This window comes from Chiloscyllium plagiosum, unplaced genomic scaffold, assembly GCF_037043375.1.
Source record: "Chiloscyllium plagiosum isolate Xiang-an unplaced genomic scaffold, Cpla_swu_hap1 HiC_scaffold_34, whole genome shotgun sequence".
Lineage (NCBI taxonomy): Eukaryota > Metazoa > Chordata > Chondrichthyes > Orectolobiformes > Hemiscylliidae > Chiloscyllium > Chiloscyllium plagiosum.
In genome coordinates this window covers 34,817,697-35,106,054 of record NW_028270172.1, presented here as the reverse complement: position 1 = coordinate 35,106,054, position 288,358 = coordinate 34,817,697, and the positions used below count along the sequence as shown (strand labels likewise).

Here is a 288,358-nt window from a genome sequence, read left to right as displayed (position 1 = left end):
TCTTGAGTTGTTGCCTGTCACAGAAACATCTGTGCCACTGTCTAGAGTGTCCTCTATTACAAACGATTGCTTGGAACCAGATGTATCACTCATTACATTAGAGCCAGTCGCAGTACCAAAAACCTGGTGATCAGTGCTACATTCCCGAAAATCCATCACTACCTACATTCTCCAAAACAGACCCTTTCAGGAATTTCCTTTTCCAACATTTGATTACTTTTCAGTAAAATTAAACTTCAGGAAAGATTACATTGTCCATCTGAATAACTGAAACCTTTAGAAGATAGGCATTATGAAGCTAATCTCTATTTAAGAATGCCAACAGGGTGGATCAATGGTCAATCCCCAAGTTCTGGTTCCTGTTGGAATTTCAGCACCAGGATACTCAGGCATTACTTGGTTTGGAAATAAAAATAAAAATCATTAAAATAATACAGGAGAATTATTGCACCAATGTATGTCTCTTTGTAAAAATGAACTTTTCAGTCGAACTTCAGCTTGCAGATAAAAAGCCAAAATTTAAATGATTGTTGCAGAAGCAAACAAAACTCCAATGTCTTCAGTTAATCTGTATACGACAGGGTATATTGGAAAGGCCAAAATAAAAGAACACGTGTAATTAAGAGTAAACTAATTAGAGTATATAACAATTCAGGTTACATAAAAATTTGACATCTAATATTATCCACCAGCCCTGGCCTGATTCTAACTTTGAAATCTGTAATTTTGGACAGATATAGCAATCTAGAGTAATTCTTCAGTATGGTGTTCCCTGCACAGTGCTGATTTTCAGAGGAAGTTCTAAACTGGATCCTATCTGCCTCATTTAAATTAAAGGATCCAATAAATTCAATACTGTGCTCGATTACGTGACAAAATTCACTAAAATAAAAAGTACTGCAATTAATTATCTCTAAAATGCTATGGCACAGCCTATGAATGTGAAAGATGGTTAAAAACTGCAAGTGCTTTCTTTGTCAGATAAGAACATAAGAACCAGGAAAAGGCTATCTGGCCCTTTGAGGCCGCTCTGCTATTCAATAAGACCATGGCTGATCTTTTCGCAGCCTCAGCTCCACTTATCCATCCTCTCACCATAACTCTTAATTCCTTTATTGTTCAAAAAACTTTCTTAACTTTAAAACATTCAAGAGGAAGCTTCAACTACTTCACTGGTCAGGGAGTTCCACAGATTCACAACTCTTTGGGTGAAGAAGTTCCACCTTAATTCAGTCCTAAGTTGCTCCCCCTTTGAGGCGATGCCCTCTTGTTCAAGTTTCACTCGCCAGTGGAAACATCTTCCCTTCTTCTATAAGATCCATTCTTCATTCTTCTAAATTGCGATGAATATAATCCCAGTCTACTCAGTCTCTCCTCATAAGCCAATCCTCAACTCCGGAATCAATCTAGTGAATCTCTTCTGCGCCCCTCCAGTGCCAGCACATCCTTTCTCAAGTAAGGAGACTAAAATTGCATGCAGTACTCCAGGTGTGACCTCATCAGCGCCCTAAATAGCTGCACCATAACCTCCCTGCTTTTCAATTCAATCCCTCTGGCAAAGTTCCATTTGCTGCCTTAATTATCTGTTGCACCTACAAACCATCCTTCTGCAATTCATGCACAAGGATACCCACGTCTCTCTTCACAGCAGCAATGCTGCAATTTTTAACCATTCAAATAATAGTCCTTTTTACTGTTGCTCCTACCAAAATGATGACTTCACGTTGATCAACATTGTACTCCAGCTGCCAGACCTATGCTCATTCACTTAAACTATCTATATCCCATTGCAAACTTCCAGAGTCCACTGCACACTTTGGTCTACACTTAGTGTCATTTGCAAATTTTGAGACAAAACACAAGGTCCTCACTCCAAATCATCTGTACAAATTTTAAACAATGGTAGGCATAATACCATCCCTGAGGCACACTATGAGTCACTTGAACCATAAAAACACTCATTTCTCCCCACTTTTTGTTTCCTGTTAGTTAACCAATCCTCTGTCCATGCTAATATATTGTCTGTAATGCCATGCGCCTTTATCTTATGCAGCAGCCTTTTGTGTGGCATCTTGTCAAATGTCTTTTGGAAATCTACATTTACTGGGTCCACCATGCTCGTAATGTCTTCATAGAGTTCCAGTAAAGTAATAAAACATGACCTGCCTTTCATGACCCTTGCTGCGTCTGCCCAATGCTGCGATTTCCATCTAGATGTCTTGATATATTTTTTATGATGATATATTCAAGCATTTTCCCCACTATAGAAGTTAAGCTAACTGGCCTATAATTCTCCATCTTTTGTCTACTTCCCTTTTTAAACTGTGGCAAGACATTTGCGGTTTTCCAATCTGCTGGAACTGCCCCAGAGTCCACTGAATTTTGATAAGTTACCATGAGCACATTTGCTATTTCTCATACCATCTTTACTGGATCCCTGGGATGCATTTCATCACACTGGTCTACCTTTAACTCCATTAGCTTACCCAACACTCCTCTTTCATGACATCGATCCTTTAGATTACATTAGATGATTAGATTCCCTACAGTGTGGAAACAGGCCCATCAGCCCAACAAGTCTACACTGACCCTCCAAAGAGTAATACACCCAGACCCATTTCCCTCAATCTAATGCACCTAACACTGTGGGCAATTTAGAATGGCCAATTCACCTGACCTGTACACCTTTGGACTGGGGGAGGAAACCGGAGCACCCAGAGGAAACCAGAGCATGCAGACATGGGGAGAATGTGCAAACTCCACAGACAGTTGCCTAAGGCTGGAATCGAACCTGGGTCTCTGGCGCTGTGAGGCAGCAGTGCTAATCACTGACCTCAAATTCACCTGGACCGTCTCAGACTCCTCCCTCCCCTTCCTGGACCTTTCCATTTCTATCTCGGGCGACCGAATCAACACGGACATTTACTATAAACCGACCGACTCCCACAGCTACCTAGACTACACCTCCTCCCACCCTGCCTCCTGTAAAAACCCCATCCCATATTCCCAATTCCTTCGTCTCCGCCGCATCTGCTCCCAGGAAGACCAGTTACAATACCGTACAACCCAGATGGCCTCCTTCTTCAAAGACCGCAATTTCCCCCCAGACGTGATCGACGATGCCCTCCACCGCATCTCCTCCACTTCCCGCTCCTCCGCCCTTGAGCCCCACCCCTCCAACCGCCACCAGGACAGAACCCCACTGGTCCTCACCTACCACCCCACCAACCTCCATATACAGCGTATCATCGCCGTCATTTCCGCCACCTCCAAACGGACCCCACCGCCAGGGATATATTTCCTTTCCCTCCCCTATCAGCGTTCCGAAAAGACCACTCCCTCCGTGACTCCCTCGTCAGGTCCACACCCCCAGTAACCCAACCTCCACTCCTGGCACCTTCCCCTGCAATCGCAAGAAATGCAAAACTTGCGCCCACACCTCCCCCCTTACTTCCCTCCAAGGCCCCAAGGGATCCTTCCATATCCACCACAAATTCACCTGCACCTCCACACACATCATTTATTGCATCCGCTGCACCCGATGTGGCCTCCTCTATATTGGGAAGACAGGCCGCCTACTTGCGGAATGTTTCAGAGAACACTTCTGGAACACCCAGACCAACCAACCCAACCACCCCGTGGCTCCCACTCCACCAAGTAAATGCAGGTCCTTGGACTCCTCCATCGCCAGACCATAGCATCACAACGGTTGGAGGAAGAATGCCTCATCTTCCGCCTAGGAACCCTCCAACCACAAGGGATGAACTCAGATTTCTCCAGTTTCCTCATTTCCCCTTCCCCCACCTTGTCTCAGTCAAACCCCTCGAACTCAGCACCGCCTTCCTAACCTGCAATCTTCTTCCTGACCTCTCCGCCCCACCCCCACTCCGGCCTATCACCCTCACCTTGACCTCCTTTCACCTATCGCATTTCCAATGCCCCTTCCCCAAGTCCCTCCTCCCTACCTTTTATCTTAGCCCACTGGACACACTTTCCTCATTCCTGAAGAAGGGCTCATGCCCGAAACGTCGATTCTCCTGCTCCTTGGATGCTACCTGACCTGCTGAGCTTTTCCAGCAACACATTTTCAGCGCTAATCACTGAGCCACCATGCCACCATTTCTAAGTCCTCATCTACCTTTGTCTCTTTGTCAATTACTGGCATGTTATTCATGACCTCCACTGTGAAGACTTACACAAAATACCTGCTCAGTACCTCAGCTATTTCCTCATTTCCCATTATTAAATACTCCTTCTCATCCTCTAAAGGACCAATGTTTACCATAGCCACTCTTTTTCATTTTATATATTTGTAGAAATTGTTGCAACGTCTTTAAGTTCTGAGCTAGTTTACCCTCATAATCTATCCTACTTTAACTTATACCTTTTTGGTGGCTTTCTGTTGACCTTTAAAGTTTTCCTAATCTTCTGGTTTCCCCCTGGTCTTTGCCACTTTGGATGCCTTATCTTTCAATTTGCTAGTCTCCCTTTTTCCCTAAAACATCCATGGCAGATTACTCCTTCTCCTGCAGTCTATTCTTTTCACTGGTATGTACTTTTGCTGAGCACTTTGAAAAGTTGCTTTGAAAGTCCTCCATTGTTCCTCAACTATCCCACCAAAAAGTCTGTTTCCAGTCTCCTTTAGCCAACTCTTTTCTCATCCTACTGTAGTGTCCTTTGTTTAAGCACAGGGCCCTGTATTGGATTTTATCTTCTCACTTTCCATCTGTCTTCCAAATTCAACCAAGTACTGTGATCGCTCCTTCCAAGAGGATCCTATCAATTATTTCCCTCTCATTACACAGGACCAGATCTAGGATATAGTGCTCCCTTGTCAACTCCATTACATACTGTTCAAGAAAACTATCACTGATATATTCAACAACTCTTCCTCATGACTGCCTTGACTGACTTGGTTTGGTCAATTGACATGTGGATTAAAATTCCCCATGATAATTGCTGTACCATTTTTACAAACATTAATTATTTCTTTGTTTATTGCCTGCCACAACATGATACTATTCATGGTTACACAAACATGACATAGGAGAACACTTGCAGCTACCTACTGTTACTATTAAGGTCAACATGACATTTTAATAGCAAGTGATATACACTACCACAGTTCATCGATAAATACATTCAGTAGAATCTTATTGATCCAGTGGCTACCCTCCATTAGCTTGAAAAGTTCAGCAGCACACATGAACAACTGGCACAAAGTCCCTATCAACGTTATGGGTGACTGCTAATAAAACAGCTGTTATTGTGTTGTTATGTCATCCTCAAGATCCCCAAAAAAGGCTGGGGCCTTGCTGCATTAAGCAGATATGTCACATACAAAATTTTAAAATACTGCAAATGATGGACAGGAAGCATTTCTGAAAATCACTGAGGCCACATGGATTATCCTTCCTGCAGGTTCCCCACAAACAATCCCTTATGGGCTCCACTACAAACCCACCAACTCCCACAGTTAACTGGACAATGCATCCCCACACTATTTCCTGTAACGACTCCATTCCATTTGCCCAGGTTTTCATTCTCCATTGTATCTGTTCCAATGATGCCACCTTCTGCAGGGAGGCATCCAAAATGTCTGCATTCTTCTTCAATTGAGGATTCCCCATTATTGTGGTTGACAGTGCCCTCAACCGTGTAAAACCATTACCTGCACTTCTACTCTCACACCTTCTCGTTCCTCCCATAATACCGATAGGGAGCCTCTGGTGCTCACTTTCCATCCCACCAGCATCCACAACCAAAGGATCAAAGACTGCTATTTTCACTCCCTCCAGTGGGATGCCATCACCAGATACATATTCCCCTCCCCTCCCTTGACAATATTCCGCAGGGACCATTTCCTCTGGTACACCTGGTCCACTCTAGTCCTCTTGTTCCCAACACCTCAGATCCTGCATGGAGAGGAGTATTTGCAAACACTTTTAACCTCTCCTTACTACAATGAGAGGTTCCCAGCTGCTTCAAAAAGACCACTATCATCCCGGTGCCAAAGAAAAATCAGGCAATATGCCTTAAAGACTACTGCCCAGTGGCTCTGACATCCATAATGATGAACTCCAGCCTCCCAGATTGCCTTGATCTGCTATAATTCACTTACTGTCACAATAGGTCCATGGCAGATGCCATCTTCCTGGCATTATATTCATCCTTGGAACAATGGATAACAAGAACACCTATGCCAGACTATTGATTGATTTTAGCTCCACCTTCAACACTACAATTCCAATAAAAACCATCTCCAAAGTCCGAAATCTAGGCCTCTGCTCCACCATAATCTTCAACACCGGTGCTCCACCAGGCTGCATTCTCGGCCCTTTCTATACTCATTATACACTCACTATTGTGTGGCCAAATTCAGCTCTAACTTAATTTATAAATTGCTGATGACACTACAGAAGTGGGTTGGATCTCAAACAATGACGAGACAGAATTCAAGAAACAAACAGATAGCTTAGAGGCATGGTGTGAAGACAACAATCTCTCCCACAATGTCAGCAAAACGAAGAAGCTGATTATCGACTTCAGGAATTACAGTGGAGGACACATCCCTGCCTGTATCAATGGTGCTCAGATGCAGGTCATCGAGGCCTTCAAGTTCCTCAGAGTAAATATCACCAATGATTCATCCTAGCCCATCCAAGTCGGTGTGACAGTTAAAAAAGTACACCAATGCCTCTATTTCCTCAGAGGCTAAGGAAATTCGGCATGTCCACAATGACTCCTACAAGTCTTTATAGGTGCATCATAGAAAGCATCCTAACTAGATGACTGGTATGGGAACCACTCTGCCCAAAACTACAAGAAATTACAGAGTTGTGAACGCAACCCAGTCCATCACAAAAACCAGCCTTCCTTCCATTGATTCTGTCTACATTCCTGCTGCCTCAGGAAAACAGCCAACATAACCAAAGACCTCTCCCACCCCAGTTATACACTCTTCCACTTTCTACCATTGGGCAGGAGATATAAAGGTTTGAAAATGCGTAGCAGTCTTAAGAATATCTTCTTTCCTGCTGTTATCACACTTGAATGTATTAGAGTTGATCCTTCTCTGCACCTTCTCTATATTCTGCATTCTGTTCTATTACCCTGATGGACTTATGTAAGATATGTCTGGTTAACATGCAAAACAATATTTTTCACTGTATCTTGGTATATGTGTCAACAATAAATTAAATCAAATCAAATGCCTCCAATACCTTCCTATGCAGTCATAGAAAGTGCAACACTTACCCGTTTACTTCCTCTTTCCTCACTATCCAATGCTACAGGCATATATTCCAGATAAAGCAGTGATTTACCTGCTCTTCACTTAGTTTAATTTGCTGGACATGGCATTCACAACGTGGTCGCCATTGGGAAGACAAAACGCAGACTGGGTGACTGATTCGCGGAACACCTCCGTTCTGTCTGTAGAAATGACCCCAAGCTTCAAGTTGCCTGCCATTTCAACACATCACCATTTTCCTGGTGAACATTTCAGTCTTCAGTCTGCTGCAATGCTCCAAGAAGGCTCAATGCAAGTTGGAAGAGCAGAATCCCACTTTCCACTTGGGGACCCTGCAGCCTTCAGGAGTCAATATTGAGTTCAATAATTTTAAAAGTCTGAACACCTTGAAGTCATACAGCACGGAAACAGACCCTTCAGACCAACCAGTCCATGCTGAATATAATCCCAACTAAACTAGTCCCACCTGCCTGTGTCTAGCCTATATTCCTCCAAATCTTTCTGATTAATGTATCTTTTAAGCGTTGCCTTTTGAACCCGCATCCACCACTTTGTCAGGAAGTTCATTCAACACCCAAACCACACACTAAAAAATTTGCCTTTTTTCTCCTCTCACCTAAAATATGTGCTCCATAGTATTGAAATTCACCATCCTAGAGAAAAGACAACTGCCAATAACTCTGTCTATATCTCTCATTGTTTTATAAACTTCTATCAGATCACCTCTCAACCTTCCATGTTCCAGTGAAAAAAGTCCCAGCCCCTATCCAGCCTTTCTTTATAACTCAAACCTTCCATAGCCAGCAACATCACTGGTAAATCTCTTTGGAGTCTGGTCCAGCTTGATAATATCCTTCCTATAGCTGGGCGACCAAAACTGGATGGAGTATTCCTGAAGAGGCCTCACTCAATATCCTGTACAACCTCAACATGATTTCCCAACTCCTTTACACAAAACGACTGAGCAATGAAGGCAAGCGTGTCAAACACTTTTTTAACCATCCTGTCTATATGTGACGCAAACTTCAAAGAATTTATCCTAATTAAACTCCATGTGTCACTCCTCACCCATTGGCCCAAATGACCAAGATCCCTTCGTGCCTTTGCCCACTCCACACCCCTAGACCCTTCATATCGTGGGCTGCTTTCATCATAGCCAACCCATTTTTACCTACTAATGGTCCCTATTATCAGTTTTTTATTCACCCTGGCTCACCATCATCCACCTCTTTGTCTGCCCAACTAATGCTTTCTCTCTCTGGGTTCCAACTCCATCAGGTACTCCTCAGTCTCCATGCCTGTCTTCAGTACACATCCACCTCCTTTTCCTACCTACTATCAATTCTCAAAAAAGGTCACTGGACCTGAAATATTATCTCTGCTTTCTTTCCACAGATGCTGCCAGACCTGTGACTCTCCAGCAATTTCTGTTTTTATTGCAGAATCACTCGTGAAATGTTGCTTTGCACCAGTTTGTATGTCACTGACAGTCTCCCACATGGCAGGATAAAATGGTAATTCGTAAGGAGATTTAACTTGACTGCCTGCTCCATACAAATGAACAGCCTGTTCCTGATATCAGTAAACTTTTGTAAAGTTCAACTGACAAAGGAGTAACACTCCAAAAGCTTGTGATCTCAAATAAGCCCATTGCACCATAACCTGGTGTAATGTGACTTCTAACTTTGTCCACCCTAATTCAACACTGGAAACTCACATCATAGCTATTAGGTGTTCCATTGTTCCAAAGGGAAAATCCACATTGTTTGATATGGTGGATACCATTCACCCCAACTGTTGCATCTTCCATATATTTCTGATCAGGATTCACCATAACCAAAGGGTGTATTTTTCTGTTTGCAGTGAAGGGCTATGCCAGATTACCTAACTCATACATTGGGCCAGCTGTTGCAAAAGTGTTGGATGCTATCATTCTAATAACAAAAACACAAGCTTCATCTATCCGAAATAATTCTGTTATTCACTTACGGGCATTTTCACGATTCATTAGGAAAATAAAAAAGAGAAAGTGAGCACACAGTTGCTTGATACCATGCAGTAGAAATGCGACCATCTTGAATCAGAGCACAATCCAAGGTACTGAAGCCAGTAACAAGATCATTGTAATTTGATCTTTCAGCCTCATTCATAGGCCATTGTTTTGCTATAAGTATACATGACCTCAGAGGCAGCTTGCTGGTCCTGGTTTGCTCCCAGATCATGAAGTCTACTGAAGGCTGGGAAGTGGAGATTGGGGATAATGCAAGCATTGAAAATGTTGCTGGGTTACAGCAGTCCTTTGGTTGCATCTTGAGCCAACAGGTTTATACCTGCTTCAGATGTCTTCTCAACCTTGAATAGAGTCTGAGTTCAAGGTCTACCGCAGACAGTAACCAACTGACATTGTATGACAGTCTCAAAAGGAGGAATGTTGCATTATCAGAAGTAAGGTCATACAGTTGGACCATTAAGATGAGTCCCTGTCCCCCATTACATTCTCCTTGCCAATTTTCTTCCTGAAACTCTCAGCAGAGCAGAGGATTTGGTTGTTTGCACATTTGTAAATGCTGCTGTTTGCCTACATATCCACAGAAGGTATATAATGTAATCTGGAATATCTTGGAAACTTTATAAGGTAGTGTAAATTTTGTTTTCTTCTTTAACAACTGCTGGGACAGCACGAAGTTGTGTTGTAGGCACCATGGGCTTTTCCAGGTTTCAGACTTCCTATATTTCTTTCTGATTTGTAACATAGAAATAAGGCTGATGTGTGAACTTAAATACGAACACAACATTTACCTGAATTACAGACACAGGTCAAGGCTGCAGTCAGCAAAAAGGCAAAGGCAAGAATTTGGAAGAACACTAAAGCAGCAGTGAGATTCACAGGTTGCTTGTAACCTAGAAATACAAACAAATAGATGGAAGGCTCACTTCACAAAATATCAAAAAGTTACACAGTTTGAGAATCTAAAAACACAAACATGTGATGTAACAAATGCAATTGTTACCTTTGTACTTTGAATAAGTTAGAGGTGGACATAAGGAAAGGTGTTGAGCTTAATTTAATAACAAGGCTCCATTGCTGAAACTGGAAATAGAAGTCGCTGCCATTTGGGTGGGGCATTCGGGAAGAACTGACCAGTCAATTGCCAGGTGGCAACAAAAGTCCAGTCAGGTCTTGGAGGTCACACTATTTTTAAGAGCTGACAGCAAATCAATCATCTCAGTAAAATTGCTCTTACTGAAGGACTGAGAAAGAAGGCTTGTAAAGGAAGATCCTGGGTGGCTCCACTTTGGTGATGCATTCCTGCAGGTTCGCTTTCAGGATGGGGAGGAGAAAGTGAGGACTGCAGATGCTGGAGATCAGAGTCAAGAATGTAGTGCTGGAAAAGAACAGCAGGTCAGGCAGCATCCAAGAAGCAGGAGAATCAACATTTTGGACATCTTTCCTAATGAAGGGCTTATGCCCGAAATGTCAATTCTGCCTTCCAGGATGGTGAGAAATCCTCTTCCCTATTTAAGAGACCAGCCCACGTGGCCAAACAAGCCTGATGGAGATCTCAACCGAAGTCAAAAGCTATAGGATTGTCTGTCAAACTTGGCGACAGCATCACATGTGAGTTAGCAATCATGCAGCCCACCAATGAGTGGATATATTAAAGGGTGCTTTAAGGGGTACGCCAACCACGAGCTGAGGTATTTCTGATGAAGTTCTAAAGGAGAGCTGTTCAACCTGAAATATTAACTCTGCTTTCTCTCCACAGATGCTGCCATACCTGAGTTTTCCCCAGCAATTTCAATTCTTGTTTGTTGAAGTATTTTTTGTTTAGCCCTTCTTGAGATTTTGGAGGACTACATTTTGGTCAAGTCTCATTTACCATTGTCACCACATTGGTCAGATGATTAAATGATGCAGTCACATAACAACTTTACATCTGCATTTGTGTTTTTTTTCAGAGTTTCTTTCTTCAGATAGCTAAGATAATACAAATATCAAATATTGTAAATCTTTTAACCTGGAATCTTTCTACAATGTTTTTGTTAATTTATTATAAATAAATATCCTATATTCTGTTTTGAAATTAAAACTTCAAGTGCTTGGTATAAGATAACTATGGTGAGTTTCACATCTGTAGCTCCTTTTAAAAATCAATTACAAGCTATTAGGACTGTCCAGCATCATTTGATTGTTTTGGAGAAAGTGAGGCCTGCAGATGCTGGAGACCAGAGTTGAAAAATGTGGTGCTGGAAAAACACAGCAGGCCAGGCAGCATCCGAGGAGCAGGAGAATCGCCGTTTTGGGCATAAGCCCTTCTTCAGGAAGAAGGGCTTATGCCTGAAACGTCGATTCTCCTGCTCCTCAGATGCTGCCTGGCCTCATTTGATTGTTTTGCCAATTTTCCTTCAAATCTTCTGCCTAAAGTGAGTGCTGACAGACCTATCAGGATATTGACTTTCAAAGGTGCAACTGTACAAGGAAAATATACACACTAATTTTGCAACACCAAGCTAATGATCAGATAATGTATAGGTTACTTCACAAATACTTGATATTTCAGCAATTTTCTTTCCAAGCTATTTTATGTCCTCATGTGATTGTTCATGCTTTTAAGAGACTCAAGTTGGAAATCCTAAGCTCACAAGCACTCTAAGTTCATGAAATACACAAACACTTTATAGGGGTAGTAAACAGTGTCAGGACCTAGAGATGACTTGGAGGTGCCAGTGTTGGACTGGGGTGGACAAAGTTAAAAAAAATCACACAACACCAGGTTATAGTCCAACAGGTTCATTTGGAAGCACTAGCTTCCAGAGCGCTGCCCCTTCATCAGTTGTTTGTCCTGATGAAAAAGTGGCACTCTGAAAACTAGTGCTTCCAAATAAACCTGTTGGACTATGATCTGAGGTCTGAGAAAGATAGCTACCAAATTATTCCCCACTCTTAATTATTTGGAAAAATTAAACAAGATCTTCAAAGATGGGAGGCACTTCCAGTCTCGTGGTTGGGTCGGATAGCGCTTATTAAGATGAATATTCTCCCTCGTTTGCTATACCCTATATGGATGCTCCCCCTGATTTTCAATAAGCAAACACTCAGGAGACTGAATAGCTGGTTAAGCTCCTTTATTTGGCATTGTAAACAGCCCCTCATTAAATTAGCTAAACTGAAATTGCCTCTCGGTTTGGGGGGGGAAGTGTACCTTCCAGACATTAAAAATGACCAACTAAGCTCACTTTTGTCCTACGTGAGTGATGGGGTTTGTGGAGATCATCTTTCAATATGGCTAGATATCAAAGCCTCACACCCTTACCAGTTTGCTGTTTTTGGACAAAATGAGGACAGTTAGGGAATATTGCCAAAACCCAATAGTCATCAATACAGTTAAAGCATGGCGGGCAATTTGGCAGAGGGAACGCAATATTGGCAAAACATCTTTGTTTGCACCTTTAGTGGGTATGCTGGGTTTTCAACTGGGTATGATAGATTCGGAATTTAAACGTTGGGCAGCTAGGGGTGTGTCTTGCATGGACGATTTATTTGAGGGAGACGTAATGATGTCCTTTGGTCAGTTTGTACGGAAGTATGAGTTATCTAATGGAGACCTTTTTTGTTTTTTTCAAGTTAGGGATTTTATTAAAAAAAAGAGGCCACACTTTTGACTGATCCCTGCACATCCGACATAGAGAGGGGTGCTAAGTGCTAAGAATATACTTTCTGTCAGTCTGATCGACTATGCAAGATGTGGGAAAAAGAACTGGGTGTTGAATTCTCCTCAGCGGCATGGGAGGATATTTGGGAGAATGCAAGGAAGATCTCAATTTGCAATAGGACCCATGCTTTACAGTTGAAGATTCTCCACAGGGTCCACTTGGCTCCGGACCGTTTGACAAAGTTTAAACCAGGGGTACCTTCAGCATTGTCCAAGTGCAAGGTCTGCACGGGCACTCTTACCCATTGTTTTTGGTCTTGCGATAGGCTTCAACATATTGAAGTGCTGTGGCGGGCGCAATGGCCAAGATTTTGGGTGTAAGGGTGGAGAAGGACCCTATCTTTCTCCTTTTAGATTAGATTAGATTAGATTACTTTACAGTGTGGAAACAGGCCCTTCGGGCCAACAAGTCCACACCGACCCGCCGAAGCGCAACCCACCCATATCCCTACATTTACCCCTTACCTAACACTACGGACAATTTAGCATGGCCAATTCACCTAACCCGCACATCTTTGGACTGTGGGAGGAAACCGGAGCACCCGGAGGAAACCCACGCAGACACGGGGAGAATGTGCAAACTCCACACAGTCAGTCGCCTGAGGCGGGAATTGAACCCGGGTCTCTGGCGCTGTGAGGCAGCAGTGCTAACCACTGTGCCACCGTGCCGCCCACTTTTGGGCCTGTCCACTATATTTTCTGCAGACGCGCATAACAAAAACCTTTTCAATATTCTCACGTTCTGTGCAAGAAAGAATATCCTGCTAGGTTGGATATCGGAAACCCTCCCAGGCATGTCAGGATGGCAGAAGATTGTTATAGAGCATATTCCCCTGGATTTTCTCACAAATATGGTACACCACAAAACTGAATATTTTTAAAAGATATGGCAGCCCTTTTTGGAATATCTTGACAGATTTATCTGCCATACTAAAAAGGGTTTTTATATAGCTGTAACGATTGTGTTTTATATAAGTTCAATATCCAGGGAGGAGGAATTGTGAACATATTTGCATTTTGTTTGGCTTGGCTGAGTTATTGCTATTTATTACTTTGTTGTTGGTTATTTATTTATTTAGTTAAATAGCCAGTTTGGGGTTTTTTATTCTATATTTTTCGATATGTGTTTATACATTTGTACATGAGGGTGGGTTGGGGATTTTGTACTGTTTTGAATTGTATTGTTTTGTACTTGTATTATTAAAAAATCTATTTTTCAAATAAAATATATATTTTTAAAAATTATTCCCCACTCCTACACCATGGTTCTGCAAAGATCATAGCCATTAAGGTAAAGCTTACAATGGATTTCTGTGAAATATGAAAATACAAGATAAAGCACGAAAAACACAAAAACTTGGATGAAAATTCACTGCCAACATTGCAACTAACACAGAACATTGATTAGCCAGACAGCCAAACTTTCTTGACATCGCCTGTTGCTTCTACAATTGCCTCAGTTAGATGCAGCAAGTGTTACAGACATCGATTTCTGAATGCAGCTGTACCCTGATCCATAGAGGATTAAAATCAGTATTCTCTGTGGGTCAATGTAGTGGAACGGCCAGCAGCAGGTGGCAATGGTAAGGGAGAGCACTGACGAGCAAGCTTCAGAAATTGAGCTGAGACCTCCAACTCTACCCTGATCATGCCTGGACAAATTTCCTGAAATCCATAGATCGCTATAGGATGAATGTCTTTGGAGTTATCTCCCTCCCATTCATGGCTGTGCTAGCTTGCAAATTCTAGCTTTTTTTATTGCTATTCAGACATGCTCCTGTCTGTGCTACTTGTTGATTTGTAAAGAAGCCTAGAATCTGATCTCAGAAGTGACTCCCTCTGCCCTTTTCTCTATGATACCATGGAATATATTATAAATTATGTAGAAATGCTAATTTTTATTTTTGATTCCTACTCCTTTTCATGTTAGGTTCCTGTCATCTTGGAAGTGACTGGCCAGTGACTGGCCAGTTTACAACATGTAAAGGGGAGATTTCATGTGAATTCACCTTGACCCATGAGACTGAGACATTTGGAAGCTTCACCAGTGTTTATTCATACATATGCACAATAAACAGGTTCTTCTTGTGGGAGAAACTGATCTTACCCAAGCTGAGAATAGAATAGAATTCCTAAAGTGTGGAAACAGGCTTTTTGGCCTAACAAGTCTACACCGACTCTACGAAGAGTAACCCGTCCAGACTCATTCCTCTACCCTAGATTTACCCCTGACTTACACATCCCTTAACACGATGGGCAATTTAGCATGGCCAATTCACCTAACCTGCACATCTTTGGATTGTGGGAGGAAACTGGAGCACCCAGAGGAAACCCATGCAGATATGTGGATAATGTGCAAATTACACACAGACATTCGCCTGAGGTTGGAATTGAACCCAGGTCCCTGATGCTGTAAGGCAGCAGTGCTAACCACTGAGCCACAGTTCCGCCCTGTTGCAGAACATTATTTTTTCTATTTCATTGGAACCATGTAACACCAATCATTAATAATACATGAGTCCATTCATTCAATCATGGTCAAATTCCATCTATGTTTGAACAGTAACTTATTGCCATGGCCTGTGCACAGGATGGAGAGAAGGTAAACATACAGCCAACTGTTATGTCCCTAATGTTTTGATGGGACACTTAATCTCTTGTTGGAGCTTTACATCTGTTTATTTCTCCAGTTCAATAGCGTAACGTTTTAGGGCAGCACACTGAGCCTCTTCTCACAGGCAAGGATCTATTTGCTCTGTGTCTAGTATCGTTCACAGGACAACTTTATCATTTCATCATTGTGAGATTCTTTGTAACTGAGACGTGACTATTTGTTTCAAACCTTTCTCCTTTGTCTGCGCATTGTTTGTTCTGCGAACATGTCTAACCACACACATCCTTAATACAGATTAATTCAACCATATTTCGTAACCTACATGACTTAATCCAAGTACTAATCTAAGTCTCCAAAGGTTTATTTTATTTTTTTCCCTTTCACAACCCATGACCTTCAATATTTTTCTGGTACTTCAGGAGACTCTTTTATTCATTGCAAACTTAAATTACAACCCACTATAAATACTTTACATCCTCTCAATAAAGCAATCAAATCTAAACAATCAAATCACTATGCTCCCAGTCAGGCAGATATTGGAACAAGTTACCATTTGCTCTATGTTTACTATTACAGTTCCAAAATACTATAAATTTGTAACCAAATTGCACAACTTCTGGTCTGTATCATATTCAAGTAGAACAGGGTATAATGAGAATGGCAGTCCTGTAAGGGGGCAGTTAAGACCCTTAAGCAGACTGTCTTCTGTCATTAAAACTACTGCCATTCTAACGACAGTGGGGGATCTCAGACACCAGACTGGAACATTGTCCCTGCAGCCTCATTATGGATTTTGGACGTCCCTCCAAATATGTGTTGGCAATGGAAGGACCCATGTTGATAAGATCTCCTCCCTGTCCTCAATAGTCACTCATCCTTGTTAGGTTTGTCTGAAAGGTCCTACTGAGCCTCGCTGAATCAGCAGCCTCAAAAGCCACTTTCACCACCACCAATTCAAAGAGACCATGACACCAGCTAGAGCCTGTATTCCCAATTGGGCTGCTGTGACTTAACAGTTCCTAATCCTCAGAATGCAACTCCTGCAGGTGGGATCTTTACCCTTAGAGAAATCAATTAAATCTCATGATTTAGGAGATGCCGGTGTTGGACTGGGGTGTACAAAGTTAAAAATCACACAACACCAGGTTATACTCCAATAGGTTGAATTGGAAGCACTAGCGTTTGGAGTGCTGCTCCTTCATCAGGTAGTTGTCACCTGATGTCAACTTGGTGTGTGATTTTTAACAATTAAATCTCATCTCGCTTGGCTGTTGTGCCTGATGCAGCACTGCACTAATGAAAACGATGATCCTTTCACTCAACGCCTTCATCTTTCTCCAAAGAAGACTGTGCCATTCTCCAAGCTCCTCAGCATCCATCACATTCTCCACCCCCCGCCACCGCCCCTATGACAGTGTTTCTTTGTTCAGAAACACTCCCCAAGACCTTACCATTAAGCATATAAGTCTTGCCCAGATTTGCCTTTCCAAAATGCAACACCTCACAATAATCTAAATTAAACTTCACCTGCCACTCCTCAGCCCACTGGCCCATCTGAGCAAGATCCCAATGTACCCGGAGGTAACCGTCTTTTCTGTCCATTACACCTCCAATTTTGGTGTCATCTGCAAATATACTAACCATACCTCCTATGTTCACATCCAAATCATCTTGAAAAATGTCCATATTTCAAGGGTGGGAGTGCTGGATGTTTTAAAATGTATGAAGGTGGATAAACTCCTGGGACCAGTTCAGATGTACTCTTAAACTCTGAGAAACTAGGGAAGTGACTGCTGGGACCCTTGTTGAGATACTTGCAATCATCAATAGTCACAGGTGCGGTGCTGGAAGACTGGAGGTTGACTAATGTGATGCCATTATTTAAGAAAGATTGTCAGGAAAAGCCAGGGAACTATAGACCAGTGAGTCTGACATTGGTAGTGGGCAAGCTGTTGGAGGATTATTCAAATTAATCTCCATCTGCCACTCCTTGGCCCATCTGATTAAAGCCTTATTATACTCTTAGGTAACCTTCTTCACTGTCTATTATAATATGCAAATTTACTAATCAAATCATTTATATAAAATGATGAAAACAGTGGATCTCGCACTGATCCTTGTGGCAGAGTAGTGGTCACAGGCCATCAGTCCAGAAAGCAACCCTCTACCACCCATCCTTTGCCTCCTATCTTCAAGCCAATGTTATATCCAATTGGCTACCTTCCCCTAGATCCCATGTGATCCAACCTTACTAACCAGTCTACCATGTGGAACTTGGAACACTTTGCTAAATCCATATGAACTAACATAGACTGGCAGGAGGCTGAAAGAACACAGTGAGCCAGGCGGCATCAGGAGGTGGAGAAGTTGGCAATTCAGGTGTAACTCTTCTTCAGGACTGGGGATGGGTGTGGGGGGGGGGGGAGAGCTGCAGATAAAGGTGGTGGCGGGGGCAGGGTGGTGAAGTGGGAATAGGTGAAGACAGGTAGAGGATACAACCTGGTTGGTCAATGGGAGGAATGAATCCGATTGGTGGCAGGGAGGAGTGGAAGGGAGGGGGAGGGACTGGGAAGGGAGGTTATTTGAAATTTGAGCACTCAATGTTGAGTCCTCCAAGCTGTAGGCTGCATAAGCAAAAGAGGAGGTGTTGTTCCTCCAATTTGCAGTTTGGTTCATTGTGGCAATAGAGGTGGTCAAGGATCATATTGAAAAGGGAGTGGGAACGGGAATTAAAATGGGTGATGACTGGGGAGGTCTGGTCAGCCCCTGCAGGCCAGCCGCGATGCTCGGCGAACCATTCCCTAAGATTATGTTTGGTCTTCCTGATATAGAGAAGACCACATCAGGAGCACCTGATGCAGTAAACTGGGGTGGAAGAGAGGCAGGTGAACCTCTGTCACACCTGGAAGGACTGTTTGGGGCCTTGGATGGGGGTGAGAGGTAGTGTGCCAGTAGGTTTTGCATCTTTTCCAGTTGCAGGGGAAGGTACATGGGGGCTTGGTGGGAAGAGTGGCGCAAACCAAACACTGTCAAAGGGAACATAGGATGCGGAGACTAGTTGGGTGATAGGAGGGGCCAAGTGGGACTGTCTTTATTGCTTTGGGAGTGGGGGTTTAGAGCAGTGGAGGTTTAGAGCAGTGGAACAGGGAATGGAGATGGTGCGGTGGAGGGCTGTCTGGATGACAGGGGGAGGAAAAGGACATTGTTTGAAATAGGTGGACACGTGGAATGCTTGTGTGTGGAATGTGCCCTCATCTGAGCAGACAAGTTGGGAGAATGGGATGGAGTTCTTGCAGGATGGGTGGGTGGAGATGTAGTCCAGGCAGTTATGGGAGTCTCTGGGTTGTAGTAAACCTGTCTGGAGATTGACGCCAGAGATGAAAATGAGGAGGGAGGTGTCCGAGATGGACCAAGTGAATTTGATGGTGCAATGGAAATTGTGGACCAAGTCGATGACCACCTCCAGTTCAGTCTGGGTGTAGGATGCTGTACCGATGTAGTCAGCGATGTAACGGCGAAAGAGTTGGGACACAGTGCCTATGCAGGTACTGAAGACTGACTGTTCGAGATAGCAAACAAAGAGGCAGTTGTAGCTGGGGCCTATCCAGGCGCCATGGCCAGCCCTTTGATTTGGAGAAATTGTGAGGAGTTAAAGGAAACATTGTTCAGGGTGAGGACCAGTTCGGCTAGGCAGAAGAGGGTATTGGTGGAGGGGGACTGAATGGGTCTGTTAGACAGGAAGAAGCAGAGAGCCTGGAGGACATCCTTGTGGAGTATGGACGTTTGTAAGGACTGCATGTCCACAGTAAAGATAAAACGTTGGGGCCAGGGAACTGGAAGTTGCTGAAGAGAATGGAGGGTGTGGTTGGTGTCGCAGAAGGTGCAAAGTGTCTGAACTGAGGAAGAGAGGATGGAGTCGAGGTCGGACGAAATGTGTTTGGAGGTACAGGAGCATGCTAAGACGATGGGTCGGCTGGGTTTGTGGATCTTGGGGAGCAAGTAGAACCGGGCAGTGCGGAGCTGGGGGACTATGAGTTTGGAGGCAGTGGAAGGGAAATCACCTGAGGCACTGAGGGCACGGATAGTGCCAGTGATTTTGGCCTGATGGGTTGCGATGGGATTGTAGGCAAGGGAGAGGTAGGATTTGGTGTCAGAGAGTTGGCGTTTAGCTTCTGTGACATAGAGGTTTTTTTTTAGATTAGATTAGATTACAGTGTGGAAACAGGCCCTTCAGCCCAACAAGTCCACACCGACCCGCCGAAGCGAAACCCACCCATACCCCTACATTTACCCCTTACCTAACACTACGGGCAATTTAGTATGGCCAATTCACCTGACCCTGCACATCTTTGGATGGTGGGAGGAAACCGGAGCACCCGGAGGAAACCCACGCAGACACGGGGAGAACGTGCAAACTCCACACAGTCAGTCGCCTGAGGCGGGAATTGAACCCGGGTCTCTGGCGCTGTGAGGCAGCAGTGCTAACCACTGTGCCACCGTGCCGCCCTCTACCACCGTGCCGCCCTCAAACCACCGTGCCGCCCTCAAACCACCGTGCCGCCCTCAGGTCTATTCTCCAGATTACTATCGCCCTGTCAGTGGGTTTGATGGTGAACTGGGGGTTATTGTGGAGCAAGTGGAGTGGAGCATGTTCAGAGGGGGTGAGGTTGGAGGGAAGAAATCAAGACTGCTGCCGAAGTTACAATGACATGATGAGCTGGGGAGTGGGTGTACAATGCCGGTCGGTGGTGACCAAATGGTGGAAGAAGGTTGGAAGCAGTAGAAATGGTCCTCAGAGGAAGACTGGGAGTTTTTGTCAAAGAAGAAGGCATGAAGGCAGAGGCAGAAGAACAGCTCCACGTCGTGGTGGACCTAGAATTTGTTGAGGTGGGGTTGAAGGGATATGAACGTAAGCCCTTCCCTGAGGACAGACCATTTGGCCTCAGAGTTCAAGCTCAGGAGGGCGGTTAGTGAACATGTGGCAAGGCTTGGGTTGGGGTTTTGAGGGGGCCCTGAGGGGGCTGAAGAAGGAGAGGGGTGAAGGATGATGGCATGTGGTGGATGAGGGTTGGTTGTGCTGTGGTAGGGGGGAGTGGGTGTGGGAGAGAGAGGAGATGGGGACGTCGGCTGGGATGTGGGATAGGGGTGTGGGAAGGGGTGCGGGGGGGATGAGTACTGAAAAAGAAAACAAAACCAAGAGCAGATCTTACAGCTACGATCTTCTCCCATCCCCCAGAGTCAGGGGTTCTGTAACAGAGTTATCAGTCACAGACGACAACTCTTACGCTCAGCAGCCACTCTCATATCTGACCACTGGAATGGAGCAGAAACAATAAAGCTGACAAATATACAGGCATCATTGCAGACTCATGGTACCTCATGTAGACTTCTCAGATGAGGGTCACAGGTAATGTGGACACTAATAAAAAGAAGTCCCCTTTGGTCAATGAAGCCAGTTGCATTATGATATGGCGTACTCAATTATTATAGTCTTTAGCACCTCAGACCTGAGAGAATTGACAAAGCCTGTGGCCCAGGTTATAGTACTGATCACCTCACAGGGAAACAAGATGAAGTGGTGTGATCTTGCACAAACTACGTGGACAACAGCCTTGTTAACGTGTGGGCTGAGGATTCAGAGAACCCACATAGATCACTCGTGGATCCTAGGAAGCAACAAACTGACTAAAAATGAAACATTGTCACTTTGATGAACTTGGGATAGGATGGCAACTCACCTCTGCACATCACAAAATCACGTTCCAGCTGGAGACAGTTCTAATGATGCCAAAATGGAGTGCATCAGAAACAAAAAAGTGTTCCTCAGTAATGCGATTTGCCAGCAGTTGCAGCATACACAAATGAGACTTTGCTATCTTCCTTGATACAATGGGTCTCAGAGGACACTGACAAGGCGGGGTTGGAATGCTTCTAAGTGGACCTTTTGAAACACCAAAACCGTTTCAGATGAATGGTACACAAACCATGACACAAATTCTATTTATAACTGGAGTAGAGTTACTGACACCTTGTCCCTCCACCATCAGATCACCCCAAATAAATGCAGCATTTCTGACAAAAGCATGTTCTGACTCACTTACAGTTCAATGAGAGGAAAACAGCTCCAAATTCTTGTGTTCTTGGTGTAATTAGGGTCCTGTTGTCTTGCCCAATTCTCAACTGTAAGGGTGTGGATCCAAAGATCCTGATTACGCAAAGTGCCGGAGAGTGGCCAACTCTTTTAGACTGAGATCAGACGATGATGTTGACTACTGTGACTGCAACCTTTTACTGATCATAGGCCCCCTTGGCAGGAGTAAGGACGTAATTCTCTTCAACTTTCAGACATGGCCACTTGATTGAAACACATGCAGTGCATTTGCCACATAAGCTGCTGGCATATGCTGTAGGTATGACACCGATGCACCATGGTACCATACAGCAACATGTGCACCTCTTCGCTGTTCAGACCAGGCAACAATAACAAGGCACCTGGCTTTCTGTCTGCATTAAAAGGCAAGGCAGAGATGCAGACAGTATCCAATTATTGCAAAATGAGTGACCTAAGAAAGTAACCAAAGAACACAGAAATCATGTTCCAATGCACAAGATCAGTGACTGCAAAGTGAACTACCAGCACTACTGCAATGTCCAGTGTCAGGGAGCTCCTAACTGCAGCACTAAAGTACTGAACTGAATTACAAGTTAGTCTGAAAGGCCATCATGAAGATGTGGTGAGGCTGTTATTTTGCCAATGATGACTTCTGTGTAGTGTCCATGAAACCCGCTCTAAAGGTTGGGAAATACTGGCCAAAATGGGAGCTTGTAGATGACACCAGCAAGGTGCAGCTGCCAGCTAACAACTTTGCTTTTAAATCAGGAATTGACACCATCTAGTTTCACACCGGCAACTTGAAGAATAACAACTTGCATAAGGCAGGATCAGGTCATAATGAGATGTTAACACATATAAATAAAATCATTGTACCTTACCAGCAAGATTCCCACCTAATTTATTCACACCACTCAAATCATAATTTTCCCTTAACGTCAGGAATCTCATTTTTGTTAGTTGCTCCACAATATTACAAACCTCCTCACCACTGTCCATATCCTTGACACAGGAAAAATTCCAAGCGGAAGTGGGTACTGCAGATGCTGGAGATTAAAGTCAAGATTAGAGCGGTGCTGGAAAAGCACAGCAGGTCAGGCAGCATCCGAAGAGCAGGAAAATCGACGTTTCGGGCAAAAGCCCATCAGGAAGAGCTGAAGGGATTTTGCCTGAAACGTCAATGTTTATGCTCTTCAGATGCTGCCTGACCTGCTGTGCTTTTTCAGCATCACCCTAATCTTGACAGGAAAATTTCTGCCCGATGAGTCAGCATATTATTGAAGCTTCAGTCCTGCAGATTTAGTTGCAAAAATCAGAGTGCAAAAGAAGCCAAAGCTACACTAAAATCTACACTAGCCCCACAGCCTTGAATGTTATGACATCTTAAGTGATTATCCAAGTATTTTTTAAAGGATTGAGCTTACCTGCATTGACTATCCTCCCAGGCAATGTATTCCAGACCCCCACCACTCTCTGGTTGTAAAACGTTTTCCCCAAATCTCTTCCAAATCTCCTGCCTTTCATATTAAAATTATGCCCCTTATCATTGACGCTTCAACTGTGGGGAATAGCTGCTTTTTATTTACTCTGTGTATGCCTAATATAATGTTGTACAACTCTATTAGGTTTCCTCCTCAACTTTCTCAAGTCTATAGAAAACAATCCAAGCTTAATCATTCTCCATTCATAGATAAAGCATTCCACCTCAGGGAATACCTGATGAATGTTCTCTACACCTCTTCCAGTGCAATTACGTCGTTCCTAGTGTGGAGACCGGAACACCCTTGTCCAGTTACTTATCAGGGTTAAATTTTATCCACGAGGATTTTGTCCTTCCTGAAGAAGGGCTTATGCCCGAAACGTCGATTCTCCTGTTCCCTGGATGCTGCCTGACCTGCTGCGCTTTTCCAGCAACACATTTTCAGTACTAAATTTTATCCACCACCACTGATCTGCCTATGTGACCAACATCTATATCTTCCTGCAACCCAAGACCCTATTCCACACCATCATTCAGCCATTCTTTGTGTCACCTGCAAACATATCATATCGCCCTTATTTGCATCTACATTGCTCATATAAAAAGGGACCTGGCATTGATCCCTGTGAAATGCCAATGGACAGTGGCCTCACACAGGCAGCCTTCTATCCCCATCCTGTATCCTGCCACTAAACCAATTTTGGGTCCAACTTATAACGTTACCTGTGCTGTTTTCTTCACTATCAGCCTCCTATGTGAGAACTTGTCACAGGGTTTGCTGAAATCCATATAAATCACATCAATTATGCTACCCTCTGCTACATACTTAGTCACCTCTTTCAAAAATGTTGATGATCCTATGTCTCTATAAATGGAGGTTAATTCTAGACTTCAGAATGCCTTCAACATAATTTCCCTGCCACTGATGTGAGACTGACTGGCTTGTAATTCCCTGATTTCTCTTTCCAAGAAGGTTGATAAAGTGTGGAATGACATTATTGCCCTCCAATGCTCTGGCACCTCCACCATACCCAGAAAAGAATTACAAATTCCCCTGTGATTTCCCCCCTTTTCTCCTACAGCAGTCTTGGATACAACTCATCTATACCGAGATATCTGTTCACTTTTAAGCCCACCTAAACCTCCTCATATTATATTAACGTCAATCTAGGACTGATGTTTCTAGGCTCAATTGCTTATTGTGACTGCCAGCTGTGGGTTGAATTCTTAGTGCATACAAATACAGGCATTTTTCCTACTTGAGGTAGACACTCTGAGATAACACCAATCTTTTTAAGAGACTGCTACAAACTAGGGACTGGGAAGCTCTATTTACCCTGCTAACTCAATTCTTGCTACACTCTCTATGCACTGTTGGTTTTGAAAATTTTTTCTGCATTAAAATGTGGATTATTTTCAAATAGAATCTTACCATCGATTGTCCTATGGAGTAAAATTAATTGTTAGCAATCTTTTCAGAAGAACTTTCAGAAGTAATTGTACTAAAGTACAATTTTATTTAACGACAGTCAAAAGATAAATGGTGACGAATGAAGAACCAGACAGACAAAGTGAGCCTGAAAAAGTCTAAAATAATGTGATAAAAAGTAGAGTAAAAATGAGCAGCCCTTACCATGTACTTCCATGTTGGAATGCAACAAAGTATTGGAGTGGAACATGTTTGTGCATTTTAAGAGTATGTCAAATTCCAGCATCAGATAAAACCACTTTCAAGAACTCAATAGAAGTGTTCTCTTTGTTGTAATTCACTCGTTGTAGATAAAATGCAGTTACTTCAACGTGGTTTAATCAAACATTGTGGTGCACAACAACACAGCTCTCAGCGCAATCAATAAACCACAATCCATTGAAATTAGGTCTGAAACAGATCCACCTCTGCATCCATATGACAGATGAAAACCTTGTAGCAATATAATGCTTATACACACAGCTGTATGTGAAAACCTGCAAATAAACTACAGAAAAACTTGAATGTCTTCAGTGAATTATAATCAAATATTACATTACAATGATTTATTTAATGCATCTATTATGGTAGAGTACTCGAAGATATGGACAGAAAGAACATCTAATTTACCCTCCAAAATAACCATAATGAAATTAATCTGAGCAGATGAATGCAAAACTAGGGGTAAGGACCAGTTACACAGTGGAAATCATTCTATATTTTATCAAGAAAAACATGATAGGATAGTGATGATGATGTTTGGTATGCTTTCCTTTTTTGGTCAGAGTATTGAGTACAGGAGTTGGGAGGTCATGTTGCGGCTGTACAGGACATTGCAATTTTGGTCTTCTTCCTATCGGAAAGATGTTGTGAAACTTGAAAGAGTTCAGAAAAGATTTACAAGGATGTTGCCAGGGTTGGAGGATCTGAGCTACAGGGAGAGGCTGAACAGGCTGGGACTGTTTTCCCTGGAGAGTCGGAGGCTGAGGGGTGACCTTATAGAGGTTTACAAAATTGAGGGGCATGGATAGGATAAATAGACAAAGTCTTTTCCCTGGGGTCGGGGAGTCCAGAACTAGACGGCATAGGTTTAGGGTGAGAGGGGAAAGATATAAAAGAGACCTACGAGGCAACGTTTTCACACAGAGGGTGGTACGTGTATGGAATGAGCTGCCAGAGGATGTGGTGGAGGCTGGTACAATTGCAACATTTAAGAGGCTTTGGATGGGTATATGAATAGGAAGGGATTGGAGGGATATGGGCCGGGTGCTGGCAGGTGGGACTAGATTGGATTGGGATATCTGGTCAGCATGGACGGGTTGGACCGAAGGGTCTGTTTCCATGCTGTACATCTCTATGTCTCTATGTGCACCAAATCATGTCATGCATGTACCAGAGTTCCGGCAGCCACATCATGTACATACTTGAAAGTGGACAACCACAACGCACGCTTCTCCTTACACCTTGTAAGTATCTGCTGCAACAAAAACAGAAGTTGCAGGAAGAGCCCAGCAGGTCAGGCAACATCTGTGAAAGAAATCAGAGTTAATGTTTTGGATCCTGTGACCCTTCCTCAGAACCCTGAGGATGCAGATCTAAGGAAGGGTCACCAGACCAGATACTCTGATTTCTCTGCAGAGATGTTGCCAGACCTGCTGAGCTTTTCCAGCAACGTCTGTTTTTGTTTCTGATTTCCAGCATCTGCTGTTCTTACAGTTTTTATTAAGCATCGTTGCACCTCCCTTCAAGTTCAGGCAGTTATCTAATTTCAATAATTAAGAACGGGGGGTTACACAAGATAACCGCTGGAACATACACAATCACATTATGTACCCACCACAAATGAGTGGTCATATAGTATACCCATTTGAAAATGAACAATCACATCTATTCAATAATGACCAATGGATAATTACATAATAAACCTACCTGAGAATGGGAAGTGACAAAAATATCCAGTTAGGAATGTTTGATCACAAATCTTACTGACCCAAAAATGGTAGTTACCTGGCACAAAGGAAAATGGTTGTGGTTGTTGGAGATCTGTCCTTTGATTAGATCATAAATGATCTCAGCTCTAAACATCCATGCAGGCGTTCCTGAGTGTGTTTTTTTGGCTCAAGCATCTCCAGCTGCTTCATCAATTTTTCTTTCACCAATATTGTCAGATGTGGGAGTGTTTGGTGATGATTGTACAATTTTTAACACCATTTATGAATCCTCAGATACTGAAGCAGTCCAAAGTCTAAATGTAACAAGATCTATACAATATGCAGCTTTGGACTGAAAAGTAGAAAGTATCATTTGCACCAAACAGCAGGTAACGACCATTTATGTCAAGGGGCAATGGTTAGAAATTCTAACTATTATCTCTTGACATACAATGGCATTATCATCACTGAATCATCTATCAACACCTAGGAGTTACCATGGATCAACACTTTGCAAATGCATGACCACAACCATCCAGAAAGACAAGAGCAACAGATATGTGGAAATGTCACCACCTGAACTGACATGGATGTACAGCAACTGAACTGAAGCCACTCACTATCCTGTTTAGGAAAAATATCACTAATCCTTCACTGTCACTTATTAACGAACAAAGAATGAAGGGTAGGCATAAAAGGGTCAATTCTGGATTCGCAACATATAATGAGTAACATGCCAAAAGGATTAGCATTGATGCCTCAAAGATTTACAGTCTACATGAATATTGAGTCATCTAACATGGAACAGGGTCCTTCGGCCCAACTCATCCATGCTGACCAGATTTCCTAAACTGAACCAGTCCCATTTGCCTGCATTTGGCCCATATCTGTCTAAGTCCTTCCTACTCGTGTACCTGTCCAATAGTCTTTTAAATGTTGTAGTTACACCTGCGTTTACTATTTCCTCTGGCAGCTCATTCCATTTAAACACCATACTGCATGAAAATGTTACCCCTGACATCCCTTTTAAGTCTTTCCCCTCTCATCATAAACCTATACTCTCTAGTTTTAGACTCTCAGAAAAATGATGTTGCATGACAGGAACATATACACATTTGCAGAATTTGCTTATGTCACAAAGATAGATGGGATTGCATGTTATGAAGAGGTTATGAGGTGTCTGCAAAAGGAGAACAACAGGTTACATAAATGGGCAAAACAAAATTGCTTGCGAATGCTTTGCAAAGACAATGGTTGAAGGGCAGGAAGCCCAAAAATGTCATCCCCAGAGGGACATGGAATCACCTTTTCTGACATGTTGAAGCAGCAGTGTGCCTCACATGGTAAGTGGTTACCAAGGTCTGAACCGTTTTGGAGGAGAAACTTAATCTCATGGAATAGGTGGATACATAATGCACAAAGCAACAAAACTGACATTCATTCTGGGTTGAATCTCTTTTTTGGCTAAGTCCACATTGTATCACTTTTCTTGAAGTCTCTCCTGCAAGGCTTACGAAACTCATCTTTAGACGTAAAAATCGAAAGAACTGCAGATGTTAAAAATCAGCAACAAAAACAGAAATTTCTGGAAACAATCAGCAGGTCTGGAAGCATATGTGGACGCAAATCAGAGTCAAAAAGTGTGGTGCTGGAAAAGCACAGGTCAGGCCACTTCAGTGGAAAAAAATCGTCAGTTCAGGCATGGGGTCCTTTACCAGATTTTTTGGGGGATGGGGAGATGGACAGATAGGACAGTTCAAGTGGGCAGTGCCGAGTTGGAAGATAGTTTCTGGGATGAGGTAGGGGGAGGAGAAATGAGGAAATTGGTGAAATCGATGTTGATGCCGTGCGATTGGAAGTTCCGGTCTAGTGACCCTTCCTCACAACTGCATTTATTGTGGGGGAGGGTCACTGGACCTGAAACAATAAACGACTTTTCCCCACAGATGCTGCCAGACCTGTGATTTTCCAGCAATTTCTACTTTTGAAGTACCTGACCACCCCCATTCGAATATGGCATCTTTACCATCAGATTCCAATCCCACCATACCAAGTGCTGTTCCCATAAACTCACCATTCAGTGGATATCCAAAGCACCAGCAACTCTAGAATCTGTGACATATCTGAAAGACCTTCTGCACCTGGACATGCAATCTTGCGTAGCCCTCATTAGCAATGTCATGCGATAGCAGTCCCAAAGCCAGGCTGCCCAGGTCACATATTGAGGGAGGGGGGTGTGAGCAATAGGAAGGGCAGGGTTGAGAGAGCATGGGAGTTGCAAGAAAGAGCAAGTGCAAAAGAGTGGGGGCAGGAGAGTGGGGTTATAAGACAACGAAAGCAACAAGACAGAGGGAATGAGAGAGATGGGAAGGCGAAAGAGAGATATAGAATGAAAGACAAGGGAAAAAAAAAAGAGTATGAAATGTGTTGGGAGCAAGAGAATGTTTTAGGGGCCAGCAACAAGAAAACGTTGCCCTCAAAAAATATGATGATATTTTGCAACTCTTACTCAAAAGGCAGTGGAAACAAAGACTTTGATTATAAGGCAGTGGTAGATGGATCCCGGATAAGCAAGGGATTGAAAGATAGTTGGGGGATCGATCGGGCTGTCAAGTAATCAGATCAGCCATGATCTTATAAATTGGAGCATAGTCAATGGGCCAAATGGCCTACTTCTGCTTCTAATTCACACAATCCTTCACCTCATCACCTCTCACAGGTTACCTATACACCTTTCCCCCATAGATTCTTCTACCCATTGTTTACTCCCACACCAGTTCTACTTTCCTCTCACATGCTACTTCTCCCTTTCACAATCTCTCATGCACTCCTCCCTTTCTCAATCTCCCAAATTTGACAATTTGGTGAGAGATCCTAAAAAATTACAATAAGGAAAATGTCTTACTTCCTTAAAATGTCCAAGACATCAATTTTTTTTTCTGAGTATATTTGAAAATAACTTCAAGAGTTTGCATCAATAATAAAGGAAATGATTGTTGATTTCTTGGAAAAGAAGAAATGCTCGTCCAGTTGACTTGATGACCCTTAGTTTGGAAGCAGTGCTCACAAGTAGGAAGTTAAAACTCAAAGCCATGCAGCTGACAGACAAAATACAATGAATTGAACACTTTGTGCCCAGTGAGTTCCAGTGGCTTACTGGACCTGTACATTAACTCTGCATTCTCTCCACAATTGCTGCCAGGCCTGTTAAGTATTTCCAGCAATTTCTGTTTTTGCCTTTTTAAAACTGTTCAGGCAAGATCTGCATCCAAAACTTTGTTTTCTCTGCATACACTACTGACCCTGTATTTCCAGTATCTTATGCCTTTTTGTTTTAGTAAAATTTCCATTAAATGTTGTCTCTAGCTGGTTTGTTTTTAATCTGAAGTATATATCCCAAATTGTCGCAGGTAGATAGGATAGTGAAGGCGGCGTTTGGTATGCTTTCCATTATTGGTCAGAGTATTGAGTATAGGAGTTGAGAGGTCATGTTGCAGCTGTACAGGACATTGGTTAGGTCACTTTTGGAAAACTGCATGCAATTCTGGTCTTCTTCCTATAGGAAGAATGTCGTGAAACTTGAAAGGGTTTAGAAAAGACTTACAATGATGTTGCCAGGGTTGGAGGACTTGAGCTATAGGGAGAGGTTGAATAGGCTGGGGCTATTTTTCCTGGACCACCGGAGGCTGAGGGGCGACCTTATATAGGTTTATAAAATCATGAGGGGCATGGATAGGATAAATAAACAAAGTCTTTTTCCTGGGGTGGGGGAGTCCAGAACTAGAGGGCATAGGTTTAAGCTGAGAGGGGAAATACATAAAAGAGACCCAAGGGGCAACTTGTTCATGCAGAGGGTGATACGTGCATGGAATGAGCTGCCAGAGGAAGAGTGGAGGCTAGTACAATTGCAACATTTAAAAGACATCTGGATGGGTATATGAATTGGAAATGTTTGGAGGGATATGGGCCAGCTGCTGGCAAATGGGACTAGATTCGGTTGGGATATCTGGTCGGCATGGACAAGTTGGACCAAAGGGTCTGTTTCTGTGCTGGACATCTCTATGACTCTATAAAAGGCAGAGATCTGGCAATTGTGTCAAGGGATCACTGAAATTCATTGGGGATGCCAATGTTATTGTGAAGGTAGTAGTGGTGAGAGATCATGTAGGTCTGTTTAGATGTGTCAAAGCAAGTGGGTAGCAGCAGTACTGTGAGGAGGACCTTAGTGGAATACTATATGTCAAACAAAGAAGAACATGCTGCTTGGCGGGAATGTTTGGAACTTTGGATTGTTGGAACGGGGGATTTAAAATGGCAGGTGCTGTCTAACATTGACTTGCACAATGGACAGGGAAGGTATATTAAGTATTGTTGCAATGTGGACCAAATAGCAGAGAAGAAATGGTCCCTTCAGAATGTCATACTCAAGAAGTCTGGCAAAGCTTACAGATGCATCGTGACTGGTCACTTAGAGATAACCATCAGAAGGCATTTGGTAAGATTTCACATCAAAGGTTATTTCAGAAAGCAAAAGTTGATGTTTTAGGGAATAACACATTGGAATGGATAGACGATTGGTTAGTACACAGGGAAACCATACTCACAAGTGGATCATTTTCTGTATGGCAAAATGTAACTAGTTGTGTGCCACAAAGATCCCAGTTCTTTACAATTTATAAAATCATTTGGATGAAGGAACCGAAAGTGTAGTTTAATTTGCTGATGACACCAAGATAGGAAGGAGAGTAAGTTGTGAAGAGGAACATAAAGAGTCTAAAAATTGATATGGGTTGGTTAAGTGAATGGGAAATATAAGAAAATGTGTTATTATTCGTTTTAACAAGGAAAATACAGAGTACTTACTAGGGAGAGATTGTAGAGGTGTGAGGTGCAAAGGGATCTGGATAACCTAATGCTTAAATTGCAAAAAGTTAGTACAGCAATTAGGAAAGCTGATTAAATGTTATCGTTTATTTTGAGGGGAACTGAACACAAAAGCACAAAAGGCAGAGTTTTTGCTTCAATTATTGCAAGCCATTGGTAAGATCACATCTGGAGTACCATGCACAGTATTGTTCTCCTTATTTAACAGCTGTGTAAATCGAACATTAGAACAAATAAAATTGCCAACACAGGTTGTTTTAGAAGGAAAAATTGAACAGGCTGTATTCTCTGGTGTTTAGAGGAGCAGGAGCAGACTCAATTAAAATATAGAAGATCCTAAGGGGTCTTGACAGAGTGGGTGTAGAAAGGGTGGTTCCTCTTGAATTAAAGATGACTGTTTAAATGAAAGTCATTGTCTTAAGACAGATGAAAATGTTTTCTCAGTCAGTTGACTGTCTTTGGAACTCTCTTCCTCAAAAGACTGTAGAAACAGATACTTCTAATGATTTTTTTTAAAGCAGATCACCAACGGGCTGAAAGGTTCTATGAGGGGTTCACTGGAATGTGGGCCTTACATGTTTAACCTACCTGTCCTAAACCCAACAGGGAAGAAAAAAGTCCTTCCATTATCACTGCAGGGGTCTGCAGTCTCACTTCCTGGAGTTAGTTACTATTCTCTAAGGACTTGACCTTTCCAAAGGTAACCAACCATCTGACTAATGGAGTGCTGCAACAATCTAAATGAGTGGTTGATTGAGATTCAAGCCTGTGTCCATTTATAGGTAACTTTCTCAGTAGATGTAATGTTTAGTATTGCTAAGTCACCCCTTTTTGGTTATCCAATGCCTGGAAGACCCAAGTCTGCAGGAGTCAAGGATGGTCTTAATGATTAAACAGCAAAACTGTTACATAAGTTGCAGGTGGAATAGTGGTGATTTCACTGGACTCGTAGTCTCCTCTACATCGGAGAGACCTAGCACAAACTTGGAGACCAGTTCAGGGAACATTTGTGATCCACACGCTCCAATCAATTCCATCTCCCAGTTGTCAGCCATTTCAACTCCCCCTCCCACTCCTCCAAATGACCTGTTCATCCTGGGCCTCCTCCACAGTCAAACTAAGGCCATGTGTAAACTGGAGGAAGAACACCTCATCTTCCACCTTAGGAGCTTACAACCTCATGGCCTCAACATAGAATTCACCAGCTTCCTCATCTCATCCCAGGTCCAGCCCTCCTTCTCCAACCCACCCCCTCGACCTGACCTAACCTGTCAATCTTCCCTCCTGCCTATCTGCTCCATCCTTCCCACTGACCAATCTCATTCACCTCCTACCTGCATCCACCTATCACCATCCCACCTACCTTTTCCCAGCTCCCTTCCCCCTCCCCAAACCTGATGAAGGGTCCTGCCCAAAATGTCAAATCCTCTACTCTTCTGGTGCTGCTTGACCTGCTGTGCTTTTTCCAGCTCCACGTTTTATCGACTGACTTTCCAACATCCGTAGTCCTCACTATCTCCTAATAATCGACCTTCCCAGACTATTAATCAGTGATATGAGGTTGAAGCTCACTGTGGCAGATAATGAAATTTCATATCAGTAATGTGAGGAATAAAAAGCTAACTAATGGAGATCATGTAATCATATTGATTTTTGTAAAACATCATCTGGCACTAGTATCTTTTCGAGAAGGAAATCTACCATCTTATCTGATCTGACCGACATGCAACTCCAGATCCACAGCAATGTGGTCTACTTTTGTGGGATAATGGTACTATCCACATCTCTGGGCTATGAAGACTAGATTTAAGACCCATCTGCACTAGAAATGTCTCAACATTTTAAACCAGGCTGATTCAAAATATTTAACTGATATTTATCTCAGTGGTCATCTTCAAGAACAGATGTTCCATTTCAAGCTATAAACTCAGGAAAGTGTCACCAAATGTCCAGAGAGTTACTCCTTGTTAAGGAAACACTGTCCACAGCCAACAGTGGAACAACATGGCTCAGGAGACATAGCATCTAAGATTAAAGGTTTGCTACAAGCAAGTTCCGAAATTGGAGATGCTGTACAGTAGAAAATCTGTGCATGCTTCACAATCAGGAATTCTCACTATTCAGTAGGAAGGCACGCTTTTACCCAAAACTTTTTTCAAAAGACAGAATGAGTTAAACCATATATAGTTGATTAAGGAAGAACCAGTCAAATGAGAGCTGAGGTTTCATAAGGATCACTAACTTATGGCAGAACACAAACAAGTACAGGATTTTCTGAAATTAGTTGCTCTGTTATAAGAAAATTGTTTCATACTATCAATGAGATTAAAATCTGGTGAGTTTGTGGAGTTGGCACTATTTTTAAAATGCTATCAACACTGAGAAGTGCTCAGAATGCAGAGCAGCAAAGTTTGCAAGAATAAACAAGCAGTGAGATAGCAAATGAACAGCATGCCCTATTGGAGCTAAATGACAAACCTGGAATATTTGTCTCAGAGTGAAACACAGCTTGTTGAACAAATAGCTGTGACAGATTCAAGTCTAATGCTCAATCTTGAAGTGACTTTGAACAAGTTGCTCTCATATTATTTGACTTCTATACCTTTCCAGAAATAATAGCAAATAAATGCATTTTGATGTTCTAAAAACAATTCACATTACAAAAGAGGAAGTCTGGAGGTCTTAGAGGATATGAAGTTTCCACACTGTAAGTAATCGAATCTAAAATCTCTGGGATCTGATCTAATGTATTCCAGAATGTTGTGGGAAGGGAGGAAATTGTGAGACCCCTTGCAGAAAAGTTTGGATCATCTATAGCTACAGCTGAGGTGCCTGATGACTGGAGGGTGGCTAATGTTGTACTTTTGTTTTAGCAAGGTTGTGAAGAGAAACTGTGGACCTATAGACCAATGAGTCTGATTTCTATTGTGGGTAAATTGTTGGAGATGATTATAAAAGATAGGATTTATGGACATTTTGGGAGGTAACAATTGATTCAGGATAGTCAGTATGGTTCCGTGTAAGGAAAATGGTGTGTCTCAAACTTAATTGAATTTTTTTGAGGAAGTTACCAAAAAAGATTGATGAGGGCAGAACAGCAGACATTGTTTATATGGACTTTAATAAATGTCATTTATATAAATGATTTGGATGAGAATATAGAAGGCATGACTAGTAAGTTTGCGGATGATATCAAAATTAGTGGCATAGCAGATAGTGAATGTGATTACAAAGGGACCTTTCTAAGATTACAAAGGGACATTGATCAAATGAGTCAATGACTTAGAAAATGGCAGATGGAGTTCAATCTGGATAAATGTGAAGTATTTACAACCAACAGGGAATATATGGCTTTTAGAATTAATGGAAGGGTCTTGGATATTGTTGTAGAACAGAACCTATGAGTTCAAGTACCTAATTCTTTGACATTTGTGTCACAACAAGACAGGGTGGTTATAAGGGTGTTTAACACACGTGGCTTCATTGCTCAGTCCTTTGAGTATAGGAATTTGAGGTTGTACAGAATATTGTGTGGGGTCTCTTCTGCAGTACTATCTGTAGTTAAGGTTGCCCAGTTATAGGAAGGATATTATTAAGCTCAAGACAGTTCAGTAGAGATTTGCCAGGACGTTACCAGGTTTGGAAGGTTTGAGCTATAAAGAAAGGCTGGATAAGCTAGGACTTTGTTTTCACTGGGCGTACAAGGTTGAGAGGCAACCTTATAAAAGTTTTTAAAATCATGAGAGGTATAGATAGGATTAATAGTAGTTGTCTTTTCACTCAGATGGGGGATTTCAAGACATGGGGGCAAATGTTTTTTTACACAGAGGGTAATTCACGGGCGGAATGAACTTCCTGAGTAAATGATGGACGTGGGCACAATTTAAAATTCTTTTGGATAAGTACATGAATGGGAAACGTTTGGAGGGATATGGGCCAGGAGCAGGCAGGTGGGTTTAGTTTCATTTGGGATTATGTTCGGCAAGGACTGATCGAATCAAAGGTTCTGTTTCCATGCTGCATGACTGAGTCCATAATTATGACATAGATCATTCCAAGCCAGAACTAACCCTCAAACACCAGACAAAGGAGGTCAACATGATACATGATGCAATCAGAGAGGGTTAATGAGAGCACCCAAACCAACCAACATTCAAAGTAAAATATTTGTGCTTCAACACAAATCTACAGGCAGAATGAAAATAAAAATCTGCTGACACAAATTGAAGATGCAGTGCAGAAAACTCTGTGAAAGCCACCAATGAGAAAGGATGACCAGTGTCCATTGCTTGATGATACTTCAATGAAGAAACTGCCTTTTTTGAAGTTTTAGAATACTGCAAAGATGAACTGTGTTGCACAGGAAAAACCGACTGCACAAAGAAAATACAAAAGATTAAACATCTTCTGAATAATGCAAAGAAGAAATTACGGATTCAGAACATTTACCTTGAAGGAAATCCAAAAATGTATGACCCTCCAATTTAAAGAGAACTGGAAACATCAGATTGCCAGAAAGAGAATCAATATCAATGGTCTTCCTACCAGCAAACTACCCATCTTCAAAATCCAAACAGAACACTTTTCGGGAGAATAGTGAAACCTCCAGATTAACTGAATTTGTAGCGAGCTTGGGAGGGATAGAGTAGAGATAATTGTAATTATATAGATAAATGCATAATATTAAAAATGACGCAAGAAAGATTGTGTACATAAATCTGGGAAGGTTATTATTGAGGGTTGCCGTTAACACTACCCACTATGATAATATTGTATGGACTTGCGGACAGAACAGTTTGGGTTCAAAAGACGCTTCTAGAAAGACTAGGAAGTGGTTTTCCCCACCACACAAACTTAAGCACACCCATTGTTTCCTGTATTGAAAAAGGATTGTGGCAACAAGCCTCATTGTGACCAACAGCTCATACACTGTAGTAAACTGACATGGCCAAAGAGCACAGCCCTCTGAATTTCAGTCTTTATGGGCACAGGATATATATTAGGCAAACTGAAGTTCTCGTAGTGTAGACTCCAAGAATCTTATTTCAAAACTCTAAAACATGGCATTGAGTTTCAGTGCATAGGACCCTTTAACCATTGGTGAAATGAAACAGGATTGCCCATGGGGTAGGAGTGGCTGGGAGTACATGACAGCCAAGTTCCTGCATGTGATTGCTTCCCAGAGGCTCTTTCTGTAAAATGGATTGACATGATTTGATGACAGAATCAATGCCATCCACAGCATTTTGAACTAATTAAAGACTATCACTAAACTTTTATTTCTATTTTAACTCACAACAGTATATAGAGCTCGAATTGTAGGAACATTCATCTTGATCTAAGTCTCGTAAGCCTTTGGTTTTTAGTCCACGATGTCACTATAAATAACATACATAAAACATTAATTAATATACACAAGTAACCTAAACTTTTCTCTAAACTTCTTGGCATCAGATCTACGAGAACTACTGTTAGCTTAATAAAGAATGTTTGTTGAAACAGTACAACATTTAGGGTGTAGGTTTGGTATCCAGACGTTTCATTAACTGGCTAGGTAACATCATCAGTGGTGATCTCCAAATGAAGTGAAACTGTTGTCTCCTGCTTTCTATTTATATCTTTCTCCTGGATGGGGTTCCTGGGGTTTGTGGTGTCACCACAAACCCCAGGAACACCATCCAGGAGAAAGATATAAATAGAAAGCAGGAGACAACAGCTTCGCTTCACTTGGAGGTCGCCACTGATGATGTTACCTCGCCAGGCAATGAAACGTCTGGATATCAAACCTACAGCTCAGCGAGCAAACCTACACCCTAAACCTCAACCTGAGCTACAAACCTTGCACAGTACATCATTAGCAACTAGACTGACTAGATTGTTGAATTTTAGAGATAATTCTATGATTGATGTGATGGGAGAGAATTAGTGCCTTAAACAAGCATGAACTATTGGACATTTTTTTTTCACTTTTACATCAATATTCTAAAATGTTTACAAGATGCGTTGAACACAGATCAACAGCTAATTTCAATTTGTGCAGTTTGAAATATGTGCCCTGATGTAAGGACAGCGAAATGGTTTACAGTATAAGGTAGCTATGATATGGGGTTGCCGGTCTTGGACTAGGGTGGACAAAGTTCACTTCACATGACGAAGGAGCAGCACTCTGAAAGCTTTTGATTTCAAATAAACCTGTTGGACTGTAACCTGGTGTAGTGTGACTCCTGACTTTCTACAATATAAGGTAACATTGGTACAAATGCAAAGATGCAAAAATCGAAATGTGCAGTTATGTTGGAGAGACTTGATGGAGGAGACAAATGGGAGAGGCGCTAAAAGGAAAGTAAGTCTGACTTAGCATTTCCCGAATTTATGAACAGACACGACTGGATTATCCTGACTTCTGAAAATGGAAAAATGGGCACAACTGAATCAAGGCAGTTGGATAATTGCTAACCTATACATATAAAGTCTCTGAATTCTCCACATTTATGTCTCAAACAGAAAAAAAGTAAAATTTTAATTTTAAACTTGTAATTATTGTGAGAAAAGATTTAATACAAGGATGATTTGGAACCGGCAGTTAGGGGCTCGACAACAGAGGTAATTGGTTGGATCAAACAAAAGAAGTTCACTAATGGGTGCAGTCTCATTGGATAGACATTTAATGGACAGATAATTAATGATAAGTTTAGTTTTGGAAAATTATTGTTACTATTTAGTAAGGATTTAATTGATGAAAGATTAATGAGCAATGGTTTAAAAGATGGAGGGTTAATGTCAATGATTCAATGAATATTTAATGATTGGTATCTATTAGTTGAGGTTTAATGATACATGCTGACCGCTAAATAACAAATCAGGAAGAACTAATGGAAAACATAATTGATAGAGACTGAAGGAAGATCAATGAGGTTTTATTCAATCATGGGATTAATTTCCCACCAGTAATTATTTTCAAGAAGGTGACAAACCTGTTTCCATGCTGTACAGCTCTATGATTTTATGATACACTGCAAAAATTCAACGATCCTTACACAGCACCTTCCAAGCCCATGACCATGACCATTTATAAGGACAAACACAGCAACCCAGTTTTAAATGCAATTGTTGTTCCTTCACTATCACTAGGTTAAAATACTAGAATTCCCTCCCAAACTACATTGAGAGACCATATACAGCACACGGTCTTCAAGGCAGAAACTCATCACTACATTCTCAACAGCAACTAGTGATGGGCAATAAAATGCTGGCCCAGCCACCGTGCCCACATCTTACTAGTCACTAAAAAAAATTTCATCACGCTCCTTCTGGGCTGGTGATGCTTCTCCTGTTAAAGCATTGCATTCCCTAAAGAGGTCCCGAAGACAGTTTCACTCCTTTGCATTTCTGCTTTTCATCCTAATGACCCACAGCCCCCTATACTCACTCTATCCAAGAACAACAGCCTAGTCGCAGAAAATCTATACAATGGTTCCTCTCATCATGGACAGTCTTCAAAGTTTAATAAATGATCATGTTTTAACAAAGAAGTATTAGTATGGAATAGTGTGGGGGAAAGTGATGTGATTAAAGGCCAATAATCTATATCCCAGAGTACTTAAGGAAATGGCCCAAGAAATGATAGATACACCGATGGTCAACTTTCAAGATTTTATAGACTCTGGAACAGTTCCTATGGATTGGAGGATAGCTAATCTCACCCCTCTATTAAAAGAAAAATAGAGAAATGCAGGATTTAAAAATTGGTTAGCCTGACATTGGTAGAAAAGCTGGAGACCATTATAAAAGATATAATAGTAAAGCATGTTGAAATCATGGATAAGATCTGAAAAAAAACAGTATTGTTTACGAAAGGGAATTCATGTTTAGCAAATGCACTGGAATTTTTGAAGGACGTAACTAGTGGATTTGAGTTATTTGACTTTCAGAAGGCTTTCAATAATATCCCACGTAAGGATGAGTATGTAAAATTGAAGCGCATGGAGTTGGAGGTAATATACTGACATAAATGAGGAATTGGTTGGCAGATGGGTAACAAAAAGTAGGAATAAATTGAAATTTTGAGGTGCAGCCAGTAACCAGTGGGGTACCAAAGTGATCAGTATTAGGACCACAGCTATTCACAATATATAGTAATGATTTTGAAGAAGGAACTAAATGTAGTATCCCTAAGTTGCAGTTGGCACAAAGATGGATGGGAGAGTGAACTAAGAGAAGTGTGCATAGATGCTACAGTGTGATTTGTATAGGTTGACTGAATGGACAAATGCATGGCAGATGAAGTATAATATGGATAAATGTGAGGGTATCCACTATGTTAGCATAAACTAGAATGCAGATTATTATCTGATTGGGAAAGGGGTAATGATACCTGAATATTCTGGTACACCACTGAAGGCAAGCATACAGATACAGAAAATGGTGAAGGTGGCAAATGGTGCTTTGGCCTTCATAGTGAGAATATTTGTGTAAGGAGCAGGAATGTCTTCCTGCAAATGTACAGGGCCTTAGTGTGACGACATCTGAAGCATCATGTGCACTTTTGGTCTCCTTATCCAAGTCAGGATCTTCTGGTTATGGAGATAGTGCAACAAGTCTGACACATAGGAAGGTAAGACTGACTTGTGAACAGACATTGTATTGGTTGGCACTATATTTAGAAAAATGAGAAGGATTTAACATGATCCTTTAAAATTTGAACAGGACAAAACAGGGTAAATACAGAAAGGATGTTTCCAATAACCAGGGAGTCCAGAATCAGATGCCATGGTTTAATGAAATGGGAGGCACCATTTAGGACTGACATGAGGAAAGATTTCTTCACCCAGAGAGTGGTGAGTCTGTGGAATTCTCTGCCCCAGAAAACATTTGAGACAGAACACTGAATGTTTTCAAAATGGAGTTAGATACAGTTTTTAAGGCGAACAGGATAAAAAAAAAAAGAGTATGGGGAGGAAGCAGGGACAGGCTACAACTGAGATGCATGATCAGTCATGATCATGTTGAATGACAGAGCAGGCTTGAACAGCCTGCTCTGTGTCTATTTTCTATGTTTATAAATAACTATGAAGGTTTAACTGGAAATTGATTTGATTCAGGAATTTGAACTATTAGAATTAATTGTTGGAAAGTGACAGAAAAAGTTTAACTTTGGTGGTTTGACAGATGGAAGCTTTCTTCATGGCAAAATTACAGGATAAGGACTAAATGGATAAATATTTAATGGATGAAAAATATACATGAATGAATTTTCTTACTGAAAGCAGTGGTTTTTACATTCGGAAAAAAGGAACAGATACAAATTGAATAGAATTGTAACAGTAAGAATAAAATAATGAATATATGCATTAAAATTCCTCATTCTATTATTGATAATATCAAACAAATCAGCACTTACTGGACTTGAAAAAGATGACAAACGGTATCCCTACAGCAAATACATAAATTACCACTATAACCATGATAGTTCCTAAAAGATGATGGACAGGAACCTGGCAATCTGTAACTATAGATAGAAAATTAATATTGTTTATCAAATTATTGAAGATCTGGCATTAATCTGAAAAAGTTAGTATCTAAGCTCAGTACGTAATGCAGAAGGAAAATGCAGTGTTATACTTTATTTCAAAGGGAATTAAGCATAAAAATAGAGAAGTCTTGTTAAAACTATAAAAAGAACTTAGTCAGACCACACAGAATACTGTGAATTATTTTAGTCTTCTTCTCCAAGGAAAGATGTACTGATATTAGACACAGTACAGAGAAGGTTCACGAGGGTGATGATGGGCATCGAGAGATTTTGTTATGAGGAGAGGTTGAGTAGGTTGGGTCTGTACTAATTGTAATTTGGAAGAATGAGAGGCAACCTTATAGAAGCAAATAAAATTCTTAGGGGATTTGACAGGACAGATGCAGGAAGGTTGTTTCCCATGAGGGAGAGTCGAGGACCAGAAGACAGTCTCAGGGTAAGGAGACTTCTGACAGAGATGAGGGGAATAAGTCTGTAGAATTCTTTACAGCAGAGGGCTGTAAAGGTTTGGCTGTTAAGTATATTCAAGGCTGAGATACACAAATTTTTAAATAAGTAAGGGAATCAAGGGTTATGGGCAAAAGACAGGAAAGTGGATTTAAGGATTATCAGATCAGCTATGATCAGCAGAACAGATTTGATGGGCTGAAGAGCTTATCTTTGCTTCTACACTTTATGGGAGAAAGTGAGGACTGCAGATGCTGGAGATCAGAGCTGAAAATGTGTTGCTGGACCTGCTGCGCTTTTCCAACAACGCATTTTCAGTTCTACACCTTATGGTCTCACTTCATAATTTAGTTTGCCTGTTACATTGTGGTCTCAAATTTAAATAGTCATTCATCTGTAAAATGAAACACATTGGGAAAAATAACAAAAACACGCCCTGTCGACAGGCTATTGTGTGCTTTTTAGTCAGTACAATCATAATTGGTCTATAATATACATGAAGCTGGCTAATTGATGCTAATAGAAATTATCATTCACAACACATACTACACAAATAGGATATCCTTTGCATAATGGGGAGTAAAACACCAGGAACTAATACCTGTGTTTTGACTGAGGTTCTTTCTGAAACACCAGAACATGCAGCAATTCTGAAGTGAAGGAATCATGGGCCATATTAAGGCCAATTATTCTTATTCTCTGACTCTGTAGTAATGGAAGCTGTCTGCCATCACTCCACCCAATAAAACAGTGGAGACAAATCACATGCACATAATATGGTAGGTGCCAGCAGTGTCTTGCTACTTTCCCAAACTGGTTCTTCACATGGAGCCTGTGAAAACTATCCGAATGTAAAGGTGTGAAGGGGACAGTTGGGAAAATATATGCGTGAAACAAGGACAATGGGGATGAATTTCCTGTCAATACAGATAAAGATGGTCTGAATATTTTGCATGAAAGCTGAGGGAGGTTCCAAATAAACAATGAAGGAGACTGAGTGAGCAATGAATTAGATGGGAAAATATCTGAAGGTAGTGAAATAAGGTGCTGGGTGCAATTAGGACTTGCATTAAGCTGAGCAGAAGGAAGCAGGAGATGCTACATATCATTTGCGTGCTGTGCATTTTTCAATGCCACATAGGACTAATCAGCACAAAAGAAATCCTAATAATTTTGCTCTTCATATCATCAATACTCACTGTTTTTCAGTCCATTGTGAATTGGTATGGCTGAAATAATAATAGAAACACTTCCATACACCAGAAAAAAAATGTAATGACCTGTGAATTTAAAGTGAGGACAGCATAAATACATTGGCTGAATATAACAAATTGAGGGTTGTCTTAGCCGAGGACAGTTTCTTCTCCTATTGTAATTTGATACCACGTGAAGCCAAATTCCTCTGCTTACTTTCTCTGTCCAGGCATAGCAGTTCGTATTTATAAGATACATTTGGTACTATGAAGTGGTATGGGGCACAAACTGGAGCACACATGTAGGCTATTGGAATGCAGATGGCCTCTTTTGTTGACTTTCCAATTTATGATGTTAACAATCACTTATCATTTCCCAGGATCACTGTGAATCACAATTTTCTCAGGAACACTTTGTTAAAAGTAGAAATTCCATAAAAACAGCTAACATAGAACATAGCACAGTACAGACCCTTCAGCCTTCAAATGTTGTGCAGGCCTTTCATCCTAATCTAAAATCAGATTAGCCAACGTACCTTTCATTGTACTTTCTTCCATGTGCCTATCCAAAAGTCAATTAGAGTCACAGAGATGTGCCGCATGGAAACAGACCCTTCGGTCCACCCGTCCATGCCGACCAGATATCCCAACCCAATCTAGTTCCACCTGCCAGCACCCGGCCCATATCCCTCCAAACCCTTCCTATTCATATACCCATCCAAATGCCTGTTAAATGTTGCAATTGTACCAGCCTCCACTGCTTCCTCTGGCAGCTTATTCCATACTTGTACTACCCTCTGCATGAAAACATTGCCCCATAGGTCTCTTTTATACCTTTCCCCTCTCACCCTAAACCTATGACCTCTAGTTCTGGACTCCTCAACCCCAGGGAAAAGACTTTGCCTCTTTATCCTATCCATGCCCCTCATAATTTTGTAAACCTCTATAAGGTCACCCTTCAGCCTCCGACGCTCCAGGGAAAACAGCCCCAGCCTATTCAGCCTCTCCCGACAGCTCGAATCCTCCAACCCTGGCAACACCCTTGTAAATCTTTTCTGAACCCTTTCAAGTTTCACAACATCTTTCCGATAGGAAGGAGACCAGAAATGCACGCAATATTCCAACAGTGGCCTAACAAATGTCCTGTACAGCCGCAACATGACCTCCCAACTCCTGTACTCCATACTCTGACCAATAAAGGACAGCATACCAAACGCCTTCTTCACTATCCTATCTAACTGTGGCTCCACTTTCAAGGAGCTATGAACCTGCACTCCAAGGTCTGTTTGTTCAGCAACGCACCCTTGAACATTACCATTAAGTGTATAAGTCCTGCTAAAATTTGCTTTCCCAAAATATAGCACCTCGCATTTATCTGAATTAAAATCCATCTGCCACTTCTCAGCCCATTGGCCCATCTGGTCAAAATCCTGTTGTAACCCTCTTCGCTGTCCACTACACCTCCAATTTTGGTGTCATCTGCAAACTTCCTAACTATACCTCTTATGCTCGTATCCAAATTATGTAAATGACAAAAAGTAGAGGACCCAGCACTGATCCTTGTGGCACTCCACTGGTCACAGGCCTCCAGTCTGTAAAACAACCCTCCACCATCACCCCCTCTGTCTTCTACCTTTAAGCCAGTTCTGAATCCAAATGGCTAGTTCTCCTTGTATTCCATGAGATCTAACCTTGCTAATCAGTCTCCCATGGAGAACATTGTCGAACGCCTTACTGAAGTCCATATAGATCACATCTACCGCTCAGCCCCTCATCAATCCTTTGTTACTTCTTCAAAAAACTCAATCAAGTTTGTGAGACATGATTTCCCACACACAAAGCCATGTTGACTATCCCTAATCAGTCCTTGCCTTTCCAAATACATGTACACCCAGTCCCTCAGGATTTCCTCCAACAAACATGTCCACCACCGACGTCAGGCTCACTGGTCTATAGTTCGTTGGCTTGTCCGTACCACCTTTCTTAAATGGGTGGTGGACCTTGGAATTTTCTACTATAGAAGACTGTGGAGATCAAGCTACTGAACATGCCTAAGAAAAATATAAATTTCTAGAAGCCAAAGGTGTTAGGGGATATGGAAAGAGAGTGGGAGTATGGCATTGAGATAGAGGATCATGTTGAATGGGGGAATGCGCTCAGTGGGATGAATGGCCTACTCCTGCCTCTATTTTCTATGTTCCTTATTCCTTAAGAAACATTTTCTATTTCCTATGTTACCTTCTTCTAGCACATACCTAATACCTTGACAATAAAGTGACTCTCGCCTTCAAGTCTTGACCACCACCGATGGCAGGCTCAATGGTCTATAGTTCCCTGGCTTGTGCTTACTACCCTTCTTAAACAGTGGCACCACGTTAGCCAGCCTCCAGTCTTCCGGCACCTCAGCTGTGACTATCGATGATACAAATATCTCAGCAAGGGGCCCAGCAATCACTTCTCTAGCTTCCCACAGAGTTCTAGGGTACACCTGATCAGGTCCTGGGGATTATCCACCTTTACCCCTTTCAAGACATCCATCACTTTCTCCTCTGTAACATGGACATTCTGCAAGATGTCAGCATCTATTTCCCTACAGTCTATATCTTCCATATCTATTTCCACAGTAAATACTGATGCAAAATACTTAATTAGTATCTCCCCCATTTTCTGCGGCTCCACACAAAGGTCGCCTTGCTGATCTTTGAGGGGCCCTATTCTTTCCCTAGTTATCCTTTTGTCCTTAATGTATTTATAAAAACTCTTTGGATTCTCCTTAATTCTATTTGCCAAAGCTCTCCTGATTTCCCTCTTAAGTATACTCCTACTTCCTTTCTACTCTTAAGGATTCACTCGATCTATCCTGTCTATACCTCACATATAGAGTCACAGAGATGTGCAGCATAGAAACAGACCCTTCGGTCCAACCCGTCCATGCTGACCAGATATCCCAATCCAATCTAGTTCCACCTGCCAGCACCCGGCCCATATCCCTCCAATCCCTTCCTTTTCATATACCCATCCAAATGCCTCTTAAATGTTGCAATTGTACCAGCCTCCACCACATCCTCTGGCAGCTCATTCCATACACATACCACCCTCTGCGTGAAAACTTTGCCCCTTAGGTCTCTTTTATATCTTTCCCCTCTCACCCTAAACCTATGCCCTCTAGTTCTGGACTCCCCGACCCCAGGGAAAAGACTTTGCCTATTTTCCCTATCCATGCCCCTCAATGTTATAAACCTCTGTAAGGTCACCCCTCTGGTTCCTTCTTTTTCTTAACCAAACCCTCAATTTCTTTAGTTAAATGTCCCTAATATATCTTACTCTATTATCTCTGCTGGCAGTGCATTACACACGCCCACCACAACCTGAGGAAAGAACCTACCTCTGACGGGACTGCACAGTGGCTCAGCAGTTAGCACTGCTGCCTCACACCGCCAGGGACCCAGGTTCAATTCCCGCTTAGGGAAACTATCTGTGTAGAGTTTGCACATTCTCCCCATATCCACATGGGTTTCCTCCAGGTGCTCCGGTTTCCTCTCATCGTCCAAAGATCTGCAGGTTAGGTGAATTGGCCATGCTAAATTGCCCATAGTGTTAGGTGAATTAGTCAGGGGTGAATGTAGGGGAATGGGTTGTTCTTTGGAGGGTCGGTGTGGACTTGTTGGGCTGAAGGGCCTGTTTCCACACTAAGGAATCTAATCTCCCCTAAATCTTCCGCCAATTACCTTAAAATTATGCCCCTTCCTGATAGACATTTCCATCATGGGAAAAAGTCTGTCTATCCACTCTATCTATGCCTCTCAACATATTGTATACCTCTATCAAGTTACTTCTCATCCTTCTTTGCTTCAATGAGAAAAGCCCTCGCTCCTTCAATCTTTCTTCATAAAATATACCCTCCAGTCTAGGCAGCATCCTGGTAAACCTCCTCTGCACCTTCTCTAAAGCTTCCACTTTGCTCCTATACTGAGACAGCCGGAACTGAACACAATATTCCCAGTGTGGTCTAACCAGGACTCTGAAGCCTGGATGTAGGTTTGCTCACTGAGCAGCAAGGCTCAGACGTTTCGTTACCATTCTAAGTAACATCATCAGTGAGCTGCCGGATGAAGCACTAGTGGCACGGCCCACTTTCTATTTATGTGCTTAGGTTTCCTTGGGTTGGTGATGTCATTTCCTGTGGTGATATAATTTCCTGTTCTTTGAAGCCTTTCATTGTTCCATTAATGTCTTGCCTGGCAATATTTATTCTATTCCACTTGGACAATATCCAATTTTAATTCAGTGAAGTTAGTCATCTTACACTTAAGGTGTGCTTTATACAACTATTCTAAAGCTGGTGACATTAAGATCAATGGATCATGAAAGCTGCCCCATTGAGGCATGCTCCAATTATCACATTTTATTATCCAGAATTAGATCTGACACTGGTTCCTTCTTTGTAAAGGTAGCAAGGCACTGGAAAGTTCCCTTAAACACATTTCACTCTCCTCTATGCCTTTATGATGTTACTCTCCTAGTCTATAATAAGATAATTGAAATCTCTTTTCATTATCACTCTTGGGTTCTTGCAGCTTTCGATAATCTGACTGTAGGACGTCTCTACTGGAGAAGGCCCAAAACATGGGCTACTCTTGAGAAATAAGACAGGGCAGGTGACTGAGGTATCAGTGGGGAAGCACTTCGGGGCCCGCGACCATACTTCTATTAGCTTCAAAATAGTGGTGAAAATGGATAAACAGGATCTAAAAGTTGAAGTTCTAAATTGGAGGAAGGCCAATTTTGATGGTATTAGGCAAGATCTTTCAAAAGCTGACTGGGGGTAGATGTTCGCAGATAAAGGGACAACTGGAAAATGAGGTCTTCAAAAATGAGATAACAAGAGTCCAGAGGTAGTATATCCCTGTAAGGGTGACTAGAGAAGTTGAGGTTTTGGTTAAGAAAAAGAAGGACGCATATGACGGGTATAGAGAGGAGAGATCGAGTGAATCCTCAGAAGGATATAAAGCCAGTATGAGTATACTTAAGGGGGAAATCAGGAAGGCAAAAATGGGACATGAGATAGCTTTGGCAAAAAGGGTTAAGAAGATTCCAAATGGTTTTTATAAATATATTAAGGACAAAGAGTAACTAAGGAGAGATAGAGCCCCTCAAAGATTAGAGTAGTATTGGAAAAGCACAGCAGGTCAGGCAGCATCCGACAAGCAGCAAAATCAACGTTTCGTGCAGGAGACCTTCATCAGGCATGAGGCTGTGAGCCTCCTGGGTAGAGAGATAAATGGGAGGGGGGGGAAATGGGGCTGGGGGGGAAGGTAGCTAAGAGTGCAATAGGTGGATGGAGATGGGGATAAAGGTGATAGGTCAGCGAGGAGGGTGGAGCAGATAGGACAGGTCAGTAAAAGTTCACTAATATAGGTTCTCAGCCTGGCCAAGGTCTTGCACAAACTTAGGGGTTGGAGTTCAGAGTAAATTTTGGTAAAGACTGGTTTCACAATCATTGATACAGCCATGCCAATATCATCCACCATCAGAACTGGGTAAGCATTTAATCAGACACTTATTTTGATCGATTCTGATTTGGATGTTGCTACGCAATTTAACTGTTCAAAACCCAGCTGTAGGTGGACTTTCCAGGATGTGTACTCTCCTGGGTACTGGCCTTTGAGTTCTCTTACTGTATTCAGGTCTCGAGGGACTCTTCTGCTGTTTCAAGTCTGCATGCTGACAGCAATTACAGTGGCTTGCTGGTCCAGATTCTGAAGAAAATTTTAACTGTTTGCCCAAGGCTTGGCTTTGTTTTGAGGTTTTGCTCTGGGCTGACCTAGAGTGTCTCTGTTCAGGCTATGTCCTGAGGGAGGCTACGCAATTGCCTTTACTCAAGTGGTGTTCACGAAACTCAGTTGAACTGACAAGGATGTCCACATCCACCGGAATACCCTGCAACTCGAACTCCATTTGCTGCATTTTCCAATTACAAAAAGCCAGTTGTATTGCCTGTTTCAACAGTTTCCTCATTTCCCCTTCCCCCACCTCACCCTAGTTCCAAACTTCCAGCTCAGCATTCTCCCCATGACTTGTCCGTACTTGTCCTACCTGCCTATCTCCTTTTCCACCTATCCACTCCACCCTCTCTCCCTGACCTATCACCTTCATCTCTCCCCCACTCACCCATTGTACTCTATGCTACTTTCTCCCCACCCCCACCAGCTTATCTCTCCACGCTTCAGGCTCACTGCCTTTATTCCTGATGAAGGGCTTTTGCCCGAAACGTTGATTTCGAAGCTCCTTGGATGCTGCCTGAACTGCTGTGCTCTTCCAGCACCACCTTCTGAGGACCCCTTTGCCCACCTCCAACACACTGCATCCACCTGGACACCCCGCACTGGCCTATTACCTGCCCTCGACCTCTTCATTTCCAACTGCCGCCTGGACATTAACTTCCTCAACCTGTCTACCCCCCTCCCCGACTCCAACCTCTCACCCTCACAACGCGCAGCCCTCCAATCCCTCTGCTCCAATCCCAACCTCACCATCAAGCCAGCGGATAAAGGGGGCGCAGTGGTAGTCTGGTGCACTGACCTCTACACCGCTGAAGCCAAACGCCAACTCGAGGACACCTCTTCCTACTGCCCCCTCGACCATGACCCACCCCCCATCACCAAACCATCATCTCCCAGACCTCATCACCTCAGGAGATCTCCCACCCACAGCTTCCAACCTCATAGTCCGGGAACCCCGCACTGCCCGGTACAACCTCCTTCCCAAGAACCACAAGCCTGACCACCCTGGCCGACCCATTGTCTCAGCATGCACCTGCCCCACTCAACTCATCGCTACCTACCTCGACACTGTCCTATCCCCCCACTCCAGGAACTCCCCACATACGTTCGAGACACCACCCATGCCCTCCACCTCCTCAAGACTTCCGTTTCCCCGGCCCCCAACGCCTCATCTACACCATGGATATCCAATCCCTCTACACCTCCATCCGCCATGACCAGGGCCTCCAAGCCCTCCATTTTTTCCTCTCCAGACGTCCCCAACAGTACCCTTCCACCGACACTCTCATTCGTTTGGCCGAACTGGTCCTCACCCTTAACAATTTCTCCTTTGAATCCTCCCACTTCCTCCAGACCAAAGGGGCCCCAGCTATGCCTGTCTCTTTGTTGGCTACGTAGAGCACTTGATCTTCCGTAATTACACCGGCACCACTCCCCAGCTCTTCCTCCGCTACAGTGATGATTGCATTGGCGCCACCTCGTGCTCCCGCGAGGAGGTTGAGCAATTCATCAACTTCACCAACACATTCCACCCTGTCCTTAAATTTACCTGGACCATCTCTGACACCTCCCTCCCCTTCCTGGACCGCTCCATCTCCATTAATGACGACCGACTTGACACTGACATTTTTTACAAACCCACCGACTCCCACAGCTACCTGGATTACACCTCTTCCCACCCTACCTCTTGCAAAAATGCCATCCCGTATTCCCAATTCCTCCGCCGTATCTGCTCCCAGGAGGACCAGTTCCACCACAGAACACACCAGATGGCCTCCTTCTTTAGAGACCGCAATTTCCCTTCCCACGTGGTTAAAGATGCCTTCCAATGCATCTCATCCACATCCCGCACCTCCGCCCTCAGACCCCACCCCTCCAACCGTAACAAGGACAGAACGTCCCTGGTGCTCACCTTCCACCCTACCAACCTTCGCATAAACCAAATCATCCGCCGACATTTCCACCACCTCCAAACAGACCCCACCACCAGGAATATATTTCCCTCCCCACCCCTTTCCGCCTTCCGCAAAGACTGTTCCCTCCATGACTACCTGGTCAGGTCCACGCCCCCCTACAGCCCATCCTCCCATCCTGGCACTTTTCCCTGCCACCGCAGGAACTGTAAACCCTGCGCCCACACCTCTTCCCTCACCTCTATCCAATGCCCTAAAGGAGCCTTCCACATCCATCAAAGTTTTAGTTGCACATCCACGAATATCATTTATTGTATCCATTGCTCCCGATGCGGTCTCCTCTACATTGGGGAGACTGGGCGCCTCCTAGCAGCACATCTCCGGGACACCCGCACCAATCAACCACACCACCCCGTGGCCCAATATTTCAACTCCCCCTCCCACTCTGCCGAGGACATGGAGGTCCTGGGCCTCCTTCACCGCCGCTCCCTCACCACCAGACGCCTGGAGGAAGAACGCCTCATCTTCCCCCTCAGAACACTTCAACCCCAGGGCATCAATGTGAACTTCAACAGTTTCCTCATTTCCCCTTCCTCCACCTCACCCTAGTTCCAAACTTCCAACTCAGCACTGTCCCCATGACTTGTCTGGACTTGTTCTACCTGCCTATCTCCTTTTCCACCTATCCACTCCACCCTCTCCTCCCTGACCTATCACCTTCATCCCCTCCCCCGCTCACCCATTGTACTCTATGCTACTTTCTCCCCACACCCACCCTCCTCTAGCTTATCTCTCCACGCTTCAGGCTCACTGCCTTTATTCCTGATGAAGGGCTTTTGCCAGAAACGTCGATTTTGACGCTCCTTGGATGCGGCCTGAACTGCTGTGCTCTTCCAGCACCACTAATCCAGAATCTGGTTTCCAGCATCTGCAGTCATTGTTTTTACCTGTTTGAGGTTCAGTTGAGCTTCAGCTTGGAGGTATTTTTGCATGGTTACATTATTAATCCCATTTGTCAAATGGTCTCTCATATTTCACTTTGGGTAAACCAAAGTCACATGCCTCTGCCAATTGTCTTAACCTCGTGAAAAGTCCCAGTAGGGATTCACCCCGTTCTTGAACTGGAGAGTAAAACTGATAGCATCTCAGAATTAGAGGTGGTTTGGGGGCACAACATTCCTTAAATCCACCAACTCGAGTATCTGGTACTTCCGTGAAAATTAGGCTCCTAATAACTAACCAAAACTGCGGGTCCACAAGATGTCAGAAAAAATACCCTTTAAGTTTGTCGCAATGTCATTTGCCCAGAAATGACCCATTCTTTAAACATACTGGTCAGAGTATTCAATGGCAGGATCAAATATGTTAAACTTCCCAAATTGCTGCATGATGCCAGAAATGCTTACCCAACTCAAAGACAACTGTTGTGAGTGAATCTTTTCATAGGCATGTTTTTCTCTCGCCGCCAAAGGCCAGTATCCCATAATCAAGTCACCCTTTATTGACATGTGCATAGTAGTCAGTTCTGATAGTAATGTGATATTTCAATTCTCATGCGATCTTGCTCTATAAGAAAATTGTGCAATATCCATGCCATTCAAACTAATGGGACTAGAATCACATTATAGCCAATACAGAAAAGGAAAGTTCATGTTCTGCAAATAACGGGCTACATTTTTCAATCTAATTAAAGCTAATTTATGTTGAAGAAACACGTGTTATAGCCAAACCAACTATACATGACTGACCCAGCTAGCTCAGAACCAGTTCCTAGAGTGAACAGAATCCCTGATACTCTTGTTTATATCTGTCAGCCAGGGCGCCCTATTTGGGGCTGTTAACCTGGACAAGTCAGGGAACTCATTCTGAGGTCCACCTGACTGACCTTGTTCCAATCACTGCAGATATTGGTGTATTATAGGTAGCTTCACAACAGGTGATGTCATCCAGTCCTACATTCGTCAGCTGAACAGCAGCAAAACTTCAGAGGACTGGCATTTTTAAACCTTTATGCATAAATTTCACTCTACTACAGGCATACATTTCTTCAGAATGCAAATATAGTCAACCTCTGCTCAATCCCAAACTCCCTGCAGAAAATGTTGACATAATTCTACGTACAGTGTTTGTTTGCACTGATTTACAACCATCTGCATTCCAAAGTGTTCATTCAGTCATTGCTTGACATCTTATAGTGAGCTACTGAAATCGATGACCTTGAAATTACATCTCTCAGTTTTCAAACCACATTAACTGCAAACATTTACTTGTATTTACAACTTTCAGCAGTGCGCAAGAAGTACATTTATCGTTTATTTGAAAGATAAACTGCAAGGTTGAAGTTTGAATTGCTATGCTTCAAGAAAAAAAGAAGATTTTTTTTAACAACTCTAAGGAAAAGTGGAACTGTGTACTTTCTCTCTGGTGACTGGAAGAGAAATAAAAGAAAAAAATGAAAACTTCTAACTCAGTCCAAGACCTAGGTCTAATTAACTGGCTACATTGAAGATCACCATAGTTGATGACAACATGAAAGTACCACCAAAAACTAAAAAGAACTGTGAGATAGTCACCTATTTCCCTCACTCCCCATAGGTTACATTTTTGATTCACAGACTTTGTTCCTTTTTGACTATATTTTCTACCCAGATATTCCTGAAAATCTATTTGTCTTATCTGTCTTGTCCATTCTTATTTGTCAATAAGCATGCCCATATTTGGATTGAAAGGGGGGTAATAGCTTATGTTTAAATGTTAGTGTTTAATAATCCATTTTGCCAAATGTTAGAGAATGAGCTTGTTATGCCTGTTAACTTTTTCATTGAAAGCTGATGTAAGTTTTTTTTAATCTTAGATAGTCGTCATAGGTGAGTATTATAAAAGTGTGGAAATAGGCCCTTCAGCCCAACAAGTTCACACTGACCCCCTGAAGAATAACCCACCCAGACCCATTCCCCAACTCTACTCCTCTATGTTTACCTCTGACTAATACACCTAACTTACACAACTATGGACAATTTAGCATCGCCGATTCACCTAACCTATGTATTTTTGGATTGTAGGAGGAAACTGGAGCACCTGGAGGAAACCCACATCGACACAGGGAAAATGTGCAAACTCCACACAGACAGTCGCCCAAGGCTGGAATCGAACTCAGGTCCCTGGTGCTGTGAGGCAGCATTGCTAACCACTGAGCCACTGTGCCTAGTGATTAAATGTCCATATTTCTTATCTGTGACAGGTCATGGAATAGCAGGGCATGTAATCATCAGAAAGCACCTAACAAGAAATGAAGCTTGAAACAAAAGCACAAAGGAATTCCTCAGCTTGGAAGCTATGAAGGAAAAAAACTCCTTAGTTCAAGAAAACAAATCTTAGAACTCTTTCTAAGACCTGCATGAAGTGTCTGATTATTTTAAACAAATAATTACAGGGATTGTTATTGTTTATTAATATTGGATAAATTAGTTAGAGATACTATAATTAATTTTTACAATCTATTATATTCCTCCCCCTACTCTCCCTTAATGTCTCCACCCAGTGCCTATTTCCTCCCTTAACCATTCATTCTCCCCAAAACAATTCTCCATTATTTCTCACCTCCCTCTCTGCTCTCTATCTCCCCACTTACTCTCTGCACACAGTTTATTGTTCTTTTTCAACCAGCCTCTCTCTCGCCTTCAAATCCCAATCCCCTCTCACTCCTCCTTAATCCTCTCAACATACCTCTCTCCTCAACTGCCCAACCTTTCTCTCTTTCCTTATATGCCAGCAACTCTCATCTTGAGCCCTACTCAGGTGAGGGGATGAACAAACCAAAGGTTGCTTTGAAAAAGTTGATTCTAGTTTACTCAGCATGGGAGCCACAGAGGTTTATGATAAAGGAAGGAGGCAGTGAGGTAAGTGGGTTTGGGAAACCACATGACTAGCAGGATGGAAAACAGCTTCAGGCCAGAACGTTTCCAGCAATGTTCAAGGGCAGCCTTGAATATCGGATGTCAAGTCCCAGCATGGAAAAGGGATTTGTTGGAGATTTTAAGGGTGAGATGACCTGCAACATTGTGATTCTGAATCATATATTGTGGGGTAGATGGATCCTTTATCTTCACTTTACCTTTTATATAGGATTTTCAGTTTTCATAGGCGGGATGTTGGGGATAAAGTGCCCTGGGCTGTGGGGTCTTCTGCCAAAACCCTGTCGAATTCCTTGTTGTGAATGACAAGCTACAGGTGGTGGGAGTGATGCAGGTCTTCTCTGCCATCCTGGGTTATTTTCTCCCTGAACTCCAGGATCTCAATGTCCAACTAGATAAGGGATGTTTGACACAGCAACAATAAAGGTACAGCAATAGAGTTTCAAATCTGCGTGGATTGTAGTTGGAGAGGAACATACAAGTGGTGGTATTCGCAGTTATCTATTACCTTTGGCTTTCAAGGTGGTAGAGATCTCAGAATTGAAAGGTGTTTATTGAAGGAGCCTTGCAAGTTGTGAGCTTCTGTATTTTATTACATACTTATAACCTTAATTCCCTACGTTCATGGGATTACATTTTTGGCTTTTTGTTTTTCACCTCCCCTCTCCTCTAATTAAGCATCCCTTGTGTGTACCCCACAACTGGTCTCCATGGAAGAGATGGCATCAGAAGGGAGGGTACCAAGTCAGTTGAATAGGTGGGATGAAGAGAGCTCTTGGGAAACATTTGAAAATAGTAGCAAGGTTTGATCTATCATAACCTGTAAGACAATACATTTGAGGCCAGCAAATACAAATTTACTCAGCTGTAATCACTTTCAAACATTTGACTCATGGATCATTATTGTCTGCAATGAGGACTCAGACCAAATTATTTGATTATAAATGACTGGCTCATATATCTGGAGTACCACCGAATGGAAAGGTTGCTTTTTCCAATATTTCAGGAACAGAATATGAGTTAGGGAGAGAGGGAAAATATTGGAAAAATAGTCACAAATAAAGTATTACTGCTCAAACTTACCCTTCTTCATCAAAAATGATCTTCTTATAAATTTTTCAGGTTTCAGAAAATGGAAGAGCAAATAAATGCTTGTTGCACAAACAAATGCAAATCCAATTCCTTCAACAATTCTGTATCCAATAGGGTACACTGGAAATTGGCAAAATAAGGAACAGGTAAAATTAAGAATGGATAATGGAAACCTTCAGATTAATGTGAGCCTTTAATTTCTTCACAGTCACAGGTTTGTGCATTCCCCATTTCCAGAACCTGAACATACAATCCAGGGTTATGCTTCAGGGGTTACTCTATACATTGACTTTCAGAAGTATAAAACTGATGACAATCTGCATCTTTTGCTGGAAATAAAGGATCCAATAAATTGGGTGATGTTTTTGACTACGCAACAACAGTAACTATACTAAAAAAGTAACCAATTGGCTCTAAAGCACTTTGACACATCCTGCTGACATGTCAGATGTTCTGTAAACTAAAGCACTGCAGAGTGTTGCTGAAGTGCAGGTTCATATTTGCTTGAAAGTGGAGTCACGGGTAGACAGGATAGTGAAGAGGGTGTATCGTATGCTTTTCTTTACTGGTGAGAGCACTGAGCATAGGAGTTGGGAGGTCATGTTGCTACTATACATTGGTAGGCCACTTTTGGTATATTGTGCGCAATTTAGTTTCCTCCCTATAGGATGTTGTGAAACTTGAAAAGGTCCAGAAAAGATTTACAAGGTTTTTGCCAAGGTTGGAGGATTTCTGCAATACAGAGAGGCTGCATAGGTTGGGGCTGTTTTCTCTGGAGTGTCGGAGGCTGAGGGGTGACTTTCTACAGGTATATAAAATCTTGAGGGGCTTGGACAGGGTAAATAATTAAGGTATTCTCCCTCAGTTGGGGGAGTCCAGAAGTAGAGGACATAGGTTTAGGGTGAGAGGGGAAAGATTTAAAAAGGGACCAAAGAGGCAACTTTTTCACGAAAAGGGTGGTGCATATATGGAATAAGCTGCCAGAGGAAGTGAAGGAGGGTGGTATAATTACAACATTTAAAAGGCATCTGGATGGATACATGAATAGAAAAGTTTAGAAGGCGATGGGCCAAGTGCTGGCAAATGGAACTAGATTAATTTAGGATATCTGGTCAGCATGGAGGAGTGGACCGAAGGATCTGTATCCATGCTGTACATCTCCATGACTTGATGACTTACTATAAATGAATGGTACTGATAAAAAAATTACATTCCGAGAAAATCAAACTACAGCAAAAGTGCAAAAGACCATCGTTAATAAGGTCTATATAACATTTCTAATACCAATCACGTATAATTCCACAATTAGTGGATAATATATTGTGTGTTGTGACATAATAAAGTAGGTGTCTTACTAGATCTCTGACCTATATTGACCTAGAGTGTGTTAGGAAGATTAGTGTTGATGAAAATCATTATAATTAACTAGATTTTTGCTCCAAAGGGGAGATTTACATTTTTTGTGTAATGGACATCATTCACGGTGACTTGCCTCTTCAGCATCTTGCTGCTTGGGCTTCACCATGACCAATGGGTGTGCTTTCCTGCTGTTAGATTATGCCAGATACCATTAGATTTGCTAAACTGGGCAAATCTGAAGAGAGGTCATACTGGACTTGAAACATTAAGTTTATTTCCTTCTTGACAGATGCTGCCAGACTTATTGAGTTTCTTTAGCATTTTCTGTGTTTGTTTCTCCCATTAAAGATTCTTCTTTCAACTGAGATTAAAACAGACGACAACATCATTCACACATTTTTCTGTTTGCCGCAACTTCTGCATATATTCAGAGGCTACATCACATGTTTTTGATGTCTTGATGACCTTGTAAGATACTATAAAGCTACAAATTGTTAAACTTTTCTTTACAATTGTCGGGACAGCAAAGACTTAGGTTGCAGTCTCACCCAGCCTTCAAACTTTTGTTTGTATCAGAAACGTGGGCTGCTGTGTAAACATAAGAGCAAAAAACCTACCTGGATCTACGATACAGAAGAGGGCTGCAATCGACAGAATGATAAAGGTGAGCATTTGGAACAACATAAAAACAGCAGTAAGTTGTGTGTGACGCTTGTGAACTAGAAATACAAGTGGATGGGATACATTTCAGATTATTGAAAAATCAAAGAGTTTAAGAATATTGTTAAGTGCACAAAATTGTCATATCATAGAATCCAGAGAAGGTGCATTTATTACCTCTGTATTTCCGCAAGGCAAAAAAGACTAAGAAATTTTCTGCAATGAAAGTTGTTGTTGTGCTAACCACAGCCATAACAGATGCCATGAGAGAGTCTTCATGGAGTAAAACGAACTCTGAAATAGGAAACCAAAAATTAGTCAGTTTCAATATAAATCATGGAAATTATAGGTTACAAACAAATCTGCAGAAACTACCTGAGATTCCTCAAACCAGTTTTTCACTTGAAATATTCTTCCTACTCTTTTGTTTTTTTTTAGGATTTGATCTGGTTACAATTGAATTTTCAACATTGTGTTGTTCTGGGTACGTGTGGATATTCTGCATTCTTTAAGCATAGATGGAAGGAACTAATCTCCTGTGAAGGTACAAGTATAATGGAGGGACTATTTTGTGTGGTTGAAGGAAAACAAAATGGCCTAGGTATTCTGATCAGTAAAGAGTCATTTCAGAGTCAAAAAGGATGGTGCTGGAAAAGCACAGCAGGTTAGGCAGAATTCTTGGAGCAGGAGACTCGACGTTTTGGGGTAAGCACTCCTGTTAAGGGCTTATGCCCAAAACATCAACTCTCCTGCACCTTGGATGCTGCCTGACCTGCTGCGCTTTTCCAATGCCACCATTTTTGACTCTGATTCTCCAGCATGTGCAATCTTCACTTTCTCAGAGTCATTTCAGCAGTGTGGCAAAATTTAGAGGCTGTAATGGAAACCTTTTGTTGTATAGTTACAGCTGTGATGTTCTACAGACTATTTTTACAGATCAGATGTTAAAAAAGATGAAGAAGGATTATAAGCAATGTTGGCCTACTAAAGACTGAAAGCGGAATAATGTGAGAGCCCTGAAGGTGGGTTATATCGAAACATTGGCTTCTCCACCTCCTGATGCTGCCTGGCTTGCTATGTTCTTCCAGCCTTCTGCCTGTCTATTTTTAATGAAGAAATGGCAGACATGTTAAATTACTTTGCCTCAGTATTTACAGAAGAAAATGTTCCAAGGAAATTAATATTGGATTGGGAACAACGGTTGAATAAGTAAAAGAAGGGAATGAGGAAATTAATGAAATTAAAGAGTGACCAATCCCTGGGACCTGACAGTTTCCATTCAAAGCTGTTAAAGGAAGTAGGGGTTCACATTGTAGACATTCTAACTATAATCGTTCAGCGTTCACCAGATACAGGAGTCATTCCTCTGGCTTAGAAAATTGCACACATTACTCCACTTTTTAAGAAAGGCAAAAGAGGAGAACCAAGTTACTCTAATATCTGTGGTGAGAAAATCAAGGATGAGATAACTGAACACCTCAAATTTTCAGTTGATCATAGAGAGAACACATGGATTCATGACAGGTAAATGATGCCTGACAAACCTCACTGAATATTTTTTGAAGGTGTGCCTCAGGGATTGAACAGGAGAATGTCTATGGATATTGTTTATATGGACTTCCAGAAAGCATTTGATAGATTTCCACGTAAGAGACAGTTAACGAAGTCCATGGAGTTGAGTGAAAATTATGGACATAGCTGAAAAATTAGTTGAGTAGCAGGTGATAAGGCAGAATAAAAGGGTAAGTACTCAAATAGGCAAAGCATGACCAGTGGTGTCCCACAGGTTGTGTGTTGGGCTTCAATTATTCACATATTTATGAAATGATTTAGATAATGGCATAGAAAGTCATATATCCAAATCTGTGTCATCAAAGTCAGACAGCATTGTAGGCAGTATAGATGATAGCATAAAATAACAAAGGGATATTGACAGACTAAATGAATTGTAAAAGCTGTGGAAATGGAGTTCAATGCAAGCAAATGTTATGGACCAGACCAAGAGCCCTCAAAGCATGTCAAAGAGATAGCCTAGACCCTGACCTATTCTTATTTTAAAGGCAAGTGCCAGACATTGACTTGTAGATGCAATTTGATTGGTCAAAATATAAGGCTCGAAGCACAACATTTTATTCATAGACTATAACCTAATGTGACTTGCAAAATAAGAGATTAATGGCTGCTACAACACTTCTCATGTTAAGTCGATTATATCTCCAGGCATAATGGCCTCTGCTCTTTTTTTCAGTTATGCTGGCTCAATTTTGAAACAAACATGAATCTACAAAAGTGGACTTAACCCTTCAGACACATACACTTACTCCCTGTATTTGGTACCAGCGGATGAGTGTAATCAAGAGGGTAACCCCAGATCCCATTTCTTTTACCCACTGACTGATCTGATTTGATTGTGGGGTTCTTTGTACTCGACAAAAAGGAGGGGCATTTGCATTTTTTTGTTATCCATCGGACTTTTGTGACCTTGTACCCCATGGACAATGAGGATTTGGTGTAAGCACTACTGATTTGCATTGGTCTTAAAATCCAACCTTCAGCAATCTTCCGTCTATGCTGCATATGTGCAGCTGCAGATCAACGCAGAAGGTACCCATTACACAGTCCACTCAACTTGTCCATTCAAAGAATCCTCATATGCATGTGACTGCACAAACAAAACAAGGGCACCACAGACTGAAATGAATTGGCCATGCACGTCAAAATAAAACTGAGGAACTATTGCATGTAGTTCATTAAAATGAATTAGGATCACAAAAAAAACATACCATCAACGATGATCAAATGTGACTTCTCTTTCTGGCTGATCCCGTTCCTTATCACACAAGTATACAGCTCGCAATTAATTTGTTGTTGAATGTTAACAATCAGTGTTCTGTTGCCATCTGACAGTTTATATATTTCATTACTTTGAATTCGATTACCTTCTTTAAACCACCAAATTGCGGTTGCGCCCCCATTTTCCACATGACAATTAAGATAAACAGTACTCAGATCATCGTCAATATGCTGAATTATTATTGGCTGATTCAAAACTTCTGTTTCAAAGAGAAAAATCACTTGAAGGCAATGAACACTATGCGTGTTTATCTTGTAACAACATGAAAAATATCAGGAGCAAAATTCAATTAATAACCAGGAATGGAAATCACAGGACATATTTGCAAAGATAAATTATGAGAGATAAACAAAGGCTAGATTTCTATCTTGGATTGAATGCTAGATCAATGTATTACCAAAAAAAAACCACAAAGTTTGAGAATCCTTAAAAATGGATATAGGAAAAGTGATGACAATCAACCTGTACTCATTGCTTCTGATGTAGGCAACATACAAACATCATGCAAGTGCATGGTTGCATGCTTAAGCAAGGAAACAAAATTGAGGGGCTCATGAAAATTAAAGTCAGTCTGGATATCATAAAGACTTCTAAACGATGTGGTGGATTTTTCCTGGAGCAAATGCTAAAAATCTATCTACAAACTTGATAAAATTGCGAAAGTGCACAATATGGCAGGGATCAGACTTCCAAGATTTTGTGATGCTGTACTAGAGATACTGATATAGGATGTGGAAATTTGAAAAGATGTAATCTATTCCATAGGGATCTAACAGGCAGTGTCAGTCATAGGTTCATGTTTATATTCCCTAGATGCAATGGTCATCATCACGATTAGGATGGGCAAGACCCAGGCTTTGGGAAGTATAAGGCTGAAACTGTTAAAGATGACAGTATATGTACACACACCCAAAATTCCTCTTCACATCCTACTTGCCCTTCATCCCACAATCTCTTCTGCTGTAAAATGGTATTCTGTCACAATGTCTGAAATTTGAAACCACTCACTATTTTGAAAAAGAAACAATTAATCAATCAATCAGTAGGCTATTGAAACAAAAACAGAAATTGCCAGAAAAGCTCAGCAGGTCTGGCAGCACCCTTCCTCAGAACTCAGCAGGCTATTGAGCTTGTTAAAGAAGCAATTAACTGCAATTTTACATCACCCACCACTTCTCAGTAGTCACATGAGAAAAACATGAGGGGCAATTCACACCAGAAAAAGATGGCACAAGAGTTGATACAAAGGCCTTCAAATGAGACTGTGGATACTTGAAGCAGTAGAGTCTGCTGCTAAATGGGGTTAGACATGTTATTCTTAGACTTTATTCAGTTTTTATAGACTGACGTTACAAAGTAGAAGAGAGTGAGAGAAAAGGAAGCCTGGTGGCTGGATTACCTTAGTGGATGAGAAACTGGAACCCACTCTTCTCATTAAAAATGAGCACTGTGGATGAAGGTCTTCAATGAAGAGGAAATGAGGAGAAAACAAAATGCTAGCTTGTCCAGGAACAAGCGAGTTAAGTGAGGGCCCTGCTGCTGCACCGTGCTCAAAACAAGACAGACAATGGCAATAGCCAGTCCATTGTAGGAGAAAACATTATTCTACACAGTCTATTGGCTTTAGCTTTTAGAGCTTTACACATGGTGTCTCTTGAGGGAGACAGTGACCTCCTTTTGTGAATTGCTGGCTGAGGAGAGCAGTTCAACTTGCAATGATAGCAAATCTATGCCTGCCATTCTCGATGTCTGGCCACTAACTTCTTTGCATCAGGGTCATTCCAGACATAAGCCTCAAGAGGTGAACCTTGAGCTTTGGCTCATTACTGCATTAAAAAGTAGTCATGGTTGGGCAAGCTAATTCTTCATCTCATTTACTTCTGAGGATGTTAATATCAGTCAAGCTGAACAATCCAGGTGTTTCATATGTATTGCTAGATTTCCTCAACAAAGTTTGATATGCTACACTCACATGGGTCTCAAGACTCCATCTAACTAACTTGTCAATCAGAAAATATTTTCTTCCATCACTGTTCAACTTATGCATGACTGACACCAAAGGACCACACAGGTGTGCGCCAACTATCTTGGGTAGTCATAACTCTTACATCTTTAGGCACTACCAGATGTTCTATCAATCAAGACCATTTGTGGGCAGCACGGTGGCACAGTGGTTAGCACTGCTGCCTCACAGCGCCAGAGACCCAGGTTCAGTTCCCGCCTCAGGCGACTGACTGTGTGGAGTTTGCACGTTCTCCCCGTGTCTGCGTGGGTTTCCTCCGGGTGCTCCGGTTTCCTCCCACAGTCCAAAAATGTGCAGGTCAGGTGAATTGGCCATGCTAAATTGCCCGTAGTGTTAGGTAAGGGGCAAATGTATGGGTGGGTTGCGCTTCGGCGGGTCGGTGTGGACTTGTTGGCCCGAAGGGCCTGTTTCCACACTGTAAAGTAATCTAATCTAAATTGGAGGGCTGGTTTCTTGGAGCGAAGGAATATCTACTGAATGTATTGCTTCATGATTCTGGGTGAGAAATCTGTCACCAGAGGCTAAGATGCATTACAATGTGAACCACACATCGACCAAGTCCATTATTGAGCTGACCACTGTTTGGCTCATTCAAATAAGATAGTGATGCTTGGATGATGGAGGCAGCTGTCTCCAGTATTATCCAGCTCATACATCACCATTCATAGGGGCTGTTGTGAGGCAGAGGTAGAGTCCTTGGACCGGGAGGGCCAGGTTAAAGTCCCACCTGCTCCAGAGGTGTGTAATAATATCTCTAAACAGGTGAATTTAGAAAATTCATTAAATTAATTTTTTTATCATTAATCATCATAGTCTACTACACCTTCTGTAATCTGGTGAGCCAGAGACAGGGTAAGCTATTACAGAGGATGATATAATGGAAGAAACTAAATCATCTGATCATAAGTCTGAGCAGAAGTATGGGAACAAGGGGGAGAGAAAAGTGAAACATGTTATACACCAGGCTTTGGAAGGCAGAGAGCTATGGAAGCCTCTCAATGTAACTTTTACTGAGGTACTTGGAATTCAAACAAAAATATTTTTGCCACACACACTTCATTTTATAGGATGTAGGACATAATCTAAGATGGGTCCACATGAGAAAACCTCATTCGATAGATGTCAAATATTCTAAATCCAAACCACAAGATAAGATACCACAAGTTAAACAAATGAAACTGTCTGTATTAAACATCAGTGTGTGGACTTTTCTTATCATTCACAGGATGAGGGTGTCACTGGCTCGGCCAACATTTATTGCCCATCCCTAATTTGCCCTGAGGGTAAATAAAAGTCAACCACACTGCCTTCAGTCTAGATTCACATGTAGGCCAGACCATGTATGGGTGGCAATTTCCTTCCCGAAAGACATCAGTTGGGTTTTTCCTGACAAGCAATGGATTCATGGCCATCATGAAACTCTTAATTCCAGACTTACATTGAATTCAAATTTCATCATCTGCCATAACGGGATTCAAAACTAGGTCTCTGGGGATCAATGTGGACTTCAACAGTTTCCTCATTTCCCCTTCCCCCACCTCACCCTAGTTCCAAACTTCCAGCTCAGCACTGTCCCCATGACTTGTCTGGACTTGTCCTACCTGCCTATCTCCTTTTCCACCTATCCACTCCAACCTCTCCTCCCTGACCTATCACCTTCATCCCCTCCCCCACTCACCTATTGTACTCTATGCTACTTTCTCCCCACCTCCACCCTCCTCTAGCTTATCTCTCCACACTTCAGGCTCACTGCCTTTATTCCTGATGAAGGGCTTTTGCCCGAAACGTCGATTTCGAAGCTCCTTGGATGATGCCTGAACTGCTGTGCTCTTCCAGCACCACTAATCCAGAATCCCACAAGGCACTTGCTGTTCTGGCTTTATCATTGAATGTACCATATTGCATTCCCAAATGGATACAGAAACCTTCTAACCAGCACTGATCAGCTCGCCTTGCCACTGAGCAGACACTAACTGATAAGCCAACACTTGGTTCACTGTGCAGAAATGGCTGAAGTGGGAATAAGCAGATTGCACATTTCCCATTCTGCCCCCTTGGCCCTGTCAGAATCTAAAATCCAGCCATGAGACAATGACTGAAAGTTTTCATTGCACCACAAACAGAAATGACCCAAGATCTGAACTGAAAGCTCAGCCTGTTGCCACTCAAGCTCAGCCATCACAGTTGCAGATATTTGTGTTTAAAATGATTTGATGGGTTTAAAAGCGATCTAGTGCTGTGTCCTCCAACACAATACCAGAATTGCTGAATTGTCAGCTTGGTGACTATCAATAAGGCCACAAAATATGTATCTCCAAGGTAGTTAATTATAGTACAAGTGGTTATTTCTGGGCACCAGTGTCACTTCTGTGATGTCTATTTTAAGATCTAACTGAACAATATCCTAAACAGTTAGTTGATTTCCTGATTATAACATCATTAGCTTCCAAGAAACACCATGTGATCCAAGGTTGCCAAGGGGAGGACAAACAAAGCAGCAAAAAGTAAATTGAAAGCTAATTGTAGTGGTGGGTTCCAGCTTGTTATTAATTAGATTAGATTACTTACAGTGTGGAAACAGGCCCTTCGGCCCAACAAGTCCACACCGCCCCGCCGAAGCGCAACCCACCCATACCCCTACCCCTACATTTACCCCTAACCTAACACTACGGGCAATTTAGCATGGCCAATTCACCTGACCTGCACATCTTTTGGATTGTGGGAGGAAACCGGAGCACCCGGAGGAAACCCACGCAGACACGGGGAGAACGTGCAAACTCCACACAGTCAGTCGCCTGAGGCGGGAATTGAACCCGGGTCTCTGGCGCTGTGAGGCAGCAGTGCTAACCACTGTGCCACCGTGCCGCCCATTAAAACTTGGTTCCCTGACTGGGAATCGAACCCGGGCCGCAGCGGTGAGAGCGCCGAATCCTAACCACTAGACCACCAGGGAGTGATAATTCAGAACACAAGGAGTGTGTGTGTGATTGGAAGCAAGCAAGCCTCTCCAGAAATTGATTGGTTTTCTGTTATCAGCTTAGGATAGATTCTTCCATTGAGGCAGTTCCCTGAAAATAAAGCAAAGACTTATTTCTGGGAGTAAGACAGCTGGAAAGTTCAGTGCACTGAAGACAGGATGAACAAGGTACTACAGACTGGATAAGAACATAAGAACTAGGAGCAATAGTCGGCCATCTGGCCCTTCAAGCCTGCTCCACCGTTCCATAAGATAAAGGCTGATCTTTTTTGTGGTCTCAATTCCTCTCACTGTAGCCCTTAATTCCTTCATTGCTCAAAAAAAAAATCTATCTTACCATTAACAACATTTACTGAAGTAGCGTCAATTACTTCACTGGGTAAGGAATTCCATAGATTCTCAACTCTCTGGGTGAAGAAGTTCCTTCTCAAATCAGTCCAAAATCTGCTCCCCCTAATTTTGAAGCTATGCCCTCTTGTCCTAGTTTCACCTGACAGTGGAAACATCCTCTCTATTTCCATCTTATCTATTCCCTTCATAATTTTATATGTTTATTTTGATTAGATTGGAATTATCTACAGTGTGGAAACAGGCCATTTGGCCCAACAAGTCTACACCAACCCTCCAAAGAGTAACCCACCCAGACCCATCTCCCGCTGACTAATGCACCTAACACTATGGGAAAATTAGCATGGGCAATTCGCCTAACCTGCACATCTTTGGATTGTGGGAGGAAACTGGAGCACCCAAAGGAAACCAACGCAGACACGGGGAGAATGTGCAATCTCTACACAGTCACCCGAAGCGGAAATCAAACCCAGGTCCCTGGCGCTGTGAGGCAGCAGTGTTAACCACTGAGCCACCGTGCATAATCAACCTAGTGAACCTCCTCTGCATCCTCTCTTGTCAGTACATCCTTTTTCCAATAAGGAGACCAAAACTGCATGCAGTACTGCAGGTGTGGCTTCACTCGCACCCTGTACAGCTGCAACATAACCTCCCTGCTTTTAAACTCAATCCCTTTAGCAATGAAGGACAGAATTCCATTTATCTTTCTAATTACCTGTAGTACCTGCAGACCAACATTCTGTGATTCATGCACAAGGATACCCAGGTCCCTCTGCAGAGTACCATGCTGCAACATTTGACCATTCAAGTAATTGTGCTTTTTACTGTAACTCCTACCAAAATGGATGACTTCACAATTATTCACATTGTATTCCATTTGCCAGACCTTTGCCCACTCACTTAAACTATGTTCCTCTGCAAAGTTTCACAGTCCTCTGCACATTTTGCTCTGCCAGTCATCTTAGCATCATCTGCAAACTTTGACACACGCTACGTGGTCCCCAACTTCAAATCATCTATGTAAATGGGACAAACTGCGGTCCCAACACAGATCCCTGAGCTGCAGCACTAGATACTGATTGTCAACGAGCATAGCACTCATTTATCCCCGCTCTTAGCTTCCTGTTAGTCAACCAATCCTCTGTCCTGGTTAATGCTTTACCTGTAACACCATGTATCTTCATCTTATGCAGCAGCCTTTTGTATGGCACCTTGTCGAAGGCCTTCTGGAAATCTAGATACACCATATCTACTGGGTCCCTGTACCGTGCTTGTAATGTCTTCATAGTGTTCCAAAAGATTAGTTAAGCATGACCTGCCCTTTATGAACCCATGCTACGTCTGCCCAAGGGGACAAATTCTAATCTAGATGTCATACTATTTCTTCCTTCCTAATACATTCAAGCATCTTCCCCACCATAGAAGTTAAGCCAACTGGTCTATAATTCCCCACCTTTTGTCTACCGCCCTTTTTAAACAGTGCTAAGATCCACTGTTACTGTTTCAGTACTGCCAGAGCCCAATAAACTCTCCAGTCTTGACTTCATCGCTGGGATTCAAGTCTTTGCTCCATGTTTGGATCGAGGGGTGAGATACTGAATCAACTAATGGGCATAATACTGGACATTAATCAGTATGGTATTCGTGACCATATGTTGCAAAATGGCACTATCAACAACACCTTCCATCACTATACTGATAATTGACAATGGAGTGATGTGGTGACAATTGGTCCAGATTCAAGTTCTACCTGCCCCAAAGGTGTATAATAACTTCTGAACAGGTTGATTCCACAGGAATTAGGGGAAGGCTCTCAACTGGTTGGACCAATACAGAGTAGAAAAGAAGATTGCTGTTGGAGGTAAGTCATATCGGTCCCAGGACACTACTGCAGATTTCCTCAAGGCAGTATCCAAAGGTCAATCACTTTCAGCTGTTTCATCAATGAGTGTCCTTCAATCATAAAGCCAGAAGAGAGGATGTTCACTAAAGGTTGTTTCAATGTTCAACATCATTCACAACTGCTCAAATATTGAGTAGTCCACGTCGAAATGCAACAAGACATGGACAGTATCCAGGCTGTGTGTCAGTTAAGTGGAAGGTAACATTTGTGTCATATAGACGTAAACCAATTGAACTGTGCTGCAGATACTATACTGCCATCCTAGGATTACCTTTAAATGATAACTGTGACCAATTTCTAGTTCACAGCCTTTCTGTTCTGCTCCTGGATGTCTCTCCTTACAATGGATTTCTCACTGCTGTTGGTTGGTATTCCAAGAATGCGGTCTAATTGGTTGCAAGTGCATTATCATCTGCCCATCAAAAGCAGGAATATTTTGATTTAATTGGACTAGATTGTACAAAAGGAGATTGTGTTTCAATGATTTGTGCCCCTGTACAGCATTTGTTATTGACTCCACATAGGCCATTCACAGCAACATGGCTGATAGACAAATATAGATAGGACACAGTTGGTGTGTGTTCCTTTAAGAACATACACCAACTGTACTTTAAGGGAATGTCATCCCTTCCTGTTTATAAATGTCCTGGCTAGAAGGCACTTTAAATGACACATAAGCACAAGCACTTATACCATGCACCCTTGCAAAATCAGAAATACTGTCGAAGCCTCTGGCTCTCTCTGCCTGATCGGCATAGTCATCAGTATATGAAATAAATCCATGTGGACACCTGAACAGAGCATCAGTCACAATCCTGATGCAGTGATGGGTCGCTGACTGCGAAATTCCATCAAATCCCAAGATAAGACCTGTGGGGACTCTGGGTCAAAAAACTTGAAGGGATTCTATGTTTTTATTCTCTGTTACCATGTGTCCATCTACACAATTGGATGCAATGTTAACAGCCAGCACATCACAGATTATCATGATGGTCACTCTTGACAGCCAGTCTTTGGAGATACCAGTGTTTTGTCATCTGCATTTCTGCCTTGTCTAGTTAAACATTTTCTGCAGGAAGATACAGCCTTTCCCTCTATTTGTTTCCCTGCTGCTGTCTCCTCTCCACATGCTCTTCTTCTGCATCAGGTTGCTCACTTTGTTGGACTTTAGGGCTCATCTAAGGCAGATGCTTTCCTCCTTTCCCTTCTGACTGAACAAGGAGCCTGTCACTAGCTGAAATAAGCCCACTTTCAAACAGTGATGCTCAGCACAAATCCTGTACTGCAAAATGTAGATTGTTGCACCACCTAACTTGCCACATTCTGCGGGAAGGTCAGACATTTTTTTGGGTAGACCTACACCATGTGGATTACAACAGCTCATCAGCACTTTCTCAGGAGCAATTAGGAATGGGCAATGAATGCCAGCCTAGCCAGTGATGTAATCATCTTGGGAATGTGTAAAGGAAAGTTAACATTTATTGTGAAATCTATAAAAGCATAGGGGAACAAAGGAGTAAGGGACTGACTGAAACAAGGGGTACTTGCAAACGAACAGAAAATGTAAAAGCAAACTGACCTAACAGCAGGCTTACACAAGGCCAGTTAAACTGCCATGGCAGCAGTCAAGAAATGAGAAAAACAACTCCATATGTGGAAAGCAACTCGAATGTTCCAGGCCTCTGGTCATGCAGGTGCTGATAAGGGGAAGCGAATTATTGTATAAAGGGAGTGTGTGAAAGCTATCAAACGCCCCTTACATGAGGCGTCTTGCCAATGTTTTGGGTCCCTTTGCAAAGGTCTGAAATAAATCTTTTCTTTGCTCTTGCAAACATTTGAGTCAAGTCGATCTAATTTCCACGACAGAATGAATACAAAATGTTGAAATTAAAGGAAGTCCAAATTATGAGCACTAGCACAGTTTCCCAGTCCTGCTCAAGTCAGGCACAGTCCCATTTGCAACCTTTATATCCACCTTTGCAACATTTACAGTTAAGAAATATCAACTCCTTCTGTCCATGTTTTCTGCGTATCTACTGTATTATGGCATAGGCAGCATAAAATTGGGTCAATAGCCTTAAGAATCTTAACTGCTTATTTTTGTTTTAAATGGCTGGCAGGCTGCTAATTTCAGCACCTGCCGATTTCCATATTTTGTCATACCAGCATACTGACATAAAACTCATCACCCAACATAATGGCATAGGTACTAGAAAGTGATACCCAAGTAATGATTCACCTGGTATTAGATTAGATTAGATTAGATTAGATTAGATTACAGTGTGGAAACAGGCCCTTCGGCCCAACAAGTCCACACCGACCCGCCGAAGCGAAACCCACCCATACCCCTACCCCTACATTTACCCCTTACCTAACACTACGGGCAATTTAGTATGGCCAATTCACCTGACCCTGCACATCTTTGGACTGTGGGAGGAAACCGGAGCACCCGGAGGAAACCCACGCAGACACGGGGAGAACGTGCAAACTCCACACAGTCAGTCGCCTGAGGCGGGAATTTGAACCCGGGTCTCTGGCGCTGTGAGGCAGCAGTGCTAACCACTGTGCCACCGTGCCGCCCACTGGGACAGTGGCAAGTAAAAAGCAAATTAATCGGGGAAAAAAGTAATGAGATTATAAATTACAAGCATGAAGACATGGAAAGTTCTGTTTCCCGAATATGGCTTAACAGAAATCAATTGTCCTTACCTTGAACTTCCACAACATGGGTCTGATATTGAAAGAAGCGACTTTTATTTGTAAATTCTAGAATTATCTCATAAGCACCACTGTCTGAAGCTTCTAATTTCAACAACTCAAGAGATGAATTCTGTTTATGGTAAATCACTCGGTTTAAATAAAAATAATTTATATCAATCGCCCTTCTTAAAGTATCATGAATCACAATGTAAACATTAAGTGTGCGGTCAGTAAACCGCCACTCGATATACATTAGATCTGAGATTGATCCTTCTCTGTATCCCATCAATAAGAGAGAGGAAAATCTGGTAGCAAGATGGTAATCTGTTGAACGTACGGTTTGTGGAGTCTGCAAATGAACTACAAAACATAGTGGTTATTCTTTGGTGAATTATTGTTAAATATTCAGTCACACAATCGCATTGAACAAAGTAATTAAGGCAGAATATTCTAGGTTGAGGCAGAGGAGACAGTAACATGAATCATGCAAATGATCATAAAAACACTCATCCAGGCAGGTGGGTAGAACTTAGGGTAGGAACCAGTTATACTGGCTTCCATTATTCATTGCATCACAAATATTTTTCAGAAAATTGCATCTAAGTATGCAAGGTCACATACTACATTCACATGAATACAGCCAGTCACATAACATATCCATTTGAGTATCAGCATTCATATAAATTACTCAACCAGGCAGCCATATAATGTACCCATGCAACAACAGGCCATTACACAATGTACTACCCACAGGCATGACTGGTCATGTTATATACCCAACTAAGAAACATAAATTCTAACAGAATTTGGGCAGTCACATAACTCGGGTGAGGGATAGGTTATCAGAGGTCACACTCATTTCTTTCCCCAATCCTCCACTCTGGTATTATCTGATGACCACATAGTAAATGGGAGCAGGAGTAAGGCTCGCAGCTCTTCAAGTGTTCATGACCACTCAGTATGATCATAAATGGTGATCTATCCCAATTCTACTTTCTTGAACATTTACCAAAACCTTCAGAATCCAAACATCTCTCGATCTATCCTTAATATATTTAAGAAGAATGTGCAAACAGTTGTCAACTCACTCTCTAGTTTCATGTTCACATTCTGATAGAGCCTGTTTCCACACTAGGGATTCTTCGGCCCAACAAGTGCACATCAACCCTCTGAAGAGTAACCTATTCAGACCCATTCCCCCTACCCTATGTTTAAATGACTAATGCACCTAACCTACTCATCCCAGACCTCTTTGGGGCTCTTCAGCCAATTCATTTAACCTGCATGTCTTTGGACTGTAGAGGGAAACTACAGCATCCCGAGGAAACCCACCCAGACATTGGGAGAATTTGCAAAACCGAAACAGACAGTTGTCCGAGGGTCGAATCAAACTCAGGTCCCTAGCGCTGTGAGGAAGCAGTGCTAAACACTGAGCCACTGTGCCAACTGGTAGCTCAGTTCTCCTCTCTTGCATTGCTCTTTTAATCTGCTTCTGCCCTTTTCTCATACTCCCTCTTCTCTCTATACTTGTTCTTTTCTCTCAAGCTCCCTCTCTCTCATTACCTCACTTTTCTCTCAATGTCTTCAGTCTCTCTCATACAAGAGTAAAACATTAGGGAAAAAGAAATATATAGGTGTGTGGTTGAAATAAATATTCTCTTTATAAATGCAGGAATTTTAAAGATCTAATTAAATGATTTGCAGATGCATATTCACCTTGAAGAATATGAAACATTGGAGACATAGCTGCAAGATGTTTGGGAATGAAACGCAATGGGGAGAATTGTAAAGGGGAAAAGCTTATGTAATAAAGTACTTCAATAATGACAGAATTTAATGAGGTGAGTAGGCAATGTAGACATTTTTGATACAAAGAAATAGAAATGGATTTATGATTGTAGCTAGACATATGAATGTGACCCCCAGTAGCAGCTGTGAAAGTGCAAATTTGTAAATGCTGAAATGAGATAAACCTATGAGAAAGTGATGGAGTGGTTTATTGTGTGATATAAATTTTCAAATAGGCCAGGTAAGCAGACAAGCACTTGTCAGATAATTTGGAAATCCAGCATTGACTTCTGGGGTATTCAACAAGAAGCAGGCCATGTTAGATTTAGTAATGAGCTATTAGTTAGGTTTAGTTGATCCCCTAATAGGTGAACACTTATCGAATATCAATTTCAATAAAATGTAGAGTTTGAAATGGAGGAATGAAAGTCTACCACTAAGACTCTAGATTTAGGTAGGGTTGACTTCACTGTATTTACACACAGACTGTCCATAGCAAGCGCAAATATTCTGTTAATTTGAAATGCACTAGAAAATCTTTGGCAGGTGTTCAAAAATAATGTGATACAGAACAAATTTATACTTATAGAATTCCAACAGTGCAGCTAGAGGCCATTTACTCCAATGATTCTGCACAGCCCTCTGAACAGCATCCTATCCAGACCCACATCACAAACCTGTAAGCCCACATTTACCATTGCTACTCCACATGTTCTGAATACACTGGGGCAATTTAACATGGCTAATTCACCTAACCTACAGAGCTTTGGACTTAGAGGGGAAACCTGAGCACCCACAAAACCCACACAGACATAGGGAGAACGTGCAAATTCCATCCAGATAGTCACCCAACGCTGGAATCGAACCCAGGTCCCTGGCACTGTGAGGCAGCAGTGCTAGCCACTGAGCCACCATGCAAGAACTCAAGTAGGCAAAATAAAACTGTCATGAAAAACTAAAGAGTCAAGAGAAAACTTAAAACTTGAAGAATACACATTGAGACACTACAAAACAGTGCAACCTTTATGAATGGGAGATACCAAGAACAGCTAAAGTAATAAAAACAGATAGTAAAGTGCTATATAAAAAAACAAATGGAAAGCATGCAAGGGATATTAAATCCTGGAGCCTCAATGAAAACGTGTAATGGCAATAACAGTTAAACAAAATAAGGAAATGGCAAATATATTGAACAATTACTTTGCATCACTACTTTCATTTGAGGAAGAACATACGAATATAAAACTAATTAAAATCAGGAATAGACTATTTGGCTCCTTGAGTTTGCTTCACCATTAAGTAGAATTGTAACTCATTTGGTTGTGGTTTTAACTTCATATCTCCCCTCCCATTGGAAACTTTAAATCCTCTTATTCATCAAACGACTTTGTATTCAAAAAGTCTGCCTCCGCATAGCTCTGGAGAGTCATGACCCTTAAAACATTTAATCTCATCTCCATTTAAATGGAAACTTCTTCACCTTTTAAAACTCTGCATCCTACTTCCATTCTCTGCCACAAGAGCAAATATTCCTTCAGAAACTACTTTGTCAAGTCCCCAAAAACATTTCAATAAGATCACCTTTTAGACTTTATTCTCCAATGGATAAACAACCAGCCTGTCCAACTTTACTTCATACAATATTTCCCTCATTCAGGAATCAGTCAAGTGAACCTTCTCGGAACCTCTTTCAAGGCATTCAAATATGCTTTTATTAAGGAGACCAAAATTATGCACAATTCTCCAGATATAGTTCCACCAATACCCTATACAACTGTGGCAGAACATCCTTGTGGTATCCCATTTCCCACTGCAGACCATTGGCATAGTTAATCTACAATGTCAGTTCGGCGAGAGTTCCAGGAGTTTGACCCAGAAGGACAGCGATATAGGATGGTGTGCTTTGGAGAATATCATGCAGGTAGTGATGTTAACTTGTATGTGATGCCCTTGTCTTCTGGATAGTAATGGTCATGGGTTTGGAAAATGCCTTGGTAAATTTCTGCAATGCATCTTATAGATGGTGGACACTGCTGCTATTGAGTATTGGTAGTGTAGGGAGTGAATGTTAGTGGATGTGGTGCCAGTCAAGTGGGGTCGTTTATCTTGGATGGTTTCAAACTTCAAATATTGTTGGAGGTGCACTTATCCAGAAAAGTGGAGAATATTCCATCACATTATTGACCTCTACCTTGGAGGTGGTGGACAGACTGTGCAGTGTCAGAAGGCAAGTCTTCCATCTGTTCTTGTAGCCACAGTAATTATGTGGCCAGTCCACTTTACCTTTAACATATATTAGGATAAGTAGCTGAATGGGAAAATGCTCGTATCTAGTGGCAAGGAAGTCATGGTAACGCATTTGGAAAAACTTAGGGTAGTCAGGCAGAATCAAAATGGCTTGATCAAAGTGAAATCACGTGTGATAAACTTATTGGATTTGAGGGATCAACAAACAAGGTAGATAATGGGGAACTGATGGATGTACAGTACCTTTGGTTCCATAAAGCTTTTGATAAAATACCACATCAAAAGATTTCAGAGCAAAATAAGATTAACATTGGTCAAGGACAGGTTAATTAAAAAGAAATGAAGAGTAGGCACGAAACAGTCCATGTTATATTAGCAAGTTACAATAAGTGAAATTCCACAAAGATTAGTGTTGGGGCCTCAACAATTTACATTGATAACATGGGTGGAAAGCAAGTCGTCATTAAATTTGCAGATGACACAAACTTAGGTGGGAATGCAAGTTGTGAAGTGCATAAGGAGTCTGCAAAGAACTAATAGGTAATGTTAGCAGGCATAAAAGTTAGCAGTTGGAGTATAATTGGGAAAATATGAATGTGTTCACTCTGGGAGGAAGAACAGGAAAGCAGCATTTTCTCTAAATGGAGAAAGATGGCAGAAGTCAGTGGGATCTGGAAATCCTGGTCTGTGAATCTCTAATTAGCCTTAAGGTACAGGAAGTGATGACCTCTAACAACCACAACCGTGACTCCAAAAGTGGAAGAGTCTCTATTGACTCAAGCTTTGCTTGATGCCACGCCCGGGCAAATGTAGCCTTGGTGTCAACAGCAGTCAATTTCACCTTACCTGTGGAATTCAACTCTTCGGTCAATGTTTGAACAAATGGCATAATGAAATCAAGAGCTGAATAGCTCTGGGAGAACCAAGTTGAGGATCAGTGAGCAGATTACTGTTCAGCAAGTGGTGCTTGATCATAGCTTTGATGACCGCTTCTACCACTTTATTGATGATCAAAAGTAGACTGATGGGACAGTAAATAGCTGGTTAGATTTGTTCTGCTTGTGGGTATACAGTAAATATCCAGGGAATTTTCTACACTGCCAGGTGAATGCCAGCATCATAGCTATAATGGATAGCTTTCTTCGGGACACTGCAGGTTCTGGGGTTTTTTTAAATTCATTTTTTAGTGGGATGTGGGCATCAATGTCTGGCCAGCATTTATTGCCCATCCCTATTTGCCCTTGAAAAGATGGTGGTGAGCTGCCTTCTTGAACTGCTGCAGTCCTGCTGCTGTGGGTTGACCCACAATGTCACTGCGGAGCGAATTCCAGGATTCTGACCCAGCGACAATGAAGGAATGGTGATATAATTCCAAGTCAGGTTGGTGAGTGGCTTGGAGAGGAAGTTGCAGGTGGTGGTGCTCGTATATCTGCTGCCCATGTCCTTCTTGATGAAGTGGTCATGGGTTTGTAAGGTGCTGTCTGAGGATCCTTGGTGAATTTCTACAGTGCATCGTATAGATAGTATACACTGCTGCTACTGACCATTGATGGTGGAGGGAATGAATGCTTGTAGATGCAGTGCCAATCAAGCTGGCTTTGTTCTGGACGGTGTCAAGCTTCTTGAGTGTTGTTGGAGCTGCACTCACCCAGGCAAGTGGTGATCCATCACACTCCTGACTTGTGCCTTTTACATGGTGCTCAGGTTTTCGGGAGTCAGGGGAATTACTCGCCACAGTATTCCTAGCCTCTGAATTTGTAACCACTGCATCTATGTGGTGAGTCCAGTTAAGTATCTGATCAATGATAACTCCAGGATGTTGATAGTGGAAGATTGTGATGGTAACACCATTGAATGTCAAGGGGCAATGGCTAGATTGTCTCTTGTTGGTGATAGTCGTAGCCAGGCATTTGTGTGGCACAGATGTTACTTGCCACTTGTCAGCCCAAGCCTGGATATTGTCCAGACCTTGTTGCATTTGAACACAGAATGATTCAATGTCTGAGGAGTCATGAAAGGTGCTAAACATTGTGCAATCATGGAAGCACATCTCCGCTAACCTGAAAATGGGGTGAAGGTCACTGATGAAGCAACTGAAGATGGTTGGGGTAGGACACTATCCTAAGGAACTCCTACAGAGATGTCCTGGAATGGAGATGACTGACCTCCAACAACCACAATCACCTTCCTTGGTGTCAGGTATAATTCTAACCACCAGAGACAGTTTGTCCTTGATACCCATTGAATTCAGTGTTGTTAGGGCTCCTTAATGCCACACTTGGTCAAATGCAGCCTTGATGGCAAGGGCCATCACTCTCATCTCACTTCTGGAATTCAGCTATTTTATTCATGTTTGAACTAAGTCTGGAATGAGGTCAGGAGGTGAGTGGTCCTGGTGGAACCCACACTGGGCATCACAGGTATTGCATGATAGCACTTTTGACGACACCTTCCATCACTTTACTGTTGATCGAGAGTAGACCGATAGAGTGGTAATTGGCTGGGTTGGATTTGTCCTGCTTTTTATGTATAGGACATACTTGGGCAATTTTCCACATTGTTGCATAGATGCTAGCATTGTAACTGTACTGGAACAACTTGGTTAGGAAAGCAGCAAATGCTGGAGTGCAAATCTTCAATACTATTACCAGAACATTGTCAGGACCTGTAGCTTTTGCAGTATCCAGTGGCTTCAATCATTTCTTGATATCACATGGAGTGAATCAAATTGGCTGTAATGATGGGGACCACTGGAGGAGGTGGATCATCCATTCGGCACTTCTGGCTGAACATTGCTGTGAAAGCTTCAGCTTTATCTTTTGCACTGATATGCTGGCTCTTCTTTCATTCAGGCTGGAGATATTTGTGGAGCCTAGTGCTCAAATTATTTGTTTAACACCATTCACAACTGGCTGTGGAAAGACTGCAGAGCTGAGATCTGATCACTTAGCTCTGTCAATCACTTGCTGCTTATCCTGTTTGGCATGCAAGTCATCTTGTTTAATGGCTTCATCAGGCTGACACCTCATCTTTATGTATGCCTGGTACTGCTCCTGGCATGCCCTCCTGCACTCTCCATTGAACCAAGGCTGATCCCCTGGTTTGATAGTAATAGTTGAGTGGGGAATATGGCAGGTCATGAGATTACAGATTGTGGTGGAATACATTTCTGCTGCTGTTGATGGCCCACAGCGCCTCACAGTTACCCATTCTTGAGTTGTTAGATCTGTCCGAAGTCTGTCCTATTTAGCACAATGATAGTGCAACACAACACAATGGAGGTCATTCTCAAGTGAAGATGGAACTTTGTCACCACAGGAACTGCTGCAGTGATCACTCTTACCAACACTGTCATGGACAGATGCATCTGCAGCTGGCAGATTGATGAGGATGAAGTCAAATATGTTTTCCCTCTTCCTTCACCACTTGCCACCGACCCAGACTAGCAGTTATATCCTTTAGTACTCAACCAGCTCCAACAGTAGTACTGCTGCCAAGTCACTGTTGATGGTAGACATTAAAACCCTCACCAAGCACATTTTGTGCCCTTGCCAACTATAGTGCTTCCTTGAAGTGTTGTTCTTCATGGAGCAGCACTGATTCATCAGCTGAGGGAGAACAGCACGTCGTAATCAGCAGAAGGTTTCCTTGCCCATGTTTAATCTGAAGCCATAACACTTCATGAGATCCAAAGTCAATGTTAAGGACTCCCAGAGCAACTCCTTCCCAACTGTATATCACTGTGCCATCTCTGCTAGGTCTGTCCTGCCAATGAGACAGGGTATATTCAGGGATGGTGATGGTGGTGTCTGGGACATAATCATACTCACTGAACCGTATGTTACAATGTAAAGCTGTTGCTTGACCAAAATGTGATTCAGCTCTCCAAATTTTGGCACTAGCCCCCAGATGTTAGTGAGGAGGACTTTGCATGGTTGACAGGGGTTCATTCTGCCATTGTCTTTTCAGGTGCCTAAGTCGATACCAGGCAATCCATCTGGTTTCATTTCTTTGTAGCAATTGGTGCAACTGAATGGCTTGCTAGGCTATTTCAGAGGGCCACTGAGAGTCAACCACATTGCTGAGAGTCTGGAGTGACATGCAGGCAACACCAGGTGAGGATAGTCGATTTCCTTCCCTGAAGGACATTAGTGAACGAGATGGGTTTTTCGAACAACCTACCAAGGTTTCATGATCATCTTAGATTCTTAATTCCAGACATTTTAAAAATTGAATTCAAATTCCACCATCTGTCAGGGCAGAATTCGACAAGTGCACAGAACATTATCTGCATCTCTGGATTCATCATCTAGAAATAATACCAGTGGGCCATTGCTTTCCCATGGAGCACAATTCTTTGGCATTATTGCCAGAATATTCACAAAACCTATAATTTTGGAATAGCCAGTGCCTCCTGCCATTACTTAACATAACTTTGAGTGAACTGAATTGGCTGAAGACTGCTACCTGTGATGCTCGGGATCTCAGGTGATATCGGAGATCATCCACTCTGCACTTGTAGATGAAGATTATTACAATCCCTTCAGATTTAGCTTTTGCACTGATCTGGTCAGTTCTCCCATTACTGAGAACACGGATATTTGTAGGATAATTCCTCCTCTAGTCATTTATTTAATTCTCCACCACCATTCAAAACTAAATATGGCAGAACTGCAGAGAACAGATCTGATCCGTTGGCTGCAGAATTGTAATGTTCTGTTTGTTACCACTTGTGCTGTTTGACACTCAGGTAGTCTAGTTTCATCACTTCAACAGTTTTACAACTCATTCTTAAAGATACTTGGCACTGCCCTCCTGCATTGTTCCTTAAACAAGCATTGATTCTGCAGTTTGAGTGCAGGCACTAGTTGATGCAAAAAGCTTCTCGGAAGCTTCAAGGAATATTCACTTATAACCAAGATTCTGTACTCTCAACTTTCAATAAGTTTATAATAGGAGGATAAGCAGAGAGCTATCAGATCTCCCTTCTATAGCTTTGGCAACCACAATGCTTTTCACAAAACAATTCAAACTTTGGTTTCCTTTCTTTTTTGAAAATAAAAATTCTCTTGGATGGTTGCAGCACGACTTCCCTATTCATATCTCAACCCCTTGAAGTAAGGGCCAAAATTCCAATAGTTTTCCTGTTCATCTGCTGTACCTCTGTGCTAGTTTTCTATGTTTTGTGCACAAACAACTCCAATCCCTTTTTGTGTTACAGCTTTCTGCAGTTTTCCTCATTTAAATTACATATTCTTCTTTTGATCACCCTTCCAAAATGGATGATTTCACATTTTCTCACATTACACTCCATTTGACAGCTTTTTGCCCACTTACTTAATCAATGAATATCTGGTCAGCCCGCTAACATTTAAACATCTGGCTTTAGTTTCAGCATGATGCATTTCCAGGGAAGGCCTCAAACAAATATCAGGTTGTTTGTTCTCTATCTTAAAAAATACAAACAGTTGCTGGTAGTCCAGAGATCATCATCAACACTCATTTCATATCTCTCAACAAAAAAAATTATAAAAATAAAGGTAATAAAAGACCTCAACATGATTGTTTCAAGTCCACATACAAATGCTTACATTATTATTTTGTCTAGCTTATAGTAAAATGATCCCTGCATTCTGATGTAGTATGTCTAGTCATACTTACATTTTCACATTTCTTGTATACCAGCCTTATTTACTGCAAATGCTTGTCTCTTCTGCCTTACACTTCAATTTCTAAATTTCTTTCATTTCTATCTTTGTTTCCCTCACTCAGGTGCCTGTTACATTGCCACTCCAGTTTAAACTCTCCACCACTGTACCAGCAAACACTCCTGTGGGGATCTTGGTTCCAGTTCAGGTTGGCTACAACACTTTATGGCTCATAAGGAATAGAAACATGACTAGGTTGTTCAGTTCCTCACGTTTGGCCTGCCACGCAACAGGATCAGAGCTGATCCGAAATCACTCATGTCCACTTTTCTATGTTTTTCCTATGACCCTTAATTTTACTTCTGACCAATAATCTATCTCAGCCTTAAATATATTTGAGGACTGTGCCCTCACAGCTCTCTGTGCCAAGGGGTTCCAAGGACTTATAACCTTTCAAAGAAATTTCTCATTTCAGTCTTTCATTGGCACCCCTTTAGTTTGAAATATGGTCTCTAGTCTTAAGACTCTCCCATGAGGGGAAACATCGTCTCAGTATTTAGCCTGTCAAGCCCTTTAAGAACCTTACTTGTTTCGATGAGATCTCCTCATTCTCTTAAACACCAGTGAGTAGATTCCAAACCTGTTTAGCCTTTGTTCATAAAATAATCCCTCCATTCCAGGGCTCATCCTAGTGAACCATTCGCTGGTGCCTCCAATGAAATAAGGGGACCAAAACACTCTCCATATTCTAGATGTGGTCTCAGCAGCACCTTGCAGGGTTGCAGTAAGACCTCCCTATCTTATATTACAATCCCTTGAAACAAAGGCCAAAATTCCATTGGCTTTCCTATTTATCTGCAGCACCTCTGAGCTAGCTTTCTACATTTTGTGCATAAGTAACCCCAAGTCCTTTGTGTTGCGGCTTTCTGCAGTTTTCCCCATTTAAATAACACTCTTCTTTTGATCTCCCTTCCAAAATGAATGACTTCACATTTCCCGCATTACATGGCATTTGATAACTTTTTGCCCACTTACTTAACCAATGACTATCTCTTTAAACTGTTTGTATCCATCTCAAAACTCCCTCTTTCCAACTTTTGTTGTCTCTTTTATAAATTGGACTACAGTACATTTGCGTCCTTCCTCCAAGGCAATAATAACATTGTAAACAGTTGTGGTCCCAGCATGGATCCCTCAAGAATTGCAATGGTTACAGGTTGCCAACTTGAATCAAAAACTTGATTTCCACTTGCTGCTTTATCTTTAAATCTTTATCCACACCAAAGTCTTGAGGTACCTTGCTGAATGCCTTCTGGAAGTCTAACTACAACACATCTACTGGCTCCTCTCTATCCACTCTGGGTGAGACCTCCTCAAAAAAATTCTGATAAATTAGAAAGACATAAAAAGGTGCCAACTTCCACCGAATCGACCCAACGCCTCAAGAATCTAAATCCCTCTGCCCTACATCATTCTTCCTAGTATGTATTATTTGGTCTATTCTCTCAATACCAATCTTGCCAGCAGGTGGCAATGGGAGCAGTCCTGAGATTATTACCTTTAAGGTCCTGTTTCTTAATTTTTTCCTTGCTTGCTACATTCTGTTTGCAGGATCTCAACCTTCTTTTCTTCCAATGTCATCAATACCAAAATTGACCATGACCTCTGGCCGTTCTTCCTACCCCTTAGGAAACCACTCAGTGACATCTTTAGTCCTATCACCTGGAAGGCAACACAATCCTGGTGTCACATCTGCAGCTACAGAAATGACTATCTCTTCACAATCTCCTACCACTATTGTTCTCACTCTTTTTACTCCAACCCCCAATGCAGCTGAGTCACTACTGTGTTGCAATGGACTTGAGTCATGTTGCATTTCCTTGAGAAACAATCTCCCTCAGCAGTATTCACAAAGAGATACCCCTTACAGATACCCCTGTGTTGCTAGCTGTTCCTCCAAATCCAAAAGATGAATTTGGAAACACTTCCAGCGTAAAAAGTCACTCTGGATACTGGAATAAAAGATAGAAGCAGGAAAAAAACCTGGTGCCCAGCAACACTTGAGAAACATGGAGGTACAGCGAAAAACAAGTTAATTTAGAAAGGCAGTGTGCAAATTTATTTCAGAAAGAAGCTACTAATACACAAAGAAAAGGCTGATTAAAATTGGGGTGCCACATAGCAGTCTCCAAAACAGCAAGATTTTGAGAAGATTGTAGCACAGTTTGAGGTTCTGGATGTAGGTTTGCTCACTGAGCTGGAAGGCTTATTTTCAGACATCTCAACCATAATAGGTAACATCTTCAGTGAGCCTCCAGATGAAGTACTGGTGCTGTAGCCCGCTTTCCATTTAAATGCGTGGGTTTCCTTGGGTTGGTGACATCATTTCCCATGCTGATGTCATATGCTGTAGTTTTTCCTCAATGTGGTAAATGGGATCCAAGTCAACGTGTTTGTTGATAGAGTTCTGGTTGGAATGCTATGCTTCGAGGAATTCTCGTGCATGTCTCTGTTTGGCTTCTCCTAAAATGGATGTGTTGTCCCAGCCAAAGTGGTGTTCTTCCTCATCTGGATGTAAGGATACGAGTGAGAGTGGGTTATGTCTTTTTGTGGCTAGTTAATGTTCATGTATCCTAGTGGCTAGGTTTCTGCCTGTTTGTCGAATGTAGTGTTTGTTACAGTCTTGCAAGCTATTTTGTTTGTTTCTGTACAGGGTCTTTCAACTTCATTAGCTGCTGTTTTAGCGTATTGGTGGGTTTGTGGACTACCATGATGCCAAGGGGGCCGAGTAGTCATGCAGTCATTTCCGAGGTGTCTTTGACATAGGGGAGATTGGCTAGGGTTTCTGGACGTGTTTTGTCTGCTTGTTTGGATTTGTTGCTATGAAATCGGCAGATTGTGTTCATTGGCTACCCATGCTCTTTGAATACACTGTATAGGTGATTTTCCTCTGCTCTGCCTAGTTACTCTGTGCTGCAGTGTGTGGTGGCTCATTAAAATAATGTTCTAATGCAGCTTAGTTTGTGGATATTGGGATGATTGCTTCTGAAGTTCAATATTTGGTCTGTATGTGTTGTTTTCCTGTAGATGCTGGTTTGAAGTTCCCCAATGGGAGCAGAGGAAAATCAACACTTCAACTGGGACAACACAGCCATCCGAGGACAAGCCAGAGACACACATGAGAATTCCTAGAAGTATGGCATTCCAACCGGAATTCTATCAACAAACACAGTGACTTGGATCCCATTTACCACCACTGAGAAAAAGAACTGGAAATCACATCACCATAGGAACTGATGGCACCAAAGGAAATGACTTCACCAACTGAAGGAAACCCAAACATATAAATAGAAAGCGGGCTACACCACCAGTGCTTCATCCAGAGGCTCACTGAAGATGTTACCTAGTATGGTGATGAAATGTCTGAAAATGAACTTTCCAGCAAACCTACATCCAGAATGCCGCTTATGTAAGGTAGAGGTAGCCAGGATCTAGCACAGCTTTGAAGGATTACAGACTTACGAGAAAGGAGCTCAAAATGGACTGAGGAGAGCAAGGAGAGGGCATGAAGAAGGCTTGGCAGGAAGGTTTAGGGAGAACTCAAAGGCATTTTACTCAGAAGTGAGGAATACGGGAATAATCAGGGAGAAGGTAGGGTCAGTCAGGGAGAGCGTAACGAACTTGTGTGTGGAGTCTGAGCAGATAGGGGAAGCCCTAAATGAGTTTTTTGCTTCAGTTTTCACCAAGGAAAGGGGCCTTCTTGTGAATGAGAACTTTGAGGAGTCAGGAAACAGGCTTGAAAAGATAGAGATTGAGAAAGTTGATGTGCTGGAAACGTTAGCAAACATTAAATTGATAAGTCCCCAGGATCAGACCAGATTTATCCTAAGTTGCTCCGGGAAGCGAGAAAGGAAGTTGCTAAGCCGCTGGTGAAGATCTTTGCTTCGCCACTCTCCATGGGAATCGTACCGGAGGATTGGAGGGAGGCGAATGTTGTTCTTCTTTTCAAGAGGGAGAATAGGGAAATACCTGGAAATTACAGACCAGTCAGTCTTACGTCTGTGGTCAGCAATGTTTCGGAAATCATTGAGGGATAGGATTTATGACTATTTGGAAAAGCATAATGTGATTAAAAGCAGTCAGCATAGCTTTGTGAGGGGCAAGTCACGTCTCACAAAGCTTGAGTCCTTTGAGGTGCCGAGACAGGCCGACAAAGGTCGGGCAATGAATGTGGTGTATATGGACTTCAGCAAGGCATTTGATAAGGTTCCCATGGTAGGCTTATTCATAAAGCCAGGAGGTATGGGATACTGGGAGATTTGGCTCTCTGGATTCAGGATTTGTTAGCTGACAGAAGACAGAGTGGTTGTTGATGAAAAATATTCTGCCTGGAGGTCAGTGGTGAGTGGTGTCCCACAGGGCTCTATTCTTGGGCCTTTGCTCTTTGCAGTTTTTATAAATGACTTGGATGAGGAGGTTGAGGGGTGGATTTGTAAATTTGCCAATAACATAAAGGTTGAAGGTGACGTTGATAGTATCGAGGGCTGTTGCAGGCTGCAGGACGACATTGACAGATTAGATTAGATTACTTAGTGTGGAAACAGGCCCTTTGGCCCAACAAGTCCACACCGACCCGCCGAAGCGCAACCCACCCATACCCCTACACTTATCCCTTACCTAACACTACAGGCAATTTAGCATGGCCAATTCACCTGACCTGCACATCTTTGGACTGTGGGAGGAAACCGGAGCACCTGGAGGAAACCCACGCAGACACGGGGAGAATGTGCAAACTCCACACAGTCAGTCGCCTGAGGCGGGAATTGAACCCAGGTCTCTGGTGCTGTGAGGCATCAGTGCTAACCACTGTGCCACCCAGGAGGGAGAGCTGGGCTGAGAAATGGCAGATGGAGTCCAACCTGGATAAATGCAAAGTGATGCATTTTGGAAGGCCGAATTTAACTGCTGAATATAGGATTAAAGACAGGATTCTTGGCAATGTGATGGATCGATGAGATTTTGGTGTTCAAGTGCATAGATCCCTCAAAGTTGCCACCCAAGTGCGTATGGTGTTTGGCTTTCATTAAAAGGGGGATTGAGTTTGAGAGCCAAGAGGTTTTGCTGCAGCTCTACAAAACCCTGGTGAGACCACACTTGAAATATCATGTCCAGTTCTGGTTGCCCTATTATTGGAAATATATGAAGGCTTTAGAGAGGGTGCAAAGGAGGTTTACCAGGATGCCGCCTCAACTGGAGGACTTGTCTTATGGGGAGAGGTTGACTAAGCTCGAACGTTTCTCTCTGGAGAGGAGGAGGAGGAGGAAGACAAGTGACCTGATCCAGGTGTACAAGGTAATGAGAGGCATGAATAGAATTGATAACCAGAGAATTTTCCCCAGGGCAGAATTGACTACCACAAGGGTTCATAGTTTTAAGGTGTTAGGAGACATCAGAGGTAGGTTCTTTACTCAGAGTTGTGAATACATGGAATGTGTTGCCAGTGGAAGCAGAGTCATTAGGGACATCTAAACTACTGCTGGACATGCACATAGACAGCAGTGAATTGAGAGGTGCGTAGGTTAGGTGATTTTTAAATTAGGATTAATCCTTGGCACAACATTGTACGCCAAAGGGCCTGTTGTGTGCTGTACTTTACTATGTTCTGCATGACACTTCACTTACCTCTCCAAAAACATTCTTTTGACAGGCCCCCTTTCTTTCGCGCAATTTTTCTCTACAGTCCCCTCTCTCCATTTTTACCTTAGTCCTTCTTTAACACACGTTCCAACTCACCCTCACTGAACCAAACCACACTGATGAACATTTCCAACCACATTATACTCCGTCCAACCGTCGCTTTCTAACACCCGCCACGTGCCAGGACTGAACGCTCTTTGTGGGCGGGTCCTCAGTGCGTGGCGGAAGACGCACGAGACACTAATCACCGGGTCAGAGGAACACGTTTCCATGGAATCAGGCTCCAGTGGGGCGAAGCCTCGTGAGAGGGCTGTCAGTTAAATGGGCGGGAACCGCGTGAGGGGCACACCCACCGGCAATTGTGGGTGGAGCTTTGAGGGCTGGCGCTTCTCCATGATCAAGGCTCTTGTGTTGGGAATCCCGGTTGTGGACGAGCTGGTTGACAAAACCTTTCAATTGATTTGTTCCTGCTCAATGATCACTTCGTGTTGTACCCATGGCGATGAGAGGGAGAAAGCGGAGCTCGAATTTAAAATTCGGCCCGGCGGTTGACACTGTGGAAGGTGGTTTTTAACTTAGCCACAGCCGGTGAGCAACAGGTGTCATCTCGAACTCAATTTCAAAATGCTGTGGACACTGACTGGGTTGATAAGGATTCCTGAGACTGAGTTGTAGAAACAGCTACAGAAAAAAAAAAGAATCAATGCTGTATCTAATTTCAGGGTGGGCAAGTTGCAGATGTGGCAGTGAGACAGCATTTCAATGATAGTGACCATAATTGAGTAAGCATTAAGACTTAAACACTGGGTGAGTTACAGTTAAAAAACAAAGGCATATATGCATTTTAGGGATAAAGGAATAACCAGGGAGAATAGGAACTGATTTGGCAATCTGTGTGGAAGGCACAGCTGAAATTTTAAATCAGTACCTTATTTGGAATAGAGAAGGATGATGTAAGTGCAGAAATTGAGGGGGAGGGGTGTGATTCTGTTATATTATTGAATAAATTCTCACAGCGAAAGGAGATATTAGTGCTTTTAACAAGTTTGAAAGTAGTTAAATCCTCAGAACCAGCCAGATTTATCCAAGGCTGATGTGGAAGGCAAGGGTGAAAACTGCAGGTAGTTTAACATCAATTTTCAAATTCTCTCTGATCACATGAGAGGTGACAAAGGTCTGATGGACAGCTAATACGATAACATTATTCAAGAAAGATGGTAGGGATAAATCAGGAATTTGCAAGGCAGTGAGTCTAACATCTGTGTAAGGGAAACTATTGGAAAATAAATTAACCTCTATTTGGAGAGACTATGATTAATCGACTCTGATGTCGGTCTGGCTTTGGAAAACAGTGATCATGTCTATCTTAATTGATTGACTTTTTCAAGGATGTGATGAAATTTACAAAGATGTTGCTAGGACTGGAGGATTTGAGTTTTAGGGAGAGGCTGAATAGACTGAGGTTTTTTCCCCCTGGAGCATTGGAGGCTGAGGAGTGACCTTATAAAGGGTTATAAAATCATAAGGGCATTGACAGGGTGAATAGCCAAGATATTTTTACTATGGTGTGGGAGTCCAAAATTAGAGAGCAGTTTATGTATGGAATGAGCTAGGGGAAGTGATTGAGGCAGGTACAATTACAACATGTAGTATGCATCTCGATGGACACATGAATAGGAAGGGTTTAGAGGGATATGGGCCAAATGCTGGTAAATGGGATTATGTCAGATTGGGATGTCTGGTTGGCGCAGACAAGTTTGACTGAAGGGTTTCTTTCCAATCTGCATAACTCTATGTAGATAAGATCAAAAAGGAGAAAGCGAAGACTGCAGATGCTGTAGGTCAAAGAGCAAGAGTGTGGTTATGGAAAAGCACAGCCAGTTGGGCAGCATCCACGGAGCATGAAAGTTGACGTTTCAGGCATAAACCCTTCTTCCTTATTCCTGATGAAGAGCTTATGCCCAAAATGTTGATTCTTCTGCTCCTCAAATGCTGCCTGACTGGCTGTCCTTTTCCAGCACCACCCACTTCGACGCTACCTAAATAAGAGTTACAAAGAACAAAGAGAACAAAGAAAATTTACAGTCGAGATACAGGCCCTTCAGCTCTCCAAGCCTGAGCCAATCCAAATCTACTGTCGAAACCTGTCGCCAACTTCTTAAGCATCTGTATCCCACTGCTCCCCACCTACTCATTCATCTGTCCAGAAGCATCTTAAATTAATCTACCGTGCCTGCCTCTACCATTTCTTCTGACAACGTGTTCCAGATGCCCACCACCCTCTGTGTAAAGTGCTTGCCACGTGTATCCCCCTTGCAGTTGATGTAACCTTTGTGGACTTCAGTAAGATTATTATAAGGTCTCACATATCAGACTGGTTAAGATGATAAGCGCCTTTGGAATCTAGGGCAATTGTCAAATTGTATCTAAAATTAGCTTAGTGGCAGGAAATGATGGTTTTTGTGACTGGAAATGTGTCCAGTGGATACTATGGGGTTCAGTTCTTTCAGGATCCTTTGCTTTTTTTTTGCTTGCATTAATGACCTAGACATGAATGTAGAAGATATAATCAATAGATTCACAGGTGGCATGAAAATTAGTGACTTGGTGAAAAGCGAGGAGGACAATATGGATAGTCTGGTCAGATGGACTGAACAGTGGCAAATGGAATTTAATCCTGAAATGTTGACACATTTTTGGAGAACTACATGTTTAATAATATGACCATTGGATGTACAGAGGATCAAAAGGTCTTTGAATATGCATGTCCATACCTCCTTAAAGGTAGGAGGACATATCAATAAAGGTGGTTAAAAAGGCATTTATCAGTCAAGATATTGAATATAAGAGCAAGGAGGTTATGATGAAGCTGTAATACAACATTGCTAAGGCCACAGTACTGAGAAAGTCTGTAGACTTAAAACTTGTCTTTTAAACATTTAGACTAAAATGTAATGCTGAATTATAGAACACATTTACTGCACTAGAAAATAGACAGACAGGAAGGCTCAGAAAAAAGGGGGGAAACTCAAGGAATGCAGAAGATAGGGACATCTGAGCTCACCAAGTGATAACAGGCTGCTGCAAGGTAATTAAGAACATTTGCCTTAGCATCGGTGAATCTATGTGAACAGGACACCAAGCCAACACTCCCAGCCGTTCCCTTGTGAAATTTAATGACAGTTTGTTTCTGACCCTGAAACGAAACTTGGTACTATCAAAAGCTTTGTAATTAATGGTCAGATGTTGTCAATTATAATGGATTCTTATTACCCCATGTAAGCGGGGCAGACACAGAGAAAAAAATCTTTGCTGGTACAAGACCCTGACTTGAGAGTTCAAAAGAACACGAGAAAGAGACCATTTTAGTGCCGAGGCTGTTGGAGCCAGTAGAAAATTATTTCTTAGTGCTTACCTGCTATGGATTGAATTTAATTGCATTTTGGGACTTCATGATGATATTGAGTAGCCTTTACTGGTTATTAAATACAAACTCTGTAAAAGGTAATATTGGTGAAGCCTTAACTCACTCGCTGTTCTTGCAGACCACTCTACAGACCTTACAATTGCCCCACTGTCAATTCTAACTAATCGGATCTTATGTCTTACTTGACTTTGAATCACAACCCTGAAAAGAAAGCCACTCTTCCCTACATCAAAGACATCTCAGAAATGACTGCCAGACTACTCGGACCACTTGGCATCATGGTAACCCACAAACCCACCAACACACAAAAACAACAGTGATTGAACTTGAAAGACCCTATACAGACAGCAAGCAAAACTAATGTAATTTACAAAATACTGTTCAAGGACTGTAACAAACACTACATTGGACAAACAGGCAGAAAACTAGCCACCACGACACATAAACATCAACTGGCCACAAAATGACATGACCCTCTCTCACTAGTATCCTTACACACAGATAAGGAAGGACACCACTTCGACTGGGACAACGCATGCCAAACACAGACATGCACAAGAATTCCTAGAAACATGGCATTCCAAGCGGAACTCTATCAACAAACACATCAAGTTAGACCCCATCTACCAACCCCTGAGAGAACGAACAGGAAATAACATCATCACAGAAACCCAAACGTTTAAATAGGAAGCAGGAATTATCAGCAGTGTTTCACCTGGAGGCTGACTGAAGATGTTACCTAGTAGGCTGACTAAACGTCTGGAAATGAACCTTCCAGCTCAGCGAGCAAACCTACATCCAGAACCTCAACCTGAGCTACAAATCTTCTCAAAACTTGATAGGAGTTTATCTCGCTAGCAGGTGCCTAACTCGGATGGGTATGTTTTTCCCACCTGATGACTGGCTGAGGGCCTGCAGGAGTGATTAGTCAAGCTTCCACAGATCTGTCAATTAACTTTTCTTTCTTATGAATTATTGTCTCTCACTGTTATCTGTCTAATTAAGAACATGCGATGTTTTTTTTAAACTTTTTTGTATAAAGGAAACCGCTTTGTATCAGTACATCGGAGTAGCCTGCTGGGGCACTTGAAGAGCTGGTACCCTACTCTCCTAGGTTATTAAAACCTAGTTAGTTTAGCTTATAGGTATCAGTGTTGTATTGTAACAGTGATGCTATTGGTAAATAAAGGGGATGACTAAAATTAAACTAATCTATCTGTAAAAGGGATTTTTATTCCAGACTTCCAAAGAGTATGATCTCCGGGACGAACCAAGAAAGAGGCTTACAGGTCTGAGTTCATAAGGGATTCCCTGGGCTGTCTCAAATCTCCATTTTTAACAGTACTGTGTGCAGTTATGGTTGCTGCAAGTTGGATGGATGTGATTACACTATGGAGGGTGCAGAAGAGATTCATCAGGATGTTGCCTGGACTGGAGTTATGTAGCTATGGGAGGAGAGATAAGATAGGCTGGGGTTATTTTCCTTACAACAGAGAAAGCTGAGGAGCGATCTGATTGAGCTGAATGGATGTTAATTGGAGAAAAACTCCAGGAAGCTGTAACACAAAGGAATTTGGAAATGCTGGTGCATGAAACACAGAAAGCAAGCAAACAGGTACAGCAGACAGTCAGAAAGGCAAAGGAATGACGGTCCTTACTTCAAGAGTGTTGCAGTAAGAGTTCCCTACTCTTATAGTCCAACATGCAAGTTGCTGGGGTGATCACACCTGACTAGTTCTGGTCACCTTATTTAGGGAAAACTATTTCTTTGGAGACAGTTCAGAGAAGGTTCACATTGCTGATTATAAAGGGATTGCCTTATGAGCAATGGCTAAACCGTTTGGGACTCTACTTATTGGAGTTTAGAAAACTGAGAGGTGATCTGACTGAAGCATGTAGGATTTTTTAAGGGACCTGAAAGGAAGTGCTGGGTGGATGTTTCCCCTCTTGGGAGAGTCTTGGACCAGAGGACATAGATTCAGAATTAAAGGCACCCATTTACAACTGCAAAGAGGAGGAATTTCATCTGAGGGTAGACAGCCTTTGGAAGTTCTTACCACTAAGAGATGTGGGATCAGAGATCTTTGGATATTAAGGGCTGGCATAGATTCTTGATCAATAGAGGTATCGTGGGTTATGGGAAAAGATCAGGAAAGTGGACATGAATGTCAGATTAGTCACGATACTATTGAATGGGTGCAGCAGACTTGAAGGCTGAATAGGTGAGAGTGAGGACCGCAGATGCTGGAGATTAAAGTCAAGATTAGAGTGGTGCTGGAAAAGCATAGCAGGTCAGGCAGCATCTGAGAAGCAGGAAAACTGACTTTTTGGGCAGGAGCCTTTGAAGGGCTCCTGCCCAAAACATTGTTTTTCCTGCTCGTCGGATGCTACCTGACCTGTTGTGCTTTCCCAGCACCACTCTAAGCTTGAAGGCTGAATAGCCTACTCCTGTTCTTATTTCCTTTGGTTTTATAAATGTATTAAGTTCTGAGGTAGATGGGGAGAAATCTTTCTCTTTTACTCGAGGGGTCAAAAACTGTTTAAAAGTAAGGAGCAACAGGTTGATTCGATTTGAGGAAAATCTTTTTTAACCAGATGGTTGTAAGTTTCTGAAAATCACTATCTGAAAGGGTAGCAGAAACTGGAATGCTTAAGACAGTTACGAGCTATTTAGATGAGCACTTGAAATGCCAAGGCATGGAAGCTTACAGGCCAAGTGTCGGAAAATGGGATTAGAAAATGTAGATGTTTGATGATTGGTGCAGACAAGATTGGCCAAAGGGCCTCTTTCCGTATTCTACAAACATTACAACTCTGTTTGAGAGACATCAATTTGTGTCTCAAACCAGTGACTTCAAATACAGGCAATTACACAGGCAGAAAAATACTGTTGGATGAAGCGGACTGAAAAAAATATTATCAGGGAAACCAAATGACTGGGACTTTATTTTAGGAACCAGCAGAAGACTAAAAAGCTGAGTAAAACGGAGAAAGTTAATTCTAAAAGTAAAACTGGCAAGCACTACATAAAAACAAACAGTAAGATGTTCTACAGGTATAAAAAGAGAGTGAGCAAAAGTAGTGAACGACTTTTGGAAGTTAGATTAGATTAGATTTGATTAGATTACATTAGATTAGATTACATTACAGTGTAGAAACAGGCCCTTCGGCCCAACAAGTCCACACCGACCCGCCGAAGCGAAACCCACCCATACCCCTACATTTACCCCTTACCTAACACTACGGGCAATTTAGCATGGCCAATTCACCTGACCCTGCACATCTTTTGGACTGTGGGAGGAAACCGGAGCACCGGAGGAAACCCACGCAGATACGGGGAGAATGTGCAAACTCCACACAGTCAGTCGCCTGAGGCGGGAATTGAACCCGGGTCTCTGGCGCTGCGAGGCAGCAGTGCTAACCACTGGGCCACCGTGCCGCCCACACGGTGACAGAGAAATTGATAACTGGGAACAGGGAAATGGCAGATAATTTAAACCAATATTTTGTATTAATATTTGCGGTGAAAGATACTATAAGCGTCCCAAAGATATCAAAAAAAGTAAAGTACTCAGGGGAGGAAAGGTAACCGTATCACGGGGAACAGTGTATTTCACAAACTAATGATCAAGTTACCAGGATCTACTGACCTGCATCTAAGGGGTTTTATAAAGGAGGTGTCTATAGAAATGGTTGAGGCATTGGTCAATCTATTCAAGATCTCACTGCATTTCTGAAAGGATGCCAGTGGATTGGAAACCTGCCAGTGTGACACCCTTGTTGAAGGAGAGAGGGAGAAAGAAAGCAGGAAACTATCATCCAGTTAGCTAACAACTGTCTTTGGGAACATGCCAGAGGGTGTTTTTTTTTTAAAAAAACAGTACATTTAGAAAAGATTAACACAGAGTCGACATGGTTATGTGAAGAGGAAATCATGTTTGCCAAATTTGCTGGCTGTTTGAGAATATCACAAATAGAATTGATAAAGAAGAATTGGAAGATGCAGTATTTTGGGCTTCCAAAAGACATTTGATAAGGTGTCTTCTGGATATAGGAGGTAATAGTCAAGAGTGTGGCGCTGGAAAAGCGCAACATATCAGGCAACATCTGAGGATCAGGAAAATCGACACTTCGGGCATAAGCCCTTCATCAGGAATGAGACTTGTAGGCCAGGGGTGTGTGTGGCTGAGAGATAAATTAGAAGGTGGTGGGACTAGGGGGAAGGTAACTGAGAATGCAATAGGTAGGTGTAGGTGGGTGGGAAGATGGTAGGTCGGAGATGAGGGTGGATGGGATAGATGGGAAAGACAATGGACAGGTCAAGAGAGTGGTGCCTAGATGGAGGCTTGGGACTGTGATAAGGTGGGGGAGGGGAAATGAGGAAACTGGTGAAATCCACATTAATCCCGTGTGGTTGTAGGGTCGAAAGGCAAAAGATGAGGTGTTCTTCCTCCTTGCGTTGGGTCGTTAGGATTTGGTGATGGAGGAAGCCAAGGACCTGCATGTCATGAGTGGAATGGTAGGGAGAGTTCAAATGTTCAGCTACAAGGCAGTGGGGTTGGTTGGTGTGGGTGTCCCGAGATGTTCTTTAAAACAATTTGCAAGTTGGCTTCCTTTTTCCCAGAAGTACAGGAGACCATACCAGGTGCAACGGATACAGTAGATTACATTAGTGAGGGTACAGGTAAATGTCTGTGGGGTATGGAAGAATTCTTTCAGGGCCTTAGACAGTGGTGAGGGGGGGAGGTATGAGTGCAGGTTTTGCACTTCCTGTGGTGGCAGGGAAAGGTGCTGGAAGTGGGGTGAGGGCTGATGGGGGCATGGATCTGACAAGAGAGTCGCGGAGGAAATGGTCTCTCTGGAACGCTGATATGGGTGGGGAGGGAAATATATCCCTCGTGGTGGGGTTTGTAAGTGGCGGACATAGCAGAGGATGATGCGATATATACGGAGGTTGGTGGGGTGGAATGTGAGGACCAGGATGGAGGGTGGGTGGTGGGGATTCTGTCCTTGTTGTGTTGCGAAGGGTGGGGTTCAAGGGTGGAGGTACGGGAAGTGGAGGAGATGTGCTGGAGAGCATTGTTGACCACCTGGGAGGTGAAATTGCGGTCCTTGAAGAAGGAGGCCATGTGGAATTTTCTGTGGTGGAATCGGTCATCCTGGGAACAGGTGCAGGAGATGCAGAGGAATTGGGATTAAGGTATGGTGTTTTTACAGGAGGCAGGGTGGGAGGAGGTGCAGCCCAGGTAGCTGTGGGAGTCCGTGGGTTTGTAGTAGATGTCTGTGATTAGTTGGTCGCTGGAGATACCTAGATCTCCGCTAATGTCATCTACTGTATCTGTTGCACCCGATATGATCTCTTTTACATCTGGGAGAAGGGATGCCAACTTGCAGATCAATTCAGAGAACATCTGTGGGACACCAGCAAAAACCAACCCCACCGCCTTGTGTCTGAACACCTCAACTCCCTCTCCCACTCCACCCATGGCATGCAGGTCCTGGGCCTCCTCCATCTCCAAATCCTAACCACTCAACGCCAGGAGGAAGAATGCCTCGCCTTCCACCTTGGGACCCTGCAACCACAAGGGATTGTTGTGGATTTTACCAATTTCCTCATTTCCCCTCCCCCACCTTATCCCCATCCCAAGCCTCCAAATCGGCACCACCCTCTTGACTTGTCCATCATCTTTCCCATCTATCTGCTCCACCCTCCATTCTAACATATCACCTTCCCACCCACCTTCAGCTACCTATTGGCATTGTTAGCTACCTCCTCTCAGCCCCCCTGGCTGATAAGCCTCATTCCTAATGAAGAGATTGTGCCTGAAACATCGATTTCTCCTGCTCTTCGGCTGTTGCCTGACCTGCAGCACCACACTCTTAACTGTGATTTCCAACACCTGCAGACATCACTTTCTCATAGTAGGTTATGGCACATGGTAGGAGCCTACAGTCTTGGAGGTAATGTATTAGAATAGATTGAAAATTGGGTAAGAGACAGAAGGCAGAGTCAGAATTATTGGGTCTTTAGTCAGGTTACAAAATCCTAACCAATGAAGTGCCACAGGATCAGTCTTAGGGCCTATGTTATTTACTACATATATTAATGTCTTGGCCAAGGGGCAGAGTAAAATGTCTCCAACTGTGCTAATGGTACAAAAATAGGCCTAGGACATGTGGTGTGACCACAGAGTCAGAGATGTGCAGCATGGAAACAGAGCCTTCGGCCCAACCTGTCCATGTCGACCAGACATCCCAACCCAATCTAGTCCCATCTGCCAGCACCCGGCCCATATCCCTCCAAATACGCCCATCCAAGTGCCTCTTAAATGTTGCAGTTGTACCAGACTCCACCACTTCCTCTGGCAGTTCATACCACACACGTACCACCCTCTGTGTGAAAAAGTTGCCACGTAGGTCTCTTTTATATCTTTCCCCTCTCACCCTAAACCTATGCCCTCTAGTTCTGGACTCCCGGCCACAGGGAAAAGACTTTGCCTATTTATCCTATCCATGCCCTTCAGAATTCGGTAAACCTCTATAAGGTCACCCCTCAGCCTCCGCGCTCCAGGGAAAACAGCCCCAGCCTTGTTCAGCCTCTCCCAATAGTTCAAATCCTCCAACCCTGGCAACATCCTTGTAAATCTTTTCTGAACCCTTTCAAGTTTCACAACATCTTTCTGATAGGAAGGAGACCAGAATTGCACGCAATATTCCAACAGTGGCCTAACCAACATCCTGTACAGCTACAACATGACCTCCCAACTCCTATACTCAATGCTCTGACCAATAAAGGAAAGCATACTAAATGCATTCTTCACTATCCTATCTACCTGCGACTCTACTTTCAAGGAGCTATGAACCTGCACTCCAAGGTCTCTTTGTTCAGCAACACTCCCAAGGACCTTACCATTAAGTGTATAAGTTCTGCTAAGATTTGCTTTCCCAAAATGAAGCACCTCACATTTATTTAAATTATACACTATCTGCCACTTCTCAGCCCATTGGCCCATCTGGTCAAGATCCTGTTGTAATCAGGTAATCCTCTTTGTTGTCCACTACACCTCCAATTTTGGTGTTCTCTGCAAACTTACTAACTGTACCTCCTATGCTTTCATCCAAAACATTTATGTAAATGACAAAAAGTAGAGGACCCAGCACTGATCCTTGTGGCACTCCTTGTTCACAGGCCTCCAATCTGAAAAACAGCCCTCCACCACCGCCCTCTGTCTTCTACCTTTGAGCCAGGTCTGTATCCAAATGGCTAGTTCTCCCTGTATTCCATGAGATCTAACCTTGCTAATTAGCCTCCCATGAACCTTGTTGAATGCCTTACTGAAGTCCATATAGATCACATCTACCGCCCTGGCCTCATCAATCCTCTTGGTTACATCCTCAAAAAACTCAATCGAGTTTGTGAGACATGAATTCCCATGCACAAAGCCATGTTGACTATCCCTACTCAGTCCTTGCCTTTCCAAATACATGTACATCCTGTTCCTCAGGATTCCCTCCAACAACCTGCCCACCACCGACGTCAGGCTCACTGGTCTATAGTTCCCTGGCTTGTCCTTACCAGCCTTCTTAAACAGTGGCACCACGTTAGCCAACCTCCAGTCTTCCAGCACCTCACCTGTGACTATCGATGATACAAATATCTCAGCAAGAGGAAATAACCTTTCTGCATCTCTCCTGTTAAGTCTACTAAGAATCTTATATATTTCAGTATGATTAATCCTCATTTTTCTATATTCCAACGTGTACAGTCCCAATTTACTCCACTGTGCTATAATCCCTCCATATCTCTTATTGGCCTAACGATTCATTTCTGGGTTGCTTCCAATGTTAGTATATCTTTCCTTCGCTAAGGGACCTAAAACTGTTCACAGAATTCCAGTTGTGGTGTGACTTGTATCTTGTATTACTTTAGAAACACCATTGTACTTTTGTACTCATTTTCTTTGTAATAATTGCCAATATGCCGACTGCCTTCCCTCTAACCCATTGAACTTGGATGCTAGCTTTTTTGTGATGCATGAGGACTCCCAACTTTCTTTGTCCTGCAATTTTCTGCAGTATTTCTTCAATTAAATAATATTCAACTCTTCAATTCTTGTCAAAGTGCATAACCTCACTTTCCCATATTTTATTCCATCTATCAAGTTTTTTGGCCACTTGTTTATCCTATCTATATTCCTCTGCAGACTATCATCCACACTATCTGCTTTCCCAGCTATTTCCATGTCACCTGCAAAGTTGGCTGTAGTACATTCACTTTCCTCATCCAAGGTCATTAAAATATATGAAAAATAATTGTGGCCCAAGCACTGATCCCCATGGCACACTACTAGTTTCAGATTGCTATCCTGCAAGTGACCCCGAACCTCACACCCCCCACCACCCCATTTCAGTCTTTTAGTTAGTCAATTCTCTGTCCATGCTCACAAACAGCGTCCATCACCACAGGTTCTTATTAAGTAGCATAGTGTCTGGTATCTTATGCCTTCTGAAAACCCAAAAAAGATTAGGCCCACTGATTTCCCTGTGTCCTCAAAGAATTCAAGTAAATTTGTCAGGCATGAGTTCCCCTTCAGGAAGCCATGCTGGCTCTGCTAATCATATTATGCATTTCTAGATCCTATGCTATTACATTCTTTATAAGAGACTCCAACATTTTCCCAATAAGAGACACTAAGCTGTAGCTACCTGTTTTTACCTGAATCTCCCTCCCTTTTATAATTCAGTATGTTACATTTGCAGTTTTCCAATCCTTTAGAACTTTTCCAGAATCTAAGGATCCTCTGTAGCTACTTCCTCTAATATCCTAGGATGCATGTTATCAGGTCTAGAGAACCTAATGGCCATTCGCCATAAGTTTCTCTAGCACTTTCCCTTCAGTGATATTTCCTGTATTTATTTCCTCTCTTCTTTGTTCCACATAAATATTTACTAATTTTGAAATGCTGTCAGTTTAGTCTAATGTAAAGACGCCAAAATATTTATTCAACTCCTCTGCTATTTCCTGATTCACCATTTTTTTTTCTATAGCCTCATTCTTCTGAGGGGCTTGTGTCTAGTTTTGCTTCTCTATTCCTTTTTATAAATGGGGCTCTCTGACTTCTAAACATCTGAGTTAGGAATGCCTGTACTTACAAATGTAATCCACACAAAAATGTAACTTTAAATATTGATGTATGAGTATTTCCAAATATTTGGGAATGGCTATCTTACATTGTCTTGCATTGTATGCCTACTTGCATATAAATCAATTTCTGAATGGTCTCAAGGATAGAATCTGTTTGCAATCCAGGGACTGCCTGTATTTGAAGAAGCTTTATTGTCCGTCGAGATACTACTTTCAAGTTTACTCTCAATTTATTTTCTCACTTTAAAAACTTTTTTTGGTTGTCTTTTGTGATTTTTTTTTTAACTTGCCCAATTCTCTGGCTTACAACTTTGGCACATTCTATGTTTTTTGTTTACATTTGATTTTATCCCTAATTTCCCTAGTTAATCAATATTGGCTTCTCCCCTTCCGAGAATCATTCTTTCTCACTGCAATATGTCTTTGCTGTGGGCCTTAAAACTATTTTCTTAAACATCTGCTATTATCTTTGCTGCTGAATTTCTTTCCCAGTCCACTCCAGCCAGCTGTGTACTCATTCCTTTGTAATTACCCTTTTTAAGCTTAGTACACCACACCAAGTTCCGACCTCTCAAGCTGAATGCTAATTTCTACCGTGTTATGGTGATGCTTTCTGGGGGGATTTTTTACATTGAGATAATTTATTAAACCTGCCTTATTACACATCACCTGGTCCCTGTTGGATTCAGCACATATTGTTCTAGATAACTGTCCAGAATACACTCAATGAATTCTTCCTCATATCATTTACTATTAACTTCAGACATTACCATCCCAGTTTAGATTTGGCTGCCTTCTGTCTGGCCGTCCGTTATCTTGGAAGTTGTTCAAAACTCAGCCACCAAATCCCATTCAGCCATCATTGCTGTACTCAATGATTAACATTTAGTTCTCAGTCACGCAATACCCAAATATTAAAAATAGTCTTGTTTTAAAGTCCCTCATGGCCTCATGCCTCCTTACCTCAGAAATATGCTCCACTCTCCTTAATTCCTGTACATCCATTCTGGCCTTTTGATTATCCTGGATTTTAATTGCTTCACTATTGGCAGCCGTTACTTCAGCTCCCGAGGCTTATAATTCTGTATTTACTTTCTTGTACCTCTCTTTCCTTCTTTACACTCCTCAAAGCTTATCTTTTTATTGACAAAGTTTTTTAAATTAAATATTCTAATTTCTTCTTGTATACCTCAATATCAAACTATATTTAATAATTCATTTTCTTGGCTTGGTACATTTGATGGTTATACAGGGACTACAGAAATAAGTTGTTGCTGTGTAACCCCTCTCTCATTATGAAGCTTCTTTCTCCATGTTCCTGTTCTGACAATACAATGACTTTAAGAGGTGTATTTTGTCCCTTTTTTTAAATGAAGAAAAGTTGAAACCAATATCGAGTGGTCTGCTGAAAGACAACAAAGTAAACCGTTTGTGAAGCCTTGGGTTTTTTTTTAAAATCTGGAACATTAGAAGCAGCCTGAACAGGTGGGTTCAAATTCCCACAGAACCAGGATTCTTAGTTTTAGCTTTCTGCCATTGCTAGATCTTGAAGCTGAATGTGGTAGCTTTTATTTCTCTCACTTACAGATAAAAGCTGCAAGAATTACATGTGAGACAAACTATTTTACTGAATTTGCCTTTGACAAAGGTGTGATTATTGAATATTACTATATTGGAATAGTTAATTAGTAGTAAATATATTATTTTGTTAAGCATTTCAATGCAGTTGAGCAAATTCTTTTATTTTGCCTTTTTTTTATCAGTAGTATGAAAATAAAGTGTTCCTGTATCTGCGTGAGTTTCTTCCAGGTGCTCCAGTTTCCCCTCTCAGTCCAAATATATGCAGGTTAGGTGGATTGGCCATGCTAAATTTCCTCATAGTGTCCAGGATTGTGTAGGCTATGTAGATTAGCTATGGGAAATGCAGGGTTACAGGGATAGGGTTGGGGGGTGAGTCTGGGTGAGATGCTCTTTGGAGGGTGTGCAGATTCAATGGGCTGAAGGCCTGCTTCCACACTGTAGGGATTCTGATTCCAGTCAATTAATTTGACCAGTGGATTGCACCTGGAACCCAAACCCTTACACTTGCCTTTTAAATTAAGAAAAAGTTAGGGTCCAGGCTATCTTTTTAATATATTTTGAGGGGCTTTGGTCTGATCCATAACACTGAAATGTTTCTTCTAACAATTTTGGCAACTGTATTCCTTTCCTATCTATGTTACTGTAACTCTTCTAACTTTGTTAAAGTAATGCTCTCTCTATTACTCTACGATTTCTACATTGCCGTAGGAACCGTAACCCTATCGTCACAGCTGAGGTATTCTCAGGAACTCTGTATATACCTCTTGCATACCATTCTGTAACAAACACATTCTGATAATTAATCCAGGCACATTCAGGACTAGAGTTCATTTTGATAAACTCATTTTGAGTTTTTGCACCTGGACTTGAGCTTTACACAATGGGAATATGTATTAGCAGTAATTGTGCAAAAGGCACAATCTAAATTAAATTTATTACAATGTTTTGTGTGTGATACATTCCCCTCCCAACCCCATGCCTTGCCAATATATATGTTTGCCCGTCAGTTTTCCATTTATAAACCAAAAAACTGCAGCTTTGCAAGAATCCTTTTCTGCTGTTCTTGAGCACAACCTGCGGTCTGATTAAATGCAATTAGGATACTGAAGCAGTTTTAATAGCAGCTACACCCATTGCAGAAGACAACTGCATGACATGACAGGATTGATCAATGGCAATCAATGAAGCAGTGTTTAAAAGAGCTAAATTAGATCCCAGGATTATCAAGGAAATTTCCAGACTGAATTGGTTTTCATATCTCTTTACCTAACTACCGACAGAAAGACATGACCATCTCTAATACATTGTCTGTACACTGTTCACCCCTAAATAAGAAGGTGCAATGTTCAAACCGGACAAGCATCAAGGAATGGAGGCAGAATCACTAGGTGCGCTGTCAGTCGAGGACACGAGATCCAGACATTCTCCAGAGAGAGAAGACGAGAGAACATGGCAATTCCAAGGAATCAGAAAGACCAAATTTAAAGCAAAATACTGTGATTGCTGGAGATCAGAAATAAAAACAATGTTGAATAAACTCAGCAGGTCGAGCAGCATTTATGGAAACAGAAAAGCAGTAATCGTTTTGAGTTCAATTAGACTTTTTTTCAAAACCGATTTCTCATCACTACATTTTTATCATGGTCAGGAGCACCAGACAGCTTCTAGAAGAAAGACACAAAAACTGCAGATGACACTGGAAAGAGCAAAGATACTGCCAGCATTCTAAGAAAGTGAAGACAGGAGCTTGAGACAGTTTTTTGGTTTCGGAGACAGGAGATCCACAGTCCTTAGGGAAGAAGGTAGATGCACCAGACTTTTTAGTCTGGAATGCAATACTGCCATAATCTAATCTGTTGACTTTGTTGCTCTTTCAAACTATATCCACAAGCCATACTCTACATTCCTTCTGCACCTTCCTTGTATTTTGCCCCACTCTCTTTATCATTAACTTTATTCCCCATTACAGAACATTTAATGGCCAAATTATACCATAATCTGCCAAAATGGACCAAACATGATATTGAAAATTACCACATGTAACAAGTCATGCATATATTGTGAAATAACACAACAAGAACTGTAAAGTCACTCACATAATAAAGGCTGTAATCATATTTAAAGACTATAATGTACCTGCAAAACAATGGTTGTAATATGCCACCAATGATATATTGAAAAGTAACAGATTGCAGTGTACACTACCTACCATCACACAACCATTGAAACATTTGTCAAAGGCAATTTGAAAGTAAATGATAACTTTAAATGTAAATCAGGTTGAAATAGATTCAAATGAAAGAATGCCCCACTGATTTGGTCAACTGGAATCTGAACAGTCAGTGAGTGGTACATACAAGTAGTTAACTGGAGAATCCAAACAGTTTGGTTTTAATTAGAGCTGGGAGTTCAGTATTTCAGACTATTTGCTACATTAGACAATGTGTTGGAATTTAGTTTGAGCACCTAGCAGTGTAAATCTTTTCATAACCAATTTCATGTTAGATGTCTGGCAGATCAACAGTGAATTGAAGACTGTTTGACATATTTACATATGGAGGAAACTCTCGTTCTACAAAGGTTCTTCAGCTGGATTTTGCGTTGTTGCCCTATTGGATGGTGAGTTCTATGCTTCTTGGAGTTTTCTGCAACTACTTAAGTCTCCACTGGAGTGTTCAAGACAGCAAAACTGATTGGACACCTAAAGCTGCTCTATTTATACTGAATTGGCTCCGCTGTCTGTGGTGTCTGGCATGTTTGTACTCATCAGGATCCCAACTTTGCCAAATGAACCCACACTCTATGGCATAAGCTAATAACCACAGGAATGGCATGTCTGTCTCTGCATTTGGAATTGGAGTATACTTTTTTTGTAAATCACAGTAACATGTAGGGCAAGCTGAAGATGTCCAATGGGCCTGACTTTCTGTACCACCTTTACTTGAAATACATGACTGAAAGCTGGTTTCTGTGACTTGTACTTAATTACAACAAAAAAGATTGCAACAATGTTTTAACCTTACATTCTATATGAGAGAAATCACAACCTTGGAATGATCCTTGGTACTGCAGAAAAGTATTGCAGATGATTAAAGAAATAGTAGCACATTTGGCAATTCGTCATCTAATCAAGCAGTCAGCATGGCTTCATGAAAGGGAAATCATGGATGCCTAATTTAGTGGGTTTTTTCAAGATCAGTAGATGTGTTGTGCTCAGACTTCCAGAAATGTTTTGACAAGGTATCTTACAAAGATTAAGTTATAAGAGGATCTTGGAGATAGTAGTATATTGGCACAGGGAGAACACTGGATAATGGGAGTGATTTGAGCCACGAGGAGAGGCTGAATAGGCTGCGACTATTTTCCTTGGAGTGTTGGAGACTGAGGAGGGACCTTGGAAAGGTTTATAACACCGTGAGGGGAAGGATAGGATATCTGGTTAGAATGGACAAGTTGGACTAAAGGGTCTATTTCCATGCTATACAAATCTATGACTCTGTGGCAGGCAACGGTGAGTAGGGATAAGATGTTCTTTTCAGGTCTCTAACTAGTTGGGCTCCACAAGTTTCAGTACTGGTACCACAACAATGTACGTCTGTTTGCAATAGATCATTTTGACTTGGAAAAAGAAAGCAGATGTACCATTGCCAATAGACAGCACAAAAATAGGTAGAAAGGCAGGTTGCAAAAGGGATACAACATTTGCAGACATATCTTGATAGTGGACATAAATCAAATGGAGTATAATGTGAAAAGTTCTGAAGTTGTTCATGTTGAAAGGGAAAACAGAATATTCATTAAATGGGGGGAAAAGCTGCAGAAAGCTACAACACAAAGGGACTTGAGGATATCTGTGCATGAAATAAAAAAACAGCAAACAGGTGCAACAGGTAATCTGGAAGGTAAATGGAATGTTGATTCTTACTTCAAGAAGGTTGGAGTATAAGGGTAGGGAAGTCCTACTGCAACTGTATAAGGTGCTGGTGTGACCATATCTGGAGTACTGTGAGCATAGAGTGATAGAGGTGTACAACATGTGGGCGGCACGGTGGCACAGTGGTTAGCACTGTTGCCTCACAGCGCCAGAGACCCGGTTTCAATTCCCGCCTCAGGCAATTAACTGTGCACATCGTCCCCGTGGCTGTGTGGGTTTCCTCCGGGTGATCCGGTTTCCTTCCACAGTCCAAAAATGTGCAGGTTAGGTGAATTGGCCATGCTAAATTGCCCGTAATGTTAGGTGAAGGAGTAAATGTAGGGGAATGGGTCTGGGTGGGTTGCACTTCGGCAGGTCGGTGTGGACTTGTTGGGCCGAAGGGCCTGTTTCCACACTGAAAGTAATCTAATTCCAACATGGAAATAGACCCTTTCATGTGCCTTTTCAATGTTGACATTGTACCAGACTCCACCACTTTTTCTGGCAGCTCATTCCATACACGCACCATCCTCTGCGTGGGAAACGTTGCCCTGTCGGTCCCTTTTATATCTTTGCCCTCTCACCCTAAACATAAACCCTCTAGTTCTGGACTCCCCCACCCCAGTGAAAATACTTTGCCAATTTATCCTATCCATGCCCGTCATGATTTTATAAACCTTGATGAGGTCATCCCTCAGCTTTTGACGTTCTAGGGAAAACAGCTTATTCAGCCTCTCCCTAAAGCTCAAATCCTCCAACCCTGGCAACATCCCTAAATCTTTTCTGAACCCTTTCACAACATGCTTCCAATAGGATGGACACCAGAATTGCACACAATATTCCAAAAGTGGCCTAACCAACGTCCTGTACAGCTCCAATGTGACTTCCCAACTCCTATATTCAATGCTCTGACCAATAAAGGAAAATGTACTAAACGCCTTCTTCACTATCCTATCTACCTGCGATTCTACTTTGAAGGGACTATGAACCTGCGCTCCAAGGTCTCTTTGTTTAGCAACACTCCTCAGGACCTTATCATTAAGTGTATAAGTCCTGCTAAGATTTGCTTTTCCAAAATGCAGCACCTTACATTTATCTAAATTAAACTCCATCTGCCAATCCTTAGCCCATTGGCCACCTGATCAAGGTCCCATTGTAATCTGAGGTAACCTCCTTTGCTGTCCACTACACCTCCAATTTTGGAATCATCTGCAAACTTACTAACGATACCTCCTATGTTCATCTCCAAATCATTTATAGTAAGGACAAAAAGTAGTGGACCCAGCACCGATCCTTGTGGCACTCCACTGGTCACAGGCCTCCACTCTGAAAAACAACTCTCCCACCACCACCCTCTGTCTTCTATCTTAGAGCCAATTTTGTATCCAAATGGTTAGTTCTCCCTGTATTCTATTAGATCTCACCTTGTTAACCAGGCTCCCTTGGGCATCTTACTGAAGTCCATATAGATTAAGTCCACTGCTCTGCTCTCATCAATCCTCTTTGTTACTTCTTAAAAAAACTCAATCAAGTTAATTAAACATGATTTCCACTCACAAAGCCATGTTGTCGATCCCTAATCAATCCTTGCTTTTCCAAAAACGTGTAAATCCTGTCTCTCAGGATTCCCTCCAACAATGTGCCCACCACTGACATCAGGCTCACCGGTCTATCGTTCCCTGGCTTGTCCTTACCACATTTCATAAATAGTGGCACCACATTAGCCAACCTCCAGTCTTCTAGTACCTCACCTGTGACCATCAATGATATAAATATCTCAGCAAAGGGCCCTGCAATAACTTCTCTAGCTTCCTACAGAGTTCTGATCAGGTCCTGAAGATTTATCCACCTTTATGCATTTCAAGACATCCAACACTTCCTCTGTAATATGGACATTTTTCAAGATGTCACTGTCTATTTCCCCACATTCTATGTCTTCCATGTCCTTTTCCACAGTAAATACTGATGCAAAATACTTATTTAGTATCTCCCCCATCTCCTGTGGCTCCACACAAAGGCTGCCTTGCTGATCTTTGAACGGGGAGAAAGTGAGGTCTGCAGACGCTGGAGATCAAAGCTGAAACTTTATTGCTGGAACAGCACAGCAGGTCAGGCAGCATCTAGGGAACAGAAGATTCGACGTTTCGGGCACATGCCCTTCTTCAGGAATGAGCAGAGAGTGTTCAGCAGGAGAAGATAAAAGGTAGGGAGGAGGGACTTGGAGGAGGGGCGTTGGAAATGTGATAGGTGGAAAGAGGTCAAGGTGAAGGTGATAGGTCGGAGTAGGGTGGAGGCGGAGAGGTCAAGAAGAAGACTGCAGGTCAGGAAGGCGGTGCCGGGCTGGAGGGATTCGGCTGAGACAAGGTGGGGGGAGGGGGGATGAAGAAACTGGTGAAGTCCAAGTTCATCCCCTGTGGTTGGAGGGTTCCCAGTCGGAAGATAAGACGCTCCTCCTCCGACCGTCGCGTTGTTGTGGTTTGGCGGTGGATGAGTCCAATGACCTGCATATCCTCGGTGGAGTGGGAGGGGGAGTTGAAATGCTGTGCTACAGGGTGATTGGGTTGGTTCGTCCGGGTGGCCCAGAGGTGCTCTATGAATCGCTCCGCAAGTAGGCGGCCTGTCTCCCCAATATAGAGGAGGCCACACCGGCTGCAGCGGATGCAGTAGATAATGTGGGTGGAGGTGCAGGTGAATCTGTGGCGGATATGGAAGTTTCCTTTGGGGCCTTGGAGAGAAGTGAGGGGGGAGGTGTGGGCGCAAGTGTTGCACCTCCTGCGGTTGCAAGGGAAGGTGCCGGGAGTGGAGGTTGGGTTGGTGGGGGGTATGGATCTGACAAGGGAGTCGCGGAGGGAGTGGTCTCTACGGAAAGCTGATAGAGGAGGGGAGGGAAATATATCCTTGGTGGTGGGGTCCGTTTGGAGGTGGCGGAAGTGACGGCGGATGATGCGCTGTACATGGAGATTGGTGGGGTGGTAGGTGAGGACCAGTGGGGTTCTGTCCTGGTGGCGGTTGGAGGGGCGGGGCTCAAGGGCGGAGGAGCGGGAAGTGGAGGAGATGCGGTGGAGGGCATCGTCGATCACGTCGGGGGGGAAAATTGATCTTTGAACGGCACTATTCGCGCCTGAGTTACCCTTTTGTCCTTAATGTATTTGTAAAATCCCTTTCAATTCTCCTAAACCCTATTTGCCAAAGCTATCTCTTATCCTCTTTTTGCCCTCCTGATTTCCCTATTAAGTATACTCCTACTGTCATGTTGATTCCTTTATTTAAAATATTTTATTTGGAGGCAATTCAAAGAAGGCTCACTATGATGAGGCCTGGAATGGAAGAATTGTCATATGAACAAGGGCTAAACAGATTGGGACTTTGTGGAGTTTTGAAGAATGAGAGGTGATCTCATTGAAACATGTAGGATTCTTAAGGGGCTCAACAAGGTAAATATTGAGAGGATAGAATTCGAGTCATAGAGATTTTCAGCACTGAAACAGACCCTTCAGTCCAACTTATCCATGCTGACCAGATATCCTAAATTAATCTAGTTCCATTTGCCAGCAATTGACCCATATCCTTCTAAATTCTTCCTATTCATATACCCATCCAGATCTTCCACCACCACCTCTGGCAGCTCAATCCATACATGCACCACCCTTTGCGTGAAAGATTTGCCCCTTCGGTTCTTTTTTAAATCTCTCCCCTCTCACCCTAAACCTATGCCCTTTAGTTCTGGACTCCCCCACCCCAGGGAAAATACCTTGTCTATTTACCCTATCCATGCCCCTCATGATTTTATAAACCTCTAAGGTCACCGCTTCATGGGGGATTCAAGGATCAGACTGCATAATTTCAGAACAAAGGGACATCATTTTAAGACTTGAGATGAGGAAGAACTTCTTCTCTGAGGGTTGTAAGTTTTTGGAACTCCTTGCCACAGAGAGCAATGTGTATATTTAAGGCTGATACATTCTTCATCAATACAGGACTCGAGGGTGAAGGGGAAAAGGCTGAAAAGTGGACAAGAATATTGATTCCTACTGAATGGTGGAACAAACTCAAGGGGTGAAATGGCCTATTCATGTTCTTATTTCTTATGGTCTATGCAATGAATGTGTTGTGCTCTAGGTGGACTGGTTTGCTCAAATAACAAACAGAAATATTGTAAAATTAGTTAATTGTTTGCCTGGTGGTATCACAAGTTAATTCCAAACTAAAATTTGTATTCAGGCAGACTTTCTGGGTGAGATGAAACATTGATGTCATTTTCCTGAATTTTCACAGGGAGGGCAAACATCATCACTATCACCATTGGTACAGTGAAAGCTCAAACTGAGTTTTCTGAGAAGAAAAATCCCACTTGACTGTAGATATTCATTTACCAGGATAGCAAAGCATGAAGGTGATGCAACAGGTGAGGATGAATATTGATTGAAATTTTTTATGGCTGGATATTTTAGCATTTCTCAACTTGCAATATGTTTGTTTCAAAGTTAAATATCAGTTCTCTCATTTTCATTTGCTTATTTAACCTTCCTGACGATCACTGTTGAGACTTTCCTAGAACTGCTTTCCAATTTTTATAGGTCAACTGGATGGAATAAATTGAAGATTCCATTAAGGAGTGGAGAGGTTATAATTGTTACCAGAAACAGGAGGGAACGCATAATTCATAATAGTTTAAAAGGGAAGTGGAAAAATGTTGAGAAAAGAGAAAGAAAATATGTGATGAAAGAGCAGGGACTCGGTCCTATTGATTACAGCATCTGTCAGAGGTATAAGCACAGAAAATAGGTATAGGTTCTCGGTTGTTTAATTTGCAAAATCTGGGAGACTGCAATGTGATTAACCAGTGTTCCAGAAATGAGTGAAACAAAAGTCTTTGTGGTAGAGATGGCTAGAGGTATGGTTAGTCAAGTTCCTCGTTTCTCACTGTTTTTTCATAATCATTATTGAAAAGTGAGTTGCTGTGATGTGAGGTCAGAATTCCAAAGAGAAGTAAGGTGTTTTTCACTTGTATTTTACCTTGTAATATTTTACAGTGCTTAAATTGTAAGCCCTCTCATCTTGAAGTGGTCAGTCTTTGAAATTTCAGCCATGACAACACCAAGTAAAATGAGACATTGATTAATATGGTTGATAAGACAGCACATTATTAGCAAGTAGATTGAATTATAGGGATAGTTTCATGATATGGGTGAAAGAAACAGGTATCACTACTCTAGATCCACTCCAATTTGCCTATCGGACCAACAGATCCATGTTAGATGCCGTATCACCTACCCTTCACTCCTCTGTAGGACATCTTGACACAAGAACAGCTACGTAAGAATCCTGCTCATTGACTCAGTTAAGCCTTCAACACTCTTATCTCCCCTAGACTGATTATGAAACTTTGTGATCTCTGACTAAGCCCCACTCTCTGCAACCGGATCCTCAGATTCCTGACCCACAGGCCACAATCAATGAAGATTGGGGACAATATTTCATCTTCACTAACACTCAACACTGGAGCCCCCAGGGGTGCGTACTCCACCCCCTACTGTACTCACTGTTTACCCATGACTGCATTGCCAAATACCAGACTAATGCCATTTACAAGTTCGCTGATGACACAACCATAGTTGGTCAAATCTCAGATGACAACAAAACAGACTACAGACTGGAGGTGGAAAACCTGGATAAATGGTGCACTGAAAACAACCTAGCTCTTAATGCCGGCAAAACCAAAGAACTCATTATTGACTTTCGGCAGGATGATACTCATGCCCCCATACACATTAACAGCGCAGAGGTGGAATGAGTGGAGAGTGTCAAGCTCCAAGGAGTGGTCATCCACAACAAACTTTCTTGGACTCTTCATGTGTTCGCACTGATTACAAAAGCCCAACACTGTCTCTTCTTCCTCAGGCAGCTGAGGAAATTTGGCGATGGCGAATACTCTTGCCAACTTTTATAGATGCGCCATCAAGAGCATTCTGTCTGGATGTATCGCTATCTGGTATGGCAACTGTACCATTCAAGATCAGAGACAATTACAGAGAGTGGTGAACTTGGCCCGGACAATCACAAAGGCCACCCTCCCATCTGTAGAATCCTTCTACCAGGCCCATTGTCAAGGAAAGGCCGCCAGCATTCTCGAAGATCCTTCCCACTTTGGCAATGTTTTTCTACAACCTCTACCACTGGGGAGAAGGTACAGAAGCCTGAACACATGCACCAACCGGTTTCGAAACAGTTTCTACCCTACTGTTGTTAGAATACTGAATGGATTCTCAAACTCTTAACATTCGCCTGTACCTGTGTTTTTATTTTTGCGTATTTACTTATCTATGCTACTTATCTATGTGAACTGCCTGTATTGCTTGCAAGACTAAGCTTTTCACTGAACCTTGGTACACATCATAATAAATCAATTCAATTCAGATTATCCAGATACCTTTCAGCTGATCATCCACCATCCAATTGTCCTCACATTTTAAACAGTCTGCTGTTTAGTGATTGAAGGAAGCTCATTGATTAGTACTTTGATACACCGAACTCAACAAATGGATTGGATTTCAGCAACAAAGTTTTAAAATGGATGCTTGTTGGATAGAAATTTAATGGACAAAGAATTAAAGGTGTGAGTTTAGCTTTTAAAATGTACTGAGATTGATTGATTGGACATTTAACAAATGGGAGTTTCATTGCTGAATAGTTACTAAGGTATTTAAAGAATGGAGGTTTAATGTCAATGGTTCAATGAATGGAGTGTTATTGGTCAATGTTTGATCATTAGTGTCCAGTGAATTGAGACTTAATGATTGACCCTTATGAATGGGAAATGAATTGAGAACATTAAATGGGAATTGCAATGCTTGGAGGCTTATTGCAGGAATGTGTGGTGCTTTCTGTCAACGTGGATAACCTCACATTTTGTAAGATTATAATCAATGTACATGCGATCTTTGCAGCCATTTCCTTTAAGACACTACAGTTTTTTAGTTTGATTTTCTGACTTTTCTTCCTGGTGAAAGTGATTGTTTTGTTTTGTGTTCCTTTCTGCTTTATTTCTCGATGCCTTTTTTTCCTCACAAATGTTCTCACTCGTTCCTATTTGTAAGTAAAACTTTGCAAGGTTTGACTCAGTGAGTTTACCTTTAGCATACCTAATTTAATTCACTTATTTTTCTAGGGGTTTGGTATGAAAAACACTGTGTGTCTGTTAACCAGCTGAATTTAAATTTCTCTGCTGCCATAGTGGGATTTGAACTCCTCTCCGGATTATTTGTCTAGGCCTCTGCATTATTAGACCAGTAACATTAACACTATGCTACTTAACCACATATCACTGGAGGTGTGATAGCTAAATTATTCTTGATGGAAGCTTACTGGATAGAGATTTATTTAATGGAAGAGTAATGGGCAAACATCTATCAGACAGTGATTGAATAAGTGGAAGACAAATATTTAATGGATATAGATTTAATAGCAGTAGTTTAAAGAATAGAGGCTTGATTGTTGGTTGTTTAATAGGCAAAGGTGTAACGGATAGAGCCTTAATGGCTGATTGCCTGCCCCTTTTCTGTGGAGAAGCACGCAGTTTCTACCAACACCCTCAAGGTTTTCACGGAAAGGTGGGCACTACAGGTTGTAGAGTGTTCTATTTCACCCTCCGAATCTATTTTGATATGATCCCTGCCTCCCCTTTTGTCGATCACTTACACATTGCCCTGTGAGGAGAAGGGCACTGCTTGTCTCTGACCACTCGGATGTTTCCTCTCTTCCTGCTGGTGGAATACAAATAAAGATTTCTGCACTTGTTGTTCTTCACTGTGTCCTACTCCTGGGCATACATGACATGGGTGCTGGGGAATAAATAAGCACTACTGCTGTTGGCAGTAGTGTGGGGGTTTACAGAAAACAAAAACCCATAAAATATGTATAGACTAGCATCTCAAGGTTGAGGATCAGTGGTGCTGGAAGAACACAGCAATTCAGGCAGCATCCGACGAGCAGCAAAATCGTTTCAGGCAAAAGCCCTTCATCAGGAATAAAGGCAGAGAGCCTGAAGCTTGGAGAGATAAGCTAGAGGAGGGTGGGGATGGGGAGAAAGTAGCATAGAGTACAATAGGTGAGTGGGGGAGGAGATGAAGGTGCTAGGTCAGGGAGGAGAGGGTGGAGTGGATAGGTGGAAAAGGAGCTAGGCAGGTCGGACAAGTCAAGGGGACAGTGCGGAGCTGGAAGTTTGAAACTAGAATGAGGTGGGGGAAGGGGAAATGAGGAAGCTGTTGAAGTCCACATTGATGCCCTGGGGTTGAAGTGTTCCGAGGCGGAAGATGAGGCGTTCTTCCTCCAGGTGTCGTTGGTGAGGGAGTGGCCCTCCATGTCCTCGGCAGAGTGGGAGGAGGAGTTGAAATGTTGGACCACGGGGCGGTTTGGTTGATTGGTGCGGGTGTCTCGGAGATGTTCCCTAAAGCGTTGTGCTAGGAGGCGCCCAGTCTCCCCAATGTAGAGGAGACCGCATCGGGAGCAATGGATACAATAAATGATATTAGTGGATGTGCAGGTAACACTTTGATGGATGTGGAAGGCTCCTTTAGGGCCTTGGATAGAGGTGAGGGAGGAGGTGTGGGCACAGGTTTTACAGTTCCTGCGGTGGCAGGGGAAAGTGAAAGGATGGGAGGGTGGGTCGTAGGGGGGCGTGGACCTGACCAGGTAGTCACGGAGGAAACGGTCTTTGCGGAAGGCAGAAAGGGGTGGGGAGGGAAATATATCCCTGGTGTTAGGGTCTTTTTTGAGGTGGTGGAAATGTCGGCAGATGATTTGGTTTATGCGGAGGTTTGTAGGGTGAAAGGTGAGCACCAGGGGTGTTCTGTCCTTGTTACGGTTGGAGGGGTGGGGTCTGAGGGCGGAGGTGCGGGATGTGGACGAGATGCGTTGGAGGGCATCTTTAACCACATGGGAAGGGAAATTGCGGTCTCTAAAGAAGGAGGCCATCTGTTGTGTTCTATGGTGGAACTGGTCCTCCTGGGAGCAGATACGGCGGAGGCGGAGGAATTGGGAATACGGGATGGCATTTTTGCAAGAGATAGGGTGGGAAGAGGTGTAATCCAGGTAGCTGTGGGAGCCAGTGGGTTTGTAAAAAATGTCAGTGTCAAGTCGGTTGTCATTAATGGAGATGGAGAGGTCCAGGAAGGGGAGGGAGGTGTCAGAGATGGTCTAGGTAAATTTAAGGTCAGGATGGAATATGTTGGTGAAGATGATGAATTGCTCAACCACCTCGTGGGAGCACGAGGTGGCGCCAGTGCAGTCATCAATGAAGCGGAGAAAGAGGTGGGGAGTGGTGCCGGTGTAATTATGGAAGATGGACTGTTCCAAGTAGCCAACAAAGAGTCAGGCATAGCTAGGATCCATACGGGTGCCCATGGCTACCCCTTTGGCCTGGAGGAAGTGGGAGGATTCAAAGGAGAAATTGTTAAGGGTGAGGACCAGTTCGGCCAAACAACTGAGAGTGACGGTGGAAGGGTACTGTTGGGGACGTCAGGAGAGGAAGAAACGGAGGGCTTGGAGGCCCTGGTCATGGCGGATGGAGGTGTAGAGGGACTGGATATCCATGGTGAAGATGAGGCGTTGGGGGACAGGGAAACGGAAGTCTTGGAGGAGATGGGCATGGGTGGTGCCTCGAAACTATGTGGGGAGTTCCTGGACTAGGGGGGATAGGACAGTGTCGAGGTAGGTAGAGATGAGTTCAGTGGGGCAGGAGCATGCTGAGACAATGGGTCGGCCAGGGTGGTCAGGCTTGTGGATCTTGGGAAGGAGGTAGAACCGGGCAGTACGGGGTTCCCGGACTATGAGGTTGGAAACTGTGGGTGGGAGATCTCCTGAGGTTCTGAATGGTCTGGCAGATGATGGTTTGGTGATGGGGGATGGGGTCATGGTCGAGGGGGCAGTAGGAAGAGGTGTCCTCGAGTTGGCGTTTGGCTTCAGCGGTGTAGAGGTCAGTGCGCCAGACTACCACTGCGCCCCCTTTATCCGCTGGCTTAATGGTGAGGACTGACTGCGAGCTGGCTGGCCACACAGCCACTGTACTGCCAGGGAAGAGGGTGGATACAGCCTTACTGACAGCTTTTTAATTGCAAATCATGACAATTTAACTGTATGGGGAAGCAGGCAACCTCTATAAAGCCTGCCAAGACCAGGGTGGCAGTAGTATATACTCAGATGGCTGGAAGTGACAATGTGAGCTGTGGATTCTCCAAAGAACAGAAATGTGACATCGTCCAGCAGGAGCACTGAAACAAATCTCACCCAGAAAAAGAGACATAACACCACAGGGAGAAAGACAGGAATACTGGACATCACAAGGGCTCAGTGAAACCCAACCTCCAGTCAGGAACCACGAGATACCCATTGCACCACAGTTCCAGGCAACCAAGAGCAGTGGTGCTCCAAACAAAGAGCAGAGCATGACAGCAGCTCTGTCTGACTCAGAACTTGACCTTTCTAGATTTGTCCTCACTCTCATCACATTGGAGAGAGAAACAGAATTACCATTTTGAGTCTGGTATGATGCTTCTTCGGAATAAAAAATTTGTTTTTTCTGTTAATGACAAAGAGGCAGGAAGAGCATGTGGTGAGTGTGCCCAGAGTGAATGATAAAGGCTAGTAGAAGGGACATCGATCTGTAAAACAGATGTTATCTGTGAAAAGGAGAAAATGTCTCCATCTGTGGTTCTTATGAACTCTGCTGTGAGCAAAGCTAACAAGGCATAGCCAGGGTAAGGTGGAAATGTGAAAAAAAGAGTACAGCGGTCATCCTCTGGAGTTATAGAACTCAATAATAAGTCCTAGAAATTAAAGTGCCCAAGTGGGAAATGAGGTATTTTACCTCCCGCCTGTATTAAGCTTCATTCGAAGTCTGTGACGTGCCAATGACAGAAATGTTAGCAAGGGAACGAGGTGGTTTATTGAAATGGTAAATATCTGGGAGGTCAAGGCCATATCCATGGGTATAGAATCATTAAACCCCTCCAGCATGGAAACAGGCGTAGGGCCAAACGAGTCCACATCAATTCTCCTAAGAGTATCCCACCTGGACTCATCCCCCCACCCCCATCCCCCGCCCCCGCCCGACCCTATCCTTGAAGCCCTGCATTTTCCATGTCTAATCCACCTAGCCTAGCTGCCCACTATACATCTCCCAACCTTTAATTTCACATGATTTTCTTGAAATATTTATGCAGGAAAAACATATGAGGAGATGGGTGAGATCATCATTGATTATGTAAATCCACTCTGGACACTGCTTTTATCTTGCTCTGGAATTCTTGACATTGCTCTTGGCTTCAGTGCCATCCAAATGTTACAGTTCTCCATATTATGAATCAAGGATCTCTGACATGAGGCTTTCTGTAGTCAAAGACTCAGTTGCTTGAAAGATATAAGCCATGGGTGGCAATTGCAATTTCTTAAATCCTTGTTATGTGAAAAGTCTCATCATCTCTCATTTAGGTGTGAGTCATCCAAAAAGTCCTATATCAATAATAATATTGCAGCAGACATTGTCACAGTGAAGGTGAAAATGTATTGGTTATTTGCAATGGTGTAACATGCTCACTAGCACTGAGTTTGGGTTTTGCCAGGGTCACTCAGCTTCTGACCTCATGACAGCCTTGGCTCAAACATGGATTAAAAAAGAACTTAATTCCAGAGGTGAAGTGAAAGTGGTAGCCCTTGACATCAAGGTCACATTAAAGCAAAAGTGGCATCAAGGCATCCTGGCAAAACTAGTAGTAATGAGAAATGGGTGAATTTTCAGCTGGTTGGAGTTATACCTGGCGCATAGGATTAGATTAGATTACGTTATTAGATTAGATTATGTTACAGTGTGGAAACAGGCCCTTCAGCCCAACAAGTCCACACCGACCCGCCGAAGTGCAACTCACCCATACCCCTACATTTACCCCTTACCTAACACTACGGGCAATTTAGCATGGCTAATTCACCTTACCTGCATATCTTTGGACTGTGGGAGGAAACCGGAGCACCCGGAGGAAACCCACGCAGCCACGGGGAGAACGTGCAAACTCCACACAGTCAGTCGCCTGAGGCGGGAATTGAACCTGGGTCTCTGGCGCTGTGAGGCAGCAGTGCTAACCACTGTGCCACCGTGCCACCCACTAATGGTTGTAATTGTTGAAGATCAGTCATCTCAGCTACAGGACAACTTTGCAGGGATTCCTCAGTGTCCCAGGCTCAAATATCATTAGCTGCTTCAACAAAGATCTTCCCTTCATTATAAGGTCAGAAGCGAGAATATTTGTCAATGATTGCACGAAATTCAGCACCATTTGTGACTCTTCAGATACTGAAACAAGATCCACAGAAGAAATTCACTGAAGATCCTTAGCACACTCCAAACCCACAACAGCTTCCATCTAGAAGGACAAAGACAGCAGATACATGGATACACCATCACCTGCAAGTTCCCCTCCAAGTCACACACCATCCTGACTTGGAAGTATATCACTGCTCCTTCACTGCTGCTCAGTCAAGATCCTGAAATTCCCACCCTAAACGCATTATGGGTCTAGCTACAGCATGTGGACTGCAACATTTCAAGATGACAGCTCAACACTACCTTCTCAAGGGTAACTAGGGATGGCAATGAATGCTGGCCAGCCAGAGATGCTCATGTTCCACGAGTGAATAAAATAAAGCTATCTGGGTTACCTATGTTCCCTCAGCAGTTTTTCTTCTCCTTCTCTCCCCTTCTACATTCTAAGTGGTGGCCCTACTTTTACAGTTGGAATGGAAAGAGCCTGCCCTTAGTTTACCTGTTGAGTTGAAAGACTTGATGATTCGTCTCCTTGTACCATTAGGCCTCGAGTCTACACCCACTGAGATCCTTCTGCCTAGAAGCCGATTCACCCTCCTCGGCTTACAATACTGCAAGGTTTGCGATCAGAGTGGCACAGCACCTTTGGAGTATCATAAGAAGTAGCTTCAAGGGTACCTTCTTTGTCACTACTCCTCTCTGTGTGTGCCTACTTGCACCATTCTGCTTTTCTGAGAGGTGGGAGTACGTGGAGAGAAGGCAAGGTCTCTCATGTCCCTTTTACCTCACTGTTGACACTGAGAACCCATGGTAGAAAAAGAGTGTGCAGGTTTGAACATCTATTCTGCACTCACTGAACATCCCATTGGATTTGTCTATCTCAGCGTGGCTGCCCCTCTTTCCATGAAGACAATCTTGTATTCACATGCTGAAGTCATCACAGTAGTGAAGGAATTAGAAAACTCCTCCATCTTTCATTCCAGCCTATCAACTGCCTCTGGCACAGCTGCCTAATGTTCCTGCATATGTATGTGCATTTTGGCTAAGATCATCAAATTATCCTCTTTCTGGGGCTGAGCAGTTATCTGGTTACTTGGCAAACCTCTGTGTGCCAGCAATATTGGCTTTTCTTTTCAACCGCTTACAGAGACATGGAGGCTTGGGCTTACTAGACTATACCCGAGCTGGATCTGGATAGTGTACCCATTAAGATGAACATCTCTTGGTAGAAGCTTCAGGTAAATGCCTTCCCAGTGCATCCTCAGAGGATTTAACTGCATTTCCTTCAAAGCTGCAAATGAAAGATGGGTACAGGCTGTGACCTCTTCTGGATGTTCCTCAGGTGCTGCTAGCGACTACATATGTGAAGAAAGGGAATTAGATGGAAAAGAGGGACTGAAACTTGGACAGAATATGAACGAGCACTGGGGGTAACGGAAGTGAAACTTATCGAAAAGGAGCTTACTGAATTAGTGAGTCGGTGGTGTCAATCATCAGCATGAGTGGACCTGTTTTTCTGCAGCTAGCTCCACTTCTCATAGGGAGTGAGGAGCTGAATGTCTGCTACCCCCTGCCTGTCTTGGTCCTCTTGGCTCAGCGGTGGACCTATTTATCCTGCAATAAGACAAAGAGAGGGTTTCAGAATGATGTAAGTTAACACAAGAGCAGATGGAGAAAATATATGAGCGGGGAGAAGATGAGGTGTCACTGAGTGTGTAATAAGCGCAAAAAGCATGAATAATGAGTAGTTGTACAGAATGAAGTGGGGGAGATCCCTTGAGTGGATGTGATGCATGCAATGTTGAGGATTCTAGTCCACCAGCTTCGATGAGATGTGTGCGCACTGGCAGAATTAGAATGAGTAATGACCCTATTAGTATGAGGTAGCATAGAGTGGAATGGCATCACTTAACCTTATGAACTGTAGATGATCACTGACTTATGTTACTGCTGGCTGTCCCTTTTCATGCTGGAAACAGCACTGATCTGTGGTGCTTTCTCTATCCAGGCTGACTGGTCAAATGGCATGGCCACTTTCTGCAGTCAGCCAAAGAGAGGAATTACATTTCTTTCTATCACCCGGTATAACAATGACTTAAGATCCTTCGTCCGGAAGTGGGGAGTTTTCTTCTGCAATATTTGGTCAGAGTTTGATGGACAGCACAATAGTGTGAGGGGTTGATCCTGGCGAACAGCATTTGAAGTGGTCTGCATCTGGGATTAAATATAACAGCAAACGCTTGCAAGCTGGAAGGTCCCTGAAATGGTGTGACCTTCCACCTCGATTGCCAAAGGTTCACAGAGTAATGCACTTAACATCATTCTGACATAATTAATGAGGTGAAAAATGGAAGATTGCTCATTGTGTTATGGTGAAAATTATATCATGAAATTCACTCACCAGCACTTTTTAACTATAAATAGAAACAATTCAGCTATAATGTGATCAGCTTAAGGGAAATGTTTAATGGGCAAAGATTTAATGGGTGAGGAAGCCTGTATACATCAATGTTTGAAATGTTACATTGGTAAAATGGGAAGGATATACAAATCAAATAGAGTAGCCAAAATGATTAAGTTATTAATTCTACCATTGATGTTTCAATAGGATCAGCACTTACTTAATTTTAGAAAGATGATAAATAATATCCTTGCTATAAACAAATACACTATCACACGACTGCAATAGTTCCTGAAATGTGGCTCAGAGGCACCTGGCATTCTGTAACTGTAGGTAAAGAACAAATATTGTTAATTTTTCTGCTTAAAAATCAGCCCTAAATTTAAGCAATTATGACAATAAAAAGGAAACATATTGAGAAGGTTAACAAATGAACTGGCCTCAGTGTACACCAGTTGACCAATATGGTCATAACTAGTCAGCACATAATTTACATGATGCATGGTGCACTTTTGGACCTTATTAGATAACTAAAGAAATTACCATAGATAACACTCATTAGAGAAATATGATGTCCTTTGCATGATTCAATCTTAAATGTCAGAAATAACACCCCTGCTTCAAAACAAAGGTTGAACAATATTGATGGGAAATTAGAAGTGCAACAGTAGTTATATAGAATGTGTGCACCCAGTAGAGATGGGTACCATCATTGTAAAAAGGCTGCTGTGATCCATCTATGCATGCGCAGTTACATTTGTAACATCACATAGTTTATTGAAAAGAGAAAGATAATGTTAGAAAGAAGTCTTTGGGAAAACTCTCAAACGATTTAAATATATGTGTGGAACATTAAACATAATTTATATATGCAAGGAGCCATGGATCACAAAGAAACAAAGGCATCTCTCTCCATTAAAAAGAGAATTGGTTTGGTATTGCTTGACTGTAACCATTCCACGAGCATATGGCAAGGTGTGGAAATAGGCTTCAATGAACTACCACAGTGGTGTAGGGATTGAATCTATACTGCTGGTTTTATTCTCCACTCCACTGTAGTCATCTCGGACAGCGCAGAGGCTCAGTGGTTAGGATTGCTGCCTCATAGCATCAGAGACCTGGGTTCAATTCCAACCTCGGGCAACAGTCTATGCGGAGTATGCATATTCCCTCCTTGTTTGTTTGGGTTTCCTCTGGTGCTCTGGTTTCCTACCACATTCGAAACATGTGCAGGTTAGGTGGATTGGCCATGCTAATCTGCCAACAGTGTCCAGGAATGGTACAGACTCGGAGGATTAGCCATGGGAAATGTAGGATTGCAGAGATTAGATGGAATGCTGTTCAGAAGGTTGGTGTGGATTCGATGGGCCATATTGCCGGCTTCCATACTAGTGGGACTCTATGATCTAGACAACAGAACTAACTAATTCTACATGCCTAGCCCCCTCACCTATTTAATGAAACTTTAAATTCACATCTACTTTTCCATTTGTTCTTTACAGAAAGGAAGGAAGAAAGATGGTTAGATGATGTAAGTATCGCCAATAAATTGTGGAAATAATACAAAAACATTATTAACATTTTCTGACCATCAAGTGTTAATTCAGTTTTGCACATGTGAGTGCAATGCTCCCTTGGAAAGTGCAATCACAATTATAAAGGGGGACTTTAATTGTCCTAATGTTAGGTTAGCATTGTAATAGCAAAGGGCAAATGATACAGGGACTGTGGAAATAAATATTTTTTGGAGTGTGTTCAGGCAAGTATTTTGGACCTGAATATTTGCAGTCAAACAAGGAAGGAGGCATCTGGTTCTTGAAAACAATATGAGGTAACTGGATCAAGTGTCATTTGCAGAATGTTCAGGCAACAGTGATTATTATATAATATAGTTTAGGTTAAATATGGAAATAAACAAGGAATAAAATATAATTAATGGGGAAAATCAATTTCTGTGTCAGTGAGAATAGATCAAATAGACTTGAGAATTGGCAGCCAGAACAATTACTGAAGAATGAGCTATCTTTAAAGCAGAAAAAGGAAGGGTGCAAATGAAGTGGAGTAAACTTTGTTTTAACTGGCACCTTTATAAATTCTCAAAAAGTATATATCTCAATGATCACTAAATTTAATCTATTATTCTATCCACTTATTATAGTTTTTAAATGTATTTACCTCACTGTAAATAAACCTGTTCCATCAAATGGTTACACAAAGTATCAACAGTTCTATTCAATTTCAAGTTAATTTCTCCCCAACTGGTGTCCAAGTAGTCAGCTGATGGTGCGAGCGAGAAGACTCTCTAGCAATAAGTTTTATTTAAGACAAAGTTGGATTATTACTTCAGTAATTTATGGTGTAAATAAACTATAACAGTTATGTGCATACACCCTACATTACATTTCTATTACATAGTGTTTTGTTTACATTGTTTATGTGGACACTTTGGTTCTCCTGAATATTTTATCAACCAGTACACTCCTGGTTCCCGAGGTGCCAGTTCATAAAAAGTTTGTTGTAAGTTCCTGTGATGTGGAAAGATAAGACAAATAAAACTGGACCAGCCTGGATTAAATAGAAATTAAAATGATACAGATAAAGGATGTATGGTAGGTGCGAGTTTTAAAATACAATTAAGATATAGGTTGATTAGTTCAGAGGCAAAGCAAAAAATGAAACAGAATCCAAAGTCTTTCACTGGAATATCAATACCAAAAGGAAACTAAAACAATGCATACTTTATTAGGGACGAAGAAGATTTGTGCATGGAGACAGAGAGCTTGACAGAAATGCCAGCATTTCCTTTACAAAGTAAGAAGATGAGATCAAAGTCTGAGAAGAAGTAGTAATTAATGTTGAAATGGGCTAAAAATTGATAGACAATATCTGGTGGTCCTTAAAATTGTGAAGTCACCAGGTCTGGGCATGTCCAAGGATACTGAGGGAGGTAAGGCTGTAAACTGATAGCTCTGGCCTTAAATCTCCTTAGATACAGAGATAGTGCCTGTGGAATGGAGACCTGCAAATATTATACTTTGGTTTAAAAAAAAGTCATGAGGTGTGGTTTTCTATACCTTGGTCCATGTAACAAATATCACAATGTTGGATTCTTACTGAGACAGTTATCTTCAAGTTTATTAACAACTAACCAGACCTCTTAGACTTGCAGATAAATTGTGGGTCATATGCTTACTTGGATTACTATTATAATACATACAAGGTTGACTGACTGACTGATTAGCTAGATGGTTGTTTGCCTATCCAACTGACAAACTGGCTGCTTTCTAACAGTATAAAGAGTGAAAGTGGAGACCTTCTATATGAGAGTGTCCCATCATTAGCTGTTTCAGTATCTTTATGAGAGTGTCCCATCATTAGAAATCTGTGTAATAAATCAACATAATGTAAGGATGTGTCCAGTAATTAAAGGTCAGTCAATTTAACCACAATCATGAGAAATTTTGTGGAAAGAATAATCGGAGGCAAAAGTAACAGCCATTTGGAAAATGTGGATTACTTCATAAAAGCCAGCACAAACGTGTTAAGGGCAAATCATGTTCAACTAATGAGATTGAACTTCTTGATAATGGTAATGCAGTGCATGTGATTTGTATGAATTTCCAAAAACAAATTTCAATTGGTCATGCAAGAAGCTTATTAGTAATAGTGAAAATCTTAGCATACAAGGTCAAGGGCAATATGGATAACCAGTTCACTACATGATGAAAAATCAAAACCCAGCCCTTGAGAAAATTTAAGGTTGGCAATTTTTTTCCAAAATTACTTCAGGGTCCAGTAGTGCTTGCTATCTACTTCATCTTTGGTACTTCATGGGGTACTGAATTTTACAGCTGGATGATAGTTTCCAGTCCTCAGTAACATAGCTTCCGGAAAAGGTTCAATTGAGTGAAGTACAAACATCAGCTGGAACTACGTTGGATCAGATGACCTATTTCTGTTTTTCCTTTCCTGTTGAGATGGCTTATTTCTCTGCTGGATCGAAAGCCTGGCACACTTGGCGGACCATGCGGATGATAGCTGGAGGTAGGCAGCAATCAGACTCCTGTTTGTTTGCCACCTCCTTTTTTATCTGGCACAACTGAGACCCACGGTTCCTCTGTGCCATCTTTAAAAATGAAAAAAAACTTCATAAAACTGCCTTGATTATGTTGTCACTGTGTCAATGTGTCCTTTTGCCATGCAACTACCATTGAAAAAATGTGGAATAATGGTGGAATTTCTACTTAGTGGTGTGGCAATGGTGAGAAAGATGAGAAAATATGGAGAATGGAAAAGAAAATCAATCTTGACATCAAGAAAACAATTTATAATATTCCCTTAAGCCTTGAATGCTGACTTCAGAATCTAGCCATTGAATGGCAGCGACCCTATTTCCGTGTATTTACATTCTATTAAACTTCACCTTGCCTGATTTATATACCATCCCAATTCTCCTCTTCACTGAGAAACTAAATGGTACAATTTCCTGGTGTGGATTAGTGCAGGTAGCTGATAGGCAGAACTTGCTAAATGCCCATCCTGCCATCATCCAACTGATTCTTCACAATGTCCCTCTTTGTTCAACGGTCACTGTCATCCTCAACATTTTGTACACAAACCACCAGCCTCACCACATTGCCACAGTTGCTTTCTGTCAAACTCTCTCACCATTTCAGCCCAGACAATGGCAAACACAGCTCTGTGGAACCTGAAAAGTCCTAATTTACTAAACCTAGAGTCTAATGCCAAAATTGGGAGAGCTATCTCTCTGACTACTCAGGAAACAGCCTGACAGTCATACTCATGGAACCATACCATACACATAACATCCACAATCACCATTGCCATCTCTGGGTATGTCCTACATCCCCACTTTGGCTAATGAATTAGCACTCCTCCATTGTTGAAAATCACTTGGATGAAAGGATTTAGAATGTCCTCTAGGTGTGGTACTTCATTATCCACTACCAAGCATAACTCACAAGCACCACTCCTTTCCAAGCTGCTGGACACATCTGCTAGACTGGGTTTAAGTCAGGTGGTGAAGGAACAAACAAGAGTTAAAAATACACTTGATTCATCTTCACTGATCTGCCTGTCATACATGCATCTGTCCACGGCAGTAATAGACAGACTTTGAGCAGATCTAGCAACTCAAGATTAGGTATCCAAGAAGCACTGTGGATCATCAGCACAGGAACTGAACTCAAGCACAATTTGCAGCTTCATGGTCTGGCATATCTCCCACTCTATCAGTACCATCAAGCGAAGGCATCAACCCTGGTTAAATGAAGACTGCAGGAAAGCATGCCAGGAGCAGCACCAGACAAACCTAAAAATGAGGCATCAACCTGGTTAAGCTAAAAAACAGAACTACTTCTATACAAAACAGCAAAATGAGCAAGCAAAAGCAGAGATAAGTGATTCCACAACCAACAGATCAGACCTAAACTGTGCATTCCTGCCACATCTAATCTTGATTGGTGGTGAACAATTAACTCGTAGGAGGAGGAGTCTCCACAGACATTCCCTCTCCTGAACAATCAGGGAACCCGATCATCAGTGAGAAGTTAAATCTAAAGCCTTCACAAAAACCTGCAGCCTTTAGTGCCAAGGGGATGTTCGATCGTGGCCTTCTCCAGACGTCCCCAACATCACAAATACCAGTCTTCAGCTAATTGGATTTGTTTCATGTGATATCAAGAATCAGCTGGAGACATTGAGTACTACAAAGGCTATGGCTCCCGACAATTTTCTAGCAATAGTACTGAAGACTGCAGAACTTGTTGTGTCCAAATTAAGCTGTTCCAGTACGGAAATAACACTGACATCTATCCAACAATGTAGAAAATTGAAACAAAAACAAATTGCTGGAGAAACTTGAAGTCCTGATGAAGTTACTGGACTCAAAATGTTAACTGCTTTCTTCCCACAGATGTTGCCAGACCTGTTGAGTTCCTCAAGCAATTCCTGTTTTTGTTTCAAAACTCCAGCATCCACAGCTCTTACTTTTACTTTAATGTAGAAAACCAATCCAACCAACTACTACCCATCAGTGTTGTCTCATCTCAATCATCAATAAAGTGATGGAAAGTCATCAACAGTGTTATCAAGCAGCATGTATTTAGCAATATCCTGCTCACTGATGCTCTGTTTGGGTTCTGCCAACATCACTCAACTTCTGACCGCATTATAGCCTTAGTTCAAACATGGAAAAAAGATATAAATTCTAGAGGTGAGAGTGACTCTCACTCTACCCATGACATCAAACCTGCATTTGTCTGAATATGGGATCAAGGAGCCGCAGCAGAGCTGAAGTGCAATTTAGTCAGGGAGAGTCTCTCCACTGATTGATGTCATATCAGGCATGCTGGAAGATAGTTGAGGTTGTTGGAGGTCAGTCATCTCCAACAGGATATTTGTGCAGGAGTTCCACAGATTAATGTCCTTGACCCAACCATCTTCAATGACATTTCCCCAATCATAAGGTCAGAGATAGGTGATAACCGATAACTGCAAAATATTCAGCAACATTTGCGACGACTCAGATACTGAAACAGTACACGATCAAATGCAGCAAGACCTGGACAATATCCAGGTATACATCGACAAGTATCAAGTCACATTCACGCCACACAAGTGCCTGGCAATATCCATCTCCAACAAGATAGAATATGCTCCTTGACTTTCAATGGCATTACCATCACCAAATTCCCACTATCAAGAACCTCGGGGTTACCATTGACTAGAAACTGAACGAGACGTGCTTGATAAATACAGTGGCTACAAGAACAGGTCGAAGGCTAAGAGTCATGCAGCAAGTGACTCAGGAGACTGACTCCCCAATGCCTGTCCACCATCTATAAATCACAAATCAGGAGTATGATGGAATACCTGCCACTTGCTTGGATGAGTACATTCCACCACACTTGACACCACACTTGACGACAAAGCAGTCTTCTTGATTTACTCTCATTGCCAACACTCACTAGCAGCAGTATATACCAGCTATAAGATGTACTGCAGAAATTTCAAGGCTCCTTGGATTGCATCTTCTAAATCCATGACCAACAACATCTATAAAGGATAAGCACAGTAGATTTATGGAAACACCACCAACTGCAAACCCCATTCTAAGTCACTCACCATCCTAACTTGGAAATATATCACCATTCCTTCAGTGTTGTTATGTCAAAATCCTGGAGTTCCTTCCTAACAGCATTGAGTCTATAACAATATAAGAAGGCAGCTCACTGCCACCTTGTCAAGGGCAACTAGGGATGGAAAATAAATGCTGGCCCAGCCAGTGATGCCTACAGCCTATGAACGAAAAAAAATCTGCATGAGGTATATCTTATTGTTCTTAGCTTGCTACCTTAGCACTCATTCACTTTACACTTACTTGGATGCTGCGACTGTCTTAGTGGCTTGCATTACTTTTTAGTGAACAGAATCTTCTTTACTCAGTTACAGTATGCTAGTATTTGTGGTTTTCCTTGCTTTTTAAAGCACAGGGAGAAGCAGGCAGCTTGTAACGAGAGGGAGCAATGGACTCACAAGGGGGTTAAGATGTAACTCTACAGCACTGTGCTGAGACAAATTCACACCTGCAGTCTACAGGGGCAAACACTGCTTCTGTTTCAATCAAATGGCCATGTGTGAAATTCAAAGGTAACCAGTCCTTAGTGGAGTAATGGGGAACTGCAGTCAGAAGGTACCACTATAGTCAGTCAAATTAACAGCAAGGAGTTGGCCAACATCAGTCAGGCACTTGGCCCTATGTCAGTCCAGGAATAAGCATCCTTACAGCCCAGAGGATGTGTCACAGTCATTCTAGTAGCACCAATATAGGGAAAACTGGTATATCAGTAGAAATGCTGCACAGACAACAGTCAGTGGGTTGAACTGTAATCAGTTGGGGCTCATCTACCAAGTCAGTCATTGTGGTTTCCTCAATGACAGTGAGAGGGCTGGAGACAGTGCTCAGGGGAAAGCCAATAATTCAAATCTGGGGACGGGCATCACTACTCTGAGTCACCAAGGGACTGATAACAGTAATAGGCAGTAATTATAGATAGTAAAGTGGGATCTCACAGTGAATAGAAGGAAACTGGGAACTCCAGAAGGTGAGCGGGAGTGAGGTTTCCTCATATAGGTCAGAGTAACTCAGACCACTGAATGAAGAGGGTGGAGGAGCAACAAGAACATGGGAATTTCCAAAATTATGGATTCCGTGGGTAAAGTAGATACAGCAATAGGGAGGACCAATTCCACTCCAGGATATCCCAGATAGCTTCCTACTTCAAGGACTGCAACTTCCCCTCTCACGTGGTCAACAATGCCCTCCAGCGTATCTCCTCCACTTCTTGCACCCCTGCCCTTGTACCCACCTTCCAACCGCAAAAAGGACAAAACCCTCCAGTCCTCACCTTCCACCCCATCAACCTCCAGATACAATGCAGCATCCTCTGCCATTTCCACCACCTACAGTCAGACCCAACCAACAGAGATATATTTTCCTCCCCAGCCTCTCAGCATTCCACAGAGACCATTCCCTCCACGACTCCTTCATTAGGTCCACGCTCCCCACCAACCCACCCTCCACTCCCAACACCTTCCCTTGCCACTGCAAGAGGTGTAAAACCAGTGCCCACACCTTCCTTCACCTCTATCCAAGGCCCCAAAAGATCCTTCCACATTCGGCAGAGATTTTCCTGCACCTCTAAGCACCTCATCTACTGTGTCCGTTGCTCTCGATGTGGTGTCCTCTCCATTGGGGAGACAGGACGCCAACTTGCTGAACATTTCAGAGAATACTTCTGGGACACATGCACCAATCAACTCCCTCTCCCACTCCACCATGGACATTCAAGGACTACTATGCTTTTCCAGCACCACACTTTCTGACTCTGATCTCCAGCATCTGCAGTCCTCACTTTCTCCTAAATACGGAAAGTTATGCAGGTATTCCCTGTACACCCAACCACTGCGCCACCAGTCTACTCTGAATCATCAGTAAAGTGATAGAAAATGTCATCAACAGTAGCAATGACGTGCTCATTGTCACTTGAGTTTGGGTTCTGTCAAGGCCACTTACCTCTTGACCTCATTACAGCCTTGGTTCAAAAATGGAGAAAAGAGCTGATTCCAGAGGTGAACTGTGAGTGACTGCTCTTGACATCAAGACTGAATTTGATCAAGTGTGGCATCAAGGACCCTAAGCAAAACTAGAGTCAATGGCAATCTGTGGAAAACTCTCCAGTGATTTGAGTTATACCTGGTACCAAGGAAGATGGTTGCAGTTGTGCCTGGGAAATCTTCGTCCAATCATCTTCATCTACTTCAGCAATGACCTTCCCTCCATCATCTGTGTTTAAAGGATGTTGCCAGGATTGGAGGGTTTGAGCTATAGGCTGCATAGGCTGAGACTATTTACCCTAGCATCGGAGGCTGAGGGGTGACCTTATAGAAGTTTTTCAAATCATGAGGGGCATGGATAGACTGAATAGACAAGGTCTTTCTCCCAGGCTAAGGGAGTCCAAAATTAGAGGGCATAAGTTTAAGGACAGAGGGGAAAGATTTAAAAGGGATCATTGGGCCAACATTTTCACACGGAGGGTGGTGCGTGTGTAGAATGAGCTGTCAGAGGAAGTGTTGGAGGCTGGTATAATTACTATATTTAAAAGGCATCTGGATGGATAAATGAATAGCAAGGGTTTGAGAGATGTGGGCCAAATGGGATTAGGTTAATTTAGGATATCTGGTCAGCATGGACGAGTTGGACCAAAGCGTCTGTTTCCGTGCTATACAACTTTATGAACACCTTTATTCATCACTTGGAAGACTTAGAATGCTGAATGAAAAGGTGGACGACTGGAGAATTTGGATTATCTACAACAACATTCCAAAGACTTGGAGGTTATTAGGTAGCCCTTTAGAGATCTCAGTTTGAATCCATTTTCTGCCTTACTCTCCCACACTCCAGCAGCCACCCTACTTATGTTCTGACCCTATTTTCAGTGGGATTGTAAGAGAATCCTCCATCACTGAAATGGTGCCGAACATTTTATTGCGTGGGAGAGGAGTAAAGAGAGAAAGAAACAGGTCTGCAGTCATGGTCAATTTGTGAATCAATAATGCAAGAAGAAAGAGTGCTGAAATACTGCAGGCAGAGTTTCAGGACCTAGGTAGGAAATCTGACTGGGAGCCTCAAATCTTAACTTTTTTTTATTATGCTCAGTGTCATGCAATAATAAGTACAGATGGTATAGAAGTTAATAAAAGAGAAATAATACAGGGTCTAATTCTCAGGCAAGGCAGACCCATTCAAAGTAGACAGGTAGAATCTTCGCAGATCTGGCTTTAAGGTCTTTACAGGAAAGCTAAAAACTGTCAAGGAAGAATACAGTATTAAATAATCTAGCAGCAAAATGGGCATCATAAAGAATCATGAGAGAGGACAAACATGGTGCTCAGAGCGTTAGGTTAAACAAACAGCACTAAAGTGAAGAACAGTTCAGAAATAGAAGAGATAGCATGAGAACCAAATACAAGGCAGTTTAAGATAGGTTTGAAATGCATATGTGGAAATGCTTGTAGTGTGGTTAGTAAGGTTGGTGACTTGAAAGCATTTGGGTTACTACTTGTGGCTATGATACAGTGACAATCGCAAATCTAGTTTACATAGATGGAGTGGGAACTATATATTCATGGCTACGTGGTCTTAATTGAAGTTAGGGACAGGAAATAAAAGAGGGGAGTGGCAGTATTAATCAAAACACTTAAAATATCAGAGGAATGGCATACATGAGTAATCAAAGATATAGTCTATAAGACTAAAGTTAAAGAATAATACCAGAGCTATTACACTGCAGGTTGTATAGTATAGGTCACAAAATAGCAGAAAGAGATGAATAATAAATCAAATTCCAGAAAGGTAAAGTCACCATAATCTTATCAGACCATAGGCCTGCTGTCTTGTCATCGAGAGATAATTGGCAGTGGTTTAACCAGAGTGTCACCATGCCTCAGAAAAGGGAATAGATGGAGAGGGAGAATTCTTCATGGTAACCTCAGTTGGTGTGGAAACTGAACCTACACTGTTGATGTCACTCTGCATTACAAACCAGCTGTCCAGAATCTGCAGTCCTCATTTTCTCCTTCAAACTAGCTGTTCAGCCAACTGAGGTAAACTGAACTATTACTCCGCCAGTCAGGCCAGTCAATCTGAGACCAAGGGCAGATGATGCAAAGTTCAGATGCAATATGGGCAGATATTAATATATTGAATTTTAACACATCCTTCATCTCTCACACAACTCCCGAAGCCATCTATTTCAAACATTATCTAATCATGTTCCCATCTACGCTTCATGCCAATTCATGCCTCTGTATTCAGCTCCTATTTTTCTTTGTAGGCCCGGTGCCAGTTTATGTCAAGTCTCGCAACCAAAGCCCTTAGACATCACCCTTTTCCCTTACATCTACCACACCAACTCACCCAGTGTCCACCATGGAAAGATTTGAGTGCATGCAGAAATGGAATAAACTAAAGGTTGGAGTTTGTTTTCAGAATTCACTATAATGAAAAACACTCATTCACAGAAACCCATATTATATGTCAATATTCCTTCAATAATATAGTACCTGATACCAATAAACATTTCTTGCACATGCATAATCCTATATAACTACACGCTGTGAAATTCACCGTCCCATTTCAAGTAGTCTTTAGCCTCTGGAGTGCTCAATCAAATGGTGAAATGGCTAGTGCCCAATTGTGATAATGGATAGTTATGAAATCAGTAGCACAGAATTAATCTGGTAGTAGAAGCTTTCAGGGGTATGTCAGTTGCACAGAACTAACTTGGTAATGGAATCTTTCAGATATATGCCCTTTTGATAGGTCTGTCAACAGTACCAAAAAAATGACATTTAATGCATGTGTACATTTACAGTATTTCATACCAACTTTTAATAATTCAAAAGGACACCTTCTTTCACCTAAAGGTTTTTTTTAATCAGAGAAGAATATGATGATAGAATTAGAAATCGGCTCAGGTAAAGCATAAATGCCAACATCGACCAGTTGTGACTAATGACCTGTTTCTGTGCTATAATTTCCTGCAAAGGAAGGCCACCCACTGGTGACATGATTGCAACCATTCAAGGTTGTAGAAACAAAAATCTTATACCTTTACTCCATGAATATGTTATTCTGTGGATGACAGGAGAAATCGTGCGATCTGTGGATGACAGGAGAAATCATGTGCCTAGCCAAGAGGAAAAGGGATGTGTACATAAGATCCAGGCATCTGGATTTGAGTGGGAGCAGCGTCGAAGTAAAAGCGAACCCGGGAGACTACAGCAAAGGTAAGACAATTTGTTTTAAAATTGCTTACCTGTAGCGGGCAGCGGTGTGTTTTTTTACTCTCTCTCCACAGAAAGAGCGGGAGCAGCAGAGGAAGTGACGGCAAGCAGAGGGGCAGCCGGGAAGGAAAAGTGAGTATATAAGTCAGGAAGGCGGCTAAACCCGAGATTCTACACCTGTAGTATCTCCCACCCACCCTCGTCCTCTAACCTTCTTAACTACTCTGCTTTTTCTTTTAAGGTAAGGATTTTTATTTCTTTACCAGGGACTAGTTAAAAATTTACTTCGTTTTTTTTGTGTGTGTATACATCAAGTCCTTATTTAGGGTAAAACAAACTATAGCAGAGAGGTATCAGAAGGTATTCTAACTCATACTTGTACAAAGTAAGTAATTAACTAACTAAGCAGAGATGGCTGGGCAGGTGATGTGCTGTTGCTGTATGATGTGGGAGCTGGCTGATCCCATTGTGAACGGCAGTGACCACATCTGCAGCAAGTGTTGGTTGCTGGAAGAACTCCGGATCAGAGTTGATGATCTGGAATCTGAGCTTCAAACATTGCGGCACATCCGGGAGGGGGAGAGTTACCTGGATGCTTTGTTTCAGGAGGCAGTCACACCTGGGAGATTAAGTAATTCACATTCAGCTAGTGATCAGGCACAAAAGAGTGTGACTGTAAGTGAGGCAGGTAGGGGGAACCAGAGTTCAGGAGTGGAGGAGCCTCAGCCCTTGACCTTGTCCAACAGGTACGAGATTCTTGCTCCCTGTTCGGATGAGGAAAAGGGCTCTGGACAGGATGAGCCAACTGACCAAGGCACCATGGTGCAGAAGGCCATTCAAGAGGGGGGAGCTAATAGACAAGTAGTGGTTATAGGGGATTCTATAATTAGGGGGACAGATAGTATCCTTTGCAAGCCGGATCGGGAGTCTCGCATGGTGTGTTGCCTGCCCGGTGCCAGGGTGCGAGACATCTCCGACCGGCTTGAAAGGATATTGGAGCGGGAGGGGGAGGATCCAGTTGTTGTGGTCCACGTTGGTACCAACAACATAGGCAAGACTAGGGTGGAGGACCTGTTTGGGCATTACGAAGCACTAGGCAGGAAATTGAAGCACAGGTCCTCAAGGGTCATAATCTCCGGATTACTGCCCGAGCCACGTGCCAATTGGCATAGGGACAAGAAAATTAGGCAAGTAAACACGTGGCTAAGGGATTGGTGTGGGAAAGAGGGATTCCACTTCATGGGCATTGGCATCAGTTTTGGAACAGGGGGGATCTGTACCGTTGGGACGGTCTCCACCTGAACCGATCAGGTACCAATGTTCTAGCGAAGAGGATAAATAGGTCAGTAGGACTTTAAACTTCTGAGTTGGGAGGAAGGGAAAGTGAAAGCGACAGGGAGTATGGAGGTAAATGGCAAGATAAGCAGCAGGATAGCATGTTTCCAGGCGGATTTAAAATTGAGGCAGACTGAGAATGCAGTAAAAAGCAAGGATAACTTAGGACATATGACTTCCAACATCTCTAATGATAAGGAAGTTAGCATTAAGGCACTTTACCTGAATGCTCGTAGCATTCATAACAAAGCCGATGAACTAATGGCACAGATAATAGTGAATGATTATGATGTAGTAGGCATCACAGAGACTTGGTTACAGGGAGGTCAGGACTGGCAGTTAAACCTCCATGGTTTTTCAACTTATCGAAAAGACAGAGAGGTGGGCAGAAGGGGTGGGGTTGCCTTGTTAGTTAAGAACAAAATTAAATCTATGGTATTGAATGACATAGCGTCGGATGATGTGGAGTCTGTGTGGGTGGAATTGAGGAACCACAAAGGCACAAAAAACATAATTGGAGTTGAGTATAGACCTCCTAACAGTGGTCAGGACCAGGGACGCAACATGTACCGGGAAATAGAGAAGGCATGTCAGAAAGGCAAGCTAACATTGATCATGGGAGACTTCAATATGCAGGTGGACTGGGTAAATAATGTTGCTAGTGGATCTAAAGAAAGGGAATTCATGGAATGCTTACAGGATGGCTTTTTGGAACAGCTTGTCATGGAGCCCACAAGAGAGCAAGCTATTCTGGACCTAGTGCTTTGCAATGAACCAGACTCTATAAAAGATCTTAAAGTAAGGGAACCCTTAGGAAGTAGCGACCATAATATGGTAGAGTTCAGTCTGGAGTTTGAAAGGGGGAGAAGGCAAAATCGGATGTAATGGTGTTACAGTTGAATAAAGGTAATTATGAGGGCATGAGAGAGGAACTGACTAAAATAGACTGGAAGCAGAGGCTAACCGGGAAGACAGTAGAGCAAAAATGGCAGGAGTTTGTAGGTATAATTGAGGACACTGTACAGAGGTTCATTCCCAAGAAAAGAAAGATTAACCGGGGAGGGACTAGACAACCTTGGCTGACAAAGGAAGTCAGGAAATGTATTAAAGAAAAAGAGAGATCCTATAAAGTGGCTAAGAACAGTGGGAAATCAGAAGATTGGGAAGGATACAAAAGCAAACAGAGGACAACAAAGAGTGTAATAAGAAATGAGAGGATCAAATATGAAGGTAGGCTAGCCAGTAATATTAGAAATAATAGTAAAAGTTTCTTTCAGTACATAAGAAACAAACGACAGGCAAAAGTAGACATTGGGCCACTTCAAACTGATGCAGGAAGCCTAGTGATGGGAGATAAGGAAATACCAGGAGAACTTAACAAGTACTTTGCGTCAGTTTTCACAGTGGAAGACATGAGTAATATCCCAAAAATTAAAGGGTGTCACGGGGCTGAGTTGAGTATGGTTGCCATTACGAAAGTGATAGTGCTAGAAAAGTTAAAAAGTCTTAAAATTGATAAATCTCCTGGCCCCGATGGGATACACCCTAGAGTTCTGAGAGAGGTGGCTGAGGAAATAGCAGAGGCATTGGTTGAGATCTTTCAAGAGTCACTGGAGTCAGGAAAGGTCCCGGATGATTGGAAGATGGCTGTTGTAACCCCCTTGTTCAAGAAAGGATCAAGGCAAAAGATGGAAAATTATAGGCCAATCAGCTTAACCTCGGTTGTTCGTAAAATTCTAGAATCCATCATTAAGGATGAGGTTTCTAAATTCTTGGAAGAGCAGAGTCTGATTAGAACAAGTCAACATGGATTTAGTAAAGGGAGGTCATGCCTGACAAACCTGTTGGAATTTTTTGAAGAGGTAACAAGTAGGTTAGACCAGGGAAACCCAGTGGATGTGGTCTATCTAGACTTTCAAAAGGCCTTTGATAAGGTGCCACACGGGAGGCTGCTGAGCAAGGTGAGGGCCCATGGTGTTCGAGGTGAGCTGCTGGGATGGATTGAGGATTGGCTGTCTAACAGAAGGCAGAGAGTTGGGGTAAAAGGTTCTTTTTCAGATTGGCAGCCGGTGACGAGTGGTGTCCCGCAGGGTTCGGTACTGGGGCCACAGCTGTTTGCATTATATATTAATGATTTGGATGAGGGAACCGGGGGCATTCTAGCGAAGTTTGCCGATGATACGAAGTTAGGTGGACAAGCAGGTAGTACTGAGAGGTGTGGGGAGGCTACAGAAGGATCTAGACAGGTTGGGAGAGTGGTCCAGGAAATGGCTGATGGAATTTAACGTGAGCAAGTGCGAGGTCTTGCACTTTGGCAAAAAGAATAAAAGCATAGACTACTTTCTAAATGGTGAGAAAATTAATAAAGCCAAAGCACAAAGGGATCTGGGAGTGCTAGTCGAGGATTCTCTAAAGGTAAACATGCAGGTTGAGTCCGTGATTAAGAAAGCGAATGCAATGTTGTCTCTTATCTCAAGAGGGTTGGAATATAAAAGCAGAGATGTACTACTAAGACTTTATAAAGCTCTGGTTAGGCCCCATTTGGAGTACTATGTCCAGTTTTGGTCCCCACACCTCGGGAAGGACATACTGGCACTGGAACGTGTCCAGCGGAGATTCACACGGATGATCCCTGGAATGACAGGTCTAACATATGAGGAACGGCTGAGGATACTGGGATTGTATTCGTTGGAGTTGAGAAGATTAAGGGGAGACTTAATAGAGACGTACAAAATAATACATGGCTTGGAAAAGGTGGATGCTAGGAAATTGTTTCCGGTAGACGAGGAGACTAGGACCCGTGGACACAGCCTTAGAATTAGAGGGGGTCATTTCAGAACAGAAATGCGGAGACATTTCTTCAGCCAGAGAGTGGTGGGCCTGTGGAATTCAGTGCCACGGAGTGCAGTGGAAGCCGGGACGCTAAATGTCTTCAAGGCCGAGATTGATAGATTCTTGTTGTCTAGAGGAATTAAGGGCTACAGGGAGAACGCTGGTAAGTGGAGCTGAAATGCGCATCAGCCATGATTGAAAGGCGGAGTGGACTCGATGGGCCGAATGGCCTTACTTCCACTCCTATGTCTTATGGTCTTATGGTCTTATGAACAGAATGGGCCTTGGAGGAATATCGGGAGAGCAGGACCAATCTTACGTGAGGAATCAAGCAGGCTAAAGGGGGTCATGAAATAACTTTAGCGAGCAGAATTAAGGAGAATCCCAAGGCCTTTTATTCATATAAAAGAAGCAAGAGGGTAATTAGAGAAAGAATTGGTCCACTAAAGGATAAGGAAGGAAGGTTGTGTGTCGAACCTGAGAAAATGGGTGAGATTCTGAATGATTACTTTGCATCAGTGTTCACTGAGGAGCGGGAGGTGATGAATATTGAGATTAGAAATAGAAGTTTGTTTACTCTGGATCATGCTGACATAAGGAGAGAAGATGTGTTGGGTAGGCTAAAGAATACTAAGTTGGACAAATCCCCAGAACCAGATGGGATCTCTCCCAGGTTGTTGAGGGAGGCGAGAGAGGAAATAGCTGGGGTCCTGACAGATATCTTTGTGGCATCCTTAAACACAGGTGAGGTGCCAGAGGACTGGAGGGTTGCTAATGTTGTCCCCTGTATAAGAAGGACAGTACGCATATTCCAAGTAACTACAAACCAATGAGCCTGACTTTAGTGGTGGAAATGTTGCTGGAGAAGGTACTGAGGGATAAAATCTATTTATATTTGGAAAAGAATGAGCTTATCAGTGAGAGGCAACATGGTTTTGTGCGGGGGAGATCATGCCTTACCAACTTAATAGAGAGTTCTTTGAGGAAGTGACCAAGTTGATAGATGAAGGAAGGGCTGTAGATATACATGGACTTTAGTAAGGCATTTGATAAGGTTCCCCATGGTAAACTAATGGAGAAAGCGAAGTCACATGGTGTGCAGGGTATTCTAGCGAGGTGGATAAAGAACTGATTGAGCAACAGGAGACAGAGAGTAGTAGTTGAAGGGAGTTTCTCGAAATGGAGAAAGGTGACCAGTGGTGTTCCACAGGGATCAGTGCTGGGGCCACTGTTGTTTGTGATATACATAAATGATCTGGAAGAGGGCATTATTAGTCTGATCTGTAAATTTGTATATGACACAAAGATTGGTGGAGTAGCAGAAAGCATAGGGGACTGTCAAAGAATACCGGAGAATATAGGTAGACTGGAGACTTGGGCGGCGAAGTGGCAGATAGAGTTCAATCCAGGCAAATATGAGTGGATGCATTTTGGGAAGCCTAAATCTAGAGCAAACTATACTATAAACGGAAGAGCCTTGGGAAATGTTGATAAATGTGGGAGTTTAGGTCCATTGTACCCCAATGTGGCTGCACAGGTGTACAGAGTGGTCAAAAAGGCATATGGTATACTTGCCTTCATTGGACGGGGTATTGAGTATCTTTAATATGATTGCAAACCATGTTTCACCAGAATAGGTTTCTCTACCTGGTTGGAATGTGTCCGCTTGGCTCGCACACAATAATCCCACCAAGTATTCAGGTTTTCCACAAATTTGCCAATGTCTAGAATGAGTTCCTGAAAGGACATGTGGCTGGCTTAGTAGACTTTGTAGTAGTCCAGAGAAAAGGGTCTTTGTGGAACAGCACACTGTGGATGCTGGCCAATCCCTCTTCAGTTGGGTTAATTGGTTTAAGTCCATATTTTCTACGACCATTCCAGTTACACCAGGGCTGCAGATTGTTGTTTAAACCTCGAAGATAATGGGTCCCTGCTCAAGGAATTCAATGTTAATTTCATAAAACTGGCTGTAAAAGGAACATAGTCGATATTTTAACCAATCCTTAAACCCAAATAAAACTGCTGACGAAATACACAGTTTTTGCTTTCCTTCAAATATTATTGCATTTTGTTTTCTGATTAAATTAAACCAGTGTGGATTTTTTTCTCATCACTGGATCATAATTATTTATGCTGTTAAGCTGAGTTTCCATTTGTTGCTGTCAGTAAGAGTGGTGGTGCCTGTAGTTAAACATTTTTCTAAGATGGGAATATATTTCAAGATGTTGTTTAGTATTGAAAAGTTAGTGCACTAACTCCAAAGTTATTAAAATAGCCCTAAATTTTAAAGTTGGAACAAATGCTCTGGTTTATCACCTCAAGACAACATTGACTCCCCTATTAATTTCAGCATTGACTCCCCTATTTTGAGTCTCAGTTCTGAAGCATCAATGAAGATTCTCACACTTATCTCATGTCTCAGCATCCCTTCTAGCCACTGCTCTCGAGCAGGGGAAACATTGAGGCCAGAGTCGGGCGTCCATTCACTATCATCATGGAGGCACGAGAAAGCAGATCATCTGTTAAATGGACTGCAATCTGAGAGTTTTAAAACTACATTGTACTTAGAAGGTATGGAAAACATCGACAACTTTCAGTAACTAAGCAAAAGTGAATAATGTGAAAATGTACAGAAATCTTTCAATAAAATCTAATGAAACAGAACTATGAATTGAAAAATACCCGTGAAATCATGGACTTCATTTACTCAGCATTAACTTTTGAGTTTCATATAAGCACTTGCAAAAGAAACTGGTACAATAGATTTCTTCTTTTAGGGAAATGGTTCATGCACAGCTAAGAGTGCGCAGGTTCAACGCCTGCCACGAGAAAGCTATCGTTGGAACTGGTACATGAACTGATATCAGATCTCAAAGACAGTGAGACAAAAAGAAACATCAGGCAGGGTTCCTGGAACTGACACTTTTTCAGGGACATTCACTAGTACTGTGGGGGAAGAGCATGTTAGGGTGGCAGGGATCAGGAACCTGAGTGAGGAGACAAGAGTGAGGGAAATGAAAGGTAGAAAACAAAATACAGAAAACAAGAAATAGAGCAAATAGGGCTGGAATATAAACGCAAGTATAAAATGTCAGATAGTCAAAAAGTGCTCCATCTAAATGCACAAATCATTAACAATAAGGCAGAAGAGTTGACAGCACACAAAGTTGTAAATCAGTACAATATGGTTGTTAATACAAAGTCTTGACAGCAGGGTAACTAAGGCTGGGAACTGAATACCCAGGAGTATTCCATCTTTAGGAAGGACGCACGACAAAGGAAAAGGAGGTGGTGTTGCATTGTTAGTGAGAAGTAAATTCAATGCAATAGTGAGAAAGAATATTGGGTGCAGAAAATCTAAACATAAAATCAGTCTAGTCAGAACTATCAACAAGGGATGGAACGTATGATGGAAGCAGTCTATAGGTTTCAAAAACAGCCCTGGTAAGGTACGTGATTTTAATTTACAAAGAGACAGGGCAAGCCACTGTAGCAATGATATTATGGCAGATGAATTCTGAGATTGTTGTCAAGTTTTGTTTTAGATCAGTATGTTGAGGACCAATTGGGGAACAGGGTATTCTAGGTTTGGTTTTGTGTGATAAGGAGGCCTTAATTAATTATCTATTTTGAGAGGTCCTTTGGGAATAAAGTGACCACTATGTGATTGACTTTTTGATTGGGATAGAAAGTGAAGGAATCCAATCAAAAAGGAGGATCCCAAACAAAGGGATCTACGAAGGTGTGAATTTACTGCAATAGACTGCATAGCTAAATTAAAAAGCAGTGAATAGACAATAATTAATAGTTCCAAGAACAGTGTAACATATATGTCTGAATATATAGGTGAAAGAAAACAAGAGGAAAAGTAATCCTATCATGGCAGACAAAATAGTTAACAATAATATTAGAACCAAAGAGGAATCATATAAAGTTACCAGAAAAAGTAACAAGCCTGAGAACTGGGATCAGTTTAAAAGTTCAACAAAGGTGGACCGCATGGTTGCTGAAGAGGGAAAAAGTAGAGCATGAGAGTGAACTTAAAAGAAGACTATAAGAGCTTCTGTGGCTATATTAAAAGAAAATGATTACTGAAGACAAATGCAGACCTCTTACAATCTGAAATAGGAGACTGATAATGGAGAACAAGGAAATGGCAGAACAATTAACAACTACTTTAGCTGTCTTCACAGTAAACACAAATAACTTCCCAAATATGCAAGGGAAGCAAGGGTCAATTGGTCATGAGAAGTTAAAGGAGATTAGGTTAAAAGAGTTGGAAAAATTAATGAAACTGGAAGTTATTAAACTCCCATGGCTTTATAAATCACTATTCCAGAGTGCAAAAGGAAGTGGTCATTGAAGTAGCAGATGTGTTGGTGGTCACCTTCCAGAGTTATGTAATTTCTGAAACCATTCTTGCATATTGGAGGGTAGCAAATGGTTAAACCTTTTAAACAAAAATAAGAAGAAAACTGGCAATTATAGATCGGTTAGCCCAACATGCTGGAGTCTATTATACTAAGTCAACATGGATTTATGAAAGAGAAACCAACTTGAGTTTTTTTTTGTAATTAGTAGAATTAATAAGGATAATCAGTAAATGTGATATATTTGGATTTTCAGAAAGCTTTTGATAAAGTCTTATGTAAGATGTTTGTGTGCAAAAATCAAAACACATGGGATTGGTGATAATATACTGGCATGAGCTGGCATTGGTTAACAGACAGGAGGCTGAATATTCCCAGACATTAAATAACATCAGCAACAGCAAGGCAGTTGGGAAAATATGGAAAGAATTAAGTAATGAGATTACCAACGTCAAAAAAGGCCAAATTTTGCGCACACGTTTTAACAGCTATAGGAGAATCTTGCTAGTGTGTGGTTCATGGGTCCGTTTGCATGCATTAACATAGCATTATTCTTGCCTAATTCAAAAACAGATTGCTATTTTTCAAGGCAGCAGAAAGAAACTAGGTGGTGACAATTCCCAGTACAAAAAACAGAGCAGTTATCCAGTGGCTACAACCCATCGACATCTTCTTAAGGCATCAATCTTGGCCAACATTCCCAAACATCTCAGGCCAAGCTTTTGGGTATTGACCATCTGTACCTTCCATTCGTGGAGGCTGGTAGCTAATCTAATCTAATCATATCATCATGGCACATCTCATACATATTACAGTTCTATACTTCAATAGTGGACATCGGACCTCATCAACAACGTTTATTGTAATGCTGCTGTCAGGCTGCCCGGTATGTAGGAACACACACCCATCTCATACATTGGAACAGGGTGCATTTCAGGCATATTAGTTTGCTTTCTGAGCACTCACTCAGTCTGTGCCTACTTTGTTGTTTACAGAATCTCTACCTTGAATTTTTTTTTGAACATTGCTGCCTCACTCAGAAATTACAGGCTAACAAAACATGTTTTGCCATGCCTTTTAGTCCATAAACATCATTCAGTTATCAGTCAAAAAGGTTATGGTCACTGTTTCCCAGGTGATCTTTTACACTGAGGTCATTTATTAAACCTACCTCAGTATACATCACCAGATCCCTGGTTGAATACACAATATATTGTTCTGGAAAATTGCTCTGAATATACTCTATGAATTCTTCCTCATTGCTACCTCTGCCAGTTTGATTTTTCCAATTTACATGAAGATTAAAGTCACCCATGAAGTATACTGCCTTCTTTACATGCCCTCATTATTTTCCCATTTATTCTCTGTCCAACAATATAGTCGCTTTAGAGGCCTATAGATTACTTTCACCAATGATTTTACCCTTCTTGTTTCTTGTCCCACCCATATGGATTTTGCATTTTCCAATCAAGATCATTTCTTGATATCATACCTAACAAAGCTACCATTCCAACCGTTCCTTCTTCCCGAACCTTTCGAAAAGTCACATATCCCTGAATGTTTAGCTTCCAGCTTTGATCTCTTTGTGACATATCTCTGTAATGGCTATAATATTATATCTTTAAACTCTATTTGTGTAATTTGTTCCAAATACTACTGCATTTAAGAGCCACTAATTTTACTTGTTTACCATATTTCCCCTCTTTGACCCTCTGTGCTGATGCTTTTATATGCTTATACATTCCATCCATTCCCATTCCACTCTGGGGATCATTTTCGAAATAGATGGGCTGTAATATTTCCATATTCTTTTGTAAACCTACATTTCCCGTCTCCCAAATCTCCCCTCCACTGAAAGACTTCTCTCGAGTCCTAAGTATTTGATTTGCCAGTTCACTGTCCCAGCACAATTTAAGTGAAACCCACCACACTGGAACAGCTCTCTTTCACATCATTACTGGTTAAACAACTAAAACTGATTCCACCCATATGATCATTGAGCCACATATATAATTCCTTGACTTTATTTACCCTGTTCAGTTTTCCCATCACTCAGGTAGTTACTCAGGGATTATCATCTTGGAGGTTCTGCTTTGTAAAGTAGCTCCTAACTGTTCAAATTCTTTTAGCAGAACCTCCTTTCTCATCCTTTCAACATCATTATTACTAATGTTGGATGATGACAACTGGATCCCTCAACTTCCATTCCATCTTCCTCTCCAGGTCCAAATTCTGGTACAGAGTAGGCAATACAGCCTTCAAGACCAACGTTCATAGCTGCAGAGATCTGTAATTATTCCCCAAACTATATTGTTGCTTACCACCACTACATTATTATTGAATGGCTCCTTGTAGCATGATAAGATTGCTCATCCACCCTGTAGTCCCCACTCTCATTCACGTAGTTTGCAAGAACCTCATAACCGTTGGACAATTGCAGAGGCCAAGGCTCCTTAAAAACTACCTCATTCGGTCCTCATAGCAACCTCCCCTGCAGTCACACCAACCTGTCCCATATCATACAACAAACTTGAATTATCTAGTCAATAGGAATAGATCCATGAGACTGGAGGATCATACATATTGTCCCCTTGTTCAAGAAGGGGAGTAGAGACAACCCTGGTAATTATAGACCAGTGAGCCTTACTTTGGTTGTAGGTAAACTGTTGGAAAAAGGCTATAAGAGATAGGATTTATAATCATTGAGGGAGGAATAAGTTGATTAGGGATAGTCAACACTGTTTTGTGAAGGGTAGGTCATTGAGATGATGACCAAACAGATGGATGAGGGTAAAGCAGGTGATGTGGTGTATATAGATTTCGGTAAGGCGACTGATCAGGTTCCCCACGGTAGGCTATTGTACAAAATACGGAGGCATGAGATTGAGGGTGGTTGAGCTGTTTGGATCAGAAATTGTTTAGCTGAAAGAAGACAGAGGATGGTGTTTGATGGGAAATGTTCATCCTGGAGTTCAGTTACTAGTGGTGTACCACAAGAATCTGTTTTGGGTCCACTGCTGTTTGTCATTTTTATAAATGACCTAGATGAGAGCGTAGAAGGATGAGTTAGTAAATTTGCAGAAGACACTAAGGTTGTTGGAGTTGTGGATAGTGCTGAAGGATGTTGCAGAGGGTCAAAGATAAGCTGCAGAGCTGGACTGAGAAGTGGCAAATGAAGTTTAATACGGAAGAGTGTGAGGTGATTCACTCTGGAAGGAGCAACAGGAATAAAGAGTACTGGGCTAATGGTAACATTCTTGGTAATATAGATGATCAGAGAGATCTCTGTGTCCACGTACATAGATCCATGAAAGTTGCCACGCAGGTTGATAGGGTTGTTAAGAAGGCATATGGTGTGTTCACTTTTATTGGTAGATGGATTGAGTTTCAGAGCCATGAGGTCATGCTGCAGCTGTACAAAACTCTGGTGTGGCCACACTTGGAGTATTGTATACAGTTCTGGTCACTGCATTATAGGAAGGATGTGGACGCTTTGGAAAGGGTTCAGAGGAGATTTACTAGGATGTTGCCTGGTATGGAGGGAAGGTCTTATGAGAAAGGTTGAGGGACTTGAGGCTATTTTTATGGGAGAGAAGAAGATTGAGAGGTGACTTAATTGAGACATATAAGATCATCAGAGGGTTAGATAGGGAGGACAATGAGAGTCTTTTCCTCATTGGTGATGACTAGCACGAGGGGACATCGCTTTAAAAATGAAGGGTGATAGATATAGGACAGATTTCAGAGGTAGTTTCTTTACTCAGAGACTGGTAGAGGCATGAAATGCACAACAGTAGTAGACTCACCAACTTTAAGGGCATTTAAATGGTCATTGGATAAACATATGGATGAAAATAGAATAGTGTAGGATAGATGGGCTTCAAATTGGTTCCATAGGTCAACACAACATCAAGCGCCGAAAGACCTGTACTGCTGTTCTTTGTGTGTGACCAACTGTCCAGGTCTTCCCTATCTCTGATGTGTGCAATGTCCACAGCTCAAACTCCAGTTCTTGAAACTGCAAATACTTTCTGCAGATGTGTTCACTCTGGATTATCTTGGTATCCAGCAGCTTCCACATGCTGCAGCATTTCCTGCCATCACTGTTGTATTTTATTTAATTTATTAATTATTGTAAAATCCTTGCTATTTGTATTGTAAGTACTAATCCTGTAATGAACAAGCTATTTGAAAAGAGAAAAAAGATCAGAGACCTAAACACTAAGTGATTGAAAAGAGAAAAAAGATCAGAGACCTAAACACTAAGTGACAAGTCCTTACTTACCCTTTAAAGGCCAGAATAAATATTGTCTAATTCCTCTCACCAAACAGATATTTTCCCTGCACTCACATCACATCCTGGTTCTAATGTCACAACATCACTTGACTCACTGCATGTAGGACTCACGATTCATGCCTTTTACCCTCTCTGACTTATCTCTTACTTTGGACAACTTCCAGTGAACCTTTCTGAAAGCACTTTGCACCCCAAATTCCCAGATGTACTCACTCTGCCCTTGTCTCACTCAGTTGAAGTCTGTACTCATAATGATCATGCTCCTTACTAACTGTCAATGCATAAAATCTTTTTCTTATATGGAACTGTTGGGAGTCACTTTGGAGCTACACTAATCAACATCTTACTTGCACAAGGGGATTTCAGGCATTTAAATGATACTGTGCATAAAGGAGGTGGCAGTTAAATGTACTTTTGTTCTTTGAGGGAGGGGCTGTACCTGTGATCGATGTGATGTACGCCAAGGGATAATAGCATTTAATTGGGCGCTTCAGTTAAACACATCAGTCATCACAATTTGAAGATGCCGGTGTTGGACTGGGGTGGGCAAAGTTAAAAATCACACAACACCAGGTTATAGTCCAACAGATTTATTTGGAGGCACTAGCTTTTGAAGTGCTGCTTCTTCATCAGGTGGTTGTGGAGCAGAGTTATAAGACACAGGATTTATAGCAACAGGACGGCAATGTCATTGGAATGTATTAAACAAATTTAGATTAAGTCTTTCATTTTTTAGAATGACTATGTTAGCTTCAGTTCATTCATATGGAAACCTCAGAACTTTTTTAAAGTTACATTCTCAAGATACCTTTAACAATAGTTCCAATCTCCGTTCAGATATTGCATAAAAGGTGTGAGGTTGAAGTCTGTCTGTATGCCAGTATACAGAATCTTACATGGATTTATGCAGTTTTTGAGCAAAATAAAATGGAATTCCGCAAGTACAAATTCACCCCACAAACTTATATGTGTGCACATGCAGGGGAGACCAAGTGTGTGTGTGTGTGTATATGTGTATGTGGGGGTGTGAATGTCTGTGAGAGAGTGTATAGATATATGTGTGTGAGCGTAATGTGGTATAAGTCTGTGAGAGGGTGCGTGTGTGGGTCTGAGTGTGGGGTATGTATGTGTGAGTGTATGAAAGAGAGCTTGTGTATAAGAGAGGGTCTGCGTGAGTGTGTTTGTGTGTTTATGTGTGTGTGTGTGTGTGGAGAGAGAGAGAGAGAGAGTGTACAATCACCTGTAGTGTGACATGAACCCAAGATCCCAGTTGAGGCCATCCCCATGGATACGGACTTGGCTCAGCCACTTTGTATTGTTGCCTGTCCCTAAGTCCACCTTGAAGGATGGTCACCTGAAGGTCCAAGGCCAAATGTCCCAGATCTCTGAAGTATTCACTGAGAGGGCATACGTGAGATGAGATTCCAAACTATGGAATCGTTTGGGAGTGGAATTGGTATCCACGCTGGACAGTGCACCACATAATCCTAGAATGCTGTGCTCCACACAGGCAAAGAAGGGAAATGATATACACCGAAGAGCTGGAAGAATGGCAATCTTACGAGGAAGATGATGACATCATAAACCAGGAGAAACATCATTCTCACTATCATGGAGCAGTGCAACAAGCCAGAAAGGACTTAACTGGTTCTTAACCAATAGATCTGATTTCAATGAAATCAGTATTCATACATTATAAATTTATGATTAGAGTGGTGCTGGAAAAGTACAGCAATTCAGGCAGCATCCAAGGAGCAGTAAAATCAACGTTTCGGGCAAAGGCCCTTCGTCAGGAATATAGGCAGAGTGCCTAAAGGGTGGAGAGATAAATGAGAGAAGGGTGGGGGTGGGGAAAAGTAGCATAGAGTACAATAGGTGAGTGGGTGAGGGAATGAAGGTGATAGGTCAGTGGGGAGGGTGGATTGAATAGGTGGAAAAGAAGATAGGCAGGTAGGACATGACTGGATGCCTCCTAGCAGAGCGCTTTAGGGAACATCGCTGGGACACCCGCGCCAATTAACCACACCGCCCTGTGGCCCAACATTTCAACTCCCCCTCCCACTCTGCCGAGGATATGGAGGTCCTGGGTCTCCTTCACCACCGCTCCCTCACCACCAGACGCCTGAAGGAAGATCGCTTCATCTTCCGCCTCAGAACACTTCAACCCCAGGGCATCAATGTGGACTTCAACAGTTTCCTCATTTCCCCTTCCCGCACCTCACCCCAGTTCCAAACTTCCAGCTCAGCACTGTCCCCATGACTTGTCCTACCTGCCTATCTTCTTTTCCATCTATCCACTCCACTCTCCCCCCTGACCTATCACCTTCATCCCCTCACCCACTCACCTATTGTACTCTATGCTACTTTCTCCCCACCCCCGCCCTCCTATCATTTATCTCTCCACCCTTTAGGCACTCTGCCTGTATTCCTGGTGAAGGGCTTTTGCCCGAAACGTTGATTTTACTGCTCCTCGGATGCTGCCTGAACTGCCGTGCTTTTCCAGCACCTCTCTAATCTAAACTCTGGTTTCGAGCATCTGCAGTCATTGTTTTTACCTACTGTAAATGTATGACTGTTCAAAAGGCAAGTAGCCCATTTAGTACCAAAAGCAATGAGGCTTTTTGCCTTCTTACTTCACTTTTCCTGCTGTTTTATATAAGTTAATATTAACATCTAATTGAAAGCTTTACAACTTTTGATGTTCCCACATTCAACAATGATAAGATGTAAGGTAAGAGTAGCATTCCTTCAGACAGGCTTCTAACATTATGTAGCTTCATTCTTGTATGTGCAGCTAAAATGACAGTTAATCAGACAAGTAATAACATAAATACCACTATCTTTGCAAATGTGCCACGAATGAAGACTTTCATTTCCCCTGCCTTTCTACTGTGTTAATCAGTAGTCTAGGAGTCTGCAGCTGGGGTGGATGTAGACTGCCTCATTTTGGAGCTGTCAGCATTGAAGGTGTGGGCAGACCATTCCAAGGTGCCATTCACGTCCAGAAGTACCAGACATGCTGATTGTGCACTGGCCAGATGTAGCCTCACCCTCCTTAGATTGAACTCCATCGGGCTGAGGGTCACAGGCAGATTGGAGGTTGAGGGACTGCAGATCTCTGGAGCATCCTGAGAGGATGTTTCTGGATAGCTTGTGTGTGGTTCCTCCTCCAGCTGGGTGCCTATTGGCATCACCCTTATGAGGAAGGGACACCTAGAGGAAGGTCGTAGTCCCTTGTCTCTTGCTGTCTCACCATTGATATGGACTGCCAATGGTTAAAGCGATGGAGCCTGCATGCCAATGAGCATTCTGCTGGACCTGGCTGTGCATGAAAACTCCAACCTGGCCATAGAGATAGCTGACATACGCATGCTGGAGCCAGGATGGTTTGCATTGCTCCTCCAAACATTTATCCAGTTTTGTAAGCTTCTCCAACTAAGCTTCTTGTTGATCCTGTAGCTTTTTGTTAATTTTAATGACATTGTTAATAGCTAACACCATAGGGTCCTCTCTGCTTGGGACTGAGCAGTCAATGATTGCCAGCCACCTGTGAAAACATGCCAGTGAAATGGTCACCAAATGTATTCCTGACACTAATCTAGCTAAAGTACCAATCGAGGTGTCAGTATCTGAGCTGGTGGAGGCTGCAAGAAACATTCTTGCCAGTGCTTGCTCTGAGAGGTCTGTGACCTCTTGCTCAGAGGTGGAAGACAAAGTAATAACCTGAGGGGCTGGTCTCTCCATACTGGAGACTATATAAATGCCACCGTGCAGAAATAATCCAGAGAGGGAGGGAGTCACGAAATAGAGCTGGAGATTAGGCATGTTAAGAATGTATTTGCCGTGGTCGCAATGGGAGAGCAGTGTATTATATAGCAATGAATCTTATTTGATGGCTGGAACGTGGAGATCTCAGCATCCCTGCATGTGTGGTCATAGTTCTCTCCCATTAAGGCAATGTATTTATCCTCAAAGGGGGTTGAACAGATGAACGTGGACACCTCATCACTAGTCTTGGCCCTTTCTGACTTATTGTGGACCATTCTGTCCCGGATTGAGACAAAAAGAGGGATTGAGTGAGATTGGAGTGGCTGGCACAGCTATTAACATTGATGCAGAAAAGGTGTCCCAAGTGAGTGAGCAGGAAGTGCAGAGGCATACAAGGTTTGTAGTTTGGGGCAATGAGGTAGTTATGAGCATTTGCGAGAAGATGTTGTGTGAAATAGAGAAAGGGATTAGAGGTATTACAAGAGCAGAACTAGAGTGAGTATAAGGTCCCAGAGACACAGTGGTGGGGAAGTTTGCTTTTGTGAAGTGCAGAATGTCACTGAGCTGTCTGCAGCATTGCTGTACATTCCTTGGGGCCATGGACACCACACTGACACATGTGGCAATGATAAAGGCTGTTGCTCTAGTCACCTCCAGAGATCTGACAAAAGATCTCCTGAAAACCAATGTTTGAATTGGTGCACAGCTGGAATTTAAATAGGTGCCACCAGCAGGAAACACAGAAGGTTCCAGCAACAGTGAGCACTTCTGCCGCTGGTGAATGCAAGGTAGAGGGAAAAGCCCCTTGGAGATGTGATCTATATAAAAGAAAACACACTAGAACTCGCAGAGAGACACTCACCGTGAACTTCTCCAAAATTAATGCTTAGCCAAATTTTGAGAAAAAGTCAACCAAAGTCAAGGAATGAACAGAGTTTTTTTCTTAGTATAAGAAATGACATATGTGATACCACATGGATCAGTGCTTGGCTCTTAGCTACTCACAACGCGTTTATATCAATGACTTGGATGAGGGAATCAAATGTAATATTTCCAGATATGCTGATGACACAAAATTAGGTAGGATTGAGAGTGGTGGGAGGATTTAAAGAGCCTGCAGCAACTTAGACAAGTTGAGTGAGTGAGCAAATGCACAACAAAAACAATGTAATGTGGGTAAGAGTGATGTTGTCCACTTCAATGGCTGCATATTATTTAAATAGTAGTAGACTGGGAAGTGTTGGCGTACAAAGGAATATGGGTATTCTTGTACACTTCGTCAGAAGGCTAAGGAAATTCAGCATGTGCATAATGACTCTTACCAATTTTTTTAGATGCATCATTGAAAGTATCTTATCTGGATGCACACCGCTAGAACCCCTAAATTCCCCTGCACCTCAGAATTTTGCTGTTATAGACATGTAAGTAATACTCTGCCTTTTTAGTCATCTTACCAAAGTGAACAATTTATATTTTCGAAATTACTCACCATTTGAATTAGAATCCCTACAGTGTGGAAACAGGCCCTTCAGCCCAACAAGTCCACACCGACCCACTGAAGAGTAACCCACCCAGACCCATTCCCCTACCCTATATTTACCCCTGACTAATGCACCTGATACTATGGACAATTTAGCATGGCCAATTCACCTGACCTGCACATCTTTGGATTGTGGAAGGAAACTGGAGTACCCAGAGGAAACTGACGCAGACACGGGGAGAATGTGCAAACTTCACACAGACAGTCACCCGAGGCGGGAATTGAACCCAGGTGTGAGGCAGTAGTGCCGCTCCAAATATTTGCCAGATATTTGCCCACTCATTCAACATATCCCTGTTTATGTCTACTTTCATTTCTTACTTTCCTACCTACTCTGGTAGGTACCATGCTTTCACTTTCCTCATCTAAGTCATTGCTGTAAATTGTCCACTGTTCAGAATGCAAAACAGACCCTGACAGGACTATCCTGTGGTCACACCCTGCCAATAAGTCAAAGCCATGAATGTATTCTCTTTTCCTGCCAGCTCGCCAATCTTCTATCCACGCTAATATGTTACCTCTACACCACGAGCTTTTATTTTCTGCAATAGACTTTGATGCAGACAGTTATAAAATGCCTTCTGGAAACCTAAGTACATCTATCGCTCCCTTTTATCCAAAATCCTCTCTTAGCATTCCTTGTTGTTCTTCTTAATTCTTCCTATCTAATATGGCATTACTTGATTCTTTACTACCATTGAAAACAATTTCATTTTGAGCATTTTACTCCTCTTCGCTAATTCTGTACACTGATATTCATCCCCCGGCAATCTTGTTTTGGCTCTTCCAGACCACTTGAGTAAACTTTCCCGCAAAGTCTTTGACCTCAGGCCTGTTGAGGTGTAACAATCCCTTCTTCCCAGAACTAGTCTCAGTGCCCTAACAATCTAAAGCCTTTCCTCTTGCACCATGGCTCAGTATTGTTAACTAAAATATAGCCAAATCTTTCAGCCTGGTAAATTTGGACTGGTGAAAATCCTTCTACCCTTGGCACCAAGTATCAAAATGGAATACTTTGAGTTCAAGTGTAAGGAGTAAAGATCCTTCTACTCTGCCACGATTCAGACACAATTTGAAGCCATCCTGACTGACTAGAGGTAATAAAAACAAAAAAATACTGGAAAAGCTGGTCAGCAGGTCTGGCAGTATCTGTGGAGAGAGAAACAGTACTCTAACATGTGACTCTTCTTTAGAATTGAAAGGAGTTGGAATACCACCATTTTCTCAGCTCCTTTCTGTTCTGAGCAAAGAGTCATACTGCATTTGAAACATGAACTCTGTTTCCCTCTCCAGAGGTGCGGGGGGACCTACTGAGTTTCTCCAGAACTGTTTGTTTATAGTTAAAATTTTCAGTATCCACAGTATTTTGGTTTTTTTAATTTGGGTGGCACAGTGGCTCAGTGGTTAACACTGCTGCCTCACAGCACCAGGGATCTGGGTTCAATTCCACCCTTGGGTTGCTTATCTATGTGGAGCTTGCACATTCTCCCAGTGTCTGTGTGGGTTTCCTCACAGTCCAAAGATGTTCACATTAGGTCGATTGGCTATGCTTAATTGCCCATAGTGTCCAAGGTGTGTGGATTACCCATGGGTTACAAGGATGGGGTGAGTCTGGGTGAGATGCTCTTCAGAGAGTCGGTTGGACTCAATGGGCCTGCTTCCGCTGTAGGGATTCGATAACCAGAGAATCATTTTTACACTTATCTAGGTTCTCCATGTCAGATTTTTGCACTGTAGCCCTATTACCCACTCAGAACTGGACAGAGTTTATTCACAATGGTTTCATAGAGAACATTCATAGCCACTTACACAGAGAGCTTCATATGTTGTGTATATACTGGCTATCCTATGTGGATACCCTGTCCTATTTTCAGCATGTGACAGAAGTACTAACTACTAAATTTGATCCTTGATAATTTGACTCTTGGACAGATGACTTGTTTGAATCTTGAAATGGTGCAACTTCTGCTGGTTTCCCATTGCACACTTGTGGAACATTGTCATCAGGAATGAGCAAAAATGTTATAGATGCACGTAAATCAAGTGCCCATACAAAGTTTAAAATTGTCATTTGGTATTTTCATGATACTCGTCTTTATAAACTTAATGCTTTATTTTTCTTTTGAAGAAGTTAGAAAATCAAATTTGTTCTGTTATGCATTCTTTCTAAACATAGAAACTTGTACTTAATCCAGTGAAGGGGAAGCCTTACAATCGGTTTTCTGTTCAAGAGCTTTTTGCTGTTTTTGGATCTTAGATCAGCTAACCATCTCAGTTTTCATTTGTAATAACCGAGTATTTGAAGAAAGGAGAAAGAGAGGGTAGCAGGACAGAAAGAACAGGAGGGATGAGAGGCATTCTGTGAGTGAAGGTAGGTGAAGAAGAGGAAGGGAAGTTGAAGAAGAGAGAAGGATGGAGAAAAGAGAGAGAAGGAAGGAAGAAGGGCAAATAAGAGGAGGGAGGGTTGAGCGGAGGCAGAGGAAGGGAGGAGAAAAAAAAGAAAACTTGAAGAGAAAGGAAAAGCCCAAGACTGAGGGGACATAAAGAACAAGTTAAAAAGCTTGTCTCATAGATATTTCATACAGAAAGGAGATTTCACAAATAAAAAGACAAAAACATCTTTCATCACCGCTTGCTTTACAATCAATTAAGTGGTTTTCAAAAACAGTCACTATATTTCAGAAGTTTAGCAGCCAATGAGTGTGCAATCACAAAAGAGTAGTTCACATGGAGACAAAGTGAAGTAGTTGCTCAAAGTCATCTAAACAGAGTTCGGACATAAAATCAGAAATGTTGAGGGAGAGAAATTCATAGGAGAAGAAAGGCAGAGAGAAGCACAAGAGAGAAGGGAGAAAGTGACAAAGATATAGTCATGATGATCGTAAAAAAAATACAAAGGGTGACAAAGAGATAATTTGCATGTATATAGTCATAGAGATGTACAGCACGGAAACAGACCCTTAGGTCCAACCCGTCCATGCCGATCAGATATCCTAATCTAATCTAGTCTCTTTTGCCAGCACGTGGCCCATATCACTCCAAACCTTCCCATTCATATACCCATCTAGCTACATTTTAAATGTTGCAATTGTACCAGCCTCCACCACTTCCTCTGACAGCTCATTCCATTCACGTACCATCCTCTGTGTGAAAAAGTTGCCCCTTAGGTCCCTTTTATATCTTTCCCCTCTCACCCTAAGCCTATGCCCTCTCGTTCTGGACTCCCCCACCCCAAGAAAAAGACTTTGTCTATTTATTCTATCCATCCCCACCATGATTTTATAAACCTCTATGGTGTCACCCCTCAGCCTCCAATGCTCCAGGGAAAACAGCCCCAGACTATTTAGCCTTCCTTGTAGCTCAAATCCTCCACCCTGGCAATATCCTTGTAAATCTTTTCTGAACATAAAAACAAGGATTGCAGATGCTGGAAACCAGATTCTGGATAAGAGTGGTGCTGGAAAAGCACAGCAGTTCAGGCAGTATCCGAACCCTTTCCAACATCCTTCCAATAGGAAGGAGTCCAGAATTGCACGTAGTATTCCAACAGTGGCCTAATTAATGTCCTGTGCAGCCGCAAAATGACCTCCCAACACCTATACTCAATATTGAGACCAATAAAGGAAAGCATACCAAATGCTGCCTTCATTTTCCTATCCAGCTGCCACTCTACTTTCAAGGAGCTATGAACCTGCACTCCAAAGTCTCTTTGTTCAGCAGCACTCCCTCAGACCTTACCATTAAGTGTATAGGCCCTGCTAAAATTTGCTTTCCTAAAGCAGCAACTTGCGTTTATCCAAATTAAACTCCATCAAGTGGAATATAATTGAAGGTTTTGGGGTGTTTTTAAACATGCGAGTCACACATACATGGGAGTGAGTTACATGTTGGAATCTAGTCGAGAGGGTTCTGGGTGAATCATATAATCCCGACAGTGGGGAAACAAGGCCTTCAGCCCAACAAGACCACACCGACCCTCAGAAGAATAGCCCGTCCAGACCCATTTCCCCACATTTACCCCTGACTAATGCACCTCACCTACACATCCCTGAACACTATGGGCAATTTTAACAGGTTTTGGATTGGATGGCTAATATATAGAATAACAGATTCCCAGGAGTGCGATACAGATTGGAATCGAATTAAAGGATTGAAGTGGCTAATGTACAGAGTCCTTAAGAATGGAAGTCAGTTACAGTTTGGAATTTTATCAAGGGGATTCGGGACGATTATGTGTAGAGTAACAGATACCCAGGAGTGAGCTGCAGACTGCAGTCAAATTGAGGGGATTGTATATGGTACATTCCAAATGCGTTTCACCATTGTGAATTAATTTTGACATATTATGTGGCAAATAATGTAGTCAAGCTGCTTACAGCAAAGTTGTACCAACAGCTATGATTTATTTTGGTGGCGTTAACTGGAATACACAGTTCCCAAAAGAGCAAAAGAACTTCCCTGCTGTTCTTGTAAATTGTCCTAGCATCATTTTTCATCCCAAATGTGGCATCTCTCTCAGTGGCAGCCTCGAGTTCTGAAGGGCAAATGAACCACAACAAAACTATACATTTGCTCTGATGATTCAATCATTTGCACCATAGAAACTTAGTGCCAGAATTTTACCAGGTTTTTTTACAGTGAGTATGGAAGTGGGGTGTGGTTGTCATTATCTTCCTGTCACCCTGGGAAGGATGGAGGGCCACCTTACCCTCAGACCTGTCAAGCCAATTGAATCAGAAGTAGGTGGGCTATGTATTGTGTGGATAGACAGCCAGGTAATCTATCATACACAGGTGCGCAAGAGGACACGCGCACGCGCACACACACACTCACCGCGCACGAGGACACACACAGACACACACACACACACACACAAAGGAGGTAAAAGTGCACATTGTTATGTTCCAATTTGATAGTAATATTGCACTGGAATCTTGTGAATCTTGGCTCGATAAACACTAACTTTTATTTTTCATTTTGTTATCATGGAAGACAGTCACTAAACTTATGAGCTATATTATTCTTGACAAGAACTACTGGAATAACCTCATGATAAACATCAGAAGGAAAGATTCATCCCTTTCACCTCAACAATACCCTTACAGACACAGTAACCTCAGCAAAGAGTAATGTCTATCTCCACTAATGTTCTTGCTCACCTGTAATCAGTTTTTAATTCGGGAAATTACTGCACATTCTCTATGCCACTCACTGATGCTATTTTCTGCAGTTATTGTCTCTCCCTGAGATGGTAAAACAAATGATTAATGGTCTGTTCATTTGTTACTTATACTCATATCTTCACCGTCCTTCCTGTCTAATACCTAACTAATTCTGGTTGTCAATCAAGTCAGCACAAACCTTAACAATTTTCTTCCCAGGTGGCTTGCTGGTCATTTAGCTGAAATCACATGATTCCTTCCAAATGCTGTTTTGAGTGCAGTCTTCAAAATTACTTTCTGACCTCTAAAATTAAAGGCAAGATCTTTGCAGAACTGAAAAACTGAAACTAATATTTCATCTGCTTTAGAAAATATAGTTCTCAAATAATAATACAGTATGAACTTTCATGAAAATGTCCACTGCTAAAACCCCTTCCTCCTGGTGCAGCCTTAGCAACTATCATTTCTTCCTGTGGCATTGCTTAGCTGCCAGTCCTCTGATTGTCTGGCAGTTCTTTGGGATGGCAGGCAGTCATCAACAATGGGGTGGCACGGTGGCTCAGTGGTTAGCACTGCTGCCTCACAGCGCCAGGGATCTGGGTTCGATTCCAACCTCGGGTGACTGTGTGGAGTTTGCATTGTCCCTGTGTCTGCATGGGGGTCCTCTGGTTTCCTCCCACAATCCAAACATGTGCAAGTCAGGTGAATTGGCCATGTTAAATTGCCAATAGTGTTAGGTGCATTAGCCAGGAGTAAATGTAGAGGAATGAGTCTGGGTGGGTTACTCTTCGGAGGGTCGATGTGGACTTGTTGGGCTGAAGGGCCTGTTCCTATACTGTAAGGAATCTAATCAATGAGGCTTTTTTACCTAGAGGACTAGAACATAAGGAAGTAGAACTCTATTAGCTCTTTAACCCTGGTTAGACCACACCTAGACTGCTGTAAGGAGTTCTAAGCATGGTATCTCAGGAAAGATATATTGGTCTTGGAGGGAGGGCAGTTTCAGTCTATCGGAATGCCCTCTAAGAGTTAAATTAAGAGGCGGGATTATACAAGCTAGAGATGTTTTCCTTGGAATTTCAGTTAAGGGCTGATTTTATAAATGTTTTTACATTATTAAACAATCAATTATTTCTGTGGTAAGGGAATCGAAGACAAAGGAAAACAGTCTGAAAATTAGAGGCAGATTTTTCAGTTGCGAAATTAGGAAATTATGATGCACTAAGTGCAAATGATGTTAGAGCAATTGTAAATTTTATATCTGAGATTAATAATTATTTGTCATCCAAAGATACTGGTATATAGGACAAAAATGGGTAAATAGAAACCATGGAATGGTAAGAGAGGTTTAAGGGGGTAAATAACCTATTGCTGCTTCTGTGTGTCGACTGAATGCACTGTCAGAGATGCCATATTTCAGACAGGTAGTGGTAAAGTCATCATAGTCCTACCAGACCACAGGGTTGTTCTCTCATTAGAGTGGGAGATAACCGGTGGTGGCTTAATTTTCGGTCATTATTCTTCAGGTGAGGGGACATCTTGAAAAGGAGAGCCCTTCATAGTAATCTCTGCCAATGCAGGAATTGAGCCATACTGTTATCATTAGTCTGTATTGCAAATGCAGACATCCAACCATTAAGCTAACCAACTGACATTTCAGGCAAGGCATCAAATCAAGGCCCTAGTTGCTGTCTCACCTGGATAATCCAATTTTATTTGAACTGATTTATTGTCACGTATACAGAAACTCAGTGAAAAGTGTTGTTTTTGCCTGCTAAGCAGGTAGATTGTACCACACACAATGTATTAGGGTAGTAGAACAGAGTGCAGATTACAGTGTTATAGCCACAGAGGAGGTGCACAGAGAGAGAGAGAGAGAGAGCCATCAACATTAACATTTGAGTGGTACATTCAAAAGTATAAGAAGAATAGAGGTTCTGCCAAATGGCCTGGTCAATATTTCTATTTCAACAAATGACCCCAAAGGTGTTATTATATCATTACTGCTTGTGGTATTTGGTATGTGCAAATTGGCAACTGCGTGTTATACATTACACCAGTGCGTTGGATGGTCCTAACAGTATGGAAACTGCCCTATAAATTCAAATTTATCTTTTTCTTTTGATATAATTTTATTTCTGACTCAGAAACAACTCAGTTGGGCCAAGCGCTCCATGTTGTGTTTAACTCCATGTGACCCTCCTCGTGCCATACCTCATTTTATCTCTACATCTTCCAAATTCTTCTTAGGCTAACCAGGGCAACAGATACATTGGAAGGCCAGAATCTGAACGTTTTCTAAACCGGAGACCATCCTGACTTTGAAATATGTCAGTCAACCCTTATTGGTTAAAATCCTGGCACTCCCTCCCTAACAGCACATCTCCTCCATTCTCCTAGGAATGGGAAATAAATGGCCTTGACACTGATGATCACATTCCATGTAGAAATAAAAATATGTTCTTTTATTCTTTTTTCTCCCTTGTGTTTATGTAGCTTCCCTTGAAGTGCATGGCCTCTTGCTGAGATATTTGTATCATCGATAGTCACAGGTGAGGTGCCAGAAGACTGGAGGTTGGCAAACGTGGTGCCATTGTTTAAGAAGGGTGGTAAAGACAAGCCAGGGAACTATAGACCGGTGAGCAAGTTGTGGGCAATTTGTTGGAGGGAATCCTGAGGGACAGGATGTAAATGTATTTGGAAAGGCAAGGACTGATTAGGGATAGTCAACATGGCTTTGTGTGTGGGAAATCATGTCTCACAAACTTGATTGAGTTTTTTGAAGAAGTAACAAAGAAGATTGATGAGGGCAGAGCAATAGATGTGATCAATATGGACTTCAGTAAGGCGTTCAACAAGGTTCCCCATGGGAGACTGATTAGCAAGGTTAAATCTCATGGAATACAGGGAGAACTGGCTCAAAGGTGGTGGTGGAGAGTTGTTTTTCAGACTGGAGGCCTGTGCCCAGTGGAGTGCCACAAGGATCGGTGCTGGGTCTCTATCTTCTGTGATTGATATAAATGATTTGGATGCGAACATCAGAGGTACAGTTAGTAAGTTTGCAAATGACACCAAAATTGGAGGTGTAGTGGACAGCGAAGAAGGTTACCTCAGACTACAACAGGATCTTGACCAGATGGGCCAATGGGCTGAGAAGTGACAGATCGAGTTTAATTCAGATAATTGCGAGATGCTGCATTTTGGGAAAGCAAATCTTAGCAGGACTTATACACTTAATGGTAAGGTCCTAGGGAGTGTTGCTGAACAAAGAGACCTTGGAGTGCAGGTTCACAGCTCTTTGAAAGTGGAAGTGGAGACGCAGGTAGATAGAATAGTGAAGAAGACATTTGGTATGCTTTCTTTTATTGGTCAGAGTATTGAGTACAGGAGTTGGGAGGTCATGTTGCGGCTGTACAGGACATTGGTTAGGCCACTGTTGGAAGATCGCATGCAATTCTGGTATCCTTCCTATCGGAAAGATGTTGTGAAACTTGAAAGGGTTCAGAAAAGATTTACAAGGATGTTGCCAGGGTTGGAGCATTTGAGCTATAGGGAGAGGCTGAACAGGCTGGGACTGTTTTCCCTGGAACGTCGGAGGCTGAGGGGTGACCTTATAGAGGTTTACAAAATTATGAGGGGCATGGATAGGATAAATAGGCAAAGTCTTTTCCCTGGGGTAGGGGAGTCCAGAACTAGATGGCATAGGTTTAGGGTGAGAAGGGAAACAATATAAAAGAGACCTAAGGGGCAACTTTTTCACACAGAGGGTAGTATGGGTATGGAACGAGCTGCCAGAGGATGTGGTGGAGGCTGGTACAATTGCAACATTTAAGAGGCATTTGGACAGGTATATGAATAGGAAGGGTTTGGAGCGATATGGGCCGGGTGCTGGCAGGTGGGACTAGATTGGGTTGGGATATCTGGTCAGCATGGATGGGTTGGACCAAAGGGTCTGTTTCCATGCTGTACATCTCTATGACTCTATGACCTACTCATGGCAGCAAGTTTCACCTTATAACTTCTTTATTTAGAGACTGCATTCCATGAATCCCGAGTGGCTTTATTTGTGATTATTCTATGTTTTTGACCCCTGGAACTAGTTTTACTCACAAATAGAAAGATTTGCTCTACGTTTTAAAACTTCCCTCCTTCCATTCATATCTCTTATTTTCCTTCCTGCTTCTGCTATAAGATTAGTATCTGCAAGAATTCACAACAAAATAAATAGATCAGTTTATTAAAAGAAAACTATTCCTGTCCTTTGGCTGACCAAGTGACTTCTTGCTCATAGAATGTGCCTGTAATCTGAACTACATCGCTAATGGCATTCAAGCAATGTGAGCCATAAGACTTACAGATCTTGCTCATTTATTTAACCCTGAAACTAGCACAGCTCTCCTAACAGTAAACTCACACAGATGAAATACAGAAACCTCTATATTTGAATTTCTCACCACTTACACTTCAAACATGACTCCTACTTGGTGTTAAATGTCTTTTCTTATGATTTACATTTAATAAAAGTCACTTAAAAATGATTTGCCATCTGATCTAATGTGTAGACAGTCCAACTAAACCTTTATTATGTTTTAATGAGGTAGTTTATTCATTTTTATGCTGTCACTGCCTCTGATTTGACGCATTGCTTTTCCAACACTAACTTCCACTATTGGAAAGACTGAAGCCTCATTATGTTTGCACCCTGTCACAAAATCTGCTCCCTACCAATTGGTTCCACCACTCTCTAAGGCGATTAACTCAGACTGAACCGGATTCTATGCAACATTGGTTTCCTATTTTGACCCAAGTTAAGCTTCAGATCTTTTATTCCTTCCATTCCACAAACTAATTCCACCTGTGTAGCATCAACCTTCTTCGCTGTCTTGCTACTGAAACAGTCATCCATATCATTGATAACTCAAACCCTAGTGTAGTATTTCCAATGTTTTCCTGACTGTCCTCTGTTGTAATATCTACATCTTTAAGACAGCTAGATGATGTGACACATGGCACTCTGGTATGAAAGCTTTTCATCTTATTTCCAATTAGCAATCTGTAGGTTAGTTAGTTAGATAGACAAACAGCCAGTTTGTTAGCCATTCAACTATGTATATAATGTAACAATAATATACATAAGCTTATAATGGAGACTGTTACATGCAAAATCTGAAATGTCATATTTTTATATGTACAGTAAGTTAATAAATATCAAGATATCTGTGGTGTAAATTAAATGGGTTAACATACAGAGAAAAATCATGGCAGCAGCAAATGGGGAATGAAGATGGTGATGAGCAATTGGAGCACTAGAGCTAGTCACAGCAAGTTGGTACAAAAGGCTGGAAAGAAGTCAATAGCAGTGCGAGTTGTGAATTTGTGAAAAGTTATTTTGCTAAGACTCACCCATCATCTGATTGAGTTCAGAGCTGAAGTTCACATCTAACAACAAAAACTGAGGGCTGAAACTATATTGGAGCATGGCAACTGTAACAGAGGAACAGTCATGCGAAAACCTTATCTCTTTCCTCTCAAAAAACAGGAGGTCCAGTGTGTCTGAAAATGAAACTGCAGTTTACAAGAAGCCCAGAAAATTTTTAACCTAGAAAAGCAATTTCTCAGCAAAATACAGCTAAAAATGTTAGAAGAATTTTTAAAAATATAGTTAATGTTTGTCTGTTAACAGTCATCAGTTGATTCTGCCTTTTCTTTTTCAGAAATAGCAAAACAGTAAAAAGGCATACATGACATTAAACCGAAACAGTTTTGGCATGAGCACCATATACAGGGGCTACTCAGCTATTTAACAAAAAGAAAACATAAAAAGAAAGATGAAACAAAAGCAGAAATAGGAAGAGAAACAAAAGGAGAAGAGCCAACAGACTAAGAAAGGCATTACACAGTAACACAGATCCTGATATATATTGGCAATTTTAATGACCATAAATCATCACAGCAAAGATGGAAAGCATAAAACTGAACAGGGATTGGTACTTAAGTGACATTCTGTCAGAATTACAGCTATTGAAAGAAAGAATTAATCTTCACTTTATAGATCAACAGATAGCTGATAAAGAAAGAAAGGCAAACATATTATTTTGGGAAATGAAGGTTTGAGAAGAATTAAATCCTCTGGTATTTCTAGTAAAGACTGTAAAGATCCTTTCAAAATGTTTCCAATTTTTTTTAGATTAGCATAAGGTCACTTTCAGGCTTGAGTTCATGTTACGTTGCCAATAGCCAGATGAAAATAGCTACCAATTCCTAGACAGATGTCAGCACCAAGATATAGAATATGATTTCACCAAAGCTAATTTAGCTGAAAGGCAGGTGGAACTGATCATTGTCTCTACACTTATCAAAATTTTTAAAAGGTATTACTGGAAAAACCTAATGATTATATCATTGTTGCACTGCTAGAGGAAGGCCACAAGTTCAAAGCAACTATAGTAGGATAGCAACATCTAGTGGGATGTAACATAGCAACAGCAAGGGTTTGACTTTGTAACAACTGTTAGAGTGATTAATACGATCAGCAAAATGTCCAATTCTTGTATGAGATGTGGATTGTCTCTGCCATTAAAAGTATCCAGCACTTTGAGACTCACGCAAACTTTGTTCCCCAAGAAGACATTGGACGAAAACGTGAAAGGTGCCAAAATGCTCAGAGAAACATAAAGTACAACACAATTCTCCACAGCAGCATGTGAAGAAGAACCACATTTTAAGGAACAATGACCAAAGTCATTTTCAAAGTCTCACTCATAACACATAAAGCATGACAATGAAGTCCAAGGGATAACTGCAACTTTATAGCTTAAAGACTCCAGTCAGATAGTACATGACACATTACTTAGATGCCATCAAAAGAGCTGAGGTTTTCACCTTCATTCAAATGAAACACATCAAACAGCATGGTCAGTGAGTGCTTCATGCCAAAACTGGCACTGGTGCAAACACAAATATCATCACTTCATGCATCTTATACAAATGATGAAATCCACACACAATATACTAACTGTTTACAATGGATCTGACATCCCACACATTGACATTATCCATCTTAAATTTCAATATGTCTCCTCAGATTGGACAGCTTCTGTCATTAATACAGTATGACCTTCTATCATTGATCCACTAACATACATTGATCCACATATCATCATGGATCACAAAATAACAAATACATTCATTTGAATGCCAAAGGATCCAGATCACAACATTGAGTCTATCCATGACATAACCAACATTTAACCAGGATAGTTTGATTCTATTGGCAATGCAGAAAGAAACCTGAAGTATGATGCTCAAGCATTCTTTTAAGTTTGATATTCACATTCAGAATCAGCTCAAACTTGAATTGAATTCTCTGGAACAAAACAAGATAATTCACAAGATTGAACATTGCACTGAGTGGTGAATCCTGATTATTTGTGTTTTGAAGAAAGATGACACTATGTGTGTGATTAGATCAAAGACAACTAAGACAACTAAGATCAAAGACAAGTATTCCCGACTTAGGCGACTAACTGTGGAGTTTGCACGTTCTCCCCGTGTCTGCGTGGGTTTCCTCCGGGTGCTCCGGTTTCCTCCCACAATCCAAAAAAAAAAATGTGCGGGTCAGGTGAATTGGCCATGCTAAATTGCCCGTAGTGTTAGGTTAAAGGGGTAAAAGTAGGGGTATGGGTGGGTTGCGCTTCGGCGGGTCGGTATGGACTTGTTGGGCCGAAGGGCCTGTTTCCACACTGTAAGTAATCTAATCTAATCTAATCTAATCTAATCTAAAAAAAACAACTGAACATTGTATTAAAAGATGCCCACACAAGATTGCTCCCTCGGAGGAGCTTAATCCCAAATTCTAGGATGCCAAACAATTTTCCAAGCTCAATACCAAGAATGGATATTGGTCCCTGCATCTTTCCCTAAAATCATTCGAATTAACAACTAACAACTTTTGGAATACTTTTCAGTGAATTACCATTTGGATGATCTGATAGCCCAGGATATATTCCAACAACATATGAATTGTATGTTAGAGATGACTTTGCAGTTCTCAGTAAAATTAAATCAAATCAATTTCTAACAGCTCATGGCAGGGGCATAAAAAGAATGCTCTTGTTTGCTACTGCAAAAGAATGTCAAATCAACAGAAGCCAAATAAATTTCTTCAGATCAATCCACTCTTCAAATAATATTAGATTAGGTACTATCAAAATAGGTACATGCAGGAGTTGCCTAAATCACAAGACAAAGGTGACTTACAGTTTCTTCAATGTTCCATCCCTATATATGTGACATTTTATGACCTAAGTATGTTTGAGATTTGCTTCATAACATGCAATAAGGAAGTAAGATAATCAGGAATGATCTATCGTCCATTATCATCCCTTCAAAATTACCGCATTTGAAGCAGATGCATTCCAAAAAAGGCCGAGGAGTATATCTAGTATGGGATGACAAGGCTATTCCATTTGATTCTGAAGTCATCATGTCTAAATATACAACTTAGAAAAGGAAACTCTCTCCTTCTGGTTTTGGAATGCAAAGATTCCACAAAAACCCAGTTGGCAAACATTTAGTTGACCACAAGATGTTGGAAATGATCTGTTGAAAAGCTCTCACATGTGTACCTCCTGATCTAAAATGTCTTCTTGTGAAGATCCAAAACTACATTACAAACCAGGCTTTAAAGAAGAAACTCAACTGTTTGTATGTGGCGGAAATGGCAGAGTAACAAGGATAGAACCCCCCTGGTCCTCACCTTCTATCCACCAACCTCCAGATACATTGCATCATCCGCCGCCTTTCCGCTGCCCACAAACAGACCCCACCACCAGGGATATATTTCCCTCCCCACCCCTATCTATGTTCTAGGGAGACTATTCCCTCTGTGACTCCCTTGTTAGGTCTACGGCCCCCACCAACCGACCCTCCACTCCTGGCATCTTCCCCTGCCACCGCAGGAAATGCAAAAGCTGCGCCCACACCTCTCCCCTCACCTCTGCCCAAAGCTCCAAAGGATCCTTCCACATCCAACTGAGATTTACGTGCACTTCCACACACGTCGTCTACTGTGTCCGTTGTTCCCGATGTGGTCTCCTCTACATTGGGAAGACAGGATGCCAACTTGTGGAACTTTTCAGAGAACACCTGTGGGTCACATGCACTAAACAACCCCTCTACCCTCTGACTAAACACTTTAACTCCCCCATCCCACTCTGCCAAGCACATTACTAGACTGACATTGAAGAATAGTTCTGAGGCAGTGTTGAAAAGGTCATCTTTTGAATAAAGTATTAAATTTAAACTCCACCTGTCCATTTAAGAGGATACCACAAATGCTGTCCAGGCAAAAGTTCTATCTGAAGAAATAAAAGGAAGAGAATATTCTTAGTGCTGTTGTCAACATTCCTCCCTCAACTAAAATGATCTAAACCAAAGGGTGAAATTTAACACCATCCTCTGAGGCAGGTTCGGAAGGTGATGGGGCCATATACTCAGATTGGTGATTGTTGGGTAAGAACTCAGCTGCCTTCCTGCTTCTGCTCCAATTAAATCTGAGGTGCAGAGACAGGTGGACAGTCTTCCTAAGCTACCACCAACTGAGAATTTTATTCAGCAACTAATGCCAACTCAGAATAATATCCTGCCATTTGCTGGTTTTCAACCAGTGGTGGATGGGGTCAGTCACCATGCTGGATGCCTGAAAAGCAAGCCCTAACATGTTTGCTTGCGGGGCCCTGGGGGAAAGGGAATTGTCCCTTGAGGAAAGACAATCAGTGCCTGATGAAGGGACTTGGCATTGGAGGGTATGGAAAGTCAGTTGCCCCTGTTGCCAAATCCCCTCTCCATCCATGACTTCAATCCTGTAACTCCCATCTTGCTCTTTTTCTATGGCCAGGATCCCACAGTGATCTCAGACATCTTTCTGGGTGCACTGTTGACAGGGGCCATCACTCTTGCTAGTGATGCCTGTAACTGCCTCTGGCAGACAGATATCGGGAGGTAAGGTATTCACCCCATTGGTCCTTAACTCTGGAGAAGGCTTGCTGCAGCCCCCCCCCCCCCCCCCCCCCCGCCTCCCAAAACCTCATTTCATTCCAGAGGACCTTCCCAAAAGGAGGCCACATAGAACTCTGAAACAAACACAGAGAGTGCAGGAGAAACTCAGCCGGTCTGGCTCTATGGTTTTGCATAGCTTCCAGACGGCATTGAGCAATGTCAATGGTTTAGAGTAGTTTTTTTTCCTTTCCTAGCCATTAAAGTGGAAGGGTGTTGGCTTAATTAGTATCCTTCTACTTTACTGTGAAAAACTATATTGTCAGATGTCAGAAACAATTCTAGAAATTTGCAGCAACAGAAAATTGTTTTGGGAGTTCCAAATTTCTATTTTCCTAGCCTGATAACCAAACTGCTGGAGAAATTTGCATTGATATAGCACTCTACTCCAGAGAAATAGATCATACTAAAGCAGATAATAAGCCTAGAAGTGTGATGTTAAGGGAGATAACAAAAAGCTTAATTAAATTGATCTTGAGGAATGCTTTTAAGCACAGGCAGAAAGGAACAGGCAGCAGAAATTAAAGGAGGACATTTCAGAAAATAGGAAGGTGGCCAATTGGGTTGAAGGGAATGATCAAAAAATAGGAGTTAAAGGAATGGAGATGAGGAATTAGGTACAAAGGAGATTTCAGAGAAAAGGTGGTCAAAACAAGAGGTTTTGTACATATCAAAGTTTATGCTATTTATTAATGGAAGAAGCAGTGAAGTACTGTAGCTTAATCAGTAGGGGCTCAAAAGGTGTGGCGTTGGAAAAGCACAGGCAGTATCTGAGGAGCAGGAGAGTTGAGGTTTTGAGCACAAGCTCTTCATGAGGAATGTCTGACCTGCTCCTTGGATGCTGCCTGACCGGCTGTGCTCTTCCAGCTTTTAGATTTAGATTAGATTAGATTCCCTATAGTGTGGAAACAGGCTCTTTGGCCCAACCAGTCCACACCAACCCTCTGAAGAATAACCCACCCAGACCCATTTCCCTCTGACCAATGCACCTAACACTACGGGCAATTTAATATGGCCAGTTCACCTGACTTGCACATCTTTGGACTGTGGGAGGAAACCAGAGCACCCGGAGGAAACCCATGCAGACATGGGGCGAGTATGCAAACTCCACACAGACACTTTTGACTCTGATCTCCAGCATCTGCAGTCCTCACTTTCTCTGAATCAGTAAGGGGTGATGAGTGAGCAGAATATGATACATATAGGGAAGCAAAGCTTTCCTATATCAATTTTTCTGGATTCCATGATCTCCATTTCAATGTACTGTGGCCCCTAAACAACAGGATTGTTAATACAGATTGGTGTCCGACGTGAATATAGTAACATTTTAATATCAAACAGTCAGGAGGTGGTAGTTTAGTGATTAAAGCACTGGTCTAGCAAAATAACTGTGCTAATTAGTTCAAATATAATGTTCCAAATTATGGCGTTCTTAAGAGCTTGTGTGGCACTATGGTAGTGCATCTGCATTTGTGCCAAAAGACCCAGATTCCAGTCCCACTTGCTCCAAAGGTGTGTCATGACACATTTGATCAGGTTAATTAAAACTATCTAAAGTAGAACTGGTGATTTATGGACTGATACCAGAGAAAACCAATGATCATTGAGTTGTTGTTATGTCCTTTAATGGCAGGACACCTGCTCATTGCATCTGGTTGAACTTGAAACCATTCAATTGTCAAATTGATAACGGAATTTTAATTAAATAATTAGCACAGCCAGGCTGGCAATGTCCAAAACCAAGAACAATTGTTCAGATTTAGAGATTGAGCCTCCTTTAAAAACAGGACATTTTCAGCAAACAGGTCTATGCAACTGTTGAGTAGCTATAAAGGTGTTCTTTCTGCAGGATGGAATGTTATACGTGTCTGAGCAACATGGCCTTTGCCATGATGTGCGGTGGGATTGGGTAACGTGTGTGACGAGACCCATTGCACCATGGAAGAGATCTTCATTAAGCAGTATGGATTTGCCAATTGATGGTAAATATCATTTGCTAAATATCTTGTTTACAACCCAACTGACCTGATTACTATTCAACCTATCTTAACAAACTTGACAAATATACTCAACGTTGTGAAAACTTGACAGAGACAGCATGTGGCAGATTTACCTGACTGTTTGCTCCAATCAACCTCCATGTTGGAAATCAGGCACCGACATCTCAGGGAAAGCTCCATGGACACTTCCATGCACCCCGCAATCATAGACATTGGCATTTGACATGTGCCAGCCTCTAACCTTCCTCAAGGCACATTTCTATTCCACTTACAGACGCTTCTGTACTTTAATGCAGCACCTCAGGCTGCACCAGTAACTATCGCTGTAATGTTGCATCAAGGACACTTTGCACTCAGGGACATGCACCCAGCTCATGGATTGCATAAACATGTAGCTCCAGGTTCTTTGTTTGCTGAAGTAGCACTCCCTCACTCTGAGCCTTTAACATCCTCATGAAGGGGGCAGATATGGCCTTGATTTAGTTTCCCATCTGAATTACAATACCTCCAACAATGTCACACTCCCACAATACTTATAAAGTTGCCAGTCTAGAACATGTGTTCACATCCTGGAGACAAACTTAAATCCACAACCTTCTGACTCAGAGGTCAGAATGCTACCAACTGCAGTTCACGAGCCTTGATGGGAGGTGGGTAGAGTAGCAGAGACAGAACGAATGTCTGATATTGAAAGAAGATGCTAGAGCTTACTCTGGCAGATAGAATTCAGATATTGACCTCCTACTAACAGCGCTGGGCATTCCTCCAGATGGCTAAAATTACAGTGACAAGACAAGTGGTCAGCACGGTGGCACAGTGGGCGGCACGGTGGCACAGTGCTGTCTCACAGCGCCAGAAACCCGGGTTCAATTCCCGCCTCAGGCAACTGACTGTGTGGAGTTTGCACATTCTCCCCGTATCTGCGTGGGTTTCCTCCGGGTGCTCCGGTTTCCTCCCACAGTCCAAAAATGTGCAGGTTAGGTGAATTGGCCATGCTAAATTGCCTGTAGTGTTAGGTACAGGGGTAAATGTCGGGGAATGGGTCTGGGTGGGTGTGCTTTGGCGGGTCGGTGTGTTGGGCCAAAGGGCCTGTTTTCATGCTGTAAGTAACCTAATCTAATCTAAACATATTGTGACCTTCACTACTGGTCCTGGAAGGAGGGAGTACCACATTCCAACCTTCATTCACAGATCTGTGAGGATGCCTCCACTTCCTTATAAGAACTCAGCTTTTAATATAACAACACTCTAGAACTCCTTCAGCCTCAATTTCAGAATGAGCTATTTGTACTAATTTATTTCACCCTGGATCTGCTTCCTGTGTCCCAATTAACAAAGGTGTGCCAATCACTTCTTTTGAACTGTCCTCATTCTCAGATAGAGTTCCAGGTGACCTAACATCTGTTTGTGGCAGCACTGTGACCTCTGGTGATAGATCTTGTTTATTACTCATTACTCATGATAGGAATATAGTCAGAACCAACTGTTCCATCTCTTTAGCCTCAACTAGACTTTCCATGTTTATAGGCAAAGCTGTGACTTTCAACCCTACTCAATAATTTTCCAGAAGTAAAACAACTCCATATGTATGTCATTTCTTAAATGCTCCAACTACCACTAGTCCAAACAAATCACACTCCAGTTGTATGTTTAACAGGTTGCCTTTTTAGCTGCATGGAAAAATAGGTCAGAAATAGCTTTATTACAACTTTTTTGAAAAAGACATCTCCAGAAAAATCTACAATATCAAGAGCTACAGACTTATAACAAACCTTCCATCATGGTTGTTTCTCAGTTATTAACTTTTCATCAGAGTTCCCTTCCAAAGGATCAAGATAGCAACACTAACTTATCATCCACAAAGTTAATGTCTCCTTTAATGAGTGCTGATGAAAATGAAGGTAAGCATTATTTGATCCTCTTTGGTGCCATTCACTGGATATCCAGAATCTGAAAGACAAATGTAATGTTAAGTTTGCTTCAATCCTTTAAGAACAAAGCAGTAGTTTAAATAAGCAAAAGTTTCTAAATGTTTAACTGCCAGCTGAGCAACATCAATGGACCTGAAGTAAAGCCTCCCACTATTATCTGATTGCAATTAGTCAGGCCCCTTCAGTCAACTGGATAGTTTCCTATAATATTAAGTGGGTGGAATTTCCTCCTCCTGGTCTCACATTATCAATGGTAAGAATATTGGAAAAGTACAGAAAGAAGGGAAAAATCAGTATTGTCACATGGAGAGATCATCCTGTTATATTGAGTGCTGTTTATTGCACTCCTCAGCACTAACCTTATCGAGTGTTAATGCTCTTATACAATATCTGCCTGGATAGTGTTGACTTTTTAGTTAAAGGAGTGTTTCTGATGTCAGTTTTATTTCGTGGCTGGAGCTTATCAGATGGAAGCGCGTCCAGTGTGTATAATCTTCAACACCTTATTCAACTGGGTCAGAAGTGAGTGATGGAAAAGGATGAAATGTGTCCCTGTGATATAACTCTCCAGAGGCCAGTACCCCATCACCAAGTCACCTTTTCTTGACACATGAAGAGTCCTTTATACTGATCCAGCTTCTTCAGAGCCAGCTGTCAGAGTGAACAGAACCTCTGGCATTCCTGTTTATACTTTTTCTTTAGGCCTCGATCAGGAGGACTTGGGATCTTGGCATCGTCAGAGAAAGAACTTCTATACACCATGTTTCCCTCGCCCGTCAGGCAAGCGGGGATTCGGCGCTGGATTCTTCCCTGTTCTAAGTTACTAAGGGAATCCTGGTTAGTTTCTTTTCCACCGCTTAGTAATATGCTTAAATTCAGCGGGTTATCACATCTGATCTGAGGTCGTAATATTCCTACTTACATCTGTCATTCAGGGCTCCCTGATTGGACCACGTAAACAGCCTTAATCAGGCTCATGTTCTATGAGGTCCACCTGTCTGACCTCATTACAGTCACTTCATCCTGCCCCCGCTGAGGCCAACGACATAGGCTGGTCATTTATTTTGTAGCTCCTCCTGGGTGTTTTAGAACCAGATCAGGTTCCTCCGACTCTGCCTCTGATACAAGCACCATGTAACACACAGTAGCTTGCCTCTTGTGCCTGGAGCCTCTTGAAAGACATTCATTCCCTCCTTCAGGCAGCAAAGGTGTAGAGGCAGCAACAGCGACTGCGTCCATCTCAGATTCTGAGGTTTCTTCAACGTTTGACGGGGAGGGAGAATGGATGGGTTCCGGAATAGGCAGTTGAGGAACAGGCATGTTTTGCTCCCACACTGTTTGCGAGTTTGCAGCGTTCATACTGCCCACATGCTTGTTCAGGATCAGTGCACCTACCCAAACTTTATACATAACTGAATCTGATCTCTCATCGACCAAGCCTCTTACCCATGCAGGGCCAGTACAGCGGTTCCGACACCAAACCTCATCCCCTGAAGTAAACTGTCTCTCTCACTTAGCAGAGTCTTGTGTCTGGCATTGGCGTTCCTAATGCCCAGGTCCGGCAAGATCAGATTTAACCTGATGCAACGTCTTCTCCCCATCAACAACTCTGGTGGAGCTATCCCTGTAGTTGCAAGAGGGGTGGTCCAATAATCAAATAGGAACAACGATAGTTTGGTATTGAATGAAGCTGTAAGCTGTTTCTTTAAACCTGCCTTCAAAGTCTGGACTGCTCTTTCTGCCATACCATTGGATGATGAATGGTATGGAGCTGTCTGTACATGACGAATACCATTCCACTTTAGGAAATACTCAAACTCCCTGCTGGTAAACGACGGCCCATTTATCTGTGACCAACACGTCCAGGAGTCCATGGATTGTAAAAGATACATGCTGTTCTTCTATCATCGTCTCCACGTTTGACGAACGAACTCTATGCACACCCAGCCATTTTGAAAGGGTGCCAGCAATGACAAAGAACATTGAGTCCATGAGAGGACCTACACATTGACGTATAACTGAATCCAGGGTTTCCCCAGTCATTTCCATGATTATGGGGGAGCTGGTGGTGGTAATTTCTGTCTTCTGGGCACTCTGGGCATTGACCCACAAAAGTAGCTATGTTGGCATCCAGTCCTGGCTACCAGACATAACCTCTTGCCTACACCTTCAGTTTGGAAACACCGTGATGACATCTGGAGGAGTTCAGCCAGTATCTAGCAGCGACCTTTGTTTGGGACAGTCATTTTTGCTCCCCATAATATGCTGTCCTCCACTGTGACCTGGTCTCTATGGATCCAAAAAAGGTTTCAATTCTGGTTATGAAGGCCCTTTGGTTTCCCCCATCAACACCAACTGTCTCAGTTTTGCCAGGAATGGATTTTTCTGCATCCTAAGTCTGATATTGCCTGGAACTGATATTGTGACTGGAAGTGTGTCCAGAAAATTTAAACGTATTACAGACTCTTCCAATGGCTGTACCACTGGTGGTGTATCTGCCAGTCGGAGGCAGCTCAATGCATCTGAGTTTGCAACTTGGCCTCCCAGACGGTGTTCCAACTGGAAATTATATGCACTTAATATTAGAGCCCACCACTGAATTTGGTCTGAAGCTATGGGTGGCACTGCCTTGTCCTCTTTAAGTAAACCTAGTAAGGGTTGTGGTCCATTATTATTGCAAATTTACATCTGTAAAGGTTTTGGTGGAACTTCCTGACTCCGTATATGACTGCCAAACCTTCCTCCTCCATATTTATGCTCTGCATTTGCCAAAGTCCTGGATACATAAATTATAGGCGCTCCTTTCCATTGGGCCACTAATAGCTAATACTACCCCGATGCTGTACAGGGAGGCACCACATGTCAATACCAGATCCCACTTGGGAACATAGTGAGCCAACCTTAGTGGATGATTGCTGTTTCTTGTCAATGCTGAAGGCTATGGCTTAGCTACATGATCATTTCAAAGGCTGACTCTTTTTTAAGGAGGAGAAAGTGAGGATGGCAGATGCTGGAGATCAGACCGGAGAGTGCGGCGCTAGAAAAAGCACAACAGGTCAGGCAGCATCCGAGGAACAGGAGAATCGACATTTCAGGCATAAGCCCTTCATCATGAATGAGGCTTGTGGACCGGGGCTGAGAGATAAATGGGAGGGTGGGTGGGGTTGGGGGGAAGGTAGCTGAGAAAGAGATAGGTAGATAAAGATGAGGGAGAAGCTGATAGGTCGGGGGGGAGTGATGGACGAGTCTGGAGGGTGGTGCCTATTTGGAGGCTTGAGTTTAGGATAATGTCGGGGAGGGGAAATGAGGAAGCTGCGGAAATCCACATTTATCCCGTGTGGTTGCAGGGTCCCAAGGTGGAATATGAGGCGTTCTTCCTCTAAATGTTGGGTGGTAATGGTTTGGAGGTGGAGGAGGCCCAGGACCTGCATGTCTTTGATGGAGTGGGAGGAGGGAGCTGAAGTATTCAGCCATGGGGCGGTGGGGTTGGTGGATATGGGTGTCCCAGAGATGTTCTCTGAAACAATCTGCAAGAAGGCGTCCTGTCTCCCCGATGTAGAGGAGACCACACCGGGTGCAATGGATGCAGTAGATGACATTGGTAGAGGTACATGTAAATTTCTGATGGATGTGGAAGGAACCCTTGGGGCCTTGGATGGAGGTAAGGAGAGTGGTGTCGACACAGGTTTTGCACTTCCTGCGGTGGCAGGGAAAGGTGCCAGGAGTGGAGTGTGGGCTGGTGAGGGGTATGGACCTGACGAGGGAGTTGCGGAGGGAATAATTTCTCCAAATCATTGAGAGAAGTAGGGAGGGAAATATATTTTTGGTGGTAGGGTTCACTTGGAGGTGGCAGAGAATGATGCAATGTATGTGGAGGTTGGTGGGGTGGAAGGTGAGGACTAGGGGGGTTCTCTCCTTGTTCCATTGGGAGGGGTGGGGTTCAAGGGCAGTGGTGCGAGAAGTGGAGGAGATGCGCTCGAGGGCATCATCAACCATGTGAGAAGGGAAGTTGCGATCATGGAAAAAGGAGGCCATCTAGGACTTTCTGAGGTGGAATTGGTCATCCGGGTAACTGACACGGCAGAGACGGAGCAATTGGGAATAAAGGATGGCATTTTTCAGGAGGTAGGGTGGGAGGAGATATAGTCTAGGTAGCTGTGGGAATCAGTGAGCTTGTAGTAGATATCTGTGGCTTATTGGTCGCCAGAGATGGTAATGGAAAGGTGCAGGAAGGGGAGGGAGGTGTCCGAGACGGTCCAGGTGAATTTGAGGTTGGGGTGGAAGGTGTTGTCTTCCTTGTGGGAGCACAAGACAGTGCTGATACAGTTGTCGATGTAACGAAGGAATAGGTGGGAGTGGTGCCGGTGTAACTGTGGAAGATGGACTGTTCCACATATCTGACACGCAGGCAGACATAACTGGGTCTCATGCGGGTGCCCATGGCAACCCCTTTGGTTTGGAAGAAGTGGGAGGATTGGAAGGAGAAGTTGTTGAGGGTGAGGACCAGTTCAGCCAGGCAGATGAGGCTGTCGATAGAAGGGTACTGCTTGTGATGGCACGAGAGGAAGAAACAGAGGGCTTGGAGACCTTGGTTGTGGCGGATCAATGTGTACGGGGACTGGGTGTCCATGGTGAAGATGAGGCATCGGGGCCGGGTAAACAAAAATCTTGGAGGAGGTGAAGGGCTTGGTGGTGTCACAAATGTAGTTGAGGAAGCAAAGGTGACAGATTGGAGGCTGTTATAGTTCTATTATTGTTCCATAATAGTTCAGCAGCCCAAGTGAAGAATTAAGCTCCAGTGGGAGCTGGGCACTTTTGGTTATCCTCACTTTGTCTTCCGAGTGTAACTCGGTCTTGTCACTTGGCTAGCCTGCAACACATTTCTCCCTTCTAAGGTGTGTACCTGCTTGGGAGAAAATTTTAAGGATTATGTCCAAGTTCTCTAAGTTCTCCTTAATGGTGTTCCCTGCTATTAGCACATCATCTAGATAAATGGCAACCTGGGGTAGTCTTTGTAAAATATTCTCCATCATCCAATGAAAAATTGCACAGGCTGACAATACTCTAAATAGCAGTCTCGTATATTGGTACAACCCTTATGCATATTAATTGTAGCAAACATCTGGGAATCCTCATCTAACTGCAATTACAAGTACAGATGGCTCATGTCCAGCTTCATGAAGGACAGCCCCTCTGCCAGCTTTGCATATAAATTCTCAATGTGAGGGACTGGGTATTTATCCAGCTTTGAAAAGTGGTTTACCATTTGTTTAAAATCCCCACAAAAGAGTGCTGCCCACTCTGCAAACTGGATTGGTTTTACAATTCCCTCACCTTCCAGCCTTCTGATTTCTGCCTCTACTTTTTCCCTCTATGTATAAGGCAAATGTCACTGGTTGGGCCTGTCAGAATCGTGGAATTGCTTCCAGGTCAATACACAAAATAGCCTTGGCTCCTTTGATAGTGCCGAGACCTTCCTGAAAAATCTCCAGATATTTAATTAGGACTACACGCAGGCTTTCTAATCGAAAAATGTTGAGCCAATCCAGGTGAACCTTTCTCAACCAATTTTGCTCCATGAAGCTTTGGCCCAAGCCTTTTACTACAATCAACGGTAACTGAACCAGCTGCTTATCATAAGAGACCGGAATCAAAGTTGTACCCTTAATCTGTAAAGTTGCCCCAGTGTAGGTTCTGAGTCTAACCGAGGTCTTGCACAAACTTAAGAGTTTGAGTCCAGAGAGAATCTTGTTAAAGACTGGTTCTGCGATCACTGAATCAGCTGTGCCGGTATCGATCTCCATTTAAGCAGATGTTTATTTTGATTGATTCTGATTTGGATGTTGCAAAGCAATTTAACTGTTCCAAACCAGATATAGGTGGACTTTCCAGGGTGTGCACTCTCCTGGATATTGGCCTGTAAGTTCTCTTAATCCATTTAAGTTCTCAAATCTTCATAATAGCAACAACTACAATGGCCTGCCAGCCCAGATGCTGAAGAAAATTTCTTTGTTTTTTAAATATATTTTTGAAAAATATTTTTTTTAATATTACAACAAAAACAAAACAATATAATTCAAAACAATACAAAGAAAGAACACCAATAAAATGTTAAAATTCCAAACCGTCCTCATGCACAAATGTATATGTATAAAAAATATGTGAAGAGAAACCCCACTAGCTACTTAACTAAATAAATAATAACTAACAACAAACTAATAAATAATAATAATACAGCTCAGCAAAACAAAATACTAACTCTTGAATATTGAGAGCATTAATGTTCATCTATTCATAGGTTCACAGGCTCCACCTCTCTGGATATTGGACTCGTAAAGTACAATCATTAAGGCTATATAAAAGCCTTTATTAGTGTGGCAGACAAATCTGTGTCCAGATAGTCCAAACATGGGCCACCATGTTTTACAGAAATTCTCAGTTTTGTGGTGTACCATACTTGTAAGAAAATCCAAGGGATAGGCTCCTTAACAATCTTACGCCACCCCTACACGTCCGGGGGATTTTCGGACACTCAACCGAACAAGATATTCTTTCTTGTGCAGAAAGTGAGGATGGTAAAAAGTTTTTTTTCTTATGCGCATCTACAGGGAACACATTGGGCAGTCCAAGAAGAGAGATCAGGTCCTTCTCCACCCTTACACCCAAAATCCCCTCCATTGCACCTGCCACAGTGCTCCAGTATGTTTGAAGCCTACCACATGAGCAGAGACAATGGGTAAGAGCGCCCATACCAACCTTGCACTTGGGACATTTTGGTTTAAATTTTGACAAATGATCCGGAGCCAAATGGACCCTGCGGAGAATCTTAAACTGTAAAACATGGGTCTTATTGCAAATAGATATTTTTCTTGCGTTTTCCCAAATATCTTCCCATGCCTTAAAGTAGACCTCAACACCTAGCCCTCTCTCCCACACCCAGCAGAATCGATCATACTCATTTGAGGGGCCACCACCCAGTTACTGATTTAAAGTGCTGACAGAAAGTATATTTTTAGTGCTGAGCACCTTCCTCTCTATGTCAGATTTGTAGGGATCATTCAAAAGTGTAGTCTTTTTTTGAATAAAGCCCCTAACTTGGAAAAAATGAAAGAGGTCCCTGTTAGATAGCTCGTATTTCCGTGCTAACTGATCAAAGGACATCTTTGTGTCTCTCTCAAATCACCCATGCAAGACATACCTCTAGCTGCCCAATGTTTGAATCTTGAATTCATCATCCCTGGTTGAAAACCCGGCATACCCACTGTTGGTGTAAGAAAAGACGTTTTGCCGATATTGTCTTCCCTCGGCTGAATTGCCCTCCATGCTTTAACAGTATTGATTACTATGGGTTATGGCAATATTCCTTAGCTGTCCTCATTTTGTCCAAAAACAGCAAGCTAGTAAGGAGGCGAGGTTTTGATACCTAACATATAGAAAGAGGGTCCCCACAAGCCCAATCACTCATGTAAGATAAAAGTGAGCTTAGTTGATAGTTCTTAATGTCCAGGAGATCCACTCCCCCAGTCTGTGAGGCAATTACAGTTTAGCTAATTTAATAAGGGGCCATTTACGATGCCAAATAAAACAGCTGAACCAGCCATTCAGTCTCCTGAATGTTTGCTTATCGAAAATCAGAGAGAGCATCCATATAGGGTACAACAAACGGGAGAATATTCATTTAATAAGCACTATCCGACCTAACCATGAGACCGGAAGCACCTCCCATCTTTGAAGGTCTTATTTGATTTTGTCGAATAATTGAACAAAATTAGGTTTAAACAACCGATCAAAAACTGGAGTGATGACATGCCCAAATACAAAAACTCCCCTTGTGACCACTTAAATGGGAATTGATATTCGCCCTCAAGCACCTTTGTAAAATCACCCATAGGCATAGCCTCTGATTTTGCAAAATTAATCTTGTACCCAGAAAAAGGTGCCAAACTAGCTGATGCATTGTATCAGGAGAGGCACCGAAACTGCTGGGGTTGACAAAAAAATGAGGACATCGTATATGTACAACGAAATCTCATGTAATTTTGACCCCACTTCTGGAGCTGATGTGTTGGGATCCCAATGAATGGCCTCTGCCAATGGCTCAATCACCAATGTAAAAAGCAATGGCAAAGGGGACAGCCCTTTTGGCTGCCCCTAAAAATGCAAAAATTGCTTGATTGTATCCCATCGGTGATGACCGCAGTGAGAGGGTCACTATAGAGAACCTTTACCCATTTCATAAAGGCTTTGCCCAAATCAATCTATTCGAGAGTATAAAAAGGTACGGCTACTTAACTCAGTCAAATACCTTCTGTGCATCTAGAGAAATCACCATTCCCTGTATTGACTGTTGTTGAAATACATTAAGCAGCTTCCTAACATTATTGGAGGATCTGCGGCCCGTTATAAAGCCCATTTGTTCTCTTTAACATTAAAAGGTATTACAGCCTCCAGCCGTAAAGCAAGAATCTTGGAGAGGATTTTAAAGTCAACATTTAAGAGTGAAATGGGCCTGTAAGGAGCAGAGTCCTCAAGAACCTTCTCTTTTTTCAGAATAAGCGAAATATTGACCTCTCTCAGAGATGGCGGGAGATGATCAAGACTGTATGAGTCATTGAACATGTTGAGCATCGGGCCTGACAATATGCTTATAAATCCCTTACAGAGTTCACTGGGAAGTCCGTCAGAACCGGGTGCCTTTCCACTCTGAAGCTGCTTCACAGCCTCCTGTACCTCTTGCTCTGATAAAGGACATTGAGAAAAGAATCTTATTCAGGAGTCACACCCAGGAGCTCCAGACCCTTGAAAAAGGACTCCAACTTGGCCCGCCCCTCCTCACAAACCTCAGATTGGTATAATTCAGAGTAAAATCTCTGGAATGCTGCATTAATATTTTTGGAATCACATGTTAGGTTCCCAGACCCTTCCCTAATCGACGTAATGGCTTGAGGGACACTCCTTTTCCTGGTGAGATATGCTAGGTACTTGCCTGGCTTGTCACCATGCTCATATAACCTTTGCTTTGCGAAAGTAAGCTCCTTCTTTGCTGTCTGCGTGAGCATAGAATGCAATACAGACCACAGCGCCTTAATCCTCTGTAGCATGACCAAAGAGGGCTTGTCAAAGTAAACCTTCTCAGCTGCCTTTAACCGTGCTTCAAGGAGACGTTGCTGCTCACCTTTTCTGCCATTTGCTCCTGGCAGAAATAACTAACTTGCTGGCATAGGCTTTGGCAGTTTCCCAAAGGACGGATGGGCTACTAACCGAGCCTGAGTTAACGTCAAGGAATGCCCAAAATTCCCTGGAGAAATACTCCACAAACATATTATCCTTAAGGATAAAGGGGTCCATTTGCCAGTGCCTCGGGCCCACTGTAGCATCCTTAATCTTAACCATAAGGTACACTGGAGCATGATTGGAGATGGTAATATTACCAATCGTACAAGATGCCACCAAGATGCCACGGGAGTCAAAGAAATACTAATCCTGGTGTGACATCTGTGTGGATTGGAAAAAAATCATAAAATCCCTGCCTGTAGGGTGGAGATGTCTCCAGATGTCCACCAACCCTAACCCCACACACAGATCCACTAATTGTTTAGTTTGTACAGAGGGTATCGGGGGGGGACTTTGGACAACCTGTCTATTGTGGGATATATAAGACAATTAAAATCTCCCCCTATAATAATATGCTGGGACTTGAGACTGATCAATTTAGAGAACACATCTACCAGAAATTTGAGGGGATGGGCAGGAGGGCAATAATCATTTAAAACACCATATTCTTCCCCGTTTATCAGGGCTTTGAGAAATACAAACCTCCCGTGTGTGTCTTTAACACACTCTACTAACTTAATGGGAGATTCATCCTTACCAATATAGCTACTCCCCTACTTCTGGTATTAAAAGATGAAACGTTAAACTGATCAAAGACATTCTGCTATAGTTTCAAATGTTCCCTATCATCCAAGTGTGTCTCCTGTAATAAAATAATATCCACCATTTCCTTCCTAACAATTGAGAGTACCTTTTTCCTCTTAATTGGTGAGTGATTCCCCTTGATGTTCTACGTACACTATTTAATCAAGTCATTGGCCATAAACTTCTGTAGTAAAATTTAAATTCCAAAGAGGAGGAGAGGGTGCAAAGAAGGTTTATCAGGATGCTGCCTGGACTGGAAGGCTTGTCATACGAAGAGAGGTTGACTAAGCTCGGACTTTTTTTCTCTGGAGAGAAGGAGGAAGAGAGGTGAACTGATTGAGGTATACAAGATAATGAGAGGCATGGATAGAGTCAATAGCCAGAGACATTTTCCCAGGGCAGGATTGACTGGCATGAAGGGTCATAGTTTTAAGATATTAGGAGAAAGGTATAGAGGAGACTCAGAGGTAGGTTGTGAATACATGGAACGTGTTGCCAGCAGTGGTAGTGGAAGCAGAATCATTAGGGACATTTAAGTGACATCCACTTGGCCAGCAGTGAACTGAGGGGTACATAGGTTAGGTTATTTTATTTTAGATTAGGAATAATCCTCGGCACAACATCGTGGGACGAAGGCCTGTTCTGCGCTGTACTTTTCTATGTTTTATGTTCTAGGAAGAACTCAAATTACAAAGCCCTCGTGTCACAAGATCCGTCGAACATAAAACTACATAAACTAAAACCACTACAAACCTACAAAGCTATCAAAGATTATATACAACAAAAACCAAAAAAAAACAACATGTAAAGTGCCAATGGCGCTGAATAGGAGAACTCACATCATGCCCAAAGGGGACATCTACATATCCCAAAGCCAAACTTTCCATCTCAGTGCCAATACTGCAGCCCGGGCAGTTAAATACCTGAATCGGGCATAAACTGCCCATAAGTAGGCATTTCGCCATTCCAACCATTTTTCCTTCTCCTTGCTAGAGCCACACTTAAGCAGAAAAGAAAGAAAATACACCATGAAATAACAATGTGAACAAAGAAATACCCCACCCATCTTTTGGCATAACTTAACTTAGAAATTGAAAGTAAACATCCTGGCTGCTCCAGTGCATAGCTTAGGCCAGATTATTACCGATTTTAAAAAAAGGAAAAGAAAACCCTGCTGGACTTCCTCCTTTTTTTTAAAGAAACGTAGAGACATATCCAAAAAACATTATTATTTGTACATACTAAATTGTTCAGATTAAGTTGATTTGTCCACAAAGTCTCTCGCCTTCTCCGGTAATTCAGAGATGTACAGATCCAGATAAGGTGATCCGGAGCACCACTGGATACCTCAGAGAACTGGATCCCAAGTTCCCTCAGTCTTCTCTTGATGCCATCATAGGATTTTCATTTCTAGATCACCGCCACTGAGAAGTCCTGGAAGAACATCATCTTAGACCCCTTGTAAACTAGGACCTTTGGATCCTTCCCCTGGATTCTGGAAGCTTCCACGATTCTCTCCTTATCTTTATAGTGATAAACTGCACCAAGATAGAAAGAGGATGCTGGTCCAGACCTGACCTCCGCACCGTGACCCAGTGAGCCCTCTCAATCTTCAAGCTTCTCATTCCAGTCTCCAAGTTAAGAAATTTAGGCAACCAGTTCTCAATAAATTCGACCAGCCACTCACCTTTCTTACCATCCGGCAGACCAATGATCCGTATATTTGTTCTACTGCCCCTGTTCTCAAGGTCATCAACCTGGTCAAGCAAATTATGGACCTGTGACTCCAGGGCCTGGATGCTATCCTTGGAGGAACCGGTATCAACTTCCACCACTGTGACATTGCGTTCTGCCTCATCCATCTTTTTCTCCAGGTCTTCCAGCTGCAGTTCATGCTTCTGCAGCACAATAGAGATTGGAGCCACCTTCTCCTCTTTCTGGTTACCCAGCATCTTGTGAGAGTTTGTGTTCTCCTTCACTAGAACCTGGTAAGAAATCGAGTCTGAAGATCCTGCAGGCTGGGCCATGGGCCCGGCCTCAGATGTACCTCCTCCCTTATTCAGCATGCCTGGACGCTGAAAACCAAAGTAAGTTGCTCTCTGATAGTGTCCTGGGTCTCCACGACCTTTCCAGAGTCCCAGGATATCACAGTGGTCCGAGTAGAGCAGGTTAGGACTTTGTATCCCTTGCAATGCGGTGCGGAGCTCTTCAACGTGATCTTTCTAGATCGCTGCCATCTTGAATCCACCCTTGAAGAAAATTTTAACTATTTGGCCAAAGCTTGGCATTGTTTTGGGGTTTTTTCTGTGGGCTCACCTAGAGTCCCTCTGTTCAGGATATATCCTGAGTGAGACTAAGCAATTGCTTTCACTCAAGCAGTGTTGCCGAAGCTCAATCAGACTGGCAAGGATGTCCACTGACATCGAAACACCTTGCAACTCATATGCTCCACTCGCCACATTTTCTAATGATAAAGCCAGTTGGAGTGCCTGTTTGAAGTCTGGTTGGGTTTCAGCAAGCAAGCACTTTTGCATAGTTACTTCATTAGTCCCAAATACCAAACAGTCTCTGAGCATCTCGTTAAGGGTTAAACTAAAGTCGCACGCCCCTGCCAGTCACCCTAACCTTGCCAAAAATCCTGATATGTATTGCTGAGTAAAACCAACACTGTCTCATGTAAGAGGAGGCTTGGGTCTGTAATATGTCTTAACTAAATCGAACGTCGTTTGAAAAGTTTTAGTATCTGGTACCTCAGGGAAAGTTAGGCTCCGAATAACCAAAATATCTGTGAGTCCACAAGCTGTAAGAAGAATTACTTGTTCCTTTTCATCTGCCCCAGTGTCATTTGCCCCCCCCAAAAAATGCATTATTTCTGTCTACTGGGTCCAGTCTTCAATGGCAGGATTGAATGAGTCAAGCCAGCCAAATAACAGCGTGATGCTAGAAATACTTACCTTAAAGATGACTATTGTGAATTAATTTCTTCAGAGTATGCTTTTCTCTTGTTGCCACTGAAATAACTCTCTGTAGAGACTGGTATCCTGTCACCAGGTCACCCTTTCTTTATACATGGAGAGTTCTTGACACTGATCGAGCTTCCTCAGAGCCAGCACTCAGAGTGGCAGAACCTCTGACAGTCTTTTCATTTTTTTTTTCTTTTTTTTTTCTTTTTTTTTAAAGTCCTCCCCAGGGGCCGGAGGAGTTGAGGCAGCAGGAGGCCCTGCTGTAGCCCCTGGGGGGTTTGGGTAGGCTGGGCCGCGATGCGGGACAGTCTTTTCATATCTGTCAACCAGATCTCCCTGATTGGACTAGATTAACAGCCCCAATCAGGGAACTCATATTCTATGAGGTCCACCTGACTGACCTCCTTCCAATCACATTGCTTTATAAAAATGTTGCCTTGGGGAATTAGTTGATCTGTATCTGTCTATAGTAGCTATAACTCATTGCTGCATCTTTTATCATGTGTTTTAATGCTACATTATGAATTTAGTTTTCTTCACAGACTGGTTGAGGAGAAAGTAAAGAACTGTCTTCAGGCTTAGACTTCAAATAACTAATTATTATTCATCAATATTAAATACTGCTGGATATGGTAATTACAGATTTATTGGTCTCTGACTTATAGTCACAGTGGAAGAAGATTAATCTATCTTCTTTATGTGCTCAAGTCCATGTTATAGACAGTCCTGTTGCAGAAGCCCGATTTTTTTTAGTATGTATTTTAACTGTCACCACACGTTGGTATTAATACTCAGTGATGTGCAACTCCATGACATCATGACAAGGTTGTGCCAGGGTCCTGATGCCCTTATACAACATTACATTTCAGCCTCTTATGTGGCCCCCAACATCTGCATATTGGATTCTGGAACGAAACTCTCCTTGGCCTTTGGTTGTTGACTGAATTTCGGAACTTTGGTCTTGCTGCTTCCCAGCTTCGAAAACTTGGCCCCAGATAAAAAAATGGGATGAGAGATATGGAAAAGAAAGGATGGAATGACAAAGACTGGGGATTTGAAGAAATACTGTCGTAATGAAGATAATTTCACCACAAATATTTTCTGGTTCTCTGCTAGTTATTTTACTTTAGTGTAAAAATAGAAAATGCTGGAAAAACTCAGTAGGTTTGGCAGCATTTCTGGAGAGAGAAATAGTCAATGTTCTTAAGTCCAGTATAACTCTGAACTAAAAGAAGTTGAAAACAGTATTCTTTACACCGTTCACAGAGGAAGAGGAAGGGCAAGTTGAACAACTTGTGAGGGAACCTGCAGCAGACATCACAAAAATAGATGGAAAGGCAGGTTATGAGAGGGATGCAAACAGTTTACAGAGAGCTATGGAAGGTAAGTGTGCAACGATTAGGCAAATAGAGTATAATGTGGGAAAATGCGAAGTTAAATAGAGGGTACCTGCAGAAAGCTGCTACACAAAGGGACTGGGGGTACTTATGCATGAAACACAGGAAGCTAGCACACAGGTTTCAGTAAGTAATCAGGAAGGTTAATGGAATACTGGCCCTTGTTTCATGGGGGTTGGCGTATAAGACTACAATAACCATACAAGGTGCTGGGGAGACCACATCTGCAGTACTGCAAGCAGTTATGGGTTCCCTTATTTAAGGGAAGATATCATTTAATTGGAGGAATTTCAGAGTGGGTTCACTTGGATAATCCCTCGAATGGAGAGATTGTCTTATGAGCAAAGGCTAAGCAGATTGGAACTCTATTCACTGGAATTTAGAAGAATGAGGGGTAATCTCATTGAAACATTTAGGATTCTTAAGGGGCTTAAATAGGGTAAATGCTGAGAGGACATTTCTCCTCAGAGATGTGACCAGGACAATAGTCTCAGGATTTAAACCTGACATGAGGAGGAATTTCTCCTCTCAGAAGGTTGTGAATCTTTGGAACTCCTTGTCACAGAGAGCTGTGGGGACACAGTCCTTGTGTATATTTAAGAGGTATGAAGAAAACACAAGAAAGAGGTTATGAGGAATGTTAGATCAGCCATGATCCTATTGAATGGCTAAGCAAGCTCGAAGGTCTGAATAGCCTACTTCTGTTCCTATCTCTCATGGTCTTAAAAGGCAAAGGCGCTGATAATGTTGTAAAGGAGTGATAGAGGTGTAAAATGGGTGTAAATGTAAATTTGAAAAAGAGAAAATGTGTCAGCTCTGCTGAAAGCAAGGTCGACAAAACAGATCCAAGATACAGCTGGGGGAGGTGGGAATGTATGGAAAATGGAGGATAGATATCACACTTTGAAGTTGTAGAACTCAACATTCTGCCTCTACAGATATTACCAGGCCTGCTGAGTTTCTCCAGAAATTATGTTTCTATTTCCGATTTCCAGCATCCACAGCATTTGTTTTTATTTTAACTGGCAGTTTCTCTGGGTTGTCACCTGCTTATCCTCTCTGTTTGCAGAAGTCAGGCTACCGTTTCTTCAGAGAAACAATAACGGGAAAAGAGTGTGACATCTCCTGAATTCATTTTAATTTCCTATAGTTTGTCCCACAACACTGAAGTAATGAGTTGTACGATCATGAATATTATTAGAATAACAACACCACCATCTAGTGATTATTGAGATTGCAGGCTCTCTGAACTTACCAAATTACAGAATACAGTACATATTTATACTTCAATAGAACATAGGAATTGCCAGTAAACCAATCTTGTTTGCCATTCAACAACCTGATAGTCAAATCATACAATGGTAAAGGATTGGTAAAGGAAGCATTGACTGATTATAGCAATTGGTCTCTATCAAATAGTCCACAAATGACACAAGGAAAATATCAATCTTTGAGAGCTTTGAAAAAACACAGGTCTAGTAATCTGTTGCCCCCAAATATGCTCATTTATTTAAATTATCATATATGCAACAGTGTCATGTCTCACAGTCAGTATGACAGAATGATATTATAATTGTATCATAGCAGTTGGGTAAAATGTAATAAATTTACAAAAGGATTTGGATTGTTTAGGAGATGGTGGCAAAATTTGGCATATGGTGTTTAACATGGATCAGTGCAAGGTTATTCCTATTGGTCAGAAGAATAGAAAGGCAAGTTGTTATCAAAATGGAGAGAAACTTTAGAATGCTTCAATGCAAAAGGATCCCGATGTACCTGTGCATGAATCACGGAATTTTGGCATTGATTGTGAAAGGAACAGAGTATAAAAGTAGGCAAGTAATGCTGCAACTGTACAAAGCATTAGTGAGACTGCACCTAGAGTATTGTGTGTAGTTTTGGTCCCTGCACATGAGGAGCATGAAGCTGCACTGGGGAACAGTTCAAAGGAGGTTTACTGAATTGATTGCAGAGATGATGGAGCCTTCAAGATATTTAAGAACTATGTAGATGAACATATGAAATATGATAACATAAAAGGCTGTGGGCCAACTACTGAAAATGGGATTAGAGTAAATGGATGTTTGATGACTAGCACAGACATGATGGGTGAAGGATCTTTTTTGGTGCTATTTAATCTCAAGATTCTATGAGGGGTTTGTCTAATGAAGAGAGACTGAGCAATTCAGGCCTGTATTCTCAAGAGCTTAGAGGAATGAGAGGAGATCTAATTGACATATATAAGATCCTCAAGGAGATTGACAAAGTGGACTGAGAGAGAATGGTTCCTTGTGTGGGACAATCAAGAAAAGGATAATTTCTTATTCCTTTCTGCAACTTACTTGACTACAGTACCTTCTATCCCTTCATCCAAGTCATTAATACAGATTGTGAGTAATTGAGGCCAGAGGAGTGAATCTACCTCACTGGTTACATCTTGCCAATAAGAAAAAGACTAATTTTTCCTGACTCTCTGCTTTCTGTTGGTTAGCCAAACCTCTATCCAGGCTAATAAATTATCTCTAACCCCAGGTGATCTTACCTTGTGTATTAACCTTTTGTATGGCTCCTTAATACATGCTTCCTGGAAATCCAGATGTACAACAGAGAACAGAGAACATAGAATAGCACAGGACAGTACAGGCCTTTCGGCCCTCGATGTTGTGCCGACCTTTTATCCTATTTTAAGATCATACTAACCTACATACCCTTTATTTTACTATCATCCATGTGCCTATCCAAGGGTTGCTTAAATATTTCTAATGTATCTATTTCTACAAATTCCCCATTATCCACTTTGCTTGTTGCATCTTCAAAGAACTCCAGCAAATTTGTGAAATATGATTTAGCCTTCATTAAACCATGCTGACTCTGATGGATTGTGGTTTGACTTTTCAAATGTCTTGTCATTACTTCTTTAATAATGGATTCTAACAATTCCTCAATGACAGATGTTAAACCATTTGCAGTAAATAAAGTGATTTTGAATTCAAGCCTTGTAGACTGCAGGATTAATACCTTTCATTTTACAAGAGGAATTATAACAAAGCTGTAAGGAAACTATGCAAACACTGGATAACTAATGGAGTGCTTGATCTGCAACAAAATTCTGATTCTAAATCAAGAAGACATAATAATAGTTTGAATAATATCTGGTTTCACTGTAAAGCAATTGATATATATTTTCTCCAGCTTTATTATTTCATTATATCTCCTGCTTATTTTTTAGATCATAGATTATAGAACAATACAGTGCAGAACAGGCCCTTTGGCCCTCGACGTTGCGCCTACCTGTGAACTAATCTAAGCTCATCTGCTACACTATTCTGTCATCATCCATGTGCTTATCCAAGGATTGTTTAAATCTCCCTAATGTGGCTGAGTTAACTACATTGGCAGGCAGGGCATTCCACGCCCTTACCACTCTCTGAGTAAAGAACCTGCCTCTGACATCTGTCTTAAGTCTATCACCCCTCAATTTGTAGTTTTGCCCTCTCGTTTAAACTAGTATCATCTTTGTCTCCTACTAAGATGCTGCTTAAAATTTATCTCCTCTATTTGACCGCCTTTCCTAACAGCCCCTGACATAGCTGTATGTAATTTTCTTTTGATAATGCTGGAACTGCCTTTGAATGTTCTACTACATTACCAGACTGTCTAAGTGACGTGAAGCTGCATGTTAGTCTGGTTTCAACATTGATACAAACTACCAATTGATGAACATGAAATCTGAAACAGAGTCCAAGTTTCTAATGACAAAACTAGGACTAGTTGGGTAATAGACAACTTGGCAAAGTGCGAGTGGGAAAGTGCTCCTGTCAGTCAGGTTTATTTCCTTGTATTCTACATTAAGATTCCTTTTTTTTAGGATGAGGTTACTTTCCAATCCTAACTATAAACAGCAAATCTGGGGCACAATCTTATTAAAGCAGAGCTAACGAGAAACCCTGTGCAGGCTTTTTCCAAGAAGTTCCACCCAACCACAAGCTGATCAAACAGTAGGTGGGCATCAAGACCTTGTAGTAAGTAGAAGTCTCACCAACAGAGAGCTACCAGTATATTAGGGGCTGCAACCCTGGTGCTCAGCAATACCATACCTGACTGCTGCTGCAAGAGCACATACTGGAGGTGACCTTGGAGTAGGGTTCTGACCAAAACTATAGATAGATAATGTAGGAGGATGGTCACAGGGTGGGGGGTTGTTGACAAAGGGAGTCAGGGTGATCAGTAGCCAAGGGCAGTGGGTTGGCTCTCAGTAAAGAACCCTTCAAAATGTCTAGACACTCCGGGTACTCCAGTTTCCTCCCACAATCTAAAGATGTGCAGGCAAGTTGAATTGCCCATAGTGTTCAGGGATGTGTAGGTTAGATGCATTAGTCAGGGGTAGGGGATAATAGGGTAGGGGAATGGATCTGGGTGGGTTACTACTCAGAGGGTCAGTGTAGACTTGTTGGGCTGAAGGGCCTATTTCTACACTATAGGGATTCTATGATTCCTATAACTGTCAGAGGTGACCAGCTGCCTGTGTGATTTCACCTTTGTGGAGACAGATCCACTTCCACTGGATTAATCCCAATGGCAGCAGGATGAGGAATTTGACAGCTCATAATTGCCAATTAATTAATCAGTTCGCAAGAATGGGAAGGTCAACCAGGGCATTTCCTTCTGGAATTTAATTCAGGCAAAGGATTTAATCCAGTCACCATCCCACCTCAGTCAATGTCTGCATGCTTCCAAGTTCACCACCTGCAAGGCCAGAAGATTCTTCAGAGGTAATAATAAAAAATCTATTGCAGATAAAGTTATTTTGTGCAATAACTCTTTCTCTACAGCTTGTTCTTTACCTTCAGTCTCTCTATGTGGGAGCTAGAGCATCGACTCTTTTCCAGATCTCTTCTCATGTGTCTTTGACATTATCATCATGTACGCTCCTGATATTAACACTATTCCACCATAAGCTTTACTCATTAATAACTATATTGATTTTTAAAAAAAGCTATTGTCTCATTTTGAACTCCTTCTTTCAACCATTATTTATGTACATTCAGAAAGCTGTTCACTCGTTTAATCTCTCTGTAATGTTCTGTTCTTTGCAACCAATGACAATCAAGTTTCTAGCAAAAGAAGTTTCCATTTTGTTAGAAGACTGGGCTTCACTTATTTTGATTCAAGGTCTGATCTTCATTAATATAACACTAGTGTCTCTGCCTGTGCCATTATAATCTCTGCTCTCTCTTTGTTTGTCAACTTGACAAAGTTTGTTTTGAGAAAAAATGCACAAAAGTTACTTTCACAATCCATGTCATTTTTTTGCAAAGCCTTGAAGGGCAGCATTGTCAACTTTTTGTACTGCATTCATTTTAATGGATTTTTCTTTAGTTTACAGTTTGCAAATTTGTCAAATGCCAATATATGTGTAAAAATGAAAAGTTTATTATCTCTCCCTAGAACAAAAGAGATAACAGTTGTTCAAAATTATATTGAATGTTGATGAGTGAAATTGTGGGGGGGAAAAGGCACTCTCTACTGGTTGGACAGTCCTACTTAAAGTTTTAAAATTTATCATCAACCATCACCCAACTCCACTCTCAGTCGATCTGCTGCTGAAACCCTAACCCATACTGTTGTCCAAAGGTGTAAAGACCTAGAAGGCTCATAAGGAGGCATGTCCTAATCACCATCAACTATAATTTTATCATATGGACTTAGAGGGAGAGCAGCTTTGGTTCCTGAAGGAGTAAATCAAACCATCTCCTCACAATCTCTAGAACAAAGTCTTAGTTATTAACATGCAATAAACTATATCTTGTTTGAGACAAGATCATCTTTGTGTTAGATTAAGTGGTTTTCCTCTATGACACCCCCAGCTCAAACACATGCTGTAGATTCCTATCCTGAAAGATAATTGTGGTAGCAAACCTACCACATGATAATGACAACATTCAAAATAATGGCTAGCTCTCAGGGTAGTATTTACACTTAGAATTTAGAAATGTCACTAAAGGTGCATCATCTGTTTCTGTCTTGTAGTAAAGACCAAGAACACAGTCTGCAAAATTTTCACAAGCTCAAATCAGAGCTATGGGTTCTTTCTCATCACTGCATATCTCTGTCAATGAATAGGATGCTTGTAAACATGTCAGTACTTTTCATCCACCTATACCCGAGAGAGTACAACACACAGTCATGTTGAAAATGTATCTGTAGTGATGATATGAGGTAGCTCTGATTCATAGTAAGTTAAAATCAGATTACATTTTTGATTTTCTCAAAACATCTCTGTCGTACCCATCCAGCACTATGCACTGTCTCATCACAGCAGTTGATACTGTGGCTCATTGATGACATCTAGATTTGGCAAAGTTATCTGATCCCTAAAGTGCAAATAGAGGCCATTCAGCCAATTAAGTTACACCGACCCTCCAACAGCATCCCACCCAAATCCATAGCCCTCCCATGCACCCCCCCCCCCCCCCCCCCCAACACCGACCCTATCCCTGCAACTCCGCATTTCCCATGGTTAATCCACCTAGCTTACACTTTCCTGGACACTATGGGTAATTTAGCATGGTCAATCTACCTAATTTTCCCAAGTTTGGAGTGTGGGAGGAAACCAGAAAACCCAGAGAAAACCCACATGGACATGGGGAGAACATGCATACGCCATACAGACAGTCATCCCAGGCTGGAAACGAATCTGTGGTGCTGTGAAGCAGTAGTGCTAACCACTGAGCAATCGTGTCACCCCTGTTACTTTCCCATTGTTATGGCTGTGACAAGAAGAATGCGCTAAGAATCAAACCTCATTAAGTCCATCAGTCACACCATTAGCGTACCTGTGTTTATTCAATTACCAAAATGACTATTGCTTTTCATTAGTTCTACTATTCAGAATAAAACAACCTTCTTTAATAAAATCAACATATTGGATTTTAGGAACAAAATCATTCTTAAAACAAGTGGTTAACTCTGATTAACACTTAAGCTATGATTCAGAGTGAAAATTATATCCTCATGGTTCCACACACAAATAAAACAAGAAAAAGCAGAGATGATGCTTCTTTAAAAACAGAGGCAGAAGGGAGAAACAAGCTGTATGGGCCAAAGGGCTGATAACAAAGGAGAGCTTGTGATGTCTTCCCATCTCCACATTTTCCTGTCAATGAAACTGAATTGCTGACAGTTGTAGATTGATGATAAAGTCCTGTTTTGATTCCAACCAATTTGGATTGAGTCTTAGAATATATTCACGACATAGCTTTTCCAATATGTGGAGGAACCAACTAGATATCAGGTCGTCTTAGACTGAGGTTATGGACGAGGCCAGACCACTCAAAACATTCTTGAGCAGGAAACCCAGACCATAACTTTGCAATTTGTTTCGGTAAGTGTACAGTGAGAATTACCCAGAGTAAACTAGCTAGGTTGACTACTAGTTTTTAAAGCAGACAGAAATTTATTCACAAAATTACATAAAGAAACACAAAGAACAGAATAAAGAACCCCTACAGAACTCAGTCTATCCAAACGAGACTTAATTGTGCTGTTCTGAATATACACAACAGTCCCAATAAGCAAACCTTCTTAAAAAAAAGGAACAAATACTTACAAGTTGAAGTTAGAAGGGCAGAAGGAGAGAGAGAGCTTCCACACAGCTCATTGTTGAACTCCTAACTAGTTCTGGACTGAACTGCTCAGTCAGAGAGCTGACCACTCCCCTTCCATTATACAAGTCACTTCGAAAACATGACCACTTTGGCTTAATTATCATCTGTTTACATATAAACAAAAGGCCTCTCAAAATCCTTTTCTGTACCAAACTAGTCTAATTGGATCCTGTCCCATTTCCAACCCCTCTGAAAAAAAATCAAGTACACGTTATCCTTGAGAAAAGGAACAGCTTTTAGAAAAAAGGAACCAGCTTTGTGACACTGGTACTGTGCAATGAGAAGGAATCATTACCAATCTAGCTGCGCAATGCCCCCTTGGGGATGAGCAACCATAACATGATAGAATTTTTTATCAAGGTGGAGAGTGAGATAGTGATTCAGAGACTAGGGTGCTGAATCGTATTAAAGGAAACTATAAAGAAATGAGGTGTGAGTTGGCCTTGATAGATTGGGAAGAGTTACTTAAAGGGGTGACAGTGGATAGACAATGACAAACATTCAAGGAACGTGTGGGGGCACTGCAACAACAGTTTACTCCTGTCTGGCACAAAAGCAAAATGGGTAAGAGGGCAATCTGTGAATTACAAAGGAAATTAGAGATAGTATCCCATTCAAGGAAGAAGCATACAGATTGGCCAAGAAAAATAATAGGTTTGCGGATTGGGTGCAGTTTTGAATTCAGCAAAAAAGATTGATTAAGAAGGTGAAAATAAAGTAAGCTTGCAGGGAACATAAAGACCGACACTAAGAGTTTCTATAGGTATGTGAAGAGGAGGAGGTCTCCTACAAACAGAAACGGGGAAATGTATAAAAGGGGACAACGAAATGGCTGAGCATGTGAATACATACTTTGGTACTGTCTTCTCAAAACAGGACACAAATCAGATACCGGAAATGTTGGAGAATGCAATATTTAGTGAGAGGGAAGAACCGATGGACGTCAATATTAGTATTGAAATGGTGCTGGGAAAATTGAGGGGATTGAAGGTGGATAAATCCCCAGGGCCTGGTAATCTAGATCCCAGAGTACTTAAATACTTAAAGAAGTGGCACTCGAAATAGTGGATGCATTGGAGGTCATCTTTCAGGACTCTATAGACTCTGGTACAGTCCCTGGAGATTGGAGGGCAGCTAATGTCACTCCAGTATTCAACAGGGAGGTAAAGAGAAACCCAGGAATTACAGACCAGTAAGCCTAACATCAATAATGGGAAAATTTCTCGAATTCATTATGAAAGACTTTATAGTGGAGTATTATGGACCAGGCCAGACCCCTCAAAACATTTTAAGAAGGTAGCCCAGACCCTACCTTTTCTCGTTGTTTTAGGCAGATGTATGCTGGCTATCCCAGGAGTGATCTAGCTCATCAAACCACTTGGCTTCAAGTAAAACAGAATTTATTTACACACCACTGAATAACACAAACAAGAGAAAACAACGATATGGAAACCCGATTGACACCACATCCCCCACAACTTATCAAAGAGCTGTTCCAATTTCCTGCAATATCCCATAAATGCATCCCTTGGCAGAGAGGTAAATTATTCAAACAAAGGATCTTACGAGAGAGAGATAGAGATGGCAGAGACAATCAGCTCGGGATCATTTGCTGAAGCATAGAACCACTTTTTACTGCAGCTGTTTCTCTCGGACCCAGCTAAAACTAAACCAAACTAGAAAAATCCCTGAACTGGGAGAATTGGCCACTGCCCTTTCATCATTAAACTTGTTTTAAAAACCTAAAAGCCCTTTTCTGATTGTTGCCTCAGGCAGTGTCTGTTAGCTAGAATCAAAGTGGCCCAATCCCAGGCAAATTGGAAGGTCTGCCTTTTTAACCTCTTTTGAAAAAAAACACAAAGGAAAACAGAACCTTGTTAAAGAAGCAGCATCTTCACAGAAGCATTTAGAAAGCAGTGGCAGAATTAGACAGAGTCAGCATGGATTTATGAAGGGGAAATCATGCTTGACAAATCTGTTGGAATTTAATGAAGATGCAACAAGTAGAGTTAACAAGGGGGAGCTGGTTGATATGGTATATTTGGACTTGCAGAAAGCATTTGATAAAGTCCTGTATAAAAAAATTATTGTACAAGATTAAAGAGCATGGAATACGGGGAAGTGTATTGAGATGGATCGAAACCTGGTTGGTAGAGAGGAAACAAAGAGTAGGAATTAATGGGTATTTTTCAAACTGGCAGGCTGTAATTAATAGGGTGCCACAGGGGTCAGTGTTGAAATCCCAGCTATTCACAATATATATAAATGATTTGGTTGAGGGAACAAAATGTGACATCGCAAAGTGTGCAGATGATACCAAATTGGGTGGGAAGGTGAACTGTGAAGAGGATACAGAAATCCTTCAGCAAGATCTGGACAGGTTGACTAAGTGGGCAAATCAATGGCAGATGCAGTATAATTTTGATAAATGTGAGGTTATTCATTTTGGAAGCTGAAACAAAGAGACAGTTTACTACCTGAATGACTGTAAATTGGGAGGGGGAGTATGGGTGTCCTTGTGTATCAGTCACTGAAGGTAGGTATGCAGGTGCAGCAGGCGTAAAGAAGGCAAATGTTATATTGGCCTTCACTATGAGATATTTCAAGTAAAGGAGCAGGAATGTGATGTTGCAGTTATACAGAGCCTTGGTGAGGCCAAACCTGGAATATTGTTGGCAGTTTTGGTTTCCTTTTCTAAGGAAGGATGCTCTTGCTCTCGAGGGAGTGCAGCGAAGGTTTATCAGGCTGCTTCCGGGGATGGTGGGATTGATACCCCTGGAGCTGTCAGTTCTGTCCTGACTCACTAGGTTAGAATTTTTGCTGGATTCCAGACACGTGAGGGGGTATCCCGTAAAGCCTTATAAAATTCTAACAGGACTAGACAGGGTAGCTGCAGGGTGAATGTTCCTGATGGTGGATGTGTCCAGAACCAAGCGTCACAGTCAAGAGGATTTCAGGACAAAACTGACGGCTCCAGGGATATCTTCCTTACTGCGATTCCTTGGTTTTAGAACAGAACTCTAAATCCAGAGAAGGTTCCTAGACAATTATTACCATTAGCTCCCCCCACTCCTCTAAGAGCCAGCTCTTATCACAGTTAAGGTAATAAACCCTATATTTTATCTCCTTTAAAGCTTTGCTTAACTGTTTTGTCAAAGTCACTTGATATCTAGTAAAATGGTAACCCATGGAGCATATGAAACTGTTGATATCACTTTCAAGGAATCATAATGGTAAAACTCATTTCAATCCAAAGAATATCCAAATTGTCCAAAACTTTTCAATATTTCCCACATACTCCTTAAATATGAATATATATTATTACAATACCAGCTGATGTTATCCCTATTACAGACATATGCCAGACTGAAATGTGGCTTGACTGATCATGTTATGTTTTGTTTTAACAAAATCAGAGGTATGTAAAACAAAAGAAGATAGAATAAACCATATTATTTACTTACTTCAGAAATCTTGCAGAGTTTGAAACATGTGATGGCATATACAGAGGAACCTCAATTATCCGAAGGAGAAGGGCAGGCAGCATTTCATTTGGTTAATTGAATTCCAATAATTGTATGCTGGATAACGTTGTTTAGTCGAGCATCTACCTTGTGATCTTGCCAGATAATGTGATATTCAGATAATCCAATGCTGGATAATCGAAGTTCCTCTGTAATGCCATTAATCTCAAAATTACCCATTGCAGGATATTCATCATAAAACATCACTTTATTAATTTCCAAAATAATTCACATATTTAGATTTTTATTTGTGATTGAGCAACAATATTAACTTGAATTTTAGGATTGGACCAGCAATACAATATAACTGACATGCACAGTGGTGTAAAGCAGATGTGCATGTGTCAATGGATTTAAAACATATCACTGATGTTTTGGAAGTTCTAGCTCAAGTGATTTACTATCCCCAGCGATGAGCAGATATTTAAAAGTTTGCAAGTTAAATGTAAATAAAAATGCAACTGTCCAGATTTTCTAGGGAGTAGCAATCTCATGTAAGGATGGGTTGGAGAAATTGGATCCAGTGAGGGGGTGGGTGTTGGGCATCTATTTTGTGTCATCTGCAAACTTTACAACAATGCCCTCAGTTCCTTAATCCAGATTGTTAATGTATTGCATGAATAGTTATGGTCCCAACACTGACCCCTGCTGAAAGACACTAATCACCAGCTGCCCTCCTGAAAAAGATTCTTTCATCCCCGCTGTCTGCCTTCTGCCAGTCTCCTCTCTATACCTTGACCCTAATGACATGAGATTTTATCTTGTTTAGCAGTCTCCTGAGCAGCACCTTGTTAAAGATCTTCTGAAAATCCAAATAGATGATGCCCACTGACTCTCCTTTGCAAATTACCTCCTCAAATAATTCTAACAGATTTGTCGGGCATGACCAAACTGTCAATGAAATCATGTTGACTCAGCCTTATTTTTCCAAGTACTCTGCAATCTTATCCTTAATAATGGACACTAAAATCTTACCAAGGAATGAGGTCAGGCTATTCCTGATGAAGGGCTTATGCTCAAAACATCGATTCTCCTGCTCCTATGATGCTACCTGACCTGCTGTGCTTTTCCAGCACTACACTCTCGATTTTGAGCTCCAGCATCTGCAGTTCTCACTTTCTCCTGAGGTCAGGCTAACCAGCCAAAAGATCCCTGTCTTCCAGTGATTCCTAAAAGATCATCACAAATCCTCTACAATCTCCTCAGGTATTCTTTCAGAACTCTGGGGTGCAATCCATTAGATCTGGTTTATTTATCTACTTCAAACCTTTCAGCTTCTCTTGCACCTTCTCCTTAGTGATGCCCACTGCACTCAGCTCTGCCCCTCAGCTGTCTTGAAGTTCTGGTATAATGCTGATGTGTTTCATTGTGAAAACTGCTGCAAAGTACTATTCAGTTCCTCCAGCATTTCTCTGTTCCCTATGACAACTTCTCCAGCCTTATTTTCCTCAATGTCCGCTCTTGCCTCTCTTACATTATCTAAAAACACCTCTTGCAACTTATTTTATATTACTAGCTAGCTTATTTTCATATTTCATGTCAACACTCCTTATTGCAATTTTCGTTATCCTCTACAGTTTTAAAGGCTTCCCAATACTCTGGCTTCTCACTAACCTTCTCCCATTGTATGTTTTTTCTTTTACTTTTATGCTATCCCTGATGTCTCTTGTCAGCCATGGTTGCCTTCTCCTCCTCCACCACTATGTTTCTGCTTCCTTGGGATGAATTTCTGCTGTGCTTCCCAAATTACACCCAGAAACTCTTGCCATTGATGCTCCACTGTCTTTCCTGCTAAGCTCCCCTTCCAACCAACTCTGGCCAACTCCTCTCTCATGTCTTCATAGTTACATTTACTCAATTGTAATACCATTACATCTGATTTAATCTTGTATCTCTCAAACTTCAGGGTTAAATTTATTATATCATGGTCACTGTCACGTTGGGGTACTTTCACCTTCAGCTCCTAATCAAGCCTGCCTCATTAAACATCACTATATCTAGAAGTGACTGTTCCCAGATCACTCCCACAAACTACTCAAAAAGAAATCTCATAGACATTCCACAAATTCTGTTTCTTGGGATCAATACAAATCTGATTTTTCCGGTTACCTGCATATTTAAGTTCCTCAGAACTATTGTAATAGTACCTTTCTTACATGCTTTTCCATCCCCTGATTTATTTTCTTTCCCATGTCCTGAATGCCACCAATGGTTAGCACTGTTGTCTCACGGCACCAAGAACCCAGGTTTGATTCCAGCTTTGGGGAACTATCAGTGTAGAGTTTTCATGTTCTTCCTAAGTCAGCATAGGTTTCTGCTGGGTGCTCTAGTTTCTTCCTTCAATGAAAAGATGTGCAGGTAAAATGAACTGGGCATGTTAAATTGCTCTGTCAGTGTTCAGAGATGTGCAGAATAGATTATTTAGCCATGGTAAATATGGGGTTATGGGGATAGGGTGGGCTAGGCTATGGGTTTGGTTGAATGGTCTTCACAGACTCGATGGACCAAATTGGTCTCTTTCTGTGCTGTAGAGATGTTATGATATTACTAGGAGGCCTGTACCCAACTCTCATCGTGGTCTTTTTCCCTTCACACTTTCTCAACTCGACTCACACATATTCTGTGCCTTCCCACTCTGTATCACTTTTTGCTTTCAATTTCATTTCATTTCTTACTAACAAGGCGAACCCGCTCCCTCTGCCCATTTGCCTGTCTTTTCACTGGGATGTGTATCCTTGGATAATTAGCTCCCGGCCCCAAACCTTCTGCAGCCATATCTGTGATACCCACATCATACCCATTAATTTCAATCTGCTTTGCAGGCTAATTTACCATGCCCAGTTCATTTTACCTGTATTATGCATATTGTTAAGTATAACACTCTCAGTCTTGTGTTGACTGACCCCCCTGCTCATTGTTGTCCTCTTATTATGGAAAATAAAGAACATGAAAGCATGGGAAGGCTTAAAGCATGAAGACCACTGGGAATCTGTATTCTGTGGAAGGAAGGCAGGATGGCATAACCATAGTGGAACATTCTTACACCAATTAGCAGAGTAAGGTTAAGGCTGAAAGGTCACTATGGTGAGGTGAGATAACACAGTAATAAAGCAAGTTTCTCTGTTAAGTGTTATTATGACAGGATTGGGACCGCAAATATTTGGGACATGACATTAAAATATCTAATTAATAGTTAGCATAGTCAGCTTGAGACAGGAGACTATTGTAATAGATGGAATAGCTAAATATCTATCATGATCGGTTAGTCTGCAATGAAAGATCACTGCAGTAGAAGTGATAATAAATATCCAACCTTGACATTAGAATAACATCAAGTCAAATGTACAACTAAAGAGATAATGGGAACTAACATCACTGGTTTATTCTGTAGCTAGAGTGAGGTACTTTGATTGATATAGTTGGTCATGCTGATTAGCTAACAGAAACATGATAAAAAAAGATATAAAAGTCCACGGACCCTGAGGGCTTTCGAGAATCAGCTTTCTCAGTGGCACGGTTTTTTGTTTGCAAATAAAAGACCTACTTCTTGAAGAACTCTCTGCGTCTCCTGGTGGTTCTCTATATTTTCCCTACAACATTATCTGCTGTGCCTGTAGTTAGATTCCATATTCACTGTCCGATGAGTTGTTCTGGAAATTTTAACATCTGCTGAGCCCTCAACTGCCAACCATTCCCCACCCCACCTCGCCAACTTTTTCCGTTATTTTTAATCTTTCCTGAGTATTTATTTTACTTATTTTCATCAGAACGATCTGATGTCTCCAATTTGTATGGAGCCTTCAAAGGGTTCTGGATATGGAGGAATTTCCTGGGCAATTCTTTTGGAGTCTGCGATCATGGAGAAACTACAGGCTCTCCACATATAACTCTCACCTACACTAGCATAATGACTGCCTGGTCAACAGAAAATCTGCCCCATTGTTCAGTTTGAACCTTCAAAGATATGAATGTAAGTAAATTTTGTTCACACCTTTTCAGATGTGGTATCAAAAGAGCTTGGATAGGTGCAATTGCAAGGGAAAGATTGTGAAGGACAGTTAAAGTTATAAAAGTTGATTAAATAGTCTGAAATGTTAGTGAGTGTGCATGAAAAGTAAATAAGTCAGGGATTTTCAAACCTTTCAAGACAGTTGTGCTATTTGTTGCCTGTAAAAGTCTTTTCCAGAAGACCTGTGGCCCTCTGTAAGGCAGGATGGTGCATGTAATACACAACTTTTAATAGTCTCTTCAAAATGTTTGAAATAAAGTTTGAGATGTAGAAATAGGTCTGAGACATTTTGTAAATATTACTGAATAACTGAGATTGAGCTTGAATCTGATTGGGTTCTCTCTCTCTTGTCAAGTCAGGAAATTCTCTTAGTCAGGAAAACTTTCAGCAACTTGTGTACAGGAACACCCAGGCTTTGTTGCACCCCCCTCTTTCCTAATCTATTGTCATTCAGATGATAATAAGCCTTCCTTTTCTTTTTGCTACCAATGTGGATTAGCTTACATTTATCCACATTTCACTTTATCTACCATGCTTTTGCCCACTCAAACTTGGCCAAATCACACCGAAGCATCTCTGCATCCTCCTCACAATTCATCCACCCACCCAGATTTGACTTGGCTGCAAACTTGGAGACATTACATTTAGTTCTCTCATCTAAATCAATATATCGTGAATAGCCAGAGTCCAAGCATTGATCCCTGCGGTACCCCACTAATTACTGGTTGCCACTCCAAAAATTACCCACTTATCCCTACTCTTTGATTCGTCTGCCAGACAGCTCTTTATCCATGTCAGTATGCTACCCAATGTGATGTGTTTAATTTAGCATGCTAATTTCTTGTGGGACCTTATTGAAAGCCTTCTAAAAGATCAGTAAACCACATCCAGTCATTTCCCTTTATCAACTCCCCAACTACAGCAAAAATTTTTTTAACCAGCACCTTATGAAGCCACAAAAAATATATACACGAAATAGCAGACATTTACTGTATTATTGCAATTTCCATGATGTCCAAGTAATTAATTGAGGGTGTGAGTAAAAAGGCCTTTTGCCAGTAAGTTTCATTTCAGGCAAAGTTGCATTGAAATGATTTATGGTGTAAATAAAGTATAACAGTAATGTGCAACCCCTGCATTTATGAAGACATGGAACAAAATATATATTTATTGCTCTGGCATCTTTGTTCTTCATTATAACTTCTCTCATCTCTGATTGTAAGGGACCTACATTTGTTTTGGTAATCTTTTGCTTTTCACATATCTATAGAAGCTTCTACAATTGGCTTGTATATTCCTGAAGAAGGGCTCATGCCCGAAATGTCGATTCTCCTGCTCCTTGGATGCTGCCTGACCTGCTGCGCTTTTCCAGCAACACATTTTCAGCCTTGTATATTTCTCACAAGCTTACTCTTACCCTCAACCAATTTTTGTCCTCCTTTGCTGAAATCTTAACTACTTCCAATCATCAGGTCTGCTGCTCTTTTTGAACAATTTGTATGCCCCCTCCTTGGCTCTAATACTATCCTTAATTTTGCTTTTAGCCAAATTTAGGATACCTTTCCCATTTTATTTTCCACCAAATAGGAACAAACATTTGTTGCACTTTCTCCACATGTTCTTTGCCATTACCCATCATCATGCCTTGAGGTAATGTTTCCAACTTGTCAATGCTAGGTAATGCCTCCTACAATTGTAATTTCCTATTAGATTCAAGACCCAAGCCTCAGAATTAAAAATATCATTCTCACTTTAAAAAAAAGAATTCTATCATGATCACTCTTCCTCACGGAACCTCACACAGCTAGAATGCCAATTATTCCTCTCATTACATAATATGCAGTCCAGGATGCCCCATTCTCTAGTTGGTTCTACAATTGATCCAGAAAACCCATTTCAAACATTCCAGCAGGTTCTCCTCTATGAAATTGTTACTGATTTGATTCCATATACTGATTAAATTCACCCTATAATTATACCAGTATCTTTATTGTGTGTCTCTAATTTGCTGTTGCCTTCCTCAATGTTGCCCCTACTGTTTGAGGGTCTATGTGCATTCCTGTTGTTTTCTGCCCCTTGGTGTTTCCAGGCTCAACCCAGATTCCACTTCATTGCAGTCAATATCCTTCTTCATTATTGCATAATTTGATCTTTAACCAGCAATGCTACCTCTTACATCTTTTTCCAGTGTCCTTCCTAAAAACTGACTGCCCCAGGGTATTCATTTATTCCAGTAACTTCTGCTTGACTTGTTGATCTTGCCAAGGAAGAGATGTACATTGTGAGTATTCACTATATCATGGCTTGTGCCACCTTTTGCAGATTCCTTTCAGCTGATCATTTGTTGTTTCTTATTGTGACACAGCACAGAAGTGACTGTTTTTGCAAAAAATAGCATTCAGCCTCATTGGCAGAACATTCTCAACCCAGTGATTCAGTTCTGCCAAATCAATAACAGTAAGCAGAGATGGTGATGATACTGCAGCTCTTTCTGGCACCCTAATTTTATACATCCACTTTTCTGTTTCGCAGTTTGACATACATTTCTGAATCTGTAATGTTTAGGAATATGGTTTTGTCAGTCACTCTAAAAGAACTAATTTTGCTTCCTGACTGCACATCACTTCAGTTGAATTACTTCAGCTAATGGTATGTCACGGTCACCTGCAAATGGTCAGACATGCTTCATCGACAATTGACACTTATAACTGACTAGTTCTTCTTTTAAGCTGCCATACATTACAGTTCTCTGTAGGTCACTCTAGGTAATCGATAAAACTATTAATACTTCTCCTTTTGCTGGTTATATAACTTAGCTTACCACACGACAGTTCTTTTTACACACATTTATATCGACGCTGAGTTCTTTTAATCACTTCCTCACATACAAATTACTCCTTGTTGATCTCTTGCCTGACTAGGATAACAATTGCACAATCAATCATTGCATTCAAAAATGTACTGTCATGCTTAGTGCTTGACTTTGCAGTGCAGATCAATTCAGTACAATACGTTTTGTATCTTTGGCAATAAATCCTCCAAGCTCTGCTTGACTGGGGCATGTCACACTCTCGAGGTAATGGCAGAGACACGTCCATACTTGTACTTTTACTCACTGCCATACATTAATAGCCTTGGCCTTGCTATGATGGTAAAGAATATTTACAGATTCACAGGTAAGGAAAATAACTTTATTGAAGAACATTTTTACAGTGGGTTCATCTGGCCATGCAATCAGCAAGATTATGTGACATCGCATTTCACATCCTGTGATGTGCAGCATTTCAGCATATCACAGTCAGGTTCAACTTTTCATACAACAGTTCAGAGAACATAACATTCATTGAGATGAAATTCAGTTGTCTCAAGCACATGGGTCACCATGAATTAACAATGGTAAAGTACAATAAAACAACCATTTTGTCATAATTCCTAATGTTATATTCTATAGCTGTAAACAGCCTGAAGAACAATGGACTAACTGTCAGAAACAATATATTTGGTACTAGCAGTAAGTGATGACCTAGTGTAGATGTAGCTATGAGAAAGATTATTCCTTAGCATTCTAGAAAAATTAAAGCAGTCCTTCAGGTCATGGGTTGAAAGAACAAACAAATAAATTACTTTGAATTTCTTCTCTAAGTGGAAATAGCTGAATCTAGGAAGGCGGCAGAGAGATTTTGGGCAGAACATATTTATGTTGGTTGCCATCCTGTGATCAATCACAGGATTTCTGCAGCAAGTTACAAAAAGTACTCACTTAGGCATGGAGAGTCACAAAGGATGACACTAAAAAATAGATTACAACGTACCTCACAGGGATGTTGGAGGCAAAAATAACATACCCACCCCCCAGTATGAATAATTACAAGTTCCCACATGAGCACAACAGACACAAGTCTTTCTTGCCCATCTCCCTCTCATACCCATTTCCCCACTCAGATCCCTCCTCTGACACTTTTACTTAATCACCTCAGCCACTACCCTCAGCATTTCCCTTCTCTTTGTTTTCACATTATTTTTAAACCACCTATTTTTCCTCATTGTCTTTCATTCCCTCACTCAGAAATTCTGGACAAACTAAAACAGATGTGGATCTCTTTTCTGCTTCCACAGACCTCTCGGAAAATACTCTCACATATAACCCAGAGCAAGTTCTGAAGAACAGACTGCTGAAGAGGCATATGTCCAGGCTGTGAGAAAGACAGAATTTCTGAGAAAGGACAGGGCTGAAGATCACTTTGGGCAAAAGGAACAGGGTGATTACTTAATAAGGGAGCCTGTAAGTAAGATGGGCTTTCTGTTGTGATGGAACTGGAGGCAGTGTGTGTTACAATTCTTATCATCCTATCCACCATTATCCACATTCACTCTTTACCACAGATACACAATGACAGCAGTGTGTACTTTCCAAACTCACAAACCACTACCACCTGGAAGGACAAGGGGAGGGATGCATGGGAACACCAGCAATTGCAAATTTTCATCCAAGTCACACATCATCATGAAGTGAAACCATATTGATGTTCCTTCACTGCTATTGAATGAAAATCGTGGAACTTCCTTCCTAATAGCACTGTGCTGCACTAGCCAGCGATGCCCACATCCCATGTTCAAGTAAAAGAACATAATCCATTCTCTCCTTTGCTATAACTGTAACTGTTCTGTTATTGTATTGTACGTCCTTGTTATTGTAACACATTAATTAAACCTTCTCTTTTACTGTAATCGTTGTTACTAGAACCTTCCTAGTCACTGTAACTCCTATTATTGTAACCTTCTGTTACTGCAGCTAATTTCAACTTCTGCAAAACTTCTTTAGTGAAATTCCTTTCATTCTGTTTGCGCCACCTTTCCCTGTTACTGTACAGCTTCTTTCATTGCTTTCCCATTGGCAATTACTTATATTCCTATAACTGCACTTTTACCTTTGACGTCCCCAAAATTCATCTTTGGTCCTATCCTATTTTTCAGCAACAACTGAAAGGTCATCCAGCTCAATCTAACCACTCCATCTATCAACATTTTAACTGCCTCAAAATGTTCATACTGTTTCGATCTAGCACTAGCTAAGTAAACATTTCCTGATCAATTCTGGGAAAACAGAAGCAACATCTTTGCTTGTTGTCACAACTCTGTTCCCTAGTCACATGCCCGGCTCTATTTATCTCCCTGGTCACATCTGAGCTTGAATCAGACTGTTTACAACTTTGGTAGTGTTGTATCAATATATCCTTCTGATATACATCTGTTCCATTACCAAGACTTTGGTAACAATGTCTAACTGCATCTGTCTTAGCTCATTTGTAGTTGAAACGCTGATCCAAGCCCTTATTAGTTCATGACTTGATTATTACTACATGCTCACAGCCAATCTTCTATTGTTTGTGAACTTAGGTTGCCTAAGTTCTCCTGTGTACTCATCAACCTTGTTGAATTCACCAACATTAGCTCTTGGTCAAGCAACAACACATGCTAGATGTCTCACCCATGCTTTCAAATACATTAAAAGCTCTCTCCTTCCTACTTCAGTAACATCCTCCAGCCTTGTTTCCCTCTGATATAGCTGCTCCTATCATTCTGGCTGATTAACCATTCGTATCTAATTTCCCCAACCATCATGGCCTGCACTTTGTGCTGCTGAGGCCCACAGTTTTTTACAGTCTTTAATTCAGACTAATTTGCTGGATGAGGAGATATGCTGAACTTCTGACGTTCTTAACTATTGACAGAGTGTGCAAACATCGTTGATGATGTAACTGAAGTCCCAACGTTTAAAGGATCTACTCTGATGGAAAACTCAACTTAGGGACATTGTGTTAGAGTATTTATTTTCTAGGATGTAAAGCAAATTAGGGAAAGACAATGTAAATATTTGAGGCACAGTGATTTACATGGCTGGATGTTTCAGAATAGCTTAATTTACAGGAGTTTTTCTCAAATATAAAGATTCTCTAATTTCATCACTTTGTTAAATTGAAAACTCCGTGATAATCATTCTTTTAGTGCAGATCTGAGTGAAAATAGTTTTAATTTGTCACAATAGGCCTGTTTGACAATTCCTATAGGTTAGTGCAGTAGCTACTAAATGGGATGCATTGAACAACTTAATTAAGAGAATTAAGATGTTAGAAGTGTCTGACCAGAAACAGTGGGTGAAACTGAATCAATACTAGTTCTTAAAAGGGAAGCAGAACAATGTCTGCAAAAGAAAACAAAAGAAAAGAAACAATTGAAGACATGGTAGGGAAATGGGACGAGGTGTTACAGGGCCAGCCCAGGCACGATTGGCTAAAAGGCCTCCTGGGAAAGGTAAAATTAAAAAACACTCTGTAAAAAATTGTGATATCAATTAATTACCTACCAGTAAGCATGTTTTCCATATCATGGCTTGGTGAGCACATACCTCATGCAGTGTAGCATGCCATATGATCCATCTCAAAACCCTGCCTCTATTGGTCAGGATTTCAAATGTTGTTAAATCATCCATCTGTGGTAGATATATTCTTAATCAGTTTGTTCAAAGATGTTATTACATATCTCTGAAACAAGCTGATTCCTCTGTGGTAATCTAATACTTAAATCAGTCATGCCTGTGGGACAATAGGGTGTTCATCATGGTTGTTCCACAGTCTAATTCACTAATTATAGAACATGCAGGGGAAGTGCTTGTGTGCTTCAGTGGTAGTATCACCATCTCTGGACAGGAGTGCCCTGGCTCAAGGTCCACCTAGTGCAGAAGTGTGTAATAACATCTCTAAACAGGTCGAATAGGAAAATGTCTAGAATATATAAATAATTTCGACCTGGATTCTTTGCACAGCTCATGAAAACCTGGAGACTAGTGTATGAACTGGCCTGGTGGTAGTAGCTAGCCAAGCAGTAGTCTTCACTGATGAGATTTGTGCTTTTAGCCGGTGAAACACCAGCAATTTCCCGGTATACAATGAGGTTTATAATGAGTTAATATTTACAACCTGTTTGTTTACAGTGACATTTCCTGAAAATTAGTTGAAATAATGGAAGGACAGAATCAATGCCCTTGTATTCTCAATTCTAGGAAAGACAAATGTTACATTTTTCTTGTATTGTACTTTACGGTAGTATATAAAGCTGAAATTGCAAGAATGTTCATTTTATTGAACGTCTAGAGAATCTTCAATGTCTAGTCCATGAAATCACTAAAAAGAAAAAATAAGACACTGGTTAATATGTGAGTAATTTGCAATTATTTAAAATACTTACCATCAGAACTCAGGGCACTATTATAATAAAGGATGAGGCAGCATAATTTGCAACTACAGAACAGATGAATCTTAGGAATAATTCTATGAATGATGTAATGGGAGTTGGTTTCTTAAACAGGTATCATTATTGGAAAAATTGCCAGTGCAACAGTAATGCTCTGAAATGTTCTACAACATGATGAACAAGCAGATTAGCTATTAATTTCAATCGGACTAGATCTGGCCCAATTTGAAATGTGTTCCTTGGTGCAAGAAACCGAGTCGAAGTAAGTGCTTTACCATTTAGGATGATTACTGGAACACATATAACAGTCTAAAAAATTGGAATTAGTTAATAAGTGGTTGAGAGACTGAGTTTATAAAGGAGATGCCAACGGAAAAAAGGGGGGCATCCAATTTACCCAGCTTGTTCTGATACGAACATACCACGTGCTGGACCTCCCTGGCTCCATGGAGAGGGAGGGTGAGCAGGATAATGTGAGTAGCTGCATTGAAATATGACACTAATGCATCCTGCCATCTGGAACTTCCTCTGAGGCATTCAACAAATTGGATTGGCTGCTCCCTTCATAGAGCAGCGAACCAACTAAGGTGTTCACAGATCTTATTAAGGGCAATTGTACAGCCTTGATTTTGCCACCGAGACTGCAACCCTGGTGCAGAATACACAAACTTCCAGCATAATGTTGAATATTCCCCGAGATGCTTCAGCAATGCCCACCTGTTCCAGTGAGCCTGCTCAGACTCCACAACAGTGGGCCCTTCTCGGCGAACAGAACCACAACAACGAGCACCCGAGCTACAAATCTTCTCCCAGTGAGCCCTTCTGATTAGACAGAGAAATCAGGATTCCATCTGCTGTCCTTAGGATAGAGAACACAGAGGCAGTCAATTACGATGATTAATTGCCTCTGGAAGATTGTGCCTTTGGATGCACTGCTGGCAGGAGCAGAATCAGGACTACCATTTCATCCTGATACCAGGGTTCCATAGCCCTTTTTGAAAGCTTCAGTGAAGAGGCTTAGCTGGTATAGACATCATTCATTAGCAATGAGATGGCAGCGAGTTGGAAAACTGCAGAGAGCTTACTGGTGGTTTCAATGAACCGTTAACTTGAGGCACAGAATGTGTGAATTTCCACTGTTATGTCTCGAATGGAAAAAATAAATCGGAAGACCAAAATCATTAGAGAGGTGGGAAGAGAGACTGATCGTTCAATTACATCGGAACATGAGTAGGCCATCCAACTTATTGAGTCTGTTTCATAATTCTAGATCACAGTTCACCATCTCATCAATTTCATTTTCCTGCACTATGTCCATCTCCCTTAATATCATTCATCTTCAGTAACGTATCAATTAAGCTTCCACAGCTTTTGGGTTAAAGAATTCCAAAAATTCACCACTGAGTGAAGAATATCCTCGTTTTTTTCAGTGTACAAATGCCTGTCCCTTATCCTGAGATTATGTCCACTGGTTCTGGCATCACCAGCCAGAGGAAACATCCCATCTATATTGATCATGTCCTGCCCTGTAAGAACTTAATATGTTTGAATGAAATCACCTCTCATTCTTTGAGATTATAGGTACAGTAGCTTCATCATTTATCATTTCAAAAACAGGCTTGATTATCCATCACACCATTATCCTTACTTTTAATTATCTACCAAAACAGCTTGGATCGGTTCCAACAATTGGTATCATGAAGTAGATTCAATAACACATTTACTGATGGATGTAAGCTCATTGGCTAGATACTTAGTGAACAGGGAATTAAGAACCATGCTTTAATTTTTTTAATATTTGTTGTCGTTGATGAAATTTAATCAGTATGAATTCCAATGTTAAAAGATAATGGACAATGGTTTAAAGGATGGAGCTATTCAATGAAGGGAGATTTATTTATGAACGTTTAATGATTGGGTTTTAACCAGTTTGGATTTAATTATGGATGTTGACTAGGTATATAACAAACCATAAGATTATACTTTATAAGAAATAGGAACAGGAATAGGCTGATTGGCCCCTCAATCTTGCTCTGCCTTTTGCTTCCAAGATTATGACTGATCTAACAAATCCACTTTCTTGCCTTTTCCCCATAATCCTTGATACCCCGCTAATCAAAAATCTATCACAGCATTTCAAGGACTCTGCTCCCAAAACAGAAGAAATTCCTCATCTCAGTCTTAATTGACCCCACCCCTTAGTTCTGAGACTATGCCCTCTGGTCCGAGACTTTCTCTGGAGAGAAAATATCCTCTCAGCATTTACTCTGTCAAGCCCCTTAAGAATCCTATAGGTTCAATGAGGTCACCTCTCATTCTTCTTAAATCCAATGATTGTGGTTTAAACTTTGCTCAAAGCATAAGTTATTTTAACTCTTTCCTGGGACAAGGCCACAACATTTGTAATTCACCCCTAGCTGCCTTTCAGAAGGTGGTAGCGAGTTGCTTTTTTGACGTGCTGTAGACACACCCACAGTGTGCTTAAGAGTGTTCCAGGTCTTTGGGATACAGCAACAATGCAAGTATGATGATATAGTTTAATGTCAGGATGGTATGTGGCCTGGAGGGCAATCGTCAGGTAGTGGCATTCCAATGCATCTGCTGCTCTTGTTTTTTCACATGATTTAATGGCAATGCTTAAAGCAATGACAGTTTGACTGAATGAATGATTTGGAGATGCCAGAGTTGGACTGGGGTGTAAAAAGTTAAAAATCACACAACACCAGGTTATCGTTCAACAGGTTTATTTGGAAGCACGAGCTTTCTTCAGGTGGTTGTAGAGTATACTCCATAACCATCTGATGAAGGAGCAACGTTCCAAAAGCTAGCGCTTCCAAATAAACCTGTGGGACTATAACCTGGTCTTGTGTGATTTTTAACTTTGACTGAATGAAGGCAGTTCTGTTGTAACACCACCTCTAGGTGGAACAAGAACACAGGCATAAAAGCTCCATCTGGCAGTGCTATGTCTCTGCCAAATGTCAGATGCAGCTGCCTTCCAACTAGAACGATGTAATCTATTGAGTTAGTGAACTGGGGAGAAGTCCTCAGAGCTGTCAGTACTCTCCACCCAATTTCTAAATTCAGCCCAGAGGCACACTTCCTCCCTTACCCACCATGAGGAGCTCATGGCTGAACTGTTCAAAGACTGGTGCTACTTTCATGGCCATTGCCTCTGTTCCCAGCCTTTAACCCTACTCTCAGATTCTCAGTCCCTGGTTCCCCAGCACAGATGGTAGCTTGGCCATCTGCACATATGTAGGCAGTATGTCATTATTACTCCTGGAATGTAGTGATGTCAATAATACATTTGCAGACTCATTCTGCTCTAAGGACATCTGTCTCCAGTAACTGACACCAGTTAACCCATGTGTACGTGCGGGGTACATTCAGATCAATTATTCTGTTAATGGACAAAGATTTAACTGATTTCAAGAATTGATGGCTCAAAAATTAGTTTAAGAAAATTTGACTGGAAGGATATCAGGTGGAGTTTACAGTTTGGAGATTAATGGGCTAAGTTTAATTGGTGGTTTAAAGGATGGCAGCTTTTTTGAGGAATGCTTAATGGACAAAAATTTCAAGGGTGGATGTTTAACTCATGAGGCTGCAAGAGTAAATTAATTTTGTCACTGCCACATTTAAACTAAATTCTATATTGTAAAAATTCGAAGAATTTACAAAATGAATGAACTAAATAATTAATAGATACAATGTAATTGCTCACCATTCTATTAATAGTGTCAATATAATCAATACTTACTGTACTTTAAAAAGATGACAAATGACATCCCTAGAGTAAACACATAAATCAAGACTGTAACTGCAATAGTTCCCAAAATTCCATTCATAGGACTTTGGCATTCCGTAACTGTAGGTAGATAATTAATATTATTTGTGAAATTATTGAAGAAATCTTTCAACATTTAAATTTTAAATTTTCAAATGTAAATAACTATTCATATAAAACTAAATATATTTGAAACTGATGCATTTCCTTTCATTATGTGCTAGTTAGACAATACAATAAAATGGCGTGTAACTTGCAAGGTACATAGCACACCATGTTACTTTAATCGATAACAGAAATTGTTATGTGTTCTTTATTAGGGCTCAAACTAAACTCTGAAATAAAATCTTGTTTAAACATGAGGTTATTTCTGAAACACCAAAATATGTTGCATGATTGGAACATCGAGGAATTAAGGATCCACAGGCCACAAAAATAGCAAACGTCTTGGTTCCTCAAGATTCCATACTAAATTGCATGAATTATCTCCAGTATGTGTAAATCAGAGAAATCACACAGGAGTAATGCTGGCTTTTAATAGGACTACAGTGTGCTAGCAATCATTTAGTATCTATCCCAACTGTGATTCTTCTTGGAAATCTATAAAATTCTACTCAAATGAAAGGCATAAAAGAGAGTTGGTGGGGAGAGGGTACAAAACATTCACTGAAACGAGCATGCCAGGGCTGAAATTGGACTGACTGAAGATCCTAGACAAATCAGATAAGAGACTGAGTTCCCATTATAAATAGGACTTCCACTGCTCTGAGCAGAAGGTAGCAGATAAATGGCTCATCTTAAGGTATGCCGTTCAAATCATTTAGAACTCTCAATAAACAGAAATCACCCTCAATGTTATTGCTGTTCATAGTATCATCAATACTCACTGTTTTTTTGGCCATTGTAAATTGGTACAGCTGAAATGATCATCGAGAAGATTCCAAACACCCAAAAACAAGACAATAATCTGTGATTTAAATTTGAAATACAACTCTGAAATATGGAGATTGATATTTCAATTTAGCCCTGGGACAAATCATAATTCCTATAGATTTGACTGGTCACTTTCTCCATCTAGCAGACTAATTTGTATTGGTGCTCAAGAGATGGAATAAAACATTAGTGAGCATCAACTGGTTACTGGAAAACAAAGTTCCTTTTGTTGGGTTCCCAACTTGAGGTGTTTAACAATCACCAATCATTTCCCGGCCTTACAATAAATCACAGTAACAAATTGTTAATGAGAAACTGTGTTGGGCATCAAATATAAAAACCCAGTCACTTGCAAGCAATTATAGCAATGGAGTAGTCCCACTGGAATCACTGAAGAATGCTAAGGGGGAAGATTTTCTACCTTGCTGATCTGCCATAAATTCACACACATCGACTATCCCAGCGACTCAAGTCAGCCAAAGTAAAAGATGAAGCCAAAGGTGCAGTGAAACAGGAGTTATATACTATGGAGGAGAATTTCAGGGAAAGTTAGCCATTAACTCTAGAGTGAATATATTTTCAAGAATCCTGCCACAGAGATAAGGAAAAGAGTTGAAATTCATGCACATAGATGGTTGGGGCACTCCTCCATATAGCATATGATAGGTGGTTTTAACTGGTGAGGTTCAGTCCCTCTGTGGCACCAGAGAGAGATATCTATTCCTATACTTCAGACTGGAGCATCTACAGAAACATCTGTAAAAAAATGCAAGGAACTTTCCAGGCCAGTAAGTGCATCCAACATTGATAACTTTATTCATGGCATGGAAGATTGATTGGAAGATGGATGATGACAGGATTAGGATTTATTTAGAAGCAGTAGTTCAAAGGGCTCAGGGGATATCAGAGACTTCTGCCGATTCCACTATTTCCCTTGCTCTCCCACAGATCATCAGTTACCAGTGTCCTGACCTCCCTTTTTGTAGGAGTGTCGTTCATCATTAAGACAGTGCAGAACATTTTGAGAAAGGAAGTGAGAATCCATGTGAGAATCAATGATAACAGGAAGGAAAAAGGTTGGAAGTCCTGCTGACAAGTTTTCAGGAATTTAAAAAGAAATTAAGGAACAGAACCTCAAAAAAGTAGCAATATTATTCCCAGGGTCATATGCCACTGAGTTCAGTAAAATCCCACCATTTACACAGCCCACCCTTCGCGAGATTACTTATCTGCCTGATAATTACTGTGTACCTTTTCACCAACTGTGAATCCAGAACCCCAGAATAATAAACATACCCTGCAACTCTTACATATTGCTCATGCTTTGTTGGACATTTAGCAAAAATCACCAACTGTAATATTCTCTGGGATCACATCCCTTGAAAAGGCTGGACTTTACTGATTGGGAATAATAAAGAGTTAACTGGGATAAACAGTGCAAGAGGAGATTACTTTAGATTCTTGGGGTATTGTGGCTAGTTCTTCAGCAAGAAGGATCATGGATGGTGAATTTGTTGTACGGGGTAACAAGGAAACGATTAAGATCTTACAAAGAAGGAAACCAGCATCATTAGGTTTGGTTTGAACTAATTTGGAGGGACATCAGCACCAAGATAAAATATCAGAGGGCAAAAACAGTACACAGAGAACTGGGTGAGGCAAAGTGTATTAGACTGAATAATTTAGAAACAGAAGGGATCAGAGGGCTCAAAATTCTTGACTATAAGGAACTCAAGGGAAGAGGAAAAAGGGAAAGAGAAGTTGTATTATTTAAATAAACTGTTTTAGTATTGGAAAGGAATGATAGGTAACAGGGGCCAATGACAAAATCTATTTGCTTCAAATTTAACGAAGGAGCTACTAGGCAATTGGCATTTATATAAAGCCATTAATTAGTGAGAAGGAAATATAACAGTATATTTACATACATACAAACAGAAGTAGTGGGCTATTTGGCCCTTTGAACCATTCAATAAAATCATGGCTGACCTGTTTGTGCTTCAAATTTCACAGCACCGCTCCCTCACAGCACCAGCGACCCGGGTTCAATTTCACTCTCAAGCAACTGTTTGCACAGTTTTCCTATGTCTGTGCAGGTTTCCTCTGGGTGTTCTGGTCTCCTCCCACAGTCCAAAGATGTGCACATTAGGTGGATTGGCAATAGTAAATTGCCCATAGTGTCCAGAGTTGTGCAGGCTAGGTGGACTAGCCATGGTAAATGCAGGGTTACATGGATAGGGCAGGGATTCTATGATTCTCATTTAACCCCTGTTAATCTTTGGTTCCCTTGCCAAACAAACAAAAATTACTGGGAAAACTCTGGAGATCTGGCAGCATCTGTGAGACACAGTGGGTTAGATGTGAATCATAGAATCCTTGTGACATTCCTGTAACTCTGTGTTTACCATGACTAGTCTACCTAACCTACACAACTCTGGACTCCATGGGCAATTTAACATGGCCAATGCACCTAATGTGCATATCTTTGGACTCTGGGAGGAAACCACAGCACCCAGAGGAAACCCACAGAGACACAAATTGAAATTGCTCGAAAAACTCAGCAGGTCTGGCAGCATTTGTGCAGAGAAAGCAGAGTTAATGTTTCAGGTCCAGTGACTCTTTAAAACTTGAATTAACTCTGTTTCTCTGTCTGCAGATGTTAACCGACCTGCTGAGTTTTTCCAGCAATTTCAACTTGTGTTTCTGATTTCCAGCATCCACATTTCTTTGGGGTTTTTTTGGCTTAATATTGTTTTTGTGTCCACGTTGTCAAGACCATTCAGGATCTGATATGCTTCAATCAAATCACCATTCATTCTTCTAAATTCCACTTGAAACAAAGCCAGCCTGTCCAACCTAATCTCATATGAGAATTCATTCATTTCAAGTATAAATCTATTAAATTTCCTCTGAACTGTCTCAAATGCACTTACATCCTCCTTTGAACTTAACCTAATTTAATGAGCCAGTGCAGGAATGATGGATTGCGTGACTTCCTTCTGTTCCGTTACACTTTTGTGACCCTTTAAAATAAGGAGACCAAAACTGCAGACAGTATTCAAGATGTGGTCTCACCAATGCCCTACAGAATGAAACAAAACATCCTTACTTTTGTATTCAATTCCTTTTGTAATGAAGGATAGCATCCCAATAGTATTCTTTATTATGTGCTAACTGTATATCTACTTTTTATGACTCATGGACTCGAACACCTGAATCCCACTGCACTTCAGAATTACACAAACTATCTGCAAGTAATACTCTGCCTTTTTCAATCTTTCTACCAAAGTTATTAACTTCACATTTTCAAATAATACCTCATCAAAATGTTCTATACATGTCTGCAACTTCTTTATGTCTTCTTCACAATATGCGTTCCTACATCTTAAGTTTTCTCACTGTATTTTAAACTTGCTACGTTAATTTCCTTTTCAACCCTTGCATCAAGTATCACAATTGATTTCCACTAAGCTGAGGCCAAAACACTGCAATGGTGACTGGAGGCTACTTTTCTATGTGTTTCCTTTATTTCTACTTATGGATTCCGAGCATAAGGCCACTTCATTCTCTTTGCCCTACACTCTAGTCTTGACATCTGCTACTGCAAATCTTCAATCATCTTCAGCAAGGCCGGTGCCTTCATCTGTATCTTGGCACAGACGCCTGGCATAACGGAATCAGTTTTCAGCCGTTGACATTGTATGTTGTTTCCTTCAGTAGACAGAAAGGAGGAAGAGTCCATACAATAATCAGATAGTCACTGAATCAGCTAGCATCCCTCTGGATGTAAGATTGCTGGACACCTCAAAACATATGTTTGCTCTCATGGAATTTGGAGGACACCACCAACAGGACACAAATGTTTCTCCTGAGGCATTTGGTTCCGATGCACAAAAATTCTTCTGCTTATCTGCCTGATCCCTCCTCATGTCTATCAAATGTTGTTCCTGCGTAAGCCAAAGGGTTATGATAATTTTTTATGTAAATATATTTATTAGCAAGAAAAAAAATTGACTTACCAAAGATATAAAGTTATTGAAATGTAACAAATATCAGTATAATAAAGAAAAACGCAAATTACAACACAACTACTGTCTACTAATTACTAACCTACCCTAGAATACAAAACCTAAGGATGTGCAAAACAACATCAATAAATAAGTAAGTTACTAATAAAACAAAAAAAACCCACAAAATAGCTATGCTCGGTTCAAAGCTCCCAAACAAAGGAACTCGAGTATTGTGTATATACCCGTATTAACTCAGGAGACCCCCTCCAGGGCTCAGCAAATCTAACCATCCTGGTTAAATAAATGCCCTGGAGGTTAAAATAGACGACAAATCTATATCTAAACAACTCAAAAAGGCTGCCATGTCTTATAAAAAAAGTCTGTTGTGTTTGTAAAAAAGTCCAAGGGAACGTGCTCCATAATTCATTTCCACCATCCCAGCAAGCCCGGCGGATTCTCAGACACACAATTCATCAGAATATTCTTTCGTGCACAGTAAGTAAGAATATTAAATAGTTCCTACCCATGCCCGTCTGAGGATGATAAATTGAGTAGACTCAGGAGGAAAGATATCGGGACTACTTTAACTTCGGTCCTCAATACCCTCCCTGTCTCTCCTGCCACAGCACTCCAATAAACATGGAGCCTGTGGCATGTCCAGAGGCAATGGGTAAGAGTACCTACACTTATTTTACATTTGGGGCACATTGAAGATGCCCCTTTTTTAAACTTCGCCATATGGTCTGGTTCCAGATAAACCCTGTGCAGAACTTTTAACTGTGTAGCACATGTTCTGTTACAGATTGAGATCTTTCGCATGTTCTCCCATATGTCCTCCAACATTTCAGAAGAGATCTCCACTCCTAGCTCTTGCTCCCAGACCTCACATAACCGGTTAATATCCTGCCAGGATCTGCCACCCAGCAGGAGATAGACGGCACATTCCAGAGGGTGCCTGTGGAATGTAGCAACAACCTCTCTGTATCGGGCTTATAGGGCTTAGTGAGTAGTGTAGTGTTCTTCTGGATGAAAACCCTAACCTGAAAAAAACAGAAAAGATCTATGCTGGGCAGCCCATATTTGCAGCTCAATTGCTTGAAAGACACCATAAACTCCCCCTCAAACAAGTCTCCCACACTGGAAACTCCTCTCACTGCCCATAGTTCGAACCCTGAGTCCATCGTCCCTGGTTGGAACCCTGGCATACCATCTATGGGGGTGAATGGCAAAGTCTTGATAAGCAACCCTTGTTCTAACGCATTGCCCTCCATGCTTTGAACATACTAAAAACAATAGGGTTCCAGCAGTGGTCCATAACTGTCCTCATCTTATCCATGAACAACAGGTTAATAAGAGGGCACTTTGCCGTGGAGGCCTCGATACCCAGCCATATTGAGCCTGGATCGTTACCTGCCCAATCGCACACAAAGAACAGCAGGTAACTCAATTGATACTTCCGTCTGGGAAAGCAACTCCTCCCAAATGCAATTTAGTAAGTTTGATGAAGGGCCGCCCACAATGTCAGACAAAGGAACGAAACCAACACATAAGTTTCCGCTGCGTTGACCTGGGAAACATTACAGGGAGCATACGCATGGGATAAAGCAAACAAGGAAGGACATTCATCTTAATGAGAGCTATGTGGCCCAACCATGAAATTGGAGGAGCCTTCCATCTCTGGAGATTCCACCTAATATTGTCAAGCAAGTGAGCAAAGTTAGTCCGAAAAAACCTATCAAACCTAAGAGTACAGCATGGAAACAGACCCTTCGGTCCAACTCGTCCAGATATCCCAACCCAATCTAGACCCACCTGCCAGCACCCGGCCCATATCCCTCCAAACCCTTCCTATTCATATACCCATCCTAATGCCTCTTAAATGTTGCAATTGTACCAGCCTCACCACTTCCTCTGGCAGCTCATTCCATACACGAACCACCCTCTGTGTGAAAAAATTGCCCCTTAGGTCGCTTTTATATCTTTACCCTCTCACCCTAAACCTATGCCCTCTAGTTCTGGCCTCCTCAGGGAAAAGACTTTGTCTATTTATCCTATCCATGCCCCTCATAATTTTGTAAACCTCTATAAGGTCACCTCTCAGCCTCCAACACTCCAGGGAAAATAGCCCCAGCCCATTCAGCCTCTCCCTATAGCTCAAATCCTCCAACCCTGGCAACATCCTTGTAAATCTTTTCTGAACCCTTTCAAGTTTCACAACATCTTTCCAATAGGAAGGAGACCAGAATTGCAAGCAATATTCCAAAAGTGGACTAACCAATGTCCTGTACAGCCTCAACATGACCTCCCAACATGACTAACCCTACCAATCCTAAAGTTCACAGATTTCACCCCGTTGGTGATGATCGCAGCCACAGGGTGGCAATATAAAACCTCCATCCACCTTGCAAAGACCCCACCTAACCCAAACTGCTCTAAAACATAAAAAAGATACGGCCATTCCACCCAGTCAAATGCTTTCTCTGTATCTAAGGAAATCACCAACCCCTAATTTGATCGTTGCTGACATACTTAGACCATATTCAGCAACCTTCTAATATTAGATGACCTACGGCCACTTACAAAACCTCTTTGACAATATGGGGCAACATCTTCTCCAATCCCAGCACCAAAAGTTGAGACAGAATCTTGAAATCTGAATTTAATAGAGAGTTGCGCTTGTATGAAGCACAATCCTCAGGAACCTTCCCCTTCTTACGAATGAGGGAAATATTAGCTTCTCTCAAATATGGTGGTAGGCATTCATGCATATGGGAGTGAATGTACATCTCCAACATTGGCCCTGACAGAATCCCTATAAATTCCACATAAAATTCACACAGGAGACAATTTGGGCTAGGCGCTTTCCCACTCTGCCTAGCTGCCTCCTGTATTTCCTGAATGGTAAAGGGGGCATTAAGGAGGCCTATTCCAAGGTTAGAGCTGAAAACTGTGTTGCTGGAAAAGCGCAGCAGGTCAGGCAGCATCCAAGGAGCAGGAGAATCGATGTTTCGGGCATAAGCCCTTCTTCAGGAATGAGGAAGGAGTGCCAAGCAGGCTAAGATAAAAGGTAGGGAGGAGGGAATGGGGGAGGGGCGTTGGGAATGCGATAGGTGGAAGGAGGTTAAGGTGAGGGTGATAGGCCAGAGAGGGGGTGGGGGTGGAGAGGTCGAGAAGAAGATTGCAGGTCAAGAAGGTAGTGCTGAGTCTGAGGGTCGGGACTGAGATAAGGTGGGGGGAGGGGAAATGAGGAATCTGGAGAAATCTGCATTCATCCCTTGTGGTTGGAGGGTTCCTAGGCGGAAGATGAGGCGCTCTTCCTCCAGGCATCGTGTTGCCATGGTCTGGCGACGGAGGAGGCGAAGGACCTGCATGTCTTGGCGGAGTGGGAGGGGGAGTTAAAGTGTTCAGCCATGGGGTGGTTGGGTTTGTTAGTGTGGGTGTCCCAGAGGTGTTCTCTGAAACGTTTCGCAAGTAGGCGGCCTGTCTCCCCAATGTAGAGGAGGCCACATCGGGTGCAGCAGATGCAGTAAATGATGTGTGTGGAGGTGCAGGTGAATTTGTGATAGATATGGAAGGGTCCCTTGGGGTCTTGGAGGGAAGTAAGGGGGGAGGTATGGGCGCAAGTTTTGCATTTCTTGCGGTTGCAGGGGAAGGTGCCGGGCGTGGAGGTTGGTTTGGTGGGGGATGTGGACCTGACAAGGGAGTCGCGGAGGGAGTGGTCTTTCCGGAACGCTGATAGGGGAGGGGAGGGATTGGGTTGGTGGGGGGTGTGGACCTGACGAGGGAGTCGCCTTTATGGAACGCTGATCAGCTATCAGCGTTCCGGAAAGACCAGTCGCTCTGCGACTCCCTCGTTAGGTCCACAACCCCCATCACCCAACCTCCACTCCCAGCACCTTCCCCTGCAACCACAAGATATGCAAAACTTGCACCCACACCTCCCCCCTCACTTCCCTCCAAGGCCCCAAGGAATCCTTCCATTTCCGTCACACATTCACCTGCACCTCCACACACATCATTTACTGCATCCGCTGCACCCGATGTGGCCTGCTCTACATTGGGGAGACATGCCGCCTACTTGCGGAACATTTCAGAGAACACCTCTGGGACACCCGCACCAACAAACCCAACCACCTCGTGGCTGAACACTTTAATTCCCCCTCCCACTCCGCCAAGGACATGCAACACGACGCCTGGAGGAAGAGCGCCTCATCTTCCACCTAGGAACCCTCCAACCACAAGGGATGAATGCAGATTTCTCCAGCTTCCTCATTTCCCCTCCCCCCACCTTATCTCAGTCCCAACCCCCGGACTCAGCACTGCCTTCTTGACCTGCAATCTTCTTCCCGACCTCTCCACCCTCACCCCCTCTCCAGCCTATCACCCTCAACTTAACCTCCTTCCACCTATCGCCTTCCCAATGCCCCTCCCCCAAGTCCCTCCTCCCTACCTTTTATCTTAGCTTGCTTGGCACACCTTCCTCATTCCTGAAGAAGGGCTTATGCCCGAAACGTCGATTCTCCTGCTCCTTGGATGCTGCCTGACCTGCTGCGCTTTTCCAGCAATACATTTTTCAGCTCTGATCTCCAGCATCTGCAGTCCTCACTTTCTCCTATTCCAAGGTTACCCCTGGGAGGTCTAGGTTCTTAAAAAAAGGCTTCCATTTTAGCCCACCTGTCCTCACAACCTTCAGACTGATACAATTCAGAGTAAAAACTCTGAAAGGCCTCATTAATTCTGTTGGCATCATATGTACAGACCCCAGTGCTATCTCTAATTGCAGTAATGGATTGGGGAGTACGCTTTTTCCTCGTCAGATATGCTAAATACATCCCTGGCCAATCCCCATACTCGAACAGCCTTTGTCTAGCAAAAGCAAGTTCTTTCTTTGTGGTTTGTCTAAGTATTGAATTCAAGGCAGCCCGGAGGGCCGTGATCCGCTGTAGCTTAGTCACCAAAGGCTGCACAAAATATACTGCCTTGGCAGCTTTCAACCGCATCTCAAGTAAATGCTGCTGTTTTCCCTTTTGTCATTTCCGCCTAACTGAATAGAAAATAGCTAATCCCCAAGCAAAGGCCTTAGCGATCTCCCATAACATAGACGGACTACTAGCCCTTTCTGAGTTGATAGTCAAGAACTCCAGAAACTCCTTCAGAATGTATTCCACAAATTTGGAATCCTTAAGGAGAAAAGGATCCAGATGCCAGTGTCACAAACTTAGCCCCTCACTCTTGGCCTTATCCTCCAAATATACCGCCGCATGATCAGAGATAGCTATGTTCCCAATTTTATAATCCATAAACGAATCCAGAAGGGTCGACGGAGCCAAAAAAAGATCAATCCTCGTGTGACATTTATGTGGGTTGTAAAAAAGGTGAGGGCCCTGCTGGTAGGGTGAACACATCTCCAAATATCCACCAGCCCCAACTGTTCGGATAAGTCAGCCACCTGTTTGGCCTGCAAAGAAATAGTTGGGGGCCCACTAGGCATCCTGTCCACTGTCAGATCCAAAAGGCAATTAAACCCCCACTCCCTATAATAATGTGCCGTGTTGTAAAGACACTCAACTTCGAAAAGGCACTAACCACAAATTTGAGGGGATGCACCGGAGGACAGTAGACATTTAAAATGCCATATTCCTCCCCATGTATCCCCTTAAATATAACAAACTGCCCTTGTTCATCTTTCACCTGCTCTAATAATGTGAACAGAAGAATTTTCTGGATAAGTACTGGCACTCCCCTACTTTTAATATTAAAGGATGAAAAGAATACCCAGTCATAACCCTTCTGTTGTAGCTTCAGGTGTTCCCCATGATCAAGATGGGTTTCCTGCAACAGAGCAATATCAACGGCCCTTTCCCTCTTAAGGTTAGAAAGCACTCGTTTTCATTTTAACAGGCGAATGACTTCCCTTGATGTTCCAGGTGCACCATTTTATAAGACACTTAGCCATATCTCCTTTCAGAGACTCTTGAAGGGAGCCGGGAAGGAGAACCCTGCTTACAATGCGCCAAGCACAAGTAAATAAAGACTCGAGTTGCAGAATTGTATATACAAAACCTACTGTATCATAACTACAAACTACTATTGCTACCAAAAAGGTACAGAGAAAACCAAGTATAAAACCTTGAACAGGAGACACTTGCCCCTGCCCACAGGGGGCACTCACCCTACTTCACAGCTCCTTGAAGCCTGGACTGTGTCCCAGCCTTAGGCAAAAAACTCTAAACAAACAGATGATCCTGAAATCAACAAAAATTAAAGACAAAGTCAGGATAAGCACTCCGCCCATCCCCGGCTCCATGTTACTCTGACGTGTGACTAAAAGAGAAAGAGAACAAAAAAAGGGAGACAGCAAAGGACAGCCATAAAATTTCCCATGATAAAATCCAGTTATAAAATTATAATAGGAATAACATATTCCAATATTTTAAAAAAATTATTAGGTAAATTATTAAGGGTGGTGGTGGTGGTGGGGGGGGGGGGGGGGAAGAAGAGAGGGAAAACACAGGGAAAGAAGGAAAAGAGAACGAACATTAACTGTATTCTTCAGACCAGTTGGTCTATTTTGAAGTGTCTACTAGTTCTTAGCTTTATCCGCTGAGTCAAATGTATAAACGGAGTCCTCGTTGCTGAAACAGAGCACTGCGGGGTACTGGATGTCCAGCTTTCTCAGCCTCTTTTTAATTTCATCGAAGGACTTCCTTTTTCAAATTACAGCTGCTGAGAAATCCCAGAGAAACATGATTTTTGACCCCTTGGGCAGCAGTGCCTGTGGGTCTTTTCCCAGTGATCTGGAGGCTTCTGTCACTTTTTGCTTGTCTTTGTATGTGTGGAAGTGCACTAGGACTGGGCAGGGATGCTCTACCGGCCCAGACCTGAGCACTGTGATCCGATAGGCTCTTTCAAGCTGCAGCCAGCTGGACTCAATTTGAAGGCCCAGGAACTGCAGCAGCCAGTTTTCAAAGAAGCTGGCTGGCTGCCCACCTTCTTCACCCTCAATCACAGCCCCAACCTTCGAGGTAAGTCTCCCCATCGCCACTGCCAATTCCTTGGAACCTGTCAGGTTCCCCAGGGGTTCGGGAGAGTCTGCTGCTGCGGCCTCTGGTGTGCCCAGTGATGCAAGGGAGTGTCCTTCCTGCTGCTGCTTGCTCATCCTTCCCACTCCCAAATATTAATGAATATGTGTTCTGTGAGGTTTTTAACTAATAGTTCCTCCACATAAGTTGGCCAGGTATGGCAAAAAAACACCAATATGCCTTGGCTGGTAGGCAGAGCCGTCCACGGCAGTTCTATAGAATCGCCGCCATCTTGCCGAGTCAGGGTTATGATCATTTAATTAAACTCATTCTAATGGTGTGAGGAGGTCATTGACCTTGTGAAACTGTACCCAAGTATGCTGCAAGCCCACAGCTGCCAATCTCTGTGGCAATCACACCTCAGTGGTCAACTTAGAGGCTCTCTCTTTTATGTCTGTTGGGAAGAGCACCTCCTGTGATTATCAGGCAACAGAGGGAGCATATATAATGTATTTTGTCAGGGGTCAGCACAGATAATAAAGCTCTTTCAGGGGCTCCTGTGCTGATCCTGAAAGCTCATTCACTCCAGCAAAGGCCAGTATACTATTTAAAATTGAAACAACATTTGCATTAACATCAGTTAATGCAGTGATAGGCATCATTCTTCACAATTAAGTGATCACTTTTGGTAATTGTCAGCCCGGGACTGACATCAAGCGGATTAAATTCTGCTTGAAGTATAGCATGCTTTAGAAGGGGACATTTACAGTGTCGGAAATCCATTCATAAGTTTATTTGTACGAAGATGGAGCACAATGCAGATCAATGTAAAGCAGTTGTTCTTGAGATGAGTTTTTAAAATTCCAACTCTCTATGGGACTGCATTCACAAATACGAATGATCGTAAGTTGGATGTGCATAAATCAAGGATCCCCTGTTGCATGTTGTTAGGTTTAGAATAAAAACATGAATACATAATTGGTTGGGGATGTTAACTTCAGTCAGTTAAACGCTGATCTTATCTATATGGATTGGATGTAAAAGTTACCTGGCAAAATGTTAATCAAACAATGGATATCTTTGAAGAGATGATGTTTTGGATACAGAAATGGAGAATTAAAAGCCTACAAATCTAAACTGCCCTGGGTAATTAAAGATATAAAGATTATAGTGAAATAGGAAAATGAAGTTTACAGCAATTATTTAGCAGTCTCCAGAGTTTGTTAGTAAGAATTCTCTGGAAGTTTGAAGCATGTGAAGTGATTTATTGAAACATATAAAAATTCTTTGAGAACTTCACAAGCTGTTTCCCTTTGAGGAGAGTCTAGAACTAAAAGTCTCAGGAAAAAGGATTGGTTGTTTACGAATGAGATGAACAGAAGCATTTTTCATTGAATTGTGAAGCTCAAGAATTCTCTATTCCAGATGCTGTGTCATTGACTATAATCAAGGCTGAGCTCAACATACTTGAGTACTAACAAAATTACACAATGTTCCATAGGATGCTAGCCCTGGAAGTTACAACTCTATTCTACATGCTTTGATAATTATTTGGAATGATGTCCTTCCTCCCAGAGCTGCTGCGAATGGTGGACACTACCAGAAATGCAAGAGTACTAGACAAGTAACATAGAGCAGACCTGGAGTTCAGCTGAGTAGGTTTGGGAAATACAGGGTCAATCAGTTAAGCAGAGTTATGGTTGATTGGGTCAATGATGATGGCAGGCAGATCGTGGTTCATATTGTGGGTGTGTGCACGTGCATGTATGTGATCAGGGTGGACAAAGAAGGACATCGGGACCAAATCTACATGGAAGCTTTTGCTGAGCAGCCTCTCCAGATGACAGAACTTCACCCACCCATCCCCACAGGTAAATGAGCAGCAGCAGGTAGAAGAAAAGTACTTACGTAACCAGCAATTAACCAGTTAAGGACCACAGCTAGTCTAAGGGTGGATTGCTGGTAAAATACAGAGGCAGGAATGTAACAAGAATGGCATCCACTCGCCATCCCACCTGGTTTTACGTCCATTCCCCCACCAATTCCAAAACATGCCTGGGGTTGACCAGAGTATATTGTCATAAAATGTCACCCACAGGGTTAAGGAGCTCAGTGTAAAATAGATGTGTAGTCTGGTCTGTAGACAATATTATGATAGTATTTACATAAAAGACTGGCTTGTTTCTGGATCAGGGTAATTAATTTAGCTTCAATGGGTTCTTGCTGATCTATTTTTCATTTCACCAATGCAAAGAATGTCATAGACTCAGAGATATACAGCATGGAAACAGACCCTTGGGTCCAATTCACCCAACCCATCTAGATATCCTCAACAAATCTAGTCCCATTTGCCAGCATTTGCCCCATTTCCCTCTAATTCCTTCTGATTCATATACCCATCAAGATGCCTTTTAAATGTTGTAATTGTAACAGCCTCCACCAATTTTTCTGGCAGCATGTTCCATACAGACACCACCCTCGAAATGAAAAAGTTGTCCCTTAGGTCCCTTTTAAATATTTCCCCCCTCACCTTAAACCTATGCCTTCGAGTTTTAGACTCGCCCATCCTAGGGAAAAGACCCTGTCTACTCATCCTATTCATGGCTCTCATGATTTTATAAACCCAAGAGGTCACCCTTCAGGCTCCATTGCTTCAGGGAAAATAGCCCCAACCGAATCATCCTCTCCCTCAAACTCAAACCCTCCAACATTGGCAATATGCATGTAAATCTTTTCTGAACCCATTCGAGTTGAACAACCTCCTTCCTATAGCAGGAAGACCAGAGTTGAACACAGTATTCCAATAGTGGCCTAACCAATATCCTGTACAGCCACAACATGACCTCCCAACTCCTGTACTAAATGCTCTGAACAATAAGGAAAGCATACTTAATGTCTTCTTCACTATCCAGTCTTTTCACGAATGCACTTTCAAGGAACTATGAACCTGCAGCCATGGTTCTCTTTGTTCAGCAACACTTCCCAGGACCTTATCATTAAGTGTATAAGTCCTGCCTTTATGTGCCTTTCCAAAACGCAGCACCTCACATTTATCTAAATTAACTCCAACTGCCACTCCTTGGCCCACCTGATCATGAGCCTGTTGTACTTGGAGGTAACCTTCTTCGCTGTCCAGTACACCTCCACTTTTAGTGTCGTCTGCAAACTTATTAACTATACCTCCTAAGTTCACATCCAAATCATTTACATAAATGACACACCTTCATGCCTTCATGAATCCTCTTTGAATTTTTTGAATAAGTAACAATCAAGTTAATGAAATACAATTTCCCACGCACAAGGAAATTGTGTTGACTGTCCCTCAGGATTACCTGCAACAACTTGCCAACCACCAATGTCAGGCTCACTGGTCTATAATTCTCTGGCTTTTCCTCACCAGCTTTCTTAAAAGTGGCACCATGTTAGCTTACCTCCAGTGTACCAGTATCTCACCTGTAGCTATCAATGATACAGATATCTCAGCAAGGGCCCTAGCAATCTCTTCCCTAGCTTCCCAGAGTTCTAGGTACACCCGATCAGGATTTAACCACTTTTAAGACATCCAGCACCTCCTCCTCTGTAATATGGATATTTTTCAAGATGTCAGTATTTATTTCCCCACATTCTCTATCTTGAATATCCTTTTCCACAGTAAACAGTCATGCAAAATACTCAATTAGTTCCTCCCCCATCTCCTGCGATCCCACACATAGACAGCCTTGTTGATCTTTAAAGGTCTCTATTCCATCCCTAGTTACTTAATGTATTGGTAGAATCCTTTTGGATCCTCCTTAACCCTATTTGCCAAAGCTATCTCATGTCCCTTTTTTGCCCTCCCGATTTCCCTCTTAAGTATACTCCGACTGCTTTTTATACTCTTCTAGGGATTTATTCGATTCTTGCTGTCCATACCAGACATATGCTTTCATCATATTCTGGACCCAAAGCACAACTTCTCACGTCAAACAGCATTTCCAACACTTACTAGCCTTGCTTTTCACCCTAACAGGAACATGCTGTCACTGGACTCTCATTATCTCATTTTTGAAGGCTTCCCATTTTCCAGCTATCCCTTTACTTGCGAACATCTTCCCCCAATCAACTTTTGGCAGTTCTTGCCTAATACTGTCAAAATTGACCTTCCTCCAATTTTAAACTTTAACTTTTACATCTGGTCTATCCTTTTCTATCACTATTTTAAAACTAATAGAATTATAGACACTGGCCCCAAACATCCCTGAGCCACATCTCTGTAATCATTATGACATCCCAGTCCCATGTTCCCAACCATTCCCTCAATTCATCTGCCTTACCTGTTAGGCCTCTTGCACTGACATAAATGCAGTTTATCAGTCCTACCTTGTTCTCTGCTTTGTTCCTGCCTGCCCTGACTGTTTCATTTGCTCTTTTTCCCAACTACACCAGTCTCAGACCAATCATTTTCCTCACTACCTCTCCCCCACACAATGGGAGTAATCCAGACATTCTACCCTCAATGACATACTTTTAAAATTTCTGCCTAACTCCCTATATTCTGTCCTCAGAATCTTGTCCTTTTCTCTTCCTATATCGTTGGTTCCAATGTGTGCATTGACCTTCTGCTGGTCCCTCTCTCCTTTGAGAACATTCTGCACCCTCTCAGAGATATCCTTCATCCTGGTACAAGGGAGGCAACATGCCATTCTCTTGAATTGTTGCCTGTCACAGAAACATCTGTGCCACTGTCTAGAGCGTCCTCTATTACAAACGATTGCTTGGAACCAGATGTACCACTCATTACATTAGAGCCAGTCGCAGTACCAAAAACCTGGTGATCAGTGCTACATTCCCGAAAATCCATCACTACCTACATTCTCCAAAACAGACCCTTTCAGGAATTTCCTTTTCCAACATTTGATTACTTTTCAGTAAAATTAAACTTCAGGAAAGATTACGTCATCCATCTGAATAACTGAAACTTTTAGAAGATAGGCATTATGAAACTAAATTCTATTTAAGAATGCCAACAGGGTGGATCAATGGTCAATCCCCAAGTTCTGGTTCCTGTTGGAATTTCAGTATTAGGATGCTCAGGCATTACTTGGGTTGGAAAGAAAAATAAAAATCATTAAAATAATACAGGAGAGTTATTGCACCAACTTATGTCTCTTTGTAAAAATGAACTTTTCAGTTGAATTTCAGCTTGCAGATAAAAAGCCAAAATGTAAATGGTTGTTGCACAAGCAAACAAAACTCCAATGCCTTCAGTTAATCTGTATATGGCAGGGTACACTGGAAAAGGCCAAAATAAAAGAACATGTGTAATTAAGAGTATACTGATTAGAGTATATAACAATTCATGTTACATAAAAAAATTGACATCCAACATTGTCCACCTGCCTTGGCCTGATTCCAACTTTGAAATCTGTAATTTTGGACTGATCTAGCAATCTAGAGTGATACTTCAGTATGGTGTTCCCTGCACAGTGCTGATTTTCAGAGGAAGTTCTAAACTGGATCCTATCTGCCTCATTTAAAATAAAAGATTCAATACTGTGCTTGATGATATGACAATAGTCACTAAAATACAAAGTACTACAATTAATTATCTCTAAAATGCTATGGCACAGCCTATGGATGTGAAAGATGTTTAAAAACTGCAAGTGCTTTCTTTGTCAGAATGTTATAATGAAAACTCAGATAAGAACATAAGAACCAGGAAAAGGCTATCTGGCCCTTCGAGGCCACTCTGCCATTCAATAAGATCATGGCTGATCTTTTCGCAGCCTCAGCTCCACTTACCCACCCTCTCACCATAACCCTTAATTCCTTTATTGTTCAAAAAACTTTCTTAACTTCAAAAACATTCAATGAGGAACATTCAACTACTTCACTGGTCAGGGAGTTCCACAGATTCACAACTCTTTGGGTGAAGAAGTTCCACCTTAATTCAGTCCTAAGTTTGCTCCCCCTAATTTTGAGCCTGTGCCCTCTTGTTCTAGTTTCACTCACCAATGGAAACATCTTCCCTTCTTCTATAAAACCCTCCCTTCATTCTTCTAAATTGCGATGAATATAATCTCAGTCTCTCCTCATAAGCCAATCCTTAACTCCGGAATCAACCTAGTGAATCTCTTCTGCGCCCCTCCAGTGCCAGCACATCCTTTCTCAAATAAGGAGACTAAAACTGCATGCAGTACTCCAGGTGTGACCTCACCAACGCCCTAAACAGCTGCACCATAACCTCCCTGCTTTACAATTCAATCCCTCTGGCAATAACGAGCAAAGTTCCATTTGCTGCCTTAATTATCTGTTGCACCTGCAAACCATCCTTCTGCAATTCATGCACAAGGATGCCCAGGTCCCTCTTCACAGCAGCAATGCTGCAATTTTTTACCATTCAAATAATAGTCTTTTTTACTGTTGCTCCTACCAAAATGATGACTTCACGTTTATCAACATTATACTCCAGCTGCCAGACCTATGCTCACTCACTTAAACTATCTATATCCCACTGCAAACTTCCAAAGTCCTCTGCACACTTTGGTCTACACTCATCTTAGTGTCATTTGCAAATTTTGAGACAAAACACAAGGTCCTCACTCCAAATCATCTATACAAATTTTAAACAATGGTAGGCATAATACAATCCCTGAGGCACACCATGAGTCACTTGAACCATAAAAACACTCATTTCTCCCCACTTTTTGTTTCCTGTTAGTTAACCAATCCTCTGTCCATGCTAATATATTGCCAGTAATGCCATGCATCTTTATCTTGTGCAGCAGCCTTTTGTGTGGCATCTTGTCAAATGTCTTTTGGAAATCAACATTTATTGGTCCCCATTGTCCACCGTGCTCGTAATGTCTTCATAGAGTTCCAGTAAAGTAATTAAACATGACCTGCCTTTCATGAACCCTTGCTACGTCTTCCCAATGCAGCGATTTCCATCTAGATGTCTTGTTATTTTTTCCTTGATGATAGATTCAAGCATTTTCCCCACTATAGAAGTTAAGCTAACTGGCCTGTAGTTCCCCATCTTTTGTCTAACTCGTGTTTTAAACTGTGGCAACACATTTGCTGTTTTCCAATCTGCTGGAACTGTCCCAGAGTCCAGTGAATTTTGTAAAGTTACCATGAGCACATTTGTTATTTTTCATACTATCTTTACTGGATCCCTGGGATGCTTTTCATCACACTGGTCTAACTTTAACTTCATTAACTTGCCCAACACTTCTCTTTCGCGACAGCGATCCTTCAGATTAGATTAGATGATTAGATTCCCCACAGTGTGGAAACAGGCCCTTCGGCCCAACAAGTCTATACTGACCCTCCGAAGAGTAACCCACCCAGACCCATTTCCCTCGGACTAATGCACCAAAAAAATGGGGCATTTTAGCATGGCCAATTCACCTGACCTGTACATCTTTGGACTGTGGGAGGAAACCGGAGCACCCAGACACAGGGAGAATGTGCAAATTCCACACAGACAGTCGCCTAAGGCTGGAATCAAACCTGGGTCTCTGGCGCTGTGAGGCAGCAGTGCTAATCACTGAGCCACCATGCCACCATTTCTAGGTCCTCATCTACCTTTGTCTCTTTGTCAAGTACTGGCATGTTATTTGTGTCCTCCACTGTGAAGACTTACACAAAATACCTGCTCAATACCTCAGCTATTTCCTCATTTCCCATTATTAAATCCCCCTTCTCATCCTCTAAAGGACCAATATTTACCATAGCCACTCTTTTTCATTTTATATATTTGTAGAAATTGTTGCCAAGTCTTTAAATTCTGAGCTAGTTTACCCTCATAATCTATCTTACTTTAACTTATATCTTTTTTGTGGCTTTCTGTTGACCTTTAAAGTTTTCCTAATCTTCTGGTTTCCCCCTGGTCTTTGCCACTTTGGATGCCTTATCTTTCAATTTGCTAGTCTTCCTTTTTCCCTAAAACATCCATGGCAGATTACTCCTTCTCCTGCAGTCTATTCTTTTCACTGGTATGTACTTTTGCTGAGCACTTTGAAAAGTTGCTTTGAAAGTCCTCCATTGTTTCTCAACTATCCCACCAAAACATCTATTCCCAGTCTCCTTTAGCAACTCCTTTCTCATCCTACTGTAGTGCCCTTTGTTTAAGCACAAGACCATGTATTGGATTTTATCTTCTCACTTTCCATCTGTCTTCCAAATTCAACCAAATACTGTGATCGCTCCTTCCAAGAGGATCCCTATCAATTATTCCACTCTCATTACACAGGAGCAGATTTAGGATATAATGCTCCCTTGTCAGCTCCATTACATACTGTTCAAGAAAATTATCACTGATATATTCAACAACTCTTCCTCATGACTGCCTTGACTGACTTGGTTTGGTCAATTGACATGTGGATCAAAATCCCCTATGATAATTGCTGTACCATTTTTACAAGCATTAGTTATTTCTTTGTTTATTGCCTGCCCCAACATGATACTATACATGGTCACACAAACATGACATGGGAGAATACTTGCAGCTACCTGTTACTATTAAGGTCAACATGACATTTTAATAGCAATCGACATACACTTCCACAGTTCATCAATAAATACATTAAGTAGAATCTTACTGATCCAGTGGCTACACTCCATTAGCTTGAAAAGTTCAGCAGCACACATGAACAACTGGCACAAAGTCCCTATCAACATTATGGGTGACTGCTAATAAAACAGCTGTTATTGTGTTGCTATTTCATCCTCAAGATCCCCAAGAATTGCTGGTGCCTTGCTGCATTAAGCAGTTATGTCACATAAAAAATTTAAAAACAGTGCAAGTGATGGACAGGAGATGTTTCTGAAAATCACTGAGGCCACATGGGTTGCCTTTCCAGCAGGCTCCCCACAAACAATCCCTTGTGGGCTCCACTACAAACCCACCAACTCCCACAGTTAACTGGACAATGCATCCCCACACTATTTCCTGTAACGACTCCATTCCATTTGCCCAGGTTTTCATTCTCCATTGTATCTGTTCCAATGATGCCACCTTCTGCAGGGAGGCATCCAAAATGTCTGCATTCTTCTTCAATTGAGGATTCCCCATTATTGTGGTTGACAGTGCCCTCAACCGTGAAAAACCATTACCTGCACTTCCACCCTCTCACCTTCTCGTTCCTCCCATAATACCGATAGGGAGCCTCTGGTGCTCACTTTCCATCCCACCAGCATCCACAACCAAAAGATTAAAGACTGCTATTTTCACTCCCTCCAGTGGGATGCCATCACAGTTGCATATTCCCCTCCCCTCCCTTGACAGTATTCTGCAGGGACCATTCCCTCTGGTATACCTGGTCCACTCTAGTCCTCTTGTTCCCAACATCTCAGATCCTGCACGGAGGGGTGTATTTGCAAACACCTTTAACCTCTCCTTCCTACAATGCAAGGTTCCCAGCTGCTTCAAAAAGACCACTATCATCCCAGTGCCAAAGGAAAATCAGGCAATATGCCTTAAAGACTACTGCCCAGTGCTCTGACATCCATAATGATGAACTCCAGCCTCCCAGATTGCCTTGATCTGCTATAACTCACTTACTGTCACAATAGGTCCATGGCAGTTGCCATCTTCCTGGCATTATACTCATCCTTGGAACAATGGATAACAAGAACACCTATGCCAGACTATTGATTGATTTTAGCTCCACCTTCAACACTACAATTCCAATAAAACCCATCTCCAAAGTCCGAAATCTAGGCCTCTGCTCCACCATAATCTTCAACACCGGTGCTCCACCAGGCTGGGTTCTCAGCCCCTTTCTATACTCATTATACACTCACGATTGTGTGGCAAATTCAGCTCTAACTTAATTTATAAATTGCTGATGACACCACAGAAGTGGGTTGGATCTCAAACAATGACGAGACAGAATAGAAGAAAGAGACAGACAGCTTAGTAGCATGGTGTGATGACAACAATCTCTCCCTCAATGTCAGCAAAACGAAGAAGCTGATCATCGACTTCAGGAAGTACAGTGGAGGACACATCCCTGCCTATATCAATGGTGCTCAGGTGCAGGTCGTTGAGACCTTCAAGTTCCTATGAATAAATATCACCAATGATCCATCCTGGTCCATCCAAGTCGGTGTGACAATTAGAAAAGTACACCAATGCCTCTATTTCCTCAGAGGCTAAGGAAATTCGGCATGTCCACAATGACTCTTACAAGTTTTTATAGGTGCATCATAGAAAGCATACTAACTAGATGACTGGTATGGGAACCACTCTGCCCAACACTGCAAGAAATTACAGAGTTGTGAACGCAGCCCAGCCCAGCCCATCACAAAAACCAGCCTTCCTTCCATTGATTCTGTCTACATTTCTGCTGCCTCAGGAAAACAGCCAACATAACCAAAGACCCCTCCCACCCCGGTTATACACTCTTCCACTTTCTACCATCGGGCAAGTGGCATAAAGGTTTGAAAATGTGTAGCAGACTTAAGAATATCTTCTTCCCCGCTGTTATCAGACTTGAATGTATTAGAGTTGATCCTTCTCTGCACCTTCTATATTCTGCATTCTGTTCTATTACCCTGATGTACTTATGTAAGATGTGTCTGGTTAACATGCAAAACAATACTTTTTACTGTTTCTTGGTATATGTGACAACAATAAATTAAATCAAATCAAATTCCGACAATACCTTCCTATGCAGTCATAGAAAGTGCAACACTTACCCGTTTACTTCCTCTTTCCTCACTATCCAATGCTACAGGCACATGTTCCAGATAAAGCAGTGATTTACCTGCTCTTCACTTAGTTTAATTTGCTGGACATGGCATTCACAACGTGGTCGCCATTGGGAAGACAAAACGCAGACTGGGTGACTGATTAGCAGAACACCTCCGTTCTGTCTGTAGAAATGACCCCAAGCTTCAAGTTGCCTGCCATTTCAACACATCACCATTTTCCTGGTGAACATTTCAGTCTTCAGTCTGCTGCAATGCTCCAAGAAGGCTCAATGCAAGTTGGAAGAGCAGAATCCCACTTTCCACTTGGGGACCCTGCAGCCTTCAGGAGTCAATATTGAGTTCAATAATTTTAAAAGTCTGAACACCTTGAAGTCATACAGCACGGAAAAAGACCCTTCAGTCCAACCAGTCCTTGCTGAATATAATCCCAACTAAACTAGTCCCACCTGCCTGTGTCTAGCCTATATCCCTCCAAATGTTTCCAATTAATGTATCTTTTAAGCGTTGCCTTTTGAACCCGCATCCACCACTTTGTCAGGAAGTTCATTCAACACCCAAACCACACACTGTAAAAAATTTGCCTTTTTTCTCCTCTCACCTAAAATATGAAATTTGCCATCCTCGAGAAAAGACAACTGCCAATAACTCTGTCTATACCTCTCATTATTCTATAACCTTCTATCTGATCGCCTCTCAACCTTCTATGTTCCAGTGAAAAAAGTCCCAGCCCCTATCCAGCCTTTCTTTATAACTCAAACCTTCCATAGCTAGCAACATCACTGGTAAATCTCTTCTGAGTCTGGTGCAGCTTGATAATATCCTTCCTATAACTGGGTGACCAAAACTGGACGCAGTATTCCTGAAGAGGCCTCACTCAATATCCTGTACAACCTCAACATGATTTCCCAACTCCTTTACACAAAACGACTGAGCAATGAAGGCAAGCGTGTCAAACACTTTTTTAACCATCCTGTCTATATGTGACGCAAACTTCAAAGAATTTATCCTAATTAAACTCCATGTGCCACTCCTCACCCATTGGCCCAAATGACCAAGATCCCTTCGTGCCTTTGCCCACTCCACACCCCTAGACCCTTCATATCGTGGGCTGCTTTCATCATAGCCAACCCATTTTTACCGACTAATGGTCCCTATTATCAGTTTTTTATTCACCCTGGCTCACCATCATCCACCTCTTTGTCTGCCCAACTAATGTTTTCTCTCTCTGGGTTCCAACTCCAACCATCAGGTACTCCTCAGTCTCCATGCCTGTCTTCAGTACACATCCACCTCCTTTTCCTATCTACTATCAATTCTCAAAAAAGGTCACTGGACCTGAAATATTATCTCTGCTTTCTTTCTACAGATGCTGCCAGAACTATGATTCTCCAGCAATTTCTGTTTTTATTGCAGAATCACTCCTGAAATGTTGCTTTGAATGTCACTGACAGTCTCCCACAGTGGGTTAGAGATCCACCGCAGGAAAAGTACCGCTATCCTGATAAAATGATAATTCATAAGGAGATTTAACTTGACTGCCTGCTCGATACAAATGAACAGCCTGATATCAGTAAACTTTTGTAAAGTTCATCTGACAAAGGAGCAACACTCCAAAAGCTTGTGATCTCAAATAAGCCATAACCTGGTGTAGTGTGACTTCTAACTTTGTACACCCCAATTCAACACTGGAAACTCACATCATAGCTGTTAGGCATTCCATTGTTCCAAAGGGAAAATCCACATTGTTTGATATGGTGGATACCATTCACCCCAACTGTTGCATCTTCCACATATTTCTGATCAGGACTCACCATAACCAAAGGGTGTATTTTTCTGTTTGCAGTGACGGCTATGCCAGATTACCTAACTCATACATTGGGCCAGCTGTTGCAAATGTGTAGGATCCTATCATTCTAATAACAAAATCACAAACTTCATCTATCCGAAATAATTCTGTTATTCACTTACGGGTATTTTCACGATTCATTAGGAAAACAAAAAAAGAGAGTGAGCACACGCAGTTGCTTGACATCATGCAGTAGAAACGCGACCATTTTGAATCAGAGCACAATGCAAGATACTGAAGCCAGCAACAAGATCATTGTAATTTGATCTTTCAGCCTCATTCATAGGCCATTTGTTAGCTATAAGCAAACATGACCTCAGAGGCAGCTTGCTGGTCCTGGAATGCCCCTAGATCATGAAGTCTATTGAAGGCTGGGAAGTGGAGGTTGGGGATAATGCAAGCATTGAAAACGTTGATGGGTTACAACAGTCCTTTGGTTGCATCTTGAGCCAGCAGGTTTATACCTGCTACAGATGTCTTTTCATCCTTGAAAAGAATCTGAGTTCAAGGTCTACCGCAGATAGTAACTAACTGACATTCTGTGACACTCTCAAAGGAGGGACATTGCATTATCAGAAGTAATGTCATACAGTTGGACCATTAAGACGAGTCCCTGTCCCTCATTATATTCTCCTTTCATCCTGAAACTCTCAGCAGAGCAGAGGATTTGGTTGATTACACATTTGTAAATGTAGGATGTTTGCCTACACATCCACAGAAGGTATATAATGTAGTTTGGAATATCTTGGAAACTTTATAAGGTACTGTAAATTTTGTTTTCTTCTTTAACAACTGCTGGGATAGCAAGAAGTGGTGTTGTAGGCACCATGGGCTTTTCCAGGTTTCAGACTTCCTATATTTCTTTCTGATTTGTAACATAGAAATAAGACTGATGTGTGAACTTAAATACAAAGACAACATTTACTTGAATTACAGTTTGAGAATCTAAAAACACAAACTTGTGATGTAACAAATGCAATTGTTACCTTTGTACTTTGTATTATTTAAAGAGGTGGACATCAGGAAAGGTGTTGAGCTTAATTTAAGAACAAGGCCCCATTGCTGAAACTGGCATTTGGGTGGGGCATTCAGGGAGAACTGACCAGTCAATTGCCAGGTGGCAACAAGAATCCAGTCAGGTCATGGAGGTCACACTATTTTTAAGAGCTGACAGCAAATCAATCATCTCAGTAAAATTGCTCTTACTGAAGGATTGAGGAAGAAGGCTTGTAAAGGAATATCCTCGGTGGCTCCACTTTGGTGATGCATTCCTGCAGGTTCGCTTTCAGGATGGTGAGGAGAAAGTGAGGACTGCAGATGCAGGAGATCAAAGTCGAGAGTGTAGTGCTGGAAAAGCAAAGCAGGTCAGGCAACATCCGAGAACCAGGAGAATCAACGTTTCAGACATCTTTCCTGATGAAGGGGTTATTCTGCCTTCCAGGATGGTGAGGCAAGGTGAGGAATCCACTTCCCTATTGAAGAGACCAGACCACGTGGCCAAACAAACCTAATGGAAATCTCAACCGAAGTCAGAAGCTGTAGGATTGTTTGTCAAACTTGGCTACAGTGTCACATGTGAGTTAGCAACATCATGCAGCCCACCAATGAGTGGCATATATTGTTCTGCTTAAAGGGTGACACTGCTTTAAGGGGTATGCGGAGGTATTTCTGATGCAGTTCTGAAGAAGAGCCGTTAAACCTGAAACGTTAACTCTGCTTTCTCTCCACAGATGCTGCCATACCTGAGTTTTCCCCAGCAATTTCAATTCTTGTTTGTTGAAGTATTTTTTGTTTAGCCCTTCTTGAGATTTTGGAGGACTACATTTTGGTCAAGTCTCATTTACCATTGTCACCACATTGGTCAGATGATTAAATGATGCAGTCACATAACAACTTTACATCTGCATTTGTGTTTTTTTTCAGAGTTTCTTTCTTCAGATAGCTAAGATAATACAAATATCAAATATCGTAAATCTTTTAACCTGGAATCTTTCTACAATGTTTTTGTTAATTTATTATAAATAAATATCCCATATTCTGTTTTGAAATTAAAACTTCAAGTGCTTGGTATAAGATAACTATGGTGAGTTTCACATCTGTAGCTCCTTTTAAAAATCAATTACAAGCTATTAGGACTGTCCAGCATCATTTGCTTGTTTTGCCAAATTTCCCTCAAATCTTCCGCTTAAAGTGAGTGCTGACAAACCTATCAGAATATTGACTTTCAAAAGTGCAACTGTACAAGGGAAATATACACACTAATTTTGTAACATCAAGCTAACGATCAGTTAATGTATAGGTTATTTCACAAATACTTGATATTTCAGCGATTTTCTTTCCAAGCTACTTTATGTCCTCATATGATTGTTCATGCTTTTAAGAGACCCAAGTTGGAAATCCTAAGCTCACAAGCACTCTAAGTTCATGAAAAACACAAACACTTTATAGGGGTAGTAAATAGTGTCAGGACCAAGAGATGACTTGGAGCTGCCGGTGTTGGACTGGGGTGGACAAAGTTAAAAATCACACAACACCAGGTTATAGTCCAACAGGTTCATTTGGAAGCACTAGCTTTCAAAGCACTGCCCCTTGATCAGGTGGTTGTCCTGATGAAAAAGTGGTGCTCTGAAAACTAGTGCTTCCAAATAAACCTGTTGGACTATGATCTGAGGTCTGAGAAAGATAGCTATCAAATTATTCCCCACTCTTAATTATTTGGAAAAATTAAACAAGATCTTCAAAGATGGGAGGCACTTCCAGTCTCGTGGTTGGGTCAGATAGCGCTTATTATGATGATTATTCTCCCTCGTTTGCTAAACCCTATATGGATGCTCCTCCAATTTTCAATAAGCAAACACTCAGGAGGCTGAATGGCTGGTTCAGCGCCTTTATTTGGCATCATAAACAGCCCCTCATTAAATTAACTAAACTGCAACTGCCTCACAGATTGGGGGGAGTGGACCTTCCAGACATTCGTGGGCGGCACGGTGGCACAGTGGTTAGCACTGCTGCCTCGCAGCGCCAGAGACCCGGGTTCAATTCCCGACTCAGGCGACTGACTGTGTGGAGTTTGCACGTTCTCCCCGTGTCTGCGTGGGTTTCCTCCGGGGGCTCCGGTTTCCTCCCACAGTCACAAAGATGTGCAAGTCAGGTGAATTGGCCATGCTAAATTGCCCGTAGTGTTAGGTAAAGGGGTAAATGTAGGGGTATGGGTGGGTTACGCTTCGGCGGGTCGGTGTGGACTTGTTGGGCCGAAGGGCCTGTTTCCACACTGTAAGTAATCTAAGTAATCTAATCTAAAAAATTAAAAATTACCAACTAAGCTCACTTTTGTCCTATGTGAGTGATTGGGTTTGTGGAGATCCTCTTTCAATATGGCTAGATATCAAAGTCTTCCAGGCAAGGTGCACCCTGACCAGTTTGCTGTTTTTGGACAAAATGAGGACAGTTGGTAATATTGCCATAACCCAATAGTCATCAATACTGTTAAAGCATGGAGGCAATTCGGCAAAGGGAAGGCAATATTGGCAAAACATCTTTGTTTACACCTTTAGTTGGTATGCCGGCTTTTCAATCGGGTACGATAGATTCAGAATTTAAACGTTGGGCAGCAAGGGGTGTGTCTTGCATGGGCGATTTATTTGAGGGAGATGTAATGATGTCCTTTGATCAGTTAATATGGAAGTACGAGTTATCTAATAGAGACCGCTTTTGTTTTTTTCAAGTTAGGGATTTTATTCAAAAAAAGACCACATTTTTGACTGATGCCTGCAAATCTGACATAGAGAGGGGGGTGCTAACTGCTAAGTGTACACTTTCTGTCAGTCTGTTTGACTCTTCAGGATGTGGGAAAAGAGAGCTGGGTGTTGAAGTCTCCTCAGAGGCATGGGAGGATATTTGGGAGGATGCAAGGAAGATATCAATTTGCAATAGGACCCATGCTTTACAGTTAAAGATTCTCCACAGGGTCCACTTGGCTCCAGACCGTTTGTCAAAATTTAAACCAGGGTATCTTCAGCATTGTCCAAGTGCAAGGTCTGCACGGGCACTCTTACCCATTGTCTTTGGTCTTGCAATAGGCTTCAACATATTGGAGTGCTGTGGCGGGTGCAATGGAGAGGATTTTGGGTGTAAAGGTGGAGAAGGACCCTATCTTTCTCCTTTTGGGCTTGTCCACTATATTTCCTGCAGACATGCATAACAAAAACTTTTTCAATATTCTCACGTTCTGTGCAAGAAAGAACATCCTGCTAGGTTGGATATCCGAAACCCTCCCGGGCCTGTCCGGTTGGCGGAAGATTGTTATGGAGCATATTCCCCTGGATTTTCTCACAAATATGGTACACCACAAAACTGAATATTTTTACAAGATATGGCAGCCCTTTTTGGAATATCTTGACACAGATTTATCTGCCATACTAACAAAGGTTTTTACATAGCTGTAACGATTGTGTTTTACAAGTTCAATATCCAGGAAAGAGGAACTGTGAACACACATGCGTTTTGTTTGGCTGGGCTGAGTTATTACTATTTATTACTTTGTTGTTGGTTATTTATTTAATTAATTAAATAGCCAGTTTGGGGTTTTTAATTCTATATTTTTCTATATATGTTTATACATTTGTACATGAGGGTGGGTTGGGGATTTTTGTTTATTTGGGTTTTTTGTACTGTTTTGAATTGTATTGTTTTGTACTTGTATTACTAAAAAATCTATTTTTCCAATAAACATTTTTTAAAAAAAAATTCCCCACCCTTACACCATGGTTCTGCAAAAATCACAGCCATTAAAGTAAAGCTTACAATGGATTTCTGTGAAATACGAAAATACAAGATCAAGCAAGAAAAACATAAAAACTTGGATGAAAATTCACTGCCAACATTGCAATTAACACAGAACATTGATTCGCCAGACAGCCAAACTTTCTTGAGATCGCCTGTTGCTTCTACAATTGCCTCAGATGCAGAAAGTGTTACAGACATCAATTTCTGAATGTAGCTGTACCCTGACCCATAGAGGATTAAAATCAGTATTCAGATCAATGTAGTGGAACCACCAGCAGGAGGTGGCAATGGTAAGGGAGGGCACTGACCAGCAAACTTCAGAAGTTGAGCTGAGACCTCTCACTCTGCCCTGACCATACCTGGTCAAATTTCCTGAAATCCATAGATCACTGTAAGATGAGAGTCTATGGAGTTATTTCCCTCCCATTCATGGCTGTGCTAGCTTGCAAATTCTAGCATTTTTTTTTGCTGATCAGACATGCTCCTGTTTGTGCTACTTGTTGATTTGTAAAGAAGCCTGGAAACTGCTCTCAAAAGTGACTCCCTCTGCCCTTTTCTCTATGGTAACATGGAATATATTAACCTTATAAATTATGTAGAAATACTAATTTTTATTTTTGATTCCTACTCCTTTCCATGTTAGGTTCCTCTTATCTTGGAAGTGACTGGCCAGTTTACAACATATAAAGGGGAGATTTCATGTGAATTCACCTTGACCCATGAGACTGAGATATTTGGAAGCTTCACCAGTGTTTATTCATACATATGCACAACAAACAGGTTCTTCTTGTGTGAGAAACTGATCTTTCCCAAGCTGAGAATAGAACAGAATTCCTAAAGTGTGGAAACATGCTTTTCGGCCCAACAAGTCCACACCGACCCTCCGAAGAGTAACCCATCCAAACTCATTCTTCTACCCTATATTTACCCCTGACCTACACATCCCTTAACACTATGGGCAATTTAGGATGGCCAATTCACCTTGTGGGAGGAAACTGGAGCACCCAGAGGAAACCCATGCAGATACGTGGATAACATGCAAACTCCTCACAGACTGAGGTTGGAATTGAACCCGGGTCCCTGATGCTGTAAGGCAGTAGTGCTAACCACTGAGCCACTATTCCGTCCTGTTACAGAACATTATTTTTTCTATTTCATTGGAACCAGGTAACACCAATCATTAATAATACATGAGTCCATTCATCCAATCATGGTTAAATTCCATCTATGTTTGAACAGTAACTTATTGCCATGGCCCGTGCACAGGATGGAGAGAAGGTAAACATACAGCCAACTGTTATGTCCCTAATGTTTTGATGAGACACTTAATCTCTTATTGGAGCTTTATCTCAGTTTATTTCTCCAGTTCAATAGCGTAATGTTTTAGGGCAGCACACTGAGCCTCTTCTCACAGGCAAAGATCTATTTGCTCTGTGTCTAGTTTCGTTCACAGGACAACATTATCATTTCATCATTGTGTGATTCTTTGTAACTGAGACGTGACCATTTGTTTCAATCCTTTCTCCATTGTCTGTGCATTGTTTGTTCTGCAATCATGTCTAACCACACACATCCTTAATACAGATTAATTCAATCATATTTCGTATATGACTTAATCTAGGTACTAATCTAAGTCTTCAAAGGTTTATTTTAATTTTTTTCCCTTTCACAACCCATGACCTTCAATATTTTTCTGGTACTTCAGGAGACTCATTTATTCATTGCAAACTTAGCTTACAACCCACTATAAATACTTTACACCCTCTCAATGAAGCAATCTTTGCCTACCTTTGAGTTCTAAACAATCAAATCACTATGCTCCCAGTCAGGGAGACATTGGAACAAGTTACCATTTGCACCATGTTTACTATTACAGTTCCAAAATACAATAATTTTGTAACCAAATTGCACAACTTCTGGTCTGTATCATATTCAAGTAGAACAGGGTTTAATGAGAACAGCATTCCTGTACAGGGGGCAGTTAAGACCCTTAAGCAGACTGTCTTCTGTCATTAAAACTACTGACATTCTAACGACTGTGGGGGATCCCAGACACCAGACTGGAACATTGTCCCTGCAGCCTCATTATGGCCTTTGGACGTCCCTCCAAATATGTGGTGTGCAATGAAAGGACCCCTGTTGATAAGATCTCTTCTCTGCCTTCAATAGCCACTCATCCTTGTTAGGTTTGTCTGAAAGGCTCTTTCACCACCACCAATTCAAAGTGACCATGACACCAGCTGGAGCCTGTATTCCCAGGTGGGCTGCTGTGACTTAACAGCTCCTGACCCTCAGAATGCCTGGGGACTCCTGCAGGTGGGATCGTTACCCTTAGAGGAATCAATTAAACCTCATGATTTGGAGATGGCAGTGTTGGACTGGGGTGTACAAAGTTAAAAATCACACAACACCAGGTTATACTCCAATAGGTTTAATTGGAAGCACTAGCTTTCGGAGTGCTGCTCCTTCATCAGGTAGTTGTCACCTGATGTCAACTTGGTGTTGTGTGATTTTTAACAATTAAATCTCATCTCACTTGGCTGTTGTGCCTGATGCAGCACTGCACTAATAAAAGCAATGATCCTTTCACTCAATGCCTTCATCTTCCTCCAAAAAAGACTGCTGCCACTCTCAAAGCTCCTCAGCATCCATCACATTCTCCCCCACCCCTGTCTACCCCAGTAGTACAAAGCACAGCATATCAAGACTCTCGGAAGACTGTCTGGAGTTTAATACTCAGTCTTCTTAGAACAATCCAAAATCAAATGTTCATCTTAAGGAAACCTATCATTTGCTCCACAATGGCTTTGGTGGAAGAGTGGGCTCTATTGTACCTATGCACAGTCAAAGTCATATAGCACAAAAACAGACTTTCCGGTACAACTCATCCACAGCGACCAAATATCCCATTTGGACCTAGTCTCATTTGCCAGCATTTTGCCCAAATCCCTCTAAACCCTTCCTATTCATATACTGTAAATATATGGCTGGCTGCCACTGTGAATAGACTCGATATTCGGAAGCCTTTGGAGATGCTCCGTTATGCGCGTGCGCAGAGCTAGATCACGTGGTGCTTTGCTCCGTTCCAAAGCGGGGTCACATGATGCACTGCTTCATGCGCCGGAGGTGTGCGGCGGGGTCACGTGATGCACTGCTTCACGCGTCGGAGGCGTGCAGCGGGGTCACGTGATGCACTGTTTCACGCGCCGGAGGCGTGCAGCGAGATCACGTGGTTCTCCATTTCGCAGGCAAAACGGGGTCACGTGGTACTCCGTTTCATGCGCAAAACAGGGTCACGTGGGGTCGAACATCCGGGAAACCAAGGAGGCGGAGAATGGAGTCAGATCAACAACCAATCAGAAGATAATCCCACCTTAGTGATTGCATGTTGCTTTTTATTATATAAAAATACTGGGTCAGGGCCAAGTGTGTGTATTTTTTCTGAACTGACACACTATATAGTTTGTCAGGGACAGAAAGGTCGAGACCCAGAGCTCTGTATGCTTTATCCACTTACTGCTAAAATAAACTTAAAGTGTGAGACCGAATATCTTCTCCTATTGCTTCATTTAAAGTACACGCAGGACTTGGCTCACACATAGAAGAAAGTAAGTTGGTAGATTGAGCCAAAGTCCGACAATTTGGTGACCCCCTGACGTGATGAAGATGGAGAAGTGACGGAAAAGAGAGAAAAAATAGAAACAATGGACAACTGAAGTCTGATGACAACAAGCGGCGCCGCATTTAAAAAAAAAGGTGAGCAGACGCCTGTTTATATCGAAGTTCTGCAATTGGAAATACTAAATTGATTGTTGTCATTATACTGCAAGTGTCCTAGTAAGAGTAAGTGGATAAAGTATTGATATAGTACGTACAGGTTTAAAGTCCCTTGGGGTTAGAGTCCCCATAAAAGCAACAAGGTACGTACGGGTTTAAAGTCCCTTGGGGTTAGAGTCCCCATAAAAGCAACAAAGCTTAATACGTACAGGTTTAAAGTCCCTTGGGGTTAGAGTCCCCATAAAAGCAACAAGGTACGTAAATGTGAGGAGGTTTAAAGTCCATTGAGCAGGATCTCATAAAAGCAACGCTCACAAATTGTGGTGTGTGATTGTGTGGTATGTTTTAAAATTATATTGGGGAATGTACGGAGGGTGGTAGAAAAGCCAGTAGTTTCTTGAAGACAGGGACGGTGGTGTCTCAGCAAGAGAGAGAGTTGGCAGTGGAAACCTAACGGTGATAACGACACTGCTGATAAATCTCACTGAAAGGGTCAGTTGTTCGGGTGTACTCCATACAAACTGACTGGCCACCGGATTTGTCTCTGATTGGGTTAGTTGTTCAGGAATATTATATCAAACCAATTGACTGCTAGACGGGAGGATTAAAACAGAAATCTGTAAAATGAAAGGGGAATTTGATAAAGAGTGTGAGGAATACGGAGGATGTTCTTTTGACTTAATGTTGCCCGTAAAACAGCATTGGGCTAAAGCTAGAATTCAGTTAGTTAGTGGGGTTGCGAAGGACAAACAAAAAACAATGATGGAGAAATATGATAAGATTTGGGAAGAATTACAACAACAGGGCAAAGTCCCTAAAGATGTGGAGAGGGAAAAATTGTCACCGTTTTTAGGAAAAGCAGAAGAGCAAGCTAAATTAGAAGTTGAAGAGCACATGAAGGGAAAGGGTCACTCTTAGTTCGAAGAAAGTGGACAAAAGAAGGTGAGGAGAAAGAGGAGAGGAGGATTTATCTGCATAATATGACATTAGCCTGTATGGCGGTAGAAACATTACAAAAGAGGGTGGATGGTACCCCTGAACCAAATCTGGCGAAGGAGATAGAAAAGCCACAACCATCCATGTCATTATATCCTAAATTGCCTGGGGTACAATCACCGCCCCCATATCCTGTAACACAAATGCCACTCATGTATGTTCAAGACGGGGTGTTGGATGTGCAAGAAGTAGGAACAAGAGAGTACGAAGCAGTAAAAGAGAGACTTGCAGAAGCAGTAGAAGAAAGCATCAGAACGGTAGAAAAACTAACATTAGAAGCTGCACAGCGAGTTAAAGAAGTGGAGGAGGCAAGCAGGTTGATAAGGACGCACAGCAGAAGTAAAGAACAGCCGAAACAAGGGAGACATTCATCATTGGCAGAGCCAGATGCTCACTCGACATCATATACTATTGAGGGTGAGAGGAGGGGACGATTACATAGTTCAGGTCAGTTATTAGAAGACGGGTTCTCAGACAGGAGAAGGAGAGATTGGAGGGAACAACGAGATAGAGACAAATTGGATGGGGGGGGGGGGGGGAGTCTGATAATAGTACAGATATTGGCGATGAGGAATCCCTGACAGAGGATGACCCACACAGCTACCCTGTCACTTTAAAAGGCTCGCTCACAATGCATGCGGAACATGGCCCTCCAATGCAGCCCCTACCTGAACCAAGTTACAACCTGCGTCCCAGAGACACATTACGACAACCTGTACAGCCTCAGCACCACCAAATGCCATTAATTTACAGAGGCTCTTATTTGGGGGATGTTTATCAGCCCTTCACATTTACTGACATGAACTGCATCCTGGATAAAATGCCCCCACCCATGGAGGGACGTGGGCCCTGGATGACTAAATTTTGCCAATACACACTAGGGCACAAGTTAGCTATGGGTGATTGGAGAGATTATTGGGCAAGCAATTGAATATGTGGGAAATACAGCAAATTGAAGCGTCTGCGGGGACCACTTTACTGCCTGATTCAGATACGTTTGTCCAGCAGGCCACCTGTGTGGGAAAGGCAATGAGGGATAGATTTCTGATTCCACCGGGAGCGATGCACTCACTCACCTTCACAATGAAGGAGGGTGAGGATATGCCTGCCTTTTTGGCTAGGTGTAAGGGCACGTGGACAGATACAGCAGGGAGTCATCCAGGGTCAGGTCAGCTACAGACCACGTTATTTAGGAATGCCGTTATGGCAGGGATGCCTAAGGAAGTAAAAGAGGCAATGGAGAGTAATCCTGATATCCCAGGTTGTTCTACAGAACAGTGGGAGAAACACTTGACGCACCACATGAAGCTTTACAGAACGAAACAGGATGAAGATAAACAGAGCAACGAGTCAGCTCAAGTGCAGTTGCTAAAGTTACAGCTCAATGAGGCTAGAAGGAAGGCTAATTATACAAAGAAGGCCTCCCAAAAGGTGACTAATCAGATGGTTCAGCATTCGTTGCCACAAAACATCCTGCCCAGTCTGGACTCAACACCTGATGGGATGCCTCCCTACTCCCAATATGGGGGCAAGCCAATAGGTGCTTCAGGAGGAATGCATGGTAGAGGGAGGGGCCGCGGAGCACCAAGAGGTCAGCCACCCAACACCTGTTTTGAATGCGGCCAGCCCGGGCATTGGAGACGGAATTGTCCCTTGCTATGGGGACCTCAGGGAGGGCAGGGATTGATTCGAGGACAGTATGTCCGCTCAAGTCAGTCTCCTTTTCAGCAGGCTGTTCAGCCTTACCAAGCCCCAAATGTAGCTGCTGCCCCGGTGCAAGGACAGTACCCCCAGACTATGCCGGAAGGGCAGGGGTACAAATATTGACGGGGCCCGAGAATCCAGGGGCATGTGGGGTTGGCAGACCCCTATATGCAAATGAGGGTAATGGACAAGAATCTATCTTTTTTGGTTGACACGGGTGCAAGATTTTCTACCATCACTTGTGTTATACATCAGTCAAATATGTCATCCTCCAGCGTCCAGTTAGTAGGGTTCTCGGGTAAACCAGAAAATCTGCCTTTGACATCACCACTGATCACATCAGTGGCCGGACAGACCTTTCGTCACCGGTATATATCATCACCTTCATGCCCTATGAATCTGATGGGTCGTGATTTGCTGGTGCGATGTGGGGTCTCGGTCCTGTGCGGACTTGACGGGCTGGTAGTGACCTTTCCAAATGGCTATTCCGTCAACTGTTCTATGACAATGATTCACTCTGGATCCCAAATGATGCTATCACCGGACACATCTCCAATAGCAGAAGGACAGTGGGCGGATATATACTGGGGACTCCTCGAACCTGAAAACAGGCAGAGCAATGGTATACAGTCTTTATACAGCCAATGTCGACCCTGGGTTCAGATGCTGCATCTCTATGCTCCTCCTGCAGATCCCCTTCACGTTACCCTGTATTATGATCGAGATGATAATGACATTTATCAACAGGCATTTTATCAGCATTTAGAAGGGACTCAATGGCATATTTCCTCTAGTTGTATTCTGATAGGGAAAGAAGGTGTGGCGGGTGTTGTTGAACTAACTGCAGAACAGTTGGAATGGTATGAGATGTCTGAAGAAGCTATACCCCATCTCACATTGGCCGTGCATGCTAAATATCAGGCCAAGGATTTGGGACCTATGTCCAAACGTTTGATGGCGCTCACTGATTGGGTTTGGACTCAGCTACCCGGTTTACAATATTCACCATCAGAGGAAGCCTATAGAATTATGTATAGGACAACCGACAAGGTACTGCTGGAACATAGGCAGATTGAAAGGTTTATGGTAGGGAAAAAACGGATCATCCACAGGCTGCGGCGATGCTTGACACTCTACCAGATACCTTGTGGTCAGCAAGTTCAACGGATGTTGGTTACTGCAAACACTTCACGCCAATCACATTCGATTTAATTGACTACACTCCAATTTGGCAGAGACAATATTCACACAAACCAGAGGCTGAAGCCGGCATTGCCGATACAATTGAAGGATTGTTAGCAACAGGGGTGCTGGAACCCTCCCAGTCAGCCTGGAACACTCCTATCTTACCTGTAGAGAAGCAGACTACAGGTAAATATCGGATGGCGCATGATCTTAGACGAATTAATAGCATCGTTTCTACTCCAACAGTTCCAGTTCCAAACCCCTACACTGCGATTTCTGTGCTGACCTCTGACCATAAGTGGTTCTCGTGCATTGATCTGGCCAACGCGTTTTTCTGTTTGCCCTTAGCTGATCATTTGAGGGACATTTTTTCGTTTACCTATAAAGGCCAACAACTACACTATACAAGGGTACCTCAAGGGTTTATTTTGTCGCCGGGGTTGTTTAATCAGATACTGAAACAGCAGCTTCAGGACATGTCACTCCCAAAGGGGGTGACATTGATCCAGTATGTGGATGACATTCTTTTGGCGGCACCCGACCATGTTTCTTGTCTGGCAGCCACAAAGACGTTGCTGCTTCACCTATATGAAGTTGGTTTCAAAGTCTCACGGGCTAAATTACAATGCTGCAGACAAACGGTGTCTTTTCTGGGTAGAGTGGTTTCTGCTAACGGAACAGGTCTCTCTCCGTCCCATAGATCTTCCATTCTGCATCATGCCAAATCGATCACTGTAAAAGACATGCTCTCCTTTCTTGGGATGGCAGGATATAGTAGACAATTCGTTCCATCATATGGGGAGCTCACTTTCCCTCTCAGAGCCATGGTTAATGAACAAGGCATGAGAAATTTGTCGGCCCATTTGCACTGGACCATGGAGGCAGACGAAAGTTTCATCTCTCTTAAACAGGCCCTCACACGGGCTGCTGATTTAGCGGTCCCGGACTACAAAGAGCCATTTTTCCTCGATATTTCTGAAAGATTACACACAGTAAATGGTGTTCTTTTTCAGAAAAAAGGGGGAGGCAGGCAGGTGCTGATGTATGTAAGTGTTACCCTTGACCCAATAGAGGACAAACACCCGCCATGTACAAGACATGCAGCAAGGGTAGCAAAGATTCTCCAAAAGGTAGCACATATAGTCATGGGCCATTCACTAACGGTACTGACGACACATAGTATAGTGGCCTATGTGAACTCAACTGCCTTTACAATGACTTCGCTGCGGCAGACCAGGTTAGAAAAAATCCTAAATGTACCACATATAACTTTTACACATGAAGGAATTAACATGGCTGATAATATGGGAGAAGGAGAGCCACACATGTGTGAGGAAAGGGTACTGAGAAATGTCAAAGTTAGGGCAGACTTACAGGCTATTCCACTAGTAGACCCAAAGAAGTGTTGTTCACAGATGGTTGCTGTTAGAGACATCCAACTGAAGGACTTAAAGCAGTCTATGCAGTGGTGCGACAGACAAGTGAGGGATTTGAGGAAGTGTTGACAGGAAAAGTGACAGGCAAGGAATCAGCCCAGTTGGCTGAATTACAGGCAATGATTGCTGCGTTGGAATGGTCAGAGGGAAAGCGAGTTAATATCTACACCGACTCTGCGTATGTGGTAGGGGCTATACAGGTAGAACTCAGTCAATGGATTAGAGCAGGATTCTTAACAGCAGCAAAAACCCCAATTAAACATGAAAAAGATATGAAAAGATTAGCGGAGGCCCTAATGAAACCTGCAGAAGTGGCGGTGGTCAAATGTCGAGGACATGATAAAGCAGATACAGTAGTAGCGAAGGGCAATCAGGAAGCCGACTCAGCAGCAAAGAAAGCAGCAGGGTATACAGCACAGTATATAATGATGCAAACAGAGAGAACAGTATATGACCTGCTGCCTGCCTGCGATGAAATGTGTTAATCAAAGAGCAGCAGAAAGCCTCTCCTCATGAACTGACAGTTTGGAGAGAGAGAGGGGCCACGGAGTCAGAAGGAATTTGGAGGTCACCGGATGGTAGACTAGTCCTACCCCCAGGTTTGATAGCTTCCATGCTCCAGGAAGCTCATGGGCTCACACATTGTGGAAAAACACAGATGCAGAGGTATCTGACACATTGGTGGCATCCATTCTTGCCAGCAATGATTGAAAATTATATTAGGGAATGTAGAATGTGTACAGAATACAATGTGAGACCCACAGTGAAACCACACAAGGGAAAATTCCCTCTACCAAGAATGCCAGGTCACGAAATAGTGATCGACTACACTGACATGATAGAGAGAGTAAACGGATACTGGTACCTTTTGGTAGCAGTGGATGCATACACTGGTTGGCCAGAAGCGATACCTGCTAAAAAGGAAGACGCAAAAACAGTGATCAAATTTTTGATAAACCAATACATTCCAATGCATGGGTTTCCAAAGAGAGTCAGGTCAGATAATGGCACTCATTTCAAGAATAAAGACCTGCAAGAAGTTGAAGCAGCTTTAGGACTGAAACATGCGTTTGGAACAGTGTATCAGCCTCAGTCACAGGGAAAAGTGGAAAGAATGAATCAGTCCATAAAAGGGAAAATAGGAAAAGTATGTGCCCAAACAAAGTTAAGCTGGGTGGATGCCCTACCCTTAGCTTTATTGTCCATTAGAAGTTCAGTAAACTCCATCACGGGATTTACCCCGTATGAGGTAACAACAGGGCAGCAGTTCCCGGGACCGGGAGCCGGACTACAGATCTTAGAGGGAGGTGAAGCCTCCCTAAGGTACAAACCTTACTATGACCAACTAACAGCTTTGGTGTCAGCTTTCTCCAAACAGGTTGGATCGGAACAGGGGGTCTTACAGAGCCGGAAATGTGTTGCTGGAGAAGCGCAGCAGGTCAGGCAGCATCTAGGGAACAGGAGAATCGACGTTTCGGGCATTAGCCCTTCTTCAGGAAGGGCTTCTTCTCCTGTTCCCTAGATGCTGCCTGACCTGTTGCGCTTCTCCAGCAACACATTTCCATCTCTGATCTCCAGCATCTGCAGACCTCATTTTCTCTTCAAGTCTTACAGAGCCAGCCGCCATCTACCACAGATGGGGTCCTGTTGAAAGTGATCAAACGGAAATGGTCGGAGCCGAGGTGGACAGGACCTTATAAGGTTGTGGAGAGGACATCTCATGCGGTCAGACTACAGGGGAAAGGAGAAAGCTGGTACCATTGGAGCCAGTGTGCAGCTACGGAACCGCCAACGAGAACTCTAGCGCAAATAAGAACAGAAAAAGACTAAAAGAGTTTTACACTTTTGTCTCTTCTGAAAGAAGGCGACTAGATTCTTAAGGTCTTTGAAGAAAGGCTTTTCTGGAGAGCAGAAGTGAACACGGGATCGGAACACAAAAAGAATTTCTTTAAAATATATAGGCAGGTGGTGTAACAGATATAATGTTTATCTTTGTAAGAAGCCCACATTACCCTCACCTCTGGGGGTTGGGAGTTTTTGCTATTTTATTATGCATAAGTGTTATGTCACTATTAATAGGGATATTAACCACGAGGAACAAACTCACAGACGAGGCAGATTGTCCCAGGCGCAAAAGAGCAATGGGGCAAGGGGTGAACAAATGTTTAAGGGAGGCGGGGAGCCAGGTACACATCAGACATGATAAAAGTCATGATATAACATACCAGTTTGACTTATGCGAAGTAATTCACTGTGGCCACAATCCAGGAAACTGGAGGGGGTATGATGTATACCTTTGCGTCCATACCAATTACTATAGATGGTGCCCGACGTGGCATCATGTATTAACATGGACTGGGGTAAGATGGACGCCCAAGAAGTCGCCATCCTCAGATAATAGATGGAAGGCTCGAGACCATGTCAGCCTCACTAGGGGGCAACTTGATCATTCCTCAGAGATGAAAAATCCACTTTTGCTAACCCTGACAGGATTTACCATTAGCCCTGGTCCCGAAGGAGTACGGAAGCAGTGCGGAATCCATGATAATAGCTTTTACTTTGTAATAGGTGTAGATCAATCCGGAAAGGATGCCATGGGACTAGTGAAGGTAACCTTGGTAGATCTTCCTCTCCACCAGCCAAAAACTGGAAACGTGGGGTTAGAACAAAGTTCAGGAGTTGTGGTGATAGATTCCAATAACATTACGAGAGATGACATTAATAGATTAGCTACCGGATATGGTGATAGGAACACGTGGCTGGACTGGATGACAGCTACTGCAACCTCAATGAATATGAGTAATTGCATAGCGTGTTCCTCGGCTAGGCCAACCCTATTTACTACCCCAGCCCCATTGTTCCCTAATGTAGACCCAGCAGGATTTCACTGCATGATGGCCCTCACCATGCAGGCGGACCCTCCAAATTGTACTACCTTAAATGTTATTTTCCCGCCTGTAAAGAATTCCACGTTACCTCTAGTGTTTACCCCAAGAGTCAACGATTACATTTGTTTCACTCGGAGATCTAATACAATCTTGGGAGACATCCCCGCTGACCGGTGTCAGGCCACGATTGATGTAACTGGCTGGCAGAATGCTAGCTCAATGGTTTAGGCCAGAGCTGATCTTTTCTGGTACTGCGGAGATAGAACATTACATGTTAGTCTACCTCCAGATTGGTCTGGCACTTGTGCGATGGTCCGGCTGGGAGTACCCTTATTCCTCTTAGGAGAACGACAAAAGGGAATAATTCCGCATATACGAACACGTAGGGATTTGTTTGATGTCACTTCTGGATCAACCACTTACATAGATGCAATAGGTGTTCCCCGTGGCGTACCTGATGAATATAAATTGGTGGACCAGATAGCAGCAGGATTTGAGAATCTTCCACTTATCAGTGCTCTATTCCCAGTCACGCCGAATAAAAACGTTGACAGAATTAATTATGTACATTACAATGTACTCAGGCTAGCCAATAGAACTAGGGATGGGGTGGCGGGACTCTCTGAACAATTGGCAGCGACATCATTGATGACAGTACAAAATAGAATGGCCTTAGATATGTTGCTAGCAGAACGGGGGGGGGGGGGGGAGTGTGCTCTATGTTTGGAGATCAATGTTGTACGTTCATTCCAAACAATACGGCACCTGATGGTTCGGTAACCAGAGCCTTGGAGGGACTAAGGATCTTGTCTGAAGAAATGCATGAACATTCGGGTATTCACAACCCTCTAGGAGGACTGTTCGACTCATGGTTTGGGAAATGGAAAGGATTAATTGTGTCTGTGTTTCTGTCCCTCGTTGGTATGATCATTGTTTTAGTGTTGTGTGGATGTTGTTGCATCCCCTGCATTAGATCTTTGTTGAACCGAGTAATCATTACAGCTATTGAAGGGAAGGCTCCTCCGCTCTTCCAGATGCCACAGATGGAGATGGAAACCATGGCTTTGGCAAGGAAGGTCGACTATGCAGCGGAGACCGAAAGTGATGGATAAAATTGGTTTGTTGGTCTCATTTTCATGAGACCAAAAAGGGGGACTTGTAAATATATGGCTGGCTGCCACTGTGAATAGACTCGATATTCGGAAGCCGTTGGAGATGCTCCGTTATGCGCGTGCGCAGAGCTAGATCACGTGGTGCTTCGCTCCGTTCCAAAGCGGGGGTCACGTGATGCACTGCTTCACGCGCTGGAGGCGTGCAGCGGGGTCACGTGATGCACTGCTTCACGCGCCGGAGGCGTGCAGCGGAGTCACGTGATGCACTGTTTCACGCGCCGGAGGCGTGCAGCGAGATCACGTGGTTCTCCATTTCGCGGGCAAAGCGGGGTCACGTGGTACTCCGTTTCGCACGCAAAACAGGGTCACATGGGATCGAACATCCGGGAAACCAAGGAGGCAGAGAATGGAGTCAGATCAACAACCAATCAGAAGATAATCCCACCTTAGTGATTGCATGTTGCTTTTTATTATATAAAAAGACTGGGTCAGAGACAAGTGTGTGTATTTTTTCTGAACTGACACACTATATAGTTTGTCAGGGACAGAAAGGTCGAGACCCAGAGCTCTGTATGCTTTATCCACTTACTGCTAAAATAAACTTAAAGTGTGAGACCGAATATCTTCTCCTATTGCTTCATTTAAAGTACACGCAGGACTTGGCTCACACATAGAAGAAAGTAAGTTGGTAGATTGAGCCAAAGTCCGACAATACCCATCCAGATGCCTTTCAAATGTTGTAATTGTACCAGCTTCCACCACATCCTCTGACAGCTCATTCCATACATACACCACCTTATGCGTAAAAATGTTACCCCTTAAGTCCCTTTTAAATCTTTCCACTCTCACCTTAAACCTAAGCCTTCTAGTTTTAGACTTCCCCAAAATCAGGGAAAAGTCTTGTCTATTTACCCTATCCATGGCCCTCATGATTTTATAAACTTCTATAAATGTCACCTCTCAGCCTCTGACTTTCCAGGAAAAATAGCCCCAGACTTCAGCCTCTCCGAACAGTTCAAACCCTCCAACCCTGGCAATATCCTTGTCAATCCTTTTTGAAACTTCCACGTTCCACAACATCCTTCCTATAGCAGGGGGATCAGAATTGCATGCAGTATTCCAAAATGGCATAAGCAATGTTCTGTACAGGTGTGACATGACCACTCAACTCCTATACTTAATGCACTCACCAATAAAAGCAAGCATACCAAACACCTTCTTCACGACCCTGTCTACCTGACACTCCACTTTCAAGGAACTATGAACCTGCACTCCAAGTGTCTCTTTGTTCAGAAACACTCCCCAAGACCTTACCATTAAGCATATAAGTCTTGCCCAGATTTGCCTTTCCAAAATGCAACACCTTACAATAATCTAAATTAAACTTCACCTGCCACTCCTCAACCCACTGGCCCATCTGAGCAAGATCCCAATGTACCCGGAGGTAACCATCTTTTCTGTCCATTACACCTCCAATTTTGGTGTCATCTGCAAACATACTAACCATATCTCCTATGTTCACATCCAAATCATCTTGTAAAACGTCCATATTACAAGGGTGGTTGTGCTGGATGTTTTAAAATGCATGAAGGTGGATAAACTCCTGGGACCAGTTCAGGTATACTCTTAAACTCTGTGGGAAACTAGGGAAGAGATTGCTGGGACCCTTGTTGAGATATTTGTATCATCAATAGTCACAGGTGAGGTGCAAGAAGACTGGAGGTTGACTAATGTGGTGCCATTATTTAAGAAAGATGGTCAGGAAAAGCCAGGGAATTATAGACCAGTGAGTCTGACATCGGTAGTGGGCAAGTTGTTGGAGAATTATTCAAATTAATCTCTATCTGCCACTCCTCGTCCATCTGATCAAGGCATTGTTATACTCTTAGGTAATCTTCTCCACTGTCTATTATAATCTGCAAACTTACTAATCATATCTCCTATCAAATTATTTATATAAAATGATGAAAAACAGTGGATCTAGTACTGATCCTTGTGGCAGTGTGGTGGTCACAGGCCATCAGTCCAAAAAGCAACCCTCTACCATCCACTCTTTGCCTCCTACCTTCAAACCAATTTTATATCCAATTGGCTACCTTCCCCTAGATCCCATGTGATCTAACCTTTCTAACCAGTCTACCATACTGAACTTCGAACACTTTGCTAAAGTCCATATGAACTAACATAGACTGGCAGGAGGCTGAAAGAACACAGCGAGCCAGGCGGCATCAGAAGGTGGAGAAGTTAGCGATTCAGGTGTAACTCTTCTTCAGGACTGGGGATGGGTGGCGGGGGTGGGGGGGGGGGGGGGGGGCTGCAGATAAAGGTGGTGGAAAGGGCAGGGTGGTGAAGTGGGGATAGGTGAAGACAGGTAGAGGATACAACCTGGTTGGTCAATGGGAGGAATGAATCCGATTGGTGGCAGGGAGGAGTGGAAGGGAGGGGGAGGGACTGGGAAGGGAGGTTATTTGAAATTTGAGCACTCAATGTTGAGTCCTCTGAGCTGTAGGCTGCCCAAGTGAAAGATGAGGTGTTGTTCCTCCAATTTGGAGTTTGGTTCATTGTGGCAATAGAGGAGGCCAAGTATCATATCGAAAAGAGAATGGGAATGGGAATTAAAATGCTCGGTGAACCATTCCCAAAGATTATGTTCCTTCTCCCCAATATAGAGAAGACCACATTGGGAGCACCTGATGCAGTAAACTGGGGTGGAAGAGAGGCAGGTGAACCTCTGTCTCACCTGGAAGGACTGTTTGGGGCCTTGGTTGGAGGTGAGGGGGTAGTGTGCCAGCAGGTTTTGCATCTTTTCCAGTTGCAACGGAAGATAACGGGGGCTTGGTGGGAAGAGTGACACAAACCAAGCACTGTCAAAAGGAACAGTCCTTGGAGAAGGCAGAGAGGAGTGGGGAGGGGAATATGTTCTTGGTGGTCGGGTCCAGATCGAGTTTGGAGAAGTGTTTAAGGATGATATGTAGGATGCGGAGACTAGTGGGGTGATGGAAAAGGCCAAGTGGGACTCTATCTTTTTTGCGTTGGGAGTGGGGGTTTAGAGCAGTGGAACAGGGAATGGAGGTGGTGCAGCGGAAGGCTGTCTGGATGACAGAGGGAGGAAAAGGACATTGTTTGAAATAGGTGGACACCTGGGATGCTCGTCTGAGCAGACAAGTTGGGAGAATGGGATGGAGTTCTTGCAGGATAATGGGTGGGTGGAGATGTAGTTCAGGTAGCTATGGGAGTCTGTGGGTTTGTAGTAAACGCCTGTCTGGAGACTGACGCCGGAGATGAAAATGAGGAGGGAGTTGTCTGAGATGGACCAAGTGAATTTGACAGTGCGGTGGAAATTGTAGGTAAAGTCGATGACCCGCTCCAGTTCAGTCTGGGTGCAGGATGCTACACCAATGCAATCATCGATGTAATAGCGAAAGAGTTGGGGCACAGTGCCTGTGCAGGTACTGAAGACTGACTGTTCGAGATATCCAACAAAGGGGCAGGTGTAGCTGGTGCCTATCCAGGTGCCCATGGCCACCCCTTTGATTTGGAGAAAATGTGAGGAGTTAAAGGAAACATTGTTCAGGGTGAGGACCAGTTCAGCTGGGCAGAGGGAGGGTATTGGTGGAGGGGGACTGGATGGGTCTGTTGGAGAGGAAAAAGCAGAGAGCCTGCAAGTCATCCTTGTGGAGTATGGACGTTTGTAAGGACTGCATGTCCACAGTGAAGATAAAGCGCTGGGGGCCAGGGAACTGGAAGTTGCTGAAGAGAATGGAGAATGTGGTTGGTGTCGCAGAAGGTGCAAAGCGCCTGAGCTAAGGAGGAAAGGATGGAGTCGAGGTAGGACGAAATATGTTTGGAGGGACAGGAGCATACTAAGACGATGGGTCGGCTGGGGTGGTTGGGCTTGTGGATCTTGGGGAGCAGGTAGAACCGGGCAGTGCGGAGCTGGGGGACTATGAGTTTGGAGGCAGTGGAAGGGAGATCACCTGAGGCACTGAGAGCACGGAAAGTGCCAGTGTGTTTGGCCTGATGGGTCACGATGAGGTTGTGGGCAAGGGGGAGGTAGGGTATGGTGTTGGAGAGTTGACATTCAGCTTCTGTGACATAAGGTCTATTCTCCAGATTACTACTACTCTGCCTTTGTCAGTGGTTTTGATGGTGAACTGGGGGTTATTGCAGAGCAAGTGGAGTGCAGCATGTTCAGAGGGGGTGAGGTTGGAGTGGGTGAGGGGGGTGGAGAAATCAAGGCAGCCAATGTCACATTGACAGTCTGCAATGATGAGCTCTGGGGGTGGAGGTGGGAGTACAAGGCTGGTGGGTGGTGACCAAATGGTGGAAGAATGTTGGAGGCAGTAGAAATGGTCCTCCGAGTGGGACTGGGAGTTTTTGTCAAAGAATGCAGAGGCAGTAGAAGAAGAACTCTACATCATGGTGGATCTGGAATTTGTTGAGGTGGGGTATGAACATAATCCCTTCCCTGAGGGCAGACCATTTGGCCTGAGAGAGTTCAAGCTCGGGAGCGCAGTTAGTGAACATGTGGCAAGGCTTGGGTGGGGGTTTTGAGGGGGCCCTGAGGGGGCTGAAGGAGAGGGGTGAAGGATGATGGCATGTGGTGGGTGAGGGTTGGCTGTACTGTGGTAGAGGGTAGTAGGTATAGGAGAGAGAGGAGATGGGGACATCGGCTGGGATGTGAGGTAGAGATGTGGGAAGGGGTGCGGGGGGATGAGTACTGAAAAAAAAAAACCAAGAGCAGATCTTACAGCCATGATCTTCTCCCATCCACCAGAGGTTCTGTAACAGAGTTATCAGTCACAGGTGGACAGGATAACTCTTACGCTCAGCAGCCACCCTCGTATTTGACCACTGGAATGAAGCAGAAACAGTAAAGCTGACAAATATACAGGCATCATTGCAAACTCATGGTACCTCATGCAGATTTCTCAGATGAGGGTCACAGGTAATGTGGACACTAATAAAAAGAAGTTCCCTTTGGTCAATGAAGCCAGTTGCATTATGACATGGCGTACTCAATTATTATAGTCTTCAGCACCTCAGACCTAAGAAAGATTGACAAGGCCTGTGGCCCAGGTTATAGTACCTCACAGGGAAACAAGATGAAGTGGTGTGATCTTGCACACATTATGTGGACAACAGCCTTGTTAACGTGTGGGCTGAGGTTTAAGAGAACCCACATAGGTCACTAATGGATCCTTGGAAGCAGCAAACTGACTAAAAATGAAACATTGTCACTTTGATGAACTTGGGATAGGATGGCAACCCATCCCTGCACATCACAAAATCATATTCCAGCTGGAGACAGTTCTAATGATGCTATAATGGGGAGCATCAGCAACAAAAAAAGTGTTCCTCAGTAATGTGATTTGCCAGTAGTTGCAGCATACACAAATGAGACTTTGCTATATTCCTTGATACAATAGGTCTCAGAGGCCACTGACAAGGTGGGGTTGGAATGCTTCTACGTGGACCTCTTGAAATACCAGAACCGATTCAGATGAATGCTACACAAACCATGGCACACAAATTCTATCTATAACTGGGGTAGAGTTACTGACACCTTGTCCCTCCACCATCAGATCACCCCAAATAAATGCAGCATTTCTGACAAAAACATGTTCTGACTCACTTACAGTTCAATGAGAGGAAAACAGCTCCAAATCCTTGTGTTCTTGGTGTAATTAGGGTCCTGTTGTCTTGCCCAATTCTCAGCTGTAAAGGTGTGGATCCAAAGATCCTGATTACGCAAAGTGCCGGAGAGTGGCCAACTCTTTTAGACTGAGATCAGATGATGATGTTGACGACTGTGACTGCAACCCTTCACTGATCATAGGCCCCCTTGGTAGGAGTAAGGACGTAATTCTCTTCAACTTTCAGACATGGCCACTTGTTTGAAACACATGCAGTGCATTTGCCACATAAGCTGCTGGCATATGCTGTAGGTATGACACCGATGCAGCATGGTACCATACAGCAACATGTGCACCTCTTCGCTGTTCAGACCAGGCAACAATAACAAGGCACCTGGCTTTCTGTCTGCATTAAAAGGCAAGGCAGAGATGCAGACAGTATCCAATTATTGCAAAATGAGCAACCTAAGAAAGTAACCAAAGAACACACAAATCATGTTCCAATGCACAAGAACAGTGACTGCAAAGTGAACTACCAGCAATACTGCAATGTCCAGTGTCAGTTAGTTCCTAATTGCAGCACTGAAGTACTGAGCTGAATTACAAGTTAGTCTGAAAGGCCGTCATGAAGATGTGGTGAGGCTGTTATTTTGCCAATGCTGACTTTTGTGTAGTGGCCATGAAACCCGCTCTAAAGGTTGAGAAATACTGGCCACAACTTGCATATAAATAAGGCGAGATCAGGTCATAATGAGATGTTAACAAATATAAATAGAATCACTGTAGCTTACCAGCAAGACTCCCACCTAATTTATTCCCACCACTCAAGCCTTAATTTTCCCTTTACATCAGGAATCTCGTCTTTGCTATTTGCTCCACAATATTACAAACCTCCTCACCACTGTCCATATCCTTGACACAGGAAAAATTCCAGGCGGAAGCGGGTACTGCAGATGCTGGAGATTAAAGTCAAGATTAGAGCGGTGCTGGAAAAGCACAGCAGGTCAGGCAGCATCCGAAGGGCAGGAAAATCGATGTTTCAGGCAAAAGCCCTTCATCAGGAAGAGCTGAAGGGTTTTTGTCCACAATGTCAATTTTCCTGCTCCTCGGATGCTACCTGGCCTGCTGTGCTTTCCCAGCACCACTCTAATCTTGACAGGAACATTTATGCCCAATGAGTCAGCATATTATAGAAGCTTCAGCCCTCCAGATTTAGTTGCAAAAATCAGAGTGCAAAAGAAACCAAAGCGATACTAAATCTACATTAGCCCCACAGCCTTGAATGTTATGACATCTTAACTGATTATCCAAGTATCTTTTAAAGGATGTGAGCTTATCGGCATTGACTACACTCCCAGGCAATGTATTCTAGACCCCCACCACTCTCTGGTTGTAAAACGTTTTCCCCAAATCTCTTTCAAATCTCCTGCCTTTCATATTAAAATTATGCCCCCTTACCATTGACGCTTCAACTGTGGGGAATGTTTATTCACTCTGTATATGCCCATCATAATGTTGTACAACTCTATTAGATTTCCTCCTCAACTTTCTCCAGTCTATGGAAAACAACCCAAGCTTAATCAACGTCCATTCATAGCTAAAGCAATCCATGTCAAGGAATACCCGATGAATGTTCTCTACACCCCTTCCAGTGCAATCATATCGATCCTCTAGTGTGGAGACCGGAATAGCCTTGTCCGGTTACTTATCAGGGTTAGATTTTATCCATCACCACTGATCTGCTTATGTGACCAATGTCTACATCTTCCTGCAACCCAATACCCTATTCCACACTATCATTCAGCCATTCTTTGTGTCACCCACTTATTTGCATGTACATTGCTCATATAAAAGGGACCTGGCATCGATCCCTGTGATACGCCAATGGACAGTGGCCTCACACAAACAGCCTTCTATCTCCACCCTGTCTCCAGCCACTAAACCAATTTTGGGTCCAACTTGCCAAGTTACCTGTGCTGTTTTCTTCATTAGCAGTCTCCTATGTGAGAACTTATCACAGAGTTTGCTGAAATCCATATAAACTACATCAATTATGCTATCCTCTGCTACATACTTGGTCACCTCTTTCAAAAATTGGTAAGAATGACCTCCCTTTGACAAAACCATGTTGATGATCCCTTGTCTCTATAAATGGAGATTAATTCGAGACTTCAGAATGCCTCCAACATAATTTCCCTGCCACCGATGTGAGACTGACTGACTGGCTTGTAATTCCCCGATTTCTCTTTCCAAGAAGGATGATAAAGTGTGTAATGTCATTATTGCTCTCCAATGCTCTGGCACCTCCACCATAGTCAGAGAGGAATTACAAATTCCCGTGTGATTTCCTCCCTTGTCTCCTACAGCAGTCATGGATACAACTCATCTGGACCGAGATATCTGTTCACTTTTAAGCCCATCTAAACCTCCTCACTTACATTAACCTCAGTCTAGGACCAATGGCTCTAGGCTCAATTGCTTTTGTGACTGCAAGCTGTGGGTTGAATTCTTAATGCATTCAAATACAGGCATTTTCCTATTTGATGTAGACACTCTGTGGTAACACCAATCTTTTTAAGAGACTGCTACAAACTAGGGAATGAGAAGCTCTATTTACCCTGCTAACTTAATTCTTGCTACAGTCTCTGTGCACTGTTGATTTTGAAAATTTCTTCTGCATTAAAATGTGGATTATTTTCAAATAGAATCATATAATTAATAGTCTTATGGAGTAAAATCAATTGTTAGCAATTTTTTCAGAACTTTCAGAAGTAATTGTACTAAAGGACAATTTTTTATTTAACGACAGTCAAAAGATAAATAATGACGAATGAAAAACCAGGTTAAAAGCAATAGGCAAAGTGAGCCTGAAAAAGTCTAGAATGATAAGTGATAAAAAGTAGAGTAAAAATGAGCAGCCCTTACCATGTACTTCCATGGTGGAATGCAACAAAGTACTGGAGTGGAACATGTTTGTGTATTTTAAGAGTACATCATAAATTCCAGCATCAGATAAATCCACTTTCAAGAACTCAATAGAAGTGTTCTCTTTGTTGTAATTCACTTGTCGTAGATAAAATGCAGTTACTTCAATGTGGTTTAATCAAACATTGTGGTGCACAACAACATAGCTCTCAGCGCAATCAATAAACCACAATCCATTGAAATTAGGTCTGAAACAGATCCACCTCTGCATCCATATGACAGAGGAAAACCTTGTCGCAATATAATGCTCATACACACAGCTGTGTGTGAAAACCTGCAAATAAACTACAGAAAAACTTGAATGTCTTCAGTGAATTATAATCAAATATTACATTACAATGATTTATTTAATGCATCTATTATGGTAGAGTACTCGAAGATATGGACAGAAAGAACATCTAATTTATCCTCCAAAATAACCATAATGAAATTAATCTGAGCAGATGAATGCAAAACTAGGGGTAAGGACCAGTTACACAATGGAAATCATTCTATATTTTATCAAGAAAAACATGAGCACCAAATCATGTCATGCATGTACCAGAGTTCCGGCAGCCACATCACATACATACTTGAAAGTGGACAACCAGAACGCACCCTTCTCCTTACACCCTGTAAGTAGCTGCTGCAACAAAAACAGAAGTTGCAGACCTGCTGAACTTTTCCAGCAGCTTCTGTTTTTATTGCTGATTTCCAGCATCTGCTGTTCTTACAGTTTTTATTAAGCATCGTTGCACCTCCCTTCAAGTTCAAGCAGTTATCTAACATCGATAATTAAGAACGGGAGGTTACACAAGATAACCAATGGAACATATACAATCACATTATGTACCCACCACAAATGAGTGGTCATATAGTATACCCATTTGAAAATGAACAATCATATCTACTCAAGAATAATCCAATGGATAATTGCATAATAAACCAACCTGAGAATGGGAAGTGATAAAAAAATCTCAGTAGGAATGTTTGATCACAAATCTTACCGACCCAGAAATGGTAGTTACCGACACAAAGGAAAACGGTTGTGGTTGGTGGAGGTCAGTCCTCTGATTAGATCATAAATGATCCTTCATCATTCTATGATCTCAGCTCTAAACATCCATGCAGGTGTTCCTGAGAGTAGTTTTTCGGCTCAAGCATCTCCAGCTGCTTCATCAATTTTTCTTTCACCAATATTGTCAGATATGGGCTGTTTGGTGTGGGAGTGGGAGTGTTTGGTGATGATTGTACAATTTTTAACACCATTTATGAATCCTCAGATACTGAAGCAGTCCAAAGTCGAAATGTAACAAGATCTGTACAATATGCAGCTTTGGACTGAAAAGCAGAAAGTATCATTTGCACCACACAGGCAGCAAGTAATGACCATTTATGTCAAGGGCAATGGTTAGAAAATCTAACCATTATCTCTTGACATGCAATGGCATTAGCATCACTGAATCATCTATCAACATCTAGGAATTATCATGGATCAGCACTTTTCAAATACATGACCACAACCATTCAGAAAGACAAGAGCAACAGATACATGGAAATGTCACCATCTGAACGTTCCCCTCAAAGCCACTCACTATCCTGTTGAGGAAAAATATCACCAATCCTTCACTGTCACTGATTAACGAACAAAAAATGAAGGGTAGGCATAAATGGGTCTTTTCTGGATTAGCAAGGTATAATGAGTAACATGCCAAAAGGATTAGCACTGATGCCTCAAACATGTACAATCTGCATGAATATTGAGTCATATAACATGGAACAGGGTCCTTCGGCCCAACTCATCCATGCTGACCAGATTTCCTAAACTGAACCAGTCCCATTTGCCTGCATTTGGCCCATATCTGTTTAAAACTTTCCTATTTATGTACCTGTCCAATAGTCTTTTAAATGTTGTAGTTATATCTGCGTTTACTATTTCCTCTGGCAGCCCATTCCATTTAAACACCATACTGCATGAAAATGTTACCCCCGAGGTCCCTTTTAAGTCTTTCTCCTCTCATCATAAACATATACTCTCTAGTTTTAGACTCTTTGACCCTGGGGAAAGAAGACGTTGTATGACAGGAACATATACATATTTGCAGAATTTGCTTATGTCACAAAGATAGATGGGATTGCATGTTATGAAAGGCTATGAGGCATCAGCAAAAGGAGAACAACAGGTTACATAAATGGGCAAAACAAAATTGGCAGCCGAAATATAATGTGGGCAAGTATGACTTTGTCCACTCCGACAGGAAGATTAGAAAAGCAGCATATTATTGAAATGAACAGAGACTTCAGAACTCGGGGGATCGTGAATCACAAAATGTTAGCATTGAGGTAGTACAGAAAGTTGTTTATTGCAAGACAAATGGTATACAAGAGTGGGAATGTTTTGCTACAGTTGTAGTGTTGGTGAAACCACACCTAAAATAGTGCAGTTTTGATCCCCTCATTTAAGAAACAACATAAATGTATTTGTGGTTCTGCGGCAGTGACTTTACCAGGCTCAGGTTCAAGTCCCACCTATTCCAAAGATTTGTCATAACATCCCTGAACAGGTTATTGAAAAACAAATTGATAAATGCATTAAAGCAGTTCAATAAAAATCACTCAATGAATACCCACATTGGGAAAATTGACTTAAGGAAAGGTTTGATAGACTATACATGAACCTTTGAATGTTTAGAATGAAAGGTGATTTAATTAGTTCACAGGATGTGCATATTGCTGGTTAGGCCAGCATTTGTTTCCCATCTCTAATAGACCAGATGGTATTTAAGAGTCAACCACATCACTGTGGGTCTTGAGTGACGTAGGCCAGTCTCGGTAAGGATGGCAAATTGCCTTCCCTAAAAGACAGGAGTAAACCAGATTGTCTTTTTACAACAAGATGGGTTTCTACACTGCTCGTCCAGTGACGTATTTCTACACCACCATCTCCCTGTAACTTACTGAAATGGTAGAGATCCTCACAAAACTTGTTAGACAGTCCACTTGTGCAAGAGACTAGAACCAGGGGACATAGTTCAAATATAAAGGGGTCTCTCATCTATGCTCGAAACAAGGAGAATTTTTTGTTTTCCTCAGAGGGTGATTAGCCTTTGGAACTCTATCTCACAGAAAGCTGTAGGGGCCGAGTCACTGAACATCTTTAAAGTCAAAAATCTATCGCTCTCTGGATAACAAATGAGTCCAACTTTTCTGGCAGTAGATTGAGGGGTTGAGGCCACAAACAGATCCTTCTATAATCTTACCAAATGGCAAAGCAGTTTAAGAGGCCAAATAACCTAATCCTGTTCCTAATCTATGTGCAGATTCAATTTAATGAGCATTGCTTATGCCCCATGCTGCGTCAGCCATTATCTCATGAAAATAATACTCAATCAGTAGAATAAAACGACATAAAGAGCAAGGTCAGCTCTTGCATAGGTACTGATTTAGCATTAAGTAAATGATGCTGTCAGAGAGGAGACACTCAAATTATTGATAGCCTGCATTGGGTAACAGTACTACAGCAGGCATGGCAACTGAGCCACAGACACTAGTGTCTTAAAGGATATATTCACAAGATAGTCCCTGAAGGAGGAACAGCAAGGTAACCGACAAGTCACATATGCAAATGCTTTGCAAAGACAATGGTTGAAGGGCAGGACGCCCAAAAACGTCATCCCCAGAGGGACATGGGATCACCTTTCCTGACATGTTGAAGCAGCAACGTGCCTCACATGGTAAGTGGTTACCAAGGTCTGAACCATTTTGGAGAAGAAACTTAATCTCATGGAATAGGTGGATACATAATGCACAAGGCAACAAAATTGACATTTATTCTGGGCTGCATCTCTTTTTTTTGGCTAAGTCCAAGTTGTATCACTTTTCTTGAAGCCTCTCCTGCAAGGCTTACGAAACTCATCTTTATAAGTAAAAACCGGAAGAACTGCAGATGTTATAAATCAGCAACAAAACCAGAAATTTCTGGAAACAATCAGCAGGTCTGGCAGCATATGTAGGCGCAAATCAGAGTCAAAAAGTGTGGTGCTGGAAAAGCACAGCAGGTCAGGCCGCTTCCGTGGAGAAGAATCGACAGTTCAGGCATGGGGTCCTTTACCAGATTTTTTGGGGGATGGGGAGATGGACAGATAGGACAGTTCAAGTGGGCAGTGCCGAGTTGGAAGATAGTTTCTGGGATGAGGTAGGGGGAGGAGAAATGAGGAAATTGGTGAAATCGATGTTGATGCCATGAGATTGGAAGTTCCGGTTTAGTGACCCTTCCTCAGAACTGCATTTATTGTGAGGGAGGGTCACTGGACCTGAAACAATAAACGATTTTTCCCCACAGATGCTGCCAGAACTGCTGAGATTTTCCAGCAATTTATGCTTTTTAAGTACCTGACCACACCCATTCGAATATGGCATCTTTACCATCAGATTCCAATCCCACCATACCAAGTGCTGTTCCCATAAACTCACCATTCAGTGGATATCCAAAGCACCAGCAACTCTAGAATCTGTGACATATCTGAAAGACCCTCTGCACCTGGACATGCAATCTTGCGTAGCCCTCATTAGCAATGTCATGTGATAGCAGTCCCAAAGCCAGGCTGCCCAGGTCACATATTGAGGGAGGGGAGTGTGAGCAATAGGAAGGGCGGAGTTGAGGGAGCATGGGAGTGGCAAGAAAGAGCAAGGGCAAGAGAGTGGGGGCAGGAGAGGGGGATTATAAGACAGTGAAAGTAACAAGACAGAGGGAACGAGAGAGATGGGAAAGCGAAAGAGAGAGATAGAATGAAAGAGAAGGGAGAAAAAGAGAGTATGAAATATGGTGGGAGCAAGAGAATGTTTAAGGGGCCAGCAAGGGCAGCAAGAAGAAAATGGTTCCCTCAAAAAGATGATGAATTTTTGCAACTCTTACTCAAAAGGCAGTGGAAACAAAGACTTTGACTATAAGGCAGTGGTAGATGGATTCCTGATAAGCAAGGGATTGAAAGATAGTTGGGGGATAGATTGGGCTGTCAAGTAATCAGATCAGCCATGATCTTATAAATTGGAGCATAGTCAATGGGCCAAATGGCCTACTTCTGCTTCTAATTCACACAATCCTTCACCTCATCACCTCTCACAGGCTACCTATACACCTTTCCCCCATGGATTCTTCTATCCATTGTTTACTCCCACACTAGTTCTACTTTCCTCTCACATGCTACCTCTCCCTTTCACAATCTCTCATGCAGTCTTCCCTTTCTCAATCTCCCAAATTTGACAACCTTTGTCCTAAAAAATTACAACAAGGAAAATGTCTTACTTCCTTAAAGTGTCCAAGAAATCAATTTTGTTTTCTGAGTACATGTGAAAATAACTTCAAGAGTTTGCATCAATAATAAAGGAAATGACTGTTGATTTCTTGGAAAAGAAGAAATGCTGGTCCAGTTTGACTTAGTGACCCTTAGTTTGGAAGCAGTGCTCACAAGAAGGAAGTTAAAACTCAAAGCCATGCAGTTGACAGACAAAATACAAAGAATTGAACACTTTGTGCCCAGTGAGTTCCAGTGGCTTACTGGACCTGTACATTAACTCTGCATTCTCTCCACAATTGCTGCCAGGCCTGTTAAGTTTTTCCAGCAATTTCTGTTTTTGCCTTTTTAAAACTGTTCAGGCAAGATCCGCATCCAAAACTTTGTTTTCTCTGCATACATTACTGACCCTGTATTTCTAGTATCTTATGTCTTTTTGTTTTAGTAAAATTTCCATTAAATGTTGTCTCTAGCTGCTTTGTTTTTAATCTTAAGTATATATCACAAATTGTTGCAGGCAGATAGGATAATGAAGGCGGCATTTGGTATGCTTTCCTTTATTGGTCAGAGTATTGAGTATAGGAGTCAGGAGGTCATGTTGTGGCAGTACAGGACATTGGTTAGGTCACTTTTGGAATACTGCATGCAATTCTGGTCTCCTTCCTATAGGTAGAATGTCGTGAAACTTGAAAGGGTTCAGAAAAGACTTACAATGATGTTGCCAGGGTTGGAAGATTTGAGAGGTTGGGAAAGGTTGAATAGGCTGGGGCTGTTTTCCCTGGAGCGCCAGAGGCTGAAGGGTGACCTTATATAGGTTTATAAAATCATGAGAGGCATGGATAGGATAAATAAACAAAGTCAATTCCTTGGGATGGTGGAGTCCAGAACTAGAGGGCATAGGTTTAAGCTGAGGAGGGAAAAATATAAAAGAGACCCAATTGGCAGCTTTTTCACGTAGAGAGTGGTACGTGCATGGGATTAGCTGCCAGAGGAAGAGTGAAGGCTGGTACAATTGAAACATTTAAAAGGCATCTAGATGGGTATATGAATCGGAAGGGTTTGGAGGGATATGGGCCAGCTGCTGGCAAATGGGACCAGATTGTGTTGGGATATCTGGTTGGCATGGACGAGTTGGACCAAAGGGTCTGTTTCTGTGCTGGACATCTCTATGGCTCTATTAAAGGCAGAGATCTGGCACTGTGTCAAGGAATCACTGAAATTCATTGGGGATGCCAATGTCATTGTGAAGGTAGCAGTGGTGAGAGATCATGTAGGTCTGTTTAGATGTGTCAAAGCAAGTGGGCAGCTGCAGTACTGTGAGGTGGACCTTGGTGGGATACTATATGTCAAACAAAGAAGAACATGCTGCTTGGCGGAATATTTGGGACCTTGGATTGTTGGAAGGGGGGAGTTAAAAGGGCAGATGCTGCCTAACATTGGCTTACACAATGGACAGGGAAGGCATATAAAGTATTGTTGCAATGTGGGCCAAATAGCAGGAAAAAAATGGTCCCTTCAGAATGTCATACTCAAGAAGCCTGGCAAAGCTTACAGATGCATCGTGACTGGTCACTTACAGAGATAACCACCAGAAGGCATTTGGTAAGATTTCACATCAAAGGTTATTTCAGAAAGCAAAAGTTGATGTTTTAGGGAATAACACATTGGAATGGATAGATGATTTGTTAGGACATAGAAAACCATATTCACAAATGGATCATTTTCTGTATTGCAAAATGTAACTAGTTGTGTGCCACAAAGATCTCAGTTCTTTACAATTTATAAAATTATTTGGATGAAGGGATCGAAAGTGTAGTTAATTTGCTGATGATACCAAGATAGGAAGGAGAGTGAGTTGTGAAGAGGAACATAAAGAGTTCAAAGTTTGGGAGAAGATTTGTAGCTCGGGTGCTCGTTGTTGTGGTTCTGTTCGCCGAGCTGGGAATTTGTGTTGCAGACGTTTCGTTCCCTGTCTAGGTGACATCCTCAGTGCTTGGGAGCCTCCTGTGAAGCGCTTCTGTGATGTTTCCTCCGGCATTTATAGTGATTTGTATCTGCCGCTTTCGGTTGTCAGTTCTAGCTGTCAGCTGCAGTGGCTGGTATATTGGGTCCAGGTCGATATGCTTATTGATTGAATCTGTGGATGAGTGCCATGCCTCTAGGAATTCCCTAGCTGTTCTCTGTTTGGTTTGTCCTATAATAGTAGTGCTGTCCCAGTCAAACTCATGTTGCTTGTCATCTGAGTGTGTGCTACTAAGGATAGCTGGTCATGTCGTTTCGTGGCTAGTTGGTGTTCATGGATGCGGATCGTTAGCTGTCTTCCTGTTTGTCCTATGTAGTGTTTTGTGCAGTCCTTGCATGGAATTTTGTACACTACATTGGTTTTGCTCATGCTGGGTATCGGGTCCTTCGTCCTGGTGAGTTGTTGTCTGAGAGTAGCTGTTGGTTTGTGTGCTGTTATGAATCCTAGTGGTCGCAGTAGTCTGGCTGTCAGTTCAGAAATATTTTTGATGTACGGTAGTGTGGCTAGTCCTTTGGGTTATGGCATGTCCTCATTCCGTTGTCTTTCCCTTAGGCATCTGTTGATGAAATTGTGGGGGTATCCGTTTTGGCGAATACATTGTATAGGTGTTCTTCTTCCTCTTTTTGCAGTTCTGGTGTACTGCAGTGTGTTGTGGCCCTTTTGAACAGTGTCTTGATGCAACTTCTTTTGTGTGTGTTGGGGTGGTTGCTTTCGTAGTTTAGGACTTGGTCTGTGTGTGTGGCTTTCCTGTATACCATTGTGGTGAAATCTCCGTTCGGTGTTCTCTGTACCATCATGTCTAGGAATGAGAGTTGGTTGTCCTTTTCTTCCTCTCTAGTGAATCGGATTCCTGTGAGTGTGGCGTTGATGATCCGGTGTGTGTTCTCTATTTCTGTGTTTTTAATGATTACAAAGGTATCATCTACATATCTGACCCAGAGTTTGGGTTGAATTTGCGGTAAGACTGTTCTAACCTTTGCATTACCGCTTCTGCTATGAGTCCAGAAATGGGTGAGCCACACACTCAGATGACAAGCAACATGAGTTTGACTGGTGAGCCCATCTCTGGACTCATAGCAGAAGCGGTAATGCAAAGGTTAGAACAAACAGTCTTACTGCAAATTCAACCCAAACTCTGTATCCATGAACACCAACTAGCCACGAAACGACATGACCACCTATCCTTAGTAGCCACACACTCAGATGACTAACAACATGAGTTCGACTGGGACAACACTACTATTATAGGACAAGCCAAACAGAGAACAGCTAGGGAATTCGTAGAGGCATGACACTCATCCACAGATTCAATCAATAAGCACATCGACCTGGACCCAATATACCGGCCACTGCAGGTGGACAGCTAGAACTGACAACCGGAAGCGGCAGATACAAATCACTATAAATGCCGGAGGAAACATCACAGAAGCGCTTCACAGGAGGCTCCCCAGCACTGAGGATGTCACCTAGACAGGGGACGAAACGTCTGCAACACAAATTCCCAGCTCGGCGAACAGAACCACAACATAAAGAGTCTAAAAATTGATATGGGTTGGTTAGGTGAGTGGGAAATATAAGAAAATGTGTAATTATCCATTTTGACAAGGAAAATACAAAGTACTTACTCTGGAGAGATTGCTGAGGTGTGAGGTGCAAAGGGATCTGGATAACTTAATGCTTAAATTGCAAAAAGCTGGTACAGCAATTAGGAAAGCTGATTAAATGTTATCATTTATTTTGAGGGGAACTGAACACAAAAGCACAAAAAACAGAGCTTTTGCTTCAATTATTGCAAACCATTGGTAAGATCACATCTGGAGTACCTTGCACAGTATTGTTATCCTTATTTAACAGCTGTGTAAATGGAACATTAGAACAATTAAAGTTGACAACATGGTTTGTTTTAGAAGGAAAAATTGAACAGGTTGTATTCTCTGGTTTTAGAGGAACAAGAGCAGACTCAATTAAAATATAGAAGAACCTGAGGGGTCTTGACAGGGTGGATGTAGAAAGGGTGGTTCCTCTTGAATTAAAGATAACTGTTTAAATGAAAGTCATTGTCTTAAGACAGATGAAGATGTTTTCTCAGTCAGTTGACTGTCTTTGGAACTCTCTTTCTCAAAAGACTATGGAAACAGATACTTCTAATGTTTTTTTTAAAGCAGATCACCAAGGGGCTGAAAGGTTTTATTAGGGGTTCGCTGGAATGTGGGCCTTACATGTTTAACCTACCTGTCCTAAACCCAACAGGGAAGAAAAAAGTCCTTCCATTATCACTGCAGGGGTCTGCAGTCTCACTTCCTGAAGTTAGTTACTATTCTCTAAGGACTTGACCTTTCCAAAGGTAACCAACCATCTGACTAATGGAGTGCTGCAACAATCTAAATGAGTGGTTGATTGAGATTCAAGCCTGTGTCCATTTATAAGTAACTTTCTCAGTAGATGAAATGCTTAGTATTGCTAAGTCATCCGTTTTTGGTTATCCAATGCCTGGAAGACTCAGGTCTGCAAGAGTCAAGGGTGGTCTTAATGATTAAGCAGCAAAACCATTATATAAGTTGCAGATGGAATAGTGGTGATTTCACTGGACTCGTAGTCTCCTCTATATCGGAGAGACCTAGCACAAGCTTGGGGACCAGTTCAGGGAACATTTGTGATCCACACGCTCCAATCAACTCCATCTCCCAGTTGCCAGCCATTTCAACTCCCCCTTCCACTCCTCCAAATGACCTGTTCATCCTGGGCCTCCTCCACAGTCAAACTAAGGCCATGTGTAAACTGGAGAAGAACACCTCATCTTCCACCTTAGGAGCTTACAACCTCATGGCCTCAACATAGAATTCACCAGCTTCCTCATCTCATCCCAGGTCCAGCCCTCCTTCTCCAACCCACTCCCTTGACCTGACCTAACCTGTCAATCTTCCCTCCTGCCTATCTGCTCCATCCTTCCCACTGACCAATCTCATTCACCTCCTACCTGCATCCACCTATCACCATCCCACCTACCTTTCCTCAGCTCCCTTCCCCCTCCCCAATCCTGATGAAGGTTCCTGCCCAAATGTCAAATCCTCTACTCTTCTGGTGCTGCTTGACCTGCTGTGTTTTTCCAGCTCCACGTTTTATCGACTGACTTTCCAGCATCTGTAGTCCTCACAATCTCCTAATAGTCGACCTTCCCAGACTATTAATTAGTGATATGGGGTTGAAGCTCACTGTGGCAGATAATGAAATTTCATATCAGTAATATGAGGAATAAAAAGCTAACTAATGGAGATCATATAACCATGTTGATTTTTGTAAAACATCATCTGGCACTAGTGTCTTTTCGAGAAGGAAATCTACCATCTTATCTGATCTGACCGACATGTAACTCCAGACCCACAGCAATGTGGTCTACCTTTGTGGGATAATGGTACTATCCACATCTCTGGGCTAGGAAGACTAGATTTAAGACCCATCTGCACTAGAAATGTCTCAACATTTTAAACCAGGCTGATTCAAAATATTTAACTGATATTTATCTCAGTGGTCATCTTCAAGAACAGATGTTCCATTTCAAGCTATAAACTCGGGAAAGTGTCACCAAATGTCCAGAGAGTTACTCCTTGTTAAGGAAACACTGTCCACAGCCAACAGTGGAACAACATGGCTCAGGAGACATAGCATGTAGGATTAAAGGTTTGCTACAAGCAAGTTCCGAAATTGGAGATGCTGTACAGTAGAAAATCTGTGCATGCTTCACAATCAGGAATTCTCACTCTTTAGGAGGAAGGCATGCTTTTACCCAAATCTTTTTTTCAAATGATAAAATGAGTTAAACCATACATAATCAAGGAATAGTTGATTAAGGAAGAACCAGTCAAATGAGAGCTGAGATTTCATAAGGATCACTCACTTATGGCAGAACACAAACAAGTACAGGATTTTCTGAAATTAGTTGCTCTGTTATAAGAAAATTGTTTCATACTATCAATGAGATTAAAATCTGGTGGGTTTGTGGGGTTGGCACTATTTTTAAAATTCTATCAACACTGAGAAGTGCTCAGAATGCAGAGCAGCAAGGTTTGCAAGAATAAACAAGCAGTGAGATAGCAAATGAACAGCATGCCCTATTGGAGCTAAATGACAAACCTGGAATATTTGTTTCAGAGTGAAACACAGCTTGTTGAACAAATAGCTGTGGCAGATTCAAGTCTAATGCTCAATCTTGAAGTGATTTTGAACAAGTTACTCTCATAATATTTGACTTCTATACCTTTCCAGGAATAATAGCGAATAAGTACATTTTGATGTCTTAAAAACAATTCGCATTACAGAAGAGGAAGTCTGGAGGTATTAGAGAATATAAAATTGAATAAATCTCTGGGATCTGATCTAATGTATTCCAGAATGTTGTGGGATGGGAGGAAATTGCAAGACCCCTTGCAGAAAAGTTTGGATCATCTGTAGCTACAGCTGAGGTGCCCTGATGACTGGAGGGTGGCTAATGTTGTACTTTCGTTGAGGAAAGGTTGTAAAGAGAAATTGCGGATCTATAGACCAATGAGTCTGATTTCGATTGTGGGTAAATTGTTGGAGGTGATTATAAAAGATAGGATTTATGGACATTTAGAGAGGTAACAATTGATTCAGGATAGCCAGTATGGTTCTGTGTAAGGAAAATGGTGTGTCTCAAACTTGGTTGAACTTTTTTGAGGAAGTTACCAAAAAAGATTGATGAGGGCAGAACAGTAGGCATTGTTTATATGGGCTTTAATAAATGTCATTTATATAAATGATTTGGATGAGAATATAGAAGACATGACTAGTAAGTTTGTGGATGATATCAAAATTAGTGGCATAGTAGATAGTGAATGTGATTACAAAGGGACCTTTCTAAGATTACAAAGGGACATTGATCAAATGAGTCAATGAGTTAGAAAATGGCAGATGGAGTTCAATCTGGATAAATGTGAGGAATTTACAACAAACAGGGAATATATGGCTTTTAGAATTAATGGAAGGGTCTTGGATATTGTTGTCGAACAGACCTATGAGTTCAAGTACCTAATTCTGTGACATTTGTGTCACAAAAAGACAAGGTGGTTATAAGGGTGTTTAACATTGCTCAATCCTTTGAGTATAGGAATTTGAGGTTGCATAGAATATTGGGCTGAGCATCTTCTGGAGTACTGTGTGCAGTTAAGGTTGCCCAGTTATAGGAAGGAGAGAGTTCAGAAGAGATTTGCCAGGATGTTGCCAGGTTTGGAAGGTTTGAGCTATAAAGGCAGGCTGGATAAGCTAGGACTTTTTTTCACTGGGCGTACAAGGTTGGAGGCAACCTGATAAAAGTTTTTAAAATCATGAGAGATATAGATAGAATTAATAGTAGTTGTATTTTCACTCAGATGGGGGATTTCAATACATGGGGGCAAATGTTTTTTTACACAGAGGGTAATTCACGGGCGGAATGAAATTCCTGAGTAAGTGGTGGACGTGGGCACATTTACAACATTTAAAATTCTTTTGGATAAGTACACGAATGGGAAAGGTTTGGAAGGATATGGGCCAGGAGCAGGCAGGTGGGATTAGTTTAGTTTGGGATTATGTTTGGCAGGGACCAGTTGAACCAAAGGTTCTGTTTCCGTGCTGCATGACTCTGAGTCCATAATTATGACAGAGATCATTCCAAACCAGAACCAACCCTCAAATAGCAGACTAAGGAGGTCAACATAATGCAATCAGAGAGTGTTAATGAGAGCACCCAAACCAATCAACATTCAAAGTAAAATATTTACGTGCTTCAACAGAAATCTACAGGAAGAATGAAAATAAAAATCTGCTGACACAAATTGAAGATGCGGTGCAGAAAACTCTGTGAAAGCCACCAATGAGAAAGGATGGCCAGTGTCCATTGCTTGACGATACTTCAATGAGAAAACTGCCTTTTTTGAAGTTTTAGAATATTGCAAGGATGAACTGCATTGCACAGAAAAAACCTACTACACACAGAAAGTACAAAAGATTAAACATCTTCTGAATAATGCAAAGAAGAAATTACGGATTCAGAACATTTACCTTGAAGAAAATCCAAAAATGTATGGCCCTCCAATTTAAAGAGAACTGGAAACATCAGATTGCCAGAAAGAGAATCAATATCAATGGTCTTCCTACCAGAAAAGTACCCATCTTCAAAATCCAAAAAGAACACTTTTTGGGAGAATAGTGAAACCTCCAGATTAACTGAATTTGTAGAGAGCCTTGGGAGGGATAGAGTAGAGATAATTGTAATTATATAGAAAAATGCATAATATTAAGAATGATTCAAGAAAATTGCATACATAAACCTGGGAAGGTTATTACTGAGGGTTGCCATTAACACTACCCACTATGATAATATTGTATGGACTTGCGGGCAGAACAGCTTGAGATCAAAAAATCCTTCTAAATAGACTAGGAAGTGGTTTTCCCCACCACACAACTTAAGCACACCCATTGTTTCCTGTATTGAAAACGGATGGTGGCAACAAGCCTCATTGTGACCACCAGCTCATCCACTGTTGTAAACTGACATGGCCAAAGAGCACAGCCCTCTGAATTTCAGTCTTTATGGCACAGGATATAAATTATATTAAGTAAACTGAAGTTCTCGTAGCGTAGACTGCTAGAATCTTATTTCGAAACTCTAAAACATAGCATTGGGTTTCAGTGCATTGGACCCTTTAACCATTGGTGAAATGAAACAGGATTGCCCATGAGATAGGAGTGGCTGGAAATATATGACAGCCAGGTTCCTGCATGTGATTGCTTCCCAGTGGCTCTTTCTGTAAAATGGGTTGACATGATTTGATGACAGAATCAATGCCATTAACCAAAACGGCATTTTGAAACAATTAAAAATTACTCTTAGTCCAAGGAAAGACTATCACTATATTTCTATTTTACCTCACAACAGTATATAGAGCTCCAATTGTAGGAACATTCATCTTGATTGAAGTCTTGTAAGCCTTTGGTTTTCAGTCCATGATGTCACTATAAATAACATACATAAAACATTAATTAATATACAAGTAAGCTGCACTTTTCTCTAAACTTCTTGGCATCAGATCTGAGAGAACTACTGTTACCTTAATAAAGACTGTTTGTTGAAACGGTACATCATTAGCAACTAGACTGACTAGATTGTTGAATTTTAGAAATAATTATATGATTGATGTGATGGGAGAGAATTGGTGCCTTAAACAAGCATGAACTATTGGACATTTTTTTCACTTTTACATCAATATTCTAAAATGTTTACAAGATGTGTTGAACACAGATCAACAACTAATTTCAACTGGTGCAGTTTGAAATATGTGCCTTGATGTAAGGACAGCGAAATGGTTTACAGTATAAGGTAGCTATGATGTGGGGTTGCCGGTCTTGGACTAGGGTGGACAAAGTTCACTTCACATGACGAAGGAGCAGCACTCTGAAAGCTTGTGATTTCAAATAAACCTGTTGGACTATAACCTGGTGTAGTGTGACTTCTGACTTTCTACAATATAAGGTAACATTGGTACAAATGCAAAGATGCAGAAATCGAAATGTGCAGTTGTGTTGGAGAGACTTGATGAAGAAGACAAACAGGAGAGAGGCTAGAAGGAAAGTAAGTCTGACTTAGCATTTCTCGAATTTATGAACAGACACGACTGGATTATCCTGACTTCTGAAGATGGAAAAATGGGCACGATTGAATCAAGGCAGTTGGATAATTGCTAACCTATACATATAAAGTCTCTGCGTTCTCCACATTTGTGACTCAAACAGAAAAAAAGTAACATTTTAGTTTGAAACTTCTAATTATTGTGAGAAAAGCTTTAATGATACAAGGATGATTTGGAACCTGCAGTTAGGGGCTCTACAACAGAGGTAATTAGTTGGATCCAACAAAAGAAGTTCACTGATGGGTGCAGTCTCATTGGATAGACATTTAATGGACAGATAATTAGCGATAAGTTTAGTTTTGGAAAATTAGTGTTACTATTTGGTAAGGATTTAATTGATGAAAGATTAATGAGCAATGGTTTAAAAGATGGAGGGTTAATGTCAATGAATATTTAATGATTGGTATCCAATAGTTGTGGTTTAATGATACATGCTGACTGCTAAACAACAAATCAGGAAGAATTAATGGATAACATAATTGATCGAGACTGAAGGAAGATCAATGAGGTTTTCCTCAATCGGGGGATTAATTTCCCATCAGTAATCATTTTAGAGAAGGCGATAATAGGAGGTGGGCGGCACGGTGGTTAGCACTGCTGCCTCACAGCGCCAGAGACCCGGGTTCAATTGCCGCCTCAGGTGACTGACTGTGTGGAGTTTGCACATTTTCCCTGTGTCTGCGTAGGTTTCCTCCAGGTGCTCCGGTTTCCTCCCACAGTCCAAAAATGTGCAGGTTAGATTAATTGGCCATGCTAAATTGCCCACCGTGTTAGGTGAAGGGGTAAATGTAGGGGAATGGGTCTGGGTGGGTTGCGCTTCGGCAGGTCAGTGTGGACTTGTTGGGCCGAAGGGCCTGTTTCCACACTGTAAGTAATCTAATCTAATAATACATTGTTTTCCTGAACCATTGCTTCCCATATAATGAGGATACTCCTACGGTGCTGTTAGGTATAAAGTTCCAGGATTTTGAGAATGAAGGAATGGTGATATATTTCCAAATCAGGATGCTGTGTGACTTGGAAAGAATTAAGGTAGTGGTCTTTTCATGCAACCCTGTCGCCCTTGTATTCCAAAAAGTAGTCATTATGGGTATGGAAGCTGATGTTGAAATAGTCATGGTGAGTTAGTTAAATGCAGGTCATGAACAATCTATTAGTGGAAGGGGTGGATGTATAAGCTGACTGGGATACCAACCAAACAGCCTACTATATCCTATGATGAAGTACCTGACTGCTATTGGAACAGCACTCATCTAGACAAGTACGGCAGGCAGTAGCCGAGTGATGTTTTTGCTCGACTATTAGTCCAGCAATTCAGCAAATGTTCTAGGGATCGGGGTTTGAATCCTGCTATGGTAGATGGGAATTAAGAGTCTAACAATGACCATGAAACTACTATCAACTTTCAGGACAAACCCATCTACCTCACTGATGTCCATCAGGGAAGGAAATCTACTATCCTTACTTGGTCTGGCCTTCCTATGACCAAAGAGATGAGTCTCTCAACTGTTTCTCTGAAATGTACCTGAAAACCACTCAGCTGTAAGAATCGCCTCAAAATCTTAAAAAAGAGAAACAAGACAGACACCTGACATTGACCTTGGGACCAGAAACAACAAGTGCAAAAATAGTCCTTTCAGCCAAGCAAAGTCCCTCTTAGTTCCAAAACTGGGAAAACTGTCCAAGCTATAACATATGATCTGTGAGTATGACTATGTCCCAGACACCACCATCACCATCCCTGGGTATGTCTTGTCCAATCAGCAGGACAGGCTCTGCAGAAGGAGTTGGTACAGTGACCTACCGTCGGAACAGAGAGTTGATTCTGGAGATCATGTGGTCTCATGGCATCAGGTCAAACATGGGCAAGGAAACCTATTGCTGATTACCACATGTTGTCTTCCCTCAGCTGATGAACATGTTGAACAACACTTGGGTGCAGAATGTACTCTGACTGGGGGATTTCAATGTCTTGGCAGTGGCTCAGCAGCAATGCTACTGATTAAGCTGGCTGAGTCCTAAAGCAAATTGCTGCTATACTTGGTCTTTGACAGGGAATCAACAACAGGGAAAAAAACATACTTGGCCTCATCCTGACCAACTGTCCCCTCATCAGAAACCCACATTCCTGATGGAGGGCTGATACCTGAAACCTTGATTTTCCTGCTCCTTGGATGCTGCCTGACCTGCTGTGCTTTTCCAGCACCACACCTGTCCATGTGAGAATCACTAGGAGTGACCACCACACAGTTCCTATAGAGTCAAAATGCTGACTTCGTATTGATAATATTGTGTTGTGTGACACAGAATTCAAACAGATTTGACAACTCAAAACTAGGCATCCATGATACAATGTAAGCATCAGAAGCAGCAGAAATGTACTTTAAAACAATCCGCAACCTCATGCCCCAGTTTATTCCCCACTGTCATTATCATTATTATTAACCATGGTTCAATGAACAGAGCAGGAGCAGCATTAGGCATACCTAAAGAGCGATCCACATGCTAATGATACAAAACAGGGCTATGATTCTCATTTCCTCTTTGCCTCTCTTCTAAAGTATTTTTTTTTTGTTAGCTACACTCCAATCTGCAGAAATTGTTCCAGAGTTGACAGAATCTTGGAAGGTGACCATAAATGCATCCACTATTTCTGGGGCCACTTCCATTCACACAGGAGCACAAATTAGGTCATTCAGCCCATCAAGTCTGCTCTGCCATTCAATCATCAACCCATTCTCCTGCTTTCTGCCCATAACCCTTGATCCCCTTTATATTCAAGAACCTATCTATTTCAGTCTTAAATATCCTCATTGATCTGGCCTTCACAACCTTCTGCGGGAATACATTCCATACATTCACCATTCTCTGGCTGAAGAGATTTTTCCTTATCTCTGTTCTATAACATCTTTACTTTATTCTAAGGCTGTGCCCTTGGGCCCTATGCTTTCCTGCCAAAGGAAACATTTTCCCAACATCTACTTTGTCCAGGCCATTCAGTAGTCTGTATGTTTAAATTAGATTCCCCCTCATTCTTCTAAACTCCATCAAGTATCAACCCAGACTCCTCAAATGTTCCTTGCATGTTAAGCTGTTCATTCCTGGGACCATTCTCGTGAATCTCCTCTGAACATGCTTCAGGGCCAATACATCGTTCCTGATATATGGGGCCCAAAACTGTGCACAATACTCCAAATGTGGTCCAACCAGAGCCTTATAGAGCCTCAGAAGTACATCCTTGCTTTTATATTCCTCTCAAAATAAATGCCATCATTGCATTTGCCTTCCTAACTACTGACTCAACCTGCAAGTTTACCTTGAGAGAATCCTGAACTAGAACTCCCAAGTCTCTTTGCACTTCAAATTTCTGAATTTTCTCCCCATATAGAAAATTGCCCATGCCTCAATTCTTCCTAGAAAAGTGTATAACCTTACACTTCCCAACATTGTACTCCATCTGCCACTGCCCACTCTCCTAACCTGTCCAAATCTTTCTGCAGCCACCTCACCTCAACATTACCTGTCCGTCTACCCATCTTTGTTTCGTCTGCAAACGTATCCAGAATGCCCTCAGTTATTTCATGTGGATCGTTAATGTATAAAGTGAAAAGTTGTGGTCTCAACACAGACTTGCGGAACACCACTTGTCACCAGCTGCTATCCTGAGAAAGACCCTTTTATCCCCACTCTCTGCTTTCTACCAGACAGTCAAGCTTCTAGCCATGCAAGCACCTTGCCTCTTACTCAGTAGACTCCTGTGCGGCACTTTGTCAAAGGCGTTGTTGAAGTCCAAGTAGATACCATCCACTGGCTCTCCTTGGTCTAACTTGCTCGTTACTTCCTCAAAGAATTTTGTCAGGCATGACCTTCCCTTGATGGACCCATGTTGACTTTGCCCTATTTTACCATAAATGTCCAAGTATTCAGAAATCTCATCCTTCACAATGGATTCCAGGATCTTGCCCAAATCAAGGTTTGACTAATTGGTCTGTAATTTTCCATCTTTTGCCTTATTTGCTTTTTGAACAGGGGTGTCAAGTTAGCAATTTTTCCAGTCCTCTGGGACCCTCCCTGATTCTAACAATTCCTGAAAGATCACCACTAATGCCTCCCCTATCTCTTCAGCTATCTCCCTTAGACCCTGGGGTGTAGTCCATCTGGGTCAGGTGGTTTATCCACCTTCAGGTCATTCAGTTTTTCTGGCACCTTCTCCTTGGTGATGGCCACCATACTCACCTCTGCCTCCTCACTCTCTTGAATCTTTGGGATATTACCTGTGTCTTCCACCATGAAGATTGACGCAGAGTAATTTATTCAGTTCCTCAGCCATTGCCTTGTTCCCCACTACTATCTCTCCAGCTTCATTTTCTAGTGGCCTAATGTCCACTTTTGCCCTTTATATATCTAAAGAAACTTTTACAGAGTCTTCCTTTATATTACTGGCTAGCTTACCCTCATACTTAATTGTCTCCCTCCTTATTTCTTTTTATGTTGCCCTCTGTTGGTCTTTATAGGCTTTCCAATCCTCTGGTTTCCTACTGCCCTTTACCACATTATATGCTTTCTCTTTTTCTTTTATGCTATCCCTGACTTCCCTCATCAGCTCCTCCTTGTGCGAGGCTTCTTTTTCCTTGGGATGAATCTTTGCTGTGTCTCCTGAATTATTCCCAGAAACTCCTGCCATTGCTGTTCCACTGTCTTTCCTGCTGGGGTCCTCTCTCCCAATCATGATCCTCCCTCATGCCTATATGGTTGCCTTTATTCAGTTGTAATATCATTACCTCTGATTCTATTTTCTCCCTCTCAAACTGCAGGGTAAATTACCGCTGTTCCTTAACAGTCATTGGGTCAAAGTCCTGGAATTCCCTCCCTACCAATATTGTGGGTCAACCCACAGCAAGTGGACTACAGTGATTAAGAAGGCAACTCACTACCGCCTTCTCAAGAGTAAATAGGGATGGGCTATCAATGCTGGCCAGCCAGCGACGCCCAAGTCCCACAAAAGAAGAAAAAAAATTCAATCATATTATGATCACTGCCTCTGAAGGGTTCCTTCATCTTAAGCTCACTCATCAAGTCTGCCTCATTACACAACACTAAATACAGCATTGCCTGTTTCCTAGTGGGCTCCACCACAAGCTGCTCAAAAAGCCATTTTATTGACATTCCACAAATTTCTTTGCTTGCAATCCAATACCAACCTGATTTTCCCTGTCTGCCTGCATATTGAAATTCCCCAAGATCACTGTAACTTTGCCTTTTCTACATATCTTTTCTCTCTCCTTGTTTATCTTACCTCCCCCACCCAGCTCCTGACTACTAGCTGGAGGCCTGTACCAACTATGTTCTGTTTTACTTTTGTGGTTCTTCAGTTCTAACCACACAGATTCTACACCATCTGACCCTACTTCATTTCTCACTATTGATTTAATTTCATTTCTTACTAATAAGGTAACCCCAACCCCTCTGCTCATCTGCCTATGTTTTCGAAAGAATGTATATATCCTTGAAAATTCAGCTTCCAATCCTGATCCCCTTGCAGCCACATCTCCATCATGCCCACCACATCATACCTACCAATTTCGATCTGCGCCACAAGCTCATTTAACTTATTCCTTATCTTGAGTGCATGCAGATATAATACCTTCAGTCCTGTATTAATTGTCCCTCTTCTCATTATCATTCGTTTGTCCAGTGTGCTTGAAATTTGATTGCTTACCCTTTCCATACACTCTGTCCTATTTGTCTCTGTGCTGGAGATTTTAATAACTTCTCCTGAGTTCTGCACTCTCATCTTCTCCTTTAATTTGGGTTTTCTAATTTCCTCTATAACTCAACACTCCCCAAATCCACCCCACGGCCCCCCACCTAATTTAGTTTAAAGCCCTGTTCACAGCCCTAGTTATGCAATTCGGCAGGACTCTGGGCCCAGCATAGTTCAGATGCAAACCATCCCATTGGACAGGTGCCTTCTTCCCCAGTACCGATGCCAATGCGCCATGAATCCAAACCCATTTCTCCCAAACCAATCTTTGAACCACGCTTTTACCTGCTTAATCTTATTGACCCTATGATAATTAGCTCATGGCTCAGGTAGTAATCCAAACATTATTAGATTAGTTTCCCTACAGTGTGGAAATAGGCCCTTCGGCCCAACAAGTCCACACCGACCCTCTGAAGGGTAACTGACCCAGACCCATTTCCCTACATTTACCCCTTAGTAATGGACCTAACAATATGGGCAATTTAGCATGGCCAATTCACCTCACCTGCACACCTTTGGATTGTGGGAGGAAACTGGAGCACGCGAAGGAAACCCATGCAGACATGGAGAGAATGTGCAAACTCCGCACAGACTGTGGGCTGAGGTGGGAATCGAACCGGGATCCTTAGCACTGTGAGGCAGCAGTGCTAACCAGTGAGCCACCCACCTTTTCGGTTCTGCTTTTTAATTCAACTCCTAGCTATTCATACTCCCTTAGCAGAACCACTGCTCAGGTTTTATCTATGTCGTTGGGACCTATGTAGACCATGAGCACTGGATCTTTCCCCTTCCAACTCCAAGTTCTTCTGCAGATGAGATATCCAGAACCCAAGCAACACATCCTTCAGTACTTTCAATCCTGGTCACAAAGAACACTGTCTATACTTCTAACAATACTATACACAAATACAACAACAATTACAGAGGCCCAATGGGAAGGTAACTTTAAAATATAAAAACGTTACTCGGGAGTTCAGTGTTTTTCATTTCCTCATCGGCAGTTGGAGTATGTGGGTAAGTGAGGTTTTTAAAGGAGCAGCAGAGGGAGAGGTCGCAGCTAGGTGCAGAGGACAGCTCAGTATATATTTGGGCAGCAGATGAATCCCGAGACACTACATGCCTCCTCCTTTAACCAAAAAACAGGAACTCCATGTGTTGGTAAGGTAAAGCGTTTCAATTAATATTTCTTGTGTGTTGTGTGATTGATTAAAAGGTTATTATTAGTTGGTTAGTTGAATAAGACCATAGAGAAGTACGAGAAACTATTTAACTCATAAATTTGTATAAATTAATTAAATAAGTCGAAATGGCTGGACAGCTGATGTGCTGTAGTTGTATGATGTGGGAGCTGGCTGATCCCATTGTGAATGACAGTGACCACATCTGCAGCAAGTGTTGGTTGCTGGAAGAACTCCAGATCAGAATTGATGATCTGGAATCTGCGCTCCAAACACTGTGGCACATCCAGGAGGGGGAGAGTTCCCTGGACACTTTGTTTCAGGAGGCAGTCACACTGATAGATTAAGTAATTCAAATTCAGTTAGTGATCAGCAACAACAGGATGTAACCTTAAGTGAGGCAGGTATTCTGAGCTCAGAAGTGGAGGAGCTTCAGCCTTTGACCTTGTCCAACAGGTAAGATAGTTTTGCTCCCTGTATGCATGAGGAAAAGGGCAGTGGATAGGCTGACCATGGTGCAGAAGGCCATTTGAGATGGGGGAGAAAAATGACAAGTAATTGCTATAGGGGATTCTATTATTAGGGGGACAAATAATATCCTTTGTGAGCGAGATCAGGAGTCCCGCATGGTGTGTTGCCTGCCCAGTGCCAGGGCGCATGACATCTCCGACTGACTTAGAAGGATATTGGAGTGGGAGGGAGAACATCCAGTTGTAGTGATCCATGTTGACACTAACAACATAGGCAAGGCTAGGAAGGAGAATCTGTTTGGGGAGTATCAAGCACTAGGAAGAAAATTGAAGAACAGGTCCTTGATCTCTGGATTACTGCTTGAGCCACTTGCTAATTGGCATAGGGATAAGAAAATTATGGAAGTAAACACTTGCCCAAAGATTGGTGTGGGAAAGAGGGATTCAATTTCATGGTAAATTAGCATCCGTTTTGGAACCGGGGCGATCTGGACCGATGGGACGGTCTCCACCTGAACCAATCTGAAACCGGTGTTCTGACGATAGGGTGGTCACTTGGACTTTAAGCTTGTGAGTCAGCGGAGGGAGGAAAAGGGAAAGCTACAGGGAGTACAGAGTCAAGTAGAAAGATAAGCAGCAGTATAGCATGTGTGCAGGATTTAAGTTGAAGGCAGACTAGGAATGAAGCAAAAAGGAACAATAACTTAGGACATATTACTAGAGATGTTGGAAATCATGAGGATAAGAAAATTAGCATTAAGGCACTTTACCTGAATGCTCGTAGTATTTGTAACAAAGTAGATGAATTAACAGCACAAATCATCGTGAACGATTATGATGTGGTAGGCATCACAGTGACGTGGTTGCAGGTGGTTCAGGACTGGAAGATAAACATCCAAGGATTTACAACTTATTAAAAAGACAGGGAGGTGGGCAGAGAGGCGGTGTTGCCTTGTTCGTTGAGAATGAAATTAAATCTATGGCATCAAATGACATAGGGTCAGATGATGTGGAGTCTGTGTGGGTGGAGTTGAGGAACAACAAAGGCAAAAATCCATAATGGGAGTTATGTACAGACTTCCCAGCAGTGGTCAGGACCAGGGGAGCAAGATGTATCAGGAAATAGATAGGGCATGTCAAAAAGTCAAGGTCATGGGGGATTTCTGTATGCAAATGGGCTGGCTGAATAATGTTGCCGGTAGATCCAAAGAAAGGGAATTCATGGAATGTTTACAGGATGGCTTTTTGGAACGACTTGTGATAGAGCCCACAAAAGAGCAGGCTATTCTGGACTTAGAACTATGTAATGAACCAGACTTTATAAAAGATCTTAAAGGAGAAAGTGAGGACTGCAGATGCTGGAGATCAGAACTGAAAAATGTGTTGCTGGAAAAGCGCAGTAGGTCAGGCAGCATCCAAGGAGAATCGACGTTTCGGGCATAAGCCCTTCTTCAGGAATGAGGAAGGTGTGCCAAGCAGGCTAAGATAAAAGGTAGGGAGGAGGGACTTGGGGAAGGGGCGTTGGGAATGCAATAGGTGGAAGGAGGTTAAGGTGAGGATGACAGGCCGGAGAGGGGATGGGGGCAGGGAGGTCGGGAAGAAGATTACAGGTCAAGAAGGCGATGCTGAGTCCGAGGGTTGGGACTGAGATAAGGCGGGGGGAGGGGAAATGAGGAAGCTGGAGAAATCTGCATTCATCCCTTGTGGTTGGAGGGTTCCTAGGCGGAAGATGAGGCGCTCTTCCTCCAGGCTTCGTGTTGCTATGATCTGGCGATGCAGGAGGCCAAGGACCTGCATATCCTTGGCGGAGTGGGAGGGGGAGTTAAAGTGTTCAGCCACGTGGCGGTTGGGTTGGTTGGTGTGGGTGTCCCAGAAATGTTCTGCAAGTAGGCGGCCTGTCTCCCCAATGTAGAGGAGGCCACATCGGGTGGAGTGGATGCTGTAGATGATGTGTGTGGAGGTGCAGGTGAATTTGTGACGGAAATGGAAGGATCCTTTGGGGCCTTGGAGGTAAGTGAGGGGGGAGGTGTGGGCACAGGTTTTCCATTTCTTGCGGTTGCAGGATCAGCGTTCCGGAAAAACCACTTGCTCCGCGACTCCCTCGTCAGGTCCACACCCCCCACCAACCCAACCTCCACTCCCGGCACCTTCCCCTGGAACCGCAAGAAATGCAAAACTTGCGCCCACACCTCCTCCCTCACTTCCCTCCAAGGCCCCGAGGGATCCTTCCATATCCGTCACAAATTCACCTGCACCTCCACATCATTTACTGCATCCGCTGCACCCGATGTGGCCTCCTCTACATTGGGGAGACAAGCCACCTACTTGCGGAACGTTTCAGAGAACACCTCTGGGACACCCGCACCAACCAACCCAACCGCCCCGTGGCTGAACACTTTAACTCCCCCTCCCACTCCACTAAGGACATGCAGATCCTTGGCCTCCTCCATCGCCAGACCATGGCAACACGACGCCTGGAGGAAGAGCATCTCATCTTCCGCCTAGGAACCCTCCAACCACAAGGGATGAATGCAGATTTCTTCAGCTTCCTCATTTCCCCTCCCCCCACCTTATCTCAGTCCCAACCCTCGGACTCAGCACCGCCTTCTTGACCTGCAATCTTCTTCCCGACCTCTCCACCCCCACCCCCTCTCCGACCTATCACCCTCACCTTAACCTCCTTTCACCTATAGCATTCCCAACGCCCTTCCCCCAAGTCCTTCCTCCCTACCTTTTATCTTAGCCTGCTTGGCACACCTTCCTCATTCCTGAAGAAGGGCTTCTGCCCGAAATGTCGATTCTCCTGTTCCTTGGATGCTGCCTGACCTGCTGCGCTTTTCCAGCAACACATTTTTCAGTAAAAGATCTTAAAGTCAGGGAACACTTAGGAGGCAGCGATCATAATACAGTAGAGTTCAGTCTGCAGTTTGAAAGAGAATACAAAATCGGACGTAATGGTGTTACAGTTAAATAAAGGTAATTACAGGAGCATGACAGATGAACTGATGAAAATCGACTGGAAGCTGAGCCTAGTGGGGAAGACAGTAGAGTAACAATGGGTAGGAGTTTCAGGGTGTAATTCAGATCACAGTGCAGAGGTTCATCCCAAATAAAAGAAAATTAGGTGGGGGGGGAAATTAGATAGCCATGGCTGACAAAGCAAATCAGGAAATGTATCAACGATAAAGAGAGAGCTTATAAAGTGGCCAAGCGTACTGGGAAATCAGAAAATTGCGAAGACTACAAAAACAAACAGAAGATAACAAAGAGAGAAATAAGGAAGGAGAAGATCAAGTATGAAGGTAGGGTAGCCAGTAATATTAGAAACGATAGTAAAAGTTTCTTTCAATAGATAAGAAACAAATGAGAGGCAAAAGTAGAATTTGGGCCACTCCAAATTGATGCAGGAAAGCTCGTGATGGGAGATAAGGAAATAGCTGAAGAACTTAATAAGTACTTTGTGTCAGTCTTCATGAGCAATATCTCAATAATTAAGGAGAGTCGGGGGGCAGAGTTGAGTATGATAGAAAGTGCTAGAAAAGCTAAAAGATCTATAAATTTGTAAATCTCCTGGCCCCGATGTGTGGCTGAGGAAATAGTGGAGGCATTGGTTGTGATCTTTCAAAAATCACAGGAGTCAGGCTAAGTCCCAGATGACTGGAAAATCTCCATTGTAACCCCCTTGTTCAAGAAAGGATCAAGACAAAAGATGGAAAATTATAGGCCGATTAGCCTAACCTCGGTTGTCGGTAAAATTCTAAAATTCATCGTTTAGGATGAAATTTCTAAATTCTTGAAAGTGCAGGGTCGGATTAGAACAAGTCAACATGGATTTAGTAAGGGGAGGTCATGCCTGACAAACCTGTTAGAATTCTTCGAAGAGGTAACAGGTCGGTTAGACCAGGGAAACCTAGTGGATATTATCTATCTAGACTTCCAAAAGGCCTTTGATAAGGTGCCTCAAGGTAGGCTGCTGAGTAAGGTGAGGGCCCATGATGTTTGAGGTGAGCTTCTGGCATGGATTGAGGATCGGCTGTCTGACAGAAGGCAGAGAGTTGGGATAAAAGGTTCTTTTTTGGAATGGCAGTGAGTGACAAGTGGTGTCTCGCAGGGTTCAGTGTTGGGACTGCAGCTGTTCACTTTATATAATAATGATCTGGTTGCAGGGACTGAGGGCATTCTGACGAAGTTTGCCGATGATACAAAGCTGGGCAGACAGGCAGGTAGTACTGAGGAGTTGGGGAGGCTGCAGAAGGATTTAGACAGTTTAGGAGAGTGGTCTAGGAAACTGCTGATGAAATTCAATGCGAGCAAATGCAAGATCTTACACTTTGGAAAAAAAGGGAAAAAGGCATGGACTATTTTCTAAACAGTGAGAAAATTCATAAAGCCAAAGTACAAAGGGATCTGGGAGTTCTAGTTCAGGATTCTCTAAACGCTGACTTGCAGGATGAGTCCATGGTTAAGAAAGCAAATGTAATGTTGTCATTTATCTCAAGAGGGTTGGAGTATAAAAGCAGCAATGTGCTTCTGAGACTTCATAAAGCTCTAGTTAGGACCCATTTAGAATACTGTGTCCAACTTTGGAACCCACACCTCAGGAAGGACATGCTGGCACTGGAGCGTGTCCAGCAGAGATTCACATGGATGATCCCTGGAATGGTAGGCTTAACATACGATGAACGGTTGAGGATCCTGTGATTGTATTCATTAGAGTTTAAAAGATTGAGGGGAAACTTAATAGAAACTTACAAGATAATGCATGGCTTAGAAAGGGTGGAAGCTGCGAAGTTGTTTCCGTTCGACGGGAAGGCTAGGACCTGTGGGCACAGCCTTCGAATTAGAGGGTGTCAATTTAGAATGGAAATGAGGAGACATTTCTTCAGCCAGAGAATGGTGGGCCTGTGGAATTCATTGCCACGGAGCGCAGTGGAGGCTGGGATGTTAAATGTTTTCAAGACAGACATTGATAAATTCTTGATCTTGCGAGGAATTAACAGCTACAGGGAGAGTGTGGGCAAGTGGAGTTGAAATGCCCATCAGCCATGATTAAATGGCAGAGTGGACTCGATGGGCCGAATGCCCTTAGTTCCACTCCCATGTCTTATGGTTTTAATATTTGTCTTCTCTCCCCCCACTTGAATGGCTCCCTGCACCACGTTGCTGCAGTCAGTCAGCTTATCCTCCCTGCAGTCCCCATTCGCATCCATACAGGGAGCAAAGCTCTTGAACCTGTTGGACAAGGACAGGGGCTGAGGCTACTACAACTCTACCTCCTGAATTCTCTACCTGCCTCACCCATAGCCACCACTCCTGTCCCTGACCGCTGACTGAATTTGAGTTAGTCAGTCTAAGGGGTGTGACCGTCTCCTGGAAAACATCATCCAGCTAACTCTTCCAATCTCTGATGCATCCCAGTGCTTGAAGCTCAGACTCCAGTTCATCGACTCTGAGCTGAAGTTCCCAGCAACAGCATTTACTACAGACATGGTCACTGGGAACCACAATGGGATCCATCAGCTTCCACGTCATGCAGAAACAACACATCACCTGACCCTTCATTTTTATTTTATTAGTTTTGAATTTGCTTTTTTAAATTTTAAATGTTTTTGTATCTCTGCCCATGTAAGTTGTAACCAATAAATTAACAAGATTCAATTTAACAGATTCAAATTTAGCAGACTCCTTATTAGCCAACCAAATCACAACCCTCCTGTAACATCACTTCTCAATTTCTCCTTAGAAGCTCTTACCTTCCCAGGCTGCTCTCCACTTGCTCCTGCTCAGCTCTGGTCCTAAAGTGCAGGCCCCATAAGTAGTCTGTGAATCAGGAGTTACCAGCAAAGCATACAGGATAAACCATTTAGGACTGATAGTAAGGAGAGACTTCTTCACTAGGGAGTGGTAAGCCTATGGAATTTGTTAGCACAGAAAGCAATGGAGGCCAAAACACTACAATGTTAAGGAACTGGATGTAACACTTGGGGCTAAAGAAATCAAAGGATGGAGGGGAAAATGAGGAACAGGAGTTGGATGATCAGCTAAAGTCATAATAAATGGCAGAGCAGGCTCGAAGGGGCAAATGGCATATTTCTGCCGATTTTCTACATTTAAGTTACTACATTAGGACACTTGCATGTCAAACAGCACTGGCAGCAAGTGACGGATAGAGCCAAGTGATCCCACAACTAATGATTTGCATCTAAGTCCTACCATATCCAGTCTTAAATATCGGTAGACATTTAGCATCTTGCTGGAGTAGGGTCCACAATAGCCCCCATCCTCAATGATGGAAGAGCCCAACAGATCAGTGTAAAGATAACGCTGAGGTATTCACAACAATAGTCAACCGGAAGTGCCAAGAGGATGATTCATCTCAGCCTCTTCCAGAGATCTCCAGCATCACAGATGTCTGTCTTCAACATCTGGGAGCAAAAAGCTTGCTTGATTGGTACCA

The 288,358-nt window shown here is 42.2% G+C and overlaps 1 protein-coding gene and 1 non-coding gene across 2 annotated transcripts; one reads left to right on the top strand and one right to left on the bottom strand.

Moving 5' to 3' along the window:
- Nucleotides 1–65,106: 65,106 nt before the first annotated feature.
- trnae-cuc (transfer RNA glutamic acid (anticodon CUC)) lies at nucleotides 65,107–65,178 on the bottom strand. Its single transcript has one exon. It is a non-coding gene; the product is annotated as a tRNA-Glu (tRNA).
- Nucleotides 65,179–85,930: 20,752 nt separating this feature from the next.
- On the top strand, nucleotides 85,931–197,394 carry LOC122564396 (uncharacterized). Its single transcript, XM_087978436.1, has 4 exons — nucleotides 85,931–86,121; nucleotides 107,875–108,004; nucleotides 130,544–130,685; nucleotides 197,210–197,394. Exons 2-4 carry the CDS (start codon nucleotides 107,987–107,989, stop codon nucleotides 197,392–197,394), a joined length of 345 nt encoding a protein of 114 aa, XP_087834562.1. The 5' UTR covers nucleotides 85,931–86,121; nucleotides 107,875–107,986.
- The last annotated feature ends 90,964 nt before the right edge of the window (nucleotides 197,395–288,358 follow it).

What these genes read in the sequence shown, in the direction of transcription:
- LOC122564396 (XM_087978436.1), top strand. An exon ending in CCCGGGAGACTACAGCAAAG is followed by an intron (nt 130,686 to 197,209) that starts GTAAGACAATTT and finishes TATTTTCATCAG; the next exon opens with AACGATCTGATGTCTCCAAT.